The sequence below is a fragment of the Nelusetta ayraudi genome, unplaced genomic scaffold (genome assembly GCF_046127955.1).
Source record: "Nelusetta ayraudi isolate G7.1 ecotype Tasmania unplaced genomic scaffold, CSIRO-AGI_Nayr_v1 ptg000216l, whole genome shotgun sequence".
NCBI classification, from domain to species: Eukaryota; Metazoa; Chordata; class Actinopteri; order Tetraodontiformes; family Monacanthidae; genus Nelusetta; species Nelusetta ayraudi.
In genome coordinates, this window is record NW_027466265.1 from 179,539 (window position 1) to 449,974 (window position 270,436).

The window sequence follows — 270,436 nt, forward strand, 5'->3', positions numbered from 1 at the left end:
AATGTGTTGTAGAGTTTGATGGTGGTGGCAAAGCCAGTTGCTTCTGCTGTCCATCCTCTGGTCCCCCTCTGGTCACCAGTTGATGAGGGATGTGCTTCCTTTGTCCTTCCTTGAGCTCTTTGCATTGACTCCTGCAACAATGCCTTTCTTTATGAATTGAAGAATTTGGTTGAAACTTAATTTTATTTAAAGTGTTTGTATTTTGTTTATATGTCTAAAAGAAAAAACCTTGAAATAAACTATTCCTTTTTTCATTTTCAAGTTAAGAGTATTGTGTTATTTACAGAACTTAAAGATATACATTAAAATCAATAATCTAAAATGACATTTTTAAAGAATTAACTAATGAACCCAGAAGCCCACCCTTGGTAAAGGCGTAGTGCTACAATAATATTTATAATCTGACATTCACTCCTAAGAAGGTTCTTGTAGAACCCGACAGCAGATCTTCTAATCTCAGACCAGTCTGACATTTCAAGGCCACAATCCGGGCGTAAACAGTGAATGATCTTCCTTTGTCCCTTGTTTTGCTCCAGCCCAAAGAAGACTTGAGAAGGGGCATCCATCTCAGCCACATTTAAAAAGCTAGACCTGACCAGAGCTCCGTGTGCTGACACACCTAGCAGGTTGGCTATAGCGGCCTTTTTCTTTTTGAGGGAATCTAAAAGCCATCGATTTCCAGAGGACTCTGCTAGAGATGGCAGTTCTTCCGCCTCAAACATCGGGCTAAATCTCTCGCGACATTGCCAGTCAACTGCTGGATCTGTGCCTTGCCGAAATCCCACCACTGCTGGCTGCTGGGAAAGGCAGGCCTGTTCTCCCTATGGCTCTCCCAGAAATATTTCAAAGCTGTTCTAAAAGCCTGGTTATTTAAAATGGCAGTGTTAAAATGCCAATAGGCGCTTTTTAAAGGAATATTCTTCATAAAAAACAGTGCAGGAGACCAAGGAGTGGTCACGAAAACCCACAGGTTAAAAATATTTCAAAGGTGTGTAAAACAATAAATGTGGTCAAGTGGAGCTCAAGATGAAAAGTTTTCTTTGGAATTACTCCAGGTCTACGATTGCTGTTAAAAAGCCTCCACACGTTGGATAACTGATGTGATTTTATAACCTGTGTCATCCTGCTGGAGGAGGCCCGCTGGGGTTCTGGGTGATTCCTATCTAGTGAAGGTCACTCTGTGCAATTCAAATCACTTCCCAAAAACATCAAATCATTTTCATCACAATTTTTAACAGCATCATTTAAAATGTCTAAAAAAGCCGACCCTTCAAGCGCCTTTGTTGGGCGTAGACATTTAAAAATACAAGTTGGATATTTTCACTTTGAGCAACACACCTGGGATGATTACTTCAAAATCAAAAGAAACTGGTAAAAATCTTTGTGAAAATAAAATTCCCACCCCTCCACTACAGTTGGACCACCCATGGATAAAAGAAAAAGTACACAAGTCAAAGTCAAAGTCAAAGACCCTCTACACTTCCTCATTTTGGCTGCTGAGTTGACTTTTTACTTTGACAATGTGCTTTTTTAACCTGTAAACCTCCTGATCAGAGAGCTCATCATCAACTCTTCCACATTTCCTAGTGAGGAGTTTAGCGGATTTTAGAAAACACTTTAAGATGGGGAAAGTGATCTTCTACTATTATTAACAGATAACTTATTATCTGCCCTTTAGTTCTTTCCAAAAACCTTTTTATCCCCCCCCCCAGTGTAGAGAGAGTGTGCTGGTGACTCTTGTGACAAAGCAAGATTGCTGTCTCCCTCCTGGCTGAGAGTCACTGCTCTCCTGCTCACCTTGCTGCTGCCGCTCCCTGACTCTGTTCCCTTTCTCTTTTGTGAGATTTTAATGTCGTCATCGCTGACCATCTCCTCGTCCAATAAGGCATCCATCTGAGTTTCCACGTCATCAATCTTTAAATTTTTTCCACTTTCTTCTGACTCGCCGGCTGCATCCTCCTGAACCGTCTCTTCACCTGTCCTTTCCAAACAGACAACGGGGGAAACCTCTCTCACCAACGGTACCCTCGGACCCGGTCGGCTGCAGCGGTTCCATGCTAGCAGCGACTTCGGACCGGGCCGGCTGCGGTGGTTCCCCACCGGCGGTCGGCCTAGACCGCATTGGCCCCGCCCCACTCTTCTCTGGGCACGATGGAACCAAATGAGCCTCCGCCATTTCATGGTTTCAGATGTTGGCAAAACGACGTCATTGAAGCCATGGACTTTGAATGGAAAGGACAGGTTTAGATGGTGTGTGGAATCTTTCAAGATGATAAATACTTGCCTGCGGTGACTGACTACGTGTCTCAGCTGAGGTGATTTGCAGCCAAGCGACACCAGTACTGACCTCACACCCTCCAGTTGATAGTCTCTGCTGTGGACAAGATCCATTAGTGGCTTCACTGATGAATACTGCAGCTGGTTCCCACTCAGGTCCAGGTGTCTGAGGTGGGAGGGGTTGGACTTCAGAGCTGAGAGCAGCCAATCACAGCTGAGCTCTGACAACCTGCAGTCCCCCAATCTGAATAGAGAATAAATGATGGAGAGTTTATAATGATAGAGATTTTTTCCAGGGTGTCATCACTCTGAAAATCAAAGTGAAACGTCGACTTCAGAATCTGACACTACAGAAAATGTCACCTTGAAATTAAATCCTCAGTCCAAAATTAATGTGTGTTGAAATGATGTTTGGTCACATGACCACTGATGAACAGAATGAAGTTTTCATATTTCTGGATGTCATTTTGATATGAATCAACCTTCAGTTCAATGTTTATTCAACATGTGTGATGAATTGTGTTTGGTGCTGAAACCATCATCCACTGGTTCCAAACCAGTACTGACCTCAGAACCTCCAGTTTACAGTCTGGACTCTGCAGAAAACCACTCAGCTCCTTCACTCCTGAATCCTGCAGCTGGTTCTCACTCAGGTCCCGGAGTCTGAGGTGGGAGGGGTTGGACTTCAGAGCTGAGAGCAGCCAATCACAGCTGAGCTCTGACAAACTGCAGTCGTCCAACCTGAATAAAGAATAAATGATGGTGTGAGTGGAGTTTTCATCACTATCTCAAATTAAAAATATTAATGTCTATAACACTGTAATGTCCATTAAACCAATCAGAAGCACAACAATAATACTGAAATAATGAATCACCACAATAAAATATTTGATATCAACCTGTTTAGTCATGTGACCACTGATCAGCTGTTAACAATGTTGGAATTCATTGATTCCTTTTGCCTCAAAGGTTCAGTGTGTAAAATCAGTGCAGATTTATTGCTGAAAGCTTCATATACAACCGTCAATATAGTTTGAAGTCTTTGATTAGTAGAAAATAAAAGTCCTCTGCTTTTCCTGCCATTAGAACGGTTCTTTATAGAAAAAGACAGGAGGTCAAAGGTCGTGGCCATCTTGCACCCCCATGTTTGTAGGCGGCTGGTTGGGAAGATCAGTTTGAGAGACAGTTTCATATTGATGGTTGGAGGCTGGAATCCTCTAATAAAGCAAATTCTGAGAACAAATGGTTATTAAGTGACTGAAATGCAGTGGAATCTTTTCTGCATCTTGCTCATCAATACTGAACTGACTGAGATGATAGAACCTGCATTGACTGTTGACCTTCTGCTGAGTCCAGCTGGATCTATCTACAGTATCTAAGTGCTCATACAGGTGGCTAATGCTAGCGCTAGCTGAAAATCATGCTAGCACTGGACTGTCTGCTGTGACTATGACTAATTGTGATGCTAATAGATGGTTGTAATATTTGTATCGATGGAACTTTATACAGAGAATTAGACACCTTTGGTGTCAACCACATCCTTTATGATGCTGGAAGGCCCCCGTAGTTCACTGGCAAGAAGGGGAGAGGGAGGGCCAGCAAGTAAGCACTGCAATCTGACCACTAGATGGCAGGATTTTACATACTGGACCTTTCAACCCAGTTTCACTCATTTCAAACACAAACCAGTGACTGCAAATTGAATTTCCAACAGCAGTTAAGTGAAAATCATGACAACAATAACAAGAGTGATAGAAGTTGTAAAGTGAAGAGGGTGAACTGACCTCAGAGTCTCCAGTTTACAGTCTGGACTCTGCAGAAAACCACTCAGCACCTTCACTGATGAATCCTGCAGCTGGTTCCCAGTCAGGTCCAGCAGTCTGAGGTGGGAGGGGTTGGACTTCAGAGCTGAGAGCAGCCAATCACAGTTAAGCTCTGACAAACTGCACCTCTCCAACCTGAATAAAGAATCAATATTTGATTTCTTCCATGGTGTAAATGTCATATTAAGAGTCATTTCTCCCTGTTGATGATCCAGATGTGCAGCTATTGGGATCACTGAGTCATTCCCTCAAACCAGTCATTGTGTCAGTGTGTTGTCAACACAATAACAACAGCAGTGTGCCAGTCAGTGTGCAGCTAATCAGCAGTGAAGATGGAAAATAATCAGTGAGTCCTTTGTGTGCTTGTGGCTGTTTTCAGTCATCAGAGTCTCGTTACAAGTCAAACACATTCAAAGGACAAGATGAAGAAATACTGCTGCACTATTAATCTGCCTCTAACATTTCTTCACAGGATTTTCTGATCAGTCATATGACCTTCATCACCAATCAACAACTTCCATTGAGCTCCAAAGTGACTGGAGACATTTTCCACACTTTCTTCCACCATCCAAAGTCTTTTCTGGCTGCAGATTGTTGACATGAAAATATCAACATCCACTTTGTCTTGATGAGTCTTTAATATCTGCTTCAAAGTCTTCACACTGAGCAGCGTTACACACCAGTTGTCATCTGCTGACACACACTGTCCACCAGTAGAAAGCAGGAACTGACCTGAGAACTTCCAGTCTGCAGTTTGGACTCTGCAGTCCAGCACAGAGCAGCTTCACTCCAGGATCCTTCAGGATGGTCCAGCTCAGGTCCAGCAGTGTGAGGTGGGAGGGGCTGGACTGCAGAGCTGAAGACACCACTGCACACTCAAGCTCTGAGAGTCCAACACTGAATGAAGGAGAGCAGAGTGAGAAGTTGCTCCCTCCTTCATCATCATCATGATCATCATCATCACCACCATCATCATCATCATCATCATCATCATCATCGCCATCACCGTCATCACCACCACCACCATCATCATCATCATCACCACCACATCACCACGATCATCATCATCACCACCATCACCATCATCACCATCACCATCATCACCATCACCATCATCATCACCACCATCACCATCATAACCACCATCACCACCATCTTCATCATCTTCATCATGAATGATTGAATAGTTGATTTTGGTTGACAGTGTAAATCCAATCAATCTTGTGCAATCAACTGACAACAATGAAAAAGAAGCTTCCAAAACAAATGTGCACATTATAAAGACTCACAACAACAAAAACATAACAACTGTGTGAAGGAAAAAGCAGCAGGCTGAAGCCCAAGCTGATTCTTGCCTCTCCTATACAGTCCATAAGATTAGCTGGAATAATTAGTCAGACAAAATCAAAAAGGAAAAAAAGAGAAAAACAACTCAACAAAATATGCTTGACATTATTCTTCATCATTGACTCACAATTAAATCATTTATCCTCATCATCATCAAGTATTTTGCCCTTCAAGATTTTTTCAACTCAACAAAGAAGCACACATTTTCAAATGGTCACTGATCCCATTCCAAAATGGAACTCCCAAAAAAGAAAGACATCTATATTTAACAATGCTTCTCACCTTCCATCATTCAAAGACACTCAACCCTCTGAACACGGATTGATTTTCTCTCACTTTAAAACACTGTGGGGTAGATCCTCAAAGCGATTGCGCGGCTTTTGCGCCTGAAAATCTGTGTAAATAGCACAAAAAACGGTGATTCCGATCCACAGAGGGGACGCAAACGTGAAAATCGGCTTACAATGCGCTGAGGCACAGATAGCGGCAGGGTTGCGCCAGACTGGAAGATGAATTGGAAGATCTTTGATTCTATCAATCATTGATTTGTGCTTTAGGGAACTTTATTGATTATTCTGACAACTCTTTTCTGTAGTTGAATTATTATTAGAACTATTTAACCAGGTTTGTCCCTTTGAGATCCAAGATCTCTTTTACAAGAATGACCACACACACACACACACACACACACACACACACACACACACGCACTCTATACGTACCTTCCTATCACAGCCTTCCTGCAGTTCCTCACAGCTGGAATCAGTCTCAATCTTCCCTCCATGGTTGTATTGTACTTGTTGAGGTCCAACTCCTCCATAACCTCCTCTGACATCTGCAGCATGTAGGCCAGAGCTGAACACTGGATGGCTGAGAGTCTCTTCTCTGATCTGTTCTCTGACTGTAGGAACTCTTGGACCTCCTGATGCACTGACTGATCCTGCACCTCCAGCAGACAGTGGAAGATGTTGATGCTTCTGTCAGGATAAACATCACCAGTGTTCATCTCCTTCAGGTTGTTGATGACCTTCTGTAAGGTTCCTGGATGGTTGTCAGTGAGACCCAGCAGGCCTCCTAAGAGTCTCTGGTTGGATTCCAGACTAAGTCCATGGAGAAAGCGAACAAACAAGTCCAGGTGACCGTTTGGACTCTGCAGGGATTTCTTCATCATCCTCTTCAGGAACTTATCCAGGGATTCTCCAGAGTGACCATCTTCTGTCCTCTTCCTCTTGGTGTGACAGTGGAAGCTGTAGACTGCAGCCAGAAACTCCTGGACGCTCAGATGAACGAAGCAGTAGACAGTTTTGTGGAAGATCACACTCTCTTTTCTGAAGATCTCTGTACAAACTCCTGAGTACACAGAGGCATCAGTCACACTGAGACCACACTTCTCCAGGTCTTCATTGTAGAACATGATGTTTCCACTCTCCAGATGTTCAAATGCCAGCTGGCCCAGCTTCAGAAGAAGCTCCCTGTCAGCCTCTGTCAGGTTAATGTTGTCTTTTGGTTTCTTCCTTGAGAAGAATGAGAATGAGAACATGTCAGTCAGCATCTTTGACCACTTCAGCTCCTGTGGACCTGTGGTCTGATGCTCTCCTCCATACTTGTGCTGTTTCCTCTTGGTCTGGACCAGCAGGAAGTGTGAGTACATGTCAGTCAGGGTCTTGGGCAGCTCTCCTCTCTGCTCTAAGCTCAACATGCTCTCCAGAACTGTGACAGTGATCCAGCAGAAGACCGGGATCTCACACATGATGTGGAGGCTCCTGGAGGCCTTGATGTGGGAGATGATCCTGCTGGACACATCTCCTCTATCTCTGAACCTCCTCCTGAAATAGTCCTCCTTGTGGTCATTGGTGAAGCCTCGTACTTCTGTCAGCCTGTCCACACATGACGGAGGGATCTGATTGGCTGCTGCAGGTCTGGAAGTTATGCACAGCATAGCCGAGGGAAGCAGATCTCCTCTGATCAGGTTTGTTAGCAGGACGCTGACTGACTTCTTCTGAGTGACGTCAGTCACCACCTGGTTCTTCTCAAAGTCCAGAACCAGTCTGCTTTCATCCAGGCCGTCCAAGATGAAGAGAAGCTTGCAGACATGCAGCTGGTCTGCTGTGAGCTTCTCTAACGTTGGATGGAAAACATGGAGCTCCAGAAGACTGTGGTGCTGCTCTTTGACCAAGTTGAGCTCATACTGAGCATAGTCTGATGATTTGACTGACTCTTCATTTGAGCCTGTGTGGCATTGCCAAACCAGCAGATGGCAGCAAAGGTGACCATGCTTTCAATAAAAGAACAGCACCAAGCCACAGTTGCAACCCTGAAGACTGAAGCAGGGAGGCAACGAGAGCATTTTGACTGTCTTGGTGTGAGCCAGGCGGGGATGGAACCCACAACCTCCCAGTCTCAGCTGCTTAGGGACTGGACTGGAAGCTGGAAGTTGTTGTTTGCGTTCCTGGAAGAGTGTTTTTCACAGAAGGCTGCTGGACTGACAGCAGGCCGGCACATCATCCAGCAGCTGCTGTTTCCTGCTCAGCACTATTGCTGTTGTTCCACTTGCCAATAAAATATCTCCACTTCTGCTGAACCCACTGACGTCACGCAAACTCTGTGCTGAAGCTCAAGATCCACATCATCCAATTGATGTTTCTGGATGCTTTCTTCACAGGAACAAACAAAGTAAAACCTGCTCCCAGTGGGAAAATGCTCAAATTTCTAATTCTTTTTTGTCAGCCACAATTTTGGAGGTGTTTCACAGTCATGTGACCCAAAGGAAAGAGAAACACTGTTTGCTGTCTGCTTTGTTTGTTTTGGTGCTTGGCAGAGACCTCCAGTGAGATGAAAATTCAACTACAGAAAATAAAAGTGTCATTCTTACAAGAGACAGGTGAACCAAACTATGGTCTGTGGCCCCTTCCAGGCCATTGCAGCCACAACCAGTGCAGTTGACAACAACTCCAAGAAGAAGATCACTGCACATTTGCCTGCAAGTTAACAATAATGACAGGGAGCAGCAGTGTAGTAGTACTGCAGTAGTACTGTAGTACTGCAGGTTGGTCTCCAGAACACTTGTCAAGGGTCTGGGTCTGGTCTGGGACTCTGAGGCATTTTTATTGCTTCTACACTTGGCAGCGGGACGGCTTGACTGGTGAGACGGGCATGATGGGAAATTACACTATTGACCAGATCAGGACTAAAATATTGATCCGTCCAATATGTGGATTCTCAAATTAATACTCCAGTCATCTGAGGCCTTCCATTGTTTCTCTGGGGTACAGCCAGATAGAAATGCTCAAACTCTGAATGACTGCTGCCTGCCTGCCTGCCACATCACACCAGTCTGTTGCACAAACTGTCCACTGCCTGGCCGCATCTGGAGCACAAGCTAGAAATCAGCTTTGCACTTCCTGCTGCTGCACAGTGTTCTTCTGTCTGATCAGCCCTTCTCCCCCTCAGGCTGCAGCTGGAGTGGTGACTTCAAGCTGACATCCAACATTAAAAGGAACAGAACTACAACCTGTTAACAAGGCACAATAATATTGAAGCACCCTGCTAAAGTATACATATGTATATTTTTATACATATATATGCATGAATATCGAATCAAGTGCAAAATATAAATCAAAGTATATACACAAAATTATACAAATTGGTTATTTGACCAATTTTAAAGTTTTGCTCATTTCCTTCCTGAAATCCACCTTGAAATCCCACCCCTGTTGGGATCAGGATAATCCAGTTCTTTTTGGATCAAAGTTATCCAGATCCTACTGAAATGTTTTGAACAACACAAACTGAAGGTTTGATCCAGATTAAAATTAGGATTGGATTACATCATCTAATCTGATTTCAGAATCCTTCTTTCCCTTTGGAACCCATTTTCAAGATTCCATCCAATCCCATAACCAAAATCCAATCAGATTACCAGTGAAGTTGTGGGTGGGGCCAAGGCTGATGGTACCGATTTATAGCAAGGTGTTGATTTTTCACCATTAGGTGTTGATGATCAAGCAGGTGTTGTAATCAACAGCTCTGCTGAGTCAGCGGTTCATCTGTATTTCCGGGACAAAGGCCGCTCCTTCCAAGACTCAAAGGTCCAGATTTTAGACACAGAAGACAGATGGTTTGAGAGAGGAGCGAAAGAAGCCACCTGTGTCCACCTAGAGCAACCCTCTGTGAACACAGAGGAGGACTCCTGCTGCACCGCTCACTCACACTGCTGCTGCTGCTGCCGCCTCCAGCCAACATGCAGCCTGATGGAGAAGCATTTGGACTTTCAGCTGCTCTTGTGATATTTTTTGATTCTTAGATTCTCTGATCAGTGTTTCTGCTCCCACTTCCCTGAAATCACATGACGCTGTGTTGAGTTGAAGTGCAGCCATGCCCCTCTCTCTCTGCCAGGGTGCATCAAGCGTGGCTGTGGCTCCCAGGAGCAGTTGGAGTGCAACAGGTGAAGATGGTCCGGTCCTCAAGGATGCTCACTCCATCAAAAGACAAGGGCAGCAAACATTGTGTCAGAAGCAGTGGCAGGAGAACAGTGGCAGAAACTGCACTCGGAGCAGAACACACTGCAGGACAAAGCAGTGATGGACAAATGAAGCTTGTGGGAAACATCCAAGCACTGGAGCCACTGCTTTGAAAATGGCTGAAAATGACTCCAAGCTGCAGTAACACTGCCCTCTGCTGGCCAAACACACACACACACACACACACACACACACACACACACACACACACACACACGTCAAAGCTTCTCTGCAGGGAAACTGTATATATATATATATATATATATATATATATATATATATATATATATGTATATATATATATATATATATATGTATATATATATATATATATATATACATATGTATATATATTTATATCAAATTCATAGGTCAAAGACGCATATTTCAGGAACGGAAGGTCATATAAAGATGATTCCACCTCTGGCCTGTTCGGAATGGAGGAATTATGTCAGAGGATCCAGGTTGGAACTCAAACTACGTCCCGGGGGCCATATGCGGCCCATTATACTTTCCAACCAGGCCCACCAAACTTGAAGGAATTTTATTAAACCTTCAGGCGCCATGGTCGCCTTGCGACGAGCGTCATTGTTGAATTAAACAGGCCATAGAGGCAAATATGGTGCTGAAAGTAGTTACCACTTTTCACCAGGAGATGGCAGATACCTGTGGCTTCAATCTGAGCAGCATTTGTGGGGGTGTTTATATTCAGATTTCGGAGTATAAATAGAGAGAAAGCCTCAGTCGAGGAGACGAGGAAGTGGTTGTAGTGGGAGCGGAGAGAAAGACAGCAAATTTTACCAAGAATACATCGCCGAGAGGTTTGTTCGTTGACAAAGTACTTTGTCAAGTAATGTCTGACTCAGATAACAAAGAAGGACAAGGACAAGGCTCCTCAGAGCCCTGGCGATAGAGCAGCTCTGAAGCAGAGCAGGTTATCGCAGGGCCAAGACCCCATTGTTCTTCCTATCTTTTATTTCTCAGTGTTATTCTTCCTACATAGACCAAAAGACTAAATTGGCTATAGCGCTCCCTACATAGACCAAAAGACTAAATTGGCTATAGCGCCCCCTATGTAGACCAAAAGACTAAATTGGCTATAGCGCCCTCTAGGAAGGTGGTAGGGCCACCACAGGACAAGGCACCTCAGTTGGACGGTGGGGGCCACAGAAGCAGAAATTCAGGTTGCAGCAGATTGTTTAGGATTAGATGTGAAGACTTTTATCCACGGTGTTTGTGTTGGTCAACCTGGACAGCACCGTTGTTCTGGCTGTTGTTTACTGAACCAGGCAACAGGTTACAGTCTGAGGTCGTGCACAAAAAGTGAGTTGAATGAAAATGTAGCTGTCAAAGATGTGTGTGATACCAAGTCACGATTGGACTTGGTTAAGTCAAGGTAGCAGAGGGTAAAGAAAAGACAACAGGAGAAACACCATAGCTGGCTATGGCACAAAAGAAACTGAAAGTATTGGAAAGCACACTTAGAAAATGTGCAGTTTAGGCAAAAAAACAAAATCAAGGTGAGTCACAAATGATCATCTGAACATCAACTATAGGGCCGGTAAAAAGCAGCCAGTATTAGGAAGTACAAGGACAACATTCCACACAGGGATAGAGTCAAAACTACCAGTCTTATATATACAGGTATATGTGTGTGTGTGTGTGTGTGTGTGTGTGTGTGTGTGTGTGTGTGTGTGTTGTGTTGTGTTGTGTGACTGTAGTTGTGCTTGTTGTTCTCCTGATGAATCTGCTAAAAAACATCAGAAGCCTTTTAGAAACCAAATCTGAAAACTGATCAAATGAAGCCACAACCAATGAAACCAGGAGAAACAGATGGGTCAGGGTCAGAGGTCAGAGGTCAAGGTCATTGCTTTGTATATTAAAAAAAGGTTCCAACAATAAATGTTGTATACATGTGTATTTTTTTGGAAACATCTTTCACATTTGAATGTTCTTAAACGTGTATATTTAATAACATTTTAATAATCTTTTGTGTTTGATCTTAATTGTCTTTCTTTTAAACACATTTTATCATCTGCATGCTTTAACATCTCTTTGAAACACATTCTAATAAATATCTGAGTGTTTTTCAACATATTTTTCAATCCATTGAAACCTCCTCCAGTTCTCCAGTCAACTAATGTCTTCATTCTGAGGCTGCTGGTGCAATTCCTCCAATCAAATCGTCAACACATCAACTGTAGTCAGAGACTTTCATCATCACTATGGACACTGTTGCTTTTCCCACCGCTTCATCCTTCAACTTTGGCTTCACTTTCAATATGATGCCACAGTTTTCACCGTCGCCTCCCCTGCAGTCCACTGGCGCACCCCAGTGGAGGCTTTGAAAAGCGCAGGGCCAGAGGAATCAGTGGCACTGTTCAAACCAAGATTCACTGACTTTACCTTCCTGTTGTTGAGTTGAAACTCCGCCCACCCTCCCAGTTTCAGGGAGCCTGATTCTAACAGAACAACTGAATCAGGGGTCAGACGTTTGGAACCGCGTCAAAGATCAAATTCATAGGTCAAAGACGCATATTTCAGGAACGGAAGGTCATATAAAGATGATTCCACCTCTGGCCTGTTCGGAATGGAGGAATTATGTCAGAGGATCCAGGTTGGAACTCAAACTACGTCCCGGGGGCCATATGCGGCCCATTATACTTTCCAACCAGGCCCACCAAACTTGAAGGAATTTTATTAAACCTTCAGGCGCCATGGTCGCCTTGCGACGAGCGTCATTGTTGAATTAAACAGGCCATAGAGGCAAATATGGTGCTGAAAGTAGTTACCACTTTTCACCAGGAGATGGCAGATACCTGTGGCTTCAATCTGAGCAGCATTTGTGGGGGTGTTTATATTCAGATTTCGGAGTATAAATAGAGAGAAAGCCTCAGTCGAGGAGACGAGGAAGTGGTTGTAGTGGGAGCGGAGAGAAAGACAGCAAATTTTACCAAGAATACATCGCCGAGAGGTTTGTTCGTTGACAAAGTACTTTGTCAAGTAATGTCTGACTCAGATAACAAAGAGGAATATTCGCACTCTGACGATGATGTTCAGTCGTCCCGTGAGAGCGAGTCTGCCGGTGCGTCTTTACGCAGCGGCAGCGAGTCGATGCGCCACGACAGTCACTAAGCAGCACATGCTTCGCCTCAGCGTGGCCGGGGTGTAGTGGGAGTAATCGACCAATGAGGATGAGGGGACGTGGTGGGGGAAGCAGGAGTGCTCAAAACACCGCTAATGGTGACGGAGGGTGCACTGAGTTAGTGATCAACGTGGTAGAAGCTGTGGGAGGAAACGCCCAGCCAGTGCTGGTGGAGGCAGCAGGGATGTTCGCGGTCACCCTGTAAATTCCAGTGATGATGGCTGAGTCTGTTTGAGATATGTGGAAAATTATCGAAAGTGGACAAAACATTTTGATGAGGTTGTGGGGTATTGTGGAGACAGGGATCTGACATACAGACCCCAGACATCTGACAAAATACAAAAACAAACAAACAAAAAGTTCGCGTTTACTGAAGATTTTTCAAAGTTACAGTCTGGGTTTATCTCTTACCAATTTCAAGTCACAGCCATTTGAAATCTGGATATTAAAATTGAATATTTTCTTGAAAAAATGATGGCGCTTAAAGGGTTAATAGTCATTAGGTAATGAAATAGAAAATAATGAAAACAATTATTTTGTTGTGTTCATTATTTAATTGCCATTAAAGCAAGATGTTTTCTACATATCCCCTGCTATGTTTTTCCTCCAATGAGAAAGCGGCCCCTCTGTCATATTGTAGAAGCCATTATGGCCCACCAGTCAAACGGTTTGCCCACTCCTGGATTGGAGGGTCACTTAGTGTTGGGGTTGGGCTTGGTTCAAAGTAGCAAGAGAACAAAAGAGGCTTTGCTTGCGAATTGAACCAACAACCAGGAGTGGAACCCTGGTCTCCAGCACCACAGTCAGCAGGCTAACCCACTGAGCTAACCTGCTAAGCAGGTTCCTGAGGGCTGTGGAGGGATGTCACTACATCAATAGAAAGCAGTGACTTGACATTGGTGCGTTTCAACACCGGACTCTGCAGGAGAAACAAACAGCCACAGTCACTTTGTACAAGTGCAACACAACAAGTGGAGCTGAAGCCTTTTAGATACAATTAAGAGGAAAGGAAATTCTCCTCACTCTTTTAAAATTGAATTCAAAAAGAAAGAAGGGGGAGCTAGCTGGCTAGTTAGCAGAGTTGTATCTCTGGTACAGGCTGGGATTTGATCCTGTGACCTCCGTGTTAGGAGTCAGCGTTGCTCCCCACAAGACCGTCTTCAGCGCTGAGACAGTGTAGTATCTGAATCTATCTATATGACATCATGTGATCTTATGTATATGGCCTGATGTGAACTCAGCAGTGAACCCGCTGCTGCACTCCTTCCCTAAGGACGTCAGGGTCGATATATGGTCTTGTTGTTGCCAACGTCCACCAAATTGAAACCAGATGGCCATTGGGGGTGCAACTATGGAATGTATACATTCTCCTCCACTCCCAGCATCTTCCTCTCTGGTTGCTGGGGGGTATAAGAGGTGATGTGAACAAAGGATCATCGGAGTTGCTGACATCTGGCCCAGAGACATCCCCAGGCTTTCTAGGTGCCTGACTGACTTCTGACTTCTTTGCAAATAAACCAGTTTTTATATACAACTAAGTCTGTGTCAGTGAAGACTCCTTCAACATCTACATCACACGAAGCCACCAGAAGAATTCACCACAAAAGCAAAGAACTATAGAGGCCTCAGTGCTTCACCTGACACACACTGACACACACTGACACACACACACTGACACACACTGACAAGCAGTGACACAGACACACAACAAAGGACAACAAGTTGCCAAAACCAAAGACTCTTCAACTCATTTCCTCATCAGTGATGAATAATAGAAGATCATCAGCATCAAATCAATCACATACAGGTCACTGTATAATATAATGAGTTTATAGTCATGTGTTTACCAGAAGTAGTGGGCTGTATAATAGGCTGTATGAACAGGGTGACCTATTGACCTCCACAGTCCTCAGGCTAACAAGGTGGTTAGCTCAGTAGGCTAAACCTCTGACTGTGGTTGTAGGAGATGTGGGTTCAAATCCCACATGGTACCCGATGACCAGGTTTTATCTGTGTATATTTATAATAATAATAATAAACTTTTATTTGTACAGCGCTAAATCACAACCAAAGGCGTCTCAAAGCGCTTCATACAATCAGAGAGAACCAACCGGGCCACCGGAGCAAGCAAGATGCTACAGTGGCTGGGAAAAACTCCCCTGTGGGAAGAAACCTAGGGCAGAACCAGACTCCAGAGGGCCATCATCTGCCTATGAGTAGTTGGGGTGAAGTAGAAAGATAGAGGAGAGACAGAGAAAGAGAGAAAGGAGCAGAGTGAGCCAGGGTGGCAGACAGGACAGAGTGAAAAACAGATACACCAACCAGGCAAAATGGATATAAACACAAAGAATAGGAAATAATTCAAGGCTGCTGTCCATGTGGAGTGTAAGTGTTCATGCTTTGGAAGGCAAGAGCCTAGCTCGATGGACAATCTGCCGATAGGACAAGTCCAGGTCTTAAGCGTGGCGGTGGGATGAAGCGATGACACCAAGACCCCCAGGACAGCACAATCCAGCTCCTGGCGCAGTGGTCATCACCTGCCGGGGACACAGAGACTGCGGCAGTATCATGCATATCGAGCATTCTGTACAAAGCATAATGAGAGCTTGGACAGAGTGGATAGAGTAAAAGATTGATTGGGTGAGGAGAGTGATAGAGGCTCCGCCTGCACAGAGCAACGATCCCTGTAACGGGAGCGAAAGATCTCCCTCCACGGCGTAAGTCTACAGCAGCTTAACTGACAGTGGATGGAGTCTAACTATAAGCTTTAAGAAAAAGGAAAGTCTTAAGTCTACTCCTAAATAAACTAACTGTGTCTGCCCCCCTCACCGAGGCTGGAAGATGGTTCCAAAATAAAGGTGCCAGGAAACTGAAACACCTACCTCCTGATCTAACTCTAGAAATTTTGAGGATAACTAAAAGACCTGAATCCTCAGAGCGAAGGGCTCTTGGAGGATGATAAAGTTCAATGAGTTCCCTAATATAAGAAGGAGCCTGAGAATGAAGAGCTTTGTAAGTTAAAACTAGAATCTTAATCTTAGAATCTGACCACTTGATCAGAAAGTGGTCAGACAAAACGTCGTTTCGGGGAAAGATTGTCAGCTGCTCTACACCAAGTCCAAAAGTGAGCACAAGATCCAAAGTATGACTATGCTTATGAGTGGGTACATTCACAACTTGAAGGAAGCCTAAGGAGTCGAGGATAGATTTGAAATGAGAACTCAGACTGTCACTCTCAATGTCAACATGAATATTAAAATCTCCAATCATTATGATCTTGTCTTTAGTCAATGCTAAAGTAGACAAAAACTCTGAAAATTCATCTAAGAAAGAAGAATATGGACCGGGGGGACGGTAGACAACAATGAATTCAACGGAATCTGCCTGCCTATCAGGTGACAACGAAATAGACATCGCTAAACTCTCAAATGAATTATAAATAGATTGAGCCTTGAGATTGACTAACAAATTGGAATTATAAATAGCTGCAACGCCACCTCCTCGACCACTATCACGAGCCTTATGAGTATTAATATGACTAGGAGGAGTGGCTTCATTAAGACTAAAATATTCATCTTGACGTAGCCATGTCTCTGTGAGGCCGAAAATATCAACACTATGTTCACTAATCAAATCATTAACTAAAACTGCCTTGGAATGTAGAGACCTAATGTTAAGAAGGCCACATTTCACCATTTTGTTTGTGGGAGACCCTGGAGCCACCTCCGACCGGGCCCCCTTATTTCTACAATCTATTCGAACTAGGTTACTATGATCTATTGGAGATTTGCACAGTATAAGAGGTTTGGAGGTGCGAGGGACCGACACAACTTCTATTGGAAAAGACTGGCAGGGCTTCGGGGACTTACTTACTTACTAACGGCAGGGGACGGCAGTGAGAGAAGCCCAGAGTAGCGTATAGGACTACAACTCTGTTGCCTGGTCTCCACCCTGGAGCGTCAGTGAGTGGAAGCTAAAATTTTAACTATATTGCTAGATAAGAGAGCTGCACCTTCCCGGGTGGGATGAATGCCATCCCTCCTAACAAGACCAGGCTTGCCCCAGAAAGGCTTCCAGTTATCTACAAAGCCCACCGAGTTATTGGGACACCACCCTGACAGCCAACGGTGAAAAGATGACATGCGGCTAAACATCTCATCGTTCCTAACATTTGGCAAGGGGCCAGAGAAAACTACTTTGTCCGACATGGTCTGAGCAAATGCGCACACCGAAGCTACGTTTAACTTAGTGACCTCGGACGATTTCAGGCGTGCATCATTGAAACCACAGTGAATTACAATCTGCCTAAATCTCCGTTTATTCTTAGCCATTAACTTTAAATGCCCTTCAATATCGCCCGCCCTGGCCCCGGGGATGCACTTCACTGTGGCCGATGGCTGTCCTAGGTTAACATGCCTCACTATAGACGAACCGATCACCAGAGTGTCAATCTCAGTCGGCGTGCTGCTGAGTGGAGCAAACTTATTCGAGACATGGACGGAGGGGGCCTGGTGCTGAGAATGGTGGTGGTGCCCGGCAGGCTTGTTAAGGCTACGCTTCCTCCTGACAGTCACCCAACCGACCTTTCCCGGCTGCTCGGGAGCCGCGAAGGGAGGGGAACTAGTGGGACCTAGAGACTCCGACGCTACGCTAGCGAATGAACGCTCCACTCCAGCTAAGCTAACCCTACTAGCTACAGGACTACTATGCTCGAAGGAGCGAAGTCGTTCCTCAAGCTGGCTAAGTCTCGCCTCAAGCGCTAACATAGTACTACATTTAACACGCATCAATCAATCAATCAATCAAATTTTATTTATATAGCACCTTTCATACAAAGGCTTGCAACTCAAGGTGCTTAACAGAAATTAAAATCAAATATTAGTGAAGATAAAAGAAAAATAGAGCAAATACCATCCACCCGTGTCCTCCCAAGTCACATACAGGTCTCTCTGGCAGGCTGTTCCAAAGTTTCGGACCGTAGTGGCTGAACGCAGCCTCTCCATGGGTTCTGGTCCGAACACTTGGAACAATTAATAGGCCGGTTCCAGAGGACCTCAAGATCCGCGAGGGCTGATAAGATAAAAGCATATCTGATAAATAAGATGGTCCAAGACCGTTAAGACACTTGAAAACTAATAAAAGCACTTTAAAGTCGATCCTGAATCGCACAGGGAGCCAATGCAGTGATTTTAAAACTGGAGTAATGTGATCCCGCCCCCTGGTCCTAGTAAGCACACGAGCGGCTGAGTTCTGAAGTACCTGTAAGTTACAGATAGTTTTTTTTTCGGTAGACCAGAGAGCAGGGCATTGCAGTAGTCTATCCGACAAGAAATAAAAGCATGCATCAGCACCTCTGTGTCTGCCTGGGAGAGAAACGGGCGGACTCTAGCTATGTTCTTAAGATGATAAAAACCCGTCCTTGTGACGTTTTTAATATGCGCAATAAAACTAAGCTCAGAGTCAAAAATGACGCCCAGGTTCTTTACAGATTGTGTTGGTTTAAAATTATGAAGTTTTGGTAAAAGTTTCTCTCTCTTGCCTTCAGGACCAATAACTAAAACCTCTGTTTTGTCCTGGTTGAGCTGTAGGAAGTTCGCTGCCATCCATGACTTAATATCTAAAATACATTTTAAAAGGGTATCAATAGGCCCTGTGTCATCAGGAGACACAGCAATGTAAAGCTGTGTATCATCAGCATAAGAGTGGAAGGTGACGCTGTGTCTCCTGATGACATCCCCAAGGGGAAGCATGTAAAGATTAAAAAGTACTGGACCTAAAATTGACCCTTGGGGAACCCCACACTTAATTTTATGTTTTCCGGAGGAACACGCATCCAAACTTACGAAGAAATAGCAATCTGTGAGATAAGAACAAAACCAGTTAAGAACAGCACCAGAGAGGCCCACCAGGTTTCTGAGTCTGTTTAATAAAATGTGGTGATCTACTGTATCGAAGGCAGCGCTTAGATCCAGTAGCACCAGGACTGTGAGTTTATTTGAGTCCGCATTACACCTCATATCATTTAAAATCTTTACAAGGGCTGTCTCGGTGCTGTGGTTCATCCTAAATCCAGACTGATATTTCTCTAAGATGTTGTTTGTACTTAAAAAATAATTTAATTGGTTAAAAACAAATTTTTCTAAAATTACTTAAAAATGGCAAGTTGGATACAGGTCTGTAATTGTCAAGAATAGTTTGGTCTAAATTGCTCTTCTTCAGAAGGGGCCTCACCACTGCCGTTTTAAAGGCAGCAGGGAAGACACCCGTCTGAAGAGAGCAATTTACGATGTATAAAATCTGTTCCTCAAAGAATCCATAAAATGTCTTTAAAAGTGATGTGGGAATTGGATCTAAAAGGCAGGTTGTTGGGTTTACCTGGGAGAAAACTCGACCAAGTGTCCTTGCATCAACCAGGGCAAAACTCTCCAGTGTTTCCTTGGATAGAAATGACAGTCCAGATGTATTAAAAGATACATTTTGATGCGCTAAAAGACTGGACCTGATGCCATCGATTTTACCTCTGAAGTGGCCTGCAAAGTTCTCGCAGAGAGCGTCAGACGGCATCTCTGGGTTTTTTTTAAGATTATTATTAGTTAAAAGGTTGAAGGTGGAGAAAAGATACTTTGAATTATTTTTGTTTTCTATGATAAGTTTTGAAAAATGGGAGATTCTTGCCTGTTTGATTGTATTATTGTGACATTTTAGTTGTTCACGAAGAACGTCATAATGAACAGTGAGTTTGCTTTTTCTCCACCTTCTCTCTGCACTCCTGCATTGTCTTTTTGATTTTAAAATCTCTGGTTTATGTTTCCACGGGGATAAAAGCTGCTTTGGTTTAACAGTTTTTGTAAAAAGTGGAGCCACAGAGTCTAATGTGGATTTAAGTTTTCTATTAAAATTTTCAACAATAAAATCACAGGGTGCAGGTAAAATTTCAGCAGGAGTGCATTTTAAAACCTCAATAAAATTTGCAGCCACCTCAGAGGTAAGGCAGCGTTTCCTCACTGTTCTCACCGGGGCTTCCTGTTGGTTAAAACAATGCAATGTTAAAATACACACAATAATGGTCGGACACGGCCAGATCAACAACAGAGGACACACCAGTGGACAAGCCATAGGTTATGACTAGGTCCAGGGTGTGTCCCCTGTTGTGAGTAGGCCGTGTGACGTGCTAGTTAAAATTCATGCAGTTTAAAAGGTGTAAAAACTCTCTTGACAGTGGGTCAGAGTTGTTGTCGATGTGCAAGTTAAAATCGCCAGTTATTAAAATTCTATCATAAGTTGTCAGTGTGATTGATAAAAGGTCGGAGAGCTCACTGATAAAAGTAGTTGAGTAATGCGGGGGTCTGTATACATTAATGCAAATAATTGGTAGACTGCTAAAAACAAAAGCATGGTACTCAAATGATGAGTAACTGTTAAAAGAAACTTCCTTTGACATTAAATTGTTTTTAAAAATTGATGCAGTTCCACCTCCTCTCTTACATCCCCTGATAGAAAATAAAAAGCTAAAATTTGGTGGGCAAGCCTCGGTGAGGACAGCTGGAGCCTCTGTGCCAAGCCATATGTCTCTGTTAAAAGCATACCATCTAACTTATGATCTAAAATCAATTCATTTATGATAAAAGATTTGTTTAAAAGGGAGCGCACGTTCAGCACGGCCAGGTTAATGGTCGTGCCAGAGGTGCGCGCGTGACCACGGGGAGATAAAATGCGTGGATATAAAAGATTGCTTCTGTTAAAACCAAATTGTCTGTATGTCTCGGGGGAAAGTCTGCCTGTAGCGTGGGTTGTGCGGTTGTGGGTTATGTGTTTGTTGTGTTTATATGGTCGATGATTCATTATTACAGGTATGGGAGCAGGTGTTGGTGGAACAGCAGTAGCAAGCTCAGTCCTATCAGCACTAGGGAAGCGTGCCCTGTGGGAGGCGCTGCAGGAGGCGCTGCAGGAGGCAATGTCCACAGGGTGGTCCGTAGAGGAAGTGGTCGGCACTGAGCAGGGGGTGTGACGCGAAGACAGTCACGCAGGTGTGAGAGACGCTGATTGTATGGTGTAGTGGATGTTTGAGGTTAACGTGCGGCTACCTAATTTGTTTGGGTGAAGTCCATCATGACGGTAAAACGACGGGCGATTCCAGAATAAATTAAAATTGTCAATGAAGTTAAAACCAATGGTGGTGCAGGCGGCGCGGAGCCAGGAATGAAGTTGCAGGAGTCGACTGAACCGCTCTGCTCCGAGGCCAAGTGTCGGGAGAGGACCGCTGATGAAGATTGACATCCCGCAATTCTTCAGGGCCACAAACAGATCGTTAAAGTGACACTTTAGCAGCTCGGATTCCCGACGACGCACATCATTGGCTCCAACGTGCAGGACCAAACGTTTAATGGAGTGTGGGAACAACTGCAACAAGTCCGGGAGTTTGTTTTTAATGTCATTGACGGTGGCTCCTGGAAAACAATGAGTGGTGGCATTGAAGAAACGGACGTTTCTAATTATGGAGCTACCAATGATGGCGGTGGTTGGGGCAAACAGTGGCTGAGGACGAGGGGCCGAGCGCTGGTGCCACAGTGTCACATCATCGGCGGAGGCTGGGGTCCCGCACGACTCTACAAGACCCAGAGCGCCACCAGAACGTCGTCGCGCCCTGAGAGCAGCCTCCTTCACCAACCTGCGCCGAGAGGTGGAGGTTGCGGACCTGACTGGAGGTTCCAGCGCAGACGACCCAACAGCCCGGGCCGCTGGCAGTGGACCAGTCAGAGAGGAGGCGAGATGGTCATTTTGGAGGGGAGGGAAGTCCTCAACACTCAAGATGTCATATTTGTTGTCCATCTGAAGCTCACAAGGCGGAGCAGGTAACGGACTGGGTCGCGTCCGCCGCCCTCCCAGCACTGTGGACCAGGGCTGTTGGTTGGGAGTGGAGCTGTTAGCTCGGAGCCTCGGATTGGGGCTAAAAGTGAAAGCTGCCCTCGCACTGCCGCTCAGCCATTTAGGCTTAGCCCCCTGCACCAGCCACGTATCCTCCCGGATGGAATTAAGTGGTGGAATTGAAGACGCTAGCCCAGGTGTCGTTGCGGCAGGCGGTTCGTCGGCGCGGAGCTGGGGAGCTAGGGCCGATCCCTCAGCCGGAGCTGAGCCAGTGAGCCCGGGATCTGTGTCCATGGAACCGGGACCGAGCATCGGGATGGTTGAATCCAGATCCGCGAGTCCGACTGAATCGGGACCAGTAGGACCCAGGCTAACAACAGAATCCAGCCTCATCTCTTCATCCCTGATCCAGTAGAGGTTGGAGATACGCTGCTCCAGCTCCGCGATCTTCTGCGATTTGTGGATGCAGCTGTCACACTCGTGTGGGGAGGTAAGTGGAGCCATGCGGGGGGCAGGCGGGACAATCTGGAAACCAGAAAAGAAACTCCGGCAGCAACAGTGTAGTGCAAAACGGCGGAGCTCGTAGCTCTTTTACTGGTGTTTACGGCTGTGGGCCGCAGTGGAAAACTTACACGCGCCAAAGAGGAGTCCGCTGCGTTTTGTTGTCTTAGATCAGAGTGGGTTTAGGTCCGGCAAACAGCAAAACTTACCAGCGCGGGCCCATCTCTGGGCCCGTTGAGGTGAAAACGTATCCTGGATAAAACTTTGCCAAGTATCTGCAGATACTCCGGTGTCCAGGAGTGGAACAGAATGTGAGCAACTGTTGGTGCTCTGTTATATTAGTCTCTGGTAAAAACTCTGGATGGTATTTGTGCTCAGTAATTGAGGACGAGCTAAAGCTAAGCATCTGGCAGTGTGAGCAAGAAAAGACGGGAGGAGAGAGAGGAGGGACAGAGGAGAGGTGAGAGGGAGAAGCCATGGCTTCGACTGTGCTTATGCAAACAGATAGAGATAGGTGTATTGAGAAGATACTAAATAATTTGGAGAACAATCACCTTTTAAGAGAAAACAGTCCAGTGGTTCGCTCAGTCAGAGCTCAAGCTCAGGAGCGGCGTGGCTGGCTGGCCGGCTGTGCTGTCGCCTCCTGTGTGACGCGCGGTCACACAGGAGGTTATATGTGTTATATGTGTTTTTTTCTGGTTTTCAGACATGTTGAGATTTTGCTTAGAGTAGCGCCATCTTGTGCTAAGCTACCACAGGACTTTTTAATAACTTTTATTAAAGTATTTAAAATTCTTTGTTCAATTGTGATGACAAATTGCTCCTCTTGAATTCAAAACACCAGTGTGCCTGTGCCGGGTCTTGAACCAGCAACCTTGACATTCAAAACTCTTCCTATGATGCAGTGAGCTACCTGGCCGCTCTTCAAGCCTTCTGATGGTTCACTGGTCCTTTGGAAGTCTTGGTTTGCATCCTTCCACTCGGTCTCAACCATGACAGGACACTCATTGACCTCAGTTTCAGCCTCATTCAAGGACTTTGAGGAAAAAAATGTCCCAGAAAAAAAAGACAAACTGCAAATTTCCCCAATGTGGGATTAATAAATGCTTCTTCTTTGGATTTTGCTTGGAAATCCCAGCAAATTCAAGTTTTGGGTTTTTTTGGACATTAGGGGGAAAAAAAAAAAATCAACATTCTATGTTGTGTATATTTTCTATGTGTGTATTGTATCAGTGAGTGGAAAGAGTCTCTGTGGTCTGGTGAAAGATGACAGGAAGTGACGGAGCAGGAAGTTGACATTGTCTGTTGCAATCCATTTATTTCCTCATCTATATTTTCAGATGCACTGTGTGTTAATGAACCTTCTTCACGTGACTGATCCAGTCTCACATGCCACTGGCCACAGAGACACAACACACTGTGTTCAGAGTCTGTTGGGTTTTTTCCAGTTGTTTCAGACATGATGAGATTTCGCTTTCTACCACTCCGTCTCATGCTGAACTGTGATTGGACGGTCGACGTTTAGTGGATTTATTCGGTTCTTTTGACCGAGGAGGCCTGCTGGAGACTGAAGGGAGTAAAAATAACACAAGGAATACATTTGTCAAAAACTTTATTCAGAAAATTCTTCAACCAACCAGGAACAACCAATGAGCTCAGGAGCAACATTAAAAGTGGTGGCACACAACCAGAACCTTTGATCCAAAGTGAAAAGGAGGCTTCATGCTGAGAACCATCTGCTCCGGCCTCCATCTCCAAGTCCTCCTTCTTCCACTGAGGATTCAGCTCCACCAGTGGCTTCTGGGACGTCTCTCCCAGTAACCACAGCAGCTTGTAGGGAGAAGCAGTCCGCCAGCCACCAGGCTCCACTGGGGTCAAAGATCGTGACACGCCCACACACTGTGTGTGTCTGCAGCTTGCTGTTTAGCTCCACTGGTTGTAGTTCTGTCAGCCACCACTAGATGGAGCTCTCCTCTTCACTCTCCTCCTCATCCTCCCTCACCTCCAGCTGTCGAGAGAAGAAGACACAGCAGGAGTCAGGACTCACAGTCCTTGAACGCATCATCACAGAGATGTTGACTGTTGATGGAGATGATGGAGTGACTGGTGAGAAGAAGCAGACTCTCAGTCACATGTCAAGTGTGGAACATATGAAGGTCATGTGACCATGGAGTGTTGGACTGATGAAGATGAACTGATCAATAATTGAGTGGTGAACTGAGAGAAGAAGCAGTTTGGCAGCAGATGTTGGATGAATGAGGAGCAGCTGGACGTCACCATCCTCCTCTCACACTGTCACTGGGAACACTGGACCTCTGCTGTGGGATCAACTGGCTTTGGTGCTGGAACCATCATCCACTGCTTCCAAACCAGTACTGACCTCACACTCTCCAGTTGATAGTCTCTGCTGTGGACAAGATCCATCAGTGGCTTCACTGATGATTCCTTCAGCTGATTCCAACCCAGGTCCAGCTCTCTGAGGTGGGAGGGGTTGGACTTCAGAGCTGAGAGCAGCCAATCACAGCTGAGCTCTGGCAAACTGCAGCTCCTCAACCTGAATAGAGAATAAATGATGGAGAGTTTATAATGATGGAGAGTTTTTCCAGGGTGTCATCACTCTGAAAATCAAGTGAAATGTCGACTTCAGAATCTGACACTACAGAAAATGTCATCTTGAAATTAAATCCTCGGTCCAAAACTAATGTGTGTTGAAATGATGTTTGGTCACATGACCACTGATGACCCTTTCTTTTCTTTTTAATTTAGACACTGAATAAAGTTTTCATATTTCTGGAAGTCATTTTGATATGAATCAACCTTCAGTTCAATGTTTATTCAACATGTGTGATGAACTGTGTTTGGTGCTGAAACCATCATCCACTGGTTCCAAACCAGTACTGACCTCAGAGTCTCCAGTTTACAGTCTGGACTCTGCAGAAAACCACTCAGCACCTTCACTGATGAATCCTGCAGCTGGTTCCCACCCAGGTCCAGGAGTCTGAGGTGGGAGGGGTTGGACTTCAGAGCTGAGAGCAGCCAATCACAGCTGAGCTCTGACAAACTGCAGCAACTCAACCTGAATAGAGAATAAATGATGGAGAGTTTTTCCAGGGTGTCATCACTCTGAAAATCAAAGTGAAATGTCGACTTCAGAATCTGACACTACAGAAACAGAGAGGGAGGGAGAGAGGGTGAGTGAATGAGCGCTGCAATCTGAAATCTGACCACTGGATGGCAGGATTTTACACACTGTGCCTTTAGACCAGTGGTTCTCAAACCTTTCTCTGTCACCCCCCACCTTGGAGGAAGGAAAGTTTTCATGCCCCCCCCAGACAAAATCGTGGCAAATTATTATATATTATATATTTTTTTTCAAATTGACTGAAACAACATAAAAGATGAACATTCCTCTCACCAGCTTTACGCATTTCTGCTGTGCAAATAATGTTTGACCTTTGACACTTTTTGTGACATCAAAACCAACATTCTTTTTTTATCATTAACATTCATTTCACATTCAGTTCACTTTTCTCTTCATTTATGAAATCATTTATGTTGTTCAAATAAACAACTTTAGCAAATCACTCTTTGTGGCCTCAAATCCTGAACATTACTTTTTAAACAAGAATACTTTCACTGTTCTGCTGTGCAAAGATCTTTTCTGGCAAAGCACTTTTGTAACATCCAATAAAGAAAATGAACTTTTTATCATCAACATTCCCTCTGTTTTCTATCAAGTTATTCTGTTGTGCAAATAACCATTCATTCACTTCACTAATACAATAACAATGGAGTTGAATATGTAGATAAAATAAGAAATGCAGGTATTTGGCAAGAGTAGTGAGAGTGTGTGAGAGTTACTGTATTAGGGCGTTCTAGGTAACATCTCGGTACGGTACGGGTCGGTATTCAGGCATTTCCACGAGCCCCAGCACGGTCCCAGGGGTTACGATTTTGGTACCTGCCTCCTTGGGGTTCGACGCGAGCAGAGCTGACACCGTATGGGTGACGTAGCAACGTGCAGGGCACTGATTGGGTAAAAGTTTTGACGAAAGCCAAAGGCAGTCTCTCATGAAAGACCAAAACCGCCATTTTTTAAATGCCCCGCGTGTGGATTTTTACAGTTTCACGTCTTAAAAACTGAAAAGATTATGAAACTGTACCACGGGCGAACGTAGAAATGCAGACGTTTCTGTTCTCTGTGGCCGAAGAAAAAGCTCATAGAGAGCTGGATGGACGGAGCGACACGCAATGAAAAGCCTTCCTGGTTTCGCAGCCGGTGGCCGTCGCTGTACAGCGAAACAGTGTCCGGAGAAACAAAAAAATAAAAATGCCGAGCGACTACCGACGCACCAAGGACTACAACAGTCGGAGTGGAACGAACAGAGAAAATGTTGGAGGTTTGTTCAGCCTAATTCGGATGCGATGGAACACCGTCGCGGTGTCCAACGGGAGTGAGACGGGCTCGACTCGGCCCCCTGCCGTTGGACGTTGAATCGTGTCGATAAACCGCTAGCCACCACCGCTAACTCCGTGATCTGCTTGTGTTGTGTTCGCTGGCAGCGAAACTTAAGAGGCGGCGAGTTTCGTAAGTTTCACTCCCAATAGCGATTTTAAAACGCTGCTCGCTTGTTAACGCCCGGTCGAATAGAGTTGTTGCTGTTTTGTGCTTTGTGTGGACTTAAGTTGTGCGGATATTCTTGTCTAATAATAAACGACTGTGAGACTCAGGTGATCGTTTCAGCGTCTACGTTTTCTCTTCTAGGAAAGTGTTTTGATACAAGTCAACAGTATGAAACAAAATCATTCTAAGACCTACGAAAATGTCTCGCACAAAACAAAACAAAACCACGGTTAATACAAAAAGTGAATCCTATGGTTTCCGGGACACGGGAGGCACAAAAAAACCTTTGGTTCGCCTTGCAACCGTGACTCCGCCCACGCTCAGGTACTAGTCAGGCTTATGGAAATACATTTCAACCGAGCTGTCCTGTACCGTGAAAGGCTGGCACTAGCCGCACAGGGCTAGTGGGTAAACAACCTTAGCTGTGAAAGTGGGACACCTTGTGATGCCATGAGTTTAATTTTTACAGACAAAGCAAGGCCATTTTGGTTTACTGCTGAATGCTTCTTGTCTTTCTTGGGGGAAACTCTTTGTTTGTGTGTTTGTGTTGAAGGCCTTAGCTCTCTTTGGGATTCTATCATCTTTAGTTTTAAAATTTATCATCAGTGGAGAAGCGACAGGGTTACAGGCTTTCCTTGCTTCTCTACTCAAGAACTCTGTGAAACGTGCAAAATCTGGATAGCTGCCTGATGTGTCGAGTTCATCTACGACAACTCTACTCCACTTTCTCATAATCCATTCTGGCAGTTTTTTGAGCAATTTGTGGTTTTCCTCACAATCATTAAGGATAGCCAGTCCTTGAACGTGTGGAATTGCTTAAGTGCAGCTTCGGAGGAAATCAGAAAACTCTCGTAGTGCTAGTGGGTCATTTGTGCTGATCTTTGGCCATTTCATGAGCTTATAACGGAAAGCCTTTTATATGATGAACGGATTTCAATACCTGTCCTATAGAACTTTCCACGCTCCGTTGTATGCGTTCTCTGAATCTCGATAAAAGACAGCTTTGCGCACCTCTCCGGCAAGATAATTTTTGAGATAAAACATCTTCTCACTCACTGGTAGGGGCTTTTTGTCAATAAGAGTAATGAATGACATCTTCCAATCTGTGAATCTTAAAGGGTCGCCACTGAATGTGGTGGGTTCAGGGACTGGCAAGCGATTCATACTCAATGAACTAGCAATTGCTTGTGCTAGATTGGCAGACTCTTGGTTCAGTGTTCTTGCAGAAGCTGCTTGGCTAGGTTGGAATGATGCGATATCTGGATTTAAAGGAGCTTCTTTTTTCTGTCTTCTGTAGCAAGCAGAACCAATTTGAGTGTCAATTCCTTCATTATGGTCCTCAAAACTTTCATAGGCTCTGACAGGGGCTGCTGCTATAGCAACCTCCTTTTCTGCTTGTAACTGCTGCAGCTTTGCTCTCTCTTGTTCCAACTGTTGTTGCATTTCCACCTCTCTTTGTTTCATTTCTGACAACAGTTTTGCTTCTTTAAGTTTCCATTCACTTTCTAAATTGTGGACATGTGCTTGCTCTGCTTGAATTTCTTCGATGGCCTTGGATTGCTCCATTTTAACAGCGAGCTCTGCCTTTGCATTAACTATGCTGCTGTGAGTACTGCTTGAGCCAGAGTGATTGCTTAATTGCTCTGATGGGCTTGTGGTTTCAGTTTCGGTGTGACCAAAGACAGACCCATATTCCCTTTTGTTTAAAATTTCTCTAACTCTTTCCTTTTCAAGTTGATTATTATATTCTTTATCAATGGTTTCTATGCGGTTGCTGACAAGTTCACAGATTTCCTTTGTTAGTGTACCACAGGCGTCCATTTTGTTCACAATCTCAGGTGTAGTGTCGCTGTTACGTAGAATTGGTTCATATTGCTGTTTTACGGTTTCATGCCTTGTTTCATTATCTTTCTGTAAGTCATTTAGGTCTTCTAAGAAGCACAGGGTTTTTAGTTTTGTCCTTGCCTCCCTTGCTGTAACTTTCCAAGAGTTATAAGCCTTGTGAAATGTTTTTTCACGTTTTTTGGCATTTTCATGATGCATTTCTTGACCTTTCTCTGTTCGTTTTCTCTGACGTGAGCTGGACTCGAGTGGGGGTGTCCACAGGATTGTCTATTTTTTCCGTTGGGAGTGACATTTTTCTTGCCTTGCAACTGTTTTAGTTCAACTGTCTACTATGCCTAAATCTTTACTTATAAGGTGTAGCTATCTTCACCACAGAGTAACAATATGTCATGCATTCACAGACCATGAAGATATATAGACCCTTTCACAAACATGAATTATTATTCCATTGACACGTTTGACAAACACCATGAAATATCGTCAATATCAGTTCACTTTTTCAATTTATTTGACCTCAGAATATGTTCAAGACACTTTAGTTGCATTGTGAACTTATGTGGATAAAGTCTCTTTGGCTCCTTCACACTCAATGTCTCTTTCTTTACCTTCTGTAGTTGTACCATTAGTATATTGTCGTTTTAATCTTGCCTGAGCATCATGAGAAGAGCGAAGTCGTCTGGCTTGTAGCAGGTCGGCAGATGAATCTAGAACCGGATGGCGTCAACTTCTCTGCAGGGATCCGTTGCAGCTGGGGCTTTCGCTGATCGTCGTCGGGGGAGTTTTCACTGTAGCAGCCCACTTGGAATTACTCGCAAACGCAGAGGGTTTTTACGGGTGTTCTTTTATTCTTCTTCTCCTCCTAATCCTTCACGTTTGACACAGTGAGAACTAATAAATAAACAAAACAACAAAACAAAATACAATGACGTGGTGTCATGCTTCAGCAAACAATACAAATCATATTTACATCTTTTGAATCAATAAACAATTATCCACCATAAACTCAATATTTCACATTAAATACATCAATAAACTTTGCCTACCTCCTTCCGCTTTCCAAGGGTGATAAACTTGAACTCAGTCTGCTAAACCTTTAGCTTCGACACTTCGTGATGATGCTCCTTACATAAGATAACCAACAAAGAAAAACGTAAGGCAAGCCACAGTGACACAAACTTTCACAAGATTAACACATTACGTTAGAAGTAGATTTTACATGTTTTACCGACTCTGAAGTGAGATGGAGCATGTTGCTTTCCGAGGCAGGAGCAAACTTTCTTCGGCAAAGAGGAAATAGGCCGTTTTCAAAATAAAGGCACAAACGAAAAACGGTAACACAACAACACTTTAAAATAAAATCACTGCCATTTACAGTTTTTCCTTATGATGTTGAAAAAGAATAAAACTTTTTATTATTATTTCAATTATGGAATCCAGCGACAGTTCAAGAGGAGAGACCCCACCCCCACCCCCACAAGTTCAGTTAAGCCATTGCACACAAATGGAAGCATGTACAAAAACAAAATATTCTATTCAATATCTTTATCGTACATTTTTGCATTAAAACAAGCTTCATTTTGGTGTGAGAAGTTGTGTGTTTTATCCGTTCCGACAAAGGTCTCGGCTTGAATACGTCGAATGCTTCCGTATTGAAAAAAAGACACTTGGAAGATGTTTTTTTAATAAATGTCCACTGGCCTTTGAGTAGTAGTGGGATGAGTTCAGAGCAAAGATTTCATCATTTTTTTGTACTCAGAAGGAGAAGTACTTGGTAAACCACTCCTGTTTCAGCTCCTCTCGCCCCCTCTGCTCCAGATATGGGCCCCTACAAAAACAAATAAACATTTATTTAGAGTGTCTTAATTTGAAATGGTTGCAAACCAAAATGTGAGCCATTGGCCGTTAAATAAAATGTTTTTTTTATAGTGTTTTCTTTGATTCTTTCTAATTCAAAAAAGAACTGCATGTTCTCCGAAAATGTAAACCTTGCAGGAGGGGTGGACCACCTTGCCAACTTGCAATAAAAAAGCATTTTCAGTCAGTCTCAGCATACCCTGACCAATCAGCCTCTTTAACATTTTGCTATAATCAGGTAGCAGCTGCCGCAAGCTGGCCCAGTCCCAGTAGAAGATGGAGGAAAACAGGAATTGACTGTGAGCTGAGCTGCTGCTGAAGAAACTTGGAGAAACTTTTGTGTATACGCGGTGGTTTTTATCATATTAAAAGAAGTCTTGGGATTCACTTTACATTGAGTTATAAAGAAACTGGGAACAAAGATGGGAAATAACAAAAAAACATGCTTGTTGCTTTTGTATTTAAAAGATACAAATTCTCTGCAAAGTCATTACCCTATCGTTATTTCAGTTCTATTTCTTGAAGTGGAGCTATTTGAACTATGCTGTTGTGTAGTTAAATATAAAGATAGATGATATTTCAGAGGGGGCTTATTTAGAGTTCCTTCATCTTTTGGGGTAAAAGTTCAGTTTTCAGTACAGACAAAAATAAGCATGGAGAAAATGACATTGGTTATTGTTATTAAAAGTGTAAGCATTCAATAATGACTCCTTGGTTGTAAGCATTAGTGATTACAGTTTGGTTGTGCTGCCGTTGAAAAACAAAAAGAAACTATAGTATCAAGAGAACAAAAAAATTATCCAGGTGCTAATGCAACACCTCTGGTCAGTTCAGTCCAGATGATTCTGCTACAACTTTGTCCTTTTTGCAAAAACTAATTGCAAATGTATTTTTTCATTAAAGGCAATGAAAAAAAAAAGAACTTTTTTTACTTTTGTTTCTTTACTTAAGTAAAGGAGTTGAATCAGTACTTTTACGTTTACCAGACTATTTTTCTACATACAAATCCATACTTTTGCCATCTATAACTAGGAAGCAGTTGCTTTCAGCTGCTTTTAAAAAACAAACAACGCTCAGAAACACTAGAAACATCCTGTATCAGTACCAGTAGATTAGGCTCTTTTGATCTGTGTTGATGCAACGAGGCTCCTCCTACCTGTTTGAGTGGCTCTGCAGGTACGTGTGTGGATCCTAGCAGGAAGGCGACACGTAGCGGATGCCCGTCTGTGGCGAGGGGCAGACGGGCAGCGGGGCGGTGGGCGCCGGGGTCGGGGGGATGCAGGAGGTGCGGGACCTGGACGAGCGGAAGATGGAGGGGAAGGAGGGCTGGCCCAGCGATAGGGAGGTGTGCATGTGCGGCAGGGAGGAGGTGGAGTAGTGCGGGGAGGGGTGAACGTGGGAGCTGGACTGGTGGGGGAGGGTCGAGGAGGAGTGCTGATGGAGGGAGGCGGGGGAGGGGGAGGAGGAAGAGGTGGAGGAGGTGTAGGAGCGGAAGGTGCTCCTGTCGAAGGTGGTGGCGGTGGCGCTCGGGACGCTGGTGGGACACGCGGGAGACTCCGTCTGCTTCCGCTGTTGATGACAAACAGCAGAGTCCAGGGCGACTTGTAGGACTTTGCATTTCATGAACATGGCAATGATCCTCAACCAGCGAGTCAAAGGTGTGCAATAAATGTTATGTGAGTAATATTTGGAGATTCTGAAGAAGAAAGCGACATCAATGCAGCACCCAAACCTGGATACCGCAGCCCCGTTCTAAACTAGCATGAGGCTACCTCGCTAAACTAGTGAGAGATGGGATCAGGCAGCTTCAAAGCAACCTGGACTGACTGGACACGAGAAATAAATCAAAAGGATTCAGACAGTGTGAGGTTACCGGTACACAGAACTCAGGAGATTATTTACACTGTACTGTAGTAGGTGATTCACTTCTGCCATTCATCTTTTAATCAGGTCCATTTGTTTTGAGATAGTAGCGGTGGTTTTGTATTTTTTATCTAATTTTATTACAATCATTATTCAGAAGGACAAATGATTTTCAGTGTTGCATGCAGCCGTCAGATTGTCACGTCTTCTGACTCAGGAGTGTGTTTGATATTTGGAAGAAGAAGAAGAAGAAGAAGAAGAAGAAGAAGAAGAAGAAGATTTTTACAATCACATTTATTTACAAAATACAGGCTAAAAACTTATGCACATTTTCCTAACATAAATAACTGATTAAACAAAGAATTAAATGAACTAAAAAAATATAATAATGAACAACAACAGAAAATCAAAACCAAGCCAAAAGAGACAACCCATTCAAAACAAAACGAAAATAAAAATAAAATATTAAATAAATAAATACATAAATAGACAAATAAAAATAAAAACACAAAAAAAAACACAAACACAAATCAAAAGCCAAAAAAAGAAAACATTCAACCTTTTAGTGCATCCGAAAAAAATAACTTATTGTTTAAAATAGCACACAAAGTATTCTTGTGGCACCAGATTTTTTGGAAAGCGTCAAGGTCTTTCACCATTTTAAAAAAAGAAAACTCTAGGTGGATTCGGGAACGCAGGTTGCGGCGCCACACCATTGTTGCATCATCGCTACCGAGACTTCTATTTTATTTTTCCTTGAGATGTAAATTGCCATTTTCGCTTCTCCAATAATAAAATTTAAAAGTTGCCACATTTCCTTGTTTTTTTTTGCTGTAGCCCGTACCATAAATAAAATTTGTGATTGTAAAACTCTGATTAAAAGAACTAAAAACATTTGTTAAAACAATAAAAAATGCAGTGAGTCTAAAACAATCAATAAAAATGTGAAAAACCGTTTCGCTGGAGTCGCAGAAGGGGCACTGGTTGGACACAGCAGGGTTAATGATGGAGATAAAAGCATTGGAGGCAATGGCCCCATGCAGGATCCGCCACTGAAGATCTCCTGTTCTTTTCTTCAGTGGCGGCTTGTACAGGACCCTCCAGTGGGGTGTACCGTCCAGTCTTTTACTCCACGCACACGTTCTTTTCCCCAGAATCTTTTGGTTAAAAACTTGGACGCACACTTTATAGAGGTCCTTCTTCTTAGTGTGACCAAGGTGAAGGGATGTGGTCTTCAGTAGAGGGCCTTCGGTCTCAAGGCGAGGGGTGATTTGTAAAGCCGGGAAGGGTTCTGTGGTGTCTGGCTCTGTGCCTGACTCCAGCTGCACGAGGAGACTTTGTTCTCCAGGGGATAGTCTCTCCCTCCACAGCTGGAGCAGTCTCTCCGTCATCCTGGTGGACTGCAGGCCCAGCACACTTCCCACAGTCTGGTGGTCACCAAGGGTCGGTCCTGCCGCTTGAACCAGGCGCTGCAAGTCCACGGTGTTTGTCCTGAGCAGAGCAGCCGTCAACCCGGGCGTCGCACCACTGGAAATGTCCAATCTGGCACCATGAATGAGTGGTTCTTTTAAAAGCCAGAACAGAGAATCGGAGGTGTTTTTTTCTTTGCTGCTTTTAAAAAAAGCCCATACTTTAAAAACACTTTGATAAAAAGGAGGAATCCCATTTAACTTTAAAAAATTGGAATCTATTAAAAACAGAGCAGTATCCAGTCCCAGTTGACTCACCTCTCTGAAGATGCAGCTGGCCACACCCCTCCACACCAGGTCTGTTGGACCAGTCAGGAAGCGCTGGAGAAACTGCAGCCTGAAAGCTGCAGTCCTGCTGGCCAGGTGGATGAGGCCCTGTCCCCCCTCCTCTCTCGGTAAAAACAGCACCCCCTGTGGCACCCAATGTTTTTCATCCCCAAAAAAATCTATGACTTTTTCTTGGATTCTGACCATAAGTCCAGCTGGAGGATCCAGACAGGACAGTCGGTGCCACAGGAGGGACGCGACTAGGTTGTTTAAAACCAAAACTCTGCCTCTATAGGACTCTCAATGTCACTGTACAACACACGGATCATGGCAATGAAGCCAGGGCTGAAGCCAAACCTCCCCATGACTTTCCAGAGGAAGCTGTGTTCAACCCGGTCAAAAGCCTTTTCCTGGTCTAGCGAAATGAGACCAGTGTCAATACCCAATGAGCTGGAGACCTCCAAAACATCCCGAATTAGGTAGACGTTGTCTACCATGGACTTGCCGGGTATTTTATAATCCACGCAGAGAAGGGACACCAGGCGCCAGTTCTTAATCTCCTGCAGTTGTCCTTTTTTAGGAAGGAGAGTCACCACTGCTCTTCGACAGGAGAGAGGGAGGGAACCGCTGTCCAAGCTTTGGTTCAGAACCTGGAGCAGGTCAGCTCCTAGAATGTCCCAGTACTCTTTGTAAAACTCAACGGTGAGTCCATCGATCCCCGGGGATCTCCGTCCCTGCATGCCCTTCAGGGCAGCCGTTAATTCCTCCAGCTGTAGAGGGAGGTCCAGCTGTGCATTTGTGTCAGCTGACACCTACGGGAGAGTTCTGAGTAGGGTCTTCCTCCAGTTCAACGTCTTCCTCATACTCCGACGAGTAAAGCTGGGAGAAGAACTGCGTGGCTCTGCTCCTGATCTCCTGGGGCTCGGTCAGCTCCTGCCCGGTGTTCGTCAGCAGGCAGTGGATGTCCTTGTGCTGTCCGTTCTTCTTCTCCAGGCCGAAGAAGTAGCCAGAGGGAGCATCCATCTCTGAGATGTTCTGGATCCGGGACCGGACCAGCGCCCCCTGTACCCTTGAGTCCAGCAGGCTGGCTAAGGCCATCTTTTTGGAGTTGAGGACTTCAATGCGCCCTCGATTTCCTGTGGAATAGCCAAGCGCTTCTAATTCCACTATTTCACTCTCCAGGTCTTTGATTGATCTACATGTATACTGTGTGACATTGAGAGTGTACTGCTGACAGAGTAGTTTAATTTGTACTTTTCCATGGTCCCACCACTGACTAAGACTACTAAAATCAGATATTTGATTTTTAAAACCACACCAGAAAATTTTTAAAACTTCTTTAAAACCTTTATCTAAAATCAAAGCAGAATTAAAATGCCAGTAGGCGCTCTTTGGTAAAATATTTTTTAGTATGACGTCACATAAAACCAGTGAGTGATCAGAAAAAACAGATGGCACAATCCTACAATCTTTAAAAACATTAAAATGATGCTTAAAACAATAAAACCTGTCTAACCTCGCTAGAGAGACTCCGTTCTCTCTCAGGTGGGACCAGGTGTACTGACGACAGTCTGCATGCATCCTCCTCCACACATCCACCAGGTCATGGGAGTAGACCAGCTGCTTCAGAGTGTGCTGGGAAGCTGGATGTGGCTCTGTGGTTGCGGTCTAAAAACTCATCTTCAGTACAATTAAAATCCCCGCCCAAAATTAAATAATCCTCTGAGCCGCAGCTGTTTAACTTATTATTAACAATTTCTAAAAACCTCTTCCTCTCTGCTCCATGGTTTGGTGCATAAATGTTCATAAAAAACAGATTAAAACTGTGGACCTTGGCTTTGACCAGCAGGCATCTCCCCTTCACCACCTGCTCCACCTCCACAGAGGATGGAGAGAACCTCTTGGAGAGGAGGATGCCCACTCCTCCACTTGCTGTGGTGTTGTGGTTTAAAGACACGCTGCCCTCCCACTCCTTCTCCCAGCACCCCTCAAAACTTGGGTCACTGTGGACCTCCTGAAGAAATAAAGTGTCCAAGTGCTTTCTTCTTGCTGTGTCCAACACAAGTGCCCTCTTTTTTGGTTCTCTGGCTCCATTCACATTGAGCGTTCCAATTTTTAAAACATCCATGTTTGGGATTAAAAAGCACTAAAATAAGAAAATAAAAACACAGATAAAAATAAAATCCCTGTCATCATTTTAAAAATGTATTTCTTTTCGGACTCGTATAAGGTGCTTTTTTAACCTGAAGATTTCTTGCTCAGTTAAATCTGATGAAGATTTGTTTTTATAACAGACAGAAAAAAGGTGACTTTGTCAGGAAAGTGCATGTCAATGTTCAGGTTTTTAACTCCTTTTGTTTTTGCAAAAAACTTTTTATCATCTTTGCTGAATAAAAATGTTTCTCTCTATTAGCTAGAGGTGTTGTTAAAACTATTTGTGAGAGCGACAATTCGCTGCAGTCAGATATGGCGCCCTCACTGTCACTGCTGTCTTCTGCAGCAGCTCCAGCCCCCAGTCTACCAGTTTTCCCTCCCCCCTCATTTGACACTGTCTGTTTCCTTTTGCTGCGTCTCTGAGACACAGCAGTTTTCCATTCCGGTGTTTCACCCAGACCATCAGTTTGTTCAGTCACACAAGAAGACCCACCACCAGTTTTCTCATCCACACCACCCAGTGCTTCAAACACACCTCCACCCATCTATCAACCACCTATCGTGTCCTCTGAAGGATCTTTTTCTTTTCTTTTTCCTTCACCTGATTTTTCCACCTCACCCGTTTCCTTCACCTCACCTGTCTCCCTCACCTCATCTGCTTCCAACACCCCAACATTTTCCCTCACCTCAACGAATTCATTCACCTCACCCGTCTCCCTCACCACACCCGCACCCAGCCCCGCTACCTTCCTTAATTCCTCCACCTCACCTACTTCTAACCCCCCACCTCACCCATCTCCCCTCCCTGACTCCCTGACTCACCTGTCTCTCCCAACTCACCCTCTTCCATCTCCTCGACCTCTCCACCTTCGTTCTCTCTCACCTCCTGCTCCTTCGCTCCCTCTTCCCTGCTCGGGCCAGCGGTGCCCCCCGCATCTCTGGAGTTTCTCCGTCGTGGAGCGGGGACGGGCTTTCCGCTCGGAGCTGCCGCAGCCGCGACTGCCACACCGCCGACCGGACCCGTCGCGTCAGCACCCGCCCGGTTTCAGACAGGCTCTGACGAGGTGTCCCTCCGCCCCACAGCCGAAGCATTTTACCTCCGATGATGTAGCAAACAGAGTATAATCGAAGTCATCCACTCGTATGATGAATCGATAGTTGAACTCTTGTGCCCTGTTATTTAATATCATGTAAACCTGCCGCCTGTGCGACACCACATGGCGAAGCAGCGGAGATTTACACCCAGAAAGCAACTTTCTGATCGGGGAGACCACCTTACCCTGCCGGGACAGTTTTTGGAGCAGGAACTTGTCGCTGATGAAGGGGGGGACGTTGGACAGGGTGATCCGGGCTGCCGGCTGTGTGAGCGGCTGCACCGCCTCGAACAGCCCGATCACTGTCACCCCGGTCTCTACCAGCAACTTTACCTGCTTCACCTTCTCTAAAAACAGGACCACAGCTCAGTTCATTCGGGCTGCCGACTTCACCGAGCTGTGTCCGATCCGCTCCCCGACGGCTAACGCTACATCTTCTACGTTGCACGAGGAGCCGGCACCTAGTTTAATGCCGTGCTTCCTTGACAGGGAGGAGAACCCTGCGGCCGCCATGACGGCGCACCTGGTCTCCTCCTCCCGACCAGACGGCGTCTGGCCGCAAAACACGACAAAACAAACACTAAAAACTAAACTAACTCACACTAAAATAAACTACACAAATACACAAAAACAACCACCAAAGTGTAAAGAATAGAATAAAGTTATAGGTAGCGCAATCGCTTTCAATTTTCTCTCTCCCTCTCATGCTCCTTCCGCTCAGAAGAAGAAGAAGAAGAAGGAGAAGGAGAAGAAGAAGAAGAAGAAGAAGACAACGAAAAAAAAAGTCCTCTGTCGCTACACAACGATGTACACAAGTAACGTGAAGCCGGGACCGCCGGTCCGGTTGACAAACATCGTAAAGTAAAAAAAAAAATGTTACGCAACAACGATGTCAATAATCCATAAAAAAGTCTTAAACTAAGACAATAAAATGGTTTCGTAATATTTATATCTTTATTAACTAAGTGTAGCAGTATGAACCCAAATAGTGCGTTGATTACCCGTAATGCCATTGGTGGCAGTGACGGGCCAAGCCGTATAAAAACGTCCATCTTCGCCAGCTCTTGGTTCTGCGCCTTCCGTCATTTGGACGTCATTTCCGGTCGGGGTTTTAGTTTGGATGCTGCAATTGTGGCCTGTGCATGCTGCCCGGGCTTTGTGAATTTCTGGAGCTCCCGGCAGTAAACGCCAGTGTTGGAGATTGTCCCCTTAGATTGTCCCCTTCCTGCCTCCTCCTGCATGTGCAATAGAACCTTACTGAGAGGACTGGCTGCAATCACCCCAGTTTCTGCTGCTCTCTCTACCGTCCTGTCAACTGTTTTGTCGACTGCTCCGTCGAGCCCTGTGTCCCGACTCTGTTGCTTCGCCGCTGCTGCCTCGCCGCTGTGCCTCGCCGCTGCCGCTGCTTCACCGCCGCCACCTCGCCGCTGCTGCTGCTGCTTCACCACCGCCGCCTCACCGCTGCTGCTGCTGCTTCACCGCCGCCGCCTCACCGCTGCTGCTGCTGCCGCTTCGCCGCTGCTGCTGAGCCGCCACCGCCTCCCCGTCGCTTCGCCCAGTGTATTGTGTGTGGGTAAAAGAGAGAGCGTGTGTTCGTGTGAGAGAAGGTGAGCGATTGTTAAAATTGTTGTTAGTTTTTATTGTATTAATTGTTGTTTTTCCTTCTTTTAGTTGTTGGAGACTGGTGGTGGCAGTACCAGTGTGGTGGTGGTGGTGGTGGAGACCCTCCACATTTGGTGTGCTGTGTCTCGGGAGTGGTTTCCTTTTGTTTTGTGCACAAGTATAACTTTAGACTTTGTTTTTTTGGGATTTGTTATTATTTGTTATTTTCAGCTTCACCCCTCACACTGGTCCATGACCATTCAACCAGCTCCAGCTTTTGTTTGTTTTTACTCAAAAAGAAAAGATTTTATTCACTGTCTCTTGTATTCAATAAAAGTTGTATTTTTCATTATCTGAGAACCACATCCTGCATCCGTTACCGGGTAGCAAACCTGTGTGTCTTGTTTAGTTTAGTTAATGCCTGGGTGAAATTCCCAGGGTGGTGTTGTCGGTCCCCATTTCTCTTGTTTTGCTAATCCATTTTATCATTAGTTCGATTCTGTTCAGTTCACCCCTACCCTCGCCACAACTTGGCGTTGTCGGCAGGATTCTCGGTTTAAACGGTCAAGACGTGTGTTCTCTGTTTGTTTTTTTTTTTTTGTTTTGTCTTTCTATTTTTGGGTTTTTTTTCTTTTGAATGTGTTTTTTACTTGTATTAATCCTGTTTCTTATTGTGTGTAGATTGGAGCATATTGGTGACAGAGCAGCAGTGACTTCTTGAGTACCCTCGTGAATGGTGGTGAGGTTTTATTCTAGGTGTAACTTTCCCCCTTTTATCTTTTGAGTGCTATTGCATCATAGCAATTGTTTTTGTTTTAGGGAATTCTTTTTTTTAGTCATGGAGGAGGGAATACAAGAGCTTAGGGACTTGATCGCACATTTAAAAGCCGATAACGAGAGGTTGTGAGGGGAACAGGCTGGCCCTAGTGGTTTACCGTCCACCTTGTCTGCCCAACCAGGACTAATTTTTGTATCTAGGGATAGGAAGTGTCCCATTTTTAGGGGATGGTCAGGTATAGGTTTGAGTGAGTGGGTGGAGGAGGTACAGGCGAGCATGAGGGCTCTGCGCTTATCCCGATCCTTCCAGGCGTTCTTCCTGTTTGACCATCTGGAAGGGGAGGCTAAGGAGGAGATACGGTACCGCTCTGCCGCTGAGAGGGAGGATCCTGCAAGAATACTTGCCATTTTAGAGGAGCTCTATGGGTGCACAGAGTCTTATGTGGCACTGCAGCAGGCCTTTTTCTCCAGAAGACAGCAAGAGGGAGAAACTCTTCAGGAGTTCTCTCTTGCCTTGATGGGTCTCATGGGGAAGGTAAAGCAGTGTGCCCCTACTGCCATGCCCAATGCTGAGACGCTTTTGAGAGACCAGTTCGTTGAGCATGTCCTGAACTGTTCCTTGCGGCGTGAGCTGAAGCAGTTGGTGCGTCGGCAACCCGATTCCACTTTGTTGGATGTAAGAGCTGAGGCCATCCGCTGGGAACGTGAAGGTTCGCTTGGTGGTGCGAGGGGCCGCAGTCAATCAGTTTCCACTGTGTATGGTGTTCAGTATGGCGTTTCTGGCAGCCCCCAAGCTGCTGCGCAGTCAGAGATGAGCGAAATGAGTGATATGCTACGGCGTCAGCAGGAGCAGCTTAATCAGCTGATGGCCAGTATCGCTCAACTGCAGAACTCCAGTCAGCACCGCCGTCCACCCCGATCCGGACCTTTAGTATGTAGGCGTTGTAACCAGCCTGGGCACTTTTCGCACGAGTGTGATGGGGTGCGTGTTCCGCCTCGTTCACAGTTCTCTCTTCGACCTCAGTCAAATTCTGGTCAGCAGTCTCAATCCCCTTCTGTGGCGGAAAACCAGTGCCCGTCAAACTGCAGAGCCACAGTTTGGACAGGGCCGTTACTGGCTCACAGGCTGTTTTATCTGACGTGGATGCTTCCGGATTAATTTCATCTTGCTCTCATTTAGATGTGAACATGAGTGGCGTTAGGGTCCCTTGTGTTGAGTGTTTCTTTCCGCCAGCATCTTGAGCCTTTGGGCCAGGAACGCCTCCGTGCCTGCCATTGGTTAGAGGTCAGGGCTGCCAATGGCCTGACTATCCCTTACCTCGGGTACTTGGAACTTGATGTGCAACTGTGTGGTAAAACCATGCCCCGTTGTGGTGTCCTGGTCGTGAGGGACCCACCTGTAGTGATGGTCCGCGGACACCCGAGGCTCCGACACATGCGCTGTTGCTCATGAAGCAAACGTATCGAAACACTGTGCCGAGGCGCGGTTTGGTCACGTGACTAGTGACGTCCGAAGCAGTTGAGCGCTTCGCACGTCAAATGAATCACCTGATTGGTTCGGTTTGTCATGTGAATCGATTGTGTTTAGGGATAGGGCATCCCTATTTAATGGCGCTAATTTCAAAAAAAAATTGCAGAGTAGGTTGGTTTTGTTGCTGTTGGTTGTCAGTTTTTTGAGAGTTAGTAGTAGATAGATCCATATATACACCGTGTGCACAATTATTAGGCAAGTGACTATTTTGACCATATGATCATTTTATCCTTAATTTCCAACCCCAAGCTGTATAAACTTGAATGCTAAGAGGATATAATGCATATTAGATGATGTGTATTTGTATAACGAGGGAGGGTGTGGCCTAAGGACATCAACGCCCTATATCAAGGTGTGCATAATTATTAGGCAGATTCTTCTCCTCGGGAAAAATGGGCCAAAAAAGAGATTTGACTGACTCTGAAAAGTCAAAAATTGTAAAAAGGTCTTTCAGAGGGATGCAGCACACTTGAAATATCTAAGATATTGGGGCGTGATCACAGAACCATCAAACGTTTTGTAGCAAATGGTAAACAGGGTTGCAAGAAACGTGTTGAGAAGAAAAGATGCAATTTAACTGCAGAAAATTGAGAAGAAACAAACTTGAAGCCACCAGGAACCCATTATCCTCCAGTTCTGCAATATTTCACAACTGCAACCTACCTGGAGTGTCAAGAAGTACAAGGTATTTAGTTCTCAGAGACATGGCCAAGGTCAGAAAGGCTGAAACCCGACCACCTCTGAACAAGACACACAAGTTGAAACGTCAAGAATGGGCCAAGAAATATCTGAAGACAGATTCTTCAAAGGTTTTGTGGACTGATGAGATGAGAGTGACTCTTGTTGGAAAGGATTGAAGGGCCCGTGGTTGGATCAGTAATGGCGACAGAGCTCCACTTCGACTCAGATGCCAGCAAGATGGCGGTGGGGTACTGGCAGAGATGCCCACGAGTCTTTGATTTAGAGTCCGAGTCGAGTCACGAGTCTTCGGCCTCGAGTCGAGTCAATTCTCGAGTCTTTGAGGGGCAAGACTCGTCGAGTCGCGAGTCTTTGATTTAGAGTCCGAGTCGAGTCACGAGTCTTTACACACACACACACACACACACACACACACACACACACACACACACACATATATATAAAATGACATAGCCTCTGGCTGAAATACAGTATATCCAAATTTTTATTCAGACTTTTTTTTTAAAAAAACAAAAATAGATGGCATTTATAATAATAAATAATATTAAATAATAAAATAGATAAAATAAAGTAGTAAAACTGTCTGTCCTTTCCATGGGCCTTAACTATTACTAAACTAACCCATGTGTGGAAAAAAGAAAAGAAAGAAAGCCTCCAAGAAGGTGAACTTAGTTACATTTTAAAAAAAAACATTAGGCTGCCTCTCAGTGGCCGAAAGACTGAAAAATTATACAACTGAACTTAAGTTACATTTAAAAAAAATATTAGGCTGCCTCTCAGTGGCTGAAAGACCATCAAAATTATGCAACTGAACTTAGATACATTTAAAAAAAAATATTAGGCTGCCTCTCAGTGGCTGAAAGACTGAAAAATGATGCAACTGAACTTAAGTTACATTTCAAAAATTATTAGGCTGCCTCTCAGTCGCTGAAAGACCATCAAAAATTATGCAACATGCTTGTTACATTTCAGAAAAATTAAGCATGACAGGTTTGTTGCACTAAGCCTGGCTCTGTGCGGGCGCATTATAATACCTCTGTGACTAAATACCCTCTCTACTGGTGCACTGGTAGCAGGGACACTAAGCACTCTCATAGCCACCCTATGAAGTCTGGGGAAACCCTTAGTATGTCGATTCCAGAATTCCAGACAGTCTGTTTGCGTTTCTTCTTCATCGGCCGCAGTGGACTCCGAATTCTGGATGTAGCGCTTGAGTTCAGCCCTGACAGATGAGGCATGGTCTGGGTTCTTCTTGCTTTTCTTCCGATAGGCTGAGAACAGGCGAGGAACTTTGGCAGGTGTCGGTGACTGCTCCTTGTCATCTTCACCACTGCTGCTGTTCTCTTGACGTACAGTGACTTGAGAAGCATCAGCCAAGACATGATCTGAAAAATGTCCACAAAAAACATGGTTAGTTACATTATGTTCATCAGATCATGATCTTAGTTATACAAATAGTGATGATTAAATTAAGGAATATATAAGTTAAGGAATCTATCACAAGTAAACTTACCCATTACCATCTCCTTCACATCACTCTTGACATCATTTGGGATGGGAACATCATGCTCCAGCCAAAAGAGGCAGTAGTATGGGTCCAGTAGTGCAGCCATCATGTAAACCTTATCTCCAAAGGGCAGGTCTCCTGCAGGCTTGTCCGACTCCTCCATTCTGACATTTACGAACATCCCCTGAAACAAAATCAGATCATCAAATTCAGCTTTACGGTCAGATCACAGGTTTACAGAAGTAAAGAAGTGGGTGAAAATGTTTTGTTTTTATAGCTACCATCATACCTGAAAACGGCGTTGGAGGGACTGCTGTAGGGCTTTCACTAAACCGCGCAGGTAATGAGCTTTCTTCTGCATACTGTTGAGGTGGCTGTTGAGTGATAGAATGCTAGGGAGAGCCGCACTGAGAGTAACCACCTTCTCTGCTTGTGTGAGATCTGTTGCTTGAAGAAACGGGCCCAGAATTTCCACAAGCTCTTTCAGCTGGCTCAACTCTCTGCCTGTTAGGCACAGGCTTTTGTGTCTTTCATCTTCCAGGAGAGTGTTAAGGCTTTGGGGATCAAGGTCAGTGACTGCCTGTACAAGGCAGAGAGTCGAGTTCCAACGAGTTGCTACAGCAGAGGGGATGCTCCGATTGGCTCCATACGTTTTCTTACAAGCTTCCTTAAGTCCACAAGTTGTATGAAGTAAACTGCAGAATTTTGTCACCTTTGCCAATGCACAGTTAATAATTTTGGTCTCTTTCAGTCCATCTCGCACGACGAGCTGCAATGAATGGGCAAAGCACTGCAGCCGCTGTTGCCGGCAGCTACTCTGGATGGTGTCCACATCTTCTTGGAGGGTTTCACCTGTATCCTCCCACAAGTCATCATTTTCTAGCTCATCATCATCTTCACCCTCGTCATCCAACTCATGCCTCTCAGCTCTAGTTGTTGAGGGGAAACAAACTGTAAAGGCCTTCTTCATATTTGAAGCGTTATCACTGATAATGTAATCTAATTTGTGTCTTACATTAAATTTGTCACATATCTCCTCAAATTGTTCACTGATTCTGATTCCAGTGTGTGAACCTGTGAATCTATCACAACTTAAGAGAACTGTCTGCAGTCTTGAGACACTGTTCTTCTCCATTTCCATGAAGTGGGCCGTTACACCTAGAAAGCCTTGCATGCTCCTGTCAGTCCAAATGTCCACAGTCACAGACACAGTGTCTGCTTTTTGTAATTTGGATTTGATCTTGTACTCTTTGTCGGATGCTAGATCACTCAGACGTCTGGTAACGGTGTTTCGACTTACTGGGCAGTATTTTTCATCCACCACTGACATGAAGTTCTGGAAGCTGGGTATGTCAACCAAGGACAGAGGAAGGTTGCATGAGATGATGAGGTCATGAATTATGGAGTCAGTAATGGTCTTCTGTCGGGGATGGCCCTGGCTGTATGTTTTCACTCCTTGTTTTAGTCCCACAAAGGAATCGAGGCTGCTCTGAGTCTGACCCTCTTGGGCTTCTCCACAGGAAACTTTTTTGGCTGCCTTATATTCAGCATACCTGTAGATGAACAACATGGGAGGTTGCTCATTTTTGTAACACAAACACTAGTAGGGTTGCCACCTCCTAGAGTTTCAAATCCGGGACATGGGGGGGAGGCGGAGGCATCCCCGAAATATACGGGTAAAAAGTGAAGTGCGTATATTTACGGGAGGGTTGGCAACCCTATCTAGACCACAGACGGAAATCAAATGAGGTTTTGTCATTTTCCCTAAACAACGGGACAAATTGTGTCCCGGGAGAGATTTTATTTTTCCCGGGACAGGTGGTGAAAAAAGAGAACAATTCTGGGAAAAACGAGACGGGTGGCAACCCTAAACACTAGTGTGATAAGCTAGCGCAACAAGCTAGCGCAACAAGCTAGCTTGTAAAACGGCGGTAACCAAGCCGTGGTGTTTGTTTAACGTTACACTGCGGTCTCGTTAAACACCACGGCCCGACCGTTTCTTCTTGGTAATGCACTAAGCTAAACAATAACTAGACAATGTATGCAAAAACACTATGAGTACAACTTACCTTTCCTTGTGCACCTTTTCAATGTGCCGCAGGAAGTTGCTGGTTGTGGAACCTTTTTCTTTTATTGTCCTTTTGCAGCATTTACATTTTGCAGTTCTGTCTCTGCCGTTCTGTTTGAAGTTTGTGTAGCAGTACGTTAATATAAAGGGTAGCGAACCTGGCGGTGGACTTTCTTTAGCAGCAGCTGCTCCACTTGCACTTGCCATGATGACTGATAATGAAGGAGAGAGGGAGGGATGTGACGCGATGCGTCGCGCATCAGAGGTGGTTTTGTGAAACATAAATAAATAAATAAATAAAACAACAAAAAAATTAAATTAAATTAAAGATTGCCCACGAGTCTTTGATCTCGAGTCGAGTCAATTCTCGAGTCTTTTAGGGTCGAGTCCGAGTCGAGTCTGGAGTCTCCAAAAATACGACTCGAGTACGAGTCTTTAACTCGAGTCCCCATCTCTGGGTACTAGTATGGGCAGGTATTGTTAAAGATGAGCAGTTGGACCTTTTTGGGTTGAATATGGACTCAAAATCAACTCTCAGACCTACTGCCAATTTTTAGAAGACACTTTCTTCAAGCAGTGGTACAGGAAAAAGTCTGCATCTTTCAAGAGGACTTTGATTTTATGCAAGACAATGCTCCATCACATGCATCAAAGTATTCCACTGTGTGGCTGGCCAGTAAAGGCCTTAAAGATGAAAAACTAATGACATGGTCCCCCTTTTCACCTGACTTAACCCTATTGAGAACTTTTGGGCCGTTCTTAAGCAGGACATTTAGAGTAAAGGTAAACAGTGCACCTCTCTGAACAGTGTTTCGGCAGCTGTACAAAAAGTTGTTTCTGACCAGATCAAGAAACTGACTAAACTCTGCGAATGGAAGGCTTGTGAATGTTATTGAAAAGAAGGGTGGCTATACTGGTGACTGTTTTTTTTTTATTATTATTATTAATATTCGGGACTGAGCCTCAGCGAAGGCCTGCTCTCATTATTATTATTATTATTATTATTATTATTATTATTATTGTTATTATTATTATTATTATTATTATTATTATTATTATTTCTGAAATGTTTATTTGTTAATTCTGAGGGGTTTTTTTTATTCTCACTTTAACATGTAAAAATAAACAAGTGAGATGCGAAAATCTTTGTTTTTCATTTAGTTGCATAATAATTGTGCACACTAATAGTTTCCGAATAATGGTGTACATAAAGATATTCTCATAAGAAAGCCAGAACTTCACTTTTACTACTTAAATGTTCAGGTTTGATGGTTTGTTCACATTTTGGATAGAGCAAAAGCACTCTAGATGTACAATAGCAAAATTAATCCTCAAAAATACAACTTGCCTAATAATTGTGCACACGGTGTAGACGGTACCGCTGCGGTTCCGACCCGACTCTGTTCATGACAGACAGAATCTTCAGACATCAAGAACCTGATTCTAACTCCACTGGTAGTTTGGTGGCCTGCAGTGCTGGGATGCTTTGTTTTGTCTGTCACTGTGGTCCATTGAAGCAGCTCCAGAGAGTTCTTCCTACACACAGAGATGTGAAGGTGTGAATGGTGTTAGTGAATGGAACTCACTCTGCTGTAGGTAGTACATGGTGGCGACGCCTCCACCAGTCAGCACAGTGGTGAAGATGGTGAGCTGCTGCAGCTGAGAGGTAGACACCCTCATCTTCTGCTTCCTATGCAGACTCTTCCAGTGAGCTCACAGGACAAACTGTTGCACAGAAGATCATGTGGAGATCCACAGTGGGACATTTCAAAGAGATGGTTGCTTCTTCAAGCCCAGGCCAAGACCATGGTGCTCATCAACAGACACACGACACGATTGATTTTATTATGTTAATGACTTTGTAAAGTGTCTGAGGTTTCTAAAATGTGCCATACAAATAAAATGTATTAATATCTATCTATCTATCTATCATGCTTGATTACTACTATTACTGATGTACTACATCTGCTGAAGTTCCACAGGCTGCCTAATACATTCAATGAGTGTTTGTGACCAGTGTATTCTTTCTAATGATCCATGAAAATGGTAGGGGGCAGTGACGTGCCGGGAGGCTGATGACTGACTGACTGACAGCGCTATCAGGTGCAGTCAGGCACAGACGTAATAAATGAGTGAATGACGGTGGCCAACAGAGGTACAACACCGCCCCCAAGTGGTGAGCACTAAACAACACATGTGTGGGAGCTTTCTGACAGTGGCCACCTCTCTTTGAGCTGCAGCCAGTGATGGTCTTCATCCTCTCCCACACCTCCCTCATATTGTTGTTCTGCATCCTTTCTTCATTTTTCCTTCTGTGCTGCTCCCTCGCCTCCTTGACTTGGACTCTGAGTTCCCTCTGGACCCGCTGGAACTCCTGTCGCTCAGCATCTTTGAAGACCTTCTCCTGGTTCAGAAGGTCCTTGATGTCGCTGGTTCTCCAGGGCTTGTTGTTGGCAAAGCAGCGTCCAGATCCAACTTGAACAACAGCGTCCATACAGAAGTTTCTAAAGTCTGTAGTGCAGTCAACCATCTGGTCCATGTTGTGGTTGTGAGAGCCCTGCAATGCGTCCCAGTCTGTGGAGTCAAAGCAGTCTTTCAGAGGCTGCTCCATGTGACCAGCCTCTCTGTCGTGCCTTGTCTTGTCCAGTGGGTGAAGGGCCTGGGTTCTGGTCCAGGGCCTGGTTCTGGTACTCTCTTGTCCTGGGGGTCCCCATCCATCCGGGGGCCAGGTTGTGCTTCCTGTCCTCCATCCAGGGGTGTCTGCCTCCCAGCCCTCTGGTCCTGGCTCTTCGGGGGGCTGGTGGCCTCTGGCCAGAGGGGCTCACTGCTCTGGACCTCTTCCCCACCGGCTCTGAGTTCATCTGTTTACTATTTGAATGAGTTCATTTTTGGATCATTAATTATGTAAACTAATATCTGTTGTTGTTTGGACACAATACCTGTACATTGTTGCCAGTTGCTCTCCCAAGCCCTCACTTCCATCCAATTTTTTCTCTCTTTTTCTCTCTCTGTCCCTCCCTCAGTCCTGGCCACAATATCACTCATCCATCAAAATAGAATCAAAGCAGTCATCAGGTCCTTCCTGAACCCACCCGTGTCATTCACACCCTGGGCTCACAAGCTCCGCCTTTGAGAATCAAATCTGTCAGCCATCATGAAGACATTCAGACACACTTCTGCTGCTCATGATGGCCAGACAGGACAAGGGAAAAAAAAGATACCCCTCTGTCATTGTCAAGAAACATTTGAACATTGACACCATCACCTACCCTCACATATATTTGTATTTGTATTGATTTATTGAGCACAATTTAAAACAAGGAGGGAACGAAGCCCAAAGGGCTTGAACAGAGTTCTACTCCCATCATCTACAATCAATCCAAAGTCAAATGTCAACATAGGAAGAGAATCATGCTCTCAAGTGCTGCTGATAGAGCTAACAGGAAGTAGCCATCTGCACAGGGCTGCTGCTGATAGTGGAGCATCACGTGTGCTTCAGTAATCATCCAATCAGGAGTGTTGTGCTACGACTTTGAGGTTGACTTGTCAGGGGGAAGCAGTGGAATTGTGTGTATTTTTGTTTTGCTTGTGAGAGTGATGGTAGGGAGCCTCTAATGTTGACTGAAGGCCTTCTATTGGCTGCTTTTGTCATTTGCCACTTCATTGTGGGTTGGTCCAGAGGGAGGGGCTTGCTAGTTAAAAGCTGACCACCAAGGCTCAGGTGGTTGTGATGAGGCAATTCAAAGCAGAAACAAGGCATTGAAAGTCTTCAAACAGAATCCTAATGATCAGAGTCTTATTGTATATCAAAGATCACAAGCCAGGGTAGGAAGAATCATAAAGTGTGCAAAGAAAGAGGTAGGTAGGGACTAGTGTTTTCAATTCAAGAGGAACAATTTGTCATCTCAATTGAAGCATCCAGTATTCAGAGACATTTTGCTTTTCATGCTGATTAAGCTACTTGAAAACTCTGAAGTCACTTCTACTGATCTTTTGGGGCCGTTGGAGTCTCAGTCCATGGTGGGACTCGAACCAACAACCTTGTGATTCACAGTCAGTTGTCTTATTAACTGAGCCATCTGTGGGCTGATGGGATGCAGCTCCTGGAGAACTGATTGAAGCTCTTCTCTGAACAGTTGAAAAAATCTGCATACAATGTTGTTTTTTTCCAAGTACAAAGAATTTTAAATACTTTCATTAAAAGTTATAGCAAAATCTCAACATGTCTGAAAACCAGAAGAAAAACACATGCTATAGTATAAAGTACAAATATACACAGTAAAAACCTGGTTATGTGGTACCAAGTGGGATTTGAACCCACATCTTCTACAACCACAGTGAGAGATTTAGCCTACTGAGCTAACCACCTTGTTAGCCAGAGCACTGTGGAGGTCAATAGGTCACCCTGTTCATACATCCTATTATACATCCCACTGCTTCTGGTAAACACGTGACTATAAACTGTGTCATTATATCATACAGTGACCTATATATGACTGATTTGATGCTGATGATCTTCTATTATTCATCACTGATGAGGAAATGAGTTGAAGAATCTTTGGTTTTGGCAACTTGTTGTCCTTTGTTGTGTGTCTGTGTCGCTGCTTGTCAGTGTGTGTCAGTGTGTGTGTGTCAGTGTGTGTCAGTGTGTCAGGTGAAGCACTGAGGCCTCTGTAGTTCTTTGTTTTCTCAGCGCTGAAGACGGTCTTGTGGGGACCAATGCTGACTCCCAACACAGAGCTCCCCCTTCCCTCTTTTCAAACTCTGTTTGAATTCCATTTTCAAAGAGTGAGGAGAATTTTCTTTCCTCTTAATTGTATCTAAAAGGCTTCAGCTCCACTTGTTGTGTTGCACTTGTACAAAGTGACTGTGGCTGTTTGTTTCTCCTGCAGAGTCCAGTGTTGAAACGCACCAATGTCAAGTCACTGCTGTCTATTGATGTAGTGACATCCCTGCACAGCCCTCAGGAACCTGCTTAGCAGCTTAGCTCAGTGGGTTAGCCTGCTTACTGTGGTGCTGAAAACCAGGGTTCCAATCCTGGTTGTTGGTTCAATTCTGAAGCAAAGCCTCTTTTGTTCTCTTGCTACTTTGAACCAAGCCCAACTCCAACACTAAGTGAGCCTCTAATCCAGGGGTGGGCAAACTGTTTGACTGGTGGGCCATAATGGCTTCTACAATATGAGAGAGGGGCCTCTTTCTCATTGGAGGAAGACATATATCAGGGGATGTGTAGACAACATGTTGCTTTAATGGCAATTAAATAATGAACACAACAAAATAATTGTTTTCATTGTTTTCTATTTCATGACTTAATGACTATTAATATAATTCCTTCAAGTTTGGTCGGCCGGATTGGAGAGTGTAATTGGCCGCATATGGCCCCCGGGACGTAGTTTGACTTCAAACCTGGATCCTCTGACATAATTCCTCCCTTCTGAACAGGCCAGAGGTGGAATCATCTTTATATGACCTTCCGTTCCTGAAATACACGTCTTTGACCTATGAATTTGACCTTTGACCCGGTTCCAACCGTCTGACCCCTGATTCAATTGTTCCGTTACAATCATGCTCCCTGAAACTGGGAGGGTGGGCGGAGTTTCAACTCAACAACAGGAAGGTAAAGTCAGTGAATGTGGCTTTGAACAGTGCCACTGATCCCTCTGGCCCTTGACCTTTGACCCTGAGAGAGAGAGATTATTTCAAGTCGAGGCTTTTTAAGGTCAAAGGTGATCAGAGCAATGATACTTCAGCATCAAAGCTTCTCTACAATAAATGCAGCATCCTGAATGCTGCTCATTGAGATGTGTGTGTGTGTGTGTGTGTGTGTGTGTGTGTGTGTGTGTGTGTGTGTGTGGCCAGCAGAGGGCAGTGTTACTGCAGCTTGCAGTCATTTGCAGCCATTTTGAAGCAGTGGCTCCAGTGCTTGGATGTTTCCCACAAGCTTCATTTGTCCATCACTACTTTGTCCTGCAGTGAGTTCTGCTCCTTGTGCAGTTTCTGCCACTGTTTTCCTGCCACTGCTTCTGACACAATGTTTGCTGCCCTTGTTGTGATGTATTGGTGTAATTAGTCAGCCATACCACCAGGGGGGGGGGCGCGGTAAACGCACAACTACGTGCAGGGTTCAGGTACACCCTCTCTCTCTACAACAAGAATAAAGCATGGAGTACGTAACTACATCGGTGTTGGTCGGCTGTCTTTTCATTTAATGTGATTTAGTATATTGATACTAACTTGAGTAATAGGAAGACATTACAAACTGGTGACGAGTCTAAAGAACCTACTGGTACTGTTTGAGTCGGAGGAGAACCACGTCGCGGAAGCTGCTATTGGTGACCAAGCTGTTATCGGCGCGGGAGAGAGACTACGAGAATGGCGGCGATCATCGGACGTATTGACGCCTTTGACGAGTCCGCGGAGCAATGGTCATCCTACGTCGAGAGGTTTGAACATTTTGCCCAAGCAAATGATGTCCCAGCAGAGAAGAAGGTTGCCGTGTTTTTAAGTGTAATCGGAGCTACAACCTATGGACTACTCCGTAGTTTACTGGCTCCGGATAAACCCGGAAGTAAGCAGTACGCGGACCTTGTAAAAGTTCTACATGACCACTTCTCACCGAAGCCGATTATAATCGCCGAGAGATTCCGTTTCCACAAGAGGAATCAGGAAGAGGGAGAGAGCGTTGCGCAGTACGTGGTGGTCTTAAAGAAACTGTCTGAACATTGCGATTTTGGCATCCATTTGCATGACGCCTTGCGTGATAGATTCGTGTGTGGCCTCAGCAATGAAAGTATTCAGAGGAAAATGTTAACTGAGGAAACATTAACTTTTCAACGTGCTGTGGACATTTCGATGTCAATGGAAACGGTGGCTAGAGAAGCTGAACATCTTAAAACCTCCCTAAAAGTGCACGCAATGTTCGCCTTTTCACCACAAGGGGGAGATAAATGCTTTCGCTGTGGCAAGTCAAATCATAAAGAAAGTGACTGTTACTACAGAGAGCAGCCCTGCCATAGCTGCAAAAGAAAAGGGCACATCGCTCGTATGTGCAGAAATAAAACGAAAGACCAAAAGTACTCAAAAGAGAAACATGAAGCTAAAATGAAACCGAGGAAACAGTTTGACAAATCTAAAAGAGGGAAAATTCATAAAGTTGATGCCAAGACTACTGAAAGTGAAAGGGATTCTACATCTGATTCAGACACTGAATTGACGTTGCATATGGTGACAGCCATGGTTGAAGAAACGGAAAAAGGGATGGCTGTTAAAAAGCAAAATGCAGCATCATCTTTGATGATGGTCAGACCCAGAATTGAAGATCATCTCATAGATATGGAACTCGACACTGGTGCAGCTGTATCCCTGATATCAATGGAACTGTACAAAACCAAATTTGCCCATGTTCAATTGCAAAAAACTGACGTGGTGTTGAAAACATACACAGGAGAAGTGTTGTTACCTGAAGGCATGTTGAAAGTTTGGGTGGAGTTAAATAAGCAGAATATCAGATTGCCATTATATGTTGTGAAAGGAAATTCACCCTCACTCCTTGGCCGTGAGTGGCTAAGAAAAATTAAATTGAACTGGCGTGAAATAAAAACAATAAGAACAGGATCAAAACCAGACGAGACACTTGAAAATGTCTTGAAGTGTCATGTACAAGTTTTCAGTGAAACACTTGGAACATTGAAGGGGTTTGAAACGTCCCTGACATTAAAACCAGGCCAACACCCAACACACAAGTTCTGTCAGGCGCGTGTGGTCCCATACGCATTGAGGCCCAAGGTGGAAGCTGAAATTGATCAATTACTTCAACAGGAAGTGATCTCTCCAGTGCAATTTAGCGACTGGGCGACCCCAATTGTTCCAGTAATTAAAAAGAGTGGTAGTGTGAGAATGTGCAGAGATTTCAAGGTTACCATCAATCCGGCCCTATGTGTTGAACACTACCCAATACCCCGGATTGAGGATCTTTTTGCTTCTCTCTCCGGAGGACATCGGTTCAGCAAGCTGGATCTTTCACAGGCTTATCTCCAGGTGCCCGTATGCGAGGAGTTGCGTAAATATCTCACCATCACGACGCACAAAGGCCTGTTCCGTTTTAACCGATTACCTTTCGGAATAACGTCTGCACCTGCAATTTTTCAGAAAATCATGGACCAAGTGTTGCAGGGACTCCCCAATGTCCATTGCTTTTTGGACGACATCCTTGTGACCGGCAGAGATGACGCTCACCATTTAGAGAACCTGAAAGCAGTTCTCAAGCGATTGGACCAGTTTGGTCTGAGAGTAAAAAGAGAAAAGTGTGAGTTTTTCAAGAGTTCCCTGGAGTATCTTGGACACGTGATTGACTCGAAAGGACTTCATAAGTCACCTGACAAGATTCGCGCCATACTGGACGCTCCTGAGCCAGCCGACACAAGTCAGTTGCGCTCCTTTTTGGGACTCATTAACTACTACGCACGTTTTGTCCCAAACATGTCTACCGTTCTCCATCCATTGAATGCCTTGCTGCATAAGGAGGTGAAGTGGGAGTGGTCAAAAGAATGCAACAATGCCTTTTGTAAAGCAAAAGAACAACTTGCAAGCAAAAGTGTTCTAACCCATTATGATTCCACATTGCCAGTTATCCTTGCCTGCGACGCTTCACCATATGGGGTGGGAGCTGTTATTTCCCACAAACTGCCGAGTGGTGAAGAGAAACCCATTGCATTTGCATCAAGAACATTGAGCAAAGCTGAGCAAAACTATGCTCAGATAGAGCGAGAAGCACTGGGAATCATCTTTGGAGTTAGGCGCTTCCACTCTTACCTGTATGGTCGCCACTTCACTTTGTTGACTGATCATCACCCCCTAACAACCATACTCAGTCCCAGCAAGGCGATTCCCTCCATGGCAGCTGCGAGGCTACAGCGATGGGCACTACTGCTTGCAGCACACAACTACACCATCAAGTACCGGCCTGCTGCTGACCATGGCAATGCTGATGGTTTGTCCCGTTTGCCTTTACCTGAACAACATAAGGACAAACAGGGGACAATTGACACGTTTCTTATCAACCACCTGGACTGTTTGCCAATATGCTGTGCGGATGTGAGGCGAGAAACCCGATCTGACTGTATACTGTCTCAAGTTATGGAGATGGTTTCCACTGGCCGTTTTCCTACCACCAAGACGTCTGACCAGAGTCTTTCGCCGTATTTAGTATGGAGAAATGAACTGACTCTGATGCAAGGCTGTATAATGTGGGGTAACAGAGTGATTGTCCCACCAAAGCTGCGTCACCAGGTGCTGGAGGAGCTGCACACAGGACACCTGGGAATGGTCAAGATGAAAGCCATGGCACGAAGCTATGTATGGTGGCCGGGTCTTGATGCTCAAATTGAAGAAAAGTGCAAAATGTGTGTGTCCTGTCAACGCATCCAGAAAACACCTAGTCTAACACCATTACATCCGTGGCCCTGGCCCACAGCTCCGTGGCAGCGAATCCACATTGATTTCGCTGGCCCTTTTGAGGGACGCATGTTCCTGGTCGTGGTGGATGCGCACTCAAAGTGGCCAGAAGTCATGGTGTTGAACTCAACCACATCTGAGAAAACTATTCAGGTACTTAGGGGTCTGTTTAGTCACTATGGTGTGCCTGAAGTGCTCGTGAGTGACAATGGACCACAGTTCACATCGGTGGAATTTGCGAACTTTTTAACATCAAATGGCGTGAAACATGTGCGCTCAGCTCCTTTCCACCCGGCTACAAACGGCTTAGCGGAACGTTTTGTGCAGACTTTCAAACATTCCCTTAAATCATCGAAGGGGACCTCAACTGTGCAAAAACGTCTTGATGCCTTCCTGCTCCAATACAGGAACACTCTGCACACAACTACTCACGAGCCACCTGCGATGCTGTTTCTTCACCGCAAGCTCCGTACTCGCCTAGACCTGTTGAAACCAAGTGTGGCAGCGGTCGTTGAGCAAGCTCAAGATGTTCAGTGTGCTTACAGGGCAGCGCACTCCAAGGCCAGAACATTCAGCGTGGGCGATCCAGTTCTGGTCCGAGATTATCGGAAGGGGGAGGAAAAGTGGACGGCTGGAACAGTGACATCGCAAGCTGGCCCGGTATCCTACCAGGTCAATGTGGGGTCATCACACCTGTGGAGGCGGCATGCAGACCAGATGATGGCATGTCACCCTAACATCATCCAAGCTGCAGCTGACGTGCAAGCGACACCCAGCATGGACAGTTTGCCTGCTCTGCCTGATGCAGGTGGAAAGCCAGAGATACACAACCCAATCAGCGAGTATCTCACTGCATCAGCGGGTCAGTCAGATTCAACCGGCAGTGTCACTCCAGAAATACCCCAACAGACTGTGAGTCGGTACCCTCGGCGGGACCGTAAACCACCGGATAAACTGACTTTGTGAACAAGTGAATGTTTGCGTTCCTGTGTTAAGTTAGTGAGTGTTGTCTGAAGATAAGGGCACAATAATCCCTTGACACACTCTAGGCAATGGGGCAGTCTACCCCCTAGCCTAAGTTAGCTTGCTTTGGTTGTTGACATCTATAAAAAAAATAAATAAAAAAAAAAGTTAACGTTAAATAATGTACATGGCCAGGTTCAGATGATGGAAATATCGGGTTGATTCAATGATGCCCCGTATTGGCAGCTGTTCGTTTGCCTGCGTTTGAATAAGAGGGGAGGAGTTGTGATGTATTGGTGTAATTAGTCAGCCATACCACCAGGGGGGGGGGGGCGCGGTAAACGCACAACTACGTGCAGGGTTCAGGTACACCCTCTCTCTCTACAACAAGAATAAAGCATGGAGTACGTAACTACATCGGTGTTGGTCGGCTGTCTTTTCATTTAATGTGATTTAGTATATTGATACTAACTTGAGTAATAGGAAGACATTACACTTGTCTTTTGATGGAGTGAGCAGCTCCTTGAGGACCAGACCATCTTCACCTCTTGCACTCCAACTGCTCCTGGGAGCCACAGCCACACTGGATGCACCCTGGCAGAGAGAGAGGGGCGTGGCTGCACTTGAGCTCAACACAGCGTCATGTGATTTCAGGGAAGTGGGAGCAGAAACACTGATCAGAGAATCTAAGAATCAGAAAATATCACAAGAGCACCTCAAAGTCCAAGTGCTTCTTTCTTCTTCTGGCTGCATGTTGGCTGGAGGCAGCAGCAGCAGCAGGAGTCCTCCTCTCTGTTCACAGAGGGTCGCTCTAGGTGGACACAGGTGGCTTCTTTCACTCCTCTCTCAAACCATCTGTCTTCTGTGTCTAAAATCTGGACCTTTGAGTCTTGGAAGGAGCGGCCTTTGTCCCGGAAATACAGATGAACCGCTGACTCAACAGAGCTGTTGATGACAACACCTGCTTGATCATCAACACCTGATGTTGAAAAATCAACACCTTGCTATTGGTCGGTCCCATCAGCCTTGGCCCCGCCCACACCTTCACTGGTAATCTGATTGGATGTTGGTTCTGGGATTGGATGGAATCTTGGAAACGGGGTGAGAAGGGAAAGAAGGATTCTGAAATGGGATTAGATGATGTAATCCAATCCTAATTTTAATCTGGATCAAAGCTTCAGTTTGTGTTGTTGAAAACATTTCAGTAGGATGTGGAGAACTTTGATCCAAAAAGAACTGTATTATCCTGATCCCAACTGGGGGTTTCAAGGTGAATTTCAGGAAGGAAATGAGCAAAACTTTAACATTGGTCAAATAACCAATTTGTATCATTTTAGCAGAGGCCCTTCAGGCAGGCAGGCAGCAGTCATTCAGAGTTGGAGCATTTCTATCTGGCTGTACCCCAGAGAAACAATGGAAGGCCTCAGATGACTGGAGTATTGATTTGAGAATCCACGTATTGGACGGATCAATATTTTAGTCCTGATCTGCTCAATAGTGTCATTTCCCATCATGCCCCTCTCACCAGTCAAGCCGTCCCGCTGCCAATACTGGTAAAGACACGACATATAAATTTAAATATTGAAGTTTCACATAAAGTATCCAGTTTTTAACGTAGGATTTTACTTATTTGATCATCCAACAGCATCGTTAGATGGCGAACCAATGGCTTGATACTATAAAAACGTCACTTCCGGGGTTGGCCAGCCGGAGGGAACGGTGGTGACGCAATGAGCAAATACACTGAAGGCTAGACCGTCCCCAGTGGTTACGGGGAGGCGGGGTTTGGTCCGTCCTTCTAGGCTGGGTCCTCGAAGAACGCTTCCTTCAGACGGCGGACACTTGGACTGAAGGGTGCACACCCTGAATTGAGACACAGCACATATGTGACGGAGAGTCTGCTTCTCATCAGCAGTGAATCCATCATCTTCACTCAACAGCAGTGAATGTCTCTGATGATGCGTTCAAGGACTGAAGTGTGAGTGCTGACTTCTGCCGTCTCTTCTTCTCTCCTCACACGGAAGTGATGTGTTCACGTTGAGGGAGGATCACTTGGTCCTGAGGATGGGGGGAGGGCTCTTCCAGAGTGCAGCCAGTAGGGGGCATTAGAGGCTGGGCCTCCTTGTTGTCCTCAGGAGCTGACAGGAAGTGTCACATCCCTCAACAAGTGTCCAGTCCCATCACGTCAGGGAGAAACAGGTGCAGCTCTTCAAAGAGGAAATCACATTTTTCTCACCGTCATCATGGACTGCCAACAAGTGATGGCAACTGTAGTTCTGGAAAGAGCCGCCGGGGGTCGCCCTCGAGTCAAAACTACCTTCTACTGCAGACTTTACAGAGAAATTAACACATGCTGAAAAAATAACACATTGATTAACAGGCAGATATTTCAGACAGGTCACTCTATAATATGTCAATAAGAAACACAATGTGTTCAAATGTGGCCTCGAACCTTCAAACCTTCCTATGACGCGTCGGTCCTCGCAGCTCCCAGTTCTGCCACTGAGGGGCGCTGTTTGACCAGTTTTTGCGTGTTTGGTTTTGTTTGTAGCCACAATGCAACCATCAGTTGTATCATACTGGGGAGTTGATCTTTCTCCCTGGCAACAAGACATTTCCAGCCAATAGAAAAACTATGTCAACATAATAATACTGCTGAAAATCAATCAATCCTCTCTCTCTCTGCCGCCCCCCCTCTCTCTCTCTCCCACCCACTCTGTCCCCCCCCCCCCCCCCCCCCCAGCAGCAGCAGTAGCAGCAGCAGCAGCAGCAGCAGCAGCAGCAGCAGCAGAAGTGTGACAGGTCCATGGAACTACCTGCAACCTTCAGTAATGAAGCTGGAGCCTCTGGAAGACAGTGAGAACACTAATGTCCTTGTTTCTCAGTCTAATTCTAGTTTGATTTGACAGTGATAAATTCCTCAGAAGGTGAAAAGGTGTCAGATGTTGTGGTCAGTGGTCAAGAGAAGAGAATCTTTGACATGGTCACATTCATCATGTTGAAATGCAGCAAAGCCTTTCTGAGACTGAACTTTATGCAGTGGCAGGAATGTTTGATGCTCTGTCATAAAGTGCAGCTCAACTCCACTGAGATGAATTTCAATCCAAAGTTCAGTGCAATGTGACTCCACTGTCTCTGTCTGCTGAGAAACAAAGGGCCAGTTCCACAGAGCCACTGCTCAACCAGAGCCCACCAGGTGTCAACCACACCAGATAGAAAATATACATTTGATAGATGAATATGTCATCTAATAATATATTAGATGATGTGACAAGAGCAGCCTAGAAAACAGCTACAAATCCATGACGGGCGCAACGTGGTGGCTAAAAGACGGCGTCATTAACGGCTGCGCTCCATTCTTTGTGGGTCAAATTCTTTGATTGTGAAGCTGCATGAAGGGATTGAATTTAGAAAAGAGAGCAAAAGACAAGAAGTGATTTGTGAAGAGCCCACTAGGAGGCCAGCAGGCTGTCAGTTAGTGTTGATGGAGACAATGATTCCATCCAACCAATGATGGTGTCAGAAAAACAGCTGACAAGTGATGGACACCAACAACTGATCCACTCACTCAAAGCCAAAGTGTCTCCACAGGAAGACGGAGGGGAGTCCTGGTGGTGAGAAGCAGCAGCTGAAGGAGCTTCTACAGCGGCAGCAGCAGCAGCAGCAGCAGGCCAGGATGAGCTGGACGTCCTCGTTATACAGAAGGTTCATTGGCTCATTCTGGGACCGGTCTGCTCCATCAGGTGAGTCCTCGTGTCTTCAGTGTGGAGCAGCACTGCAACCTGCCAGTCACAGCCAGACTGATCACAGTAAGACTGTCCACCGGCACCTCCTTCACTTCTCCCTCTGAGATCACGTCAGGACCTCCAGTGAGAAGATTCACTGAGGGACGTTGAGAGCAAACAGTCACACAGCAGCTTCACCACAGCAGCTGAAAAGTTGTGGAGAGAAAATTATGCTCACACTGTCACACTGATGTTTTCTTCTCCAACCTTTTCTCTGCTCCAGAGGCTGATGATGGTCTGCAGGAGCTTCTACAGCAGCAGAAGATCAGTCTGGAGAGGAGATGTGAACGTGTGACTGAAGGTGTAGAAGCAGGAAGTCAAACCCTCCTCAACAGCATCTACACTGACCTCTACATCACTGAGGGACTGAGTGAGGAGGTCAACAGAGAGCATGAGGTCAGGCAGCTGGAGACCAACAAGACCAAGAAGACCACAGAGACCAAGAAGACCAAGAAGACCAAGAGGACCACCAAGACCTCTGAGACCATGGAGACCAAGAAGACCAAGAAGAGCCTCCACGACCGTCCAATCAGGTGCAGCCAGATCTTTGAAGCCTCACCTGAGCAGCAGGGACTAAGAGTCAGAGTGGTGCTGACCAACGGCGTCGCTGGGGTTGGAAAAACCTTCTCAGTGCAGAAGTTCACTCTGGACTGGGCCCAGGGCCTGGAGAACCAGGACCTTCATCTGGTGCTTCCTCTCTCATTCAGGGAGCTCAACTTGGTCAAAGAGCAGCACTACAGTCTTCTGGAGCTTCTCCATGTTTTTCATCCAACGTTAGAGAAGCTCACAGCAGAGCAGCTGCATGTCTGCAAACTTCTCTTCATCTTGGACGGCCTGGATGAAAGCAGACTGGCTCTGGACTTTAAGAAGAAGAAGAAGGTGGTGACTGACGTCACTCAGAAGAAGTCAGTCAGCGTCCTGCTAACAAACCTGATCAGAGGAGATCTGCTTCCCTCGGCTCTGCTGTGGATAACTTCCAGACCTGCAGCAGCCAATCAGATCCCTCCGTCATGTGTGGACTGGCTGACAGAAGTACGAGGCTTCACCGATGACCAGAAGGAGGAGTATTTCAGGAGGAGGTTCAGAGATAGAGGAGATGTGTCCAGCAGGATCATTTCCCACATCAAGGCCTCCAGGAGCCTCCACATCATGTGTGAGATCCCGGTCTTCTGCTGGATCACTGCCACAGTTCTGGAGAGCATGTTGAGCTCAGAGCAGAGAGGAGAGCTGCCCAAGACCCTGACTGACATGTACTCACACTTCCTGCTGGTCCAGACCAAGAGGAAGCAGCACAAGTATGGAGGAGGTCCACAGGAGCTGACGGAGGCTGACAGGGAGCTTCTTCTGAAGCTGGGCCAGCTGGCATTTGAACATCTGGAGAGTGGAAACATCATGTTCTACAGTGAAGACCTGGAGAAGTGTGGTCTCAGTGTGACTGATGCCTCTTTGTACTCAGGAGTTTGTACAGAGATCTTCAGAAGAGAGAGTGTGATCTTCCACAAAACCGTCTACTGCTTCGTTCATCTGAGCGTCCAGGAGTTTCTGGCTGCAGTCTTCAGCTTCCACTGTCACACCAACTGGAAGAGGACAGAAGATGGTCACTCTGGAGAATCCCTGGATGAGTTCCTTCAGAAGATGATGAAGAAATCCCTGCAGAGTCCAAACGGTCACCTGGACTTGTTTGTTCGCTTTCTCCATGGACTCAGTCTAGAATCCAACCATAGACTCTTAGGAGGCAGGCCTGCTGGGTCTCACTGACAATCATACAGGAACCTTACAGAAGGTCATCAACAACCTGAAGGAGCTGAACACTGGTGATGTTTCTTCCAGAAGCATCAACATATTCCACTGTCTGCTGGAGGTGAAGGATCAGTCAGTGCATCAGGAGGTCCAAGAGTTCCTGCAGTCAGAGAACAGATCAGAGAAGGGACTCTCAGCCATCCAGTGTTCAGCTCTGGCCTACATGCTGCAGATGTCAGAGGAGGTTATGGAGGAGTTGGACCCCAGCAAGTACAACACAACCTGGGAGGGAAGATTGAGACTGATTCCAGCTGTGAGGAACTGCAGGAAGGCTGTGATACGTTTAGTAAGGTATGTTGTAAACACTGTGTGTGTGTGTGTGTGTGTGTGTGTGTGTGTTGAATTGTGAGTCAATGATGAAGAATAATGTCAAGCATATTTTGTTGAGTTGCACTTCTCTTTTTTTCCTTTTTGATTTTGTCTGACTAATTATTCCAGCTAATCTTATGGACTGTATAGGAGAGGCAAGAATCAGCTTGGGCTTCAGCCTGCTGCTTTTTCCTTCATACAGTTGTTATGTTTTTGTTGTTGTGAGTCTTTATAATGTGCACATTTGTTTTGGAAGCTTCTTTTTCATTGTTGTCAGTTGATTGCACAAGATTGATTGAATTTACACTGTCAACCAAAATCAACTCTTCAATCATTCATGATGAAGATGATGGTGATGGTGGTGATGATGATGATGTTGATGATGATGATGATGATGATGATGATGATGATGATGATGATGATGATGGAGGTGATGATGATGTTGATGATGATGATGATGATGATGATGATGAGGATGAGGATGATGGAGGTGGTGATGATGATGGTGATGATGATGGTGGTGATGATGATGATGGTGGTGATGATGATGATGGTGATGAAGATGATGATGGTGATGATGATGAAGATGATGATGATGGTGGTGGTGATGATGATGATGATGATGATGAAGATGATGGTGATGAAGATTATGATGATGGTGATGATGATGGTGGTGGTGGTGATGATGGAAGCAGCAACTTCTCATTCTGCTCTCCTTCATTCAGTGTTCAACTCTCAGATCTTCACTGTGCAGTGGTGTCTTCAGCTCTGCAGTTCAGCCCCTCCCACCTCACACTGCTGGACCTGAGCTGGACCATCCTGGAGGATCCTGGAGTGAAGCTGCTCTGTGCTGGACTGCAGAGTCCAAACTGCAGACTGGAAGTTCTCAGGTCAGTTCCTGCTTTCTACTGGTGGACAGTGTGTGTCAGCAGATGACAACTGGTGTGTAACGCTGCTCAGTGTGAAGACTTTGAAGCAGATATTAAAGACTCATCTAGACAAAGTGGATGTTGTTGATATTTTCATGTCAACAATCTGCAGCCAGAAAAGACTTTGGATGGTGGAAGAAAGTGTGGAAAATGTCTCAAGTCACTTGAGAGCTCAATGGAAGTTGTTGATTGGTGATGAAGGTCACATGACTGAGCAGAAGATCCTGTGAAGAAACATTAGAGGCAGATTAATAGTGCAGCAGTATTTCTTCATCTTGTCCTTTGAATGTGTTTGACTTGTAACAAAACTCTGATGACTGAAAACAGCCACAAGCACACAAAGGACTCACTGATTATTTTCCATCTTCACTGCTGATTAGCTGCACACTGACTGGCACACTGCTGTTGTTATTGTGTTGACAACACACTGGCACAATGACTCCTTTGAGGGAATGACTCAGTGATCCCAACAGCCGCACATCTGGATCAACAGGGAGGAATGACTCTGAATATGACATTTACACCATGGAAGGAATCAAATATTCATTCTTTATTCAGGTTGGAGAGGTGCAGTTTGTCAGAGCTCAGCTGTGATTGGCTGCTCTCAGCTCTGAAGTCCAACCCCTCCCACCTCAGACTCCTGGACCTGAGTCAGAACCAGCTCCAGGATTCAGGAGTGAAGGAGCTGAGTGGTTTTCTGCAGAGTCCAGACTTTAAACTGGAGACTCTGAGGTCAGTTCACCCTCTTCACTCTACAACTTCTATCACTCTTGTTATTGTTGTCATGATTTTCACTTCACTGCTGTTGGAAATTCAATTTGAAGTCACTGGTTTGTGTTTGAAATGAGTGAAACTGGGTTTAAAGGTCCAGTGTGTAAAATACTGCAATCTAGTGGTCAGATTTCAGATTGCAGCGCTCACTCACTCACCCTCTCTCCCTCCCTCTCTGTTTCTGTCGTGTCAGATTCTGAAGTCCACATTTCACTTTGATGTTCAGAGTGATGACACCCTGGAAAAACTCTCCATCATTATAAACTCTCCATCATTTATTCTACATTCAGGCTGGAGAGGTGCACGTTGTCAGAGCTCAGCTGTGATTGGCTGCTCTCAGCTCTGAAGTCCAACCCCTCCCACCTCAGACACCTGGACCTGAGTGACAACCAGCTGCAGGATTCAGGAGTGAAGGAGCTGAGTGGTTTTCTGCAGAGTCCAGACTGTAAACTGGAGACTCTGAGGTCAGTTCACCCTCTTCACTTTACAACTTCTATCACTCTTGTTATTGTTGTCATGATTTTCACTTCACTGCTGTTGGAAATTCAATTTCCAGTCACTGGTTTGTGTTTGAAATGAGTGAAACTGGGTTTGAAGGTCCAGTATGTAAAATCCTGCCATCTAGTGCCATCAGATTGCAGTGCTTACTTGCTGACGCTCCCTCTCCCCTTCTTGCCAGTGAACTACGGTAGCCTTCCAGCATCATAAAGGATGTGGTTGACAGCAAAGGTGTCTAGTTCTCTGTATAATGATAAAGTTCCATCAACACAAATATTACAACCATCTATTAGCATCACAATCAGTTATAGTCACAGCAGACAGTCCAGTGCTAGCATGATTTTCAGCTAGCGCTAGCATTAGCCACCTGTATGAGCACTTAGATACTGTAGATAGATCCGATAGATCCAGCTGGACTCAGCAGAAGGTCAAGGGTCAATGCAGGTTCTATCATCTCAGTCAGTTCAGTATTGATGAGCAAGATGCAGAAAAGATTCCACTGCATTTCAGTCACTTAATAACCATTTGTTCTCAGCACTTGCTTTATTAGAGGATTCCAGCCTCCAACCATCAATATGAAACTGTCTCTCAAACTCATCTTCCCAACCAGCCGCCTACAAACATGGCGGTGCAAGATGGCCACGACCTTTGACCTTCTGTCTGTTTCTAGAAAGAAGCATTCTAATGGCAGGAAAAGCAGAGGACTTTTATTTTCTACTAATCAAAGACTTCAAACTATATTGACGGTTGTATATGAAGCTTTCAGCAATAAATCTACACTGATTTTACACACTGAACCTTTGAGGCAAAATGAATCAATGAATTCCAACATTGTTAACAGCTGATCAGTGGTCACATGACTAAACAGGTTGATATAAAATATTTTATTGTGGTGATTCATTATTTCAGTATTATTGTTGTGCTTCTGATTGGTTTAATGGACATTACAGTCTTATAGACATTCATATTTTTAATTTCATATAGTGATGAATACTCCACTCACTCCATCATTTATTCTCTATTCAGGTTGGAGTTGTGCAGTTTGTCAGAGCTCAGCTGTGATTGGCTGCTCTCAGCTCTGAAGTCCAACCCCTCCCACCTCAGACTCCTGGACCTGAGTTTGAACCAGCTGCAGGATTCAGGAGTGAAGGTGCTGAGTGGTTTTCTGCAGAGTCCAGACTGTAAACTGGAGGTTCTGAGTTCAGTACTGCTTTGGAACCAGTGCATGATGGTTTCAGCACCAAACACACTTCATCAAACATGTTGAATAAACATTGAACTGAATGTTGATTCATATCAAAATGACATCCAGAAATATGAAAACTTCATTCTGTTCATCAGTGGTCATGTGACCAAACATCATTTCAACACACGTTAGTTTTGGACTGAGGATTTAATTTCAAGGTGACATTTTCTGTAGTGTCAGATTCTGAAGTTGACATTTCACTTTGATTTTCAGAGTGATGACACCCTGGAAAAACTCTCCATCATTATAAACTCTCCATCATTTATTCTCTATTCAGGTTGATTGACTGCAGTTTGTCAGAGGTCAGTTGTGATTGGCTGCTCTCAGCTCTGAAGTCCAACCCCTCCCACCTCAGAGAGCTGGACCTGGGTTGGAATCAGCTGAAGGAATCATCAGTGAAGCCACTGATGGATCTTGTCTACAGCAGAGACTATCAACTGGAGAGTGTGAGGTCAGTACTGGTTTGGAAGCAGTGGATGATGGTTCCAGCACCAAAGCCAGTTGATCCCACAGCAGAGGTCCAGTGTTCCCAGTGACAGTGTGAGAGGAGGATGGTGATGTCCAACTGCTCCTCATTCATCCAACATCTGCTGCCAAACTGCTTCTTCTCTCAGTTCACCACTCAATTATTGATCAGTTCATCTTCATCAGGCCTCAGTATCAGTCCAACACTCCATGGTCACATGACCTTCATATGTTCCACACTTGACATGTGACTGAGAGTCTGCTTCTTCTCACCAGTCACTCCATCATCTCCATCAACAGACAACGTCTGTGTGATGATGCGTTCAAGGACTGTGAGTCCTGACTCCTGCTGTCTCTTCTTCTCTCTGCAGGTGGGAGAGGTATTGAGGGAGGATGAGGAGGAGAGTGAAGAGGAGAGCTCCATCTAGTGGTGGCTGACAGAACTGTGTGTCACGACCTTTGACCCCAGTGGAGCCTGGTGGCTGGCAGACTGCTTCTCCCTACACGCTGCTGTGGTTACTGGGAGAGACGTCCCAGAAGCCACTGGTGGACCATGCAGTGCCACATATGGACTCTTGGATTGTTCTTGGCCTTCCAGTGAAGCACTGCGTGAGCACTGGAGGTCAACCATGACTGATAGAGGTCAAAGGTCAGAGGTTTGACCAATTACAAAGACCATAATTAATTAGATTATTTTCTTTAATGGAGTCCCAGCACTAATAAATATATATTTGTATGCGTACCCATATAAGTCCATCAATGTTTAATGCACCTTTTTTCTTGAACAGTATCTTTAAATCTCCACCTGCTTGTGTTTGCATGTTCAGGTAGATTAATGTGTATGTAGATCTATGTTAGTAGCTTCAATGTGCTGTGAAATGTGGCATCTTCACCAACACAACTCATTTGACTCAGGTGTCTCAGTGTTTGCAGAGTCATTGCAATAAAGCGCTCAACACCCTGGTGGTTCTGGATTGTTCTCGGGGGTTCTAAGAGCTAAACACCCTGGTGGTTCTGGGTGGTTCTGGATGGTTCTAGGAGCTTCTAGGGTGTTCTAAGAGCTAAACACCCTGGTGGTTCTGGATGGTTCTAGGAGGTTCTAGGAGGTTCTAAGAGCTAAACACCCTGGTGGTTCTGGGTGGTTCTAGTACAGACATGAGCAAACCCCGTCCTAATAGAGTTGCCGTATGTGACGTCATTGGCAGTCGCCTCTGTCCGGTGGGCGACTGCCAATGACATCACATACGGCAACTCTATTAGGCCAAACTACATCGGTTGATTAAGGTTATCTTTTTTTTTTCTGTCAATCCCTGGCGTATTTACGGTACTTTGTTTGTATTAATGTTGTATACACAAAATTCTCTCTCTCTCTCTCTCTCTCTATGTATTGTTGGATCAGATTTCCTTGTGCCGTGCTGCTGATCCGCGTGTTGGTTGAATGAAGAGTCACAGGAGAAGAATGCCAATTTAAATATGTCTTTAGTAAAGAAATCAATTGAGGGTACAACTATACAGAGCTCTGGGCCCAGTTCAGAACCCTAGCGACACCAAAGTATTGTCAGGGCATGAAGTCTGACTGCTCTCTGTCCCTTGACCCAGTCCTTTTATACAGAAAGAAAACATGCAAACACTCCCAGGTGTTGTCCTCTTCTGACTGGCTGCCCGGTCTCCAGACCCAAGCCTCATTGGATGTTGGGGCAGCCTTTGATCCAAGTCTCTGATTACTGAGTGCAACAGGAAACAAGTCCTTATTTGGCAGGGAGCCAAATGATCCATCATTGGTTCCAGCGTGACCTGTTGAAATAATACAGTGCACAACATGCCTGAGGTCACAGGCTCCTCCCCCCCGTGCCTCCGATGGATCATGAGTTCTCCCCCCTGTAAATGACCGGGTTATAAAGTCTTATGGTGGTCGCAAAGTCAGTTAGCTCTCTGTCCATCCTCTGGTCCCCCATGGTCACCCTCTGCTCCCCCTGGGTGATCCGGTCCCCCAGGGTCACCCTCTGGTCACCCACTGGTCCCCCAGGGTGATCCGGTCCCCCAGGGTCACCCTCTGGTCACCCACTGGTCCCCCAGGGTCACCCTCTGGTCTCCAGGGTCACCCTCTGCTCCCCCAGGGTCACCAGTTAGTGAGGGATGTTCTTCCCTTTGTTCCTTCTTGAGCTCTTTGTGTGACTCCTGCAACAATGCCTTTTCTCTATGAGTAGGTCAGCCAAATGATTAAACAGCTTTATATTAATAATCATGTTATTATAAACAAACATCTAAACTAATTACATTATTCAACACTAACATCTAAACTAAATATATGATTCCAACAGTATAGATATACATACAAGGTAAATCAAAATACAGTGACGAATGTATGTATTCAACACACACTATCTATCACCGGAGAAATAGCGTTTTGACCGCCATCTATCCATATATCACGTTCGACCGCGATGTAGAGGTCTGTCCCAATGGAGTTGCCCCCCCCCCCGTCAACATAACTTCGGTGGCCCGCCGACTCGATGCAGGTCTGTCATGTCACCCCTGTTCTAGTAGCTCAACACCCTGGTGGGGCTTCACAGACACTGACTTGGTTCCATTGACATTACAGCAACACGTTTTCTCAATGATATCCCAGGATACATTGTCTCCTCCTATGAGGTGGCTCACCAAAACACTGCATCCATCTGCTGCTGCTCCGCTACCCCCCTCCCCCTCTGTCTAGTAAAGCCTTCTCGTGTGTCACAGTTCCACTCATAGCAAGGCTCCATCAGGGTTAGGTAAAAACAAACCCAGTGTTTGAACAAACTGAGTGGAGCTCAGCAGTGACAAGGTCACTACTGTCCTTTGTCAAGGCCAACGTTGAGCCTCCTACTCCCCCTACAGCCACAAGGATCCAGGACTTCCTCTGGAAACACACCAGGACAAACAGCCCACATCAGAAAAACACATTTCAGTCCATAAAATGTGTGTATTTATTGATCTATTTGTAGTAGTTGATAATAGTTGATACAACTCACTGCTGACAAGGTTTACACAACACAACAAACCGTTGAGTTCAAAACCCAAAGAATAATTGTGTACTTTTCACACACATCCCCGCGCCATGTTCACTGGTCAGTGAACGGGTCACGTGACCCCGTACGTCACCAGCAGTCCATGGCTGTGTCTCAGTTCAGGCGCTGCATCCTTGGAAGGCTGCAATTTGAAAGGAAGTTGCGTCACCGCACTGCGCTGAAGGCTCCTCCCAATTCCCAATAGTCAGAACGACGCTCCAAATGCTCCCTACTGTTAGCACCAAGGCTACACCACTACTATCCTTCACCTCCTTCTGTATCCCAGAATGCTTTGCGTGCTGCTGCTGCAAAGCATCCTGGGATCCTGGGAAGTCAGCTGAAATTAGCGCCATCTACTGGCAAAGACACCGCGTATAAATTTAAGTATTGAAATTTCACATCAAATCTTCAGTTTTTAACGCAGGGTTTTTACTGATTTGAACATCCAACCAACCAATGGTGAGCTTGATGCTATGAAAACCACACTTCCGGGGTTGGCCAGTACGAGGGAACGGCGGTGACGCAACCAGGAAGTACGCCCAAGGCTAGACCGTCCCGTGAGGTTACCGGGGAGGCGGGGTTTGGGTCGGTCCTTCTGGGCCGGGTCCTTGGGAGGACGCTTCCTTCAGACGGAGGACGCTTCCTTCAGACGGAGGACGCATCCTTCGGACGGAGGACGCTTCCTTCAGACAATGGAGGCTTCCTTCCAAGGATGCAGACCCTGGATTGAGACTTAGTCCATGAACTGCTAGTATGTTTTTCTAGATATACAGCGCTTACTGTCTAGGTGGGAACAACTGGCTGTGTGTGTGTGTGTGTGTGTGTGTGTGTGTGTGTGTGTGTGTGTGAGACGGGCACTAGTAGACAGAGTGTGCGGTCCTCTGGGATGTGGTCCTGCTGCTCTGGCTGCTGAGGCTCATGTGCTTGTGGAGGCACGGCAGCTTCCTGGCCAGCAGCTTTCTCAAGTGGCTCTGGAACTTCTTGCCCACAAACGTGTAAAACACGGGACTGACGCAACAGTACACGTAGGCCACGTTCTGCGTCACGTACAGCACATAGTCCGTGGCCTCCGAGGCGGCACACGATGAGCCGCCCCCCCCCGGCTGGGGCCGGAGAGCTCGAGGGCGCGCAGGAAGACTATCACGTTGTAGGACATCCAGCAGAGGAAAAAGGTGAAAACGGTGACAAAGATGAGCTTGACGGTGCGGCACTTGTTCTTCAGCCGAGTGGACAGGACGCGGACGGTGATGCCGGTGTAGCAGTACATCACCATGAAGAGCGGGAGCAGGAAGAAGAGCAGGAACTGCTGATAGCACGGTGCTCTCGGGGTACCCGGCCTCCTCGCACATCAGCCCGTCGAACGGACTCTCCCACACCGTCTGCAGGACAAACTCCTTGGCGCTGGCCGCCACGCTGACCAGCCAGACCGTCAGCGTTCCCGCCACGGCGTTCGCCCTCCTCCTGCTCTTGGCGGCCGGGACCGCGTGCACCACGGTCAGGTAGCAGAAGCCAACAGAGTAGGCGCCGCTGACCAGGACCAGGTTCAGGAGGAAGACGTTGGTGGCGGTGTTGAGCTTCTCGTACTTGTAGATGACAAAGAGCACCAAGCCGTTGCCGAGGTAGCTGAGCAGGAAGTTGACGTAGTAGAAGACTGGGATGATCCTGGCGCCAAAGTGGTTGACGCCGGTCCTGGGACACAGCTGGACCGGGTCGCTGACCACGTAACCCGGCTCAGAGGTGTTGGCGGTGTCGTTGAGAAGCTGCTGGAAGAGCAAGTACTCGTCGTCGTACTCCTCGTAGTCCATGACCTGTACCGGACCTGTGGACACATTACAGACGGTAAGTCTCAGTGGATACATATACATATATATATATATATATATATATATGTATATATATATATATATATATATATATATGTATATATGTAAATATATATATATATATATATATATATATATATATATATGTATATATATATATATATATATATATATATATATATATATATATATGTAAATATATATATATATATATATATATATATATATATATATTGATGAACATGGGCGCCGAATGGAAGCGCTCGTTTTTGGGCGCCGAATGGAAGCGCTCGTTTTTTTTGTTGTGTTTACAAGCCGGTACACCGGCTGCAAGCGTGTGACTGTGTGCTGTGAGTCAATTCATTTCCAGTTTCCATAATCTACGGAGCGGCCAAAGGCTCAAAAAGCATTGTGTGCGTTAATTCCGCGATAAAAAAACTTTTTGGCGATAAAGCGGCGTTGAGTTAATGCGTTAATAATGCGTTAACTTTGACACCCTTAATATATATATATATATATATATATATATATATATATATATATATATACATATATATATAACCCGAAAGCTTTAACAGATATAATTATATAATTATAGGTCCATAAATACAATAGATGTTGTCAAGGCTGTGTATAAATAAATAAAATATGGGTACAACTACAATGCATACATACTGTATATATAAACAGTATCTCCATTATACACAGTCAGCCGTTAATAAGAATATATGAAGATATAATGTCAGCTGGAACTCACCAGTGCAGCTGCAGCCTGAGGGGGAGAAAGGCTGATCAGACAGAAGAACACTGTGCAGCAGCAGGAAGTGCAAAGCTGATTTCTAGCTTGTGCTCCAGATGTGGCCAGGCAGTGGACAGTTTGTGCAACAGACTGGTGTGATGTGGCAGGCAGGCAGCTAGCTGCTACAACAGGGTCACTGATCATTTTTATTGAAAGACATTGATGGCATAATTTACGTATAAATAAACAAAATGGATTTTATGATGTAGGCAGAAAATGAGCTTCCCCTCCTTGAAAGACCAGCAGCCGCCACTGCCCTCAACAAGTGTCCAGTCTCATCACGTCAGGGAGAAACAGGTGCAGCTCTTCAAAGAGGAAATCACATTTTTCTCACCGTCATCATGGACTGCCAACAAGTGATGGCAACTGTAGTTTTGTAAAGAGCCGCCAGGGGGCGCCCTCGAGTCAAAACTACCTTCTACTGCAGACTGTACAGAGAAATGAACACATGCTGAAAAAATAACACATTGATTAACAGGCAGATATTTCAGACAGGTCACTCTATATGTCAATAAGAAACAATGTGTTCAAATGTGGCCTTGAACCTTCAAACCTTCCTATGACGTGTCGGTCCTCGCAGCTCCCAGTTCTGCCACTGAGGGGCGCTGTTTGACCAGTTTTTGCTTGTTTGGTTTTGTTCGTAGCCACAATGCAACCATCAGTTGTATCATACTGGGGAGTTGATCTTTCTGCCCTGCCAACAAGACATTTCCAGCCAATAGAAAAACTATGTCAACATTGATCAACTGCTCCTCATTCATCCAACATCTGCTGCCAAACTGCTTCTTCTCTCAGTTCACCACTCAATTATTGATCAGTTCATCTTCATCAGGCCTCAGTATCAGTCCAACACTCCATGGTCACATTACCTTCATATGTTCCACACTTGACATGTGACTGAGAGTCTGCTTCTTCTCACCAGTCACTCCATCATCTCCATCAACAGTCAACGTCTCTGTGATGATGCGTTCAAGGACGGTGAGTCCTGACTGTTGCTGTCTCTTCTTCTCTCTGCAGCTGGGAGACCTTTGTGATGGGGAGTGAGGAGGAGAGTGAAGAGGAGAGCCCCATCTAGTGGTGGTTGACAGAACTACAACCAGTGGAGCTAACCAGCAAGCTGGCACGGCCTTTGACCCCAGTGGAGCCAGGTGGCTGGCGGACTGCTTCTCCCTACAAGCTGCTGTGGTTACTGGGAGAGACGTCCCAGAAGCCACTGGTGGAGCTGAATCCTCAGTGGAAGAAGCAGGACTTGGAGCAGCTGCTCAGTGAAGGCAGCAGCAACACAACCACTGCTTCTGCTCTCATCATCCACGGCTGGAACATCTCAGCATGAAGGTTCCACACATCAACAATACACTGCTCTGCTCTCACTTCAGACTTCTATAACATCTTCATTTTGGAGGTGAAAAATACTTTTCAAGAGACTTTATTTCTGCTTCATGATTTTAAATAAGGAAATCATGTGGAAAAGATAAAGTGATTCACAACACCTGTGATGGGAACTCAAATCATTATTGAATCATAAGTAAGACAAAAGAAATTTCCCTCAAAATAATTCATGGTTTTGATGCTTGTCAGATGTTTGTGTGGAGATTTCAGAAGGACGTCAATGAATCAGAAGGAAACCAGATCATTTATTTTATGTGATTATGTTATATCATCCTAACTTTGTTACTAGCTCAAACATTATATTTCAATGATTCAATATTCTGACAATAAAAGCCATCACAACCTCTGACCTGTGTGACCTTGACCTCAACTGACGTTTCATTTCTGCTGCTTTAACACTTTGATTATATATCTCCTGAAGTCCTGCCATGGGGATTCTCCGTATCTGAATAACTTGTGTATTCAAACCTTCTGTAGGCCATACCCACTTCTCCACTCGGTCTCAATATACACCACATGAATCAATGAAAATAAATCTCACTTTTACAAACAAATCCAATTCAGTTCAAATATAATTTAAATAAAATAAATGTTACATTATAATTAATCACCAACAGATAAATCAATGCTGGATATGAGGTGGTTTGTCCTCTCTGGGTCGGCGGGGAGGCCCTGCCTCAGAGGGAGGAGTTCCAGCATCTCGGGGTCTTGTTTGGGACGCCTCCCTGGGGAGGTGTTCCAGGCATGTCCCACCAGGAGGAGACCCTGCTGGAGGGACCAGGTCTCTGGGCTGGACTGGGAAGCCTTGGGGTCCCACTGGAGGAGCTGGAGGAGGTGACTGGGTCCAGGGAAGTCTGGGGGTCTCTGCTGAGGCTGCTGCCCCCGAGACCTGACTCCGGATACGGCAGTAGAAGATGGATGGATGGATGGATGGATGGATGGATGGATGCCAGGTGATAGAACATTTCATAAAAACAGACTCTGCATTATAACTTCTATTACACTCTAAATAACTCACTCCAATATAACTGCACTCGTCCTTCTCTCACATTACATTGGATCACAATGACCAAACAACACAACAAAGACAATGATCCAACTGTACTGCCACGTCCAGACTCAGTGTAGGTCTGTAGGCCTCTTGGACCTTCATGTGAACCACTGCGTGTTGACTGGAGGTGAAACATGGCTGACTGCTGTCCTCCTACCTGGACAATGCAATCTCACTTTCAATCTCACAGCCACTAAAAAACCTGATTGTGATTGAGAGGTCCTCAGCAGCCAATCACTGTTGGGAGTCCAGCCTTCAAACACTCCTCCTGAATCCAGACTCACATCTGTGAGCATCTGGAACTTTGGCCCTGATCCTCCACACCACACACCTTGGGATGACAGCGCCACCTACCTGGATCCTTTCAGCAGCCAGTCCATGTTCTGACCCGTTTCCACTGTGGCCTGTTGGCTCATCTGGACCGGAGTCTGGATCATCAGTGTCCAGGTTCATGGAATCTGTCAGAGTGCCGCCGTCCTGTGATGTAATGATAGAGAATCACTCTATTTATACTAATGTGCAGAACCACTAGAGTGTCATTTCTTCACTGCTGTCAGCAACAAGCATTTGGTGTCACACTGGTGTACAACACTTATGGGCTAATTAATAAGAAATGACATATTTATGAATCACCCTCAATGCCCAGATTGTTGCTGCTTATCTGCTGATATGAGCCGTCAACTGTTGCAATATAGAACCACGGGCAGGAAATTACAATTAGTGTAGAGCGTATTATAATTTAAAAGTTTACTCACGGTAGTTCTTTAAAGAATTTAGCAGGGATGGGACAGGCTAACGTGACGACGTCACTTGTAAAACGGTAGGAGCTCAACCTGCTGTCACGGTGAAAACTCTGTGTTACGTCCCGTCGAGGGGGACCGAGACGCAACGTGTGGGACACCTTCCCCCACTCCCAAGCCTCATTAATTTCTCACTGCAGTTGGCGGTTTTCAACAAAAACATTTATTGATCAGTAAATGAAATAAACAAAACAACTTAACCGGTGGGCAGCAAAGGCTTCAGGGTGGGCCCAGGCCAAAATAATAAACCAAACTCCAACTAGCTCGCCTTAAGAACTAACTAAAGAAAGAAAGAGAAGCCAAATACAGAAAGGCTAACCTCCCTACATACTTAATAAACAGGAGAAAAGAGGGAACAAAGAAAATGGCAGCCCACCCCTTTTTTTTTATTAACCTCTTTCAATGAACTCCAAAACATACATGGTCAAAATCCATATTATTATTATGTTGTTGTTTTTTTTTTAATGCTCATACAAAACAAAAAAAGTGGAGGGAGAGTCGTCTGAATTGGGTTCAGTGAGCATCACATCCACTTGTAGCGCATTATTTCTGGCAGCAAGCTTCTCCTGTTACGACTTTTCCGTTCACTAACTCACTCAACCGTGATTGGTGTAGTGGAGTGACGAGCACACAGCACGTGACCTCTACGATTAACTTCCTCGCACGGAAGTGCCATAGGAGGACACGGATTAAATAGTATGGCTTGTCCACCAGAAGGCTGTATTATGGTGTACATAATATAAAACTTTGGCCCAGTTCTGCTTGTATTGCATTGTATTGGTTGGTGTTCCTGAAGTTTCATTTTTCGTCCCTTTTTATTTTTTACATCCATGTTTGTGATGAAATAGTATTGTGAATCGCTAGCTCGCATTGCATGCTGGGAAACAGCGTCACTCAAGGAAGTTTTGGCTTCGCTGACACGGTCCTGAAGGGAAGTGGGTTTTAGTGCACTGGAACGGGATGACTGTGTTTAATCAAGCAGTACAAACCTGATTAATTGTCTTAATACTTCACTTCGAATGGCCATATTGTTTAGGATTAGAATTAGATCACAACGTCTTCACAATATTTGTAACTATTCAATTTGACCAGCAGGTGTCAGTAGAAGACGAAATTTCATGTTGACTATTTCCTAATGGAAGTGCTCTCTTGACGGACGGTGTAAAAGGAAAATGGCCAGCTGCAGCAGAAAAGTGGACATATATATATATATATATATATATATATATATATATATATATATGAATCTGCAATTCATATTTGAACGGTTTATATAGACCCCTCAGGCTCCATTCAAAATGGGGGTTATTGTAGGAGAGTTGCAGTCAACTGAGATTTGGAGAGAGTTTGGATTACTAGATTTTGGATAGTGTTTATAGTTTGGAGTGTTTGAGACTAGATAGCGTTTAGTTTGGAGATATTTTTGAGAGCTTAGGGAGAGAGTGAGGAGAGGAGAGGTGATAGGATGGAGCCCCCTGTCCTGTACATCAATGTCCATGTTACACAAGCATCTATGCCAGAGGTGCCCATTACGTCCATCGCGATCTACTGGTCAATTGCGAAGGGAGTTTGGGTCTATCGCATGGAGAGAGAGAGTGAGTGTGAGAGAGAGAGAGAGAGAGAGAGAGAGATCCGCGTCAATTACAGCAGGTAGAATCGTTCAGGCAGGATTAGAAAACACGGTGGATCTGGTTGATTTTGATCATAATGTACGATGTGCTGGGTTTTGTTCTTATATGTGCTGTGCTTTACAGTGAAACATAAATGTGACGTATCGGCTTCGGCACCATTCAGATCAAATAAAGACCAGACAGGGACAGGAAAAAGAGTTTCGCTGTTGTTTTACACGCAAAACTACCGGGGTTGTCGCGTGAGCTTGCAATCCTGGCGTAAACTGATGGAGACGCCTCGCTCGGAAAATGCGCTTCAAAGTGCGCACGCACTGCAGACGCGCCGGAGATCCTGGGAGATGCTGCTAGCAAAACGTCTGCATCACACACACACACACACACACACACACACACACACACACACACCAATTATCCCTAACCTATGCGCTGGAAAACACAAAAATATACAGCAAAACATCTTAACTTAAACACACTTTTATTGATAAAATCAAACATAGGCAGATATAACCTAAACAATTTTAAACCATGAGTTTTCTGTGCAATGATGAGCATAAATGCACATGGGAACATGTTGACCCATTTAATCCTTTCTTTCTTTATCATTGGACTACAAATATATTTCTGAATGACTTTTCCTGTTTTATAGGAGGTGGATCTTTTTGACTTGCTCATTTTAAAAGTAGCTTGCATGTTGAAAAAGTGTGAGCACCCCTGATCTATGCCCTTTTCCAAGTCCCACAATCACTTTCACTGTCATCTGCCTGATTACACCCATGCCATTTTCAGAAAAAAAATTGAAAAACAGAATACATTCAAAAAATGTATTATACACATAGTTATCAAGTCAAGTTATTTATTTATTGTCATTGTTGAACAAAGTTAACAACAAAATTTGTTTGGAGCATCCCCATAACCACTGGCATCAGTACCGATAAAATAATCATAAATAAGTGAGAAAAAAAAACAAAAAAATATATATATATAATTTATGTACAGAAATTATTTGGTCATTCATTTTTTGCAATTCATAGTCATTCCCAACAGACATAACAGACACAAAAATTCAATGCATCACACGTGGTTCAGACACAGCTTGCCTGTGATTGTACATTTGGCCAGTAGGTGGTTTCGTGTGCACATGAAGCTTCGAACCAGTTGGCTCAAGTGGTTCAATGCCTCATGAGGCTTCACCTCACCATCACTAGTCGTGACACACAGCTTGCTGTTTGGCTCCGCTGGTTGTAGTTCTGTCAGCCACCACTAGATGGAGCGCTCCTCTTCAGTCTCCTCCTCATCCTCCCTCACCTCCACCTGTAGAGAGAAGAAGAGACAGCAGGAGTCAGGACTCAGGGTCCTTGAACGCATCATCACAGAGACGCTGACTGTTGATGGAGATGGTGGAGTGACTGGTGAGAAGAAGCAGACTCTCAGTCACATGTCAAGTGTGGAACATCAGAAGGTCATGTGACCATGGAGTGTTGGACTGATACTGAGGCCTGATGAAGATGAACTGATCAATAATTGGGTGGTGAACTGAGAGAAGAAGCAGTTTGGCAGCAGATGTTGGATGAATGAGGAGCAGCTGGACGTCACCATCCTCCTCTCACACTGTGACTGGGAACACTGGACCTCTGCTGTGGGATCAACTGGCTTTGGTGCTGGAACCATCATCCAATGGTTCCAAACCAGTACTAACCTCACACTCTCCAGTTGATAGTCTCTGCTGTAGACAAGATCCATTAGTGGCTTCACTCCTGAATCCTGCAGCTGGTTCCCATCCAGGTCCAGGTGTCTGAGGTGGGAGGGGTTGGACTTCAGAGCTGAGAACAGCCAATCACAGCTGAGCTCTGACAAACTGCAGCACCACAACCTGAATAGAGAATAAATGATGGAGAGTTTATAATGATGGAGAGTTTTTCCAGGGTGTCATCACTCTGAAAATCAAAGTGAAATGTCCACTTCAGAATCTGCAACAACACTTATATCAGTAGACTCATCAAGTTGCAAGGCAAATTTTTTACTGATAGGGATCTTGTCCAAAACCACACTTTCGATGTCTGCAGACATCTCATTAATACGTCTGGAGATTGTGTTATCTGAGAGAGGGACTTTGGCTATTTCTTTAGCCGCTTCGGGTCCGAGCGTCTCATTTACAATGGCTTTGCAGGCGGGAAGTATTAATTGCTCTGCCACAGTGTGGGACTTTTTTGATTTAGCCACAAGTTCAGCGTAGTGTTGCCACCCGTCCCGTTTTTCCCAGAATTGTTCTCTTTTTTCACCACCTGTCCCGGGAAAAATAAAATCTCTCCCGGGACACAATTTGTCCCGTTTTTAAGGGGAAATGACAAAACCTCATTTGATTTCTGCCTGTGGTCTACTCCCGTAAAATACGCGATTGTCCCGTACTTGGCAACTAAAAAAACCTGTCCCGTAATGAACTGATACAGGACGCACTTCACTTTGTGTCCCGTATATTTCGGTGACCCCCCCCCCCCCCCCCGTCGACAGTCTTGAGACATCTCAACGCCCCCCCCCGCGACAGACTTGAGACCCCCCCCCCGACAGACTTGACACACACCCCCCCCCAGAGGTCCCGGATTTGTAACTCTGGTAGGTGGCAACCCTAGTTCAGCGACGTGGTAGCTAGCTTTAAGGGCTCTCTCGTTTACTTTTGCGGTTTTTCTCATGAAAGTTGCCTGTTTCTCCGTGTGTTCACGCAGGCGAACAAAATACTCCACATTTTTCTTTTGAACTGAGGGCTGTTTCGTTTGGAGATGGCGTTTAAGCTTACTTGGGACCATAGCACTGTTGGAGAGCTTTTCACCACATACCAAGCACAACGGAGTCGGTGCCGTTGCATCTCCGGTAAAAGTAAATCCAAATGAAAGATAGCTTTCATTGTATTGCCTCACGCCAGAAACTTTGCTCGACGTCACCGTCTTTGCCTCCACTCATACTAGGGCCTTCATCTGGGTCCGGATTTTGTCCAGGGTCCAGTTCAGAGTCAGCATTTTTCCTCTTCAAAAACTTATCCATCACTTTCAACCGTCGTCCCGCTATCCACAATCCACACACCTGTCGCTGCATCCATGCGTCACTAATTCGCTTGTCTCCAAGCGCAAGGCAATTAGCTACCTGCTGCTGCCACCTACTGGTATGGAAGAGTACTACATGATTACTCTGCCAGGCGCTAGACTGCACAGGCACACAAATCGGATAATTTCCCACGGCACACCTGACAATATCTCGCGGCACACAAACACTGGTTTACAGGAACGGGTGCTCATCAGAAAACGCTGGCAGTGTGTTTCCCGTGTCTTACTTCCGGTATAAAGTTCGCTTCAAAATTACAACAGAAATACTACCGAAAGATGCCAGTAGGTGGCAACGACGCTCTATAAATGCTTCTCTTAATGCAACAAATAAATGAAATGACTTTCATACTTACACCAACTGCTCTTAACCTATTTATTAAACAATTTAGACTTAAAGGCTTCTTTGTTGTTTCACCTTAACAGAACACTAATAATAATAATAATAATAATAATAATAATAATATTAAGAAATTGCCATTTACAAAACGTGCACATTTCTTTTAAACTTAAGTGTAGTTGTTTTCCATATCTATTGACGCAAATGACGTTAACCTTGCAATGAACGCAGCAACACTTGTACCTAATAACACTAATGATACAACAAATACACGTCAAAATGGTTGCAGTGAAAATGGACGCATTTAATCATATATCAGTATATAATATATAATATAATATATCATATATCATATATTATACGATTGTATAAAGCGCTTTGAGACGCCTTTGGTTGTGATTTAGCGCTGTACAAATAAAAGTTTATTATTATTATTATTATTATTATTATTATTATTATTATTATTATTATTATTATTATTATTATTATTATATATGTTTTGGCTCTTGCCAAGTAAAATTTCAGGAATTATTCTTTGTTTATTTAGAATGTCGTACATGTATTCAGCGCTTTGTGATGAAGAGCTGGATGCCGTCATTGCAGAAATCCAACTCAGTCACCCAAACACAGGGTACAGAATGATGAGAGCATTCCTTCATGCCAGGGGATTACGAGTGCAAAGTAAGTTTGATATGAAGTTGATCCCCACATGAATGTATTCAGTAATCTGTATTGTGCATCAGTTTAACCGAAACAAACAAATATAATTAGCTTTATTTGTATAACGCTTTCCGTACAAAATGTAGCTAAAAGTGCTTACATGGATGATTAAAAAAAGAATGGCGGTATATTTAAAAAAAGAAAGGGGGGGTATTTAATAAATGAAATCATACCTTTTGTCAGCATTATCTGTGGATTTGTGCCTTTAATATTTTATGTAGTTTGTCTTTCTTTTTTTTTTTGCTGTTGTTGTAGTTCAAAGAGTACGTGATTCCTTAAGAAGAGTGGACCCAATTGGGACTGAAGTGCGAGCCTTGGCCAATCGCACACTAAGACGGAGGCAGTATTCTGTTCCTGCACCAAATGCAATGTGGCACATAGATGGAAACCACAAATTAATACGGTATTTTTCAAAACTGTTTTTAAATACTTGAACAAATGAAACATTGAGATTTTCTACCCACTCCAAATCTTTTCACCTTTGTACCATACCTTTTTTGTGTCAAATAAGCTGTGCATGAACCTTTTTCAATTAGCTATCTGATGCCTTATATATTTTAGATTTCTCTTTCCATCTTCTCTCCCTTTTTTTACCAAAAGCTGGAGATTTGTCATTCACGGTGGAATAGATGGCTTTAGCCGTTTAATTGTTTATCTGTCTGCTGCAATAAACAACCGAGCATCCACAGTGTTGGAAACAGGGGCGGTCCTAGAATTTTTTTCTTGGGGGGGCAAGCTCGGGGCACAGACGGGTGGCACACCGGAATTACATTTGTTTTGTTTTTTTAAATGCCCTATGCCTTAGGTAATAATAAATGGTAGGCGGAGGTATGAATAATAGAATTATTTTATTTACCCAAATAATGCACAAAACAGTGTATCATCCAGCATTTAGTAATCTTATCTGACTGAGTAAAATGCTTTTTGTTTGTTTGAGTGGGTTGATCTGTGCTCCGGGAGAGTATACTGGTGTATCTAGTACTAGTAACCTAGTATTAGTTTCAGCAAGATAAACAAGTGTTTCATAGGTATCTATGTATCTTTGTTAACTTATAGAGATGGAAACCAACAACTGAGTTTAGTTATGAATGTTTTTTTTTTTTTTTAATTCATAACAGATACAAAGTGCATACACATGAAAAATCCCTTTGTGAGAATTATATTCAAGTTACCAAAGTTTGACTTATATTACAAGTACACAGTTTATATGTATTATTTACAAACAGGATTATGACAGCTGAATACGCTTGTTTTGGTGTTGACTACCTGCAGAATGCTGAATTGCAGATGATGGGCCCTCAACCTCATCATTGGGAAAAGTTCCTGGGAAAAGTTGTATAAATTACTCATAATGTCAATACAAGTATAACATCAAATCAACTTTTAATACTTATTCAAATGTTATCGATTTTAAAGACACCCTGCTTCCTTTCTTGACATTGTGGACATATCTTATTCACTTCATTTAAGCGTCTTATGTTATAGGCCACTTGTCTATCCATTAGCTCATAAAACAACAACCACACTTCCATTCAGCACCAATAAAGAGCATTAAAATAGACATAAAGTAATAAAACAGAATTGAATTAGATTAAATTAATATTGCCCATTCCACAGTCCAGAACAAAGCAGAGGTGGTGTGCGACTTTGAGTGTGACTGATTCAGGATGCAGTGACTGTAGTGATGGTGAGGTGAAGCCTCATGTGGCATTGAACCACTTGAGCCAACTGGTTCGAGAAACGGTTCATTTCTCGAAGTTTCATGTGCACACAAAACCACCTACTGGCCAAATGTACAATCACAGGCAAGCTGTGTCTGAACCACGTGTGATGCATTGAATTTTTGTGTCTGTTATGTCTGTTGGGAATGACTATGAATTGCAAAAAATGAATGACCAAATAATTTCTGTACATAAATTATATATATATATATTTTTTTTTTGTTTTTTTTTCCTCACTTATTTATGATTATTCTATCGGTACTGATGCCAGTGGTTATGGGGATGCTCCAAACAAATTTTGTTGTTAACTTTGTTCAACAATGACAATAAATAAATAACTTGACTTGATAACTAAGTGTATGATTCATTTTTTGAATGTAGTCTGTTTGTGCAATTTTTTTCTGAAAATGGCATGGGTGTAGATCAGGGGTGCTCACACTTTTTCAACATGCAAGCTACTTTTAAAATGAGCAAGTCAAAAAGATCCACCTCCTATAAAACAGGAAAAGTCATTCAGAAATATATTTGTAGTCCAATGATAAAGAAAGAAAGAGGATTAAATGGGTCAACATGTTCCCATGTGCATTTACCGAAAACTCATGGTTTAAAATTGTTTAGGTTATATCTGCCTATGTTTGATTTTATCAATAAAAGTGTGTTTAAGTTAAGATGTTTTGCTGTATATTTTTGTGTTTTCCTGCGCATAGGTTAGGGATAATTGGTGTGTGTGTGTGTGTGTGTGTGTGTGTGTGTGTGTGTGTGTGTGTGTGTGTGTGTGTGTGTGTGATGCAGACGTTTTGCCAGCAGCATCTCCCAGGATCTTCGGCGCGTCTGCAGTGCGTGTGCACTTTGAAGCGCATTTTCCGAGTGAGGCGTCTCCATCAGTTTACGCCAGGATTGCAAGCTCACGCGACAACCCCGTTAGTTTTGCGTGTAAAACAACAGCGAAACTCTTTTTCCTGTCCCTGTCTGGTCTTTATTTGATCTGAATGGTGCCGAAGCCGATACGTCACATTTACCCTGGACACCCTTGTCCAGGGTGTCCCCTGCCTTCGCCCTAAGACAGCTGGGAGAGGCTCCAGCAGACCCCCGTGACCCTGAGTTCGGGACTAAGCGGGTATGGAAAATGAATGAATGCATGAATGAATGTAAAGCACAGCACATATAAGAACAAAATCCAGCACATCGTACATTATGATCAAAATCAACCAGATCCACCGTGTTTTCTAATCCTGCCTGAACGATTCTACCTGCTGTAATTGACGCGGATCTCTCTCTCTCTCTCTCTCTCACACTCACTCTCTCTCTCCCTCTCTCTCTCTCACACTCACTCTCTCTCTCCCTCTCTCTCTCCATGCGATAGACCCAAACTCCCTTCGCAATTGACCAGTAGATCGCGATGGACGTAATGGGCACCCCTGGCATAGATGCTTGTGTAACATGGACATTGATGTACAGGACAGGGGGCTCCATCCTATCACCTCTCCTCTCCTCACTCTCTCCCTAAGCTCTAAAAAATATCTCCAAACTAAACGCTATCTAGTCTCAAACACTCCAAACTATAAACACTATCCAAAATCTAGTAATCCAAACTCTCTCCAAATCTCGTTGACTGCAACTCTCCTACAATAACCCCCATTTTGAATGGAGCCTGAGGGGTCTATATAAACCGTTCAAATATGAATTGCAGATATATATATATATATATATATATATATATATATGTATATATATATATATATATATATATGTATATATATATACATATATGTACATATATATGTATATATATATATATATATATATATATACATGGGTCCACTTTTCTGCTGCAGATGGCCATTTTCATTTGACACCGTCCAAATTTACAGCTCAGGGCGCTGGGACGAATTCCAAATTGTGTGCAGATACAGGCCTACACTTCAAATAATTATGAGAAAAATCCAACGTCAAGAGAGCACTTCCATTCGGAAATAGTCAACATGAAATTTCGTCTTCTACTGACACCTGCTGGTCAAATTGAATAGTTGCAAATATTGTGAAGAAGTTGTCATCTAATTCTAATCCTAAACAATATGGCCATTCGAAGTGAAGTATTAAGACAATTAATCAGGTTTGTACTGCTTGATTGAACACATTCATCCCGTTCCAGTGCACTAAAACCCACTTCCCTTCAGGACCGTGTCAGCGAAGCCAAAACTTCCTTGAGTGACGCTGTTTCCCAGCATGCAATGCGAGCTAGCGATTCACAATACTATTTCATCACAAACATGGATGTAAAAAATAAAAAGGGATGAAAAATGAAACTTCAGGAACACCAACCAATACAATGAAATACAAGCAGAACTGGGCCGAAGTTTTATATTATGTACACCATAATACAGCCTTCTGGTGGACAAGCCATACTATTTAATCCGTGTCCTCCTATGGAACTTCCGTGGGAGGAAGCTCATCGTAGAGGTCACGTGCTGTGTGCTCGTCACTCCACTTGAGTTCGCAAGTGAACAGTCGTAACAGAAGCTTGCTGCTGGAAATAATGCACTACAAGTGGATGTGATGCTCACTGAACCCAATTCAGACGACTCTCCCTCCACTTTTCTTGTTTTGTATGAGCATTTAAAAAAAACAACAACATAATAATAATATGGATTTTGACCATGTATGTTTTGGAGTTCATTGAAAGAGGTTAATAATAAAAGAAAAATAATATATATATATATATATATATATATATATATATATATATATACATATATAGTGTGTGTAACTTTAACTAACTTATCTATTTCTATTCATCTATCAAACTTACTATCTAGGGATCTTGATATTGTGTTGGCAGGTGCATTATCACGTGTACATGTGGACTAGCTGCGAAATTCTTATTTCGGGGGAACTCAGGGTTTTCTTGTTTAGTTTTGTTTGTCGGTATGTTAATAGGGTTTGGTTCTTAAGGGGGGGGGTGTTATGACCCATGGGTGGGTCTAGGTGCCTCTATGTTTGTGTCTGTGTGTGTGTGTGAGAGTGGATGATGCCTTGCAGGTGCGGTCCTGGATGTTGGCTGCTGATTGGACGCACCATGGCTGAGAAGGAGGAGCAGTCGAGCCAGCCTGACGGTCATCCCTCCTCCGCTCCCAAGTCTGCAGTTAGTCACTTCTGAAATGGTGTTAGAGCACGCAGCCGTAGGGGTGGGCTGCCATTTTCTTTGTCCCCTCTTTTCTCCTGTTTATTAAGTATGTAGGGAGGTTAGCCTTTCTGTATTTGGCTTCTCTTTCTTTCTTTAGTTAGTTCTTAAGGCGAGCTAGTTGGAGTTTGGTTTATTATTTTGGCCTGGGCCCACCCTGAAGCCTTTGCTGCCCACTGGTTAAGTTGTTTTGTTTATTTCATTTACTGATTCATAAATGTTTTTGTTGAAAACCGCCAACTGCAGTGAGAAATTAATGAGGCTTGGGAGTGGGGGAAGGTGTCCCACACGTTGCGTCTCGGTCCCCCTAGACGGGACGTAACACAGAGTTTTCACCGTGACAGCAGGTTGAGCTCCTACCGTTTTACAAGTGACGTCGTCACGTTAGCCTGTTCCATCCCTGCTAAATTCTTTAAAGAACTACCGTTAGTAAACTTTTAAATTATAATGCACTCTACACTAATTGTAATTTCCTGCCCGTGGTTGTATATTGCAACAGTTGACGGCTCATATCAGCAGATAAGCAGCAACAATCTGGGCATTGCGGGTGATTCATAAATATGTCATTTCTTATTAATTAGCCCATAAGTGTTGTACACCAGTGTGACACCAAATGCTTGTTGCTGACAGCAGTGAAGAAATGACACTCTTGTGGTTCTGCACATTAGTATAAATAGAGTGATTCTCTATCATTACATCACAGGACGGCGGCACTCTGACAGATTCCATGAACCTGGACACTGATGATCCAGACTCCGGTCCAGATGACACAACAGGCCACAGTGGAAACGGATCAGAGCATGGACTGGCTGCTGAAAGGATCCAGGTAGGTGGCGCTGTCATCCCAAGGTGTGTGGTGTGGAGGATCAGGGCCAAAGTTCCAGATGCTCACAGATGTGAGTCTGGATTCAGGAGGAGTGTTTGAAGGCTGGACTCCCAACAGTGATTGGCTGCTGAGGACCTCTCAATCACAATCAGGTTTTTTAGTGGCTGTGAGATTGAAAGTGAGATTGCATTGTCCAGGTAGGAGGACAGCAGTCAGCCATGTTTCACCTCCAGTCAACACGCAGTGGTTCACATGAAGGTCCAAGAGGCCTACAGACCTACACTGAGTCTGGAAGTGGCAGTACAGTTGGATCATTGTCTTTGTTGTGTTGTTTGGTCATTGTGATCCAATGTAATGTGAGAGAAGGACGAGTGCAGTTATATTGGAGTGAGTTATTTAGAGTGTAATAGAAGTTATAATGCAGAGTCTGTTTTTATGAAATGTTCTATCACCTGGCATCCATCCATCCATCCATCCATCCATCCATCCATCCATCCATCCATCCATCTTCTACTGCCGTATCCGGAGTCAGGTCTCGGGGGCAGCAGCCTCAGCAGAGACCCCCAGACTTCCCTGGACCCAGTCACCTCCTCCAGCTCCTCCAGTGGGACCCCAAGGCTTCCCAGTCCAGCCCAGAGACCTGGTCCCTCCAGCAGGGTCTCCTCCTGGTGGGACATGCCTGGAACACCTCCCCAGGGAGGCGTCCCAAACAAGACCCCGAGATGCTGGAACTCCTCCCTCTGAGGCAGGGCCTCCCCGCCGACCCAGAGAGGACAAACCACCTCATATCCAGCATTGATTTATCTGTTGGTGATTAATTATAATGTAACATTTATTTTATTTAAATTATATTTGAACTGAATTGGATTTGTTTGTAAAAGTGAGATTTATTTTCATTGATTCATGTGGTTTATGTTGAGACCGAGTGGAGAAGTGGGTATGGCCTACAGAAGGTTTGAATACACAAGTTATTCAGATACGGAGAATCCCCATGGCAGGACTTCAGGAGATATATAATCAAAGTGTTAAAGCAGCAGAAATGAAACGTCAGTTGAGGTCAAGGTCACACAGGTCAGAGGTTGTGATGGCTTTTATTGTCAGAATATTGAATCATTGAAATATAATGTTTGAGCTAGTAACAAAGTTAGGATGATATAACATAATCACATAAAATAAATGATCTGGTTTCCTTCTGATTCATTGACGTCCTTCTGAAATCTCCACACAAACATCTGGCAAGCATCAAAACCATGAATTATTTTGAGGGAAATTTCTTTTGTCTTACTTATGATTCAATAATGATTTGAGTTCCCATCACAGGTGTTGTGAATCACTTTATCTTTTCCACATGATTTCCTTATTTAAAATCATGAAGCAGAAATAAAGTCTCTTGAAAAGTATTTTTCACCTCCAAAATGAAGATGTTATAGAAGTCTGAAGTGAGAGCAGAGCAGTGTATTGTTGATGTGTGGAACCTTCATGCTGAGATGTTCCAGCCGTGGATGATGAGAGCAGAAGCAGTGGTTGTGTTGCTGCTGCCTTCACTGAGCAGCTGCTCCAAGTCCTGCTTCTTCCACTGAGGATTCAGCTCCACCAGTGGCTTCTGGGACATCTCTCCCAGTAACCACAGCAGCTTGTAGGGAGAAGCAGTCCGCCAGCCACCAGGCTGCACTGGGGTCAAAGGTCGTGACACGCCCACACAGTGTTGGTGCGTGCAGCTTGCTGTTTGGCTCCACTGGTTGTAGTTCTGTCAGCCACCAGTAGATGGAGCGCTCCTCTTCACTCTCCTCCTCATCCTCCCTCAATATGTCTCCCACCTGCAAAGATAAGAAGAGACAGCAGGAGTCAGGACTCACGGTCCTTGAACGCATCATCACAGAGTTGATGGAGATGATGGAGTGACTGGTGAGAAGAAGCAGACTCTCAGTCACATGTCAAGTGTGGAACATATGAAGGTCATGTGACCATGGAGTGTTGGACTGATACTGAGGCCTGATGAAGATGAACTGATCAATAATTGAGTGGTGAACTGAGAGAAGAAGCAGTTTGGCAGCAGATGTTGGATGAATGAGGAGCAGCTGGACGTCACCATCCTCCTCTCACACTGTGACTGGGAACACTGGACCTCTGCTGTGGGATCAACTGGCTTTGGTGCTGGAACCATCATCCACTGCTTCCAAACCAGTACTGACCTCACACTCTCCAGTTGATGGTCACTGCTGTAGACAAGATCCATCAGTGGCTTCACTGATGAAGCCTTCAGCTGGTTCCTACTCAGGTGCAGCTCTCTGAGGTGGGAGGGGTTGGACTTCAGAGCTGAGAGCAGCCAATCACAGCTGAGCTCTGACAAACTGCAGTCAATCAACCTGAATAGAGAATAAATGATGGAGAGTTTATAATGATGGAAAGTTTTTCCAGGGTGTCATCACTCTGAAAATCAAAGTGAAATGTTGACTTCAGAATCTGACACTACAGAAAATGTCACCTTGAAATTAAATCCTCAGTCCAAAACTAATGTGTGTTGAAATGATGTTTGGTCACATGACCACTGATGACCTGTTTTTCCTTTTCGTTTTTCTTTTTTTTTTTTTTTTTACTTCAAACATGAACAGAATGAAGTTTTCATATTCTGGATGTCATTTTGATATGAATCAACCTTCAGTTCAATGTTTATTCAACATGTGTGATGAACTGTGTTTGGTGCTGAAACCATCATCCACTGGTTCCAAACCAGTACTGACCTCAGAGTTTACAGTTTACAGTCTGGACTCTGCAGAAAACCACTCAGTTCCTTCACTGATGAATCCTGCAGCTGGTTCCAACTCAGGTGCAGCTCTCTGAGGTGGGAGGGGTTGGACTTCAGAGCTGAGAGCAGCCAATCACAGCTGAGCTCTGACAAACTGCAGCAACTCAACCTGAATAGAGAATAAATGATGGAGAGTTTATAATGATGGAGAGTTTTTCCAGGGTGTCATCACTCTGAAAATCAAAGTGAAATCGACTTCAGAATCTGACACTACAGAATAAAATGGGAGAGGGAGGGCGAGCGAACGAGTGCTGCACTGTGGAGTCCATTACTGGCTCTTGATGATGTTGCTGTCTGGGCCCCCTTGCACCAAAGTAGGATTGCGTCATCCAAGATGAGTCACTAAGCCTTCAGCGTTCAACCAATCCACAACACGTGTGTCCAGGCTTCATGGGTCGCACTAAAAGCCATCCAGGATGAGAAGACACGGATTCATCAAGCCAGGTGAAAGCTCTCCTGGATCAGTGCGCGATGCTCGCGGCTTCCTTCCATAGACCCCGGTTATGGAGCTGGGATTGACGGATTGGCCATCTTTGACCCCTCATAAGCCTCCATGAGGATTTGCGCCTGGGACGGGGATTCAGACTCTCTACCGTCCACTGTCACAACAACAACCTCATGTTACTCTTTGATGTGTCTTTATGTTTCTATAATAACAATAATAATAATAATAATAATAACAATAAACTTTATTTATATAGCACTGCTCATACACAACATGTGCAACCCACAGTGCTTAACAAAATAAAACAAAACAAAACAAAGAAAGGTAATAATAATAATAAGAAGAACAACAATCATAATAATAACAATGAGAAAAAATAAAAAGCTCCACTGCCCCTCCCCCCACCCCATACGGACCCACCCCTCCCCACCAACGCACACAGACAAACGCCCACCCCCATATTCACACAGACATTAGATAAAACGGCTTGGCACTGAAGAATCTGATGAGGAAAGGCCACTATGGGGAGCCGTCCACACAAGGGGGCATCATGGCCTGCAGCGCCCCTATGGGCAGACCAGGCGTAGCTCCCACCATGGAGGGCCCCCCATGAGGAAACACTGGCACTAAAAGTATAAAAGGGAGAATAATCATAATGAGAAATCTGTTGGTGTCTGTACGTCCTGATTAAAATTTGTATTGGCTAAAAGATTGAAGGTAGAGAAAAGAAATCAAGGGTTTTTGCTATTGTTTGTGATGAGGTTGGAGAAATGGGTTATTCTTGCCTGTTTGACAGTTTTATTGTAAGATTTGAGTAGATGATGAAATGTCTCATAATGGAAAGTGTTACGAGAGTTAACCACTAGATGGCAGCCAAGTTCCATGCAATATGCAGAGACATCGCGTGCGAGTTGATGACGTTGGCTTCCGGTTGTTTTACCTGATGAGCACTGTTATAACCATAGATATATACAGAAGGCGAGATGTCTTATCCGCACTGCTGGCCAATGGAATCGAACGTCCGCACTGGCGGCCATCTTGCCACAGTCACTTCGCTCCGCCCCTCTCACTCATAACTATGTATTCTTATTGTGCATGTTCTTTTAAATAGCCCTAAATTGCTCTATTTTCAACCGAATTTCGAGCGGTTTGGTTTGTTATAAAGGTTATAAGCATAGTTATGATACTGCATACTTATTAATGATTTATAACCATAGGCTTTCATGTGAAAATAGCAAACACACGCACACACCCGTATTTAATAAAAACATATATGCTAAACGCTAAACTAAACAAACCAGCACTAAATCGTAACATTAATCAAACAGCTCCAACAATAGCTTACAGATGAAATGTGATCCTACAAGCTTTTGTTTGTGGACAGCGACGATTGCTGCATCCATAAGCGGCACAGAAGTTCGGCATTTTTTCAGTCACCGATTTCCTGTAGAAACCATAATGCATGATGCTGTAGCAAAGCAATCCAATTGTAAATCATTTGCGAATTAAGTTAAATTATATAGAAAAAAAGCTATTCTGTCTCTCCATATGTCAAATTGCTTGTTTTATTTACACCTCCCAATCCTAATCCCTTTTATCACAACAAGAAAAAAGACGGACTGTAATCTCAGGTTGTCACCGTTCGACTCTGAATCAACAAGGCGCTATAAAGGCTGGACGTTTTTTCAATGGAGCTAAACTGCTAAGCTAATACCTGACGTACCATGGTTTTTTCGATTCCTGTACCAGACGCAATGGACATGAAGGGCGGCGTATATAACAACTGGACATTCTTTAGAGCACAATGGGAAAACTATGAGATAACAACGCAAGATAACAACAATATATATGTATATATATACATATATATACAAATGTGTATATATATATATATATACATATATATATTATGAATCAATTTCTTCTTTTTATCTGCATATTCACATGAACTTTACCTCTTTACTACTATTATTTCTGACCCTAACATTTTCAGCAATGATTTTGGCAATGGTTTATTATTTATTTATTATTAATTATTTATTTAATGTTAGACAGAGGAACAAATTTCGTTTAACATGAACAATATATCAAGGTAACCTTGATATATTGGTAGGGCGGAGCAAGAAGGAAAAGCAACACATGAAATGAAGTTTGTTTCAGTTTTATCTAGAAATAGATGCTTTATTAATCCCCCAGAGGGGGAAATTTGTGTTCAGTAGCCAACATACATAAAAGGACATACGAAAACACAGAGTCATAAAACAAAGTAAAAGTTACCAACGTTTGAATAAATAAATGATAAAAGTGTACAAATACAGAAAATCTCAAGGCGCACACTTGCTATGGTCATCAACCTTTTGCATGGCTGCAGTACAACCAGTGCGCCAGCAGATGACCCCCACGTTCTTAATGAATGAAGCTTCGAGTAAGAACCAATTTTCAACACAATAGTCCAAAAGGGTTCAAAGCCTCATGAAGCCTCGTTTGGACATCACTAGACACAACGGCTTCCACTGTCATTGAATGCTGCAAGCGTCAGTTTAGCCGGCATGGAATACCAAATATTGTCATCACAGACAACGGACAACCGTTCTCCAGCATGGACTTTCAAACTTTTTCAACAGTATGGGACTTCAAACACCTCACATCCTCACCATACCACAGCCAGAGTAATGGTAAAGCTGAGTCGGCTGTCAAAATTGCCAAGACCCTGCTGAGAAAGGCAGTGCATGCTGGTGATGACAGATGGAGGGCCGTACTAGCACGGAGGAACACTTCCACAGAGGGACTCAATAGCTCTCCTGTTCAGCGACTCCAGTCCAGACGCACACGCACATTGTTACCCTCTCATCCACCTCTGCTGAAGCCGGCTGTGATACAGGGGGTACTTCCTCGTAAGCTGGCACGGGTCACTGCATCGAAGTGGTGATATGACCAACATGCTCACGACAAGCCCATGATAATGCAAGGCGACACAGTTCGGGTCTTCCTACAACCAAATGGGCCCTCTCGCTCCTGGTCACTGGGGATTTGCACCAACCAATTGCGTGACAGGTCATATGAAGTGGTTGTACAGGACAAGGTATACAGGCGCAACAGGAGGCACATTCGACCGGTGGATGAAACTCTCATCATGCAATCTGATAGTCCCCTGGTGGAAGATGACTGGGACAACAGTCAAACAGACAGCAGACTCGAGCACATAGTTGGTGACAGGAGGGAAGGGGCTTCAGAACTAGAACGGGCTCCAGTGTTGACTGATGTGCCAAGTGTCCCCCAATCTGGACATTTAGGCCTCAAGCAGACCAGAACCAGATCCAACATAAAACCTCCTGAGAGGTACCGCAAAGACTTTGTTGTTTAAACTTTCTGAAGAAGGAATGTCATCTCCTGTTTATTTCTGTGCCACTTTGTTCATGTGGACTGTTCATTTTTTCCTAATGTTTAGGAGAGTGAACTAGTCATTTCTGTTTAACCTGTAGCCAGCTATTGTTGTTGCTGGCCACGTAACTCTCATCCGGTCACTATTGTCCATTTTCAACTGCTTTCTTTCCATATGTTAAAGGAGATGTTACGAGAGTTAACCACTAGATGGCAGCCAAGTTCCATGCAATATGCAGAGACATCTAGTGCGAGTTGATGACGTTGGCTTCCGGGTGTTTTACCTGATGAGCACTGTTATAACTAGCGGCCATACAATAAAAGTAGCGTATCTACAAAGATTGCCTGACTGTATAAAAGAAAGAACGAAACAAGGACAGGAGTTGGGGAAAAAACGCCTCACCCCATCAACAACCACAGAATCAACGAGGCATACGTCCCTGTCACTGTCCCGCCACAAGGGGCGAAACGTCAATGAATGGTAGTTCATGGTTGATGACCCTGCAGCTGACCCGTGGGCACCGAAAGAAGTGCGACAGGCAGCAATGCCAAGCAGGAAATGTCTCCTACCTGTACATTTACAGTAAGTCATAAAATAGCTATATTGCATTTATTTTTCAGTGTTTTAAGAGTCCTTTCATTAAAAAGCTAAATACCATGAAGACACATATTTTGTGGAAACACACCCACTTCCACATTCAGGTGGAGGTCCTCCACCTGAATGTGGAAGTCCCGGTGTTGAAACTGTAGGAGGCGGCGACTCTCACTGGAAGTGTCGGGACTGTTCTTCGCTGTAGGGGAGCGCTCCTCGTGGAGCAACTCTACTTCCGGTGTAGGGAATGCGTTATGCAGCGTTTTTTCTTTTGCATGTGTTTTCTTGCTTTGCATCGCTCCTCTGATGAAGTGAATGTTTTTATGTCCTGCAGCGTGTTGTTTTTTTGTTTTGTTTTTTTTGCGTTTGCACCACGATCCTCTTTTTGTACCGTTGTAAACTTGTATTTGTGTTTGTGACTTTGCGTCGTTTCCGTGCTCAAATACGCGATTGTCCCGTATTTGGCAACTAAAAAAGCTGTCCCGTAATGAACTGAGACGGGACGCACTTGACTTTGTCTCCACTCCGTCGCCCCGGCAACCCCAGTGTCCACGCTGAGAACTCTGTCCTCCGCAGTTCTTGGCATTTCGGCTCGCAATCCCAGAGGTGGGCAATGGGCATTCATTGCTGAATGTTTAACCCCTCCCTCCTTTGGTTGTGGTTTATTTGGTGTAGACAACTGAGTTTGTCTGTTTTTGTTGTTGGCGTCACCACTTTCTTTGGTTGCTTTTGTTTTCTTTGTTTTCTTGGTAAAATTTTGGTGGAACTTTGGGTTTTCTATTGAGTAGCGATTTTGTTACAGTTTGATTTCCTTTTTAGTTCATTACTATTTTGTTCCCCAGTGATCATTACCTTTTGTTTTGTGTGTGTGTGAAGACTAAAGAAAAATTTTCTTTTGTTTGAACTGTTTAACGCTTGCCTGAGTGTCTCAATGTATTAGTGTATTCATTGTGTTCTCTTTTCTTTTGGACAGGAGTTGGCGTAGCGTGCGGCAGACTGCGTCGGTGGTTCCCCTTCACTTTGCTTTATTTTGCACAGCACGAGGGAAATTTTGCTTTGTAGCGATTCCCTTTGCTTTGTTTATTCCCTTTTTTCAGTTTTTCTTTGTTTTTTCTTTAGCCTTTCCGCTCGGCTACGTCCAGCCCTGCTCCCCTTATTTTCTTATGATGTTGAACAATCTTTTTGGTATAGTACTTATTTTTTTTGACACTCACTCAGGCAGCTAAACCTGGTCTTATTGTTTTTTAAAAAAAGATTTTCCTTGGTGTGTTTAAAAAAAGAGTCAACTATTTTAAATTGTGATTGAATAAAGCTGTTTCTTTGGAAGTCTGTCTCGTCCTCTCAAATCTCAAAGCGTAACGAACCTGTGTAGCCCGAGGAATTTTATTATAGTCTATTTCCTGGGGTGCAACTCCCCAGGTGGCGCTGTCAGGCAACATAATATATAACATATAGAATTATATAATCCCTATATATGAATTCACATGATCATGGGTGTTATGATCAATGCCCCCTCTAATTTTCCATGTGTCTGGGCATCCAGACAAGCTCCTTGAGCACACTGAGGACCACTGTGGGCAACATCAGATGTGCACGCTGTGGCCACACACCAGTATCACACCTGTTCAAAACCTTGGATCATAGCAAGTTACATGGCTTATTAAAAGAATCAAATTCCAGCAGCAATTTTCATGAGTTTACTTTGAATAGAAGTAATTTGGCCCACTTCAAATGAAAAAGAGCAAAATCTTGTTGTTGATTAGATGTGTAGTGTGTTATATATGAGAGTCCTGCTTTAACCATAGGAAGAGTCCTGCTTTGGCCTGGCTGAGGTCCAGTTGTGGCCTGGCTGAGGGTCATGTTGCGTCAATGTGCAGTGGCATGCGCGTGATAGATTGAAAAATAAGCCGAAGAGATAGCTCTTCTCTGAATAGACAAGTTAAGCCAGTGTGCTGCAGTTAGCCAGTGAAAATAGAGCGGAGTGGCACCTCTTCACTTTGTTACGCAATCTATGTCAGCGCGGTGCTGCAGCCTGGAAACTTTCTCTGCCTTTTGGACTCATACGGTGCAGCTGGAAGAAAAAAAAACATCATTCCGAAGGCGTAGCGGTGCGCCGCCTAATAAAAGCTCTAAAATTATTAATTAATACGTTTCTGTTGAATTTTATTTTATGTGCTACATAGATTTCCTTGTGCGCTGAGAATGTGCAAGTAGTGCGCGATTGCGCAAGCAAGCAGCTTAGAGGGAACATTGGTTATGATGTTATGTGTGTGTGTGTGTGTGTGTGTCTGTGTGTATGCCAGATAAATATCAGCTGTTTCCCACATTGACTGATGTGCTTTTGAAACTTTGATCTTGTCTTCATGGTGTTGACTTTCTAAATGTCTGTGGTGAATACATGGAGATCTTGACAGAAGAGAAATCTACCAACAAGCAGAGACTTTATCTGGATTGTCTTGTTGCTTTATTGCTTCAATTCAACAGTTGATCATTGACTTGACATTGTTATGCAGTATAGACTGATGGTATATTTCATGACTTATTGATTGACTGTTGTCACATTGAGCCAACAAGCAGAATCAAAAGACAAAATTCTCTCACAATATTTACATGCATTCATCTGATTGTTGACAAACGGATCAACAGTCAGAAGGTTGATCAGATGGATGAGTTGTTGAAAGGTCAAAGGTCAGGGCGGAAAGGTCCAGAGTGGAAACAGACCTCAGCTGTGTTTCCACAGTAATAAAGTTGTCATGTGGACTAATGACACATTATTAATCTGCGGGATGAATGGGCTGCAGAGGAAGAGAAACAACGTGGCACAAACATCCAGCAGGTGGACAACAGTCACCAGGAGCACCAACAGGAAGTGGCGTCCAGGCCCCGCCCACCCTGTGATTGACAGCTGGAGACACTGGGTAACAAACGTCAAGACAGAAGAAGAATCAAAGGTGAGAATTCAGCTCAGAGTCTCTCTGACGACTTCATTCACACTTTCATCAACTCAGCTGAAGAACCTGAAGGAACATAAAGTCCAACATGTAGCGGCTGAGTGAAGGAGGTCTGGACTCTGTGGAGGAGCTCCATGGTTCCAGAGACGCTGTAGAAGGACAGAAGACCTGCTCTGTGGTCCAGGTACACTCCCACTCTGGAGGACTCAGGACCTGAGACACGAGTACTGATGTTGTTGTGACGAAACCAATATTCACCTGGGTAACAATATAAACTCCAGGATTTGTCATTTGCTGTGTCTCAATTCAGGTTCTGCACCCTTGAGACCGAGTGTCCTCCGTCTGAAAGAAGCGTTCTTAGAGTTCCCAGCCTAGAAGGACGGACCAAACCCTGCCTCCCCTGTAACCACTCGGGACGGTCTAGCCTTCGGCGTATTTCCTCGTTTCGTCACTGCCGTTCCCTCCTGCTGGCCAACCCCGGAAGTGACGTTTTTATAGTATCACGCTAACCATTGGTTCGCCATCTAACGATGCCGTTGAATGTTCAAATAAATAAAATCCTACCTTAAAAACTGGATACTTTATGTGAAACGTCAATATTTAGATTTATATGTCGCGTCTTAACCAGTACATGCCGCTAATTTCAGCTGACTTCCCAGGATCCCACGATGGTTTGCAGCAGCACGCAAAGCATCATGGGATACCCAAGTACGCAAAGGATAGTAGCGGTGCATCCTTGGAATCGGCTAAAACAAGTGCGTATTTACGAGTGCGCATTTTGAGCGTCCTAAACACCCTCGGGAATTGGGACAAGCCTTCGCGCAGTGCAATGACGCAACTTCCTTTCAAAATGCGCACTTCAAGGATGCAGAACCTGAATTGAGACACAGCAATTGAATCCAAATCTACTTTCCTCTGACCTTCCTGCTCTGCCGATGTTCCTGTAGGCCACTGCTACACCAACCCCCTAAAATAAACCACAGAAGTCCCTCCCTCTTCTCCACTCAACCTCCCAGTAACATCGTCCAGTCACACCTTCTCTACTCAGGACCTGCTTCTTGTCAGTGAATCTGTCTGGATGATCACAATAAGACTGAACTTCCTCCATGAATGTCACTTTTCTGTTCTCCTCAGATAATAACAGACGTTTGTGCACTCTGCAGAACTTGCTGTATTTCATCTCTCAGCTTGGTCACAGCTGCTGCCACGTCCTCAAAGTATCTCAGAGGACGGATCTCCAGGCTGGAGGAGTCTGGAGACGGACTGAGTGCTGGCAGTGAGGAGAACCTGTGGAGAAACTGGCTGTGGTCCAGTGTGTGTGAGATCTTCTCCAGCTCAGCGTCTCTCCTCTTCAGCTCCATCATCTCCTGCTCCAGCTTCTTCTCAAGCTCTTTGACTCCACTCACTGCTGCCCCCTGTGTGGATCTGACCTGCTGCTGCACCTCAGAGCGTCTTTTCTCCAGCAGACGGATCATCTGGGTGAGGATCTTCTCGCTGTCCTTCACTGCTTTATCAGCAGAGCCGTTGATGGACTCCACCCCCTTCAGGTCTTCCTCTGTGTGCTGGATCTTCAGCTGGATCTTCTGCCTGGTCTCCTCCAGCTCTCTCTGCCTCCCAGGCCTCTGTACTGCTGCTGACACTGTCTGATGACCTTGATGTTCATCCACACAGCATAAAGCACAGATGATCTTCTGATCAGTGCGGCAGAACATCTTCATCACCTCATCATGACGAGGGCAGATGTTCTCCTGGAGCTGCTGGCTGGGTTCCACCAGCTTGTGTCTCTGTAGGGGAGCAGCATCACGATGAGGCTGGAGGTGAGAGTCACAGTAGGAGGCCCGACAGACCAGACAGGACTTGAGGGCCTTCAGTTTCCTCCCAGTGCAGACATCACAGGCCACATCTCCAGCATAGCAGTGATCAGCAGGAGCATCTTGGAGTCCAGTCCCCCCCCCCTGCAACGAAACTTGGCACGTTAACTTTGCCGACACGTTAGCGTAGCGCGACAGCGATAGCGTGCGTCCCCCCCCCCGTCAACGTGAGCGCAATTTCCAACCAGCACTGCAGAGAGAAAGGCAATATCCAGGTGGAGTGAAAATACATCCCAGTGCCCACCATAACAGGCATATAGACATAGATAAGATACATTTACATAAAATACCAGAATGTTTGTCAATTTTTCATTAAAACATATTTTATTTATTTAGTTAGATAAAAATGTTTCCTCCCAGCACAATATGTATTTGTTAATTTAACTCACATTCCTGCCATCATCTTAACACAATTCAGTGTCACTTTTAAGTTGGAAAAGCATAATAATTAAATTACTTAAATGAAACATTTCAAGTAAAACTGTTGCTATTTAGTCTATTTGTGGTGGTATGTGAGTTATACTTCCCATAAAAAGACTTCCTTTTACATCAAGAATATTTAAATTTTTCATAGATGACTCCCAAAGAGACAGACATATTCTGTCAAGTTCTAACTTGAAGACCACTCTGTCTGGTCCAAAAAGAATTATATTGAATTGAGAGCAGCTGTTCTTATTTTCTCTTTTTTGAGAGAGATTTGCTCAGATTTTCAGTTGACCTGTTGATTTGATTTCTCTGATTAAAATTAAAACAAAGTCTGATATTTGGCAGCTTGTTTAATTCTTATACATAGGTATAAAATACATTTTTTATAATAACATTCACGAGTTTTCGTTGTAAAAGTCATCATTTTCATATACACAAGTTGGACGTCTAAAAGTATCGGTATCTGTATTGGTATCGGGATACTAGCCTTGGTATCACCTGGTATCGTATCGAAAGGAAAAATAGTGGTATCGCACATCCCTACTTCCACACACACACACACTATACTGTAAATGGCTGCAGTTTCCTTTACAAAAGTGCTACAGACATCATTCAAACATCCACGTGTTTGTCTCATCAAGGCCAATATTTTACATTTGACAGCATCCTCCAAAAAAAAAAAATGGAGGTGAGAAATCTGCATCATTTGCATAGACTTCTTTCAGCAGATGTCGCCGGGCGTCGGCAGAGGACGGGGGTCATCGGGGGTCATCAGGGGTCGTGGCGGCCACGGCGGCTCAGCCCCGCAAACGCTGCTTGCAGCTTTAATTTATTGTTTTGATTTAATTTAATTTATTAGTGTTAATGGCTGCTGAAAAAAGGGGATGAATAGTTCAAATTCGAGTTGAAAGTAAAATATACAAATGTTGGAAGTACTAGTAATCATTACTATGTACAGTTATGCCCATCTGTTATCTTTGTTGGGCTTGAGTTTATGATTATTTTTTTTACCCTGTGCATCTTTTGTTTTGTTAGTAGTACTTGTCATTGCTCCAACACGAATAAACATGTTGCGTCCCACTAGATGGCGCATTTGCCTTATTTACAAGCACCACGGTCATCGGAGCTGATCGCTGCAACTCTCAGCAGCGTGCGTCTACTAAGGTCTACTAAGATTCCACAATCTATTACACCTCGTGAGCAAAACAGGCTACAGGTAAAATTAAACATCTTCAGTTGAGCAACTCAGGCAAGTTAAACTGATTTAAAAACAAACAAACACTATAATACTAGGAAAAGAATCCTCTATATGTCAATAAATACAACAGATTGAGTATTCATAAAAAAAAAAAATGCTTACTTTAAATAAGAAAATCCAACAAACCAACAAGTGCAACACTAAAAAGCAAACCAACAATCAAAATAATGCTTAATTGCCTTAGCTTCGTCCCACACTTATCAGCTTAGCTACTAAGAATAACACACATTATTCACCTGGACAGAAGGAGGTTCTGAGGAACATGTTGGTCCAGGTTGGAGATCCCTCGGGCTCAATGTCTGCAGCGCCAACATATTTTAGAATTGCTCCTGCAGAGACAAAGCTCACTAGATCATCAAGCAAAACAGATCAGAAGCACATTTTCCTATTTTATTATTACAGTGATGTTGCAGTAATATAGGAAAATTAAAAATGTATTTGTTTTTAAATTAAACATTATGATTGCAGTGTCCCTTTAAAGCTTTTACCCAATTACAAAACTGTCATTTTTAAGAGTTTTTGGCATTACTTTACACACTGTACTAGTTAAAGTAATAAAACTAGATAGATAGAAGAAGAAGATAAATGACCCACTGCCACAACAGTCTAAAATAGTCAACACCATGCCAAATAAAGTATTTCCATAAAATATTTCTTTGAATTCTAAAACAGTAGCACATTTCTAATTAAGGGCCTACAAAATACAAACTAAGCTTAGTAAATTCATCCTAAGTTAAGGCTAAAATAACATTAAGAGTCAAATATGTGAGAGACAACTTCCACTGAACAATAACAGGGGACTGACTACAACAACAACTACAACATGCCCTCCCTCCCGCCCTCCCTGTTAGAATGTGAATAAACGGGTGTGGAGTCAATCAGTCATTCCCATGGCAGGATAGGCCAACATGGCAGGTGTAATGTCCGTGACGGAACTTATAACGTGCAATATATATATATATATATATATATATCTTAGGAGGCGACACAGAGAGTTCCACTCGTGTATAGTAGTTTGTTTTTATTAACAAGATTCCCTCTTCCCGGTCTCCTCTTACTTCCCGGCTTCCGCCTACGTCACCTACTCCCTAGGCACTCTCTTAAAGTGCCAGTACCATTAACTGATACATCCATTACAGCAGGATATGGTCAACTTTCATAAAACAAGCAAAAACGCTGATTCATGACGAACAAATATTAGCCAGCCAGCTAACATTTATCCGACACTAGCTAGCTAGCTGGCTAGCAGGACAAAAAACAAACTTGGGGGGGGGGACAACAGCGTTTCACCTCCACCTCTCCAGCCCACATCACAAACAAATAACTTACATTTCCCCTTTGCAAGTTTTTCTTGATCAGTTTTCTTTTCCTTCCGTTTTTCCGCACCGCTGGGATAACTCCTTTTTGATGCCATTATGGTGTCTGTTTGTTTTTAATCCTCTCGCTAACGGGAACGAATGGTAGCTGTCAATCATTCACATCATACCTGTGCGTCGCCGGCCCGCTACGTCACAACCTGCGTGACAGTGCGGCAAACCCCAGAGTCCAAGATGGCGTCCCATTCCTTTCAATGAAGTTGCTCACCCAGCGCATGGCTCCCAAAAACTTTTTGACTTCCGCATTGATGGGATAATAGAGCATGCGCAGTTGTGTCAGTGTGGAGACCGTCACTGACAGACGTGCGCGCTCACGAACCGTACAAAATTCAACATGGAAATGAATGTATTTTTTTTTTTTTTTATTTTTTTATTTTTTTATTTTTTTTTTCTGTGGGAAAATGAAACATTAGAAAACGCATTCACTGCGGTTTGATTTTTTTTTTTTTTTTTTTTCCCTTGTCCGGTCCGGCCATAATGACAAGCAGAAGTGTCTCTGAATGTCTATGATGGCTGACAGATTTTATTCTCAGAGGTAGATCTTGAGAGTGTGAGCCACGTGGGTGGTTTCAGGAGCTACCTCTTTAGTGGTTTTATTATAATGTTCTTGGTGACATTCTGGCCATGACCGGACTGAGGGGGATAGATAGGGAGGTGAGTAGAGGGGAAATGAGTGTGTGGGGGGGGAGGGGGAGGGGGGATGATGAGATGATGAGGGGATAGAGAGAGAGGAGTAGAGGAGGCAACTGGCAACAATATACAATTGTGTTAAGAGAGAACAAAACAGATCGTAAATATGCATAGCTAATTGTCAGATAGTACATATATACCCATACAAACATACATGCGAGTTCATTCAGTGATGTTAATAATAATAGCGATGATAATAATAGCAACGTTAATAGTAATAATAATAATAATAATAGTAATAATAATAATAATAATAATAATGTTGATAGTAATAATAACGATGATAATAATCTACTCATGGATCAATAAGACAATAAGCTATGCAATAGTGTACAACAGTGTACCCGCGCTTGTGAATATTTGTGTGTGTGTGCGTGTGTGCGGGTGTATGTGTATATTTGCATGTGTGTATACTTGTGTGTATGTGCATGTTTGCATCTGTGTATACGTGTGTGTGTGTGTGTGTGTGTGTGTGTGTGTGTATGGATGTGGTGGTGTGTGTATGGATGTGGTGGTGTGTGTACCTGAATGTGGGAGTGGGTGTGTTTAAGTACGTCACTGGAAGTAGGCTGCCAATTAGTGCAGTCTCCGAGGCCGCAACCGCCCCACGCCAGCGACGAGCCGGGGGGGGGGGCCCCGGACACGACATACCCACCGCAAAGCCGGCCAGGAAGAGGCCCGGAGCAGCAGGCCCCCCGGCCGGAGGGCACCCGCCCCACGAGGAGCCAGGGCAGGATGACAGGGAGGCAGATACCCCAAGGAGAAGGGACACCACCCAGGGCGGACAGGCAGCAGAGCCCGGCCCCCGGACGGGGGCCCCCCAGGGCAAGCGAGACCAGACCCATCCCCATGACAGGACCCAGCCCCTTCACCCACCGGGAGGATCGGTACCCAGGGCGGGCCCGGGCACCCAGAGGCCCCCCCCCTACGGACCCAGTATGGCACATCAACCGGCCCCCTCCACCCCCCACACCCCCCAGCCACCCCCACCGCCCCGGGACCCCCCGGCACCAGGGGACAGCCCCCCCCCGGCCCCCGGGGCCACAGCCGTACCCCCGCCCCCAACGCCGGCAAAGCGGGCCCCCGAGCGAGAGTCCCCCCTGGTTCCCCCTGTGTCCTGTAAAAGAAGAAGATAAATAATTAAAAAAAAAAAGATAAAATTAAATATTCAATCCGTGGGCCCCCGCCCACCATTGTCAGACCCCCGTGTCTCAGGTCGTCGCCGCCCACCCGCCCCCGAGCGGCGCAAGGGGACCACCCGGGCAGCGGCCCAGTCCCGGGATTGGGGGAAGGGGGACCCCGCCACAAGTGGCAAGGTCCCCATAAGCCCAGCCGGTCTCGCACCTCGGGGGCACCGGACTGCACAGGGCCCATCCAGGGTGGGAAAGATGTCGGGTCCGGCCCCCACTAGCAGGCCGACCCCACTGTGTGTAGGAGTGTCAGTGTGTGTATATGTGCACTTGCTGGTGTGTTGGACTATAGTGCGTTTAAAATGGAGGGGTGGTAAGGCCCTGGGGCAACCACACTGCTGCTGAGCAGGGCGGCGGCCGCAGTGCACGAACCCCCCCCCCAGGCCCTAAGTGTCTATAATGTTATTAAAATTGGAGAGGGTCTCGGATGGAGCGGTGGCCGACCCTCATCCAAAGCCCTAGTGATAATGTCAGTGGGTCGTTGGCTGCGTGGGAGCCAGGTCCTTGCCAACGAGGGTGCAGTCGGTGCCCCATGCAAGGGCGAGGAGACCGCACCGGGGGGAGGCCCACCAGGGACCCGGTCGCTGCCCATATCGAGTCCCCCGCGGTGCCCGGCCAGAAGGCCGGGCAGCGACCACCCAAGACACAAATCCCCAAAACAGAAGGAAAAATAAATATATAAATAAATAAATAAATAAATAAAAATAAAAATAAAAATAAAATAAAATAAAATAAAATAAAATAAAAAAATAAATACACCCATTATGTGACCAGGGGGGACTCCCGGTTAGGACGCCCCCTCAGCGACATCGGGGCCGGGGACACCACAGGGATCCAGGAGCCAAAGGGGGGCCACCCCCCACCGCCCGAGGGCCCCGGGGCAGCGGCAGCGACCAGGGAGACGGAGGGCGAAGGTGGGGCAGAAGGCGCCACCCGGGCACACAGGAGCGGTAGCCGCCGGCCGCGCAGCCCCACCCCAGGCATGTGACCCCACCGTGTACGATCCAGCGCCAGTTCCCAGACACAGGGACGGATCAGTCCCCCCACCAACAGGAGGGCCCCCGGCCCAGAGCCAGGGACCGCCGCCCACCCACCCCAGCCGCCGCCCCCCACCCCGTGGCACCCCCCCCCAACCACCAGGCCCAGCCCCCCGCGTGGAAGACATCCCCCGCCGGGGCGCCCAACCCCCGACCCCCCACCAACCCGCAAGGCAGCCGAGCACCCCACGCCCAGCACCCCCCCCCCAGACCGCACCCAGCCCGCGGCAGCACGACCACGGCCGCCCACATCAACCAGCAGCCTCAGCTATTGATTGTTTATTGCTTAGTTATAGGATGAAGCAGACATTCCTACCAAGGAGGTGTGGTCTAACAGTAAGTTCCTATATTGTGCAATGTGCAGGTGTTGCTTTGTTTTCCAGTTTATGAGGATTGTTTTCTTAGCGATAGATAAGGAGGTGATCAGCATGCGAGATTCTGCCTTATCTGGGGTGATATCACTAAGGTCTCCTAAGAGACAAAAAGAAGGAGTGGCTGTGATGGTGTAACCGACCTGTGCTGATAGATCATTGCATACTATGTGCCAGAATTTATTTACTGGTGGGCAATGCCATACAGCGTGTAAGTAATTATCTGGAACATTAACTGTGCAGTGTGAGCAGGTTTGAGTGGTGGTCATGCCCATCTGAAACATCCGCTGTCCAGTGTAGTGGATCCTGTGGAGTATTTTAAAATGTATTAATTGTAGATTAGGTTGTTTTATCAGTGAAAAGGTGTTCAGGCAGATTGTTCTCCAGAAATTAGAGTGGGGCTGGAGAGACAGGTCTCTTTCCCACTTAGCAATGGGGATAGAAATAGTGCGATCTGTGTTTGTAAGGATTTTATATATCTTGGAAAGTAGTTTAGGAGGTGAGAAATTAAGGACCGACTGTACAGCCGGAGAGACCTCCATGTCTCTCAAACTTGTGTGTTCAAGTTTGAGTTTATTCTTAATTATGGACTTAATTTGCATGTATTCTAAGTAACAACTACTGTTAATTCCAAACTGTGTCACAAGCTCTTGAAATGGTCTAAAATTATTATTCTCTCTTATGTGTTTTACGTGAGTTATACCTTTATCTGCCCAATGTGTGAAGTTAAGTGCTTTTTTATTTTGTAGTAAATCAGGATTGTTCCAGATGGGCATACGACCGCACGGGAGAAGGGAAGAACCTGTGATTTTCAGAAATTCCATCCAAGCCGTCAGAGAGTGACTTATATTAACGCTTTTCATGCAGCTGTGGTGTTTTGGTGTGCTGATAAATGGCAAGTCTGCTAACTGAATATCACCACAATAGGCTTGTTCTATGACATGCCAGGATACATCATGTGGGCTAGGGTTGAACCACTTATGAATATACTTTATTCTGTTGGCAATATAGTAGTAATAAAAGTTTGGCAATTCTAGTCCCCCAGCATCTTTCGCTTTTTGAAGCGTCTTCAGACTGATACGGGGTGGTTTGTTTTTCCATAGAAATATTGTGACGTTTGAGTTCAGGGTTTTAAACCACTGAGCAGGAGGTTGATAGGGAATCATTGAGAAAAGGTAGTTTAGTTTAGGTAAAACCATCATTTTTACTGTTGCAACTTTCTCTAAAAGAGATATGGGTAAGTTTCTCCATCGAATTAGATCATTTTCTATTTTCTTTAATAGCGGGATGAAATTGAGTTGTATTAAGTCTGATAGGTTGGGAGAGAAATTGATACCTAAGTATCGTATGTTACCGGCTTGCAATGGTGCTAGAGTGGTTCGTTTAAATTTACAATTAAGCGGTAGCACCGTGGATTTTGCCCAATTTATTGAATAGTCTGAAATACAAGAGAAATTGTCAATAAGGCTGATAACTTCAGTAAGTGAGGATTGTGTATTTTGAAGAAATAACAATACGTCATCGGCATATAAGCTTATTTTATGGTCAGATGTTGAAGTTTGGACTCCTTTGATATTATCATTTTGCCGAATTGCAGCTGCCAGAGGTTCTATGAACATTGCAAATAGTGAAGGGGAGAGAGGGCAGCCCTGTCTGGTTCCTCGTTGCAGATTAAACCTTTGAGAGGTCTGGCTGTTCGTTCTGACTGAGGCGCACGGAGAGCTGTATAATGTTCGTATCCAGGATATAAATGAATTCCCGAAACCAAATTTTTGTAGTGTTGAGAATAAGAAACTCCAATTGACCCTGTCAAATGCTTTTTCTGCATCTAGCGAAACAATTGTTGTTTGTAGATTGTTGGCGTTAGTATAATCTATCAGATTGATAAATCTACGTACGTTGGAGGTTGAATCTCTACCTTTAATAAACCCTGTTTGGTCAGGATGGATTATATATGGAGTAATTTTTTCTAGTCGTCTAGCTATTGCTTTACAAATAATTTTAAGATCGGTATTGATTAATGATATTGGTCGGTAGCTAGTCGGAAGCGATGGGTCTTTGTCCGGTTTGAGTATGAGGCTAATGTTAGCAGAATTCATGTTTGATGGGAGAAGTCCAGTATTTAGGATCTCTCTAGCCATTCTATTATAGGTCGGACCAATAGTAGGCCAAAGTGCCTTATAAAATTCTACTGGGAAGCCATCAGGTCCTGGGGCTTTATTTACTGGCATTTGTGCCAAGGCTTCTTCAAATTCCTCCTGAGTGAGATCTGCGTCCATTGTAGTAGCCTGTTCCTGATTTAATTTAGGGAGCACAATACTATTCAGGAAGTTATCTATTGAGGCTTCTGAAGGATTATTATCGGAGGAATATAATTTTTTGTAGAAATCTCTGAAGCATTGGTTAATTTCTTCTGGGTTATGGGTTAGTTTGCCATCCAGGTTTTTGATGGAGGAGATTGTTGCTTTTTCTCTGTTTGACTTTAGCTGGCTCGCTAAGAATTTGCTAGAGTTATTATTGCATTCAAAGTTTTCAAGGCGTAATCTTTGCATTTGGAACTTGGTTTTTTTATCTGTCAGTTTGGCTAATTCTGTTTTTAGTTTGCATAGCTCTTTCCATACGTCTTCTTCCTGTTGGATGGCATATGAAGATTCTAATGTTTTAATATTATTAACTAATTCAGACTCCAGAGCTAATTCTTTTTTTTTTTTGTGGCATGAATAAGATATTATTTTGCCCCGCATTACTGCTTTAGCTGTTTCCCATAGAACATGTACAGGAGTTTCATGCAAGTCGTTAATTTGTAGGAATATTGTCCACTCCTTATTAAAGTATTTTATAAAATCTGAGTCTATGAGTAATGACGTGTTCAGCCTCCAATTCCAGATCGGTGCTCTAGGTGCCTTTGTAGAGACGGAGATAGAGGCAGGTGCATGATCACTAATAGTGATGGAGTGGATCCGGGCTTCCCGGATATCTGCCAAGAGTGAATGAATGTATTTTTTACGGAACAACTGACGATTGTTGTTTGGAAATTTTAGAAATAATAATGATGATGATGATGATGATGATGATGATGATGATGATGATTATTATTATTATTATTATTATTATTATTATTATTATTATTATTATTATTATATTAATAAAATAGTATTATTATAATAATATACTATTATTTGTGTATTAAACAAGTGAGCAATGTGCCACTGAATAATAAATGATAATTCTTTGAAGCAACTCTCTTTGGAAAGCAGACAAAGTAATGAAATGATTGGTCTATTTATTTCATCAGAACTAAAAAAATAAATAAATAAAAACTCAATGATCTTGAAAGTTCCTCCCTGAAAGTTCCTCCTTTTCTCTTGCACCTGTCGATGTGTGTAGCTAACACAAATTTGCAAATATTTTGTCGTCCTCATGGAATTAAACAGCACACCATGTTAATTTATCAGCGAGTGCTCTCTCTTTTCATGCAATTCATCACGCTTAACATGTAATGCTGAATCATGAAAGCTATGGAGCAAAAAATAATAATTACATAAACCACGAGTGAAATAAAATGTGTCATTCATTCAATAAAGATTTCATTCATTCATCTTCTATACCCGCTTATTCCTATTCAGGGTCACGGGGGTCTGCTGGAGCCTATCCCAGCTGTCTTAGGGCGAAGGCAGGGTGACACCCTGGACAAGTCGCCAGTTCATCGCAGGGCCACATAGAGACAAACAACCATTCACACTCACATGCACACCTACGGACAATTTAGAATGTTCAATTGACCTCACGTGCATGTTTTTGGAGTGTGGGAGGAAGCCGGAAAACCCGGAGAGAACCCACGCAGACACAGGGAGAACATGCAAACTCCAGACAGAAAGGTCCCAGGTCCAGGCCCCGGAATCAAACCCACGACCTTCTTGCTGTGAGGCGGCAGCGCTAACCACTGCACCACCGACTATTTTATTACTTAGTTGAAAATGCCATTTTATTTCATTTAACAAAGCATATCATTATTTCATCATGCATTTAATTGTTTTGTGGTCCTGTGTTTTAGTGCTTCATAATTGTATTCTGTTGTCAAATTTGCCCATCAAAGTCAGATTAGTAATCCTGTACATCAGTTTAAGGAAAACCAATTCTAGGTAATGGATTGCAGATCTTGTAGTGACCTGTTACAGTGGAAAGAAATGTATACATAATAAGTACGTCTGTGTGCCCGATATTTTAGCTAACACTAAACTTTCTGCACAACTGTCTGCATTGTGCTTTTTCTTCGGCCACAGAGAACAGAAACGTCTGTAGTTCTTTGTTCACCCATGGTACAGTTTCATAAGCTTTTCAGTTTTTAATACGTGTTAATGTAAAAATCCACACGCGAGGCATTTAAAAATGGCGGTTTTGGTCTTTCGTGAAAGACTGCCTTTGGCCAATCAGTGTCCTGAACGTTGCTACGTCACCCTTATGGTCTCAGCTCTGCTCGCTTCAAAACCCCAACGAGGCAGGTACCAAAATCCTAACCCCTGGGAACGTGACAATTGTTTTTTTCAATTGAAGTTTTCGTTATTTTGTTTGTTTTCGTTAACTATTATAACCGTGGTCAGGACCTCCAGTGAGAAGATCCACTGGAGGACATTTAGAGCAAACAGTCAGACAACAGCAGCTTCACCACATCAGCTGAAAAATGGAGTTTGGATGCTTTCAGCTTCAAGTCGTGGACAGAAAATGATGCTCACACTGTCACACTGATGTTTTCTTCTCCAACCTTCTCTCAGCTCCAGAGGTTGGTGGTCTGCAGGAGCTTCTACAGCAGCAGAAGATCAGTCTGGAGAGGAGATGTGAACGTGTGACTGAAGGTGAAGAAGCAGGAAGTCAAACTCTCCTCAACAGCATCTACACTGAGCTCTACATCACTGAGGGACTGAGTGAGGAGGTCAACAGAGAGCATGAGGTCAAACAGCTGGAGACCAAGAAGACCAAGAAGACCAAGGAGATCCTCCACGACCGTCCAATCAGGTGCAGCCAGATCTTTGAAGCCTCACCTGAGCAGCAGGGACTCAGGGAGTCAGAGTGGTGCTGACCAGGTCTCTGGGCTGGACTGGGAAGCCTTGGGGTCCCACTGGAGGAGCTGGAGGAGGTGACTGGGTCCAGGGAAGTCTCGGGGTCTCTGCTGAGGCTGCTGCCCCCGAGACCTGACTCCGGATACGGCAGTAGAAGATGGATGGATGGATGGATGGATGGATGGATGCCAGGTGATAGAGCATTTCATAAAAACAGACTCTGCATTATAACTTCTATTACACTTTAAATAACTCACTCCAATATAACTGCACTCGTCCTTCTCTCACATTACATTGGATCACAATGACCAAACAACACAACAAAGACAATGATCCAGCTGTACTGCCACGTCCAGACTCAGTGTAGGTCTGTAGGCCTCTTGGACCTTCATGTGAACCACTGCGTGTTGACTGGAGGTGAAACATGACTGACTGCTGTCCTCCTACCTGGACAATGCAATCTCACTTTCATTCTGCTGCAGATGGCCATTTTCATTTTACACCGTCCAAATTTACAGCTCAGGGCGCTGGGACGAATTCCAAATTGTGTGCAGATACAGGCCTACACTTCAAATAATTATGAGAAAAATCCAACGTAAAGAGAGCACTTCCATTAGGAAATAGTCAACATGAAATTTCGTCTTCTACTGACACCTGCTGGTCAAATTGAATAGTTGCAAATATTCTGAATAAATTGTCATCTAATTCTAATCCTAAACAATATGGCCATTCGAAGTGAAGTATTAAGACAATTAATCAGGTTTGTACTGCTTGATTGAACACATTCATCCCGTTCCAGTACACTAAAACCCACTTCCCTTCAGGACCGTGTCAGCGAAGCGAAAACTTCCTTGAGTGACGCTGTTTCCCAGCATGCAATGCGAGCTAGCGATTCACAATACTATTTCATCACAAACATGGATGTAAAAAATAAAAAGGGACGAAAAATGAAACTTCAGGAACACCAACCATTGCAATACAAGCAGAACTGGCAGAAGTTTTATATTATGTACACCATAATACAGCCTTCTGGTGGGCAAGCTATTTAATCCGTGTCTTCCTATGGCACTTCCGCGGGTGGAAGCTCGTTGTAGAGGTCACGTGCTGGGTGGGTCACCCCACCAACCACCTCGGGGAAAGTCTAAGACAAGAGCCAATCGTTACACTTGCAGGGTATCACCTGATACGGGTGAGCGAGTGAACAGAAAATATGGGTCAACATGGGCAGTCGTAACAGGAGAAGCTTGCTGGCGGAAATGATGCACTACAAGTGGATGTGACGCTCATGAGTGCGATGGATGAGGTAGAGCAATGCTCCAGAACCCGATTCAGACTACTCTCCCTCCACTGTTTTTGTTTTGTATGAGCGTTTAAAAAAAAACAACATAATGATAATCGAATAAGCTTTAGTTTATTAATCAGAATTAAAACAAGTTTGTAGATTTGTTATAGATGAGTTCCTTTGTTGTAGTTTGGCGCTTTAAAAACTATATATGGGATGTACCATGACCTGAGGGATTTCCTCATCCCATCCCAGCTTGGTTCTGATGCTGAATGTGAATGTATCTTGCTGTACATCCCACTGAGCTCCAAGGGCCCTCTCCATAGGGAGCTGGTCTCTGTCAAGGTTAAGTGTTTTTACCTCTTTAGCTCTCTGCTCTTCAGGAATGGCGGCCAGCACCGAGCGATGATTGCTCACCCACTTATTGAGCTTAAATCCACCTCTACCGCACAGGTCTGTTAGCTGCTGGTACAGATGTATTGCTTGTTCCACCGTGCTGACGGCCTTTAGACAATCATCCACGTAGAAATTTTGACAAACAGTGTTTATAACCTCGGCTGGGAAGTCATGCTGATTGTCGTCGAATGAAGCACAGCTTGGGGTGCCCCAAAGATGTGGACCAGCATCCTGTGCTCTTGTAGGTCCTTTGTAATGTCCCCATCTGGCCACCAGAGGAAGCGTAAGAAGTTTACGGCGAAAACTCTGTGTTACGTCCCGTCTAGGGGGACCGAGACGCAACGTGTGGGACACCTTCCCCCACTCCCAAGCCTCATTAATTTTTCACTGCAGTTGGCAGTTTCAACAAAAAACATTTTATTAATCAGTAAATGAAATAAACAAAACAACTTAACCGGTGGGCAGCAAAGGCTTCAGGGTGGGCCCAGGCCAAAATAATAAACCAAACTCCAACTAGCTCGCCTTAAGAACTAACTAAAGAAAGAAAGAGAAGCCAAATACAGAAAGGCTAACCTCCCTACATACTTAATAAACAGGAGAAAAGAGGGGACAAAGAAAATGGCAGCCCACCCCTACGGCTGCGTGCTCTAACGCCATTTCAGAAGTGACTAACTGCAGAGTTGGGAGCGGAGGAGGGATGACCGTCAGGCTGGCTCGACTGCTCCTCCTTCTCAGCCGTGGCGCGTCCAATCAGCAGCCGACATCCAGGACCGCACCTGCAAGGCGTCATCCACTCTCTCTCACACACACACACACACACACACACAAAGATAGAGGCACCTAGACCCACCTGTGGGTCATAACACCCCCTCCCTTAAGAACCAAACCCTATTAACATACCTACAAACAAAACTAAACAAGAAAACCCTGAGTTCCCCCAAAATAAGAATTTCGCAGCTAGTCCACATCTACACGTGATAATGCATCTGCCCCCCCCCCTCCCACACACACACACACACACACACACACACACACACACACGCACATATATATATCCACATATATATGTTAACCTCTTTCAATGAACTCCAAAACATACATGGTCAAAATCCATATTATTATTATGTTGTTGTTTTTTTAAATGCTCATACAAAACAAAAAAAGTGGAGGGAGGGCAGTCTGAATTGAGTCAGTGAGCGTCACATCCACTTATAGCGCATTATTTTCGTCAGCAAGCTTCTCCTGTTACGACTGCCCACGTTGACCCATATTTTACCCGTATCAGGTGATACCCTGCAAGGGTAACGATTAGGCTCTTGTCTTAGACCTTCCCTGAGGTGATTGGTGGAGTGACGAGCACCCACCTCTACGATGAGCTTCCACCCACGGAAGTGCCATAGGAGGACACGGACTAAATAGTATGGCTTGTCCACCTGTGGACACCTGTGTGGCTGTGTTGTGTTGTACATAATATAAAACTTCTTCTGCTTGTTCTGCTTGTATTGCAATGGTTGGTGTTCCTGAAGTTTCATTTTTCGTCCCTTTTTATTTTTTACATCCATGTTTGTGATGAAATAGTATTGTGAATCGCTAGCTCGCATTGCATGCTGGGAAACAGCGTCACTCAAGGAAGTTTTGGCTTCGCTGACACGGTCCTGAAGGGAAGTGGGTTTTAGTGCACTGGAACGGGATGAATGTGTTCAATCAAGCAGTACAAACCTGATTAATTGTCTTAATACTTGACTTGGAATGGCCATATTGTTTAGGATTAGAATTAGATGACAACTTCTTCACAATATTTGCAACTATTCAATTTGACCAGCAGGTGTCAGTAGAAGACGAAATTTCATGTTGACTATTTCCTAATGGAAGTGCTCTCTTTACGTTGGATTTTTCTCATAATTATTTGAAGTGTAGGCCTGTAGTTGATGAGGAATCACGGTGTGCTAACGCTACTCAAACAGCTTAGATGAAAAAAGGGAGTGTGATTTGGGTTTGTGGTACATTATGACAATCTTGGACTTGCAAGACTGAGGCGACGGTTCAATTCCCATCAATGTGTATTATATATGTGTTATTTAGCTCATCTATTCTACATTTTAAATAGATCACATTTGACATCTGACCCACTGAACACTTACTATTGAACATATTTTTAAACTCTGGGCTATTTAGTCTTGTTTTAGGATATAATATAATTCATTGCACAAACTGTCAGGCTAAGTATAAGAGCTATAGTCTACTACAATCAGTCGTGCCAAAAAAGAGACATTGTCTTTATTTTTCATTTTTATTTTATTGTGTCAGCATTGAACCATACAAGCATGTAGTGTTGTCCAACAAGAATGCATGGCGAATCAAATCCCAAACAACCTATGAAACAATGAACAGGTTTCCATTGCACTTCATTTTATTGAGCACTAGATGACCTCCTCGAGCACTGTGTCATTGAAGTCTCGAGTAATTAACCATTTTTTGAAACAAGTGGCGAAGCTTCAACAAAGCCTCGATCGGCCACTCTCTCTCTCTCTCTCTCTCTCTCTCTCACACACACACACACACACACACACACACACACACACACACACACACACACACACACACACACACACACACACACACGTAGAGGCACCTAGACCCACTCGTGGGTCATAACACTCCGTGTGGATCTTTTCACTCTGGGGGTGCTGGCGCTAGCCGTTTGCTAAGCTATGTACAGACAGCACCACCGCTTGCCGAACCACATAGTCACACCGTTTATATACAACAACTCGTCATCAATATCTCTAAAGTAGAAGTCAAGAACTTTTTTCAAAAACGATAACTAACTCAAAATTTTTTGTGTGTTTATAAAAACAAACTAAAACAAACTTAAACTGAAGTCATATTTCACTTCGTTTACGTCTGTCAAATGAATATTTGCCCAGGAAAATGTTTTAGTTTTACGCAGCAGCACCTAAATGCACCTCTCGTTCTGTGACGTCACCCCTCTTTCACAGCAGTATGTTGACGAGCGACTCGCGGCGGGAAAGTCCGATATGTGTACATATACGTAAGCAAACGAAGAAAAACACAACGAGAACGGAAAAACAACAAGTAAAACCAAGGCGGGACGGAAGCAACATGCACTGTTGACCGTCTGTACGGGGCGGCTAGCACAATCAAGTGCGGGCGAAGCAGCAGTGTTCCTGCACCTATCTTAAAGGACCGAGTTTTGGGCCACAGGTCTAGATCACCAATCGTCCTCCAGGTGAGGAGAACAACGAGGAGGCTCTGCGCAACTTTGTGCTAGCAAGCGGCTGTAGTGTGCCGGTGAGGTGTTCAGGAAGCACTGTAAAAAGAACGGACAGGTTACTACGTACCTATGCTAATAAGCCATAATAATTTAAATGCTAAAATGTCCGCACCTGATCCTCTTAAAACTCGGGCACACAAAGCGGATGTTCAGTGTCCCATTGACCACAATGGACCACTAAACGAAGCTTTTAAGAAAAATGCGAAATGAAGCAACTGAGAGCTAAAACAACATGCAAACAATGCCACAGTGCAGCTTTTCTCAAACGGGTCAATTTTGAAATCATTTTAATCAACTGTCTTCATTGATCAGAAGGTTTTTGCAGATTTGGAATTTAAAAAATTTAACTGCAGGAATCATAAAATCGTTTCATCAGTGACGTTTATAGAGCCATTAAAAAATTAAATATGTGCTGAACAGACGAACTGAGGTGTAAGAGGCCTGTGTGACCAGCAGGGGGCAGCAGAGGACTGACAGCCGCAAGTTCCTCCAGAGAGGCCTGAGAAGGTTCTGCACCTTCAGCTCCTCCAGGAGGTCCTCAGCAAAGTGTCAGAGTTTGTTGGTTTTTTTTTTACCTCGGTCGGCAGAGTCACAGTATGAAACTTGCAGCCAGGGGGCGCTGCAGCTCACTCAACACCTACAAGGTTTGAAAAGGAAAGTGAGTGGAATTCATCTGGAATGAAAAGAAAAGCACAACTACAGCAGAAAAACTGAACACAAAGACGCACAAAGTTTGAACTACACACTGATTTTCTTCTTCTGTTGATTCAAATGAATTTGACAGAAATAATATCTGAAAAAATAGAAACCAAATGTTAAATTTCGACATTTAAAAAATGGACAGATTCATTTACACCCAGAAAGATAAGAAGATATTTACCTCTCAGCCAATTAGAGCTGCTGCTCGTGTGTGTGTGTGTGTGTGTGTGTGTGTGTGTGTGTGTGTGTGTGTGTGTGTGTGTGTGTGTGTGTGTGTGTGTGTGTGGCTGCTCTCAGGGGTAGATCCTCAAAAAAGGGAGCGCAGCGCTAAAATGCGGCGCATTTTGCGGCGGTATTGCGGCCGCAATTTGCGCAACAGATGCGGGTATCCACAAAGGTTTTTGCGCTAATGACATGCAGGCGCAAACACGCCCACGAATGCGGCACCTGAAACAGGTGCGAATGTTGCGGTCTGGCAACCTGAGAGCAGTTTGTGCCAAAGGTTGTTGGTGAGTGCATGTGTTTGACAGCGAAACTCTGCTAGGATAAAAGCGCTCCTGTGCGCGCCTGGCATTACGATGCAAGAGGCGTTTATCACCAACACCTGAGTACCATTTGTATTTTTCATTGCCAATCTAAAATATTGGCATATATACTGTAGTCTATGCCGATCTATATGTAAGATTTGGGGACCTACATATGTAACGGTGTTATTAAGGTGTGTTCAATCATGTTAAACTTGGTTGGGGCACAGCCATGGCTCTTTATATTTTATTTTGTTATTTTATTTTGTATTTTATTTTGAAGTTAGCGCTTTGCATTCTGGGCGATCCTTAGTTCAGAGGAAGCCCATGAAGCAGGTGAGAGGTCTCCTCCCTGCTGAGACAGAAATTAATGCAATAAGTTGAGCTATGCTTCATGTAACTGTGTTTGAGTGTTTAAATGTGTGCTGGTGTCTTTCATTTAATTTTTTTTTTAAGCAAAGTTCGTTTTTATTTTTATTGCTATTAAAAACGATTAGCATGCTAGCATGTCCATTAGCAGCACACAGCTCTCATACAGAGCACGTTGTCTCTGCAGGAGGTGACCAAGTTTCACGGAGCAAGTTATGGTTGTGTCCATTCATACGTTTCAGGTATGTGTGTGTAACTGGAAGAATGTTACAGTGTATAAAAATGGAGCTTTAGGGAGTGAATTATTTAAATTGCGAATGTAATTTTTTTGTATTTTGTAGAAAAACGTATTTTATTTTTTAATATTATTTGTATTGTAAAAACAACCACTATATGATCACTACTTCAGTACAGAGGAAGCCCATGAAGCAGGAGGTGACCAAGTTTCACGGAGCAAGTTATGGTTGTGTCCCATTCTGTTTCAGAGAATAAACTGCTGCTCCACACCTGACTTCTGCAAGTCTTCATTATACAGCAAGCAGGACAGAATCGGAGAGGTCACACATATATATATATATTGCAGGCTTTTCAGAGAGGAAAGTTTCACTCAGAAGCCAGAAACACTTTGACAGACAGAAGCTACGCCTGGTTTTGGCCGGCGGTGTTTGCGTCTGTCAAACTGCGCGCGGACACGAGCGCAAACTCTTTCTGTATCTGCCATGGTTTGAATTAGGCATATTTGCATAGAAGGGGGCGTGTCATTTTGCGCGCAATGACTCATTTAAATACATTCAAATGAGTCTGGCGCAACCCTGCCGCTACTTGCGCCGATTTTCACGTTTGCGTCCTCTCTGTGGATCGGAATCACCGTTTTTGGCGCTATTTCCACGGATTTTCAGGCGCAAAAGCCGCGCAATCGCTTTGTGGATCTGGCCCACAGTCTTTTAAACTGGGACAGTCTTCACACATTTGCAGATTTAATTTTGATTTCTAAAGTACTGCATAGTTTGGCTCCAGATCCTCTGGCAGAGTTCACCAGCTAAAGAAACAGCTGTGTGTGTGTGCGTGTGTGGTTAGAGAGCGAGTCTGGACACAATTTGAACAGCTTGAAGATCTCGATTGAAGCAGCACAAGTCCTCCATGCAGACATCAGGTTGCACAGCAGTGGGTTGAGGACCACTCAGCTGCCCGCTGAGCTGCCCACTCAGCTGCCCGATGACAAAAGAACACAGAAAAAACAGTTCCTGAAAGCTCAACCCTCGGGGATTTGAAACAACTGATGAATGTGATATTCTTGTCCCAAGTTTAGTTGTGTCTGTTTGAAACAGGGAGCTCACTCACTCACTCACTCACTCACTCACTCAATCATTCACAGTGGTCTGTGATTTCAGGTAACGGGGAGCAGCTCAAAGCCCAAGTGGTTCTCCGTCAGGCTCCATGTTGAGTGGAGGCAGCAGCAGCAGGGTGAGTCCTCACTGACTCAAGGATCCACATTAAATGTGATACCAGTCAACAGGGTCAGTGAGAGGTGGACCAGTGTCTGTTTCACTCCACTGGAGACTCAGTGACATTGTTTGAAGCGAGTGTGATCGTCCTCCTGTAGGTGGCTCTGCTCTGCTGTGATGTGGAACTGGCCAATCCTTGATCCACAGTCTCTATTGCAGTGGGTGCAAGTGTGAATGCTTGTCATGGTGGTGGTGGTAGAGGTGTCAGGACGCGTCTTGGTGGTTGCTCTCTCCTTTCTCAGTGGCCTCTTTTTCCCTGCGGCACTGTGGACGTCCCTCTCTATTTGTACTGAGCCTTCATGGACCATCCTGCTCCACATGCCTCTCTGGAGGGCAGCCTCCTCCCAGGTGTTGAGCTTCAAGTGGCACTTTCTCTAAAGTGTGGTCTTCTAGTTAATGTTTATCACTCTCTTGAAGGTTTATCGTTCATGTTTTCTGGAATTTCTGGTGAAAAAAAGATTGTAGATGTTATTTTTCATGGGGATGAAAAGTGGATGAAAACTGTTTTTATCTTCATCATATGTTGAAAAAAGTCAAATTCAGTTCATTTGATTCATTTACTGGAAATGTCATATTTTAGTATATACAGACTATTGACGTTCCATGATTGCTGACTTTTTTTTTAACCTTTTTCCAGAGTGTGCTGTCATTTCAGGCAACACTTCCTGTATCAGAAAGACTAGAACCAGGAATCCTGAAACACTAAAGCAGCAGCTCAAAGTCCAACACGGTCGTGTTCACCTCCCGCCCCTTACTTTAGTCGCAGATCAGAGGCGCGGCGTGTTGGTCGGTCACAGCCAACGATCCATACACTGGAAGAACCCAAAACGCTGGGAATTGGACATGAGATGTGCTGCGGAGACCAGGACCAAGCAGGTACGGATGATGAATGAATGATAAGATATGATACGTTGTTTCATCAGGAAGTTGGTTCACCTGGGACGGTCGGCACGTAAGCCCGGGAAAGAGATGTGTACCTGCAAAAGACTTTGTTCAGTGTGAAATGAGTGAGTGAGTGAATTGGTGAGTGAATGAGTTGGGGTGGTGTGTATGGGTCTGGATACCCATTCATTTCCTATGGCGGTCACTTTTGACCGGGAACACCACAGGTGTTGATTAAAACACTCAAAATTCAATGAAAAAGGTCAAAATTAATTTTATATGTTCAAGTGCATAGTGTGTAAGGCCTTGAGGCAATCAGATGTAAAACACAATATTTATGAGTGTGTTAACTTGTACATCAATCAGATTTTACCCAAACACGACAGGAAGGTGAAGAGGAGGTGAAAGTGAAAGTACAGCCACCACCAGTGGACACACAGACCTGGAGAGAATTCTTGGTCACCTCCACAGTGTTGTTCCTCCAACAATGATTCTCACCTGCTTTGTGGTGCTTCTTCCCCTGGTTGTGCAGCTCAGCACCAAGTAAGTTTCTAATGGCTTCACAATGCTGTCCAATATTTCTGCCGTTTGGTACAATCTGCCACTTATCACAGTCACCCACTAATTGTGTTTGAAGGATCTTCTATGACAATAAACAACTTACTGCTGTGTAGGACCAATATATGAACGCAAGAAGGTGAAAATGAGGAGATGAATCTCAACTGTGAGACTGAACGAGTCATTGAATGAATTCTCTGTGTGGATTCATATTTGGCAATAACCCTGATTCAACTTCATCCAAGTATTTTTGTTTCATTTAAAGTGACAGTGTACATTGATCACATGATCAGCATCAATTGCAGCAGATTTAGTCACAGGTTATTCCTGTGGCCTTGTCCTCTGTTAGCACCCCCTATTCATAAACTGCAGTCTGGGACATAAATAGATGACGTCTTCTTTTCTATTGAAGAAGATTCAGGGAAGTGAGTCTCTTACCATGCACAGAACTGACCACATCCTTTCCACAGCTGGGGATGAAATCAAGGTTTCAGTCTCGTCCTTGGTCCCAGTACGGACTGGACAATCCACCACGCTACCCTGCTGGCTCCATCCACCACAAAGTGCTGAGGATCTTGAGATCCAGTGGTACCGCAATGATCAAGATGATTCCCAGATCATGGTGTACAAGGAGAGGAAAATAGTGTATGCAGGCCAGAACACACCGTATGAGGGCCGGGTTTCATTCGGCACCAAGGACGCAGCATCAGGTGGGCTGGCATCAGGAGACCTGAGCCTCCAACTGGTGAACGTCACTGTGGAGGACGCAGCAGACTACACCTGTTATGTGAGCCGCGATCAGGGCTTTGACAAAGCAGTGATGGCTGTCTCCAGTAAGTACTGTGAGGGAAACTAAAGCAAACCAAACACAAGAATCCTGATGCCTTGAAGTCAAACATCTTCTGACCTTCCTCTTTCTCCACCCTGCTCCTCAGAAACTGGAGGTCCTGTGCTTCTGTCAGCAGTGTGGAGAGATGACAACACAGCGAATGTCAGCTGTGAGTCTGGAGGCTGGTATCCAGAACCCAGGCTGCAGTGGAGGGACTCTAAAGGGGCTCTGACAGCAATGAGTCTGAAACACAGCAGAGACTCCTCAGGTCTGGTGTCAGCCCACAGCTGGCTTCTGGTCTCCAGCTCCTCAAAGATCTCCTGCTCAGTGGGTCTGGATGGTGAAGAGGCCAAGGAGGCCAGTGGGTATCTGGTCCAATCATCCCAACCCAGTTACCAGAGTTCAGGTCTGAATTTCCTTCTCCTGGTTAGGAGCTAACTGCATTCTGTTGCTTGTACATGTGGCAGGTGATGTCATGATTTCATGTGGAAACATTTTCACAACAAGGTAGCATGTGGACATTTATTGGAGACAAAAGTTGAAATAAGCATGTATGATAAACTCTCCAAGGCAGCTGTGATACCTCTGTTGAATAAACACTGTTGGCTTCCATCCAGCTGGAGGCACTGGAGGCACTGGAGGGTCTGCATGGGTGGCCTTCACTGTGCTGCTATTGGCCTGTTGTGGTTCAAGAGGAGAGGTAAACCCTGATTGGACATCATATTTCTATTGTTATAAATATAAAGTGCCCCAAAATCCCACTGTGTGCTCAGATGACTGATGAGTTTCTCTTTGTAAACAGTAAAATTAAAATCATCTTCTGTTTCAGAGATATTGACCAGTAAAATGAAGGATGAAGAGAATCAATGCAGTGGAGGTAAATAGGAGTGCACATTTTATTCCCACACATCAGTGAAACATTGCACTGTTTGTTGTGATTCTGAATGTTCCGTTTAAAGCAATATCAGAAATAAAAAAGTACTTTGAATGAGTCAAAGCAGTGAATTCAGCTCCTGTTGTTTCTATGTGTGTCCACCAGGGAAAGACCATCCTTTACCAGGTGAGTCTCACTCTGGAGATAATGAGTCTGGTCAGCGTCTTTGCCTCCAACATTTTCTCTGTTCGTTCCACTCCAACCGTTGTAGTCCTTGGTGCTTCGATAGTCGCTCTGCATTGTTTTTATTTCTCCGGACACTGTTTCACTGTATGGCGACGGCCACCGGCTGCGAAACCAGGAAGGCTTTTCATTGTGTGTCGCTCCGTCCGTCCGGCTCTCTTTGAGCTTTTTCTTCGGCCACAGAGAACAGAAACGTCTGTAGTTCTTTGTTCACCCATGGTACAGTTTCATAAGCTTTTCAGTTTTTAATACGTGTTAATGTAAAAATCCACACGCGAGGCATTTAAAAATGGCGGTTTTGGTCTTTCGTGAAAGACTGCCTTTGGCCAATCAGTGTCCTGAACATTGCTACGTCACCCTTATGGTCTCAGCTCTGCTCGCTTCGAACCCCAACGAGGCAGGTACCAAAATCCTAACCCCTGGGAACGCGACAATTGTTTTTTTCAATTGAAGTTTTCGTTATTTTGTTTGTTTTCGTTAACTATTATAACCGTGGTCAGGACCTCCAGTGAGAAGATCCACTGGAGGACATTTAGAGCAAACAGTCAGACAACAGCAGCTTCACCACATCAGCTGAAAAATGGAGTTTGGATGCTTTCAGCTTCAAGTCGTGGACAGAAAATGATGCTCACACTGTCACACTGATGTTTTCTTCTCCAACCTTCTCTCAGCTCCAAAGGTTGGTGGTCTGCAGGAGCTTCAACAGCAGCAGAAGGTCAGTCTGGAGAGGAGATGTGAACGTGTGACTGAAGGTGAAGAAGCAGGAAGTGAAACTCTCCTCAACAGCATCTACACTGAGCTCTACATCACTGAGGGACTGAGTGAGGAGGTCAACAGAGAGCATGAGGTCAAACAGCTGGAGACCAAGGAGATCCTCCACGACCGTCCAATCAGGTGCAGCCAGATCTTTGAAGCCTCACCTGAGCAGCAGGGACTCAGGGAGTCAGAGTGGTGCTGACCAACGGCGTCGCTGGGGTTGGAAAGACCTTCTCAGTGCAGAAGTTCACTCTGGACTGGGCCCAGGGCCTGGAGAACCAGGACCTTCATCTGGTGCTTCCTCTCTCATTCAGGGAGCTCAACTTGATCAAAGAGCAGCACTACAATCTTCTGGAGCTGCTCCATGTTTTCCATCCAACGTTAGAGAAGCTCACAGCAGAGCAGCTGCATGTCTGCAAACTTCTCTTCATCTTGGACGGCCTGGATGAAAGCAGACTGGCTCTGGACTTTGAGAAGAACCAGGTGGTGACTGACGTCACTCAGAAGAAGTCAGTCAGCGTCCTGCTAACAAACCTGATCAGAGGAGATCTGCTTCCCTCGGCTCTGCTGTGGATAACATCCAGACCTGCAGCAGCCAATCACATCCCTCCGTCATGTGTGGACAGGCTGACAGAAGTACGAGGCTTCACCGATGACCAGAAGGAGGAGTATTTCAGGAGGAGGTTCAGAGATAGAGAAGAGGTGTCCAGCAGGATCATCTCCCACATCAAGGCCTCCAGGAGCCTCCACATCATGTGTGAGATCCCGGTCTTCTGCTGGATCACTGCCACAGTTCTGGAGAGCATGTTGAGCTCAGAGCAGAGAGGAGAGCTGCCCAAGACCCTGACTGACATGTACTCACACTTCCTGCTGGTCCAGACCAAGAGGAAGCAGCACAAGTATGGAGGAGGTCCACAGGAGCTGACAGAGGCTGACAGGGAGCTTCTTCTGAAGCTGGGCCAGCTGGCATTTGAACATCTGGAGAGTGGAAACATCATGTTCTACAGTGAAGACCTGGAGAAGTGTGGTCTCAGTGTGACTGATGCCTCTGTGTACTCAGGAGTTTGTACAGAGATCTTCAGAAGAGAGAGTGTGATCTTCCACAAAACCGTTTACTGCTTCGTTCATCTGAGCGTCCAGGAGTTTCTGGCTGCAATCTACAGCTTCCACTGTCACACCAACAGGAAGATGACAGTAGATGGTCACTATGGAGAATCCCTGAATGAGTTCCTGAAGAGGATGATGGAGAAATCACTGAAGAGTCCAAACGGTCACCTGGACTTGTTTGTTTGCTTTCTCCATGGACTCAGTCTGGAATCCAACCAGAGACTCTTCGGAGGCCTGCTGGGTGTCACTGACAACCATCCAGGAACCTTACAGAAGGTCATCTACCACCTGAAGGAGATGAACACTGGTGATGTTTCTCCTGACAGAAGCATCAACATCTTCCACTGTCTGCTGGAGGTGAAGGATCAGTCAGTGCATCAGGAGGTCCAAGAGTTCCTGCAGTCAGAGAACAGATCAGGGAAGAAACTCTCAGCCATCCAGTGTTCAGCTCTGGCCTTCATGCTGCAGATGTCAGAGGAGGTTCTGGAGGAGTTGGACCTCAACAAGTACAACACAACCAGGGAGGGAAGATTGAGACTGATTCCAGCTGTGAGGAACTGCAGAAAGGCTGTGATATATTTAAGGTACATAAACACTGTGTGTGTGTGTGTGTGTTTAAACTCTATGTGCTGTCATTCTTGGCCAGGTCTCTCTTCTAAAAGCGATCTTGGATCTCAAAGGAACAAACCTGGTTAAATAGTTCTAATAATAATTCAACTACAGAAAAGAGTTGTCAGAATAATCAATAAAGTTCCCTGAAGCACAAATCAATGATTGATAGAGTCAAAGATCTTCCAATTCATAGATATAGTGGACTTGAAAACATTAGAAATACTATTTCCAGGAAAGAATGAAAATCTTGCGTTCAGTATTCTAAGTTTTTTAAAGTGAGAGAAAATGAATCCATGTTCAGAGGGTTGAGTGTCTTTGAATGATGGAAGGTGAGAAGCATTGTTAAATATAGATGTCTTTCTTTTTTGGGAGTTCCATTTTGGAATGGGATCAGTGACCATTTGAAAATGTGTGCTTCTTTGTTGAGTTGAAAAAATCTTGAAGGGAAAAATACTTGATGATGATGAGGAAAAATGATTGAATTGTGAGTCAATGATGAAGAATAATGTCAAGCATATTTTGTTGAGTTGCGTTTCTCTTATTTTCCTTTTTGATTTTGTCTGACTAATTATTCCAGCTAATCTTATGGACTGTATAGGAGAGGCAAGAATCAGCTTGGGCTTCAGCCTGCTGCTTTTTCCTTCACACAGTTGTTATATTTTTCTTGTTGTGAGTCTTTAGAATGTGCACATTTGTTTTGGAAGCTTCTTTTTCATTGTTGTCAGTTGATTGCACAAGATTGATTGGATTTACACTGTCAACCAAAATCAACTATTCAATCATTCATGATGATGATGTTGATGGTGATGATGATGATGGTGGTGGTGGTGGTGGTGGTGGTGATGATGATGATGATGGTGGTGGTGGTGATGATGGAAGCAGCAACTTCTCACTCTGCTCTCCTTCATTCAGTGTTCAACTCTCAGTGCTTCACTGTGCAGTGGTGTCTTCAGCTCTGCAGTCCAGCCCCTCCCACCTCACACTGCTGGACCTGACTGGCACCACCCTGAAGGATCCTGGAGTGAAGCAGCTCTGTGCTGGACTGCAGAGTCCAAACTGCAGACTGGAAGTTCTCAGGTCAGTTCCTGCTTTCTACTGGTGGACAGTGTGTGTCAGCAGATGACAACTGGTGTGTAACGCTGCTCAGTGTGAAGACTTTGAAGCAGATATTAAAGATTCATCTAGACAAAGTGGATGTTGATATTTTCATGTCAACAATCTGCAGCCAGAAAAGACTTTGGATGGTGGAAGAAAGTGTGGAAAATGTCTCCAGTCACTTTGGCGCTCAATGGAAGTTGTTGATTGGTGATGAAGGTCACATGACTGAGCAGAAGATCCTGTGAAGAAATATGAGAGGCAGATTAATAGTGCAGCAGTATTTCTTCATCTTGTCCTTTGAATGTGTTTGACTTGTAACAAAACTCTGATGACTGAAAACAGCCACAAGCACACAAAGGACTCGCTGATTATTTTCCATCTTCACTGCTGATTGGCTGCACACTGACTGACACACTGCTGTTGTTATTGTGTTGACAACACACTGGCACAATGACTCCTTTGAGGGAATGACTCAGTGATCCCAACAGCTGCACATCTGGCTCATCAACAGGGAGAAATGACTCTTAATATGACATTTACACCACGGATGAAATCAAACATTGATTCTTTATTCAGGTTGGAGAACTTCAGGTTGTCAGAGCTCAGCTGTGATTGGCTGCTCTCAGCTCTGAAGTCCAACCCCTCCCACCTCAGACTCCTGGACCTGAGTCAGAACCAGCTGCAGGATTCATCAGTGAAGGTGCTGAGTGGTTTTCTGCAGAGTCCAGACTGTAAACTGGAGACTCTGAGGTCAGTTCACCCTCTTCACGCTACAACTTCTATCACTCTTGTTATTGTTGTCATGATTTTCACTTGACTGCTGTTGGAAATGCAATTTGCAGTCACTGGTTTGTGTTTGAAATGTATGAAACTGGGTCCTGTGTTTCCGCCCTTTTCCACGGCGAAACAATGAACACAAAGTGTTCAGTAGATTTTAGTTCAGAAAAACGCTGCTCAGGTTCAAAGGATGGACAAATATTTGACAGGGACGGAGAGAAGAATTCAGGAGTCCAGTGGTGGCCAGTGTTCACTGTGTTCACTGTTGTTGGTCACTGTTGGCTGTAGAATCTTTCAGCGAGTCGCTGCGGAACGATGGTGTCGTTCACGCCAGACCTCGGTGGCCGGCTCGCGCCTCACAGCAACCGTTTCGGCGTCTGGTCTATTTTCTATTTTATGCGCGAATTCTGCTTCCTTTGGCCACATCCCATCCCTGTCAAATAGGCTTTTCAGCTGTTGCAATACTGAAGGCTAAGTACAGAGCTAAGCTCCACATTGAGCCTGGTCTGCCAGTGGCAGCATCAAGCCTGCAAGCCCACTGTGAGATGTTGTCCAAAGCAAAAGAGGCCCATTGCAGCCACTAATACAGTAACTCTCACACACTCTCACTACTCTCGCCAAATACCTGCATTTCTTCTTTGATCTACATATTCAACTCAATTGTTTTTGTATTAGTGAAGTGAAGTGAATGGTTATTTGCACAACAGAATAACTTGATAGAAAACAGAGGGAATGTTGATGATAAAAAGTTCATTTTCTTTATTAGATGTTACAAAAGTGCTTTGCCAGAAAAGATATTTGCACAGCAGAAAAGTGAAAGTTTAGGGTGAGAAGCTCAGCCACCCGGGAGGAGCTCGGAGTAGAGCTGCTGCTCCTCCGCATCGAGAGGGGCCAGCTGAGGTGGCTCGGGCATCCGTTCCGGATGCCTCCTGGACGCCTCCCTGGGCAGGTGTTCCGGGGAAGACCCAGGACACGCTGGAGGGACTATGTCTCCCGGCTGGCCTGGGAACGCCTTGGGGTCCCACCGGATGAGCTGGAGGAGGTGACTGGGGCCAGGGAGGTCTGGGCATCTCTGCTAAGGCTGCTGCCCCCGCGACCCGACCCCGGATAAGCGGCAGAAGAAGAAGAAGTTAACATCCTTTGTGCAAGCACATGCAAAGTTCATTGGTGAACACTAAAAAAACAAAACAAAACTGTTTGAAATTTTGGGATGCATTTTCAGTAGTATTCCTTCAGATCATGGGGTGTTTCATCCATTTAAAACTATACACCCTCACCGAAGGCGGCCAGCTCCAGGGTGATCAAACCTGAGCTTGCATCCCATGCCCAATTAATAGGAAAAGCTTCCTTTTAGGCTTTGCCTTTTGGAGCCCAGCAGGGATCCTTCCTTTTCAGCCAGAGCCATTAGCTGCTTTTTTCCGCTGCTTCTGATGCAGCTTTGATGGCTGAACGCTGGCTCTGGCTCCTGAATCCCAGGTCCTTCAGTAGTTTGGCGCTTGATGTTGCCACGAAACCTCTGCATTGGGCGTACTTCTGTGTTCCAGCCACGATGTTGAGCTTCAGCAGCTGGATCGGCATATCGCAGGTGTTTCCGCTCATTTGCCTCATCCACTGCCTCTTCCCAAGGCACAGTGAGTTCAATGATACAAGCCTTCTTTAGGGAGGGGGGGCAGAACACTAAATCAGGTCTTAAGCTGGTGATGGCAATCTCTGGAGGGAAAACAAGCTGCCATCCAACATCCGCCAGCAGTTTCCAGTCGCGAGCCAAGTCCAGCTGGCCTCTCTCTGATGGTGTGGAGCTGCCCCTGCTTACCTTAGCCCCCTCCCGGAAAAAACACAGTCTCCCATGGGGGGTTGGAAACTGGCTGTGGTTGGGAATTGATGGTAGTGCGCTTGCCGTCCAGGGAGGATGCAAGGGCCTTTAACACTTGGTTGTGACGCCAAGTGTACCGCCTTTGGCCGAGGCTGGTTTTGCACCCTGTGAGAATGTGCCTGAGGGAAGCTGGCATGACGCACAGGGCACACTCCGGGTCTTCACCAACCCACTGCTGGAGATTGGTTGGTGTCGGAAGGACATCATGTAGCTCTGACCAAAAAGCTGAGGCGGCTTGCCCCCATTGCCCATACGTCCTTCCAGCTGAAGTTCCTCCTCTCCACACTTTCCCATCGTGTCCACCGCCCCTGCTTGCCAAGGGACACCGCCTTGGTCCACCTCAAAGCCTCCTCCTGACGGCGTACTTCCTCCACCACCGTCAGAAAAGTGAATTGATTGTGAAATGAATGTTCATGATAAAAAAAGAATGTTGGTTTTGCTATCACAAAAAGTGTTGTGCACAGCAGAAATGCGTAAAGCTGGTGAGAGGAATGTTCATCTTTTATGTTGTTTCAGTAAATTTGAAAAAAAATATTTAGTCACCATTTTGTCTGGGTTGGTGTGGGGGGGGGGCATGAAAAATTTCCTTCCTCCAAGGTGGGGCATGACAGAGAAAAGTTTGAGAACCACTGGTCTAAAGGCACAGTGTGTAAAATCCTGCCATCTTGTGGTCAGATTTCAGATTGCAGCGCTCATTTGCTCACCCTCGCTCCCTCCCTCTCTTTTTCTGGTGTGTCAGATTCTGAAGTCCACATTTCACTTTGATTTTCAGAGTGATGACACCCTGGAAAAACTCTCCATCATTATAAACTCTCCATCATTTATTCTCTATTCAGGTTGTGGAACTGCAGTTTGTCAGAGCTCAGCTGTGATTGGCTGCTTTCAGCTCTGAAGTCCAACCCCTCCCACCTCAGACACCTGGACCTGGGTCAGAACCACCAGCTGCGGGATTCAGGAGTGAAGGTGCTGAGTGGTTTTCTACAGAGTCCACACTGTAAACTGGAGACTCTGAGGTCAGTACTGGTTTGGAAGCAGTGGATGATGGTTCCAGCACCAAAGCCAGTTGATCCCACAGCAGCGGTCCAGTGTTTCCAGTCACAGTGTGAGAGGAGGATGGTGACGTCCAGCTGCTCCTCATTCATCCAACATCTGCTGCCAAACTGCTTCTTCTCTCAGTTCACCACTCAATTATTGATCAGTTCATCTTCATCAGGCCTCAGTATCAGTCCAACACTCCATGGTCACATGACCTTCTGATGTTCCACACTTGACATGTGACTGAGAGTCTGCTTCTTCTCACCAGTCACTCCATCATCTCCATCAACAGTCAACGTCTCTGTGATGATGCGTTCAAGGACCGTGAGTCCTGACTCCTGCTGTCTCTTCTTCTCTCTGCAGCTGGAGGTGAGGGAGGATGAGGAGGAGAGTGAAGAGGATAGCTCCATCTAGTGGTGACTGACAGAACTACAACCAGTTGAGCTAAAAGGCACGCTGGATGACCTTTGACCCCAGTGGAGTCTGGTGGCTGGCGGGCTGCTTCTCCCTACAAGCTGCTGTGGTTACTGGGAGAGACGTCCCAGAAGCCACTGGTGGAGCTGAATCCTCAGTGGAACACAACCACTGCTTCTGCTCTCATCATCCACGGCTGGAACATCTCAGCATGAAGGTTTCACACATCAACAACACACTGATCTGCTCTCACTTCAGAGTTCTCCATCCAACTCCACCTGGTTTCTCATGTGAAGCACAAAGATGAATTTGTCAAAGTCTGACAGCGTTGTGAAGGTTGTGTAGTTGATATCACACCTTTATTTTAGGGTTAAAAATTGTTTTTTATGAGATTTTACTTCCGGTTTAGGATCATAAATCAATCAATCAGATAAAAGATGTTGTTTTGTGATTGGAACTCCAATGATGATTGAATTATAAATGAGACAAAATAAGTTCCCCTCAAAATAATTCATGGTTTTGATCCTTGCCAGATGTTTCTGTGGAGATTTCAGGACATCAATGAATCAGAAGGAAACCAGATCATTTGTTTTGCTCTTCTCCCTCTCTGCTGTTTTCTAGCAAGACTTTGTTTCATTTGTCAAAACACTCATTCAAAATTTTATCCCACTTTTATAAAATTGTCTGTTTGCTTCTCATATCCTGCTAGCCAATCAGAGAGCATTACGTCATCAACCTAATTCTCTTCCTAGCAAAATGTTTTCACTCATTCTTTCTTTGTTTTTAAAACTGAGCTCAAACATTACATTTCAATGAATCAATATTCTGAAAATAAAAAGCATCACAACCACTGACCTGTGTGACCTTGACCTCAACCTTTCATCCCTGCCTGGACATTTTCTTCTGTTCATGTTTTTGTTGTGTTCAAATTGGATCATATTCTTTATGTTTATTGTGTATTACAGAAAATAAATGTGAAACAAAAAGAAAGATACATGAGAGCCCTACTGTTAGCCGATTCCAAGGCTACACCGCTACTATCCTTCACGTTTTTAACGTCGGGTTTTTACTTATTTGAACATCCAACACCATGGTTAGATGGTGAACCAATGGTTAGCTTGATGCTATGAAAACGTCACTTCCGTGGTTGGCCAGAAGGAGGGAGCGGCAGTGAGGCAACCAGGAAATACACCGAAGGTGAGACCGTACCCGGTGGTTACTGGGGAGGCGGGTCTGGGTTGGTCCTCCTCGGCCGGGTCCTTCGGAGGATGCTTCCTTCAGGCGGAGGACGCTTCCTTGGAAGGATGCAGACCCTGAATTGAGACGCAGCCAAGCATCTATCTGCGGTCAGGTAGCACCTGACAGAGTCGCCTCTCGGCTGCCCCCTAGTGTCCAACTGGAGTTCCTGCAGTTGCCGGTAGCAGCTCTTGAGCCTGTAGCTGTTTTTACTAGGAGCACAGTGGCACCCCCTAATGTGAAGGACACAAGCAGAAGATCTAGGGGGCACCACTGTAAATAGACTTGCATGGATGTGTGGTTTTGTATCTTGCAATTGTAAAAATAAAGAGAGTAGCCGGAGACAGGTGTATAGCTTACATTCTACTTCTTTTATTCTCCTTTTTCCTTCACCTTCTCTCACCTTCCTGTAATCCCCAGAGATCACTCAGTGCCCTCTAGTGGCAACATATTATAATAACAACGACACATTTTCCCCTTTTCTTGAAGGAATTACTTTCTGTAGAACTGTAACACATTGTCTTATGAAAAATCCCGTACCTGAAACACATATTAAGGAACATAGGAACCGAAGAAATTACAAGATGGCTTGAGTAGGTTAATAACCATTCTAAATCCAAAATGATATGCAAATATAACATCAGCTCTCAAGTGCATAGTAACCATAGCAATATGATTTGGAAGCATAAAATAACATGCATGGAATATATGATTTCCTTTACCCAGTCCACAATCAGAACAGTATGTTTTTATTTTATATATGAAAATAACGGTATCCACAGAGGTGATTTTTCACATAACAATTTGAACAGTCGGTTACAGTAGGAACAGTCTCTGAGGTATGTATCACTTTGTCCTAGTTATTTAACAAAACCTGTCAACCACTGAGGTGGTTTTCTATTTCTCAAACCCCGTCTTGTGTCCGGCTCTGGCGCATGACAACGCTCATTCTCATAATGGATGTTTTCAGGCAAAGTGAGCCCGTCAAGCACAGTCCCCCTGTCTTTATCCATGTAGGACATAGCCTTCTTTGGGAAAGGTGCAAGTTTGGATGCGTTCCACTTTCGACCATCACTGAGCAAGTACGTGCTCGATCCCACTTTCTTAATGACAGTCAGTGGCCCTATAAATCTGCATGATCCCTTATGAACGTGCCACGGTCTGCGGACACGCACGGTGTCACTGACCTGGAACGTTGGTACTTTGGCTCCAGCCTTTCTGTCAGCGTACTCCTTGCTTTTCTGTTGTTTGTGGTGCACAGTGTCTTTCACTTGCTCATGTGACTTGATTTTGTCAGAGACTGGAAGAACATTCAGTTCAGTGCGCATCTTCCTGTTCCTCAGCAACTCGAATGGAGTAGCTCCTGTTGTAGCATGTGTTGTGGCACAATAGTTCTGTAAGAACTCAGTCACTGCTTGTTTCCATGGTCTGCGCATCCTTTCAGCAGTCTGTATACAATCTTTCAGCACTCTGTTAAGTCTTTCAATGGCTCCGTTTGCTCTTGGATAGTAGACACTTGAGCGGAGATGTTTTATCTCTCTCTCTCTCAGAAAGTTGGCGAAATCATGGGAAGTAAACTGACAACCGTTGTCAGAAACCAGGAAGGAAGGGTTACCTTCTCTACTGAACACCATACCTAAAAAGCAAATAACCATATCTGTCATGACAGTAGGGACGAAAGCAACTTCTGGCCACTTACTATAGTAATCGGTAGGTGTGATGGCATAACGGCAGTCCCATGTGGCACACTCAAAAGGACCTGTAATATCTATGGCCACCTTTTCCCATGGTCCTCTTCGGAGTTCCACTGGTGGTGCAGGTGCTGTCTTTGCTGCTTTGTCATTGCACTGAAATGGCACACATGAACCTATTATTGTCTCTACACATTTGTCCATATGAGGCCACCAGTACAGTTCACGCAATCTCTGCTTCGTACGCACTATTCCCTGGTGCCCCTCATGCGCCAAGTCAAGCACTCTGGATCGCAGTGACACAGGAACGACCAAGCAATCTGAACCTCTCATGACCAGTGATTTAACCACTGCCAGTTCATCGCGTACAATAAAGTACAGAGCAAGCTCATCTGTCACATGCTTTCGACTCCTTGGCCAGCCTATCCGTACCTGATGTCGTAGTTGTGTGAGCTCCAGGCAGGTCTCACAAGCGGCATTGAACTCTGGCAGGGAGATGGCATGTACACAGTAAAATCACCAGTGTTAATTTAACACTTAAAGAGTTCATTTTAACACGACCTCAGTGAACATATGGTCCTTATCTACAGAGTGTAAAATATACACTGAACATAGAGTTACATTTTTAGAGTCAATTTTACTCTGATAAGAGTTATTATTTTGCACTACACTACACTAAGAAGTGTTAATCAAGTTTTACACTACGTGGAAAGTCACACCCTTGGTGTTGTTCAAATTCAACACTGACTTGTCTGGTGTTAAACCATTTTTTTTTTTTTAAAATCACTCCAGTGTTTTGTTTTGTTTTTTGTTTTTTTACTTACTCTTACCAGTGTTACATATGTGTTCTAGGTTTATGACACAAAAAATATTTTTTTGCATTGGGGTAAAAACACCAAATTATAAATAACTACTTAATACTACTTTAATTAGAGTAAACATCATGTTTTGATAACACGTAAAAACTCGTGAAGTAAAAACATATTTACTTGAACAATGGAGAAAAACTTGTTCTGTACATGTTGAAATGTTGACATTTCTCACAGCCAATAGAAAGTATTTTAAGTGCATTTAAAATGTTGTACAAAAATAATTTCACCCATTTTGAACTAAAATCTTCAAAGAGTCACTGAATATATATATATATGTAAAAAAAAAAAAAAAAAAAAAAAAAAATCCAAATTCAAATACTGAGAAAAAAATTGGTGAGTCAGTGGTTTTCAGTTAGAGGGAGTACAAAGTCAAAACCAAGAACACTGGTCATGGCTGCATCATATGGCAATATGGCACTATGATCATTGAAAAATCTGTTGATTTATAAGACATTTGAACATCCATTGGTTTTAAACAGAGCAGCTCTTGCACACTGAACACCTTAAGTGCCTGGGATGGCTTGTACATGACTTTAAATGCATGGTAATGTTCATCAAAACAAATGGTTTCCATTGCAGAGCCAGTAAAGACAACTTGCTCATCTTTCACTACAATTGTACTGATCTTACAAAATACTGGCAACTCCTTGTTCATCTCGAGACACACTACTAAGCCAGGGCGATATTCTGATCCATAATGCTTTACCCATTTGACCAACAGAACATTAGCAGATATGTCCGCATTTAGTTTGGCTGCAATTTCAGGACCTCCTTGCAAATTTGCAATCTGTAACATCTTTCCTGGACCGTGAGTTACTCTGCTCAGGCTGAAAGATTCCCAATGCAAGGCCATGTATTTCTGGTGTTTTTTTGCCAATGTCTTTGTGATATTTTTGAAACTTTTGAGTTGAGTTTTGAAAAAGTTATGCTTGGCCTCATAACGCATACACCACATGTGCAGAAGTGGCCCAATATTTCTGATACAACGTGGATAATGAATCATGAAATGATGCTTGGGTAAGAGATTTCTTGTCGGAAATAGACGTTTATAAAGCTTATGGTGGTCAATAATAATGTGTTTCAGAAAGATAGCCATAACAGTTGTTAGGATGGGAGAAAACACAATACTTACAATCTGCAGCAATAACATTAACAGGTGCCAGTAATTATCGTCTCTCAGCACTACGTCACCAAAAATCAATGGCATGTTACGCAGTAAACACCAGGACTGAATGGCGTTTAGACCCAAATCGTTGCTTCCATCAAGTAACTTGACTGCAGGGGGGCGATTTCTCCTCTCAGTGTAACCATAGTTAAATGACTCTATTCTATTGGCCAGTTCTTTCACAGTCATGAGGTTCTCCTGCAAATACTCCAATGCAAGTTTTACTTCTAACTGTGCAACACCCTCTAAAATGTCATGCATGATATCCACAGAAAGATTGTCAGCTGTGTTGAATATTTCAGAGAGTTTAACAAACATGAACGCTTCACACCATACACATGAGGTAGCTGTGGATTTGATTGTATAGCATGACAATGTTCAACAAACATGTCTTTCGTCCGTCATATCACGCTTTGGTCGTCTTCACAGAACACAGTTTGAAATTCACTCTTTTCAAGGATACAAAAACGACAACAATTCCGTGCGCTGAACGATTCCACAAACCCGAATAGTCTATGTATACCAAGATTATTACCCGTAACCTGCACAATACTGCCATAAAGTGCATTTTTGAACAACGGGACTTTGACCCCATCTGTTTCAAGCACTTTAAAGTCATTTATGATTGGCTCAAGGATAGTGTCAAAACCGTACATTTTAATGTCCTGGGCATGAAAAAGTGCAACCAAATGTATGTTGATTAAAGATGAATTTAACTTTGGTGGAAAATTTCTTAGTGTGAAATATATACCCCCCAATTTATGTATACCTTTTTTGGAGCCTAATGGATTAGCAGTCTCAAACTCATCAAAAAATGATTGAAGTTGCATGTTTCTTCAGATGCACCCCATCATTTATGTCAAAATACACATCGTCCTTGGCGGTGTGGCTTGACATAAACTGAGGTTTGGATTGCTGAGAATAGACTTTAATGTTTCTAATATTGGAACATAGGAAAATTTGTCAGTTACAACTACTTGATCATAAGTTCCAGTGCTTCTGTTTTCAAAGCACTTTGCACTTTGACACCAAGCACTTTTTCGACAGGTTCAACAGTTTTCCATTTTTGCTCAAAATATGCATTACGATTTGATTCGGTGTTCAATACAGTAAAAGGGTTTTCAAGTGTTGTAAAAGTTTGCTCAATTTTAGCTTTTACATCTGTGTTCTGAGAGGATAAACATTTTAAAGTTGCATCTTTAGTTTGACACTGTACCTCCATTATAACTTCTTCCATGGATGATACTAAATTGTTCAAAACTGACTGGCCCACACCAGCAACTTGAAGCTGCGCAATAGCAGACGCACACATATCACGAGTACTGATGTTAGGCACTGGCAGGACATCAGAGCTTGTGGCTGATCTTTCTGAGTGTTGTGACAGAGTATCATCTGCAGCTTCAGAACTGTCTTCATTGTTTTCAGTTTCAGCTTCACTCTCAATGGTCTCAGCATGTTTACAGTTTAAATGTTTCCTGAAACCTGAAAAGGGACCAACAAACATGACAACACCCTGCCTGAGCACATTTTAGGCAAAGTGATTTACCTGGATATAAACCATGAATCAATCGCATGTGCCTAACAAGGTTATTGGTTCCTGCAAAATGACAGTGGCAAACAAAACAAATCAGGCCCATAATATCAATTAAGACCAAGTGAGATGGAGAAATCACTTAAAATTCACATCCAATAAACTGAGTGAAAAGTGACAGATATGATGTCCACCCTGTGAGTCACTAGTGCAGCAGCCTGGCCCTAACCTCAGCAACACGTGGGCTCTCCTGGACTTGACCAATATCTATATTGTAAATGGTTGTCTGAATGAAGGTGTACATGCTGTGGAGCATCTGGTTGTACGTGGTGCCAAATACAAAGTGTGCCTTAAAAAGCTCATCAAAAGCTCCTAGGGAACTGATTGACTTGCATGGTATGGCCTGCTTGTCCAAAACGATGAAAAACTCATGGGTGGTGCTCCTCTTCACTCCAACAGCAAGAAGATATGGTTGAGTGGCACATTTGATAGAATCAAGATGTTCCTGAATACTTGTTCCAGTCTGAGGATGAAGAATAAGTCAAAATTAAAAGTTTAAACTCAGATTAAATGAAAATAATGATTGAAATGAATTTTTCCATCCTCATAAGCAACAACACAAACCTTCTTGAACACAACAAGATGTTTCTCAGCTTGGGCTGCAGACACCTTGCCTGGACTTTTCCGGGCCTTGGGCTGAGGGAGGTATGAGGTGAAGGAGGAGAAGAATGGATGAAAGATCACTGTCCCAGCCTGTATTTGGAAACAAAGGACTGTCATAATATAATATAGAATAACAATTCATTTACACTGCTGAATTATCTTGTGTTTGAATGTTGTGGGCCATCTACAGAGAAAAAATATTTGAGATTAAAAAAAAAATCAAACACTTATAGATTGTGAAAAACAGAGACGGTCAATGTTAATTCATAAGAATAGTCAAATACCAAGGAATCACTTTGTCATTTGTATCATAACATGGCAATGCCAAATTCAAAAAATTCCCATAAGGTAAGCGTAATGTGAAACAGATTGAAAGCATTAGGGCCACTTGAAAAACCTCTTGAACCCTCACAGATTTTCCTTCTGGAGCAACTACAGTTGGGACTAACCTTTCCATAAATCTTTTTTTTATTATTATTAGTTGGGGACTGACCGGAAGAATATTAATATATACATTCAGCAACTTTATACAGTATGTATGTAAACACCTCAACTCATGGAACACACAAGTACTTTGAAAACATATTTTTGATATTTGACATTTGGAGTGAGAGAAATGTTGTTAACATTGATTCATACTTAAAGGACAATGCACGCTTTTATTACCAGGCCTTTGACATCTTTGAAGCGGGGAAACTCAGTCAAAACATCTGAGGATTTCTCTCCATCCAGGACCATCCTCCGGCGATGTTCAAATGTGATTTTCATCTTCTGTTCGATAGTAGCCTCATCACTACAGTATCTCATCAAGGCCATGGCCTCCTTGCATTGCTCTTCAGTTAAGGTAATCTCAGGACTAACGAAGGCCTCTCTTCTGGCTGCTGGTCCACCAGTCAGCTCACGTGACGATCCTCTGCTCTGTGATGAAGCACTTCTCCTCTGTACAGTTTTAAGCCTCCACCCCAGATAGCCACTGCCACTTTCACCATCATAGAAATGTTCCTTCAAAATTCCAAAAGGTTAATTAGTTCAAAAAACAACGGCAACTTGTTGAAATTAGGAAGTTATATTGACATACAACTGGATAATGATCCTTGGTATTGATATAGAAATGCATAATTTTCTTTATTCAAATCAGGCATCAGTTCTGTAATTGCAACTATTTTTCAGCATATTGTTAGCCTAATAGCAAAGTTGCCTAAGACTTAGGCAACTTTGCTATTATATATATGCACTTTCACAATCTGCAAACACATCAAAAGGCTTACATATCCATTTTTAGAATAAGGATCCATCAAGTAAGGGAACAGCTCAACTATGCCTTGAGCGTACATCTCTCTCACATTCCGAGGCGGGGCCGTCCTGACAAGAGATAACATAATACACATAATACTGTTAAATAACACACATCCTATAAAAAATAATTCCATAAATGTATTATCCACAAACAAAGAAGAAACAGTTCTTCCAGAGAGAACCAGATTACCCATGCTTTTCCGTCATGTCAGCCACAAGTATGTTGATCATTAGTTGACGTGAAGAGTCGGTCAGACTTTTGGTGCGGTGGTACTCTTTGGTGATACGGTCACTCCCAGGTCTCGTTAACGCCAATTCAACCACCTGTGAAGTGGACAAGCCTTTCACAACTGAAAATACATCCACTTAAAACTTAAGAAAGCATGGAAACTTTGAGATTATCAGTGGCAAAAAATATTTACGACAACAATTTACATGTTTGGCCTCATCATTTACCCTCCGTCGCTTACTGGATGGACTGTCACTCTCTTCGAATATAATTGTGTCATCTGAATTGCAGGACACCAGTTCAAGGAGGACTGTGTCATCACTACTACTACCAGCAGACACTACACTGGTATTAACGTCTTGGGAACTGCTAGAGGAAGCTTCCTTGAAATCTGTAGTCCAGCAGAGAGAGAAAGAAAGGACAAAAATAATATCAATTAATTTCCCTTTTTAACAATACAAATGTGCAATTTATATGATCATACATTATATTCCATGGATTATGGTGACCTAATCGAAGCAACAATGAAAAATCATACCATCACCAATTTTGATGGTAAGTATGCCAATGTTGGGCTGCTGCACAAAGTCAGCGAAGACCTCTGCATCCACCTCAGTTCCTGTTTTATCAAAAACTTTGACATCTTCACTGACTGGTGGAAGCAAAAACTTCAAGAACGCTATGACCAAAAATAAAAACAGATTTTAATGCAAACAAAGTTAAAAATTTAAACAAGGCCATTCTCCAAGAACCCGTCAGTGTATTCTAAGAGAATGGCCAGGTGTCAAATTATGTGTGGCTTACCAGAATTTAGGAATTCCTCAAAGTTTGCCTCATTTATCTTGACATATTTTTGTATATTATTAATACTGGTTCTGATCAACATAACTGTGTTGGGAAAGACAGGAAACTTGCTTCAGAATTATGATCCACAACAGCAGAATAAACTGAAGAACAACAGATAACAGACATACTGAAATTTAAGCTCATCACTGACAGCTCAATTTTCTATCAACTACATCAGTATTAAAGCTTTTTAAAATAAGGCTATTAAATAAATAGTTGTTATCGTTTAACTATAGCCATTAGACTCCTCTTTCTCCTCTGTTATGCCCGCACGGCGCGGGGGGAGCGTGCGTACACACACACACACACACACACACACACGTACGCACGGGAACGCACTTTGCTGACCAACAACTAAAACAGAAAATCGTGAACGTTTATTTCCAAGATGAGTTTTGGCATTTCCCATAGACACCAATTCAAGTTTACGTTAACGTGATCCGAGTCGCGCCATTCTTGTTCAATTTGCCGTTCCGTGTTCTCCATGTGAATGGTGTACTTAAGCTAGCTGCCAACACGATATCATGTTAGCCATTTCAAATTCGTATTTGAAGACACGCACACACCATTGACAGTAGGGTAGACGGTGGCGTACGTTGAACCATATGTACCACCTCTACCTTGAATGAAAAAAAATTAACGACTAATAACTTGTTTGATAAAACTTACCTCAAACTTTCGGCGCAAGGAAGATGGCGCTGGCAGAGTCGTCACTTCACTCCTGAATCTTGCAGCTGGTAGTTGTCACTCAAGTTCAGGTCTCTGAGGTGGGAGGGGTTGGACTTCAGAGCTGAGAGCAGCCAATCACACCTGGGCTCTAACAAACTGCACCAAATCAACCTGAATAAAGAATAAATGATGGAGTGAGTGGAGTTTTCATCACTATCTGAAATTAAAAATATTAATGTCTATAATAATAATAATAATAATAATAATAATAATAATAATAATAATAATTTTTATTTATAAAGCGCTCTTACAGGTGCTCAGAGTCGCTTTACAGGTAAAATAACAATATAAACAATGCGAGAGATTAAAAAATTAAAAACGATTAAAAATAGATAAAATAGATAATAATAAAATCAGTTAAAATCAGTTAAAAGCAGACAGGGTTGAGAGGGCAGATATGGGCTGGGAGCTGTGGTGGGTAGGAGGGTTCAGGTAGGGTAGGCAATTCTGAAGAGGTGGATTTTGAGGGCAGTCTTGAAGTTGTTGAGCTCCGTACAGTTGCGGATGTTTTTGGGGAGGGAGTTCCAGAGGGTGGGAGCGGAGACACTGAAGGCCCGGTCCCCCAGGGTTCGGTGCTTGGTTATGGCAAGGGGTGAGAGAAGGTTAGCATCAGCTGAGCGAAGGAGACGGTTTGGGGTGTGACGGACAATGAGGTCAGACAAGTAGGGAGGGGCCAGGTTGTGGAGTGACTTGAAGGTGAAGAGGAGGATCTTGAATTGGATACGGTGGGCAACAGGAAGCCAATGGAGTTGGTGGAGGACGGGGGTGATGTGGTTGTAGGGGCGGGAGCCGGTGAGAAGTCTGGCGGCGGAGTTCTGGATGTATTGAAGTTTGTTGAGGGTGGAGGATGGGAGGCCATAGAAAAGGCTGTTGCAGTAGTCCAGTCGGGTGGTGATGAAGGCATGTGTGAGGGTTTCAGCAGCAGAGGGAGTGAGGAAGGGACGGAGTCTGGCGATGTTTTTCAGGTGAAAGAAGGCGGAGCGGGCAAGTTGGGAGATATGGTGGTCGATAGGGTTGGGCATCGTTTGAATTTGAACGATTCCGATTCCAGTTTCGATTCCTTGTTTCGATTCCGATTCTGAGCGATTCTCGATTCGATTCTTTTTAAGAGGCAGGGTCAAAAAGTTCTTCCTCAATTAATTTTAAATTTATAAACTTTTATGAACTTTACTTTGAATTTCTCACATTATATTTATCAAGTCTATGAACTTGGGAATTGGGAAACCCGGGACATCACCACCTTTTTTACCTGCCGCACGGGGTGACGTTACGCGTCACGTGCGCTAAATCATAATATTGCGCCAGTCGCGGCGTATATCAAGCACTGATGCAAAAGTTTTCGATCACGTTCCATCAGCGCTGGATAATGGTTCATTGTCCTCTGGCTGTTTCGCCCGCTGCTCGGGCACAAAATGGACCAGACGCCGGACCAATCGCTGCACGGCGAGAAGCGGCCGCGGAGGTGCGCGCCGCTTCAAGTCTGGCGGCAACGACGTCATCGTTCCACTACAGCCAAAAGTGACCAACAACTAAGAACACTGGCCACCGCCGGACTCTTGAATTCTGTAGCACTTCATCGTGCGATCTCAGCGCGATGACGTCAGCAGACACGTAGCGGTGAAATCGGAGGGGGAGCAGCTTGCCGGCGGGGGTGAGACCCCGCTGGGTTTGATCATGTTAGTCGTGCACCCTCTTTTGCACAAAATAACCGTTTTGCAGGTCGTGCATTTAGCTGCTTTATCATTTTCTTAAGACAAACCTTGGAGCGCCGCCGCACACTTTCCATCGCTCCCTACTTGCACACTGCTCTGTGTTTGCCCCTCCCCCAGGAATCGAAACTTAAACATTTGAACGATTCCGGGAGCATCGGAACCTTAGAACCGGTTCCAGTCGATGCTCGATGCTCAATGCCAAACCCTAGTGGTCGAAGGTGATGTTGCGGTCGAGGTGGATTCCGAGGTTGTGGACGAGTGATGATGGGGTTATATGGGATTTGTCAATGTTGATGGTGATGCCAGAGGTGGATTTAGTGAGGGATTTGGGACCAATGATTATGAGATCTGATTTATCACTGTTGAGTTTGAGAAAGTTGTGATGCATCCAGGTTTTTATTGCGTTGAGGCAGGAGGTGACGGTGGTCATGGTGGTGGAGGAGATGGAGTGGGTGGAGATGTATAATTGAATGTCGTCGGCGTAACAGTGGAAGTTGTGTCCATGTAGTCGGATGATATGGTCCAGGGGGAGGAGGTAGAGGGTGAAAAGTAGGGGACCAAGCACCGATCCCTCAGGGACACCTTGGGGGAGTGGGGCGGTGGAGGAGGAGCAGTGGTTAATATAAATGAACTGTTGACGGTTGGAGAGGTAAGATGTGATCCAAGAGAGTGCAGAGCCAGTGATGTGTAGGTCGGATGATAGACGGTTGAGGAGGATGGAGTGGCTGATTGTGTCAAAGGTGGCAGACAGGTCCAGGAGGAGGAGAATTGTTATTTGGTTGGAGTCAGAGGCGAGCAGGAGGTCGTTGGTGATTTTTAATAGTGCTGTTTCAGTGCTGTGTTTTTTGCGGAATCCTGATTGGAATGGTTCAAGGAGGTTATTGGATTGGAGATGGGCTGAGAGTTGTGAGGCGACGGCACGTTCCATGATCTTAGACAGAAATGGTAGGTTGGAGATAGGGCGGAAGTTGCTGGGGCAGTCGGGGTCAAGGCCGGGTTTTTTTTAGGATTGGGGTGATAGCAGCCAGTTTGAGGGATGAAGGGACGGAGCCGGAGATAAACGAGTCGATGATAGATGAGATGAGGGGGGAAATGGATGGGAGGGAGTGTTTAATGAGATAGGACGGGACGGGATTGAGAGTGCAGGTTGGGATCTTCATGTTTTTTAGGATTTCGGTGATAGTTGAGGGAGTTACGGAGGTGTGATCCTGCGGTTTGAGCAGACGGTTGACCATGGAGAATAGGGTTCTGGGGTTGCTGGAGCCGATGAGGATGATGTTGGAGTAGTGGGAGTAGTGGAGTAGTGGGAACATAACACTGTAATGTTCATTAAACCAATCAGAAGCACAACAATAATACTGAAATAATGAATCACCACAGTAAAATATTCTATATCAACCTGTTTAGTCATGTGACCACTGATCAGCCGTTAACAATGTTGGAATTCATTGATTAATTTTGCCTCAAAGGTTCAGTGTGTAAAATCAGTGCAGATTTATTGCTGAAAGCTTCATATACAACCATCAATATAGTTTGAAGTCTTTGATTAGTATAAAATAAAAGTCCTCTGCTTTTCCTGCCGTTAGAACGCTTCTTTCTAGAAACAGACAGAAGGTCAAAGGTCGTGGCCATCTTGCACCGCCATGTTTGTAGGCGGCTGGTTGGGAAGATCAGTTTGAGAGACAGTTTCATATTGATGGTTGGAGGCTGGAATCCTCTAATAAAGCAAATGCTGAGAACAAATGGTTATTAAGTGACAGAAATGCAGTGGAATCTTTTCTGCATCTTGCTCATCAATACTGAACTGACTGAGATGATAGAACCTGCATTGACTGTTGACCTTCTGCTGAGACCAGCTGGATCTATCTACAGTATCTAAGTGCTCATACAGGTGGCTAATGCTAGCGCTAGCTGAAAATCATGCTAACACTGGACAGTCTGCTGTGACTATGACTGATTGTGATGCTAATAGATGGTTGTAATATTTGTATTGATGGAACTTTATCATTATACAGAGAACTAGACACCTTTGCTGTCAACCACATCCTTTATGATGCTGGAAGGCCCCCGTAGTTCACTGGCAAGAAGGGGAGAGGGAGGGCCAGCAAGTAAGCACTGCAATCTGAAAACTGACTGCTAGGTGGCAGGATTTCACACACTGTACCTTTAAACCCAGTGTCACTCATTTCAAACACAAACCAGTGTCTGCAAATTGAATTTTCAACAGCAGTCAAGTGAAAATCATGACAACAATAACAAGAGTGATAGAAGTTGTAGCGTGAAGAGGGTGAACTGACCTCAGAGTCTCCAGTTTACAGTCTGGACTCTGCAGAAAACCACTCAGCTCCTTCACTCCTGAATCCTGCAGCTGGTTGTCAGTCAGGTCCAGGAGTCTGAGGTGGTAGGGGTTGGACTTCAGAGCTGAGAGTAGCCAATCACAGCTGAGCTCTGACAACCTGCAGCTCTCCAACCTGAATAAAGAATCAATATTTGATTTCTTCCATGGTGTAAATGTCATATTAAGAGTCATTTCTCCCTGTTGGTGATCCAGATGTGCAGCTGTTGGGATCACTGAGTCATTCCCTCAAACGAGTCACTGTGCCAGTGTGTTGTCAACACAATAACAACAGCAGTGTGTCAGTCAGTGTGCAGCCAATCAGCAGTGAAGATGGAAAATAATCAGTGAGTCCTTTGTGTGCTTGTGGCTGTTTTCAGTCATCAGAGTCTCGTTACAAGTCAAACACATTCAAAGGACAAGATGAAGAAATACTGCTGCACTATTAATCTGCCTATATAATATTTCTTCACAGGATCTTCTGCTCAGTCATGTGACCTTCATCACCAATCAACAACTTCCATTGAGCTCCAAAGTGACTGGAGACATTTTCCACACTTTCTTCCACCATCCAAAGTCTTTTCTGGCTGCAGATTGTTGACATGAAAATAACAACAACATCCACTTTATCTAGATGAATCTTTAATATCTGCTTCAAAGTCTTCACACTGAGCAGCGTTACACACCAGTTGTCATCTGCTGACACACACTGTCCACCAGTAGAAAGCAGGAACTGACCTGAGAACTTCCAGTCTGCAGTTTGGACTCTGCAGTCCAGCACAGAGCAGCTTCACTCCAGGATCCTTCAGGGTGGTGCCAGTCAGGTCCAGCAGTGTGAGGTGGGAGGGGCTGGACTGCAGAGCTGAAGACACCACTGCACAGTGCAGCACTGAGAGTTGAACACTGAATGAAGGAGAGCAGAGTGAGAAGTTGCTGCTTCCATCATCATCATCATCATCATCATCATCATCATCATCAGCCTTCGAGCATAGTAGTCCTGTAGCTAGTAGGGTTAGCTTAGCTGGAGCGGAGCGTTCATTCGCTAGTGTAGCGTCGGAGTCTCTAGGTCCCACTAGTTCCCCTCCCTTCGCGGCTCCCGAGCAGCCGGGAAAGGTCGGTTGGGTGACTGTCAGGAGGAAGCGTAGCCTTAACGAGCCTGCCGGGCACCACCACCATTCTCAGCACCAGGCCCCCTCCGTCCATGTCTCGAATAAGTTTGCTCCACTCAGCAGCACGCCGACTGAGATTGACACTCTGGTGATCGGTTCGTCTATAGTGAGGCATGTTAACCTAGGACAGCCATCGGCCACAGTGAAGTGCATCCCCGGGGCCAGGGCGGGCGATATTGAAGGGCATTTAAAGTTAATGGCTAAGAATAAACGGAGATTTAGGCGGATTGTAATTCACTGTGGTTTCAATGATGCACGCCTGAAATCGTCCGAGGTCACTAAGTTAAACGTAGCTTCGGTGTGCGCATTTGCTCAGACCATGTCGGACGAAGTAGTTTTCTCTGGCCCCTTGCCAAATGTTAGGAATGATGAGATGTTTAGCCGCATGTCATCTTTTCACCGTTGGCTGTCAGGGTGGTGTCCCAATAACTCGGTGGGCTTTGTAGATAACTGGAAGCCTTTCTGGGGCAAGCCTGGTCTTGTTAGGAGGGATGGCATTCATCCCACCCGGGAAGGTGCAGCTCTCTTATCTAGCAAGATAGTTAAAATTTTAGCTTCCACTCACTGACGCTCCAGGGTGGAGACCAGGCAACAGAGTTGTCGTCCTATACGCTACTCTGGGCTTCTCTCACTGCCGTCCCCTGCCATTAGTAAGTCCCCGAAGCCCTGCCAGTCTTTTCCAATAGAAGTTGTGTCGGTCCCTCGCACCTCCAAACCTCTTATACTGTGCAAATCTCCAATAGATCATAGTAACCTAGTTCGAGTCGGAGGTGGCTCCAGGGTCTCCCACAAACAAAATGGTGAAATGTGGCCTTCTTAACATTAGGTCTCTACATTCCAAGACAGTTTTAGTTATTTTTTTTTTTATTTTTTTTTTTTCCCTTGTCCGGTCCGGCCATAATGACAAGCAGAAGTGTCTCTGAATGTCTATGATGGCTGACAGATTTTATTCTCAGAGGTAGATCTTGAGAGTGTGAGCCACGTGGGTGGTTTCAGGAGCGACCTCTTCAGTGGTTTTATTATAATGTTCTTGGTGACATTCTGGCCATGACCGGACTGAGGGGGACAGATAGGGGGGTGAGTAGAGAGGGGAAATGAGTGGGGGGGGGTGAGATGATGAGAGGGATAGAGAGAGAGGAGTAGAGGAGGCAACTGGCAACAATATACAATTGTGTTAAAAGAGAACAAAACAGATCGTAAATATGCATAGCTAATTGTCAGATAGTGCATATATACCCATACAAACATACATGCGAGTTCATTCAGTGATGTTAATAATAATAGCGATGATAATAATAGCAACGTTAATAGTAATAATAATAATAATAATAGTAATAATAATAATAATAATAATAATAATAATAATAATGTTGATAGTAATAATAACGATGATAATAATCTACTCATGGATCAATAAGACAATAAGCTATGCAATGGTGTACAACAGTGTACCCGCGCTTGTGAATATTTGTGTGTGTGTGTGCGTGTGTGCGGGTGTGTGTGTATATTTGCATGTGTGTATACTTGTGTGTGTGTGCATGTTTGCATCTGTGTATACGTGTGTGTGTGTGTGTGTGTGTGTCTGTGTGTGTGTGTGTATGGATGTGGTGGTGTGTGTATGGATGTGGTGGTGTGTGTACCTGAATGTGGGAGTGGGTGTGTTTAAGTACGTCACTGGAAGTAGGCTGCCAATTAGTGCGGTCTCCGAGGCCGCAACCGCCCCACGCCAGCGACGAGCCGGGGGGGGGGGCCCCGGACACGGCATACCCGCCGCAAAGCCGGCCAGGAAGAGGCCCGGAGCAGCAGGCCCCCGGGCCGGAGGGCACCCGCCCCACGAGGAGCCAGGGCAGGATGACAGGGAGGCAGATACCCCAAGGAGAAGGGACACCACCCAGGGCGGACAGGCAGCAGAGCCCGGCCCCCGGACGGGGGCCCCCCAGGGCAAGCGAGACCAGACTCATCCCCATGACAGGACCCAGCCCCTTCACCCACCGGGAGGATCGGTACCCAAGGCAGGCCCGGGCACCCAGAGGCCCCCCCCCTACGGACCCAGTATGGCGCATCAACCGGCCCCCTCCACCCCCCACACCCCCCAGCCACCCCCGCCGCACCCCCGCCCCCAACGCCGGCAAAGCGGGCCCCCGAGCGAGAGTCCCCCCTGGTTCCCCCTGTGTCCTGTAAAAGAAGAAGATAAATAATTAAAAAAGATAAAATTAAATACTCAATCCGTGGGCCCCCGCCCACCATTGTCAGACCCCCGTGTCTCAGGTCGTCGCCGCCCACCCGCCCCCGAGCGGCGCAAGGGGACCACCCGGGCAGCGGCCCGGTCCCGGGATTGGGGGAAGGGGGACCCCGCCACAAGTGGCAAGGTCCCCATAAGCCCAGCCGGTCTCGCACCTCGGGGGCACCGGACTGCACAGGGCCCATCCAGGGTGGGAAAGATGTCGGGTCCAGCCCCCACTAGCAGGCCGACCCCACTGTGTGTAGGAGTGTCAGTGTGTGTATATGTGCACTTGCTGGTGTGTTTGACTATGGTGCGTTTAAAATGGAAGGGTGGTAAGGCCCTGGGGCAACCACACTGCTGCTGAGCAGGGCGGCGGCCGCAGTGCACGAACCCCCCCCCCAGGCCCTAAGTGTCTATAATGTTATTAAAATTGGAGAGGGTCTCGGATGGAGCGGTGGCCGGCCGATGGAGACCCTCATCCAAAGCCCTAGTGATAATGTCAGTGGGTCGTTGGCTGCGTGGGGGCCAGGTCCTCGCCAACGAGGGTGCAGTCGGTGCCCCATGCAAGGGCGAGGAGACCGCACCGGGGGGAGGCCCACCAGGGACCCGGTCGCTGCCCATATCGAGTCCCCCGCGGTGCCCGGCCAGAAGGCCGGGCAGCGACCACCCAAGACACAAATCCCCAAAACAGAAGGAAAAATAAATAAATAAATAAATAAATAAATAAAAAAAATAATAAAAAAAAATAAATAAAATAAAATAAAATAAAATAAAATAAAATAAAATAAAAAAAAAATAAATAAATAAATAAATACACCCATTATGTGACCAGGGGGGACTCCCGGTTAGGACGCCCCCTCAGCGACATCGGGGCCGGGGACACCACAGGGATCCAGGAGCCAAAGGGGGGCCACCCCCCACCGCCCGAGGGCCCCGGGGCAGCGGCAGCGACCAGGGAGACGGAGGGCGACGGTGGGGCAGAAGGCGCCACCCGGGCACACAGGAGCGGTAGCCGCCGGCCGCGCAGCCCCACCCCAGGCATGTGACCCCACCGTGTACGATCCAGCGCCAGTTACCAGACACAGGGACGGACCAGTCCCCCCACCAACAGGAGGGCCCCCGGCCCAGAGCCAGGGACCATTAACTGTGCAGTGTGAGCAGGTCTGAGAGGCGGTCATGCCCATCTGAAACATCCGCTGTCCAGTGTAGTGGATCCTGTGGAGTACTTTAAAATGTATTAATTGTAGATTAGGTTGTTTTATCAGTGAAAAGGTGTTCAGGCAGATTGTTCTCCAGAAATTAGAGTGGGGCTGGAGAGACAGGTCTCTTTCCCACTTAGCAATGGGGATAGAAATAGTGCGATCTGTGTTTGTAAGGATTTTATATATCTTGGAAAGTAGTTTAGGAGGTGAGAAATTAAGGACCGACTGTACAGCCGGAGAGACCTCCATGTGTGTGTGTTCAAGTTTGAATTTTTTCTTAATTATGGACTTAATTTGCATGTATTCTAAGTAACAACTACTGTTAATTCCAAACTGTGTCACAAGCTCTTGAAATGGTCTAAAATTATTATTCTCTCTTATGTGTTTTATGTGAGTTATACCTTTATCTGCCCAATGTGTGAAGTTAAGTGCTTTTTTATTTTGTAGTAAATCAGGATTGTTCCAGATGGGCATACGACCGCACGGGAGAAGGGAAGAACCTGTGATTTTCAGAAATTCCATCCAAGCCGTCAGAGAGTGACTTATATTAACGCTTTTCATGCAGCTGTGGTGTTTTGGTGTGCTGATAAATGGCAAGTCTGCTAACTGAATATCACCACAATAGGCTTGTTCTATGACATGCCAGGATACATCATGTCGGCTAGGGTTGAACCACTTATGAATATACTTTATTCTGTTGGCAATATAGTAGTAATAAAAGTTTGGCAATTCTAGTCCCCCAGCATCTTTCGCTTTTTGAAGCGTCTTCAGACTGATACGGGGTGGTTTGTTTTTCCATAGAAATATTGTGACGTTTGAGTTCAGGGTTTTAAACCACTGAGCAGGAGGTTGATAGGGAATCATTGAGAAAAGGTAGTTTAGTTTAGGTAAAACCATCATTTTTACTGTTGCAACTTTCTCTAAAAGAGATATGGGTAAGTTTCTCCATCGAATTAGATCATTTTCTATTTTCTTTAATAGCGGGATGAAATTGAGTTGTATTAAGTCTGATAGGTTGGGAGAGAAGTTGATACCTAAGTATCGTATGTTACCGGCTTGCAATGGTGCTGGAGTGGTTCGTTTAAATTTACAATTAAGCGGTAGCACCGTGGATTTTGCCCAATTTATTGAATAGTCTGAAATACAAGCGAAATTGTCAATAAGGCTGATAACTTCAGTAAGTGAGGATTGTGTATTTTGAAGAAATAACAATACGTCATCGGCATATAAGCTTATTTTATGGTCAGATGTTGAAGTTTGGACTCCTTTGATATTATCATTTTGCCGAATTGCAGCTGCCAGAGGTTCTATGAACATTGCAAATAGTGAAGGGGAGAGAGGACAGCCCTGCCTGGTTCCTCGTTGCAGATTAAACCTTTGAGAGGTCTGGCTGTTCGTTCTGACTGAGGCGCACGGAGAGCTGTATAATGTTCGTATCCAGGATATAAATGAATTCCCGAAACCAAATTTTTGTAGTGTTGAGAATAAGAAACTCCAATTGACCCTGTCAAATGCTTTTTCTGCATCTAGCGAAACAATTGTTGTTTGTAGATTGTTGGCGTTAGTATAATCTATCAGATTGATAAATCTACGTACGTTGGAGGTTGAATCTCTACCTTTAATAAACCCTGTTTGGTCAGGATGGATTATATATGGAGTAATTTTTTCTAGTCGTCTAGCTATTGCTTTACAAATAATTTTAAGATCGGTATTGATTAATGATATTGGTCGGTAGCTAGTCGGAAGCGATGGGTCTTTGTCCGGTTTGAGTATGAGGCTAATGTTAGCAGAATTCATGTTTGATGGGAGAAGTCCAGTATTTAGGATCTCTCTAGCCATTCTATTATAGGTCGGACCAATAGTAGGCCAAAGTGCCCTATAAAATTCTACTGGGAAGCCATCAGGTCCTGGGGCTTTATTTACTGGCATTTGTGCCAAGGCTTCTTCAAATTCCTCCTGAGTGAGATCTGCGTCCATTGTAGTAGCCTGTTCCTGATTTAATTTAGGGAGCACAATACTATTAAGGAAGTTATCTATTGAGGCTTCTGAAGGATTATTATCGGAGGAATATAATTTTTTGTAGAAATCTCTGAAGCATTGGTTAATTTCTTCTGGGTTATGGGTTAGTTTGCCATCCAGGTTTTTGATGGAGGAGATTGTTGCTTTTTCTCTGTTTGACTTTAGCTGGCTCGCTAAGAATTTGCTAGAGTTATTATTGCATTCAAAGTTTTCAAGGCGTAATCTTTGCATTTGGAACTTGTTTTTTTTATCTGTCAGTTTGGCTAATTCCGTTTTTAGTTTGCATAGCTCTTTCCATACGTCTTCTTCCTGTTGGATGGCATATGAAGATTCTAATGTTTTAATATTATTAACTAATTCAGACTCTAGAGCTAATTCTTTTTTTTTTTGTGGCATGAATAAGATATTATTTTGCCCCGCATTACTGCTTTAGCTGTTTCCCATAGAACATGTACAGGAGTTTCATGCAAGTCGTTAATTTGTAGGAATATTGTCCACTCCTTATTAAAGTATTTTATAAAATCTGAGTCTATGAGTAATGACGTGTTCAGCCTCCAATTCCAGATCGGTGCTCTAGGTGCCTTTGTAGAGACGGAGATAGAGGCAGGTGCATGATCACTAATAGTGATGGAGTGGATCCGGGCTTCCCGGATATCTGCCAAGAGTGAGTTGCTGGTGATAAAGTAGTCCAAGCGTGAGTATGAGTGGTGAACAGAAGAGAAAAAGGTGTACTCTCTGTGAGTTGGGTGGTTTGAACGCCAAGGGTCTGATAAACCAAAATCACTCATATACTGTTTTAATGTGTCTGCAGCTAATGAGTGTCGTTGGCTAGCTGAGGTGTTGGATCTATCAATATCAGAGTTTAACACTAGGTTGAAGTCACCCCCTACTATGAGTGTTGTGTTTACATGTGCAGAGAGTGATAAGAAAAAGGCATGGTAGAAAGAGGGATCATCCACGTTTGGGCCATAAATACTAGCAATACAGTAATCTTTATTGTCAATGTTGGTGTTGATTATTATATATCTTCCATTAGGGTCAGATATTGTACTATTTATAATGAAATTAAGTCTCTTATTGATCAAGATAGCCACACCACCTGCTTCGAGTTGTAACTCGCCGAGTAGATGTTTGGAAAAAGGGTCGATTTTAGATTATGTGCTGTAGTGTTTGTTAAGTGAGTTTCCTGTAGTAGGGCAATGTCGGCTTCAAGAAAATTCAAATGGTTGAGAATTTTAAATTTTTTGTCCCTGGTACCTATACCCCGCACATTCCAAGTGACGAACTTAAGGGAGGTCATGTTTACTATATAGACCTAGAGTGGTGTATGTGTTAGTGTGTGTGTTACGTGTGTGTGTGCGTGCGTGCGTGCGCGCGTACAACTGCCAATGTAAACAAACATCGTTGCGATCTGTCACGGTGAACATTGTTACCAGAGAGAAAAGAAGTGAGGAAGAGACATTAGTGCAGTTTGAGGGGAGTGATATTGAGGGGGGAGAATCAGTTCGATGCAGAAAAGTCATACTTTAACTGAAATGGCGCTTACGTGATTATCATTGACAACAATATTGGCATAAGCTGCGTTAATACGATATTACCTGTTGTCTTGAAGCCTGTGGAGAGAACGGTTAGTACAACCACGGATTTGACTTGCTATCGCGGTAGAGCTGACCGTTGACAAACAGTTTGTCTACCACGACAACAGCTTTAGAGCCTTCAGCGAGGAACCTTTTCCGGATCGGGAAGAGGACTCTTCGTCGATCCAAAAATCCGGAAATTGATCGTTCACTCCAAAGTCGGTTCCGGGAAGTTCCCGTCCTCGGCTCTTTACCAGCATTTTTTGCTTAAAGTGTTCAAATTTTACCACGATGGGTCTCGGCCGGCGGCTGTCAGGTTTCTTCCCTCCAAGACGATGTACCCGGTGGAAGGTGATGTTCTTGACGGTCTCCGTAGGAAGCTTCAGATGCTTCGTTAAGAAGTCCGCGACCGTCTTCTCCGGGTCTTCTTCCGCCTTTTCGGGGATCCCTGAGAACACCAGGTTGTCTCTCATGCTGCGCGCCTGGAGGTCTAGGACTGTTTCTTTTAAATATTTATTGTCTTTAGAGAGTTGGCTCATTCCCTCAGTGAGAGATTTAACCGACCCTCGCAGCTCCTTATTTTCTGCGGCTAGTGAGACAACCTGTTGCTGGCTGAATTCCAGCGACTCGCGCATCGCCTGGAATTCCTTGTGGAGTGTTTCCATTAAGTTTAATCTGGCATCAACGCTGGAGAGCCTTTGTTCGATCGACAATAATATGTCAATCGAGGAATTGCCGGGTGGTGAAATTGTTCCGGGGGAGTCTTCGGGACGGCTTCGCTTGGAAGACGGCGTTGACGTTGGCGTTGGCGTCTTGCCCGTCTTCCCCATAACTCTTCGGTCGAAGATGTCGTCTAGATATTTTTCCAGATCGGCTAAGCTCTCCTCGTCCTCCAGGCTTCTTATCTCTTATAGTTTTTAATCTATTTTATAAATATATGTAATTCGGCAAAATAGTCAGGTAAAGTTTGTTTACTACTGACAGGGTGTCGCCATTTTGGATTGCGCCGACGGTCCGAGAATCTCACAGCATCACGCGAGAATCACCTTGGTGAAGGCAGTTTTAGTTAATGATTTGATTAGTGAACATAGTGTTGATATTTTCGGCCTCACAGAGACATGGCTACGTCAAGATGAATATTTTAGTCTTAATGAAGCCACTCCTCCTAGTCATATTAATACTCATAAGGCTCGTGATAGTGGTCGAGGAGGTGGCGTTGCAGCTATTTATAATTCCAATTTGTTAGTCAATCTCAAGGCTCAATCTATTTATAGTTCATTTGAGAGTTTAGCGATGTCTATTTCGTTGTCACCTGATAGGCAGGCAGATTCCGTTGAATTCATTGTTGTCTACCGTCCCCCCGGTCCATATTCTTCTTTCTTAGATGAATTTTCAGAGTTTTTGTCTACTTTAGCATTGACTAAAGACAAGATCATAATGATTGGAGATTTTAATATTCATGTTGACATTGAGAGTGACAGTCTGAGTTCTCATTTCAAATCTATCCTCGACTCCTTAGGCTTCCTTCAAGTTGTGAATGTACCCACTCATAAGCATAGTCATACTTTGGATCTTGTGCTCACTTTTGGACTTGGTGTAGAGCAGCTGACAATCTTTCCCCGAAACGACGTTTTGTCTGACCACTTTCTAATCAAGTGGTCAGATTCTAAGATTAAGATTCTAGTTTTAACTTACAAAGCTCTTCATTCTGAGGCTCCTTCTTATATTAGGGAACTCATTGAACTTTATCATCCTCCAAGAGCCCTTCGCTCTGAGGATTCAGGTCTTTTAGTTATCCCAAAAATTTCTAGAGTTAGATCAGGAGGTAGGTGTTTCAGTTTCCTGGCACCTCTATTTTGGAACCATCTTCCAGCCTCGGTGAGGGGGGCAGACACAGTTAGTTTATTTAGGAGTAGACTTAAGACTTTCCTTTTTCTTAAAGCTTATAGTTAGACTCCATCCACTGTCAGTTAAGCTGCTGTAGGCTTACGCCGTGGAGGGAGATCTTTCGCTCTCGTTACAGGGATCGTTGCTCTGTGCAGGCGGAGCCTTTATCACTCTCCTCACCCAATCAATCTTTTACTCTATCCACTCTGTCCAAGCTCTCATTATGCTTTGTACAGTATGCTCGATATGCATGATACTGCTGCAGTCTCTGTGTCCCCGGCAGGTGATGACCACAGCGCCAGGAGCTGGATTGTGCTGTCCTGTGGGTCTTGCTGTCATCGCTTCATCCCACCACCATGCTTAAGACCTGGACTTGTCCTATCGGCAGATTGTCCATCGAGCTAGGCTCTTGCCTTCCAAAGCATGGACACTTACACTCCACATGGATAGCAGCCTTGAATTATTTCCTATTCTTTGTGTTTATATCCGTTTTGCCTGGTTGGTGTATCTGTTTTTCACTCTGTCCTGTCTGCCACCCTGGCTCACACTGCTCCTTTCTCTCTTTCTCTGTTTCTCCTCTATCTTTCTACTTCACCCCAACTACTCAAAGGCAGATGATGGCCCTCTGGAGTCTGGTTCTGCCCTAGGTTTCTTCCCACAGGGGAGTTTTTCCCAGCCACTGTCGCATCTTGCTTGCTCCGGGGGCCGGTTGGTTCTCTCTGATTGTATAAAGCGCTTTGAGACGCCTTTGGTTGTGATTTAGCGCTGTACAAATAAAAGTTTATTATTATTATTATTATTATTATTATTATTATCACTTTCGGCTTTATTATAGCGGATCACATTCCCCAAGCAAGGTCTATAATGAGTAGAAACATTTCGGACTCTGTTGTTGCTGAATTTAAGGAGAGGCTTCCTGATCTGCTTGATGCCCTTGTACCTCTTGACATGCTTCCGGCCTCTCCCCCCACCCACTTGACTGATCTTGATCTAGACTCCTTGACAGATCGCTTTTCTTGTATTCTGAAATCAACATTGGATGATCTTGCCCCTTATAAGGTAAGTATGAAAAGGCAGGATCGATCAGCCCCTTGGTTTACTTCCTCTACTCGCAAATTAAAACAAAATTTGCAAAGGCTTGAGAGAACTTGGCGTTCGTCAAAAACAGCTTCATCCTTCAAGACTTGGCAGGATTGCTTTAGGTCCTATAAAAAGGCCCTGCGTATCAGTAGAACTTCCTACTTTTCTGCTCTTATTGACTCTAACAAGAACAACCCAAAGTTTTTATTTAGTACAGTTGCTAAGCTGATGAGGAGCCATCATTGTGTTGAGCCATGCGTCCCTACTGGCCTGTCAAGCAACGATTTCCTGAGCTTCTTCCAGCAAAAAGTAGAAGGTATCAGAACTAAGATTGGGAATTCCTTGTCTTCTTTGTCTTCTTTGTCTTCCACAGGTCACATGGCAGATCTTTCTCAACATGGCAACCCCATTGTGTATTTCGGGAGTTTTCAGCAAGTTGGACTCTCGGAACTTGATTCTCTTGTCTCCTCTGCTAAGTTGACCACTAGTCTTCTGGACCCAATTCCAACCAGGCTTCTCAAGGAGGTTTCCCCATTGCTTCATTGTGTCCTTCTTAGAATTATTAATCATTCTCTATCAACAGGTTTTGTCCCTAATGCTTTCAAGGTGGCTGTAATCAAGCCTCTGATCAAAAACCCAATTTGGACTCGAGTGTGCTTTCAAATTATAGGCCAATCTCGAACCTTCCGTTTCTCTCCAAGATCTTAGAAAAAGTTGTTGCTAGGCAGCTTGTGGACTTCTTGAACGACAACAATCTACTTGAGGCTTTTCAGTCTGGCTTCAGAGTTGGTCACAGCACTGAAACTGCATTGCTTAAGGTAAGTAATGACCTCTTGTGTGCATCTGACAAAGGTCTTCTCTCTGTTCTGGTCCTCCTAGATCTCAGTGCAGCATTTGATAAAGTTGACCACAGCATTCTTCTTAGGAGATTAGAAGATACTATCGGCATCAAGGATCGCGCCTTGGACTGGTTTGGATCTTACTTGTCTGACCGTTTTCAGTTTGTTCATGTTCATAATCATTCGTCAGAACGTAGGAGGGTTAGTCATGGTGTCCCGCAAGGATCTGTACTTGGGCCACTCCTCTTCAACATCTACATGTCACCTCTTGGTGACATCATCAGAAAGCATAGCATCAGTTTCCATTCTTAGATGACACACAGTTGTACTTTTCTTTTAAGGCAAACAAGGCTCATCAGTTGGCCAAATTGGAATCTTGTCTTCGTGATGTCAGAACTTGGATGACACAGAATTTCCTGTTTCTTAATACCGACAAAACTGAGGTCATTATATTTGGATCGCGAGAGAGTAGGGACAGAGTCTTTGATGGACAAAGTGGTCTATTTGGTACTACACCCAGTTCTACTGTGCGGAACCTTGGAGTCACTTTTGATCAGGACCTGACCTTTAATTCTCATATACAGAATGTAGGGAGGTCAGCTTTCTTCCACTTAAGAAACATTGCCAAAATTCGAAGTTTTTTGTCCTTCAAAGATGCGGAAAAAATAATCCATGCTTTTGTTACGTCTAGGCTAGATTACTGTAACTCGGTACTAGCAGGATGCCCAAATTCATCCCTTAGGACATTACAGTTAATCCAAAACTCTGCGGCACGATTGTTAACCGGAACTAGAAGGAGGCAGCATATTACTCCAATTTTAGCTTCCTTGCATTGGCTGCCTGTCAAATTTAGTATTGAATTTAAGATTCTAGTTTTAACTTACAAAGCTCTTCATTCTCAGGCTCCTTCTTATATTAGGGAACTCATTGAACTTTATCATCCTCCAGCTCTCATTATGCTTTGTACAGTATGCTCGATATGCATGATACTGCCGCAGTCTCTGTGTCCCCGGCAGGTGATGACCACTGCGCCAGGAGCTGGATTGTGCTGTCCTGGGGGTCTTGCTGTCATCGCTTCATCCCACCACCACGCTTAAGACCTGGACTTGTCCTATCGGCAGATTGTCCATCGAGCTAGGCTCTTGCCTTCCAAAGCATGGACACTTACACTCCACATGGACAGCAGCCTTGAATTATTTCCTATTCTTTGTGTTTATATCCATTTTGCCTGGTTGGTGTATCTGTTTTTCACTCTGTCCTGTCTGCCACCCTGGCTCACACTGCTCCTTTCTCTCTTTCTCTGTCTCTCCTCTATCTTTCTACTTCACCCCAACTACTCATAAGCAGATGATGGCCCTCTGGAGTCTGGTTCTGCCCTAGGTTTCTTCCCACAGGGGAGTTTTTCCCAGCCACTGTAGCATCTTGCTTGCTCCGGTGGCCCGGTTGGTTCTCTCTGATTGTATGAAGCGCTTTGAGACGCCTTTGGTTGTGATTTAGCGCTGTACAAATAAAAGTTTATTATTATTATTATAAATATACACAGATAAAACCTGGTCATCTGGTACCATGTGGGATTTGAACCCACATCTCCTACAACCACAGTCAGAGGTTTAGCCTACTGAGCTAACCACCTTGTTAGCCTGAGGACTGTAGAGGTCAATAGGTCACCCTGTTCATACAGCCTATTATACATCCCACTGCTTCTGGTAAACACATGACTATAAACTCATTATATTATACAGTGACCTGTATGTGATTGATTTGATGCTGATGATCTTCTATTATTCATCACTGATGAGGAAATGAGTTGAAGAGTCTTTGGTTTTGGCAACTTGTTGTCCTTTGTTGTGTGTCTGTGTCACTGCTTGTCAGTGTGTGTCAGTGTGTGTCAGGTGAAGCACTGAGGCCTCTATAGTTCTTTGCTTTTGTGGTGAATTCTTCTGGTGGCTTCGTGTGATGTGGATGTTGAAGGAGTCTTCACTGACACAGACTTAGTTGTATATAAAAACTGGTTTATTTGCAAAGAAGTCAGAAGTCAGTCAGGCACCTAGAAAGCCTGGGGATGTCTCTGGGCCAGATGTGAGCAATTCCGATGATCCTTTGTTCACATCACCTCTTATACTCCCCAGCAACCAGAGAGGAAGATGCTGGGAGTGGAGGAGAATGTATACATTCCATAGTTGCACCCCCAATGGCCATCTGGTTTCAATTTGGTGGACGTTGGCAACAACAAGACCATTTATGGACCCTGACGTCCTTAGGGAAGGAGTGCAGCAGCGGGTTCACTGCTGAGTTCACATCAGGCCATATACATAAGATCACATGATGTCATATACATAGATTCAGATACTACACTGTCTCAGCGCTGAAGACGGTCTTGTGGGGAGCAACGCTGACTCCTAACATGGAGGTCACAGGATCAAATCCCAGCCTGAGCCAGAGATACACCTCTGCTAGCTAGCTAGCTCCCCCTTCCTTCTTTTTGAATTCAATTTTAAAAGAGTGAGGAGAATTTCCTTTCCTCTTAATTGGATCTAAAAGGCTTCAGCTCCACTTGTTGTGTTGCACTTGTACAAAGTGACTGTGGCTGTTTGTTTCTCCTGCAGAGTCCGGTGTTGAAACGCACCAATGTCAAGTCACTGCTTTCTATTGATGTAGTGACATCCCTCCACAGCCCTCAGGAACCTGCTTCGCAGCTTAGCAGGTTAGCTCAGTGGGTTAGCCTGCTGACTGTGGTGCTGGAGACCAGGGTTCCACTCCTGGTTGTTGGTTCAATTCGCAAGCAAAGCCTCTTTTGTTCTCTTGCTACTTTGAACCAAGCCCAACCCCAACACTAAGTGACCCTCTAATCCAGGAGTGGGCAAACCGTTTGACTGGTGGGCCATAATGGCTTCTACAATATGACAGAGGGGCCGCTTTCTCATTGGAGGAAAAACATAGCAGGGGATATGTAGAAAACATGTTGCTTTAATGGCAATTAAATAATGAACACAACAAAATAATTGTTTTCATTATTTTCTATTTCATTACCTAATGACTATTAACCCTTTAAGCGCCATCATTTTTTCAAGAAAATATTCAATTTTAATATCCAGATTTCAAATGGCTGTGACTTGAAATTGGTAAGAGATAAACCCAGACTGTAACTTTGAAAAATCTTCAGTAAACGCGAACTTTTTGTTTGTTTGTTTTTGTATTATGTCAGATGTCTGGGGTCTGTATGTCAGATCCCTGTCTCCACAATACCCCACAACCTCATCAAAATGTTTTGTCCACTTTCGATAATTTTCCACATATCTCAAACAGACTCAGCCATCATCACTGGAATTTACAGGGTGACCGCGAACATCCCTGCTGCCTCCACCAGCACTGGCTGGGCGTTTCCTCCCACAGCTTCTACCACGTTGATCACTAACTCAGTGCACCCTCCGTCACCATTAGCGGTGTTTTGAGCACTCCTGCTTCCCCCACCACGTCCCCTCTTCCTCATTGGTCGATTACTCCCACTACACCCCGGCCACGCTGAGGCGAAGCATGTGCTGCTTAGTGACTGTCGTGGCGCATCGACTCGCTGCCGCTGCGTAAAGACGCACCGGCAGACTCGCTCTCACGGGACGACTGAACATCATCGTCAGAGTGCGAATATTCCTCTTTGTTATCTGAGTCAGACATTACTTGACAAAGTACTTTGTCAACGAACAAACCTCTCGGCGATGTATTCTTGGTAAAATTTGCTGTCTTTCTCTCCGCTCCCACTACAACCACTTCCTCGTCTCCTCGACTGAGGCTTTCTCTCTATTTATACTCCGAAATCTGAATATAAACACCCCCACAAATGCTGCTCAGATTGAAGCCACAGGTATCTGCCATCTCCTGGTGAAAAGTGGTAACTACTTTCAGCACCATATTTGCCTCTATGGCCTGTTTAATTCAACAATGACGCTTGTCGCAAGTTTGCGACCATGGCGCCTAAAGGTTTAATAAAATTCCTTCAAGTTTGGTGGGCCTGGTTGGAAAGTATAATGGGCCGCATATGGCCCAAGGGACGTAGTTTGAGTTTCAACCTGGATCCTCTGACATAATTCCTCCCTTCCGAACAGGCCAGAGGTGGAATCATCTTTATATGACCTTCCGTTCCTGAAATATGCGTCTTTGACCTATAAATTTGATCTTTGACGCAGTTCCAAACGTCTGACCCCTGATTCAGTTGTTCTGTTAGAATCAGGCTCCCTGAAACTGGGAGGGTGGGCGGAGTTTCAACTCAACAACAGGAAGGTAAAGTCAGTGAATCTTGGTTTGAACAGTGCCACTGATTCCTCTGGCCCTGCGCTTTTTAAAGCCTCCACTGGGGGGCGCCAGTGGACTGCAGGGGAGGCGACGGTGAAAACTGTGGCATCATATTGAAAGTGAAGCCAAAGTTGAAGGATGAAGCGGTGGGAAAAGCAACAGTGTCCATAGTGATGATGAAAGTCTCTGACTACAGTTGATGTGTTGACGATTTGATTGGAGGAATTGCACCAGCAGCCTCAGAATGAAGACATTAGTTGACTGGAGAACTGGAGGAGGTTTCAATGGATTGAAAAATAAGTTGAAAAACACTCAGATATTTATTAGAATGTGTTTCAAAGAGATGTTAAAGCATGCAGATGATAAAATGTGTTTAAAAGAAAGACAATTAAGATCAAACACAAAAGATTATTAAAATGTTATTAAATATACACGTTTAAGAACATTCAAATGTGAAAGATGTTTCCAAAAAAATACACATGTATACAACATTTATTGTTGGAACCTTTTTTTAATATACAAAGCAATGACCTTGACCTCTGACCTCTGACCCTGACCCGTCTGTTTCTCCTGGTTTCATTGGTTGTGGCTTCATTTGATCAATTTTCAGATTTGGTTTCTAAAAGGCTTCTGATGTTTTTTAGCAGATTCATCAGGAGAACAACAAGCACAACTACAGTCACACAACACAACACACACACACACACACACACACACACTCACACACACACACACACACATATACCTGTATATATAAGACTGGTAGTTTTGACTCTATCCCTGTGTGGAATGTTGTCCTTGTACTTCCTAATACTGGCTGCTTTTTACCGGCCCTATAGTTGATGTTCAGATGATCATTTGTGACTCACCTTGATTTTGTTTTTTTGCCTAAACTGCACATTTTCTAAGTGTGCTTTCCAATACTTTCAGTTTCTTTTGTGCCATAGCCAGCTATAGTGTTTCTCCTGTTGTCTTTTCTTTACCCTCTGCTACCTTGACTTAACCAAGTCCAATCGTGACTTGGTATCACACACATCTTTGACAGCTACATTTTCATTCAACTCACTTTTTGTGCACGACCTCAGACTGTAACCTGTTGCCTGGTTCAGTAAACAACAGCCAGAACAATGGTGCTGTCCAGGTTGACCAACACAAACAACATTGTCCAATTGGTTCCCGCCAACATTCTCCAAATAAATGCACCACTACCTCAGCCAGCGACCGTGGATAAAAGTCTTCACATCTAATCCTAAACAATCTGCTGCAACCTGAATTTCTGCTTCTGTGGCCCCCACCGTCCAACTGAAGTGCCTTGTCCTGTGGTAGCCCTACCACCTTCCTAGAGGGCGCTATAGCCAATTTAGTCTTTTGGTCTACATAGGGGGCGCTATAGCCAATTTAGTCTTTTGGTCTATGTAGGGAGCGCTATAGCCAATTTAGTCTTTTGGTCTATGTAGGAAGAATAACACTGAGAAATAAAAGATAGGAAGAACAATGGGGTCTTGGCCCTGCGATAACCTGCTCTGCTTCAGAGCTGATCTATCGCCAGGGCTCTGAGGAGCCTTGTCCTGTGGTGGCCCCATGCTCAAACTGTCCATGTATAAACAACAGAGAAAAAATACAGGAAAAATCAGTCAGGGTTGCATGAACAGACATGAATTAATGAGGTGCACCTACATGGTGACAAATATACACCATAATAACAAATATACAATGGCATCTTACCATTGAGAAAGTCAATGGAGATCTGGTCTTCTTTTTTCTCCTCCAATTTCTCTGCATGGGTTTGAAAGCGCGTTTCCACAGGCGTCTGTGGAGGCCTTGTACAGTTTGTCAGTTGTCTACAGGAGTACTGGAAAACATAGAAGAAAAACTGTCTCCGTGAATGTTGCTTTGTGAGGAATAACTGGGGACAAAAACTCACAGTTAAAATTTGCAGCGCCACCCTGAGGGCTTTAATTTCAGGATCATCCAGGAAAGAAAATTTGTCAGGGCTAAACATGGAACAAAGAAAAACAATACAAAAAGTGATGACTATACATGGAAAGGTTGTAGATGAAAGATAAAGATGCTTGATTTCTTCAGGTCTGCTGCCATCTCCTGCCATTGTTAGAAAGTGCATACAAATACTTGAATGACTGCATGCAGGTGAACAGCCTGGAGATGTTTTTCAAGGTTGCTGTAGGTGTGAGTGTGGTTAATTCCAATGTATTTGATGTGTTTATTATTGATTTCTAGTGACCATAATGTAAGTTTCAAGGCAAGGTAAGGCAGCTTTATTGATGGAGCACATTCCATCCAGAAGGAGTATTTTGCATATTTGACTTTTCTAACCTTTGCCCTATGACAGCTGGTCCAGGCTGCAGCACATCCCCACAACCGTGAGTTCAAGTTCAAGTAGAGTTCAAGTTCAAGTAGAGGTGGCAAGCGCTTCCGTACAGTGGACAAAGACAAACAGAGCCGCACAGCACTCAAGTCAGAGGCAATAATGGCTTATATATATATATATATATATATATATATATATATATATATATATATAATATATATATATATATATATATATATATATGTATATATATATATATATATACATATATATATATATGTATATATATATATGTAAATACATATACATATATATATATATAGTTTACCTGCAGAGAAGCATTGACGTGTGTGTGTGTGTGTGTGTGTGTGTGTGTGTGTGTGTGTGTGTGTGTGTGTGTGTGTGTTTGGCCAGCAGAGGGCAGTGTTACTGCAGCTTGGAGTCATTTTCAGCCATTTTCAAAGCAGTGGCTCCAGTGCTTGGATGTTTCCCACAAGCTTCATTTGTCCATCACTGCTTTGTCTCCTGCAGTGTGTTCTGCTCCGAGTGCAGTTTCTGCCACTGTTCTCCTGCCACTGCTTCTGACACAATGTTTGCTGCCCTTGTCTTTTGATGGAGTGAGCATCCTTGAGGACCGGACCATCTTCACCTGTTGCACTCCAACTGCTCCTGGGAGCCACAGCCATGCTTGATACACCCTGGCAGAGAGAGAGGGGCATGGCTGCACTTCAACTCAACACAGCGTCATGTGATTTCAGGGAAGTGGGAGCAGAAACACTGATCAGAGAATCTAAGAATCAAAAAATATCACAAGAGCAGCTGAAAGTCCAAATGCTTCTCCATCAGGCTGCATGTTGGCTGGAGGCGGCAGCAGCAGCAGCAGTGTGAGTGAGCGGTGCAGCAGGAGTCCTCCTCTGTGTTCACAGAGGGTTGCTCTAGGTGGACACAGGTGGCTTCTTTCGCTCCTCTCTCAAACCATCTGTCTTCTGTGTCTAAAATCTGGACCTTTGAGTCTTGGAAGGAGCGGCCTTTGTCCCGGAAATACAGATGAACCGCTGACTCAGCAGAGCTGTTGATTACAACACCTGCTTGATCATCAACACCTAATGTTGAAAAATCAACACCTTGCTATAAATCGGTACCATCAGCCTTGGCCCCACCCACAACTTCACTGGTAATCTGATTGGATTTTGGTTATGGGATTGGATGGAATCTTGAAAATGGGTTCCAAAGGGAAAGAAGGATTCTGAAATCAGATTAGATGATGTAATCCAATCCTAATTTTAATCTGGATCAAACCTTCAGTTTGTGTTGTTCAAAACATTTCAGTAGGATCTGGATAACTTTGATCCAAAAAGAACTGGATTATCCTGATCCCAACAGGGATGGGATTTCAAGGTGGATTTCAGGAAGGAAATGAGCAAAACTTTAAAATTGGTCAAATAACCAATTTGTATAATTTTGTGTATATACTTTGATTTATATTTTGCACTTGATTCGATATTCATGCATATATATGTATAAAAATATACATATGTATACTTTAGCAGGGTGCTTCAATATTATTGTGCCTTGTTAACAGGTTGTAGTTCTGTTCCTTTTAATGTTGGATGTCAGCTTGAAGTCACCACTCCAGCTGCAGCCTGAGGGGGAGAAGGGCTGATCAGACAGAAGAACACTGTGCAGCAGCAGGAAGTGCAAAGCTGATTTCTAGCTTGTGCTCCAGATGCGGCCAGGCAGTGGACAGTTTGTGCAACAGACTGGTGTGATGTGGCAGGCAGGCAGGCAGCAGTCATTCAGAGTTTGAGCATTTCTATCTGGCTGTACCCCAGAGAAACAATGGAAGGCCTCAGATGACTGGAGTATTAATTTGAGAATCCACATATTGGACGGATCAATATTTTAGTCCTGATCTGGTCAATAGTGTAATTTCCCATCATGCCCGTCTCACCAGTCAAGCCGTCCCGCTGCCAAGTGTAGAAGCAATAAAAATGCCTCAGAGTCCCAGACCAGACCCAGACCCTTGACGAGTGTTCTGGAGACCAACCTGCAGTACTACAGTACTACTGCGGTACTACTACACTGCTGCTCCCTGTCATTATTGTTAACTTGCAGGCAAATGTGCAGTGATCTTCTTCTTGGAGTTGTTGTCAACTGCACTGGTTGTGGCTGCAATGGCCTGGAAGGGGCCACAGACCATAGTTTGGTTCACCTGTCTCTTGTAAGAATGACACTTTTATTTTCTGTAGTTGAATTTTCATCTCACTGGAGGTCTCTGCCAAGCACCAAAACAAACAAAGCAGACAGCAAACAGTGTTTCTCTTTCCTTTGGGTCACATGACTGTGAAACACCTCCAAAATTGTGGCTGACAAAAAAGAATTAGAAATTTGAGCATTTTCCCACTGGGAGCAGGTTTTACTTTGTTTGTTCCTGTGAAGAAAGCATCCAGAAACATCAATTGGATGATGTGGATCTTGAGCTTCAGCACAGAGTTTGCGTGACGTCAGTGGGTTCAGCAGAAGTGGAGATATTTTATTGACAAGTGGAACAACAGCAATAGTGCTGAGCAGGAAACAGCAGCTGCTGGATGATGTGCCGGCCTGCTGTCAGTCCAGCAGCCTTCTGTGAAAAACACTCTTCCAGGAACGCAAACAACAACTTCCAGCTTCCAGTCCAGTCCCTAAGCAGCTGAGACTGGGAGGTTGTGGGTTCCATCCCCGCCTGGCTCACACCAAGACAGTCAAAATGCTCTCGTTGCCTCCCTGCTTCAGTCTTCAGGGTTGCAACTGTGGCTTGGTGCTGTTCTTTTATTGAAAGCATGGTCACCTTTGCTGCCATCTGCTGGTTTGGCAATGCCACAAATGAAGAGAGTCAGTCAAATCATCAGACTATGCTCAGTATGAGCTCAACTTGGTCAAAGAGCAGCACCACAGTCTTCTGGAGCTCCATGTTTTCCATCCAACGTTAGAGAAGCTCACAGCAGACCAGCTGCATGTCTGCAAACTTCTCTTCATCTTGGACGGCCTGGATGAAAGCAGACTGGTTCTGGACTTTGAGAAGAACCAGGTGGTGACTGACGTCACTCAGAAGAAGTCAGTCAGCGTCCTGCTAACAAACCTGATCAGAGGAGATCTGCTTCCCTCGGCTCTGCTGTGCATAACTTCCAGACCTGCAGCAGCCAATCAGATCCCTCCGTCATGTGTGGACAGGCTGACAGAAGTACGAGGCTTCACCAATGACCAGAAGGAGGAGTATTTCAGGAGGAGGTTCAGAGATAGAGGTGATGTGTCCAGCAGGATCATCTCCCACATCAAGGCCTCCAGGAGCCTCCACATCATGTATGAGATCCCGGTCTTCTGCTGGATCACTGTCACAGTTCTGGAGAGCATGTTGAGCTCAGAGCAGAGAGGAGAGCTGCCCAAGACCCTGACTGACATGTACTCACACTTCCTGCTGGTCCAGACCAAGAGGAAGCAGCACAAGTATGGAGGAGAGCATCAGACCACAGGTCCACAGGAGCTGAAGTGGTCAAAGATGCTGACTGACATGTTCTCATTCTCATTCTTCTCAAGGAAGAAACCAAAAGACAACATTAACCTGACGGAGGCTGACAGGGAGCTTCTTCTGAAGCTGGGCCAGCTGGCATTTGAACATCTGGAGAGTGGAAACATCATGTTCTACAATGAAGACCTGGAGAAGTGTGGTCTCAGTGTGACTGACGCCTCTGTGTACTCAGGAGTTTGTACAGAGATCTTCAGAAAAGAGAGTGTGATCTTCCACAAAACTGTCTACTGCTTCGTTCATCTGAGCGTCCAGGAGTTTCTGGCTGCAGTCTACAGCTTCCACTGTCACACCAAGAGGAAGAGGACAGCAGATGTTCACTCTGGAGAATCCCTGGATAAGTTCCTGAAGAGGATGATGAAGAAATCCCTGCAGAGTCCAAACGGTCACCTGGACTTGTTTGTTCGCTTTCTCCATGGACTTAGTCTGGAATCCAACCAGAGACTCTTAGGAGGCCTGCTGGGTCTCACTGACAACCATCCAGGAACCTTACAGAAGGTCATCAACAACCTGAAGGAGATGAACACTGGTGATGTTTATCCTGACAGAAGCATCAACATCTTCCACTGTCTGCTGGAGGTGCAGGATCAGTCAGTGCATCAGGAGGTCCAAGAGTTCCTACAGTCAGAGAACAGATCAGGGAAGAGACTCTCAGCCATCCAGTGTTCAGCTCTGGCCTTCATGCTGCAGATGTCAGAGGAGGTTCTGGAGGAGTTGGACATCAACAAGTACAACACAACCATGGAGGGATGATTGAGACTGATTCCAGCTGTGAGTAATGAAGGTACGTATAGAGTGCGTGTGTGTGTGTGTGTGTGTGTGTGTGTGTGTGTGTGTGTGGTCATTCTTGTAAAAGAGATCTTGGATCTCAAAGGGACAAACCTGGTTAAATAGTTCTAATAATAATTCAACTACAGAAAAGAGTTGTCAGAATAATCAATAAAGTTCAGAAAAAGCACAAATCAATGATTGATAGAATCAAAGATCTTCCAATTCATCTTCCAGTCTGGCGCAACCCTGCCGCTATCTGTGCCTCAGCGCATGGTAAGCCGATTTTCACGTTTGCGTCCCCTCTGTGGATCGGAATCACCGTTTTTTGTGCTATTTACACAGATTTTCAGGCGCAAAAGCCGCGCAATCGCTTTGAGGATCTACCCCACAGTGTTTTAAAGTGAGAGAAAATCAATCCGTGTTCAGAGGGTTGAGTGTCTTTGAATGATGGAAGGTGAGAAGCATTGTTAAATATAGATGTCTTTCTTTTTTGGGAGTTCCATTTTGGAATGGGATCAGTGACCATTTGAAAATGTGTGCTTCTTTGTTGAGTTGAAAAAATCTTGAAGGGCAAAATACTTGATGATGATGAGGATAAATTATTTAATTGTGAGTCAATGATGAAGAATAATGTCAAGCATATTTTGTTGAGTTGTTTTTCTCTTTTTTTCCTTTTTGATTTTGTCTGACTAATTATTCCAGCTAATCTTATGGACTGTATAGGAGAGGCAAGAATCAGCTTGGGCTTCAGCCTGCTGCTTTTTCCTTCATACAGTTGTTATGTTTTTGTTGTTGTGAGTCTTTATAATGTGCACATTTGTTTTGGAAGCTTCTTTTTCATTGTTGTCAGTTGATTGCACAAGATTGATTGGATTTACACTGTCAACCAAAATCAACTCTTCAATCATTCATGATGAAGATGATGAAGATGGTGGTGATGTGGTGATGGTGGTTATGATGGTGATGGTGGTGATGATGATGGTGATGGTGATGGTGGTGATGGTGATGATGGTGATGATGATGATGATGATGGTGGTGGTGATGACGGTGATGACGATGATGATGATGATGATGATGATGGTGGTGATGATGATGATCATGATGATGATGATGATCATGATGATGATGAAGGAGGGAGCAACTTCTCACTCTGCTCTACTTCATTCAGTGTTCAACTCTCAGTGCTTCACTGTGCAGTGGTGTCTTCAGCTCTGCAGTCCAGCCCCTCCCACCTCACACTGCTGGACCTGAGCTGGACCATCCTGAAGGATCCTGGAGTGAAGCTGCTCTGTGCTGGACTGCAGAGTCCAAACTGCAGACTGGAAGTTCTCAGGTCAGTTCCTGCTTTCTACTGGTGGACAGTGTGTGTCAGCAGATGACAACTGGTGTGTAACGCTGCTCAGTGTGTATACTTTGAAGCAGATATTAAAGACTCATCAAGACAAAGTGGATGTTGATATTTTCATGTCAACAATCTGCAGCCAGAAAAGACTTTGGATGGTGGAAGAAAGTGTGGAAAATGTCTCCAGTCACTTTGGAGCTGAATGGAAGTTGTTGATTGGTGATGAAGGTCACATGACTGATCAGAAAATCCTGTTAAGAAATGTTAGAGGCAGATTAATAGTGCAGCAGTATTTCTTCATCTTGTCCTTTGAATGTGTTTGACTTGTAACGAGTCTCTGATGACTGAAAACAGCCACAAGCACACAAAGGACTCACTGATTATTTTCCATCTTCACTGCTGATTGGCTGCACACTGACTGACACACTGCTGTTGTTATTGTGTTGACAACACACTGGCACAATGACTGGTTTGAGGGAATGACTCAGTGATCCCAATAGCTGCACATCTGGATCATCAACAGGGAGAAATGACTCTTAATATGACATTTACACCATGGAAGAAATCAAATATTGATTCTTTATTCAGGTTGGAGAGGTGCAGTTTGTCAGAGCTTAACTGTGATTGGCTGCTCTCAGCTCTGAAGTCCAACCCCTCCCACCTCAGACTGCTGGACCTGACTGGGAACCAGCTGCAGGATTCATCAGTGAAGGTGCTAAGTGGTTTTCTGCAGAGTCCAGACTGTAAACTGGAGACTCTGAGGTCAGTTCACCCTCTTCACTCTACAACTTCTATCACTCTTGTTATTGTTGTCATGATTTTCACTTAACTGCTGTTGGAAATTCAATTTGCAGTCACTGGTTTGTGTTTGAAATGAGTGAAACTGGGTTGAAAGGTCCATTATGTAAAATCCTGCCATCTAGTGGTCAGATTGCAGTGCTTACTTGCTGGCCCTCCCTCTCCCCTTCTTGCCAGTGAACTACGGGGGCCTTCCAGCATCATAAAGGATGTGGTTGACACCAAAGGTGTCTAATTCTCTGTATAAAGTTCCATCAATACAAATATTACAACCATCTATTAGCATCACAATCAGTCATAGTCACAGCAGACAGTCCAGTGCTAGCATGATTTTAAGCTAGCGCTAGCATTAGCCACCTGTATGAGCACTTAGATACTGTAGATAGATCCGATAGATCCAGCTGGACTCAGCAGAAGGTCAAGGGTCAATGCAGGTTCTATCATCTCAGTCAGTTCAGTATTGATGAGCAAGATGCAGAAAAGATTCCACTGCATTTCAGTCACTTAATAACCATTTCTTCTCAGAATTTGCTTTATTAGAGGATTCCAGCCTCCAACCATCAATATGAAACTGTCTCTCAAACTGATCTTCCCAACCAGCCGCCTACAAACATGGGGGTGCAAGATGGCCACGACCTTTGACCTCCTGTCTTTTTCTATAAAGAACCATTCTAACGGCAGGAAAAGCAGAGGACTTTTATTTTCTACTAATCAAAGACTTCAAACTATATTGACGGTTGTATATGAAGCTTTCAGCAATAAATCTGCACTGATTACACACTGAACCTTTGAGGCAAAATGAATCAATGAATTCCAACATTGTTAACAGCTGATCAGTGGTCACATGACTAAACAGGTTGATATAAAATATTTTATTGTGGTGATTTATTATTTCAGTATTATTGTTGTGCTTCTGATTGGTTTAATGGACATTACAGTGTTATAGACATTAATATTTTTAATTTGAGATAGTGATGAAAACTCCACTCACACCATCATTTATTCTTTATTCAGGTTGGACGACTGCAGTTTGTCAGAGCTCAGCTGTGATTGGCTGCTCTCAGCTCTGAAGTCCAACCCCTCCCACCTCAGACTCCTGGACCTGAGTGGCAACCAGCTGCAGGATTCAGGAGTGAAGGAGCTGAGTGGTTTTCTGCAGAGTCCAGACTGTAAACTGGAGGTTCTGAGGTCAGTACTGGTTTGGAACCAGTGGATGATGGTTTCAGCACCAAACACACTTCATCACACATGTTGAATAAACATTGAACTGAAGGTTGATTCATATCAAAATGACATCCAGAAATATGAAAACTTCATTCTGTTCATCGGTGGTCATGTGACCGAACATCATTTCAACACACATTAGTTTTGGACTGAGGATTTAATTTCAAGGTGACATTTTCTGTAGTGTCAGATTCTGAAGTCGACATTTCACTTTGATTTTCAGAGTGATGACACCCTGGAAAAACTCTCTATCATTATAAACTCTCCATCATTTATTCTCTATTCAGGTTGGGGGACTGCAGGTTGTCAGAGCTCAGCTGTGATTGGCTGCTCTCAGCTCTGAAGTCCAACCCCTCCCACCTCAGACACCTGGACCTGAGTGGGAACCAGCTGCAGTATTCATCAGTGAAGCCACTAATGGATCTTGTCCACAGCAGAGACTATCAACTGGAGAGTGTGAGGTCAGTACTGGTGTCGCTTGGCTGCAAATCACCTCAGCTGAGACACGTAGTCAGTCACCGCAGGCAAGTATTTATCATCTTGAAAGATTCCACACACCATCTAAACCTGTCCTTTCCATTCAAAGTCCATGGCTTCAATGACGTCGTTTTGCCAACATCTGAAACCATGAAATGGCGGAGGCTCATTTGGTTCCATCGTGCCCAGAGAAGAGTGGGGCGGGGCCAATGCGGTCTAGGCCGACCGGCGGTGGGGAACCACCGCAGCCGGCCCGGTCCGAAGTCGCTGCTAGCATGGAACCGCTGCAGCCGACCGGGTCCGAGGGTACCGTTGGTGAGAGAGGTTTCCCCCGTTGTTTGTTTGGAAAGGACAGGTGAAGAGACGGTTCAGGAGGATGCAGCCGGCGAGTCAGAAGAAAGTGGAAAAAATTTAAAGATTGATGACGTGGAAACTCAGATGGATGCCTTATTGGACGAGGAGATGGTCAGCGATGACAACATTAAAATCTCACAAAAGAGAAAGGGAACAGAGTCAGGGAGCGGCAGCAGCAAGGTGAGCAGGAGAGCAGTGACTCTCAGCCAGGAGGGAGACAGCAATCTTGCTTTGTCACAAGAGTCACCAGCACACTCTCTCTACACTGGGGGGGGGGATAAAAAGGTTTTTGGAAAGAACTAAAGGGCAGAGGTTAATAATAGTAGAAGATCACTTTCCCCATCTTAAAGTGTTTTCTAAAATCCGCTAAACTCCTCACTAGGAAATGTGGAAGAGTTGATGATGAGCTCTCTGATCAGGAGGTTACAGGTTAAAAAAGCACATTGTCAAAGTAAAAAGTCAACTCAGCAGCCAAAATGAGGAAGTGTAGAAGGTCTTTGACTTTGACTTTGACTTGTGTACTTTTTCTTTTATCCATGGGTGGTCCAACTGTAGTGGAGGGGTGGGAATTTTATTTTCACAAAGATTTTTACCAGTTTCTTTTGATTTTGAAGTAATCATCCCAGGTGTGTTGCTCAAAGTGAAAATATCCAACTTGTATTTTTAAATGTCTACGCCCAACAAAGGCGCTTGAAGGGTCGGCTTTTTTAGACATTTTAAATGATGCTGTTAAAAATTGTGATGAAAATGATTTGATGTTTTTGGGAAGTGATTTGAATTGCACAGAGTCACCTTCACTAGATAGGAATCACCCAGAACCCCAGCGGGCCTCCTCCAGCAGGATGACACAGGTTATAAAATCACATCAGTTATCCAACGTGTGGAGGCTTTTTAACAGCAATCGTAGACCTGGAGTAATTCCAAAGAAAACTTTTCATCTTGAGCTCCACTTGACCACATTTATTGTTTTACACACCTTTGAAATATTTTTAACCTGTGGGTTTTCGTGACCACTCCTTGGTCTCCTGCACTGTTTTTTATGAAGAATATTCCTTTAAAAGGCGCCTATTGGCATTTTAACACTGCCCTTTTAAATAACCAGGCTTTTAGAACAGCTTTGAAATATTTCTGGGAGAGCCATAGGGAGAACAGGCCTGCCTTTCCCAGCAGCCAGCAGTGGTGGGATTTCGGCAAGGCACAGATCCAGCAGTTGACTGGCAATGTCACGAGAGATTTAGCCCGATGTTTGAGGCGGAAGAACTGCCATCTCTAGCAGAGTCCTCTGGAAATCGATGGCTTTTAGATTCCCTCAAAAAGAAAAAGGCCGCTATAGCCAACCTGCTAGGTGTGTCAGCACACGGAGCTCTGGTCAGGTCTAGCTTTTTAAATGTGGCTGAGATGGATGCCCCTTCTCAAGTCTTCTTTGGGCTGGAGCAAAACAAGGGACAAAGGAAGATCATTCACTGTTTACGCCCGGATTGTGGCCTTGAAATGTCAGACTGGTCTGAGATTAGAAGATCTGCTGTCGGGTTCTACAAGAACCTTCTTAGGAGTGAATGTCAGATTATAAATATTATTGTAGCACTACGCCTTTACCAAGGGTGGGCTTCTGGGTTCATTAGTTAATTCTTTAAAAATGCCATTTTAGATTATTGATTTTAATGTATATCTTTAAGTTCTGTAAATAACACAATACTCTTAACTTGAAAATGAAAAAAGGAATAGTTTATTTCAGGGTTTTTTCTTTTAGACATATAAACAAAATACAAACACTTTAAATAAAATTAAGTTTCAACCAAATTCTTCAATTCATAAAGAAAGGCATTGTTGCAGGAGTCAATGCAAAGAGCTCAAGGAAGGACAAAGGAAGCACATCCCTCATCAACTGGTGACCAGAGGGGGACCAGAGGATGGACAGCAGAAGCAACTGGCTTTGCCACCACCATCAAACTCTACAACACATTCAGTTCCATGGTGGGGAACTTATGATCCATCGGAGGCACGGGGACAGGAACCTGTGACCTCAGGCTTGTCTTGCAGGAAATTGTTTGAACAGGTGACACCGGAAGAAGGGATGGATCATTTGGCTCCCTGCCAAATAAGGACTTGTTTCTTCTCATTATCAGTAATCAGAGTGTAACGCCTCCAACCTTCACTGGATGAAGAAAGCACACTGTCTAGTAGTGATGGTGAGGTGAAGCCTCATGAGGCATTGAACCACTTGAGCCAACTGTTTGGAGAAAGGCTTCATTTCTCAAAGCGTCATGTGCACACGACACCACCTACTGGCCAAGTGTACAATCACAGGCAAGCTGTGTCTCAACCACGTGTGATGCATTGCATTTTTGTGTCTGTTGTGTCTGTTGGGAATGACTATGAATTGCAAAAAAATTGATGACCAAATCATTTCTGTACATAAATTAGAATATGTGTAGAATACATTTTTTGAATGTATTCTGTTTGTGCAAATGTTCAGAAAATGCTAATATAATATGGCAGGATGTGCATTTTTTTTTTCTGAAAAGGGCATGGGTGTAATCAGGCAGATGACAGTGAAAGTGCTTGTGGAACTTGGAAAAGGGCATAGATCAGGGGTGCTCACACTTTTTCAACATGCAAGTTACTTTTAAAATGAGCAAGTCAAAAAGATCCACCTACTATAAAATAGCAAAACATATTAATTCAGAAATATATTTGTAGTCCAGTGAGAAAGAAAGAAAGAAGGAAAGAAAGAGGATTAAATGGGTAAACATGTTCCCATGTGCATGTATGATTATCATTGCACAGAAAACTCATGGTTTAAAATTGTTAAGGTTATATCTGCCTATGTTTTATTTTATCAGTAAAAGTGTGTTTACGTTGAGATGTTTTCCTGTATATTTCTGTGTTTTTCAACGCATAGGTTAGGGGTAATTGCTGTGTGTGTGTGTGTGTGTGTGTGTGTGTGTGTGTGTGTGTGTGTGTGTGTGTGTGTGTGTGTGTGTGTGTGTGGAACGCAGACGTTTTGCTAGCAGCATCTCCCAGGATCTCCGGTGCGTCTGCGGTGCGTGCGCATTTTGAAGCGCATTTTCCGAGCGAGGCGTCTCGATCAGTTTATGCCAGGATTGCAAGCTCACGCGACAACCCCGGTAGTTTGGCGTGTATTTAAAGAAAACAACAGCCAAACTCTTTTTCCTGTCCCTGTCCTACAAAATGCAGGTATCTAAAGTATACATTGATTTTGTTCATTATAGTTTCAGATTTAAAATGCAATCTGCTTCATGTCTCCTTTATTTGATCTGAACAGTGCCCAAGCCGATACGTCACATTTACGTTTCACTGTAAAACACAGCACATATAAAAACAAAATCCAGCACATCGTACATTATGACCAAAATCAACCAGATCCACCGTGTTTTCTAATCCTGCCTGAACGATTCTGTAATTGACGCGGACGCGCGCCTTAAAGCGGTGCGTCTCTCTCTCTCCATGCGATCGACCCAAACTAACTTCGCGATTGACCAGTAGATGGCGATCGACGTAATGGGCACTCCTGGCATAGATGCTTGTGTAACTTGGACGTTGATGTACAGGACAGGGGGCTCCATCCTATCACCTCTCCTCTCCTCACTCTCTCCCTAAACTCTCCAAACTATCTCCAAACAAAACGCTATCTACTCTCAAACTCTCCAAACTATAAACGCTATCCAAAATCTAGTCATCCAAACTCTCTCCAAATCTCAACTGACTGCAATAACCCCCATTTTGAATAGAGCCTGAGGGGTCTATATAAGGCGTTAAACCTCGCAGCAAAACCTTAACCACTTCCCAAAAGCAATCATGTGGTACCAGCCGGGCGGCGAGGCTTCGGACGTCATCATTTTGGCTCCTCCCCTAAATGAAGCAAGCCTCGATACGCGCTTCGCGGAAACGCCCCCATCATTACTCGACATGCTTCGAAGCCTCGGCGCGTCTCGTAACATCACTACTGTCTAGGTTGGGGCAGTTGGACACTGTTGCTGAGTTTAACATTGAACCTTTTTATTACAGGAAACCAAGACATTTTGCCAGTGCAATAACATTTATGACAAAAACAAAATAGAGCTCTTCAAATATTAATAAGAGAATAAAATAATAAAGTTCAAAAGAAAGTGTCAAATTCTCCTATGTCAGGAGATAAAGAATGTTGTTTGAGTGCTGTGTGAAAAGTCAGTCTGTTGTCAGTCAGTTCCATGTCTGTGGCTTCCAGTGTGTCTGTCTGTTCTGCTATATCTATCTATTTTACTACCCGGCTAGATCTTTGTGATGAACGTTCTTATCTGTCAATGTAGAATGAGGAGGTGTTGATGCTCCTCGGAGTCGATCCCGTTCTCCTTCGGACGTCACGTTGCTTGCTTGGCTCGCCACTCAACCGCGGAAGGTTCACAATCACGCTGCTCAATCTTTATTCCAGCCAAAGAGTGAAACCAATCTAATACATGGTGCACAAAACATTCAATTACTAATGACTCACATTCATCATGACACTACTATTCCTATTCATTCTCTACATGCTCATATTCAAATGCAACATACATATACACATAACATCACCAATTGTATTCTAACAGTGTTTTAATTCACTTTTTAATTGGATATTTATTTTTTAAACTGTATGAATTCACTTGTTTTAATACACTTATATATTTAATTAGCTTCAATGAAAATTATATGAGCTATTTAGGGTAATACATCAAAAATAATAACATCATAGGCTAAGCAATATTTTTTATTTTATAAGTTGCTTGTACACATTTTACAATGATACACAGTACCACTGTGGGTTGAAACATTAAATGCTATCACCGCAACTCCGACTGGTTTATACAGAAAATATTCATGTGCAATATATTCACAATGAGCAAACACAAACAGGCTAAACACAAGGCTTTGCCCCTGTAGCATGTAGCTCACCGGAGCTCTCTCAGGGCTTAGAACAGTAGAAACGGCACTTCAGGCTCTCTCTCACAATAGTCACCAAACTCTCACCTAACAACAGAAGACTGATCAATACACTGGAGAATTATTAAGCACTCATTTCAGAGGGGGGCCGAATTGCAGATTGGGGTTGTTTGGGTTGGGGCGAGTAGCCGCATTCCAATAGACATCGACTACCCTGATGTCCATACTGGTCTCCAGAACCATCCGTATTCCCCGGGGCATAGTTTGCCCACCCCTGCCCTGACCACTAATAAAGCTGATTCTGATTCTCAGAATCAGCTTTATTGGCAAAGTTTGTGCTGCCAAACAGGGAATTTGACTCTGTTTTTTCTCAATCTCACTACTTAGGTTAAAAAACAAAAAACAAAACAACAGGAAATAAAAAGTAAAGGGTAAACAAATAAACAATGTTCGACTGAAGTATACAATAAACAATAAACAATGTGCAACTCGGTAGAGGGGTACATTAAGAATATATATACAAGTATACATAATATATATGTATATATATATATATATATATATATATATATATATATATACATATATAGATAGATAGATAGATAGATAGATAGATAGTTAGATAGATCGATAAAGTATTCTTTAAATATGCACATATACCTAAATATAAAATATATATACAAGTCTACATATGTCTACACTGTGACAGAAAAATAAAAGAAACATAGGTGCAGCAGTCAAGGTAGAAATGTTCATAGTGCAGTATGAGTAATGTAATGTAAACAGCAGTGTGAACAGGTAAACAGGTAAACAGCAGTGCAGTCAACAGTAGTACATCAGACTGAATGAACTGAGTCCGAAGCAGGAGAAGATGTTCCAGAAAAGTGGTGTCCATTCACGTCCAAATGGTCTGAAAGGTCCAAACCACTTTCTGCAAGTTGGAAGTTCGGAAAAAAAACAAAAAACAAAAAAACAAAACCTTTTCCTATTAAAAAAAAAAAGTTTTTTTTTAATAGATCATAATTTTTTTCCTAAACGTCCTACAGACTTCAAACCTGGATCCGCTGACATAATTCCTCTCTTCTGAACAGGCCAGAGGTGGAATCATCTTTCCACCACCTTCCATTCTGGAAATACGCATCTTTGACCTATGAATTTGACCTTTGACCCGGCTGAAAATTCAGTTGTTCCATTCGGAAACAGTGTTCTGGCCGTGAGCCGCTAGTCCCCCCCCCAGCTGTGTCTTGTGGTGCACTCCCTGGTGTGGGTCTGCAGGCTCCGTCGATTGGCCCTGGGGGATCACGTGTTCAGTCCAGGGAAGAGGATTGGCCAACAACAAGCAGCCACTCAGAGCACACCTGCCGCAAGCTGGCGTATAAAAAGGCTGGAGCTCCCTGAGAGCGACGGCAGACACCCTCACTGTTTGCTCTGTAATAATAATAATAACTTTTATTTGTACAGCGCTAAATCACAACCAAAGGCGTCTCAAAGCGCTTTATACAATCAGAGAGAACCAACCGGGCCCCCGGAGCAAGCAAGATGCGACAGTGGCTGGGAAAAACTCCCCTCTGGGAAGAAACCTAGGGCAGAACCAGACTCCAGAGGGCCATCATCTGCCTATGAGTAGTTGGGGTGAAGTAGAAAGATAGAGGAGAGACAGAGAAAGAGAGAAAGGAGCAGAGTGAGCCAGGGTGGCAGACAGGACAGAGTGAAAAACAGATACACCAACCAGGCAAAACGGATATAAACACAAAAAATAGGAAATAATTCAAGGCTGCTGTCCATGTGGAGTGTAAGTGTCCATGCTTTGGAAGGCAAGAGCCTAGCTCGATGGACAATCTGCCGATAGGACAAGTCCAGGTCTTAAGCGTGGTGGTGGGATGAAGCGATGACAGCAAGACCCCCAGGACAGCACAATCCAGCTCCTGGCGCAGTGGTCATCACCAGCCGGGGACACAGAGACTGCGGCAGTATCATGCATATCGAGCATACTGTACAAAGCATAATGAGAGCTTGGACAGAGTGGATAGAGTAAAAGATTGATTGGGTGAGGAGAGTGATAAAGGCTCCGCCTGCACAGAGCAACGATCCCTGTAACGGGAGCGAAAGATCTCCCTCCACGGCGTAAGCCTACAGCAGCTTAACTGACAGTAGAGAAAAAGGAAAGTCTTAAGTCTACTCCTAAATAAACTAACTCTGTCTGCCCCCCTCACCGAGGCTGGAAGATGGTTCCAAAATAGAGGTGCCAGGAAACTGAAACACCTACCTCCTGACCTAACTCTAGAAATTTTTGGGATAACTAAAAGACCTGAATCCTCAGAGCGAAGGGCTCTTGGAGGATGATAAAGTTCAATGAGTTCCCTAATATAAGAAGGAGCCTCAGAATGAAGAGCTTTGTAAGTTAAAACTAGAATCTTAATCTTAGAATCTGACCACTTGATCAGAAAGTGGTCAGACAAAACGTCGTTTCGGGGAAAGATTGTCAGCTGCTCTACACCAAGTCCAAAAGTGAGCACAAGATCCAAAGTATGACTATGCTTATGAGTGGGTACATTCACAACTTGAAGGAAGCCTAAGGAGTCGAGGATAGATTTGAAATGAGAACTCAGACTGTCACTCTCAATGTCAACATGAATATTAAAATCTCCAATCATTATGATCTTGTCTTTAGTCAATGCTAAAGTAGACAAAAACTCTGAAAATTCATCTAAGAAAGAAGAATATGGACCGGGGGGACGGTAGACAACAATGAATTCAACGGAATCTGCCTGCCTATCAGGTGACAACGAAATAGACATCGCTAAACTCTCAAATGAATTATAAATAGATTGAGCCTTGAGATTGACTAACAAATTGGAATTATAAATAGCTGCAACGCCACCTCCTCGACCACTATCACGAGCCTTATGACTAGGAGGAGTGGCTTCATTAAGACTAAAATATTCATCTTGACGTAGCCATGTCTCTGTGAGGCCGAAAATATCAACACTATGTTCACTAATCAAATCATTAACTAAAACTGCCTTGGAATGTAGAGACCTAATGTTAAGAAGGCCACATTTCACCATTTTGTTTGTGGGAGACCCTGGAGCCACCTCCGACCGGGCCCCCTTATTTCTACAATCTATTCGAACTAGGTTACTATGATCTATTGGAGATATGCACAGTATAAGAGGTTTGGAGGTGCGAGGGACCGACACAACTTCTATTGGAAAAGACTGGCAGGGCTTTGGGGACTTACTAACGGCAGGGGACAGCAGTGAGAGAAGCCCAGAGTAGCGTATAGGACTACAACTCTGTTGCCTGGTCTCCACCCTGGAGCGTCAGTGAGTGGAAGCTAAAATTTTAACTATATTGCTAGATAAGAGAGCTGCACCTTCCCGGGTGGGATGAATGCCATCCCTCCTAACAAGACCAGGCTTGCCCCAGAAAGGCTTCCAGTTATCTACAAAGCCCACCGAGTTATTGGGACACCACCCTGACAGCCAACGGTGAAAAGATGACATGCGGCTAAACATCTCATCGTTCCTAACATTTGGCAAGGGGCCAGAGAAAACTACTTCGTCCGACATGGTCTGAGCAAATGCGCACACCGAAGCTATGTTTAACTTAGTGACCTCGGACGATTTCAGGCGTGCATCATTGAAACCACAGTGAATTACAATCCGCCTAAATCTCCGTTTATTCTTAGCCATTAACTTTAAATGCCCTTCAATATCGCCCACCCTGGCCCCGGGGATGCACTTCACTGTGGCCGATGGCTGTCCTAGATTAACATGCCTCACTATAGACGAACCGATCACCAGAGTGTCAATCTCAGTCGGCGTGCTGCTGAGTGGAGCAAACTTATTCGAGACATGGACGGAGGGGGCCTGGTGCTGAGAATGGTGGTGGTGCCCGGCAGGCTTGTTAAGGCTACGCTTCCTCCTGACAGTCACCCAACCGACCTTTCCCGGCTGCTCGGGAGCCGCGAAGGGAGGGGAACTAGTGGGACCTAGAGACTCCGACGCTACGCTAGCGAATGAACGCTCCGCTCCAGCTAAGCTAACCCTACTAGCTACAGGACTACTATGCTCGAAGGAGCGAAGTCGTTCCTCAAGCTGGCTAAGTCTCGCCTCAAGCGCTAACATAGTACTACATTTAACACACATCAATCAATCAATCAATCAAATTTTATTTATATAGCACCTTTCATACAAAGGCTTGCAACTCAAGGTGCTTAACAGAAATTAAAATCAAATATTAGTGAAGATAAAAGAAAAATAGAGCAAATACCATCCACCCATGTCCTCCCAAGTCACATACAGGTCTCTCTGGCAGGCTGTTCCAAAGTTTCGGACCGTAGTGGCTGAACGCAGCCTCTCCATGGGTTCTGGTCCGAACACTTGGAACAATTAATAGGCCGGTTCCAGAGGACCTCAAGATCCGCGAGGGCTGATAAGATAAAAGCATATCTGATAAATAAGATGGTCCAAGACCGTTAAGACACTTGAAAACTAATAAAAGCACTTTAAAGTCGATCCTGAATCGCACAGGGAGCCAATGCAGTGATTTTAAAACTGGAGTAATGTGATCCCGCCCCCTGGTCCTAGTAAGCACACGAGCGGCTGAGTTCTGAAGTACCTGTAAGTTACAGATAGTTTTTTTTCGGTAGACCAGAGAGCAGGGCATTGCAGTAGTCTATCCGACAAGAAATAAAAGCATGCATCAGCACCTCTGTGTCTGCCTGGGAGAGAAACGGGCGGACTCTAGCTATGTTCTTAAGATGATAAAAACCCGTCCTTGTGACGTATTTAATATGCGCAATAAAACTAAGCTCAGAGTCAAAAATGACGCCCAGGTTCTTTACAGATTGTGTTGGTTTAAAATTATGAAGTTTTGGTAAAAGTTTCTCTCTCTTGCCTTCAGGACCAATAACTAAAACCTCTGTTTTGTCCTGGTTGAGCTGTAGGAAGTTCGCTGCCATCCATGACTTAATATCTAAAATACATTTTAAAAGGGTATCAATAGGCCCTGTGTCATCAGGAGACACAGCAATGTAAAGCTGTGTATCATCAGCATAAGAGTGGAAGGTGACGCTGTGTCTCCTGATGACATCCCCAAGGGGAAGCATGTAAAGATTAAAAAGTACTGGACCTAAAATTGACCCTTGGGGAACCCCACACTTAATTTTATGTTTTCCGGAGGAACACGCATCCAAACTTACGAAGAAATAGCAATCTGTGAGATAAGAACAAAACCAGTTAAGAACAGCACCAGAGAGGCCCACCAGGTTTCTGAGTCTGTTTAATAAAATGTGGTGATCTACTGTATCGAAGGCAGCGCTTAGATCCAGTAGCACCAGGACTGTGAGTTTATTTGAGTCCGCATTACACCTCATATCATTTAAAATCTTTACAAGGGCTGTCTCGGTGCTGTGGTTCATCCTAAATCCAGACTGATATTTCTCTAAGATGTTGTTTGTACTTAAAAAATAATTTAATTGGTTAAAAACAATTTTTTCTAAAATTACTTAAAAATGGCAAGTTGGATACAGGTCTGTAATTGTCAAGAATAGTTTGGTCTAAATTGCTCTTCTTCAGAAGGGGCCTCACCACTGCCGTTTTAAAGGCAGCAGGGAAGACACCCGTCTGAAGAGAGCAATTTACGATGTATAAAATCTGTTCCTCAAAGAATCCATAAAATGTCTTTAAAAGTGATGTGGGAATTGGATCTAAAAGGCAGGTTGTTGGGTTTACCTGGGAGAAAACTCGACCAAGTGTCCTTGCATCAACCAGGGCAAAACTCTCCAGTGTTTCCTTGGATAGAAATGACAGTCCAGATGTATTAAAAGATATATTTTGATGCGCTAAAAGACTGGACCTGATGCCATCGATTTTACCTCTGAAGTGGCCTGCAAAGTTCTCGCAGAGAGCGTCAGACGGCATCTCTGGGTTTTTTTTAAGATTATTATTAGTTAAAAGGTTGAAGGTGGAGAAAAGATACTTTGAATTATTTTTGTTTTCTATGATAAGTTTTGAAAAATGGGAGATTCTTGCCTGTTTGATTGTATTATTGTGACATTTTAGTTGTTCACGAAGAGCTTCATAATGAACGGTGAGTTTGCTTTTTCTCCACCTTCTCTCTGCACTCCTGCATTGTCTTTTTGATTTTAAAATCTCTGGTTTATGTCTCCACGGGTATAAAAGCTGCTTTGGTTTAACAGTTTTTGTAAAAAGTGGAGCCACAGAGTCTAATGTGGATTTAAGTTTGCTATTAAAATTTTCAACAATAAAATCACAGGGTGCAGGTAAAATTTCAGCAGGAGTGCATTTTAAAACCTCAATAAAATTTGCAGCCACCTCAGAGGTAAGGCAGCGTTTCCTCACTGTTCTCACCGGGGCTTCCTGTTGGTTAAAACAATGCAATGTTAAAATACACACAATAATGGTCGGACACGGCCAGATCAACAACAGAGGACACACCAGTGGACAAGCCATAGGTTATGACTAGGTCCAGGGTGTGTCCCCTGTTGTGAGTAGGCCGTGTGACGTGCTAGTTAAAATTCATGCAGTTTAAAAGGTGTAAAAACTCTCTTGACAGTGGGTCAGAGTTGTTGTCGATGTGCAAGTTAAAATCGCCAGTTATTAAAATTCTATCATAAGTTGTCAGTGTGATTGATAAAAGGTCGGAGAGCTCACTGATAAAAGTAGTTGAGTAATGCGGGGGTCTGTATACATTAATGCAAATAATTGGTAGACTGCTAAAAACAAAAGCATGGTACTCAAATGATGAGTAACTGTTAAAAGAAACTTCCTTTGACATTAAATTGTTTTTAAAAATTGATGCAGTTCCACCTCCTCTCTTACATCCCCTGATAGAAAATAAAAAGCTAAAATTTGGTGGGCAAGCCTCGGTGAGGACAGCTGGAGCCTCTGTGCCAAGCCATATGTCTCTGTTAAAAGCATACCATCTAACTTATTATCTAAAATCAATTCATTTATGATAAAAGATTTGTTTAAAAGGGAGCGCACGTTCAGCACGGCCAGGTTAATGGTCGTGCCAGACGTGCGCGCATGACCACGGGGAGATAAAATGCGTGGATATAAAAGATTGCTTCTGTTAAAACCAAATTGTCTGTATGTCTCGGGGGAAAGTCTGCCTGTAGCGTGGGTTGTGCGGTTGTGGGTTATGTGTTTGTTGTGTTTATATGGTCGATGATTCATTATTACAGGTATGGGAGCAGGTGTTGGTGGAACAGCAGTAGCAAGCTCAGTCCTATCAGCACTAGGGAAGCGTGCCCTGTGGGAGGCGCTGCAGGAGGCGCTGCAGGAGGCAATGTCCACAGGGTGCTCCGTAGAGGAAGTGGTCGGCACTGAGCAGGGGGTGTGACGCGAAGACAGTCACGCAGGTGTGAGAGACGCTGATTGTATGGTGTAGTGGATGTTTGAGGTTAACGTGCGGCTACCTAATTTGTTTGGGTGAAGTCCATCATGACGGTAAAACGACGGGCGATTCCAGAATAAATTAAAATTGTCAATGAAGTTAAAACCAATGGTGGTGCAGGCGGCGCGGAGTCAGGAATGAAGTTGCAGGAGTCGACTGAACCGCTCTGCTCCGAGGCCAAGTGTCGGGAGAGGACCGCTGATGAAGATTGACATCCCGCAATTCTTCAGGGCCACAAACAGATCGTTAAAGTGACACTTTAGCAGCTCGGATTCCCGACGACGCACATCATTGGCTCCAACGTGCAGGACCAAACGTTTAATGGAGTGTGGGAACGACTGCAACAAGTCCGGGAGTTTGTTTTTAATGTCATTGACGGTGGCTCCTGGAAAACAATGAGTGGTGGCATTGAAGAAACGGACGTTTCTAATTATGGAGCTACCAATGATGGCGGTGGTTGGGGCAAACAGTGGCTGAGGACGAGGGGCCGAGCGCTGGTGCCACAGTGTCACATCATCGGCGGAGGCTGGGGTCCCGCACGACTCTACAAGACCCAGAGCGCCACCAGAACGTCGTCGCGCCCTGAGAGCAGCCTCCTTCACCAACCTGCGCCGAGAGGTGGAGGTTGCGGACCTGACTGGAGGTTCCAGCGCAGACGACCCAACAGCCCGGGCCGCTGGCAGTGGACGAGTCAGAGAGGAGGCGAGATGGTCATTTTGGAGGGGAGGGAAGTCCTCAACACTCAAGATGTCATATTTGTTGTCCATCTGAAGCTCACAAGGCGGAGCAGGTAACGGACTGGGTCGCGTCCGCCGCCCTCCCAGCACTGTGGACCAGGGCTGTTGGTTGGGAGTGGAGCTGTTAGCTCGGAGCCTCGGATTGGGGCTAAAAGTGAAAGCTGCCCTCGCACTGCCGCTCAGCCATTTAGGCTTAGCCCCCTGCACCAGCCACGTATCCTCCCGGATGGAATTAAGTGGTGGAATTGAAGACGCTAGCCCAGGTGTCGTTGCGGCAGGCGGTTCGTCGGCGCGGAGCTGGGGAGCTAGGGCCGATCCCTCAGCCGGAGCTGAGCCAGTGAGCCCGGGATCTGTGTCCATGGAACCGGGACCGAGCATCGGGATGGTTGAATCCAGATCCGCGAGTCCGACTGAATCGGGACCAGTAGGACCCAGGCTAACAACAGAATCCAGCCTCATCTCTTCATCCCTGATCCAGTAGAGGTTGGAGATACGCTGCTCCAGCTCCGCGATCTTCTGCGATTTGTGGATGCAGCTGTCACACTCGTGTGGGGAGGTAAGTGGAGCCATGCGGGGGGCAGGCGGGACAATCTGGAAACCAGAAAAGAAACTCCGGCAGCAACAGTGTAGTGCAAAACGGCGGAGCTCGTAGCTCTTTTACTGGTGTTTACGGCTGTGGGCCGCAGTGGAAAACTTACACGCGCCAAAGAGGAGTCCGCTGCGTTTTGTTGTCTTAGATCAGAGTGGGTTTAGGTCCGGCAAACAGCGAAACTTACCAGCGCGGGCCCATCTCTGGGCCCGTTGAGGTGAAAACGTATCCTGGATAAAACTTTGCCAGGTATCTGCAGATACTCCGGTGTCCAGGAGTGGAACAGAATGTGAGCAACTGTTGGTGCTCTGTTATATTAGTCTCTGGTAAAAACTCTGGATGGTATTTGTGCTCAGTAATTGAGGACGAGCTAAAGCTAAGCATCTGGCAGTGTGAGCAAGAAAAGACGGGAGGAGAGAGAGGAGGGACAGAGGAGAGGTGAGAGGGAGAAGCCATGGCTTCGACTGTGCTTATGCAAACAGATAGAGATAGGTGTATTGAGAAGATACTAAATAATTTGGAGAACAATCACCTTTTAAGAGAAAACAGTCCAGTGGTTCGCTCAGTCAGAGCTCAAGCTCAGGAGCGGCGTGGCTGGCTGGCCGGCTGTGCTGTCGCCTCCTGTGTGACGCGCGGTCACACAGGAGGTTATATGTGTTATATGTGTTTTTTTCTGGTTTTCAGACATGTTGAGATTTTGCTTAGAGTAGCGCCATCTTGTGCTAAGCTACCACAGGACTTTTTAATAACTTTTATTAAAGTATTTAAAATTCTTTGTTCAATTGTGATGACAAATTGCTCCTCTTGAATTCAAAACACCAGTGTGCCTGTGCCGGGTCTTGAACCAGCAACCTTGACATTCAAAACTCTTCCTATGATGCAGTGAGCTACCTGGCCGCTCTTCAAACCTTCTGATGGTTCACTGGTCCTTTGGAAGTCTTGGTTTGCATCCTTCCACTCGGTCTCAACCATGACAGGACACTCATTGACCTCAGTTTCAGCCTCATTCAAGGACTTTGAGGAAAAAAATGTCCCAGAAAAAAAAGACAAACTGCAAATTTCCCCAATGTGGGATTAATAAATGCTTCTTCTTTGGATTTTGCTTGGAAATCCCAGCAAATTCAAGTTTTGGGTTTTTTTGGACATTAGGGGGAAAAAAAAAAAATCAACATTCTATGTTGTGTATATTTTCTATGTGTGTATTGTATCAGTGAGTGGAAAGAGTCTCTGTGGTCTGGTGAAAGATGACAGGAAGTGACGGAGCAGGAAGTTGACATTGTCTGTTGAAATCCATTTATTTCCTCATCTATATTTTCAGATGCACTGTGTGTTAATGAACCTTCTTCACGTGACTGATCCAGTCTCACATGCCACTGGCCACAGAGACACAACACACTGTGTTCAGAGTCTGTTGGGTTTTTTCCAGTTGTTTCAGACATGATGAGATTTCGCTTTCTACCACTCCGTCTCATGCTGAACTGTGATTGGACGGTCGACGTTTAGTGGATTTATTCGGTTCTTTTGACCGAGGAGGCCTGCTGGAGACTGAAGGGAGTAAAAATAACACAAGGAATACATTTGTCAAAAACTTTATTCAGAAAATTCTTCAACCAACCAGGAACAACCAATGAGCTCAGGAGCAACATTAAAAGTGGTGGCACACAACCAGAACCTTTGATCCAAAGTGAAAAGGAGGCTTCATGTTGAGAACCATCTGCTCCGGCCTCCATCTCCAAGTCCTGCTTCTTCCACTGAGGATTCAGCTCCACCAGTGGCTTCTGGGACGTCTCTCCCAGTAACCACAGCAGCTTGTAGGGAGAAGCAGTCCGCCAGCCACCAGGCTCCACTGGGGTCAAAGATCGTGACACGCCCACACACTGTGTGTGTCTGCAGCTTGCTGTTTAGCTCCACTGGTTGTAGTTCTGTCAGCCACCACTAGATGGAGCTCTCCTCTTCACTCTCCTCCTCATCCTCCCTCACCTCCAGCTGTCGAGAGAAGAAGACACAGCAGGAGTCAGGACTCACAGTCCTTGAACGCATCATCACAGAGATGTTGACTGTTGATGGAGATGATGGAGTGACTGGTGAGAAGAAGCAGACTCTCAGTCACATGTCAAGTGTGGAACATATGAAGGTCATGTGACCATGGAGTGTTGGACTGATACTAAGGCCTGATGAAGATGAACTGATCAATAATTGAGTGGTGAACTGAGAGAAGAAGCAGTTTGGCAGCAGATGTTGGATGAATGAGGAGCAGCTGGACGTCACCATCCTCCTCTCACACTGTCACTGGGAACACTGGACCTCTGCTGTGGGATCAACTGGCTTTGGTGCTGGAACCATCATCCACTGCTTCCAAACCAGTACTGACCTCACACTCTCCAGTTGATAGTCTCTGCTGTGGACAAGATCCATCAGTGGCTTCACTGATGATTCCTTCAGCTGATTCCAACCCAGGTCCAGCTCTCTGAGGTGGGAGGGGTTGGACTTCAGAGCTGAGAGCAGCCAATCACAGCTGAGCTCTGGCAAACTGCAGCTCCTCAACCTGAATAGAGAATAAATGATGGAGAGTTTATAATGATGGAGAGTTTTTCCAGGGTGTCATCACTCTGAAAATCAAGTGAAATGTCGACTTCAGAATCTGACACTACAGAAAATGTCATCTTGAAATTAAATCCTCGGTCCAAAACTAATGTGTGTTGAAATGATGTTTGGTCACATGACCACTGATGACCCTTTCTTTTCTTTTTAATTTAGACACTGAATAAAGTTTTCATATTTCTGGAAGTCATTTTGATATGAATCAACCTTCAGTTCAATGTTTATTCAACATGTGTGATGAACTGTGTTTGGTGCTGAAACCATCATCCACTGGTTCCAAACCAGTACTGACCTCAGAGTCTCCAGTTTACAGTCTGGACTCTGCAGAAAACCACTTAGCACCTTCACTCCTGAATCCTGCAGCTGGTTCCCACCCAGGTCCAGGAGTCTGAGGTGGGAGGGGTTGGACTTCAGAGCTGAGAGCAGCCAATCACAGCTGAGCTCTGACAAACTGCAGCAACTCAACCTGAATAGAGAATAAATGATGGAGAGTTTTTCCAGGGTGTCATCACTCTGAAAATCAAAGTGAAATGTCGACTTCAGAATCTGACACTACAGAAACAGAGAGGGAGGGAGAGAGGGTGAGTGAATGAGCGCTGCAATCTGAAATCTGACCACTGGATGGCAGGATTTTACACACTGTGCCTTTAGACCAGTGGTTCTCAAACCTTTCTCTGTCACCCCCCACCTTGGAGGAAGGAAAGTTTTCATGCCCCCCCCCAGACAAAATCGTGGCAAACTATTATATATTATATATTTTTTTTCAAATTGACTGAAACAACATAAAAGATGAACATTCCTCTCACCAGCTTTACGCATTTCTGCTGTGCAAATAATGTTTGACCTTTGACACTTTTTGTGACATCAAAACCAACATTCTTTTTTTATCATTAATATTCATTTCACATTCAGTTCACTTTTCTCTTCATTTATGAAATCATTTATGTTGTTCAAATAAACAACTTTAGCAAATCACTCTTTGTGGCCTCAAATCCTGAACATTACTTTTTAAACAAGAATACTTTCACTGTTCTGCTGTGCAAAGATCTTTTCTGGCAAAGCACTTTTGTAACATCCAATAAAGAAAATGAACTTTTTATCATCAACATTCCCTCTGTTTTCTATCAAGTTATTCTGTTGTGCAAATAACCATTCATTCACTTCACTAATACAATAACAATGGAGTTGAATATGTAGATAAAATAAGAAATGCAGGTATTTGGCAAGAGTAGTGAGAGTGTTTGAGAGTTACTGTATTAGGGCGTTCTAGGTAACATCTCGGTACGGTACGGGTCGGTATTCAGGCATTTCCACGAGCCCCAGCACGGTCCCAGGGGTTACGATTTTGGTACCTGCCTCCTTGGGGTTCGACGCGAGCAGAGCTGACACCGTATGGGTGACGTAGCAACGTGCAGGGCACTGATTGGGTAAAAGTTTTGACGAAAGCCAAAGGCAGTCTCTCATGAAAGACCAAAACCGCCATTTTTTAAATGCCCCGCGTGTGGATTTTTACAGTTTCACGTCTTAAAAACAGAAAAGATTATGAAACTGTACCACGGGCGAACGTAGAAATGCAGACGTTTCTGTTCTCTGTGGCCGAAGAAAAAGCTCATAGAGAGCTGGATGGACGGAGCGACACGCAATGAAAAGCCTTCCTGGTTTCGCAGCCGGTGGCCGTCGCTGTACAGCGAAACAGTGTCCGGAGAAACAAAAAAATAAAAATGCCGAGCGACTACCAACGCACCAAGGACTACAACAGTCGGAGTGGAACGAACAGAGAAAATGTTGGAGGTTTGTTCAGCCTAATTCGGATGCGATGGAACACCGTCGCGGTGTCCAACGGGAGTGAGACGGGCTCGACTCGGCCCCCTGCCGTTGGACGTTGAATCGTGTCGATAAACCGCTAGCCACCACCGCTAACTCCGTGCTCTGCTTGTGTTGTGTTCGCTGGCAGCGAAACTTAAGAGGCGGCGAGTTTCGTAAGTTTCACTCCCAATAGCGATTTTAAAACGCTGCTCGCTTGTTAACGCCCGGTCGAATAGAGTTGTTGCTGTTTTGTGCTTTGTGTGGACTTAAGTTGTGCGGATATTCTTGTCTAATAATAAACGACTGTGAGACTCAGGTGATCGTTTCAGCGTCTACGTTTTCTCTTCTAGGAAAGTGTTTTGATACAAGTCAACAGTATGAAACAAAATCATTCTAAGACCTACGAAAATGTCTCGCACAAAACAAAACAAAACCACGGTTAATACAAAAAGTGAATCCTATGGTTTCCGGGACACGGGAGGCACAAAAAAACCTTTGGTTCGCCTTGCAACCGTGACTCCGCCCACGCTCAGGTACTAGTCAGGCTTATGGAAATACATTTCAACCGAGCTGTCCTGTACCGTGAAAGGCTGGCACTAGCCGCACAGGGCTAGTGGGTAAACAACCTTAGCTGTGAAAGTGGGACACCTTGTGATGCCATGAGTTTAATTTTTACAGACAAAGCAAGGCCATTTTGGTTTACTGCTGAATGCTTCTTGTCTTTCTTGGGGGAAACTCTTTGTTTGTGTGTTTGTGTTGAAGGCCTTAGCTCTCTTTGGGATTCTATCATCTTTAGTTTTAAAATTTATCATCAGTGGAGAAGCGACAGGGTTACAGGCTTTCCTTGCTTCTCTACTCAAGAACTCTGTGAAACGTGCAAAATCTGGATAGCTGCCTGATGTGTCGAGTTCATCTACGACAACTCTACTCCACTTTCTCATAATCCATTCTGGCAGTTTTTTGAGCAATTTGTGGTTTTCCTCACAATCATTAAGGATAGCCAGTCCTTGAACGTGTGGAATTGCTTAAGTGCAGCTTCGGAGGAAATCAGAAAACTCTCGTAGTGCTAGTGGGTCATTTGTGCTGATCTTTGGCCATTTCATGAGCTTATAACGGAAAGCCTTTTATATGATGAACGGATTTCCATACCTGTCCTGTAGAACTTTCCACGCTCCGTTGTATGCGTTCTCTGAATCTCGATAAAAGACAGCTTTGCGTGCCTCTCCGGCAAGATAATTTTTGAGATAAAACATCTTCTCACTCACTGGTAGGGGCTTTTTGTCAACAAGAGTAATGAATGACATCTTCCAATCTGTGAATCTTAAAGGGTCGCCACTGAATGTGGTGGGTTCAGGGACTGGCAAGCGATTCATACTCAATGAACTAGCAATTGCTTGTGCTAGATTGGCAGACTCTTGGTTCAGTGTTCTTGCAGAAGCTGCTTGGCTAGGTTGGAATGATGCGATATCTGGATTTAAAGGAGCTTCTTTTTTCTGTCTTCTGTAGCAAGCAGAACCAATTTGAGTGTCAATTCCTTCATTATGGTCCTCAAAACTTTCATAGGCTCTGACAGGGGCTGCTGCTATAGCAACCTCCTTTTCTGCTTGTAACTGCTGCAGCTTTGCTCTCTCTTGTTCCAACTGTTGTTGCATTTCCACCTCTCTTTGTTTCATTTCTGACAACAGTTTTGCTTCTTTAAGTTTCCATTCACTTTCTAAATTGTGGACATGTGCTTGCTCTGCTTGAATTTCTTCGATGGCCTTGGATTGCTCCATTTTAACAGCGAGCTCTGCCTTTGCATTAACTATGCTGCTGTGAGTACTGCTTGAGCCAGAGTGATTGCTTAATTGCTCTGATGGGCTTGTGGTTTCAGTTTCGGTGTGACCAAAGACAGACCCATATTCCCTTTTGTTTAAAATTTCTCTAACTCTTTCCTTTTCAAGTTGATTATTATATTCTTTATCAATGGTTTCTATGCGGTTGCTGACAAGTTCACAGATTTCCTTTGTTAGTGTACCACAGGCGTCCATTTTGTTCACAATCTCAGGTGTAGTGTCGCTGTTACGTAGAATTGGTTCATATTGCTGTTTTACGGTTTCATGCCTTGTTTCATTATCTTTCTGTAAGTCATTTAGGTCTTCTAAGAAGCACAGGGTTTTTAGTTTTGTCCTTGCCTCCCTTGCTGTAACTTTCCAAGAGTTATAAGCCTTGTGAAATGTTTTTTCACGTTTTTTGGCATTTTCATGATGCATTTCTTGACCTTTCTCTGTTCGTTTTCTCTGACGTGAGCTGGACTCGAGTGGGGTGTCCACAGGATTGTCTATTTTTTCCGTTGGGAGTGACATTTTTCTTGCCTTGCAACTGTTTTAGTTCAACTGTCTACTATGCCTAAATCTTTACTTATAAGGTGTAGCTATCTTCACCACAGAGTAACAATATGTCATGCATTCACAGACCATGAAGATATATAGACCCTTTCATAAACATGAATTATTATTCCATTGACACGTTTGACAAACACCATGAAATATCGTCAATATCAGTTCACTTTTTCAATTTATTTGACCTCAGAATATGTTCAAGACACTTTAGTTGCATTGTGAACTTATGTGGATAAAGTCTCTTTGGCTCCTTCACACTCAATGTCTCTTTCTTTACCTTCTGTAGTTGTACCATTAGTATATTGTCGTTTTAATCTTGCCTGAGGATCATGAGAAGAGCGAAGTCGTCTGGCTTGTAGCAGGTCGACAGATGAATCTAGAACCGGATGGCGTCAACTTCTCTGCAGGGATCCGTTGCAGCTGGGGCTTTCGCTGATCGTCGTCGGGGGAGTTTTCACTGTAGCAGCCCACTTGGAATTACTCGCAAACACAGAGGGTTTTTATGGGTGTTCTTTTATTCTTCTCCTCCTCCTAATCCTTCACGTTTGACACAGTGAAAACTAATAAATAAACAAAACAACAAAACAAAATACAATGACGTAGTGTCATGCTTCAGCAAACAATACAAATCCTATTTACATCTTTTGAATCAATAAACAATTATCCACCATAAACTCAATATTTCACATTAAATACATCAATAAACTTTGCCTACCTCCTTCCGCTTTCCAAGGGTGATAAACTTGAACTCAGTCTGCTAAACCTTTAGCTTCGACACTTCGTGATGATGCTCCTTACATAAGATAACCAACAAAGAAAAACGTAAGGCAAGCCACAGTGACACAAACTTTGACAAGATTAACACATTACGTTAGAAGTAGATTTTACATGTTTTACCGACTCTGAAGTGAGATGGAGCATGTTGCTTTCCGAGGCAGGAGCAAACTTTCTTCGGCAAAAAGGAAATAGGCCGTTTTCAAAATAAAGGCACAAACGAAAAACGGTAACACAACAACACTTTAAAATAAAATCACTGCCATTTACAGTTTTTCCTTATGATGTTGAAAAAGAATAAAACTTTTTATTATTATTTCAATTATGGAATCCAGCGACAGTTCAAGAGGAGAGACCCCACCCCCACCCCCACAAGTTCAGTTAAGCCATTGCACACAAATGGAAGCATGTACAAAAACAAAATATTCTATTCAATATCTTTATCGTACATTTTTGCATTAAAACAAGCTTCATTTTGGTGTGAGAAGTTGTGTGTTTTATCCGTTCCGACAAAGGTCTCGGCTTGAATACGTCGAATGCTTCCGTATTGAAAAAAAGACACTTGGAAGATGTTTTTTTAAGAAATGTCCACTGGCCTTTGAGTAGTAGTGGGATGAGTTCGGAGCAAAGATTTCATCATTTTTTTGTACTCAGAAGGAGAAGTACTTGGTAAACCACTCCTGTTTCAGCTCCTCTCGCCCCCTCTGCTCCAGATATGGGCCCCTACAAAAACAAATAAACATTTATTTAGAGTGTCTTAATTTGAAATGGTTGCAAACCAAAATGTGAGCCATTGGCCGTTAAATAAAATGTTTTTTTTATAGTGTTTTCTTTGATTCTTTCTAATTCAAAAAAGAACTGCATGTTCTCCGAAAATGTAAACCTTGCAGAAGGGGTGGACCACCTTGCCAACTTGCAATAAAAAAGCATTTTCAGTCAGTCTCAGCATACCCTGACCAATCAGCCTCTTTAACATTTTGCTATAATCAGGTAGCAGCTGCCGCAAGCTGGCCCAGTCCCAGTAGAAGATGGAGGAAAACAGGAATTGACTGTGAGCTGAGCTGCTGCTGAAGAAACTTGGAGAAACTTTTGTGTATACGCGGTGGTTTTTATCATATTAAAAGAAGTCTTGGGATTCACTTTACATTGAGTTATAAAGAAACTGGGAACAAAGATGGGAAATAACAAAAAAACATGCTTGTTGCTTTTGTATTTAAAAGATACAAATTCTCTGCAAAGTCATTACCCTATTGTTATTTCAGTTCTATTTCTTGAAGTGGAGCTATTTGAACTATGCTGTTGTGTAGTTAAATATAAAGATAGATGATATTTCAGAGGGGGCTTATTTAGAGTTCCTTCATCTTTTGGGGTAAAAGTTCAGTTTTCAGTACAGACAAAAATAAGCATGGAGAAAATGACATTGGTTATTGTTATTAAAAGTGTAAGCATTCAATAATGACTCCTTGGTTGTAAGCATTAGTGATTACAGTTTGGTTGTGCTGCCGTTGAAAAACAAAAAGAAACTATAGTATCAAGAGAACCAAAAAATGATCCAGGTGCTAATGCAACACCTCTGGTCAGTTCAGTCCAGATGATTCTGCTACAACTTTGTCCTTTTTGCAAAAACTAATTGCAAATGTATTTTTTCATTAAAGGCAATGAAAAAAAAAAGAAAAAAAAAGAACTTTTTTTACTTTTGTTTCTTTACTTAAGTAAAGGAGTTGAATCAGTACTTTTACGTTTACCAGACTATTTTTCTACATACAAATCCATACTTTTGCCATCTATAACTAGGAAGCAGTTGCTTTCAGCTGCTTTTAAAAAACAAACAACGCTCAGAAACACTAGAAACATCCTGTATCAGTACCAGTAGATTAGGCTCTTTTGATCTGTGTTGATGCAACGAGGCTCCTCCTACCTGTTTGAGTGGCTCTGCAGGTACGTGTGTGGATCCTAGCAGGAAGGCGACACGTAGCGGATGCCCGTCTGTGGCGAGGGGCAGACGGGCAGCGGGGCGGTGGGCGCCGGGGTCGGGGGGATGCAGGAGGTGCGGGACCTGGACGAGCGGAAGATGGAGGGGGAGGAGGGCTGGCCCAGCGATAGGGAGGTGTGCATGTGCGGCAGGGAGGAGGTGGAGTAGTGCGGGGAGGGGTGAACGTGGGAGCTGGACTGGTGGGGGAGGGTCGAGGAGGAGTGCTGATGGAGGGAGGCGGGGGAGGGGGAGGAGGAAGAGGTGGAGGAGGTGTAGGAGCGGAAGGTGCTCCTGTCGAAGGTGGTGGCGGTGGCGCTCGGGACGCTGGTGGGACACGCGGGAGACTCCGTCTGCTTCCGCTGTTGATGACAAACAGCAGAGTCCAGGGCGACTTGTAGGACTTTGCATTTCATGAACATGGCAATGATCCTCAACCAGCGAGTCAAAGGTGTGCAATAAATGTTATGTGAGTAATATTTGGAGATTCTGAAGAAGAAAGCGACATCAATGCAGCACCCAAACCTGGATACCGCAGCCCCGTTCTAAACTAGCATGAGGCTACCTCGCTAAACTAGTGAGAGATGGGATCAGGCAGCTTCAAAGCAACCTGGACTGACTGGACACGAGAAATAAATCAAAAGGATTCAGACAGTGTGAGGTTACCGGTACACAGAACTCAGGAGATTATTTACACTGTACTGTAGTTCATTCATCTTTTAATCAGGTCCATTTGTTTTGAGATAGTAGCGGTGGTTTTGTATTTTTTTATCTAATTTTATTACAATCATTATTCAGAAGGACAAATGATTTTCAGTGTTGCATGCAGCCGTCAGATTGTCACGTCTTCTGACTCAGGAGTGTGTTTGATATTTGGAAGAAGAAGAAGAAGAAGAAGAAGAAGAAGAAGATTTTTATAATCACATTTATTTACAAAATACAGGCTAAAAACTTATGCACATTTTCCTAACATAAATAACTGATTAAACAAAGAATTAAATGAACTAAAAAAATATAATAATGAACAACAACACAAAATCAAAACCAAGCCAAAAGAGACAACCCATTCAAAACAAAACGAAAATAAAAATAAAATATTAAATAAATAAATACATAAATAGACAAATAAAAATAAAAACACAAAAAAAAACACAAACACAAATCAAAAGCCAAAAAAAGAAAACATTCAACCTTTTAGTGCATCCGAAAAAAATAACTTATTGTTTAAAATAGCACACAAAGTATTCTTGTGGCACCAGATTTTTTGGAAAGCGTCAAGGTCTTTCACCATTTTAAAAAAAGAAAACTCTAGGTGGATTCGGGAACGCAGGTTGCGGCGCCACACCATTGTTGCATCATCGCTACCGAGACTTCTATTTTATTTTACGTACCATAAATAAAATTTGTGATTGTAAAACTCTGATTAAAAGAACTAAAAACATTTGTTAAAACAATAAAAAATGCAGTGAGTCTAAAACAATCAATAAAAATGTGAAAAACCGTTTCGCTGGAGTCGCAGAAGGGGCACTGGTTGGACACAGCAGGGTTAATGATTGAGATAAAAGCATTGGAGGCAATGGCCCCATGCAGGATCCGCCACTGAAGATCTCCTGTTCTTTTCTTCAGTGGCGGCTTGTACAGGACCCTCCAGTGGGGTGTACCGTCCAGTCTTTTACTCCACGCACACGTTCTTTTCCCCAGAATCTTTTGGTTAAAAACTTGGACGCACACTTTATAGAGGTCCTTCTTCTTAGTGTGACCAAGGTGAAGGGATGTGGTCTTCAGTAGAGGGCCTTCGGTCTCAAGGCGAGGGGTGATTTGTAAAGCCGGGAAGGGTTCTGTGGTGTCTGGCTCTGTGCCTGACTCCAGCTGCACGAGGAGACTTTGTTCTCCAGGGGATAGTCTCTCCCTCCACAGCTGGAGCAGTCTCTCCGTCATCCTGGTGGACTGCAGGCCCAGCACACTTCCCACAGTCTGGTGGTCACCAAGGGTCGGTCCCGCCGCTTGAACCAGGCGCTGCAAGTCCACGGTGTTTGTCCTGAGCAGAGCAGCCGTCAACCCGGGCGTCGCACCACTGGAAATGTCCAATCTGGCACCATGAATGAGTGGTTCTTTTAAAAGCCAGAACAGAGAATCGGAGGTGTTTTTTTCTTTGCTGCTTTTAAAAAAAGCCCATACTTTAAAAACACTTTGATAAAAAGGAGGAATCCCATTTAACTTTAAAAAATTGGAATCTATTAAAAACAGAGCAGTATCCAGTCCCAGTTGACTCACCTCTCTGAAGATGCAGCTGGCCACACCCCTCCACACCAGGTCTGTTGGACCAGTCAGGAAGCGCTGGAGAAACTGCAGCCTGAAAGCTGCAGTCCTGCTGGCCAGGTGGATGAGGCCCTGTCCCCCCTCCTCTCTCGGTAAAAACAGCACCCCCTGTGGCACCCAATGTTTTTCATCCCAAAATCTATGACTTTTTCTTGGATTCTGACCATAAGTCCAGCTGGAGGATCCAGACAGGACAGTCGGTGCCACAGGAGGGACGCGACTAGGTTGTTTAAAACCAAAACTCTGCCTCTATAGGACTCTCAATGTCACTGTACAACACACGGATCATGGCAATGAAGCCAGGGCTGAAGCCAAACCTCCCCATGACTTTCCAGAGGAAGCTGTGTTCAACCCGGTCAAAAGCCTTTTCCTGGTCTAGCGAAATGAGACCAGTGTCAATACCCAATGAGCTGGAGACCTCCAAAATATCCCGAATTAGGTAGACGTTGTCTACCATGGACTTGCCGGGTATTTTATAATCCACGCAGAGAAGGGACACCGGGCGCCAGTTCTTAATCTCCTGCAGTTGTCCTTTTTTAGGAAGGAGAGTCACCACTGCTCTTCGACAGGAGAGAGGGAGGGAACCGCTGTCCAAGCTTTGGTTCAGAACCTGGAGCAGGTCAGCTCCTAGAATGTCCCAGTACTCTTTGTAAAACTCAACGGTGAGTCCATCGATCCCCGGGGATCTCCGTCCCTGCATGCCCTTCAGGGCAGCCGTTAATTCCTCCAGCTGTAGAGGGAGGTCCAGCTGTGCATTTGTGTCAGCTGACACCTACGGGAGAGTTCTGATTAGGGTCTTCCTCCAGTTCAACGTCTTCCTCATACTCCGACGAGTAAAGCTGGGAGAAGAACTGCGTGGCTCTGCTCCTGATCTCCTGGGGCTCGGTCAGCTCCTGCCCGGTGTTCGTCAGCAGGCAGTGGATGTCCTTGTGCTGTCCGTTCTTCTTCTCCAGGCCGAAGAAGTAGCCAGAGGGAGCATCCATCTCTGAGATGTTCTGGATCCGGGACCGGACCAGCGCCCCCTGTACCCTTGAGTCCAGCAGGCTGGCTAAGGCCATCTTTTTGGAGTTGAGGACTTCAATGCGCCCTCGATTTCCTGTGGAATAGCCAAGCGCTTCTAATTCCACTATTTCACTCTCCAGGTCTTTGATTGATCTACATGTATACTGTGTGACATTGAGAGTGTACTGCTGACAGAGTAGTTTAATTTGTACTTTTCCATGGTCCCACCACTGACTAAGACTACTAAAATCAGATATTTGATTTTTAAAACCACACCAGAAAATTTTTAAAACTTCTTTAAAACCTTTATCTAAAATCAAAGCAGAATTAAAATGCCAGTAGGCGCTCTTTGGTAAAATATTTTTTAGTATGACGTCACATAAAACCAGAGAGTGATCAGAAAAAACAGATGGCACAATCCTACAATCTTTAAAAACATTAAAATGATGCTTAAAACAATAAAACCTGTCTAACCTCGCTAGAGAGACTCCGTTCTCTCTCAGGTGGGACCAGGTGTACTGACGACAGTCTGCATGCATCCTCCTCCACACATCCACCAGGTCATGGGAGTAGACCAGCTGCTTCAGAGTGTGCTGGGAAGCTGGATGTGGCTCTGTGGTTGCGGTCTAAAAACTCATCTTCAGTACAATTAAAATCCCTGCCCAAAATTAAATAATCCTCTGAGCCGCAGCTGTTTAACTTATTATTAACAATTTCTAAAAACCTCTTCCTCTCTGCTCCATGGTTTGGTGCATAAATGTTCATAAAAAACAGATTAAAACTGTGGACCTTGGCTTTGACCAGCAGGCATCTCCCCTTCACCACCTGCTCCACCTCCACAGAGGATGGAGAGAACCTCTTGGAGAGGAGGATGCCCACTCCTCCACTTGCTGTGGTGTTGTGGTTTAAAGACACGCTGCCCTCCCACTCCTTCTCCCAGCACCCCTCAATACTTGGGTCACTGTGGACCTCCTGAAGAAATAAAGTGTCCAAGTGCTTTCTTCTTGCTGTGTCCAACACAAGTGCCCTCTTTTTTGGTTCTCTGGCTCCATTCACATTGAGCGTTCCAATTTTTAAAACATCCATGTTTGGGATTAAAAAGCACTAAAATAAGAAAATAAAAACACAGATAAAAATAAAATCCCTGTCATCATTTTAAAAATGTATTTCTTTTCGGACTCGTATAAGGTGCTTTTTTAACCTGAAGATTTCTTGCTCAGTTAAATCTGATGAAGATTTGTTTTTATAACAGACAGAAAAAAGGTGACTTTGTCAGGAAAGTGCATGTCAATGTTCAGGTTTTTAACTCCTTTTGTTTTTTGCAAAAAACTTTTTATCATCTTTGCTGAATAAAAATGTTTCTCTCTATTAGCTAGAGGTGTTGTTAAAACTATTTGTGAGAGCGACAATTCGCTGCAGTCAGATATGGCGCCCTCACTGTCACTGCTGTCTTCTGCAGCAGCTCCAGCCCCCAGTCTACCAGTTTTCCCTCCCCCCTCATTTGACACTGTCTGTTTCCTTTTGCTGCGTCTCTGAGACACAGCAGTTTTCCATTCCGGTGTTTCACCCAGACCATCAGTTTGTTCAGTCACACAAGAAGACCCACCACCAGTTTTCTCATCCACACCACCCAGTGCTTCAAACACACCTCCACCCATCTATCAACCACCTATCGTGTCCTCTGAAGGATCTTTTTCTTTTCTTTTTCCTTCACCTGATTTTTCCACCTCACCCGTTTCCTTCACCTCACCTGTCTCCCTCACCTCATCTGCTTCCAACACCCCAACATTTTCCCTCACCTCAACGAATTCATTCACCTCACCCGTCTCCCTCACCACACCCGCACCCAGCCCCGCTACCTTCCCTAATTCCTCCACCTCACCTACTTCTAACCCCCCACCTCACCCGTCTCCCCTCCCTGACTCCCTGACTCACCTGTCTCTCCCAACTCACCCTCTTCCATCTCCTCGACCTCTCCACCTTCGTTCTCTCTCACCTCCTGCTCCTTCGCTCCCTCTTCCCTGCTCGGGCCAGCGGTGCCCCCCGCATCTCTGGAGTTTCTCCGTCGTGGAGCGGGGACGGGCTTTCCGCTCGGAGCTGCCGCAGCCGCGACTGCCACACCGCCGACCGGACCCGTCGCGTCAGCACCCGCCCGGTTTCGGACAGGCTCTGACGAGGTGTCCCTCCGCCCCACAGCCGAAGCATTTTACCTCCGATGATGTAGCAAACAGAGTATAATCGAAGTCATCCACTCGTACGATGAATCGATAGTTGAACTCTTGTGCCCTGTTATTTAATATCATGTAAACCTGCCGCCTGTGCGACACCACATGGCGAAGCAGCGGAGATTTACACCCAGAAAGCAACTTTCTGATCGGGGAGACCACCTTACCCTGCCGGGACAGTTTTTGGAGCAGGAACTTGTCGCTGATGAAGGGGGGGACGTTGGACAGGGTGATCCGGGCTGCCGGCTGTGTGAGCGGCTGCACCGCCTCGAACAGCCCGATCACCGTCACCCCGGTCTCTACCAGCAACTTTACCTGCTTCACCTTCTCTAAAAACAGGACCACAGCTCAGTTCATTCGGGCTGCCGACTTCACCGAGCTGTGTCCGATCCGCTCCCCGACGGCTAACGCTACATCTTCTACGTTGCACGAGGAGCCGGCACCTAGTTTAATGCCGTGCTTCCTTGACAGGGAGGAGAACCCTGCGGCCGCCATGACGGCGCACCTGGTCTCCTCCTCCCGACCAGACGGCGTCTGGCCGCAAAACACGACAAAACAAACACTAAAAACTAAACTAACTCACACTAAAATAAACTACACAAATACACAAAAACAACCACCAAAGTGTAAAGAATAGAATAAAGTTATAGGTAGCGCAATCGCTTTCAATTTTCTCTCTCCCTCTCATGCTCCTTCCGCTCAGAAGAAGAAGAAGAAGAAGGAGAAGGAGAAGAAGAAGAAGAAGAAGACAACGAAAAAAAAAGTCCTCTGTCGCTACACAACGATGTACACAAGTAACGTGAAGCCGGGACCGCCGGTCCGGTTGACAAACATCGTAAAGTAAAAAAAAAAATGTTACGCAACAACGATGTCAATAATCCATAAAAAAGTCTTAAACTAAGACAATAAAATGGTTTCGTAATATTTATATCTTTATTAACTAAGTGTAGCAGTATGAACCCAAATAGTGCGTTGATTACCCGTAATGCCATTGGTGGCAGTGACGGGCCAAGCCGTATAAAAACGTCCATCTTCGCCAGCTCTTGGTTCTGCGCCTTCCGTCATTTGGACGTCATTTCCGGTCGGGGTTTTAGTTTGGATGCTGCAATTGTGGCCTGTGCATGCTGCCCGGGCTTTGTGAATTTCTGGAGCTCCCGGCAGTAAACGCCAGTGTTGGAGATTGTCCCCTTAGATTGTCCCCTTCGTGCCTCCTCCTGCATGTGCAATAGAACCTTACTGAGAGGACTGGCTGCAATCACCCCAGTTTCTGCTGCTCTCTCTACCGTCCTGTCAACTGTTTTGTCGACTGCTCCGTCGAGCCCTGTGTCCCGACTCTGTTGCTTCGCCGCTGCTGCCTCGCCGCTGTGCCTCGCCGCTGCCGCTGCTTCACCGCCGCCACCTCGCCGCTGCTGCTGCTGCTTCACCACCGCCGCCTCACCGCTGCTGCTGCTGCCGCTTCGCCGCTGCTGCTGAGCCGCCACCGCCTCCCCGTCGCTTCGCCCAGTGTATTGTGTGTGGGTAAAAGAGAGAGCGTGTGTTCGTGTGAGAGAAGGTGAGCGATTGTTAAAATTGTTGTTAGTTTTTATTGTATTAATTGTTGTTTTTCCTTCTTTTAGTTGTTGGAGACTGGTGGTGGCAGTACCAGTGTGGTGGTGGTGGTGGTGGAGACCCTCCACATTTGGTGTGCTGTGTCTCGGGAGTGGTTTCCTTTTGTTTTGTGCACAAGTATAACTTTAGACTTTGTTTTTTTGGGATTTGTTATTATTTGTTATTTTCAGCTTCACCCCTCACACTGGTCCATGACCATTCAACCAGCTCCAGCTTTTGTTTGTTTTTACTCAAAAAGAAAAGATTTTATTCACTGTCTCTTGTATTCAATAAAAGTTGTATTTTTCATTATCTGAGAACCACATCCTGCATCCGTTACCGGGTAGCAAACCTGTGTGTCTTGTTTAGTTTAGTTAATGCCTGGGTGAAATTCCCAGGGTGGTGTTGTCGGTCCCCATTTCTCTTGTTTTGCTAATCCATTTTATCATTAGTTCGATTCTGTTCAGTTCACCCCTACCCTCGCCACAACTTGGCGTTGTCGGCAGGATTCTCGGTTTAAACGGTCAAGACGTGTGTTCTCTGTTTGGTTTTTTTTGTTTGTTTTGTCTTTCTATTTTTGGGTTTTTTTTCTTTTGAATGTGTTTTTTACTTGTATTAATCCTGTTTCTTATTGTGTGTAGATTGGAGCATATTGGTGACAGAGCAGCAGTGACTTCTTGAGTACCCTCGTGAATGGTGGTGAGGTTTTATTCTAGGTGTAACTTTCCCCCTTTTATCTTTTGAGTGCTATTGCATCATAGCAATTGTTTTTGTTTTAGGGAATTCTTTTTTTTAGTCATGGAGGAGGGAATACAAGAGCTTAGGGACTTGATCGCACATTTAAAAGCCGATAACGAGAGGTTGTGAGGGGAACAGGCTGGCCCTAGTGGTTTACCGTCCACCTTGTCTGCCCAACCAGGACTAATTTTTGTATCTAGGGATAGGAAGTGTCCCATTTTTAGGGGATGGTCAGGTATAGGTTTGAGTGAGTGGGTGGAGGAGGTACAGGCGAGCATGAGGGCTCTGCGCTTATCCCGATCCTTCCAGGCGTTCTTCCTGTTTGACCATCTGGAAGGGGAGGCTAAGGAGGAGATACGGTACCGCTCTGCCGCTGAGAGGGAGGATCCTGCAAGAATACTTGCCATTTTAGAGGAGCTCTATGGGTGCACAGAGTCTTATGTGGCACTGCAGCAGGCCTTTTTCTCCAGAAGACAGCAAGAGGGAGAAACTCTTCAGGAGTTCTCTCTTGCCTTGATGGGTCTCATGGGGAAGGTAAAGCAGTGTGCCCCTACTGCCATGCCCAATGCTGAGACGCTTTTGAGAGACCAGTTCGTTGAGCATGTCCTGAACTGTTCCTTGCGGTGTGAGCTGAAGCAGTTGGTGCGTCGGCAACCCGATTCCACTTTGTTGGATGTAAGAGCTGAGGCCATCCGCTGGGAACGTGAAGGTTCGCTTGGTGGTGCGAGGGGCCGCAGTCAATCAGTTTCCACTGTGTATGGTGTTCAGTATGGCGTTTCTGGCAGCCCCCAAGCTGCTGCGCAGTCAGAGATGAGCGAAATGAGTGATATGCTACGGCGTCAGCAGGAGCAGCTTAATCAGCTGATGGCCAGTATCGCTCAACTGCAGAACTCCAGTCAGCACCGCCGTCCACCCCGATCCGGACCTTTAGTATGTAGGCGTTGTAACCAGCCTGGGCACTTTTCGCACGAGTGTGATGGGGTGCGTGTTCCGCCTCGTTCACAGTTCTCTCTTCGACCTCAGTCAAATTCTGGTCAGCAGTCTCAATCCCCTTCTGTGGCGGAAAACCAGTGCCCGTCAAACTGCAGAGCCACAGTTTGGACAGGGCCGTTACTGGCTCACAGGCTGTTTTATCTGACGTGGATGCTTCCGGATTAATTTCATCTTGCTCTCATTTAGATGTGAACATGAGTGGCGTTAGGGTCCCTTGTGTTGAGTGTTTCTTTCCGCCAGCATCTTGAGCCTTTGGGCCAGGAACGCCTCCGTGCCTGCCATTGGTTAGAGGTCAGGGCTGCCAATGGCCTGACTATCCCTTACCTCGGGTACTTGGAACTTGATGTGCAACTGTGTGGTAAAACCATGCCCCGTTGTGGTGTCCTGGTCGTGAGGGACCCACCTGTAGTGATGGTCCGCGGACACCCGAGGCTCCGACACATGCGCTGTTGCTCATGAAGCAAACGTATCGAAACACTGTGCCGAGGCGCGGTTTGGTCACGTGACTAGTGACGTCCGAAGCAGTTGAGCGCTTCGCACGTCAAATGAATCACCTGATTGGTTCGGTTTGTCATGTGAATCGATTGTGTTTAGGGATAGGGCATCCCTATTTAATGGCGCTAATTTCAAAAAAAAATTGCAGAGTAGGTTGGTTTTGTTGCTGTTGGTTGTCAGTTTTTTGAGAGTTAGTAGTAGATAGATCCATATATACACCGTGTGCACAATTATTAGGCAAGTGACTATTTTGACCATATGATCATTTTATCCTTATTTTCCAACCCCAAGCTGTATAAACTTGAATGCTAAGAGGATATAATGCATATTAGATGATGTGTATTTGTATAACGAGGGAGGGTGTGGCCTAAGGACATCAACGCCCTATATCAAGGTGTGCATAATTATTAGGCAGATTCTTCTCCTCGGGAAAAATGGGCCAAAAAAGAGATTTGACTGACTCTGAAAAGTCAAAAATTGTAAAAAGGTCTTTCAGAGGGATGCAGCACACTTGAAATATCTAAGATATTGGGGCGTGATCACAGAACCATCAAACGTTTTGTAGCAAATGGTAAACAGGGTTGCAAGAAACGTGTTGAGAAGAAAAGATGCAATTTAACTGCAGAAAATTGAGAAGAAACAAACTTGAAGCCACCAGGAACCCATTATCCTCCAGTTCTGCAATATTTCACAACTGCAACCTACCTGGAGTGTCAAGAAGTACAAGGTATTTAGTTCTCAGAGACATGGCCAAGGTCAGAAAGGCTGAAACCCGACCACCTCTGAACAAGACACACAAGTTGAAACGTCAAGAATGGGCCAAGAAATATCTGAAGACAGATTCTTCAAAGGTTTTGTGGACTGATGAGATGAGAGTGACTCTTGTTGGAAAGGATTGAAGGGCCCGTGGTTGGATCAGTAATGGCGACAGAGCTCCACTTCGACTCAGATGCCAGCAAGATGGCGGTGGGGTACTGGCAGAGATGCCCACGAGTCTTTGATTTAGAGTCCGAGTCGAGTCACGAGTCTTCGGCCTCGAGTCGAGTCAATTCTCGAGTCTTTGAGGGGCAAGACTCGTCGAGTCGCGAGTCTTTGATTTAGAGTCCGAGTCGAGTCACGAGTCTTTACACACACACACACACACACACACACACACACACATATATATAAAATGACATAGCCTCTGGCTGAAATACAGTATATCCAAATTTTTATTCAGACTTTTTTTTTTAAAAAACAAAAATAGATGGCATTTATAATAATAAATAATATCAAATAATAAAATAGATAAAATAAAGTAGTAAAACTGTCTGTCCTTTCCATGGGCCTTAACTATTACTAAACTAACCCATGTGTGGAAAAAAGAAAAGAAAGAAAGCCTCCAAGAAGGTGAACTTAGTTACATTTAAAAAAGAAAAACATTAGGCTGCCTCTCAGTGGCCGAAAGACTGAAAAATTATACAACTGAACTTAAGTTACATTTAAAAAAAATATTAGGCTGCCTCTCAGTGGCTGAAAGACCATCAAAATTATGCAACTGAACTTAGATACATTTAAAAAAAAATATTAGGCTGCCTCTCAGTGGCTGAAAGACTGAAAAATGATGCAACTGAACTTAAGTTACATTTCAAAAATTATTAGGCTGCCTCTCAGTCGCTGAAAGACCATCAAAAATTATGCAACATGCTTGTTACATTTCAGAAAAATTAAGCATGACAGGTTTGTTGCACTAAGCCTGGCTCTGTGCGGGCGCATTATAATACCTCCGTGACTAAATACCCTCTCTACTGGTGCACTGGTAGCAGGGACACTAAGCACTCTCATAGCCACCCTATGAAGTCTGGGGAAACCCTTAGTATGTCGATTCCAGAATTCCAGACAGTCTGTTTGCGTTTCTTCTTCATCGGCCGCAGTGGACTCCGAATTCTGGATGTAGCGCTTGAGTTCAGCCCTGACAGATGAGGCATGGTCTGGGTTCTTCTTGCTTTTCTTCCGATAGGCTGAGAACAGGCGAGGAACTTGACTGCTCCTTGTCATCTTCACCACCGCTGCTGTTCTCTTGACGTACAGTGACTTGAGAAGCATCAGCCAAGACATGATCTGAAAAATGTCCACAAAAAACATGGTTAGTTACATTATGTTCATCAGATCATGATCTTAGTTATACAAATAGTGATGATTAAATTAAGGAATATATAAGTTAAGGAATCTATCACAAGTAAACTTACCCATTACCATCTCCTTCACATCACTCTTGACATCATTTGGGATGGGAACATCATGCTCCAGCCAAAAGAGGCAGTAGTATGGGTCCAGTAGTGCAGCCATCATGTAAACCTTATCTCCAAAGGGCAGGTCTCCTGCAGGCTTGTCCGACTCCTCCATTCTGACATTTACGAACATCCCCTGAAACAAAATCAGATCATCAAATTCAGCTTTACGGTCAGATCACAGGTTTACAGAAGTAAAGAAGTGGGTGAAAATGTTTTGTTTTTATAGCTACCATCATACCTGAAAACGGCGTTGGAGGGACTGCTGTAGGGCTTTCACTAAACCGCGCAGGTAATGAGCTTTCTTCTGCATACTGTTGAGGTGGCTGTTGAGTGATAGAATGCTAGGGAGAGCCGCACTGAGAGTAACCACCTTCTCTGCTTGTGTGAGATCTGTTGCTTGAAGAAACGGGCCCAGAATTTCCACAAGCTCTTTCAGCTGGCTCAACTCTCTGCCTGTTAGGCACAGGCTTTTGTGTCTTTCATCTTCCAGGAGAGTGTTAAGGCTTTGGGGATCAAGGTCAGTGACTGCCTGTACAAGGCGGAGAGTCGAGTTCCAACGAGTTGCTACAGCAGAGGGGATGCTCCGATTGGCTCCATACGTTTTCTTAAAAGCTTAAAAGTCCACAAGTTGTATGAAGTAAACTGCAGAATTTTGTCACCTTTGCCAATGCACAGTTAATAATTTTGGTCTCTTTCAGTCCATCTCGCACGACGAGCTGCAATGAATGGGCAAAGCACTGCAGCCGCTGTTGCCGGCAGCTACTCTGGATGGTGTCCACATCTTCTTGGAGGGTTTCACCTGTATCCTCCCATAAGTCATCATTTTCTAGCTCATCATCATCTTCACCCTCGTCATCCAACTCATGCCTCTCAGCTGTAGTTGTTGAGGGGAAACAAACTGTAAAGGCCTTCTTCATATTTGAAGCGTTATCACTGATAATGTAATCTAATTTGTGTCTTACATTAAATTTGTCACATATCTCCTCAAATTGTTCACTGATTCTGATTCCAGTGTGTGAACCTGTGAATCTATCACAACTTAAGAGAACTGTCTGCAGTCTTGAGACACTGTTCTTCTCCATTTCCATGAAGTGGGCCTTTACACCTAGAAAGCCTTGCATGCTCCTGTCAGTCCAAATGTCCACAGTCACAGACACAGTGTCTGCTTTTTGTAATTTGGATTTGATCTTGTACTCTTTGTCGGATGCTAGATCACTCAGACGTCTGGTAACGGTGTTTCGACTTACTGGGCAGTATTTTTCATCCACCACTGACATGAAGTTCTGGAAGCTGGGTATGTCAACCAAGGACAGAGGAAGGTTGCATGAGATGATGAGGTCATGAATTATGGAGTCAGTAATGGTCTTCTGTCGGGGATGGCCCTGGCTGTATGTTTTCACTCCTTGTTTTAGTCCCACAAAGGAATCGAGGCTGCTCTGAGTCTGACCCTCTTGGGCTTCTCCACAGGAAACTTTTTTGGCTGCCTTATATTCAGCATACCTGTAGATGAACAACATGGGAGGTTGCTCATTTTTGTAACACAAACACTAGTAGGGTTGCCACCTCCTAGAGTTTCAAATCCGGGACATGGGGGGGAGGCGGAGGCATCCCCGAAATATACGGGTAAAAAGTGAAGTGCGTATATTTACGGGAGGGTTGGCAACCCTATCTAGACCACAGACGGAAATCAAATGAGGTTTTGTCATTTTCCCTAAACAACGGGACAAATTGTGTCCCGGGAGAGATTTTATTTTTCCCGGGACAGGTGGTGAAAAAAGAGAACAATTCTGGGAAAAACGAGACGGGTGGCAACCCTAAACACTAGTGTGATAAGCTAGCGCAACAAGCTAGCGCAACAAGCTAGCTTGTAAAACGGCGGTAACCAAGCCGTGGTGTTTGTTTAACGTTACACTGCGGTCTCGTTAAACACCACGGCCCGACCGTTTCTTCTTGGTAATGCACTAAGCTAAACAATAACTAGACAATGTATGCAAAAACACTATGAGTACAACTTACCTTTCCTTGTGCACCTTTTCAATGTGCCGCAGGAAGTTGCTGGTTGTGGAACCTTTTTCTTTTATTGTCCTTTTGCAGCATTTACATTTTGTAGTTCTGTCTCTGCCGTTCTGTTTGAAGTTTGTGTAGCAGTACGTTAATATAAAGGGTAGCGAACCTGGCGGTGGACTTTCTTTAGCAGCAGCTGCTCCACTTGCACTTGCCATGATGACTGATAATGAAGGAGAGAGGGAGGGATGTGACGCGATGCGTCGCGCATCGGAGGTGGTTTTGTGAAAAATAAATAAATAAATAAAACAACAAAAAAATAAAATTAAATTAAAGATTGCCCACGAGTCTTTGATCTCGAGTCGAGTCAATTCTCAAGTCTTTTAGGGTCGAGTCCGAGTCGAGTCTGGAGTCTCCAAAAATACGACTCGAGTACGAGTCTTTAACTCGAGTCCCCATCTCTGGGTACTGGTATGGGCAGGTATTGTTAAAGATGAGCAGTTGGACCTTTTTGGGTTGAATATGGACTCAAAATCAACTCTCAGACCTACTGCCAATTTTTAGAAGACACTTTCTTCAAGCAGTGGTACAGGAAAAAGTCTGCATCTTTCAAGAGGACTTTGATTTTATGCAAGACAATGCTCCATCACATGCATCAAAGTATTCCACTGTGTGGCTGGCCAGTAAAGGCCTTAAAGATGAAAAACTAATGACATGGTCCCCCTTTTCACCTGACTTAAACCCTATTGAGAACTTTTGGGCCGTTCTTAAGCAGGACATTTAGAGTAAAGGTAAACAGTGCACCTCTCTGAACAGTGTTTCGGCAGCTGTACAAAAAGTTGATTCTGACCAGATCAAGAAACTGACTAAACTCCGCGAATGGAAGGCTTGTGAATGTTATTGAAAAGAAGGGTGGCTATACTGGTGACTGTTTTTTTTTATTATTATTATTAATATTCGGGACTGAGCCTCAGCGAAGGCCTGCTCTCATCATTATTATCATTATTATTATTATCATTATTATTATTATTATTATTATTATTATTATTATTATTATTATTATTATTATTATTATTATTATTTCTGCTGAAGTTCCACAGGCTGTCTAATACATTCAATGAGTGTTTGTGACCAGTGTATTCTTTCTAATGATCCATGAAAATACGTGTGAACGAAGTGAAAATACACCAGGCCAGGCAGAAAGTACCGCGCCGCACCGGTGGGGGCAGTGACGTGCCGGGAGGCTGATGACTGACTGACTGACAGCGCTATCAGGTGCAGTCAGGCACAGACGTAATAAATGAGTGAATGACGGTGGCCAACAGAGGTACAACACCGCCCCCAAGTGGTGAGCACTAAACAACACATGTGTGGGAGCTTTCTGACAGTGGCCACCTCTCTTTGAGCTGCAGCCAGTGATGGTCTTCATCCTCTCCCACACCTCCCTCATATTGTTGTTCTGCATCCTTTCTTCATTTTTCCTTCTGTGCTGCTCCCTCGCCTCCTTGACTTGGACTCTGAGTTCCCTCTGGACCCGCTGGAACTCCTGTCGCTCAGCATCTTTGAAGACCTTCTCCTGGTTCAGAAGGTCCTTGATGTCGCTGGTTCTCCAGGGCTTGTTGTTGGCAAAGCAGCGTCCAGATCCAACTTGAACAACAGCGTCCATACAGAAGTTTCTAAAGTCCGTAGTGCAGTCAACCATCTGGTCCATGTTGTGGTTGTGAGAGCCCTGCAATGCGTCCCAGTCTGTGGAGTCAAAGCAGTCTTTCAGAGGCTGCTCCATGTGACCAGCCTCTGTCGTGCCTTGTCTTGTCCAGTGGGTGAAGGGCCTGGGTTCTGGTCCAGGGCCTGGTTCTGGTACTCTCTTGTCCTGGGGGTCCCCATCCATCCGGGGGCCAGGTTGTGCTTCCTGTCCTCCATCCAGGGGTGTCTGCCTCCCAGCCCTCTGGTCCTGGCTCTTCGGGGGGCTGGTGGCCTCTGGCCAGAGGGGCTCACTGCTCTGGACCTCTTCCCCACCGGCTCTGAGTTCATCTGTTTACTATTTGAATGAGTTCATTTTTGGATCATTAATTATGTAAACTAATATCTGTTGTTGTTTGGACACAATACCTGTACATTGTTGCCAGTTGCTCTCCCAAGCCCTCACTTCCATCCAATTTTTTCTCTCTTTTTCTCTCTCTGTCCCTCCCTCAGTCCTGGCCACAATATCACTCATCCATCAAAATAGAATCAAAGCAGTCATCAGGTCCTTCCTGAACCCACCCGTGTCATTCACACCCTGGGCTCACAAGCTCCGCCTTTGAGAATCAAATCTGTCAGCCATCATGAAGACATTCAGACACACTTCTGCTGCTCATGATGGCCAGACAGGACAAGGGGAAAAAAAGATACCCCTCTGTCATTGTCAAGAAACATTTGAACATTGACACCATCACCTACCCTCACATATATTTGTATTTGTATTGATTTATTGAGCACAATTTAAAACAAGGAGGGAACGAAGCCCAAAGGGCTTGAACAGAGTTCTACTCCCATCATCTACAATCAATCCAAAGTCAAATGTCAACATAGGAAGAGAATCATGCTCTCAAGTGCTGCTGATAGAGCTAACAGGAAGTAGCCATCTGCACAGGGCTGCTGCTGATAGTGGAGCATCACGTGTGCTTCAGTAATCATCCAATCAGGAGTGTTGTGCTACGACTTTGAGGTTGACTTGTCAGGGGGAAGCAGTGGAATTGTGTGTATTTTTGTTTTGCTTGTGAGAGTGATGGTAGGGAGCCTCTAATGTTGACTGAAGGCCTTCTATTGGCTGCTTTTGTCATTTGCCACTTCATTTTGGGTTGGTCCAGAGGGAGGGGCTTGCTAGTTAAAAGCTGACCACCAAGGCTCAGGTGGTTGTGATGAGGCAAGACAAGGCATTGAAAGTCTTCAAACAGAATCCTAATGATCAGAGTCTTATTGTATATCAAAGATCACAAGCCAGGGTAGGAAGAATCATAAAGTGTGCAAAGAAAGAGGTAGGTAGGGACTAGTGTTTTCAATTCAAGAGGAGCAATTTGTCATCTCAATTGAAGCATCCAGTTTTCAGAGACATTTTGCTTTTCATGCTGATGAAGCTACTTGAAAACTCTGAAGTCACTTCTACTGATCTTTTGGAGCCGTTGGAGTCTCAGTCCATGGTGGGACTCGAACCAACAACCTTGTGATTCACAGTCAATTGTCTTATTAACTGAGCCATCTGTGGGCTGATGGGATGCAGCTCCTGGAGAACTGATTGACGCTCTTCTCTGAACAGTTGAAAAAATCTGCATACAATGTTGTTTTTTTCCAAGTACAAAGAATTTTAAATACTTTCATGAAAAGTTATAGCAAAATCTCAACATGTCTGAAAACCAGAAAAAAAACACATGCTATAGTATAAAGTACAAATATACACAGTAAAAACCTGGTCATGTGGTACCAAGTGGGATTTGAACCCACATCTTCTACAACCACAGTGAGAGATTTAGCCTACTGAGCTAACCACCTTGTTAGCCAGAGCACTGTGGAGGTCAATAGGTCACCCTGTTCATACATCCTATTATACATCCCACTGCTTCTGGTAAACACGTGACTATAAACTGTGTCATTATATCATACAGTGACCTATATATGATTGATTTGATGCTGATGATCTTCTATTATTCATCACTGATGAGGAAATGAGTTGAAGAATCTTTGGTTTTAGCAACTTGTTGTCCTTTGTTGTGTGTCTGTGTCGCTGCTTGTCAGTGTGTGTCAGTGTGTGTGTGTCAGTGTGTGTCAGTGTGTCAGGTGAAGCACTGAGGCCTCTGTAGTTCTTTGCTTTCTCAGCGCTGAAGACGGTCTTGTGGGGACCAATGCTGACTCCCAACACAGAGCTCCCCCTTCCCTCTTTTCAAACTCTGTTTGAATTCCATTTTCAAAGAGTGAGGAGAATTTTCTTTCCTCTTAATTGTATCTAAAAGGCTTCAGCTCCACTTGTTGTGTTGCACTTGTACAAAGTGACTGTGGCTGTTTGTTTCTCCTGCAGAGTCCAGTGTTGAAACGCACCAATGTCAAGTCACTGCTGTCTATTGATGTAGTGACATCCCTGCACAGACCTCAGGAACCTGCTTAGCAGCTTAGCTCAGTGGGTTAGCCTGCTTACTGTGGTGCTGAAAACCAGGGTTCCAATCCTGGTTGTTGGTTCAATTCTGAAGCAAAGCCTCTTTTGTTCTCTTGCTACTTTGAACCAAACCCAACTCAAACACTAAGTGAGCCTCTAATCCAGGGGTGGGCAAACTGTTTGACTGGTGGGCCATAATGGCTTCTACAATATGAGAGAGGGGCCGCTTTCTCATTGGAGGAAGACATATATCAGGGGATGTGTAGACAACATGTTGCTTTAATGGCAATTAAATAATGAACACAACAAAATAATTGTTTTCATTGTTTTCTATTTCATGACTTAATGACTATTAATATAATTCCTTCAAGTTTGGTCGGCCGGATTGGAGAGTGTAATTGGCCGCATATGGCCCCCGGGACGTAGTTTGACTTCAAACCTGGATCCTCTGACATAATTCCTCCCTTCTGAACAGGCCAGAGGTGGAATCATCTTTATATGACCTTCCGTTCCTGAAATACACGTCTTTGACCTATGAATTTGACCTTTGACCCGGTTCCAACCGTCTGACCCCTGATTCAATTGTTCCGTTACAATCAGGCTCCCTGAAACTGGGAGGGTGGGCGGAGTTTCAACTCAACAACAGGAAGGTAAAGTCAGTGAATGTGGCTTTGAACAGTGCCACTGATCCCTCTGGCCCTTGACCTTTGACCCTGAGAGAGAGAGATTATTTCAAGTCGAGGCTTTTTAAGGTCAAAGGTGATCAGAGCAATGATACTTCAGCATCAAAGCTTCTCTACAATAAATGCAGCATCCTGAATGCTGCTCATTGAGATGTGTGTGTGTGTGTGTGTGTGTGTGTGTGTGTGTGTGTGGCCAGCAGAGGGCAGTGTTACTGCAGTTTGCAGTCATTTGCAGCCATTTTGAAGCAGTGGCTCCAGTGCTTGGATGTTTCCCACAAGCTTCATTTGTCCATCACTACTTTGTCCTGCAGTGAGTTCTGCTCCTTGTGCAGTTTCTGCCACTGTTTTCCTGCCACTGCTTCTGACACAATGTTTGCTGCCCTTGTCTTTTGATGGAGTGAGCAGCTCCTTGAGGACCAGACCATCTTCACCTCTTGCACTCCAACTGCTCCTGGGAGCCACAGCCACACTGGATGCACCCTGGCAGAGAGAGAGGGGCGTGGCTGCACTTGAGCTCAACACAGCGTCATGTGATTTCAGGGAAGTGGGAGCAGAAACACTGATCAGAGAATCTAAGAATCAGAAAATATCCCAAGAGCACCTCAAAGTCCAAGTGCTTCTCCGTCTGGCTGCATGTTGGCTGGAGGCGGCAGCAGCAGCAGGAGTCCTCCTCTCTGTTCACAGAGGGTCGCTCTAGGTGGACACAGGTGGCTTCTTTCACTCCTCTCTCAAACCATCTGTCTTCTGTGTCTAAAATCTGGACCTTTGAGTCTTGGAAGGAGCGGCCTTTGTCCCGGAAATACAGATGAACCGCTGACTCAACAGAGCTGTTGATGACAACACCTGCTTGATCATCAACACCTGATGTTGAAAGATCAACACCTTGCTAATGGTCGGTCCCATCAGCCTTGGCCCCGCCCACACCTTCACTGGTAATCTGATTGGATGTTGGTTCTGGGATTGGATGGAATCTTGGAAACGGGTTGAAAAGGGAAAGAAGGATTCTGAAATGGGATTAGATGATGTAATCCAATCCTAATTTTAATCTGGATCAAAGCTTCAGTTTGTGTTGTTGAAAACATTTCAGTAGGATGTGGAGAACTTTGATCCAAAAAGAACTGTATTATCCTGATCCCAACTGGGGGTGGGATTTCAAGGTGAATTTCAGGAAGGAAATGAGCAAAACTTTAACATTGGTCAAATAACCAATTTGTGTCATTTTAGCAGAGGCCCTTCAGGCAGGCAGGCAGCAGTCATTCAGAGTTGGAGCATTTCTATCTGGCTGTACCCCAGAGAAACAATGGAAGGCCTCAGATGACTGGAGTATTGATTTGAGAATCCACGTATTGGACGGATCAATATTTTAGTCCTGATCTGCTCAATAGTGTCATTTCCCATCATGCCCCTCTCACCAGTCAAGCCGTCCCGCTGCCAATACTGGTAAAGACACGACATATAAATTTAAATATTGAAGTTTCACATAAAGTATCCAGTTTTTAACGTAGGATTTTACTTATTTGATCATCCAACAGCATCGTTAGATGGCGAACCAATGGCTTGATACTATAAAAACGTCACTTCCGGGGTTGGCCAGCCGGAGGGAACGGTGGTGACGCAACGAGGAAATACACTGAAGGCTAGACCGTCCCCAGTGGTTACGGGGAGGCGGGGTTTGGTCCGTCCTTCTAGGCTGGGTCCTCGAAGAACGCTTCCTTCAGACGGCGGACACTTGGACTGAAGGGTGCACACCCTGAATTGAGACACAGCACATATGTGACGGAGAGTCTGCTTCTCATCAGCAGTGAATCCATCATCTTCACTCAACAGCAGTGAATGTCTCTGATGATGCGTTCAAGGACTGAAGTGTGAGTGCTGACTTCTGCCGTCTCTTCTTCTCTCCTCACACGGAAGTGATGTGTTCACGTTGAGGGAGGATCACTTGGTCCTGAGGATGGGGGGAGGGCTCTTCCAGAGTGCAGCCAGTAGGGGGCATTAGAGGCTCGGCCTCCTTGTTGTCCTCAGGAGCTGACAGGAAGTGTCACATCCCTCAACAAGTGTCCAGTCCCATCACGTCAGGGAGAAACAGGTGCAGCTCTTCAAAGAGGAAATCACATTTTTCTCACCGTCATCATGGACTGCCAACAAGTGATGGCAACTGTAGTTCTGGAAAGAGCCGCCAGGGGGCGCCCTCGAGTCAAAACTACCTTCTACTGCAGACTTTACAGAGAAATGAACACATGCTGAAAAAATAACACATTGATTAACAGGTAGATATTTCAGACAGGTCACTCTGTAATATGTCAATAAGAAACACAATGTGTTCAAATGTGGCCTTGAACCTTCAAACCATCCTATGACGCGTCGGTCCTCGCAGCTCCCAGTTCTGCCACTGAGGGGCGCTGTTTGACCAGTTTTTGCGTGTTTGGTTTTGTTTGTAGCCACAATGCAAGCATCAGTTGTATCATACCGGGGAGTTGATCTTTCTCCCTGGCAACAAGACATTTCCAGCCAATAGAAAAACTATGTCAACATAATAATACTGCTGAAAATCAATCAATCCTCTCTCTCTCTGCCCCCCCCCCTCTCTCTCCCACCCACTCTGTCTTCCCCCCCCCCCCCCCCCCCCCCCCAGCAACAGCAGTAGCAGCAGCAGCAGCAGCAGCAGCAGAAGTGTGACAGGTCCATGGAACTACCTGCAACCTTCAGTAATGAAGCTGGAGCCTCTGGAAGACAGTGAGAACACTAATGTCCTTGTTTCTCAGTCTAATTCTAGTTTGATTTGACAGTGATAAATTCCTCAGAAGGTGAAAAGGTGTCAGATGTTGTGGTCAGTGGTCAAGAGAAGAGAATCTTTGACATGGTCACATTCATCATGTTGAAATGCAGCAAAGCCTTTCTGAGACTGAACTTTATGCAGTGGCAGGAATGTTTGATGCTCTGTCATAAAGTGCAGCTCAACTCCACTGAGATGAATTTCAATCCAAAGTTCAGTGCAATGTGACTCCACTGTCTCTGTCTGCTGAGAAACAAAGGGCCAGTTCCACAGAGCCACTGCTCAACCAGAGCCCACCAGGTGTCAACCACACCAGATAGAAAATATACATTTGATAGATGAATATGTCATCTAATAATATATTAGATGATGTGACAAGACCAGCCTAGAAAACAGCTACAAATCCATGACGGGCACAACGTGGTGGCTAAAAGACGGCGTCATTAACGGCTGCGCTCCATTCTTTGTGGATCAAATTCTTTGATTGTGAAGCTGCATGAAGGGATTGAATTTAGAAAAGAGAGCAAAAGACAAGAAGTTTGTGAAATTTGTGAAGAGCCCACTAGGAGGCCAGCAGGCTGTCAGTTAGTGTTGATGGAGACAATGATTCCATCCAACCAATGATGGTGTCAGAAAAACAGCTGACAAGTGATGGACACCAACAACTGATCCACTCACTCAAAGCCAAAGTGTCTCCACAGGAAGACGGAGGGGAGTCCTGGTGGTGAGAAGCAGCAGCTGAAGGAGCTTCTACAGCGGCAGCAGCAGCAGCAGCAGCAGCAGCAGCAGCAGCAGCAGCAGCAGGCCAGGATGAGCTGGACGTCCTCGTTATACAGAAGGTTCATTGGCTCATTCTGGGACCGGTCTGCTCCATCAGGTGAGTCCTCGTGTCTTCAGTGTGGAGCAGCACTGCAACCTGCCAGTCACAGCCAGACTGATCACAGTAAGACTGTCCACCGGCACCTCCTTCACTTCTCCCTCTGAGATCACGTCAGGACCTCCAGTGAGAAGATTCACTGAGGGACGTTGAGAGCAAACAGTCACACAGCAGCTTCACCACAGCAGCTGAAAAGTTGTGGAGAGAAAATTATGCTAACACTGTCACACTGATGTTTTCTTCTCCAACCTTTTCTCTGCTCCAGAGGCTGATGATGGTCTGCAGGAGCTTCTACAGCAGCAGAAGATCAGTCTGGAGAGGAGATGTGAACGTGTGACTGAAGGTGTAGAAGCAGGAAGTCAAACCCTCCTCAACAGCATCTACACTGACCTCTACATCACTGAGGGACTGAGTGAGGAGGTCAACAGAGAGCATGAGGTCAGGCAGCTGGAGACCAACAAGACCAAGAAGACCACAGAGACAAAGAAGACCAAGAAGACCAAGAAGACCAAGAGGACCACCAAGACCTCTGAGACCATGGAGACCAAGAAGACCAAGAAGAGCCTCCACGACCGTCCAATCAGGTGCAGCCAGATCTTTGAAGCCTCACCTGAGCAGCAGGGACTCAGAGTCAGAGTGGTGCTGACCAACGGCGTCGCTGGGGTTGGAAAAACCTTCTCAGTGCAGAAGTTCACTCTGGACTGGGCCCAGGGCCTGGAGAACCAGGACCTTCATCTGGTGCTTCCTCTCTCATTCAGGGAGCTCAACTTGGTCAAAGAGCAGCACTACAGTCTTCTGGAGCTTCTCCATGTTTTTCATCCAACGTTAGAGAAGCTCACAGCAGAGCAGCTGCATGTCTGCAAACTTCTCTTCATCTTGGACGGCCTGGATGAAAGCAGACTGGCTCTGGACTTTAAGAAGAAGAAGAAGGTGGTGACTGACGTCACTCAGAAGAAGTCAGTCAGCGTCCTGCTAACAAACCTGATCAGAGGAGATCTGCTTCCCTCGGCTCTGCTGTGGATAACTTCCAGACCTGCAGCAGCCAATCAGATCCCTCCGTCATGTGTGGACTGGCTGACAGAAGTACGAGGCTTCACCGATGACCAGAAGGAGGAGTATTTCAGGAGGAGGTTCAGAGATAGAGGAGATGTGTCCAGCAGGATCATTTCCCACATCAAGGCCTCCAGGAGCCTCCACATCATGTGTGAGATCCCGGTCTTCTGCTGGATCACTGCCACAGTTCTGGAGAGCATGTTGAGCTCAGAGCAGAGAGGAGAGCTGCCCAAGACCCTGACTGACATGTACTCACACTTCCTGCTGGTCCAGACCAAGAGGAAGCAGCACAAGTATGGAGGAGGTCCACAGGAGCTGACGGAGGCTGACAGGGAGCTTCTTCTGAAGCTGGGCCAGCTGGCATTTGAACATCTGGAGAGTGGAAACATCATGTTCTACAGTGAAGACCTGGAGAAGTGTGGTCTCAGTGTGACTGACGCCTCTGTGTACTCAGGAGTTTGTACAGAGATCTTCAGAAGAGAGATTGTGATCTTCCACAAAGCCTTCTACTGCTTCGTTCATCTGAGCGTCCAGGAGTTTCTGGCTGCAGTCTTCAGCTTCCACTGTCACACCAACTGGAAGAGGACAGAAGATGGTCACTCTGGAGAATCCCTGGATGAGTTCCTTCAGAAGATGATGAAGAAATCCCTGCAGAGTCCAAACGGTCACCTGGACTTGTTTGTTCGCTTTCTCCATGGACTCAGTCTGGAATCCAACCATAGACTCTTAGGAGGCCTGCTGGGTCTCACTGACAATCATACAGGAACCTTACAGAAGGTCATCAACAACCTGAAGGAGCTGAACACTGGTGATGTTTCTTCCAGAAGCATCAACATATTCCACTGTCTGCTGGAGGTGAAGGATCAGTCAGTGCATCAGGAGGTCCAAGAGTTCCTGCAGTCAGAGAACAGATCAGAGAAGGGACTCTCAGCCATCCAGTGTTCAGCTCTGGCCTACATGCTGCAGATGTCAGAGGAGGTTATGGAGGAGTTGGACCCCAGCAAGTACAACACAACCAGGGAGGGAAGATTGAGACTGATTCCAGCTGTGAGGAACTGCAGGAAGGCTGTGATACGTTTAGTAAGGTATGTAAACACTGTGTGTGTGTGTGTGTGTGTGTGTGTGTGTGTGTGTGTGTGTGTGTGTGTGTGTGTGTGTGTGTGTGTGTTGAATTGTGAGTCAATGATGAAGAATAATGTCAAGCATATTTTGTTGAGTTGCACTTCTCTTTTTTTCCTTTTTGATTTTGTCTGACTAATTATTCCAGCTAATCTTATGGACTGTATAGGAGAGGCAAGAATCAGCTTGGGCTTCAGCCTGCTGCTTTTTCCTTCATACAGTTGTTATGTTTTTGTTGTTGTGAGTCTTTATAATGTGCACATTTGTTTTGGAAGCTTCTTTTTCATTGTTGTCAGTTGATTGCACAAGATTGATTGAATTTACACTGTCAACCAAAATCAACTCTTCAATCATTCATGATGAAGATGATGGTGATGGTGGTGATGATGATGATGTTGATGATGATGATGATGATGATGATGATGATGATGATGATGATGATGATGATGATGATGATGATGATGGAGGTGATGATGATGTTGATGATGATGATGATGATGATGATGATGAGGATGAGGATGATGGAGGTGGTGATGATGATGGTGATGATGATGGTGGTGATGATGATGATGATGGTGATGAAGATGATGATGGTGATGATGATGAAGATGATGATGATGGTGGTGGTGATGATGATGATGATGATGATGATGATGAAGATGATGGTGATGAAGATTATGATGATGGTGATGATGATTATGGTGGTGATGATGATGGTAATGATGATGATGATGATGATGGAAGCAGCAACTTCTCATTCTGCTCTCCTTCATTCAGTGTTCAACTCTCAGATCTTCACTGTGCAGTGGTGTCTTCAGCTCTGCAGTTCAGCCCCTCCCACCTCACACTGCTGGACCTGAGCTGGACCATCCTGGAGGATCCTGGAGTGAAGCTGCTCTGTGCTGGACTGCAGAGTCCAAACTGCAGACTGGAAGTTCTCAGGTCAGTTCCTGCTTTCTACTGGTGGACAGTGTGTGTCAGCAGATGACAACTGGTGTGTAACGCTGCTCAGTGTGAAGACTTTGAAGCAGATATTAAAGACTCATCTAGACAAAGTGGATGTTGTTGATATTTTCATGTCAACAATCTGCAGCCAGAAAAGACTTTGGATGGTGGAAGAAAGTGTGGAAAATGTCTCCAGTCACTTGAGAGCTCAATGGAAGTTGTTGATTGGTGATGAAGGTCACATGACTGAGCAGAAGATCCTATGAAGAAACATTAGAGGCAGATTAATAGTGCAGCAGTATTTCTTCATCTTGTCCTTTGAATGTGTTTGACTTGTAACAAAACTCTGATGACTGAAAACAGCCACAAGCACACAAAGGACTCACTGATTATTTTCCATCGTCACTGCTGATTAGCTGCACACTGACTGGCACACTGCTGTTGTTATTGTGTTGACAACACACTGGCACAATGACTCCTTTGAGGGAATGACTCAGTGATCCCAACAACCGCACATCTGGATCATCAACAGGGAGGAATGACTCTGAATATGACATTTACACCATGGAAGGAATCAAATATTCATTCTTTATTCAGGTTGGAGAGGTGCAGTTTGTCAGAGCTCAGCTGTGATTGGCTGCTCTCAGCTCTGAAGTCCAACCCCTCCCACCTCAGACTCCTGGACCTGAGTCAGAACCAGCTCCAGGATTCAGGAGTGAAGGAGCTGAGTGGTTTTCTGCAGAGTCCAGACTTTAAACTGGAGACTCTGAGGTCAGTTCACCCTCTTCACTCTACAACTTCTATCACTCTTGTTATTGTTGTCATGATTTTCACTTCACTGCTGTTGGAAATTCAATTTGAAGTCACTGGTTTGTGTTTGAAATGAGTGAAACTGGGTTTAAAGGTCCAGTGTGTAAAATACTGCAATCTAGTGGTCAGATTTCAGATTGCAGCGCTCACTCACTCACCCTCTCTCCCTCCCTCTCTGTTTCTGTCGTGTCAGATTCTGAAGTCCACATTTCACTTTGATGTTCAGAGTGATGACACCCTGGAAAAACTCTCCATCATTATAAACTCTCCATCATTTATTCTACATTCAGGCTGGAGAGGTGCACGTTGTCAGAGCTCAGCTGTGATTGGCTGCTCTCAGCTCTGAAGTCCAACCCCTCCCACCTCAGACACCTGGACCTGAGTGACAACCAGCTGCAGGATTCAGGAGTGAAGGAGCTGAGTGGTTTTCTGCAGAGTCCAGACTGTAAACTGGAGACTCTGAGGTCAGTTCACCCTCTTCACTTTACAACTTCTATCACTCTTGTTATTGTTGTCATGATTTTCACTTCACTGCTGTTGGAAATTCAATTTCCAGTCACTGGTTTGTGTTTGAAATGAGTGAAACTGGGTTTGAAGGTCCAGTATGTAAAATCCTGCCATCTAGTGCCATCAGATTGCAGTGCTTACTTGCTGACGCTCCCTCTCCCCTTCTTGCCAGTGAACTACGGTAGCCTTCCAGCATCATAAAGGATGTGGTTGACAGCAAAGGTGTCTAGTTCTCTGTATAATGATAAAGTTCCATCAACACAAATATTACAACCATCTATTAGCATCACAATCAGTTATAGTCACAGCAGACAGTCCAGTGCTAGCATGATTTTCAGCTAGCGCTAGCATTAGCCACCTGTATGAGCACTTAGATACTGTAGATAGATCCGATAGATCCAGCTGGACTCAGCAGAAGGTCAAGGGTCAATGCAGGTTCTATCATCTCAGTCAGTTCAGTATTGATGAGCAAGATGCAGAAAAGATTCCACTGCATTTCAGTCACTTAATAACCATTTGTTCTCAGCACTTGCTTTATTAGAGGATTCCAGCCTCCAACCATCAATATGAAACTGTCTCTCAAACTGATCTTCCCAACCAGCCGCCTACAAACATGGCGGTGCAAGATGGCCACGACCTTTGACCTTCTGTCTGTTTCTAGAAAGAAGCATTCTAATGGCAGGAAAAGCAGAGGACTTTTATTTTCTACTAATCAAAGACTTCAAACTATATTGACGGTTGTATATGAATCTTTCAGCAATAAATCTACACTGATTTTACACACTGAACCTTTGAGGCAAAATGAATCAATGAATTCCAACATTGTTAACAGCTGATCAGTGGTCACATGACTAAACAGGTTGATATAAAATATTTTATTGTGGTGATTCATTATTTCAGTATTATTGTTGTGCTTCTGATTGGTTTAATGGACATTACAGTCTTATAGACATTCATATTTTTAATTTCATATAGTGATGAATACTCCACTCACTCCATCATTTATTCTCTATTCAGGTTGGAGTTGTGCAGTTTGTCAGAGCTCAGCTGTGATTGGCTGCTCTCAGCTCTGAAGTCCAACCCCTCCCACCTCAGACTCCTGGACCTGAGTTTGAACCAGCTGCAGGATTCAGGAGTGAAGGTGCTGAGTGGTTTTCTGCAGAGTCCAGACTGTAAACTGGAGGTTCTGAGTTCAGTACTGCTTTGGAACCAGTGCATGATGGTTTCAGCACCAAACACACTTCATCAAACATGTTGAATAAACATTGAACTGAATGTTGATTCATATCAAAATGACATCCAGAAATATGAAAACTTCATTCTGTTCATCAGTGGTCATGTGACCAAACATCATTTCAACACACATTAGTTTTGGACTGAGGATTTAATTTCAAGGTGACATTTTCTGTAGTGTCAGATTCTGAAGTCGACATTTCACTTTGATTTTCAGAGTGATGACACCCTGGAAAAACTCTCCATCATTATAAACTCTCCATCATTTATTCTCTATTCAGGTTGATTGACTGCAGTTTGTCAGAGGTCAGTTGTGATTGGCTGCTCTCAGCTCTGAAGTCCAACCCCTCCCACCTCAGAGAGCTGGACCTGGGTTGGAATCAGCTGAAGGAATCATCAGTGAAGCCACTGATGGATCTTGTCTACAGCAGAGACTATCAACTGGAGAGTGTGAGGTCAGTACTGGTTTGGAAGCAGTGGATGATGGTTCCAGCACCAAAGCCAGTTGATCCCACAGCAGAGGTCCAGTGTTCCCAGTGACAGTGTGAGAGGAGGATGGTGATGTCCAACTGCTCCTCATTCATCCAACATCTGCTGCCAAACTGCTTCTTCTCTCAGTTCACCACTCAATTATTGATCAGTTCATCTTCATCAGGCCTCAGTATCAGTCCAACACTCCATGGTCACATGACCTTCATATGTTCCACACTTGACATGTGACTGAGAGTCTGCTTCTTCTCACCAGTCACTCCATCATCTCCATCAACAGACAACGTCTGTGTGATGATGCGTTCAAGGACTGTGAGTCCTGACTCCTGCTGTCTCTTCTTCTCTCTGCAGGTGGGAGAGGTATTGAGGGAGGATGAGGAGGAGAGTGAAGAGGAGAGCTCCATCTAGTGGTGGCTGACAGAACTGTGTGTCACGACCTTTGACCCCAGTGGAGCCTGGTGGCTGGCAGACTGCTTCTCCCTACACGCTGCTGTGGTTACTGGGAGAGACGTCCCAGAAGCCACTGGTGGACCATGCAGTGCCACATATGGACTCTTGGATTGTTCTTGGCCTTCCAGTGAAGCACTGCGTGAGCACTGGAGGTCAACCATGACTGATAGAGGTCAAAGGTCAGAGGTTTGACCAATTACAAAGACCATAATTAATTAGATTATTTTCTTTAATGGAGTCCCAGCACTAATAAATATATATTTGTATGCGTACCCATATAAGTCCATCAATGTTTAATGCACCTTTTTTCTTGAACAGTATCTTTAAATCTCCACCTGCTTGTGTTTGCATGTTCAGGTAGATTAATGTGTATGTAGATCTATGTTAGTAGCTTCAATGTGCTGTGAAATGTGGCATCTTCACCAACACAACTCATTTGACTCAGGTGTCTCAGTGTTTGCAGAGTCATTGCAATAAAGCGCTCAACACCCTGGTGGTTCTGGATTGTTCTCGGGGGTTCTAAGAGCTAAACACCCTGGTGGTTCTGGGTGGTTCTAGTACAGACATGAGCAAACCCCGTCCTAATAGAGTTGCCGTATGTGACGTCATTGGCAGTCGCCTCTGTCCGGTGGGCGACTGCCAATGACATCACATACGGCAACTCTATTAGGCCAAACTACATCGGTTGATTAAGGTTATCTTTTTTTTTTCTGTCAATCCCTGGCGTATTTACGGTACTTTGTTTGTATTAATGTTGTATACACAAAATTCTCTCTCTCTCTCTCTCTCTATGTATTGTTGGATCAGATTTCCTTGTGCCGTGCTGCTGATCCGCGTGTTGGTTGAATGAAGAGTCACAGGAGAAGAATGCCAATTTAAATATGTCTTTAGTAAAGAAATCAATTGAGGGTACAACTATACAGAGCTCTGGGCCCAGTTCAGAACCCTAGCGACACCAAAGTATTGTCAGGGCATGAAGTCTGACTGCTCTCTGTCCCTTGACCCAGTCCTTTTATACAGAAAGAAAACATGCAAACACTCCCAGGTGTTGTCCTCTTCTGACTGGCTGCCCGGTCTCCAGACCCAAGCCTCATTGGATGTTGGGGCAGCCTTTGATCCAAGTCTCTGATTACTGAGTGCAACAGGAAACAAGTCCTTATTTGGCAGGGAGCCAAATGATCCATCATTGGTTCCAGCGTGACCTGTTGAAATAATACAGTGCACAACATGCCTGAGGTCACAGGCTCCTCCCCCCCGTGCCTCCGATGGATCATGAGTTCTCCCCCCTGTAAATGACTTATAAAGTCTTATGGTGGTCGCAAAGTCAGTTAGCTCTCTGTCCATCCTCTGGTCCCCCATGGTCACCCTCTGCTCCCCCTGGGTGATCCGGTCACCCTCTGGTCACCCACTGGTCCCCCAGGGTGATCCGGTCCCCCAGGGTCACCCTCTGGTCACCCACTGGTCCCCCAGGGTCACCCTCTGGTCTCCAGGGTCACCCTCTGCTCCCCCAGGGTCACCAGTTAGTGAGGGATGTTCTTCCCTTTGTTCCTTCTTGAGCTCTTTGTGTGACTCCTGCAACAATGCCTTTTCTCTATGAGTAGGTCAGCCAAATGATTAAACAGCTTTATATTAATAATCATGTTATTATAAACAAACATCTAAACTAATTACATTATTCAACACTAACATCTAAACTAAATATATGATTCCAACAGTATAGATATACATACAAGGTAAATCAAAATACAGTGACGAATGTATGTATTCAACACACACTATCTATCACCGGAGAAATAGCGTTTTGACCGCCATCTATCCATATATCACGTTCGACCGCGATGTAGAGGTCTGTCCCAATGGAGTTGCCCCCCCCCCCGTCAACATAACTTCGGTGGCCCGCCGACTCGATGCAGGTCTGTCATGTCACCCCTGTTCTAGTAGCTCAACACCCTGGTGGGGCTTCACAGACACTGACTTGGTTCCATTGACATTACAGCAACACGTTTTCTCAATGATATCCCAGGATACATTGTCTCCTCCTATGAGGTGGCTCACCAAAACACTGCATCCATCTGCTGCTGCTCCGCTACCCCCCTCCCCCTCTGTCTAGTAAAGCCTTCTCGTGTGTCACAGTTCCACTCATAGCAAGGCTCCATCAGGGTTAGGTAAAAACAAACCCAGTGTTTGAACAAGCTGAGTGGAGCTCAGCAGTGACAAGGTCACTACTGTCTTTTGTCAAGGCCAACGTTGAGCCTCCTACTCCCCCTACAGCCACAAGGATCCAGGACTTCCTCTGGAAACACACCAGGACAAACAGCCCACATCAGAAAAACACATTTCAGTCCATAAAATGTGTGTATTTATTGATCTATTTGTAGTAGTTGATAATAGTTGATACAACTCACTGCTGACAAGGTTTACACAACACAACAAACCGTTGAGTTCAAAACCCAAAGAATAATTGTGTACTTTTCACACACATCCCCGCGCCATGTTCACTGGTCAGTGAACGGGTCACGTGACCCCGTACGTCACCAGCAGTCCATGGCTGTGTCTCAGTTCAGGCGCTGCATCCTTGGAAGGCTGCAATTTGAAAGGAAGTTGCGTCACCGCACTGCGCTGAAGGCTCCTCCCAATTCCCAATAGTCAGAACGACGCTCCAAATGCTCCCTACTGTTAGCACCAAGGCTACACCACTACTATCCTTCACCTCCTTCTGTATCCCAGGATGCTTTGCGTGCTACTGCTGCAAAGCATCCTGGGATCCTGGGAAGTCAGCTGAAATTAGCGCCATCTACTGGCAAAGACACCGCGTATAAATTTAAGTATTGAAATTTCACATCAAATCTTCAGTTTTTAACGCAGGGTTTTTACTGATTTGAACATCCAACCAACCAATGGTGAGCTTGATGCTATGAAAACCACACTTCCGGGGTTGGCCAGCACGAGGGAACGGCGGTGACGCAACCAGGAAGTACGCCCAAGGCTAGACCGTCCCGTGAGGTTACCGGGGAGGCGGGGTTTGGGTCGGTCCTTCTGGGCCGGGTCCTTGGGAGGACGCTTCCTTCAGACGGAGGACGCTTCCTTCAGACGGAGGACGCATCCTTCGGACGGAGGACGCTTCCTTCAGACAATGGAGGCTTCCTTCCAAGGATGCAGACCCTGGATTGAGACTTAGTCCATGAACTGCTAGTATGTTTTTCTAGATATACAGCGCTTACTGTCTAGGTGGGAACAACTGGCTGTGTGTGTGTGTGTGTGTGTGTGTGTGTGTGTGTGTGTGTGTGTGTGTGTGTGTGTGTGAGACGGGCACTAGTAGACAGAGTGTGCGGTCCTCTGGGATGTGGTCCTGCTGCTCTGGCTGCTGAGGCTCATGTGCTTGTGGAGGCACGGCAGCTTCCTGGCCAGCAGCTTTCTCAAGTGGCTCTGGAACTTCTTGCCCACAAACGTGTAAAACACGGGACTGACGCAACAGTACACGTAGGCCACGTTCTGCGTCACGTACAGCGCATAGTCCGTGGCCTCTGAGGCGGCACACGATGAGCCGCCCCCCCCCGGCTGGGGCCGGAGAGCTCGAGGGCGCGCAGGGAGACTATCACGTTGTAGGACATCCAGCAGAGGAAAAAGGTGAAAACGGTGACAAAGATGAGCTTGACGGTGCGGCACTTGTTCTTCAGCCGAGTGGACAGGACGCGGACGGTGATGCCGGTGTAGCAGTACATCACCATGAAGAGCGGGAGCAGGAAGAAGAGCAGGAACTGCTGATAGCACGGTGCTCTCGGGGTACCCGGCCTCCTCGCACATCAGCCCGTCGAACGGACTCTCCCACACCGTCTGCAGGACAAACTCCTTGGCGCTGGCCGCCACACTGACCAGCCAGACCGTCAGCGTTCCCGCCACGGCGTTCGCCCTCCTCCTGCTCTTGGCGGCCGGGACCGCGTGCACCACGGTCAGGTAGCAGAAGCCAACAGAGTAGGCGCCGCTGACCAGGACCAGGTTCAGGAGGAAGACGTTGGTGGCGGTGTTGAGCTTCTCGTACTTGTAGATGACCTGTGGTACCTGTACCGGACCTGTGGACACATTACAGACGGTAAGTCTCAGTGGATACATATACATATATATATATATATATATATATATATATATATATATATATATATATATATATATATATATATGTATATATATATATATATATATATATATATATATACATATATATATATATATATATATATATATATATATATATGTATATATATATATATATATATATATATATATATATATATATATATATATATTGATGAACATGGGCGCCGAATGGAAGCGCTCGTTTTTGGGCGCCGAATGGAAGCGCTCGTTTTTTTTGTTGTGTTTACAAGCCGGTACACCGGCTGCAAGCGTGTGACTGTGTGCTGTGAGTCAATTCATTTCCAGTTTCCACAATCTACGGAGCGGCCAAAGGCTCAAAAAGCATTGTGTGCGTTAATTCCGCGATAAAAAAACTTTTTGGCGATAAAGCGGCGTTGAGTTAATGCGTTAATAACGCGTTAACTTTGACACCCTTAAGATATATATATATATATATATATATATATATATATACACACATATATATATATATATATATATATACATATATATATAACCCGAAAGCTTTAACAGATATAATTATATAATTATAGGTCCATAAATACAATAGATGTTGTCAAGGCTGTGTATAAATAAATAAAATATGGGTACAACTACAATGCATACATACTGTATATATAAACAGTATCTCCATTATACACAGTCAGCCGTTAATAAGAATATATGAAGATATAATGTCAGCTGGAACTCACCAGTGCAGCTGCAGCCTGAGGGGGAGAAAGGCTGATCAGACAGAAGAACACTGTGCAGCAGCAGGAAGTGCAAAGCTGATTTCTAGCTTGTGCTCCAGATGTGGCCAGGCAGTGGACAGTTTGTGCAACAGACTGGTGTGATGTGGCAGGCAGGCAGCTAGCTGCTACAACAGGGTCACTGATCATTTTTATTGAAAGACATTGATGGCATAATTTACGTATAAATAAACAAAATGGATTTTATGATGTAGGCAGAAAATGAGCTTCCCCTCCTTGAAAGACCAGCAGCCGCCACTGCCCTCAACAAGTGTCCAGTCCCATCACGTCAGGGAGAAACAGGTGCAGCTCTTCAAAGAGGAAATCACATTTTTCTCACCGTCATCATGGACTGCCAACAAGTGATGGCAACTGTAGTTTTGTAAAGAGCCGCCAGGGGGCGCCCTCGAGTCAAAACTACCTTCTACTGCAGACTGTACAGAGAAATGAACACATGCTGAAAAAATAACACATTGATTAACAGGCAGATATTTCAGACAGGTCACTCTATATGTCAATAAGAAACAATGTGTTCAAATGTGGCCTTGAACCTTCAAACCTTCCTATGACGTGTCGGTCCTCGCAGCTCCCAGTTCTGCCACTGAGGGGCGCTGTTTGACCAGTTTTTGCTTGTTTGGTTTTGTTCGTAGCCACAATGCAACCATCAGTTGTATCATACTGGGGAGTTGATCTTTCTGCCCTGCCAACAAGACATTTCCAGCCAATAGAAAAACTATGTCAACATTGATCAACTGCTCCTCATTCATCCAACATCTGCTGCCAAACTGCTTCTTCTCTCAGTTCACCACTCAATTATTGATCAGTTCATCTTCATCAGGCCTCAGTATCAGTCCAACACTCCATGGTCACATTACCTTCATATGTTCCACACTTGACATGTGACTGAGAGTCTGCTTCTTCTCACCAGTCACTCCATCATCTCCATCAACAGTCAACGTCTCTGTGATGATGCGTTCAAGGACGGTGAGTCCTGACTGTTGCTGTCTCTTCTTCTCTCTGCAGCTGGGAGACCTTTGGGATGGGGAGTGAGGAGGAGAGTGAAGAGGAGAGCCCCATCTAGTGGTGGTTGACAGAACTACAACCAGTGGAGCTAACCAGCAAGCTGGCACGGCCTTTGACCCCAGTGGAGCCAGGTGGCTGGCGGACTGCTTCTCCCTACAAGCTGCTGTGGTTACTGGGAGAGACGTCCCAGAAGCCACTGGTGGAGCTGAATCCTCAGTGGAAGAAGCAGGACTTGGAGCAGCTGCTCAGTGAAGGCAGCAGCAACACAACCACTGCTTCTGCTCTCATCATCCACGGCTGGAACATCTCAGCATGAAGGTTCCACACATCAACAATACACTGCTCTGCTCTCACTTCAGACTTCTATAACATCTTCATTTTGGAGGTGAAAAATACTTTTCAAGAGACTTTATTTCTGCTTCATGATTTTAAATAAGGAAATCATGTGGAAAAGATAAAGTGATTCACAACACCTGTGATGGGAACTCAAATCATTATTGAATCATAAGTAAGACAAAAGAAATTTCCCTCAAAATAATTCATGGTTTTGATGCTTGCCAGATGTTTGTGTGGAGATTTCAGAAGGACGTCAATGAATCAGAAGGAAACCAGATCATTTATTTTATGTGATTATGTTATATCATCCTAACTTTGTTACTAGCTCAAACATTATATTTCAATGATTCAATATTCTGACAATAAAAGCCATCACAACCTCTGACCTGTGTGACCTTGACCTCAACTGACGTTTCATTTCTGCTGCTTTAACACTTTGATTATATATCTCCTGAAGTCCTGCCATGGGGATTCTCCGTATCTGAATAACTTGTGTATTCAAACCTTCTGTAGGCCATACCCACTTCTCCACTCGGTCTCAATATACACCACATGAATCAATGAAAATAAATCTCACTTTTACAAACAAATCCAATTCAGTTCAAATATAATTTAAATAAAATAAATGTTACATTATAATTAATCACCAACAGATAAATCAATGCTGGATATGAGGTGGTTTGTCCTCTCTGGGTCGGCGGGGAGGCCCTGCCTCAGAGGGAGGAGTTCCAGCATCTCGGGGTCTTGTTTGGGACGCCTCCCTGGGGAGGTGTTCCAGGCATGTCCCACCAGGAGGAGACCCTGCTGGAGGGACCAGGTCTCTGGGCTGGACTGGGAAGCCTTGGGGTCCCACTGGAGGAGCTGGAGGAGGTGACTGGGTCCAGGGAAGTCTGGGGGTCTCTGCTGAGGCTGCTGCCCCCGAGACCTGACTCCGGATACGGCAGTAGAAGATGGATGGATGGATGGACGGATGGATGGATGGATGGATGGATGCCAGGTGATAGAACATTTCATAAAAACAGACTCTGCATTATAACTTCTATTACACTCTAAATAACTCACTCCAATATAACTGCACTCGTCCTTCTCTCACATTACATTGGATCACAATGACCAAACAACACAACAAAGACAATGATCCAACTGTACTGCCACTTCCAGACTCAGTGTAGGTCTGTAGGCCTCTTGGACCTTCATGTGAACCACTGCGTGTTGACTGGAGGTGAAACATGGCTGACTGCTGTCCTCCTACCTGGACAATGCAATCTCACTTTCAATCTCACAGCCACTAAAAAACCTGATTGTGATTGAGAGGTCCTCAGCAGCCAATCACTGTTGGGAGTCCAGCCTTCAAACACTCCTCCTGAATCCAGAGTCACATCTGTGAGCATCTGGAACTTTGGCCCTGATCCTCCACACCACACACCTTGGGATGACAGCGCCACCTACCTGGATCCTTTCAGCAGCCAGTCCATGCTCTGACCCGTTTCCACTGTGGCCTGTTGTGTCATCTGGACCGGAGTCTGGATCATCAGTCTCCAGGTTCATGGAATCTGTCAGAGTGCCGCCGTCCTGTCATGTAATGATAGAGAATCACTCTATTTATACTAATGTGCAGAACCACTAGAGTGTCATTTCTTCACTGCTGTCAGCAACAAGCATTTGGTGTCACACTGGTGTACAACACTTATGGGCTAATTAATAAGAAATGACATATTTATGAATCACCCGCAATGCCCAGATTGTTGCTGCTTATCTGCTGATATGAGCCGTCAACTGTTGCAATATACAACCACGGGCAGGAAATTACAATTAGTGTAGAGTGTATTATAATTTAAAAGTTTACTAACGGTAGTTCTTTAAAGAATTTAGCAGGGATGGAACAGGCTAACGTGACGACGTCACTTGTAAAACGGTAGGAGCTCAACCTGCTGTCACGGTGAAAACTCTGTGTTACGTCCCGTCTAGGGGGACCGAGACGCAACGTGTGGGACACCTTCCCCCACTCCCAAGCCTCATTAATTTCTCACGACAGTTGGCGGTTTTCAACAAAAACATTTATGAATCAGTAAATGAAATAAACAAAACAACTTAACCGGTGGGCAGCAAAGGCTTCAGGGTGGGCCCAGGCCAAAATAATAAACCAAACTCCAACTAGCTCGCCTTAAGAACTAACTAAAGAAAGAAAGAGAAGCCAAATACAGAAAGGCTAACCTCCCTACATACTTAATAAACAGGAGAAAAGAGGGGACAAAGAAAATGGCAGCCCACCCCTACGGCTGCGTGCTCTAACACCATTTCAGAAGTGACTAACTGCAGAGTTGGGAGCGGAGGAGGGATGACCGTCAGGCTGGCTCGACTGCTCCTCCTTCTCAGCCATGGTGCGTCCAATCAGCAGCCAACATCCAGGACCGCACCTGCAAGGCATCATCCACTCTCACACACACACACAGACACAAACATAGAGGCACCTAGACCCACCCGTGGGTCATAACACCCCCTCCCTTAAGAACCAAACCCTATTAACATACCGACAAACAAAACTAAACAAGAAAACCCTCAGTTCCCCCGAAATAAGAATTTCGCAGCTAGTCCACATGTACACGTGATAATGCATCTGCCAACACAATATCAAGATCCCTAGATAGTAAGTTTGATAGATGAATAGAAATAGATAAGTTAGTTAAAGTTACACACACTATATATGTATATATATATATATATATATATATATATATATATATATATATATATACATATATATATATATATATATACATATGTTATTTTTCTTTTATTATTAACCTCTTTCAATGAACTCCAAAACATACATGGTCAAAATCCATATTATTATTATGTTGTTGTTTTTTTTAAATGCTCATACAAAACAAGAAAAGTGGAGGGAGAGTCGTCTGAATTGGGTTCAGTGAGCATCACATCCACTTGTAGTGCATTATTTCCAGCAGCAAGCTTCTGTTACGACTGTTCACTTGCGAACTCAAGTGGAGTGACGAGCACACAGCACGTGACCTCTACGATGAGCTTCCTCCCACGGAAGTTCCATAGGAGGACACGGATTAAATAGTATGGCTTGTCCACCAGAAGGCTGTATTATGGTGTACATAATATAAAACTTCGGCCCAGTTCTGCTTGTATTTCATTGTATTGGTTGGTGTTCCTGAAGTTTCATTTTTCATCCCTTTTTATTTTTTACATCCATGTTTGTGATGAAATAGTATTGTGAATCGCTAGCTCGCATTGCATGCTGGGAAACAGCGTCACTCAAGGAAGTTTTGGCTTCGCTGACACGGTCCTGAAGGGAAGTGGGTTTTAGTGCACTGGAACGGGATGAATGTGCTCAATCAAGCAGTACAAACCTGATTAATTGTCTTAATACTTCACTTCGAATGGCCATATTGTTTACGATTAGAATTAGATGACAACTTCTTCACAATATTTGCAACTATTCAATTTGACCAGCAGGTGTCAGTAGAAGACGAAATTTCATGTTGACTATTTCCGAATGGAAGTGCTCTCTTGACGTTGGATTTTTCTCATAATTATTTGAAGTGTAGGCCTGTATCTGCACACAATTTGGAATTCGTCCCAGCGCCCTGAGCTGTAAATTTGGACGGTGTCAAATGAAAATGGCCATCTGCAGCAGAAAAGTGGACCCATATATATATATATATATATATATATATATATATATATATATATATATATATATATATATATATATATATATATATATATATATATATATATATATATATATACATATATGTATATATATATATATATATACATATATGTATATATATATACATATCTGCAATTCATATTTGAACGGTTTATATAGACCCCTCAGGCTCCATTCAAAATGGGGGTTATTGTAGGAGAGTTGCAGTCAACGAGATTTGGAGAGAGTTTGGATTACTAGATTTTGGATAGTGTTTATAGTTTGGAGTGTTTGAGACTAGATAGCGTTTAGTTTGGAGATATTTTTGAGAGCTTAGGGAGAGAGTGAGGAGAGGAGAGGTGATAGGATGGAGCCCCCTGTCCTGTACATCAATGTCCATGTTACACAAGCATCTATGCCAGGGGTGCCCATTACGTCCATCGCGATCTACTGGTCAATTGCGAAGGGAGTTTGGGTCTATCGCATGGAGAGAGAGAGGGAGAGAGAGAGTGAGTGTGAGAGAGAGAGAGAGAGAGAGATCCGCGTCAATTACAGCAGGTAGAATCGTTCAGGCAGGATTAGAAAACACGGTGGATCTGGTTGATTTTGATCATAATGTACGATGTGCTGGATTTTGTTCTTATATGTGCTGTGCTTTACAGTGAAACGTAAATGTGACGTATCGGCTTCGGCACCATTCAGATCAAATAAAGACCAGACAGGGACAGGAAAAAGAGTTTCGCTGTTGTTTTACACGCAAAACTAACGGGGTTGTCGCGTGAGCTTGCAATCCTGGCGTAAACTGATGGAGACGCCTCACTCGGAAAATGCGCTTCAAAGTGCGCACGCACTGCAGACGCGCCGAAGATCCTGGGAGATGCTGCTGGCAAAACGTCTGCATCACACACACACACACACACACACACACACACACACACACACACACACACACACACACACACACACACACACACACACACACACCAATTATCCCTAACCTATGCGCAGGAAAACACAAAAATATACAGCAAAACATCTTAACTTAAACACACTTTTATTGATAAAATCAAACATAGGCAGATATAACCTAAACAATTTTAAACCATGAGTTTTCTGTAAATGCACATGGGAACATGTTGACCCATTTAATCCTCTTTCTTTCTTTATCATTGGACTACAAATATATTTCTGAATGACTTTTCCTGTTTTATAGGAGGTGGATCTTTTTGACTTGCTCATTTTAAAAGTAGCTTGCATGTTGAAAAAGTGTGAGCACCCCTGATCTATGCCCTTTTCCAAGTCCCACAATCACTTTCACTGTCATCTGCCTGATTACACCCATGCCATTTTCAGAAAAAAATTGCACAAACAGAATACATTCAAAAAATGAATCATACACATAGTTATCAAGTCAAGTTATTTATTTATTGTCATTGTTGAACAAAGTTAACAACAAAATTTGTTTGGAGCATCCCCATAACCACTGGCATCAGTACCGATAGAATAATCATAAATAAGTGAGGAAAAAAAAACAAAAAATATATATATATATATAATTTATGTACAGAAATTATTTGGTCATTCATTTTTTGCAATTCATAGTCATTCCCAACAGACATAACAGACACAAAAATTCAATGCATCACACGTGGTTCAGACACAGCTTGCCTGTGATTGTACATTTGGCCAGTAGGTGGTTTCGTGTGCACATGAAACTTCGAGAAATGAACCGTTTCTCGAACCAGTTGGCTCAAGTGGTTCAATGACTCATGAGGCTTCACCTCACCATCACTACAGTCACTGCATCCTGAATCAGTCACACTCAAAGTCGCACACCACCTCTGCTTTGTTCTGGACTGTGGAATGGGCAATATTAATTTAATCTAATTAAATTCTGTTTTATTACTTTATGTCTATTTTAATGCTCTTTATTGGTGCTGAATGGAAGTGTGGTTGTTGTTTTATGAGCTAATGGATAGACAAGTGGCCTATAACATAAGACGCTTAAATGAAGTGAATAGGATATGTCCACAATGTCAAGAAAGGAAGCAGGGTGTCTTTAAAATCGATAACATTTGAATAAGTATTAAAAGTTGAGTTGATGTTATACTTGTATTGACATTATGAGTAATTTATACAACTTTTCCCAGGAACTTTTCCCAATGATGAGGTTGAGGGCCCATCATCTGCAATTCAGCATTCTGCAGGTAGTCAACACCAAAACAAGCGTATTCAGCTGTCATAATCCTGTTTGTAAATAATACATATAAACTGTGTACTTGTAATATAAGTCAAACTTTGGTAACTTGAATATAATTCTCACAAAGGGATTTTTCATGTGTATGCACTTTGTATCTGTTATGAATTTTAAAAAAAAAACATTCATAACTAAACTCAGTTGTTGGTTTCCATCTCTATAAGTTAACAAAGATACATAGATACCTATGAAACACTTGTTTATCTTGCTGAAACTAATACTAGGTTACTAGTACTAGATACACCAGTATACTCTCCCGGAGCACAGATCAACCCACTCAAACAAACAAAAAGCATTTTACTCAGTCAGATAAGATTACTAAATGCTGGATGATACACTGTTTTGTGCATTATTTGGGTAAATAAAATAGTTCTATTATTCATACCTCCGCCTACCATTTATTATTACCTAAGGCATAGGGCATTTAAAAAAAACAAAACAAATGTCCTTCCGGTGTGCCACCCGTCTGTGCCCCGAGCTTGCCCCCCCAAGAAAAAAATTCTAGGACCGCCCCTGTTTCCAACACTGTGGATGCTCGGTTGTTTATTGCAGCAGACAGATAAACAATTAAACGGCTAAAGCCATCTATTCCACCGTGAATGACAAATCTCCAGCTTTTGGTAAAAAAGGGAGAGAAGATGGAAAGAGAAATCTAAAATATATAAGGCATCAGATAGCTAATTGAAAAAGGTTCATGCACAGCTTATTTGACACAAAAAAGGTATGGTACAAAGATGAAAAGATTTGGAGTGGGTAGAAAATCTCAATGTTTCATTTGTTCAAGTATTTAAAAACAGTTTTGAAAAATACCGTATTAATTTGTGGTTTCCATCTATGTGCCACATTGCATTTGGTGCAGGAACAGAATACTGCCTCCGTCTTAGTGTGCGATTGGCCAAGGCTCGCACTTCAGTCCCAATTGGGTCCACTCTTCTTAAGGAATCACGTACTCTTTGAACTACAACAACAGCAAAAAAAAAAAGAAAGACAAACTACATAAAATATTAAAGGCACAAATCCACAGATAATGCTGACAAAAGGTATGATTTCATTTATTAAATACCCCCCCTTTCTTTTTTTAAATATACCGCCATTCTTTTTTTAATCATCCATGTAAGCACTTTTAGCTACATTTTGTACGGAAAGCGTTATACAAATAAAGCTAATTATATTTGTTTGTTTCGGTTAAACTGATGCACAATACAGATTACTGAATACATTCATGTGGGGATCAACTTCATATCAAACTTACTTTGCACTCGTAATCCCCTGGCATGAAGGAATGCTCTCATCATTCTGTACCCTGTGTTTGGGTGACTGAGTTGGATTTCTGCAATGACGGCATCCAGCTCTTCATCACAAAGCGCTGAATACATGTACGACATTCTAAACAAACAAAGAATAATTCCTGAAATTTTACTTGGCAAGAGCCAAAACATATATAATAATAATAATAATAATAATAATAATAATAATAATAATAATAATAATAATAATAAACTTTTATTTGTACAGCGCTAAATCACAACCAAAGGCGTCTCAAAGCGCTTTATACAATCGTATAATATATGATATATGATATATTATATTATATATTATATACTGATATATGATTAAAAGCGTCCATTTTCACTGCAACCATTTTGACGTGTATTTGTTGTATCATTAGTGTTATTAGGTACAAGTGTTGCTGCGTTCATTGCTAGGTTAACGTCATTTGCGTCAATAGATATGGAAAACAACTACACTTAAGTTTAAAAGAAATGTGCACGTTTTGTAAATGGCAATTTCTTAATATTATTATTATCATTATTATTATTATTATTATTATTATTATTATTATTATTATTATTATTATTATTATTAGTGTTCTGTTAAGGTGAAACAACAAAGAAGCCTTTAAGTCTAAATTGTTTAATAAATAGGTTAAGAGCAGTTGGTGTAAGTATGAAAGTCATTTCATTTATTTGTTGCATTAAGAGAAGCATTTATAGAGCGTCGTTGCCACCTACTGGCATCTTTCGGTAGTATTTCTGTTGTAATTTTGAAGCGAACTTTATACCGGAAGTAAGACACGGGAAACACACTGCCAGCGTTTTCTGATGAGCACCCGTTCCTGTAAACCAGTGTTTGTGTGCCGCGAGATATTGTCAGGTGTGCCGTGGGAAATTATCCGATTTGTGTGCCTGTGCAGTCTAGCGCCTGGCAGAGTAATCATGTAGTACTCTTCCATACCAGTAGGTGGCAGCAGCAGGTAGCTAATTGCCTTGCGCTTGGAGACAAGCGAATTAGTGACGCATGGATGCAGCGACAGGTGTGTGGATTGTGGATAGCGGGACGACGGTTGAAAGTGATGGATAAGTTTTTGAAGAGGAAAAATGCTGACTCTGAACTGGACCCTGGACAAAATCCGGACCCAGATGAAGGCCCTAGTATGAGTGGAGGCAAAGACGGTGACGTCGAGCAAAGTTTCTGGCGTGAGGCAATACAATGAAATCTATCTTTCATTTGGATTTACTTTTACCGGAGATGCAACGGCACCGACTCCGTTGTGCTTGGTATGTGGTGAAAAGCTCTCCAACAGTGCTATGGTCCCAAGTAAGCTTAAACGCCATCTCCAAACGAAACAGCCCTCAGTTCAAAAGAAAAATGTGGAGTATTTTGTTCGCCTGCGTGAACACACGGAGAAACAGGCAACTTTCATGAGAAAAACCGCAAAAGTAAACGAGAGAGCCCTTAAAGCTAGCTACCACGTCGCTGAACTAGGGTTGCCACCTACCAGAGTTACAAATCCGGGACCTCTGGGGTGGGGGGGGGGGGCGTTGAGATTTCTCAAGACTGTCGACGGGGGGGGGGGGGGGGGGGGGGGGGGTCACCGAAATATACGGGACACAAAGTGAAGTGCGTCCTGTATCAGTTCATTACGGGACAGGTTTTTTAGTTGCCAAGTACGGGACAATCGCGTATTTTACGGGAGTAGACCACAGGCAGAAATCAAATGAGGTTTTGTCATTTTCACAAATTGTGTCCCAGGAGAGATTTTATTTTTCCCGGGACAGGTGGTGAAAAAAGAGAACAATTCTGGGAAAAACGGGACGGGTGGCAACACTACGCTGAACTTGTGGCTAAATCAAAAAAGTCCCACACTGTGGCAGAGCAATTAATACTTCCCGCCTGCAAAGCCATTGTAAATGAGACGCTCGGACCCGAAGCGGCTAAAGAAATAGCCAAAGTCCCTCTCTCAGATAACACAATCTCCAGACGTATTAATGAGATGTCTGCAGACATCGAAAGTGTGGTTTTGGACAAGATCCCTATCAGTAAGAAATTTGCCTTGCAACTTGATGAGTCTACTGATATAAGTGTTGTTGCAGATTCTGAAGTCGACATTTCACTTTGATTTTCAGAGTGATGACACCCTGGAAAAACTCTCCATCATTTATTCTCTATTCAGGTTGATTGACTGCAGTTTGTCAGAGGTCAGTTGTGATTGGCTGCTCTCAGCTCTGAAGTCCAACCCCTCCCACCTCAGACACCTGGACCTGAGTCTCAACCAGCTGCAGGATTCAGGAGTGAAGGTGCTGAGTGGTTTTCTGCAGAGTCCAGACTGTAAACTGGAGACTCTGAGGTCAGTTCACCCTCTTCACTCGACAACTTCTATCACTCTTGTTGTTGTCGTCATGATTTGCACTTGACTGCTGTTGGAAATTCAATTTGCAGACACTGGTTTGTGTTTGAAATGAATGAAACTGGGTTTAAAGGTACAGTGTGTAAAATCCTGCCATCTAGTGGTCAGCTTGCAGATTGCAGATTCTGAAGTCGACATTTCACTTTGATTTTCAGAGTGATGACACCCTGGAAAAACTCTCCATCATTATAAACTCTTCATCATTTATTCTCTATTCAGGTTGTGGTGCTGCAGTTTGTCAGAGCTCAGCTGTGATTGGCTGCTCTCAGCTCTGAAGTCCAACCCCTCCCACCTCAGACACCTGGACCTGGATGGGAACCAGCTGCAGGATTCAGGAGTGAAGCCACTAATGGATCTTGTCTACAGCAGTGACCATCAACTGGAGAGTGTGAGGTCAGTACTGGTTTGGAACCATTGGATGATGGTTCCAGCACCAAAGCCAGTTGATCCCACAGCAGAGGTCCAGTGTTCCCAGTCACAGTGTGAGAGGAGGATGGTGACGTCCAGCTGCTCCTCATTCATCCAACATCTGCTGCCAAACTGCTTCTTCTCTCAGTTCACCACTCAATTATTGATCAGTTCATCTTCATCAGGCCTCAGTATCAGTCCAACACTCCATGGTCACATGACCTTCATATGTTCCACACTTGACATGTGACTGAGAGTCTGCTTCTTCTCACCAGTCACTCCATCATCTCCATCAACAGTCAACGTCTGTGTGATGATGCGTTCAAGGACCCTGAGTCCTGACTCCTGCTATCTCTTCTTCTCTCTACAGGTGGAGGTGAGGGAGGATGAGGAGGAGAGTGAAGAGGAGCGCTCCATCTAGTGGTGGCTGACAGAACTACAACAAGTGGAGCCAAACAGCAAGCTGTGTGTCACGACTATTGATGGTGAGGTGAAGCCTCATGAGGCATTGAACCACTTGAGCCAACTGGTTCAAAGCTTCATGTGCACACGAAACCACCTACTGGCCAAATGTACAATCACAGGCAAGCTGTGTCTGAACCACGTGTGATGCATTGAATTTTTGTGTCTGTTATGTCTGTTGGGAATGACTATGAATTGCAAAAAATGAATGACCAAATAATTTCTGTACATAAATTATATATGTATATATATATATATATATATATATATATATATATATGTATATATATATATATATATATATATGTATATATATATATATATATATACATATATATACATACATATATTTGTTTTTTTTTTCTCACTTATTTATGATTATTTTTATGGGTACTGATGCCAGTGGTTATTGGGATGCTCCAAACAAATTTTGTTGTTAACTTTGTTCAACAATGACAATAAATAAATAACTTGACTTGATAACTATGTGTATGATACATTTTTTAATGTATTCTGTTTGTGCAATTTTTTTCTGAAAATGGCATGGGTGTAATCAGGCAGATGACAGTGAAAGTGATTGTGGGACTTGGAAAAGGGCATAGATCAGGGGTGCTCACACTTTTTCAACATGCAAGCTACTTTTAAAATGAGCAAGTCAAAAAGATCCACCTCCTATAAAACAGGAAAAGTCATTCAGAAATATATTTGTAGTCCAATGATAAAGAAAGAAAGGATTAAATGGGTCAACATGTTCCCATGTGCATTTATGCTCATCATTGCACAGAAAACTCATGGTTTAAAATTGTTTAGGTTATATCTGCCTATGTTTGATTTTTATCAATAAAAGTGTGTTTAAGTTAAGATGTTTTGCTGTATATTTTTGTGTTTTCCAGCGCATAGGTTAGGGATAATTGGTGTGCGTGTGTGTGTGATGCAGACGTTTTGCCAGCAGCGTCTGCAGTGCGTGTGCACTTTGAAGCTCATTTTCCGAGCGAGGCGTCTCCATCAGTTTACGCCAGGATTGCAAGCTCACGCGACAACCCCGTTAGTTTTGCGTGTAAAACAACAGCGAAACTCTTTTTCCTGTCCCTGTCTGGTCTTTATTTGATCTGAATGGTGCCGAAGCCGATACGTCACATTTACGTTTCACTGTAAAGCACAGCACATTTAAGAACAAAATCCAGCACATCGTACATTATGATCAAAATCAACCAGATCCACCGTGTTTTCTAATCCTGCCTGAACGATTCTACCTGCTGTAATTGACGCGGATCTCTCTCTCTCTCTCTCTCTCTCTCTCTCTCTCTCTCTCACACTCACTCTCTCTCTCCCTCTCTCTCTCCATGCGATAGACCCAAACTCCCTTCGCAATTGACCAGTAGATCGCGATGGACGTAATGGGCACCCCTGGCATAGATGCTTGTGTAACATGGACATTGATGTACAGGACAGGGGGCTCCATCCTATCACCTCTCCTCTCCTCACTCTCTCCCTAAGCTCTCAAAAATATCTCCAAACTAAACGCTATCTAGTCTCAAACACTCCAAACTATAAACGCTATCAAAAATCTAGTAATCCAACCTCTCTCCAAATCTCAGTTGACTGCAACTCTCCTACAATAACCCCCATTTTGAATGGAGCCTGAGGGGTCTATATAAACCGTTCAAATATGAATTGCAGATATGTATAAATATATATATGTATAGGTCCACTTTTCTGCTGCAGCTGGCCATTTTCCTTTTACACTGTCCGTCAAGAGAGCACTTCCATTAGGAAATAGTCAACATGAAATTTCGTCTTCTACTGACACCTGCTGGTCAAATTGAATAGTTGCAAATATTGTGAACAAGTTGTCATCTAATTCTAATCCTAAACAATATGGCCATTCGAAGTGAAGTATTAAGACAATTAATCAGGTTTGTACTGCTTGATTGAACACATTCATCCCGTTCCAGTGCACTAAAACCCACTTCCCTTCAGGACCGTGTCAGCGAAGCGAAAACTTCCTTGAGTGACGCTGTTTCCCAGCATGCAATGCGAGCTCGCGATTCACAATACTATTTCATCACAAACATGGATGTAAAAAATAAAAAGGGACGAAAAATGAAACTTCAGGAACACCAACCAATACAATGCAATACAAGCAGAACTGGGCCGAAGTTTTATATTATGTACACCATAATACAGCCTTCTGGTGGACAAGCCATACTATTTAATCCGTGTCCTCCTATGGCACTTCCGTGGGTGGAAGCTCATCGTAGAGGTGGGCGCTCGTCACTCCACCAATCGTTCGCGAGTAAACGAAAAAGTGAACAGTCGTAACAGAAGCTTGCTGCTGGAAATAATGCGCTACAAGTGGATGTGATGCTCACTGAACCCAATTCAGACGACTCTCCCTCCACTTTTCTTGTTTTGTATGAGCATTTAAAAAAAACAACAACATAATAATAATATGGATTTTGACCATGTATGTTTTGGAGTTCATTGAAAGAGGTTAATAAAGAGTGGATTATGCCTTGCAGGTGCGGTCCTGGATGTCGGCTGCTGATTGGACGCGCCACGGCTGAGAAGGAGGAGCAGTCGAGCCAGCCTGACGGTCATCCCTCCTCCGCTCCCAACTCTGCAGTTAGTCACTTCTGAAATGGTGTTAGAGCACGCAGCCGTAGGGGTGGGCTGCCATTTTCTTTGTCCCCTCTTTTCTCCTGTTTATTAAGTATGTAGGGAGGTTAGCCTTTCTGTATTTGGCTTCTCTTTCTTTCTTTAGTTAGTTCTTAAGGCGAGCTAGTTGGAGTTTGGTTTATTATTTTGGCCTGGGCCCACCCTGAAGCCTTTGCTGCCCACCGGTTAAGTTGTTTTGTTTATTTCATTTACTGATCAATAAATGTTTTTGTTGAAAACCGCCAACTGCAGTGAGAAATTAATGAGGCTTGGGAGTGGGGGAAGGTGTCCCACACGTTGCGTCTCGGTCCCCCTCGACGGGACGTAACACGGAGTTTTCACCGTGACAGCAGGTTGAGCTCCTTCCGTTTTACAAGTGACGTCGTCACGTTAGCCTGTCCCATCCCTGCTAAATTCTTTAAAGAACTACCGTAAGTAAACTTTTAAATTATAATACGCTCTACACTAATTGTAATTTCCTGCCCGTGGTTCTATATTGCAACAGTTGACGGCTCATATCAGCAGATAAGCAGCAACAATCTGGGCATTGCGGGTGATTCATAAATATGTCATTTCTTATTAATTAGCCCATAAGTGTTGTACACCAGTGTGACACCAAATGCTTGTTGCTGACAGCAGTGAAGAAATGACACTCTCGTGGTTCTGCACATTAGATTCCATGAACCTGGACACTGATGATCCAGACTCCGGTCCAGATGAGCCAACAGGCCACAGTGGAAACGGGTCAGAACATGGACTGGCTGCTGAAAGGATCCAGGTAGGTGGCGCTGTCATCCCAAGGTGTGTGGTGTGGAGGATCAGGGCCAAAGTTCCAGATGCTCACAGATGTGACTGTGGATTCAGGAGGAGTGTTTGAAGGCTGGACTCCCAACAGTGATTGGCTGCTGAGGACCTCTCAATCACAATCAGGTTTTTTAGTGGCTGTGAGATTGAAAGTGAGATTGCATTGTCCAGGTAGGAGGACAGCAGTCAGCCATGTTTCACCTCCAGTCAACACGCAGTGGTTCACATGAAGGTCCAAGAGGCCTACAGACCTACACTGAGTCTGGACATGGCAGTACAGTTGGATCATTGTCTTTGTTGTGTTGTTTGGTCATTGTGATCCAATGTAATGTGACCACCTCATATCCAGCATTGATTTATCTGTTGGTGATTATTTATAATGTATCATTTATTTTATTTAAATTATATTTGAACTGAATTGGATTTGTTTGTAAAAGTGAGATTTATTTTCATTGATTCATGTGGTTTATGTTGAGACCTAGTGGAGAAGTGGGTATGGCCTACAGAAGGTTTGAGTACACAAGTTATTAAGATATGGAGAATCCCCATGGCAGGACTTCAGGAGATATATAATCAAAGTGTTAAAGCAGCAGAAATGAAACGTCAGTTGAGGTCAAGGTCACACAGGTCAGAGGTTGTGATGGCTTTTATTGTCAGAATATTGAATCATTGAAATATAATGATTTTGCTCGTAACAAAGTTAGGATGATATAACATAATCACATAAAATAAATGATCTGGTTTCCTTCTGATTCATTGACGTCCTTCTGAAATCTCCACACAAACATCTGGCAAGCATCAAAACCATGAATTATTTTGAGGGGAACTTATTTTGTCTTACTTATGATTCAATAATGATTTAAGTTCCCATCACAGGTGTTGTGAATCACTTTATCTTTTCCACATGATTTCCTTATTTAAGATCATGAAGCAGAAATAAAGTATTTTGAAAACTATTTTTCACCTCCAAAATGAAGATGTTATAGAACTCTGAAGTGAGAGCAGATCAGTGTGTTGTTGATGTGTGAAACCTCAATGCTGAGATGTTCTAGCCGTGGATGATGAGAGCAGAAGCAGTGGTTGTGTTGCTGCTGCCTTCACTGAGCAGCTGCTCCAAGTCCTGCTTCTTCCACTGAGGATTCAGCTCCACCAGTGGCTTCTGGGACATCTCTCCCAGTAACCACAGCAGCTTGTAGGGAGAAGCAGTCCGCCAGCCACCAGGCTGCACTGGGGTCAAAGGTCGTGACACGCCCACACAGTGTTGGTGCATGCAGCTTGCTGTTTGGCTCCACTGGTTGTAGTTCTGTCAGCCACCAGTAGATGGAGCGCTCCTCTTCACTCTCCTCCTCATCCTCCCTCAATATGTCTCCCACCTGCAAAGATAAGAAGAGACAGCAGGAGTCAGGACTCACGGTCCTTGAACGCATCATCACAGAGTTGATGGAGATGATGGAGTGACTGGTGAGAAGAAGCAGACTCTCAGTCACATGTCAAGTGTGGAACATATGAAGGTCATGTGACCATGGAGTGTTGGACTGATACTGAGGCCTGATGAAGATGAACTGATCAATAATTGAGTGGTGAACTGAGAGAAGAAGCAGTTTGGCAGCAGATGTTGGATGAATGAGGAGCAGCTGGACGTCACCATCCTCCTCTCACACTGTCACTGGGAACACTGGACCTCTGCTGTGGGATCAACTGGCTTTGGTGCTGGAACCATCATCCACTGATTCCAAACCAGTACTGACCTCACACTCTCCAGTTGATGGTCACTGCTGTAGACAAGATCCATCAGTGGCTTCACTGATGATTCCTTCAGCTGGTTCCTACTCAGGTTCAGCTCTCTGAGGTGGGAGGGGTTGGACTTCAGAGCTGAGAGCAGCCAATCACAGCTGAGCTCTGACAAACTGCAGTCAATCAACCTGAATAGAGAATAAATGATGGAGAGTTTATAATGATGGAGAGTTTTTCCAGGGTGTCATCACTCTGAAAATCAAAGTGAAATGTTGACTTCAGAATCTGACACTACAGAAAATGTCACCTTGAAATTAAATCCTCAGTCCAAAACTAATGTGTGTTGAAATGATGTTTGGTCACATGACCACTGATGACCTGTTTTTCCTTTTCGTTTTTCTTTTTTTTTTTTTTTTTACTTCAAACATGAACAGAATGAAGTTTTCATATTCTGGATGTCATTTTGATATGAATCAACCTTCAGTTCAATGTTTATTCAACATGTGTGATGAAGTGTGTTTGGTGCTGAAACCATCATCCACTGGTTCCAAACCAGTACTGACCTCAGAGTTTACAGTTTACAGTCTGGACTCTGCAGAAAACCACTCAGTTCCTTCACTGATGAATCCTGCAGCTGGTTCCAACTCAGGTGCAGCTCTCTGAGGTGGGAGGGGTTGGACTTCAGAGCTGAGAGCAGCCAATCACAGCTGAGCTCTGACAACCTGCACCCCTTCCACCTGAATAGAGAATAAATGATGGAGAGTTTATAATGATGGAGAGTTTTTCCAGGGTGTCATCACTCTGAAAATCAAAGTGAAATCGACTTCAGAATCTGACACTACAGAATAAAATGGGAGAGGGAGGGCGAGCGAACGAGTGCTGCACTGTGGAGTCCATTACTGGCTCTTGATGATGTTGCTGTCTGGGCCCCCTTGCACCAAAGTAGGATTGCGTCATCCAAGATGAGTCACTAAGCCTTCAGCGTTCAACCAATCCACAACACGTGTGTCCAGGCTTCATGGGTCGCACTAAAAGCCATCCAGGATGAGAAGACACGGATTCATCAAGCCAGGTGAAAGCTCTCCTGGATCAGTGCGCGATGCTCGCGGCTTCCTTCCATAGACCCCGGTTATGGAGCTGGGATTGACGGATTGGCCATCTTTGACCCCTCATAAGCCTCCATGAGGATTTGCGCCTGGGACGGGGATTCAGACTCTCTACCGTCCACTGTCACAACAACAACCTCATGTTACTCTTTGATGTGTCTTTATGTTTCTATAATAATAATAATAATAATAATAATAACAATAAACTTTATTTATATAGCACTGCTCATACACAACATGTGCAACCCACAGTGCTTAACAAAATAAAACAAAACAAAACAAAGAAAGGTAATAATAATAAGAAGAAGAACAACAATCATAATAATAACAATGAGAAAAAATAAAAAGCTCCACTGCCCCTCCCCCCACCCCATACGGACCCACCCCTCCCCACCAACGCACACAGACAAACGCCCACCCCCATATTCACACAGACATTAGATAACATGGCTTGGCACTGAAGAATCTGATGAGGAAAGGCCACTATGGGGAGCCGTCCACACAAGGGGGCATCATGGCCTGCAGCGCCCCTATGGGCAGACCAGGCGTAGCTCCCACCATGGAGGGCCCCCCATGAGGAAACACTGGCACTAAAAGTATAAAAGGGAGAATAATCATAATGAGAAATCTGTTGGTGTCTGTACGTCCTGATTAAAATTTGTATTGGCTAAAAGATTGAAGGTAGAGAAAAGAAATCAAGGGTTTTTGCTATTGTTTGTGATGAGGTTGGAGAAATGGGTTATTCTTGCCTGTTTGACAGTTTTATTGTAAGATTTGAGTAGATGACGAAATGTCTCATAATGGAAAGTGTTACGAGAGTTAACCACTAGATGGCAGCCAAGTTCCATGCAATATGCAGAGACATTGCGTGCGAGTTGATGACGTTGGCTTCCGGTTGTTTTACCTGATGAGCACTGTTATAACCATAGATATATACAGAAGGCGAGATGTCTTATCCGCGCTGCTGGCCAATGGAATCGAACGTCCGCACTGGCGGCCATCTTGCCACAGTCACTTCGCTCCGCCCCTCTCACTCATAACTATGTATTCTTATTGTGCATGTTCTTTTAAATAGCCCTAAATTGCTCTATTTTCAACCGAATTTCGAGCGGTTTGGTTTGTTATAAAGGTTATAAGCATAGTTATGATACTGCATACTTATTAATGATTTATAACCATAGGCTTTCATGTGAAAATAGCAAACACACGCACACACCCGTATTTAATAAAAACATATATGCTAAACGCTGAACTAAACAAACCAGCACTAAATCGTAACATTAATCAAACAGCTCCAACAATAGCTTACAGATGAAATGTGATCCTACAAGCTTTTGTTTGTGGACAGCGACGATTGCTGCATCCATAAGCGGCACAGAAGTTCGGCATTTTTTCAGTCACCGATTTCCTGTAGAAACCATAATGCATGATGCTGTAGCAAAGCAATCCAATTGTAAATCATTTGCGAATTAAGTTAAATTATATAGAAAAAAAGCTATTCTGTCTCTCCATATGTCAAATTGCTTGTTTTATTTACACCTCCCAATCCTAATCCCTTTTATCACAACAAGAAAAAAGACGGACTGTAATCTCAGGTTGTCACCGTTCGACTCTGAATCAACAAGGCGCTATAAAGGCTGGACGTTTTTTCAATGGAGCTAAACTGCTAAGCTAATACCTGACGTACCATGGTTTTTTCGATTCCTGTACCAGACGCAATGGACATGAAGGGCGACGTATATAACAACTGGACATTCTTTAGAGCACAATGGGAAAACTATGAGATAACAACGCAAGATAACAACAATATATATGTATATATATACATATATATACAAATGTGTATATGTATATATATATATATATATATACATATATATATTATGAATCAATTTCTTCTTTTTATCTGCATATTCACATGAACTTTACCTCTTTACTACTATTATTTCTGACCCTAACATTTTCAGCAATGATTTTGGCAATGGTTTATTATTTATTTATTATTAATTATTTATTTAATGTTAGACAGAGGAACAAATTTCGTTTAACATGAACAATATATCAAGGTAACCTTGATATATTGGTAGGGCGGAGCAAGAAGGAAAAGCAACACATGAAATGAAGTTTGTTTCAGTTTTATCTAGAAATAGATGCTTTATTAATCCCCCAGAGGGGGAAATTTGTGTTCAGTAGCCAACATACATAAAAGGACATACGAAAACACAGAGTCATAAAACAAAGTAAAAGTTACCAACGTTTGAATAAATAAATGATAAAAGTGTACAAATACAGAAAATCTCAAGGCGCACACTTGCTATGGTCATCAACCTTTTGCATGGCTGCAGTACAACCAGTGCGCCAGCAGATGACCCCCACGTTCTTAATGAATGAAGCTTCGAGTAATGAACCAATTTTCAACACAATAGTCCAAAAGGGTTCAAAGCCTCATGAAGCCTCGTTTGGACATCACTAGACACAACGGCTTCCACTGTCATTGAATGCTGCAAGCGTCAGTTTAGCCGGCATGGAATACCAAATATTGTCATCACAGACAACGGACAACCGTTCTCCAGCATGGACTTTCAAACTTTTTCAACAGTATGGGACTTCAAACACCTCACATCCTCACCATACCACAGCCAGAGTAATGGTAAAGCTGAGTCGGCTGTCAAAATTGCCAAGACCCTGCTGAGAAAGGCAGTGCATGCTGGTGATGACAGATGGAGGGCCGTACTAGCACGGAGGAACACTTCCACAGAGGGACTCAATAGCTCTCCTGTTCAGCGACTCCAGTCCAGACGCACACGCACATTGTTACCCTCTCATCCACCTCTGCTGAAGCCGGCTGTGATACAGGGGGTACTTCCTCGTAAGCTGGCACGGGTCACTGCATCGAAGTGGTGATATGACCAACATGCTCACGACAAGCCCATGATAATGCAAGGCGACACAGTTCGGGTCTTCCTACAACCAAATGGCCCTCTCGCTCCTGGTCACTGGGGATTTGCACCAACCAATTGCGTGACAGGTCATATGAAGTGGTTGTACAGGACAAGGTATACAGGCGCAACAGGAGGCACATTCGACCGGTGGATGAAACTCTCATCATGCAATCTGATAGTCCCCTGGTGGAAGATGACTGGGACAACAGTCAAACAGACAGCAGACTCGAGCACATAGTTGGTGACAGGAGGGAAGGGGCTTCAGAACTAGAACGGGCTCCAGTGTTGACTGATGTGCCAAGTGTCCCCCAATCTGGACATTTAGGCCTCAAGCAGACCAGAACCAGATCCAACATAAAACCTCCTGAGAGGTACCGCAAAGACTTTGTTGTTTAAACTTTCTGAAGAAGGAATGTCATCTCCTGTTTATTTCTGTGCCACTTTGTTCATGTGGACTGTTCATTTTTTCCTAATGTTTAGGAGAGTGAACTAGTCATTTCTGTTTAACCTGTAGCCAGCTATTGTTGTTGCTGGCCACGTAACTCTCATCCGGTCACTATTGTCCATTTTCAACTGCTTTCTTTCCATATGTTAAAGGAGATGTTACGAGAGTTAACCACTAGATGGCAGCCAAGTTCCATGCAATATGCAGAGACATCTAGTGCGAGTTGATGACGTTGGCTTCCGGGTGTTTTACCTGATGAGCACTGTTATAACTAGCGGCCATACAATAAAAGTAGCGTATCTACAAAGATTGCCTGACTGTATAAAAGAAAGAACGAAACAAGGACAGGAGTTGGGGAAAAAACGCCTCACCCCATCAACAACCACAGAATCAACGAGGCATACGTCCCTGTCACTGTCCCGCCACAAGGGGCGAAACGTCAATGAATGGTAGTTCATGGTTGATGACCCTGCAGCTGACCCGTGGGCACCGAAAGAAGTGCGACAGGCAGCAATGCCAAGCAGGAAATGTCTCCTACCTGTACATTTACAGTAAGTGATAAAATAGCTATATTGCATTTATTTTTCAGTGTTTTAAGAGTCCTTTCATTAAAAAGCTAAATACCATGAAGACACATATTTTGTGGAAACACACCCACTTCCACATTCAGGTGGAGGTCCTCCACCTGAATGTGGATGTCCCGGTGTTGAAACTGTAGGAGGCGGCGACTCTCACTGGAAGTGTCGGGACTGTTCTTCGCTGTAGGGGAGCGCTCCTCGTGGAGCAACTCTACTTCCGGTGTAGGGAATGCGTTATGCAGCGTTTTTTCTTTTGCATGTGTTTTCTTGCTTTGCATCGCTCCTCTGATGAAGTGAATGTTTTTATGTCCTGCAGCGTGTTGTTTTTTTGTTTTGTTTTTTTTGCGTTTGCACCACGATCCTCTTTTTGTACCGTTGTAAACTTGTATTTGTGTTTGTGACTTTGCGTCGTTTCCGTGCTCAAATACGCGATTGTCCCGTATTTGGCAACTAAAAAAGCTGTCCCGTAATGAACTGAGACGGGACGCACTTGACTTTGTCTCCACTCCGTCGCCCCGGCAACCCCAGTGTCCACGTTGAGAACTCTGTCCTCCGCAGTTCTTGGCATTTCGGCTCGCAATCCCAGAGGTGGGCAATGGGCATTCATTGCTGAATGTTTAACCCCTCCCTCCTTTGGTTGTGGTTTATTTGGTGTAGACAACTGAGTTTGTCTGTTTTTGTTGTTGGCGTCACCACTTTCTTTGGTTGCTTTTGTTTTCTTTGTTTTCTTGGTAAAATTTTGGTGGAACTTTGGGTTTTCTATTGAGTAGCGATTTTGTTACAGTTTGATTTCCTTTTTAGTTCATTACTATTTTGTTCCCCAGTGATCGTTACCTTTTGTTTTGTGTGTGTGTGTGAAGACTAAAGAAAATTTTTCTTGTGTTTGAACTGTTTAACGCTTGCCTGAGTGTCTCAATGTATTAGTGTATTCATTGTGTTCTCTTTTCTTTTGGACAGGAGTTGGCGTAGCGTGCGGCAGACTGCGTCGGTGGTTCCCCTTCACTTTGCTTTATTTTGCACAGCACGAGGGAAATTTTGCTTTGTAGTGATTCCCTTTGCTTTGTTTATTCCCTTTTTTCAGTTTTTCTTTGTTTTTTCTTTAGCCTTTCCGCTCGGCTACGTCCAGCCCTGCTCCCCTTATTTTCTTATGATGTTGAACAATCTTTTTGGTATAGTACTTATTTTTTTTGACACTCACTCAGGCAGCTAAACCTGGTCTTATTGTTTTTTAAAAAAAGATTTTCCTTGGTGTGTTTAAAAAAAGAGTCAACTATTTTAAATTGTGATTGAATAAAGCTGTTTCTTTGGAAGTCTGTCTCGTCCTCTCAAATCTCAAAGCGTAACGAACCTGTGTAGCCCGAGGAATTTTATTATAGTCTATTTCCTGGGGTGCAACTCCCCAGGTGGCGCTGTCAGGCAACATAATATATAACATATAGAATTATATAATCCCTATATATGAATTCACATGATCATGGGTGTTATGATCAATGCCCCCTCTAATTTTCCATGTGTCTGGGCATCCAGACAAGCTCCTTGAGCACACTGAGGACCACTGTGGGCAACATCAGATGTGCACGCTGTGGCCACACACCAGTATCACACCTGTTCAAAACCTTGGATCATAGCAAGTTACATGGCTTATTAAAAGAATCAAATTCCAGCAGCAATTTTCATGAGTTTACTTTGAATAGAAGTAATTTGGCCCACTTCAAATGAAAAAGAGCAAAATCTTGTTGTTGATTAGATGTGTAGTGTGTTATATATGAGAGTCCTGCTTTAACCATAGGAAGAGTCCTGCTTTGGCCTGGCTGAGGTCCAGTTGTGGCCTGGCTGAGGGTCATGTTGCGTCAATGTGCAGTGGCATGCGCGTGATAGATTGAAAAATAAGCCGAAGAGATAGCTCTTCTCTGAATAGACAAGTTAAGCCAGTGTGCTGCAGTTAGCCAGTGAAAATAGAGCGGAGTGGCACCTCTTCACTTTGTTACGCAATCTATGTCAGCGCGGTGCTGCAGCCTGGAAACTTTCTCTGCCTTTTGGACTCATACGGTGCAGCTGGAAGAAAAAAAAACATCATTCCGAAGGCGTAGCGGTGCGCCGCCTAATAAAAGCTCTAAAATTATTAATTAATACGTTTCTGTTGAATTTTATTTTATGTGCTACATAGATTTCCTTGTGCGCTGAGAATGTGAAAGTAGTGCGCGATTGCGCAAGCAAGCAGCTTAGAGGGAACATTGGTTATGATGTTATGTGTGTGTGTGTGTGTGTGTGTGTCTGTGTGTATGCCAGATAAATATCAGCTGTTTCCCACATTGACTGATGTGCTTTTGAAACTTTGATCTTGTCTTCATGGTGTTGACTTTCTAAATGTCTGTGGTGAATACATGGAGATCTTGACAGAAGAGAAATCTACCAACAAGCAGAGACTTTATCTGGATTGTCTTGTTGCTTTATTGCTTCAATTCAACAGTTGATCATTGACTTGACATTGTTATGCAGTATAGACTGATGGTATATTTCATGACTTATTGATTGACTGTTGTCACATTGAGCCAACAAGCAGAATCAAAAGACAAAATTCTCTCACAATATTTACATGCATTCATCTGATTGTTGACAAACGGATCAACAGTCAGAAGGTTGATCAGATGGATGAGTTGTTGAAAGGTCAAAGGTCAGGGTGGAAAGGTCCAGAGTGGAAACAGACCTCAGCTGTGTTTCCACAGTAATAAAGTTGTCATGTGGACTAATGACACATTATTAATCTGCGGGATGAATGGGCTGCAGAGGAAGAGAAACAACGTGGCACAAACATCCAGCAGGTGGACAACAGTCACCAGGAGCACCAACAGGAAGTGGCGTCCAGGCCCCGCCCACCCTGTGATTGACAGCTGGAGACACTGGGTAACAAACGTCAAGACAGAAGAAGAATCAAAGGTGAGAATTCAGCTCAGAGTCTCTCTGACGACTTCATTCACACTTTCATCAACTCAGCTGAAGAACCTGAAGGAACATAAAGTCCAACATGTAGCGGCTGAGTGAAGGAGGTCTGGACTCTGTGGAGGAGCTCCATGGTTCCAGAGACGCTGTAGAAGGACAGAAGACCTGCTCTGTGGTCCAGGTACACTCCCACTCTGGAGGACCGAGGACCTGAGACACGAGTACTGATGTTGTTGTGACGAAACCAATATTCACCTGGGTAACAATATAAACTCCAGGATTTGTCATTTGCTGTGTCTCAATTCAGGTTCTGCACCCTTGAGACCGAGTGTCCTCCGTCTAAAAGAAGCGTTCTTAGAGTTCCCAGCCTAGAAGGACGGACCAAACCCCGCCTCCCCTGTAACCACTCGGGACGGTCTAGCCTTCGGCGTATTTCCTCGTTTCGTCACTGCCGTTCCCTCCTGCTGGCCAACCCCGGAAGTGACGTTTTTATAGTATCACGCTAACCATTGGTTCGCCATCTAACGATGCCGTTGAATGTTCAAATAAATAAAATCCTACCTTAAAAACTGGATACTTTATGTGAAACGTCAATATTTAGATTTATATGTCGTGCCTTAACCAGTACATGCCGTTAATTTCAGCTGACTTCCCAGGATCCCACGATGGTTTGCAGCAGCACGCAAAGCATCATGGGATACCCAAGTACGCGAAGGATAGTAGCGGTGTATCCTTGGAATCGGCTAAAACGAGTGCGTATTTACGAGTGCGCATTTTGAGCGTCCTAAACACCCTCGGGAATTGGGACAAGCCTTCGCGCAGTGCAATGACGCAACTTCCTTTCAAAATGCGCACTTCAAGGATGCAGAACCTGAATTGAGACACAGCAATTGAATCCAAATCTACTTTCCTCTGACCTTCCTGCTCTGCCGATGTTCCTGTAGGCCACTGCTACACCAACCCCCTAAAATAAACCACAGAAGTCCCTCCCCCTTCTCCACTCAACCTCCCAGTAACATCGTCCAGTCACACCTTCTCTACTCAGGACCTGCTTCTTGTCAGTGAATCTGTCTGGATGATCACAATAAGACTGAACTTCCTCCATGAATGTCACTTTTCTGTTCTCCTCAGATAATAACAGACGTTTGTGCACTCTGCAGAACTTGCTGTATTTCATCTCTCAGCTTGGTCACAGCTGCTGCCACGTCCTCAAAGTATCTCAGAGGACGGATCTCCAGGCTGGAGGAGTCTGGAGACGGACTGAGTGCTGGCAGTGAGGAGAACCTGTGGAGAAACTGGCTGTGGTCCAGTGTGTGTGAGATCTTCTCCAGCTCAGCGTCTCTCCTCTTCAGCTCCATCATCTCCTGCTCCAGCTTCTTCTCAAGCTCTTTGACTCCACTCACTGCTGCCCCCTGTGTGGATCTGACCTGCTGCTGCACCTCAGAGCGTCTTTTCTCCAGCAGACGGATCATCTGGGTGAGGATCTTCTCGCTGTCCTTCACTGCTTTATCAGCAGAGCCGTTGATGGACTCCACCCCCTTCAGGTCTTCCTCTGTGTGCTGGATCTTCAGCTGGATCTTCTGCCTGGTCTCCTCCAGCTCTCTCTGCCTCCCAGGCCTCTGTACTGCTGCTGACACTGTCTGATGACCTTGATGTTCATCCACACAGCATAAAGCACAGATGATCTTCTGATCAGTGCGGCAGAACATCTTCATCACCTCATCATGACGAGGGCAGATGTTCTCCTGGAGCTGCTGGCTGGGTTCCACCAGCTTGTGTCTCTGTAGGGGAGCAGCATCACGATGAGGCTGGAGGTGAGAGTCACAGTAGGAGGCCCGACAGACCAGACAGGACTTGAGGGCCTTCAGTTTCCTCCCAGTGCAGACATCACAGGCCACATCTCCAGCATAGCAGTGATCAGCAGGAGCATCTTGGAGTCCAGTCCCCCCCCCCGCAACGAAACTTGGCACGTTAACTTTGCCGACACGTTAGCGTAGCGCGACAGCGATAGCGTGCGTCCCCCCCCCCCCGTCAACGTGAGCGCAATTTCCAACCAGCACTGCAGAGAGAAAGGCAATATCCAGGTGGAGTGAAAATACATCCCAGTGCCCACCATCACAGGCATATAGACATAGATAAGATACATTTACATAAAATACCAGAATGTTTGTCAATTTTTCATTAAAACATATTTTATTTATTTAGTTAGATAAAAATGTTTCCTCCCAGCACAATATGTATTTGTTAATTTAACTCACATTCCTGCCATCATCTTAACACAATTCAGTGTCACTTTTAAGTTGGAAAAGCATAATAATTAAATTACTTAAATGAAACATTTCAAGTAAAACTGTTGCTATTTAGTCTATTTGTGGTGGTATGTGAGTTATACTTCCCATAAAAAGACTTCCTTTTACATCAAGAATATTTAAACTTTTCATAGATGACTCCCAAAGAGACAGACATATTCTGTCAAGTTCTAACTTGAAGACCACTCTGTCTGGTCCAAAAAGAATTATATTGAATTGAGAGCAGCTGTTCTTATTTTCTCTTTTTTGAGAGAGATTTGCTCAGATTTTCAGTTGACCTGTTGATTTGATTTCTCTGATTAAAATTAAAACAAAGTCTGATATTTGGCAGCTTGTTTAATTCTTATACATAGGTATAAAATACATTTTTTATAATAACATTCACGAGTTTTCGTTGTAAAAGTCATCATTTTCATATACACAAGTTGGACGTCTAAAAGTATCGGTATCTGTATTGGTATCGGGATACTAGCCTTGGTATCACCTGGTATCGTATCGAAAGGAAAAATAGTGGTATCGCACATCCCTACTTCCACACACACACACACTATACTGTAAATGGCTGCAGTTTCCTTTACAAAAGTGCTACAGACATCATTCAAACATCCACGTGTTTGTCTCATCAAGGCCAATATTTTACATTTGACAGCATCCTCCAAAAAAAAAAAATGGAGGTGAGAAATCTGCATCATTTGCATAGACTTCTTTCAGCAGATGTCGCCGGGCGTCGGCAGAGGACGGGGGTCATCGGGGGTCATCAGGGGTCGTGGCGGCCACGGCGGCTCAGCCCCGCAAACGCTGCTTGCAGCTTTAATTTATTGTTTTGATTTAATTTAATTTATTAGTGTTAATGGCTGCTGAAAAAAGGGGATGAATAGTTCAAATTCGAGTTGAAAGTAAAATATACAAATGTTGGAAGTACTAGTAATCATTACTATGTACAGTTATGCCTGTATCTATCTATCTGTTATCTTTGTTGGGCTTGAGTTTATGATTATTTTTTTTAACCTGTGCATCTTTTGTTTTGTTAGTAGTACTTGTCATTGCTCCAACACGAATAAACATGTTGCGTCCCACTAGATGGCGCATTTGCCTTATTTACAAGCACCACGGTCATCGGAGCTGATCGCTGCAACTCTCAGCAGCGTGCGTCTACTAAGGTCTACTAAGATTCCACAATCTATTACACCTCGTGAGCAAAACAGGCTACAGGTAAAATTAAACATCTTCAGTTGAGCAACTCAGGCAAGTTAAACTGATTTAAAAACAAACAAACACTATAATACTAGGAAAAGAATCCTCTATATGTCAATAAATACAACAGATTGAGTATTCATAAAAAAAAAATGCTTACTTTAAATAAGAAAATCCAACAAACCAACAAGTGCAACACTAAAAAGCAAACCAACAATCAAAATAATGCTTAATTGCCTTAGCTTCGTCCCACACTTATCAGCTTAGCTACTAAGAATAACACACATTATTCACCTGGACAGAAGGAGGTTCTGAGGAACATGTTGGTCCTGGAGCTTCCTGGTCAGGATGTTCGGGAGATCCCTCGGGCTCAATGTCTGCAGCGCCAACATATTTTAGAATTGCTCCTGCAGAGACAAAGCTCACTAGATCATCAAGCAAAACAGATCAGAAGCACATTTTCCTATTTTATTATTACAGTGATGTTGCAGTAATATAGGAAAATTAAAAATGTATTTGTTTTTAAATTAAACATTATGATTGCAGTGTCCCTTTAAAGCTTTTACCCAATTACAAAACTGTCATTTTTAAGAGTTTTTGGCATTACTTTACACACTGTACTAGTTAAAGTAATAAAACTAAGATAAATGACCCACTGCCACAACAGTCTAAAATAGTCAACACCATGCCAAATAAAGTATTTCCATAAAATATTTCTTTGAATTCTAAAACAGTAGCACATTTCTAATTAAGGGCCTACAAAATACAAACTAAGCTTAGTAAATTCATCCTAAGTTAAGGCTAAAATAACATTAAGAGTCAAATATGTGAGAGACAACTTCCACTGAACAATAACAGGGGACTGACTACAACAACAACTACAACATGCCCTCCCTCCCGCCCTCCCTGTTAGAATGTGAATAAACGGGTGTGGAGTCAATCAGTCATTCCCATGGCAGGATAGGCCAACATGGCAGGTGTAATGTCCGTGACGGAACTTATAACGTGCAATATATATATATATATATATATATATATATATCTTAGGAGGCGACACAGAGAGTTCCACTCGTGTATAGTAGTTTGTTTTTATTAACAAGATTCCCTCTTCCCGGTCTCCTCTTACTTCCCGGCTTCCGCCTACGTCACCTACTCCCTAGGCACTCTCTTAAAGTGCCAGTACCATTAACTGATACATCCATTACAGCAGGATATGGTCAACTTTCATAAAACAAGCAAAAACGCTGATTCATGACGAACAAATATTAGCCAGCCAGCTAACATTTATCCGACACTAGCTAGCTAGCTGGCTAGCAGGACAAATAAACAAACTTGGGGGGGGGGGGGGGGGGGACAACAGCGTTTCACCTCCACCTCTCCAGCCCACATCACAAACAAATAACTTACATTTCCCCTTTGCAAGTTTTTCTTGATCAGTTTTCTTTTCCTTCCGTTTTTCCGCACCGCTGGGATAACTCCTTTTTGATGCCATTATGGTGTCTGTTTGTTTTTAATCCTCTCGCTAACGGGAACGAATGGTAGCTGTCAATCATTCACATCATACCTGTGCGTCGCCGGCCCGCTACGTCACAACCTGCGTGACAGTGCGGCAAACCCCAGAGTCCAAGATGGCGTCCCATTCCTTTCAATGAAGTTGCTCACCCAGCGCATGGCTCCCAAAAACTTTTTGACTTCCGCATTGATGGGATAATAGAGCATGCGCAGTTGTGTCAGTGTGGAGACCGTCACTGACAGACGTGCGCGCTCACGAACCGTACAAAATTCAACATGGAAATGAATGTATTTTTTACGGAACAACTGACGATTGTTGTTTGGAAATTTTAGAAATAATAATGATGATGATGATGATGATTATTATTATTATTATTATTATTATTATTATTATTATTATTATTATTATTATATTAATAAAATAGTATTATTATAATAATATACTATTATTTGTGTATTAAACAAGTGAGCAATGTGCCACTGAATAATAAATGATAATTCTTTGAAGCAACTCTCTTTGGAAAGCAGACAAAGTAATGAAATGATTGGTCTATTTATTTCATCAGAACTAAAAAAATAAATAAATAAAAACTCAATGATCTTGAAAGTTCCTCCCTGAAAGTTCCTCCTTTTCTCTTGCACCTGTCGATGTGTGTAGCTAACACAAATTTGCAAATATTTTGTCGTCCTCATGGAATTAAACAGCACACCATGTTAATTTATCAGCGAGTGCTCTCTCTTTTCATGCAATTCATCAGGCTTAACATGTAATGCTGAATCATGAAAGCTATGGAGCAAAAAATAATAATTACATAAACCACGAGTGAAATAAAATGTGTCATTCATTCAATAAAGATTTCATTCATTCATCTTCTATACCCGCTTATTCCTATTCAGGGTCACGGGGGTCTGCTGGAGCCTATCCCAGCTGTCTTAGGGCGAAGGCAGGGTGACACCCTGGACAAGTCGCCAGTTCATCGCAGGGCCACATAGAGACAAACAACCATTCACACTCACATACACACCTACGGACAATTTAGAATGTTCAATTGACCTCACGTGCATGTTTTTGGAGTGTGGGAGGAAGCCGGAGAACCCGGAGAGAACCCACGCAGACACAGGGAGAACATGCAAACTCCAGACAGAAAGGTCCCAGGTCCAGGCCCCGGAATCAAACCCACGACCTTCTTGCTGTGAGGCGGCAGCGCTAACCACTGCACCACCGACTATTTTATTACTTAGTTGAAAATGCCATTTTATTTCATTTAACAAAGCATATCATTATTTCATCATGCATTTAATTGTTTTGTGGTCGTGTGTTTTAGTGCTTCATAATTGTATTCTGTTGTCAAATTTGCCCATCAAAGTCAGATTAGTAATCCTGTACATCAGTTTAAGGAAAACCAATTCTAGGTAATGGATTGCAGATCTTGTCGTGACCTGTTACAATGGAAAGAAATGTATACATAATAAGTACGTCTGTGTGCCCGATATTTTAGCTAACACTAAACTTTCTGCACAACTGTCTGCATTGTGCTTTTTCTTCGGCCACAGAGAACAGAAACGTCTGTAGTTCTTTGTTCACCCATGGTACAGTTTCATAAGCTTTTCAGTTTTTAATACGTGTTAATGTAAAAATCCACACGCGAGGCATTTAAAAATGGCGGTTTTGGTCTTTCGTGAAAGACTGCCTTTGGCCAATCAGTGTCCTGAACGTTGCTACGTCACCCTTATGGTCTCAGCTCTGCTCGCTTCAAAACCCCAACGAGGCAGGTACCAAAATCCTAACCCCTGGGAACGTGACAATTGTTTTTTTCAATTGAAGTTTTCGTTATTTTGTTTGTTTTCGTTAACTATTATAACCGTGGTCAGGACCTCCAGTGAGAAGATCCACTGGAGGACATTTAGAGCAAACAGTCAGACAACAGCAGCTTCACCACATCAGCTGAAAAATTGAGTTTGGATGCTTTCAGCTTCAAGTCGTGGACAGAAAATTATGCTCACACTGTCACACTGATGTTTTCTTCTCCAACCTTCTCTCAGCTCCAGAGGTTGGTGGTCTGCAGGAGCTTCTACAGCAGCAGAAGATCAGTCTGGAGAGGAGATGTGAACGTGTGACTGAAGGTGAAGAAGCAGGAAGTCAAACTCTCCTCAACAGCATCTACACTGAGCTCTACATCACTGAGGGACTGAGTGAGGAGGTCAACAGAGAGCATGAGGTCAAACAGCTGGAGACCAAGAAGACCAAGAAGACCAAGGAGATCCTCCACGACCGTCCAATCAGGTGCAGCCAGATCTTTGAAGCCTCACCTGAGCAGCAGGGACTCAGGGAGTCAGAGTGGTGCTGACCAGGTCTCTGGGCTGGACTGGGAAGCCTTGGGGTCCCACTGGAGGAGCTGGAGGAGGTGACTGGGTCCAGGGAAGTCTGGGGGTCTCTGCTGAGGCTGCTGCCCCCGAGACCTGACTCCGGATACGGCAGTAGAAGATGGATGGATGGATGGATGGATGGATGGATGCCAGGTGATAGAGCATTTCATAAAAACAGACTCTGCATTATAACTTCTATTACACTTTAAATAACTCACTCCAATATAACTGCACTCGTCCTTCTCTCACATTACATTGGATCACAATGACCAAACAACACAACAAAGACAATGATCCAGCTGTACTGCCACGTCCAGACTCAGTGTAGGTCTGTAGGCCTCTTGGACCTTCATGTGAACCACTGCGTGTTGACTGGAGGTGAAACATGACTGACTGCTGTCCTCCTACCTGGACAATGCAATCTCACTTTCATTCTGCTGCAGATGGCCATTTTCATTTTACACCGTCCAAATTTACAGCTCAGGGCGCTGGGACGAATTCCAAATTGTGTGCAGATACAGGCCTACACTTCAAATAATTATGAGAAAAATCCAACGTAAAGAGAGCACTTCCATTAGGAAATAGTCAACATGAAATTTCGTCTTCTACTGACACCTGCTGGTCAAATTGAATAGTTGCAAATATTCTGAATAAGTTGTCATCTAATTCTAATCCTAAACAATATGGCCATTCGAAGTGAGGTATTAAGACAATTAATCAGGTTTGTACTGCTTGATTGAACACATTCATCCCGTTCCAGTACACTAAAACCCACTTCCCTTCAGGACCGTGTCAGCGAAGCAAAAACTTCCTTGAGTGACGCTGTTTCCCAGCATGCAATGCGAGCTAGCGATTCACAATACTATTTCATCACAAACATGGATGTAAAAAATAAAAAGGGACGAAAAATGAAACTTCAGGAACACCAACCATTGCGATACAAGCAGAACTGGCAGAAGTTTTATATTATGTACACCATAATACAGCCTTCTGGTGGGCAAGCTATTTAATCCGTCTCTTCCTATGGCACTTCCGCGGGTGGAAGCTCGTTGTAGAGGTCACGTGCTGGGTGGGTCACCCCACCAACCACCTCGGGGAAAGTCTAAGACAAGAGCCAATGGTTACCCTTGCAGGGTATCACCTGATACGGGTGAGCGAGTGAACAGAAAATATGGGTCAACGTGGGCAGTCGTAACAGGAGAAGCTTGCTGGCGGAAATGATGCACTACAAGTGGATGTGACGCTCATGAGTGCGATGGATGAGGTAGAGCAATGCTCCAGAACCCGATTCAGACTACTCTCCCTCCACTTTTTTTGTTTTGTATGAGCGTTTAAAAAAAAACAACATAATGATAATCGAATAAGCTTTAGTTTATTAATCAGAATTAAAACAAGTTTGTAGATTTGTTATAGATGAGTTCCTTTGTTGTAGTTTGGCGCTTGAAAAACTATATATGGGATGTACCATGACCTGAGGGATTTCCTCATCCCATCCCAGCTTGGTTCTGATGCTGAATGTGAATGTATCTTGCTGTACATCCCACTGAGCTCCAAGGGCCCTCTCCATAGGGAGCTGGTCTCTGTCAAGGTTAAGTGTTTTTACCTCTTTAGCTCTCTGCTCTTCAGGAATGGCGGCCAGCACCGAGCGATGATTGCTCACCCACTTATTGAGCTTAAATCCACCTCTACCGCACAGGTCTGTTAGCTGCTGGTACAGATGTATTGCTTGTTCCACCGTGCTGACGGCCTTTAGACAATCATCCACGTAGAAATTTTGACAAACAGTGTTTATAACCTCGGCTGGGAAGTCATGCTGATTGTCGTCGAATGAAGCACAGCTTGGGGATGACACTGCCCCAAAGATGTGGACCAGCATCCTGTGCTCTTGTAGGTCCTTTGTAATGTCCCCATCTGGCCACCAGAGGAAGCGTAAGAAGTTTACGGCGAAAACTCTGTGTTACGTCCCGTCTAGGGGGACCGAGACGCAACGTGTGGGACACCTTCCCCCACTCCCAAGCCTCATTAATTTTTCACTGCAGTTGGCAGTTTCAACAAAAAACATTTTATTAATCAGTAAATGAAATAAACAAAACAACTTAACCGGTGGGCAGCAAAGGCTTCAGGGTGGGCCCAGGCCAAAATAATAAACCAAACTCCAACTAGCTCGCCTTAAGAACTAACTAAAGAAAGAAAGAGAAGCCAAATACAGAAAGGCTAACCTCCCTACATACTTAATAAACAGGAGAAAAGAGGGGACAAAGAAAATGGCAGCCCACCCCTACGGCTGCGTGCTCTAACACCATTTCAGAAGTGACTAACTGCAGAGTTGGGAGCGGAGGAGGGATGACCGTCAGGCTGGCTCGACTGCTCCTCCTTCTCAGCCGTGGCGCGTCCAATCAGCAGCCGACATCCAGGACCGCACCTGCAAGGCGTCATCCACTCTCTCTCACACACACACACACACAGACACAAAGATAGAGGCACCTAGACCCACCTGTGGGTCATAACACCCCCTCCCTTAAGAACCAAACCCTATTAACATACCTACAAACAAAACTAAACAAGAAAACCCTGAGTTCCCCCAAAATAAGAATTTCGCAGCTAGTCCACATCTACACGTGATAATGCATCTGCCCCCCCCCCTCCCACACACACACACACACACACACACACACACACACACACACAAAAATATACAAATTGCAGTAGGTTGGTTTTGTTGCTCTTGGTTGTCCGTTAGTTTTTTGAGAGTTAGTAGTAGATAGATCCCTAGATAGTAAGTTTGATAGATGGATAGAAATAGATAAGTTAGTTAAAGTTACACACACACACACACACACACGCACATATATATATCCACATATATATGTTAACCTCTTTCAATGAACTCCAAAACATACATGGTCAAAATCCATATTATTATTATGTTGTTTTTTTTTTAAATGCTCATACAAAACAAAAAAAGTGGAGGGAGAGCAGTCTGAATTGAGTCAGTGAGCGTCACATCCACTTATAGCGCATTATTTTCGTCAGCAAGCTTCTCCTGTTACGACTGCCCACGTTGACCCATATTTTACCCGTATCAGGTGATACCCTGCAAGGGTAACGATTAGGCTCTTGTCTTAGACCTTCCCTGAGGTGATTGGTGGAGTGACGAGCACCCACCTCTACGATGAGCTTCCACCCACGGAAGTGCCATAGGAGGACACGGACTAAATAGTATGGCTTGTCCACCTGTGGACACCTGTGTGGCTGTGTTGTGTTGTACATAATATAAAACTTCTTCTGCTTGTTCTGCTTGTATTGCAATGGTTGGTGTTCCTGAAGTTTCATTTTTCCCTTTTTCCCTTTTTATTTTTTACATCCATGTTTGTGATGAAATAGTATTGTGAAATCGCTAGCTCGCATTGCATGCTGGGAAACAGCGTCACTCAAGGAAGTTTTGGCTTCGCTGACACGGTCCTGAAGGGAAGTGGGTTTTAGTGCACTGGAACGGGATGAATGTGTTCAATCAAGCAGTACAAACCTGATTAATTGTCTTAATACTTCACTTCGAATGGCCATATTGTTTAGGATTAGAATTAGATGACAACTTGTTCACAATATTTGCAACTATTCAATTTGACCAGCAGGTGTCAGTAGAAGACGAAATTTCATGTTGACTATTTCCTAATGGAAGTGCTCTCTTTACGTTGGATTTTTCTCATAATTATTTGAAGTGTAGGCCTGTAGTTGATGAGGAATCACAGTGTGCTAACGCTACTCAAACAGCTTAGATGAAAAAAGGGAGTGTGATTTGGGTTTGTGGTACATTATGACAATCTTGGACTTGCAAGACTGAGGCGACGGTTCAATTCCCATCAATGTGTATTATATATGTGTTATTTAGCTCATCTATTCTACATTTTAAATAGATCACATTTGACATCTGACCCACTGAACACTTACTATTGAACATATTTTTAAACTCTGGGCTATTTAGTCTTGTTTTAGGATATAATATAATTCATTGCACAAACTGTCAGGCTAAGTATAAGAGCTAGTCTACTACAATCAGTCGTGCCAAAAAAGAGACATTGTCTTTATTTTTCATTTTTATTTTATTGTGTCAGCATTGAACCATACAAGCATGTAGTGTTGTCCAAAAAGAATGCATGGCGAATCAAATCCCAAACAACCTATGAAACAATGAACAGGTTTCCATTGCACTTCATTTTATTGAGCACTAGATGACCTCCTCGAGCACTGTGTCATTGAAGCCTCGAGTAATGAACCATTTTTTGAAACAAGTGGCGAAGCTTCAACAAAGCCTCGATCGGCCACTCTCTCTCTCTCTCTCTCTCTCTCTCTCTCTCTCTCTCTCTCTCTCTCTCTCTCTCTCTCTCTCTCTCTCTCTCTCTCTCACACACACACACACACACACACACACACACACACACACACACACACACACACACAAACGTAGAGGCACCTAGACCCACTCGTGGGTCATAACACTCCGTGTGGATCTTTTCACTCTGGGGGTGCTGGCGCTAGCCGTTTGCTAAGCTATGTACAGACAGCACCACCGCTTGCCGAACCACATAGTCACACCGTTTATATACAACAACTCGTCATCAATATCTCTAAAGTAGAAGTCAAGAACTTTTTTCAAAAACGATAACTAACTCAAAATTTTTTGTGTGTTTATAAAAACAAACTAAAACAAACTTAAACTGAAGTCATATTTCACTTCGTTTACGTCTGTCAAATGAATATTTGCCCAGGAAAATGTTTTAGTTTTACGCAGCAGCACCTAAATGCACCTCTCGTTCTGTGACGTCACCCCTCTTTCACAGCAGTATGTTGACGAGCGACTCGCGGCGGGAAAGTCCGATATGTGTACATATACGTAAGCAAACGAAGAAAAACACAACGAGAACGGAAAAACAACAAGTAAAACCAAGGCGGGACGGAAGCAACATGCACTGTTGACCGTCTGTACGGGGCGGCTAGCACAATCAAGTGCGGGCGAAGCAGCAGTGTTCCTGCACCTATCTTAAAGGACCGAGTTTTGGGCCACAGGTCTAGATCACCAATCGTCCTCCAGGTGAGGAGAACAACGAGGAGGCTCTGCGCAACTTTGTGCTAGCAAGCGGCTGTAGTGTGCCGGTGAGGTGTTCAGGAAGCACTGTAAAAAGAACGGACAGGTTACTACGTACCTATGCTAATAAGCCATAATAATTTAAATGCTAAAATGTCCGCACCTGATCCTCTTAAAACTCGGGCACACAAAGCGGATGTTCAGTGTCCCATTGACCACAATGGACCACTAAACGAAGCTTTTAAGAAAAATGCGAAATGAAGCAACTGAGAGCTAAAACAACATGCAAACAATGCCACAGTGCAGCTTTTCTCAAACGGGTCAATTTTGAAATCATTTTAATCAACTGTCTTCATTGATCAGAAGGTTTTTGCAGATTTGGAATTAAAAAAATTTAACTGCAGGAATCATAAAATCGTTTCATCAGTGACGTTTATAGAGCCATTAAAAAATTAAATATGTGCTGAACAGACGAACTGAGGTGTAAGAGGCCTGTGTGACCAGCAGGGGGCAGCAGAGGACTGACAGCCGCAAGTTCCTCCAGAGAGGCCTGAGAAGGTTCTGCACCTTCAGCTCCTCCAGGAGGTCCTCAGCAAAGTGTCAGAGTTTGTTGGTTTTTTACCTCGGTCGGCAGAGTCACAGTATGAAACTTGCAGCCAGGGGGCGCTGCAGCTCACTCAACACCTACAAGGTTTGAAAAGGAAAGTGAGTGGAATTCATCTGGAATGAAAAGAAAAGCACAACTACAGCAGAAAAACTGAACACAAAGACGCACAAAGTTTGAACTACACACTGATTTTCTTCTTCTGTTGATTCAAATGAATTTGACAGAAATAATATCTGAAAAAATAGAAACCAAATGTTAAATTTCGACATTTAAAAAATGGACAGATTCATTTACACCCAGAAAGATAAGAAGATATTTACCTCCTGCTCGTGTGTGTGTGTGTGTGTGTGTGTGTGTGTGTGTGTGTGTGTGTGTGTGTGTGTGTGTGTGTGTGTGTGTGTGTGACTGCTCTCAGGGGTAGATCCTCAAAAAAGGGAGCGCAGCGCTAAAATGCGGCGCATTTTGCGGCGGTATTGCGGCCGCAATTTGCGCAACAGATGCGGGTATCCACAAAGGTTTTTGCGCTAATGACATGCAGGCGCAAACACGCCCACGAATGCGGCACCTGAAACAGGTGCAAATGTTGCGGTCTGGCAACCTGAGAGCAGTTTGTGCCAAAGGTTGTTGGTGAGTGCATGTGTTTGACAGCGAAACTCTGCTAGGATAAAAGCGCTCCTGTGCGCGCCTGGCATTACGATGCAAGAGGCGTTTATCACCAACACCTGAGTACCATTTGTATTTTTCATAGCCAATCTAAAATATTGGCATATATACTGTAGTCTATGCCGATCTATATGTAAGATTTGGGGACCTACATATGTAACGGTGTTATTAAAGTGTGTTCAATCATGTTAAACTTGGTTGGGGCACAGCCATGGCTCTTTATATTTTATTTTTTATTTTATTTTGTATTTTATTTTGAAGTTAGCGCTTTGCATTCTGGGCGATCCTTAGTTCAGAGGAAGCCCATGAAGCAGGTGAGAGGTCTCCTCCCTGCTGAGACAGAAATTAATGCAATAAGTTGAGCTATGCTTCATGTAACTGTGTTTGAGTGTTTAAATGTGTGCTGGTGTCTTTCATTTAATTTTTTTTTTAAGCAAAGTTCGTTTTTATTTTTATTGCTATTAAAAACGATTAGCATGCTAGCGTGTCCATTAGCAGCACACAGCTCTCATACAGAGCACGTTGTCTCTGCAGGAGGTGACCAAGTTTCACGGAGCAAGTTATGGTTGTGTCCATTCATACGTTTCAGGTATGTGTGTGTAACTGGAAGAATGTTACAGTGTATAAAAATGGAGCTTTAGGGAGTGAATTATTTAAATTGCGAATGTAATTTTTTTGTATTTTGTAGAAAAACGTATTTTATTTTTTAATATTATTTGTATTGTAAAAACAACCACTATATGATCACTACTTCAGTACAGAGGAAGCCCATGAAGCAGGAGGTGACCAAGTTTCACGGAGCAAGTTATGGTTGTGTCCCATTCTGTTTCAGAGAATAAACTGCTGCTCCACACCTGACTTCTGCAAGTCTTCATTATACAGCAAGCAGGACAGAATCGGAGAGGTCACACATATATATATTGCAGGCTTTTCAGAGAGGAAAGTTTCACTCAGAAGCCAGAAACACTTTGACAGACAGAAGCTTTTTCGATTTTCACGTTTGCGTCCTCTCTGTGGATCGGAATCACCGTTTTTGGCGCTATTTCCACGGATTTTCAGGCGCAAAAGCCGCGCAATCGCTTTGTGGATCTGGCCCACAGTCTTTTAAACTGGGACAGTCTTCACACATTTGCAGATTTAATTTTGATTTCTAAAGTACTGCATAGTTTGGCTCCAGATCCTCTGGCAGAGTTCACCAGCTAAAGAAACAGCTGTGTGTGTGTGCGTGTGTGGTTAGAGAGCGAGTCTGGACACAATTTGAACAGCTTGAAGATCTCGATTGAAGCAGCACAAGTCCTCCATGCAGACATCAGGTTGCACAGCAGTGGGTTGAGGACCACTGAGCTGCCCGCTGAGCTGCCCACTCAGCTGCCCGATGACAAAAGAACACAGAAAAAACAGTTCCTGAAAGCTCAACCCTCGGGGATTTGAAACAACTGATGAATGTGATATTCTTGTCCCAAGTTTAGTTGTGTCTGTTTGAAACAGGGAGCTCGCTCACTCACTCACTCACTCAATCATTCACAGTGGTCTGTGATTTCAGGTAACGGGGAGCAGCTCAAAGCCCAAGTGGTTCTCCGTCAGGCTCCATGTTGAGTGGAGGCAGCAGCAGCAGGGTGAGTCCTCACTGACTCAAGGATCCACATTAAATGTGATACCAGTCAACAGGGTCAGTGAGAGGTGGACCAGTGTCTGTTTCACTCCACTGGAGACTCAGTGACATTGTTTGAAGCGAGTGTGATCGTCCTCCTGTAGGTGGCTCTGCTCTGCTGTGATGTGGAACTGGCCAATCCTTGATCCACAGTCTCTATTGCAGTGGGTGCAAGTGTGAATGCTTGTCATGGTGGTGGTGGTAGAGGTGTCAGGACGCGTCTTGGTGGTTGCTCTCTCCTTTCTCAGTGGCCTCTTTTTCCCTGCGGCACTGTGGACGTCCCTCTCTATTTGTACTGAGCCTTCATGGACCATCCTGCTCCACATGCCTCTCTGGAGGGCAGCCTCCTCCCAGGTGTTGAGCTTCAAGTGGCACTTTCTCTAAAGTGTGGTCTTCTAGTTAATGTTTATCACTCTCTTGAAGGTTTATCGTTCATGTTTTCTGGAATTTCTGGTGAAAAAAAGATTGTAGATGTTATTTTTCATGGGGATGAAAAGTGGATGAAAACTGTTTTTATCTTCATCATATGTTGAAAAAAGTCAAATTCAGTTCATTTGATTCATTTACTGGAAATGTCATATTTTAGTATATACAGACTATTGACGTTCCATGATTGCTGACTTTTTTTTTAACCTTTTTCCAGAGTGTGCTGTCATTTCAGGCAACACTTCCTGTATCAGAAAGACTAGAACCAGGAATCCTGAAACACTAAAGCAGCAGCTCAAAGTCCAACATGGTCGTGTTCACCTCCCGCCCCTTACTTTAGTCGCAGATCAGAGGCGCGGCGTGTTGGTCGGTCACAGCCAACGATCCATACACTGGAAGAACCCAAAACGCTGGGAATTGGACATGAGATGTGCTGCGGAGACCAGGACCAAGCAGGTACGGATGATGAATGAATGATAAGATATGATACGTTGTTTCATCAGGAAGTTGGTTCACCTGGGACGATCGGCACGTAAGCCCGGGAAAGAGATGTGTACCTGCAAAAGACTTTGTTCAGTGTGAAATGAGTGAGTGAGTGAATTGGTGAGTGAATGAGTTGGGGTGGTGTGTATGGGTCTGGATACCCATTCATTTCCTATGGCGGTCACTTTTGACCGGGAACACCACAGGTGTTGATTAAAACACTCAAAATTCAATGAAAAAGGTCAAAATTAATTTTATATGTTCAAGTGCATAGTGTGTAAGGCCTTGAGGCAATCAGATGTAAAACACAATATTTATGTGTGTGTTAACTTGTACATCAATCAGATTTTACCCAAACACGACAGGAAGGTGAAGAGGAGGTGAAAGTGAAAGTACAGCCACCACCAGTGGACACACAGACCTGGAGAGAATTCTTGGTCACCTCCACAGTGTTGTTCCTCCAACAATGATTCTCACCTGCTTTGTGGTGCTTCTTCCCCTGGTTGTGCAGCTCAGCACCAAGTAAGTTTCTAATGGCTTCACAATGCTGTCCAGTATTTCTGCCGTTTGGTACAATCTGCCACTTATCACAGTCACCCACTAATTGTGTTTGAAGGATCTTCTATGACAATAAACAACTTACTGCTGTGTAGGACCAATATATGAACGCAAGAAGGTGAAAATGAGGAGATGAATCTCAACTGTGAGACTGAACGAGTCATTGAATTAATTCTCTGTGTGGATTCATATTTGGCAATAACCCTGATTCAACTTCATCCAAGTGTTTTTGTTTCATTTAAAGTGACAGTGTACATTGATCACATGATCAGCATCAATTGCAGCAGATTTAGTCACAGGTTATTCCTGTGGCCTTGTCCTCTGTTAGCACCCCCTATTCATAAACTGCAGTCTGGGACATAAATAGATGACGTCTTCTTTTCTATTGAAGAAGATTCAGGGAAGTGAGTCTCTTACCATGCACAGAACTGACCACATCCTTTCCACAGCTGGGGATGAAATCAAGGTTTCAGTCTCGTCCTTGGTCCCAGTACGGACTGGACAATCCACCACGCTACCCTGCTGGCTCCATCCACCACAAAGTGCTGAGGATCTTGAGATCCAGTGGTACCGCAATGATCAAGATGATTCCCAGATCATGGTGTACAAGGAGAGGAAAATAGTGTATGCAGGCCAGAACACACCGTATGAGGGCCGGGTTTCATTCGGCACCAAGGACGCAGCATCAGGTGGGCTGGCATCAGGAGACCTGAGCCTCCAACTGGTGAACGTCACTGTGGAGGACGCAGCAGACTACACCTGTTATGTGAGCCGCGATCAGGGCTTTGACAAAGCAGTGATGGCTGTCTCCAGTAAGTACTGTGAGGGAAACTAAAGCAAACCAAACACAAGAATCCTGATGCCTTGAAGTCAAACATCTTCTGACCTTCCTCTTTCTCCACCCTGCTCCTCAGAAACTGGAGGTCCTGTGCTTCTGTCAGCAGTGTGGAGAGATGACAACACAGCGAATGTCAGCTGTGAGTCTGGAGGCTGGTATCCAGAACCCAGGCTGCAGTGGAGGGACTCTAAAGGGGCTCTGACAGCAATGAGTCTGAAACACAGCAGAGACTCCTCAGGTCTGGTGTCAGCCCACAGCTGGCTTCTGGTCTCCAGCTCCTCAAAGATCTCCTGCTCAGTGGGTCTGGATGGTGAAGAGGCCAAGGAGGCCAGTGGGTATCTGGTCCAATCATCCCAACCCAGTTACCAGAGTTCAGGTCTGAATTTCCTTCTCCTGGTTA

The 270,436-nt window shown here is 44.3% G+C and overlaps 6 protein-coding genes, 4 long non-coding RNA genes and 1 pseudogene across 11 annotated transcripts; 5 read left to right on the plus strand and 6 right to left on the minus strand.

Moving 5' to 3' along the window:
• Window positions 1–2,111: 2,111 nt before the first annotated feature.
• Window positions 2,112–7,721, minus strand: LOC142881677 (NLR family CARD domain-containing protein 3-like). Its single transcript, XM_076016094.1, has 7 exons — window positions 7,664–7,721; window positions 6,170–7,565; window positions 4,833–4,997; window positions 4,062–4,235; window positions 2,845–3,018; window positions 2,348–2,521; window positions 2,112–2,142 (listed from the first exon to the last, which is right to left on the minus strand). Exons 1-7 carry the CDS (start codon window positions 7,719–7,721, stop codon window positions 2,112–2,114), a joined length of 2,172 nt encoding a protein of 723 aa, XP_075872209.1.
• A 9,268-nt stretch (window positions 7,722–16,989) lies between these two features.
• LOC142881680 (uncharacterized) lies at window positions 16,990–17,788 on the minus strand (the record flags this gene model as incomplete). The annotated part of the gene is made up of 1 exon (XM_076016096.1): window positions 16,990–17,788. A coding segment is annotated over one exon (717 nt), but the record flags the coding sequence as incomplete, so codon positions are not given.
• Window positions 17,789–24,078: 6,290 nt separating this feature from the next.
• Window positions 24,079–108,720, minus strand: LOC142881689 (uncharacterized). The gene is made up of 3 exons (XR_012925619.1): window positions 108,474–108,720; window positions 24,849–25,032; window positions 24,079–24,475 (listed from the first exon to the last, which is right to left on the minus strand). It is a non-coding gene; the product is annotated as an uncharacterized LOC142881689 (long non-coding RNA).
• LOC142881681 (ribonuclease inhibitor-like) lies at window positions 59,080–72,860 on the plus strand. Its single transcript, XM_076016097.1, has 5 exons — window positions 59,080–59,104; window positions 61,803–62,124; window positions 62,868–63,032; window positions 65,864–66,037; window positions 72,738–72,860. The coding sequence occupies exons 1-5, from the start codon at window positions 59,080–59,082 to the stop codon at window positions 72,793–72,795; spliced, it is 744 nt and encodes a 247-aa protein (XP_075872212.1). The 3' UTR covers window positions 72,796–72,860.
• Window positions 97,260–222,671, plus strand: LOC142881690 (uncharacterized). The gene is made up of 2 exons (XR_012925620.1): window positions 97,260–97,470; window positions 222,419–222,671. It is a non-coding gene; the product is annotated as an uncharacterized LOC142881690 (long non-coding RNA).
• On the plus strand, window positions 121,108–222,671 carry LOC142881683 (NLR family CARD domain-containing protein 3-like; annotated as a pseudogene).
• Window positions 136,677–138,193, minus strand: LOC142881678 (uncharacterized). 2 transcript variants are annotated; one of them, XR_012925616.1, is made up of 3 exons: window positions 137,940–138,193; window positions 137,477–137,854; window positions 136,677–137,210 (listed from the first exon to the last, which is right to left on the minus strand). It is a non-coding gene; the product is annotated as an uncharacterized LOC142881678 (long non-coding RNA). The 2 variants fall into 2 exon arrangements; XR_012925615.1 differs by having other exon boundaries at window positions 137,477–137,828; window positions 137,940–138,192.
• On the plus strand, window positions 164,788–166,303 carry LOC142881684 (protein NLRC3-like). The gene is made up of 3 exons (XM_076016098.1): window positions 164,788–164,839; window positions 164,938–165,488; window positions 165,567–166,303. Exons 1-3 carry the CDS (start codon window positions 164,788–164,790, stop codon window positions 166,281–166,283), a joined length of 1,320 nt encoding a protein of 439 aa, XP_075872213.1. The 3' UTR covers window positions 166,284–166,303.
• Window positions 185,754–187,427, minus strand: LOC142881688 (uncharacterized). Its single transcript, XR_012925618.1, has 3 exons — window positions 187,061–187,427; window positions 186,539–186,712; window positions 185,754–186,153 (listed from the first exon to the last, which is right to left on the minus strand). It is a non-coding gene; the product is annotated as an uncharacterized LOC142881688 (long non-coding RNA).
• On the minus strand, window positions 192,369–199,224 carry LOC142881685 (uncharacterized). Its single transcript, XM_076016099.1, has 3 exons — window positions 199,016–199,224; window positions 193,648–194,130; window positions 192,369–192,452 (listed from the first exon to the last, which is right to left on the minus strand). Exons 1-2 carry the CDS (start codon window positions 199,222–199,224, stop codon window positions 193,683–193,685), a joined length of 657 nt encoding a protein of 218 aa, XP_075872214.1. The 3' UTR covers window positions 192,369–192,452; window positions 193,648–193,682.
• Window positions 214,817–219,210, plus strand: LOC142881686 (NLR family CARD domain-containing protein 3-like). The gene is made up of 4 exons (XM_076016101.1): window positions 214,817–214,876; window positions 215,618–215,859; window positions 216,059–217,931; window positions 218,743–219,210. Exons 1-4 carry the CDS (start codon window positions 214,827–214,829, stop codon window positions 218,951–218,953), a joined length of 2,376 nt encoding a protein of 791 aa, XP_075872216.1. The 5' UTR covers window positions 214,817–214,826; the 3' UTR covers window positions 218,954–219,210.
• Window positions 222,672–270,436: the final 47,765 nt, after the last annotated feature.

Excerpts from the sequence above, each read along its gene's own strand:
- LOC142881677 (XM_076016094.1), bottom strand. The coding sequence starts at position 7,721 with ATGGTCACCTTTGCTGCCATCTGCTGGTTTGGCAATGCCACACAGGCT. Across the intron at positions 7,566-7,663 it reads CACACAGGCTCAAATGAAGA|AGAAGCTCACAGCAGACCAG; the intron begins GTCAGTCAAATC and ends ATCCAACGTTAG. Across the intron at positions 3,019-4,061 it reads TGTAAACTGGAGACTCTGAG|GTTGGACGACTGCAGTTTGT; the intron begins GTCAGTTCACCC and ends TTCTTTATTCAG.
- LOC142881681 (XM_076016097.1), top strand. The coding sequence starts at position 59,080 with ATGAAGCTGGAGCCTCTGGAAGACA. Across the intron at positions 63,033-65,863 it reads TGCAGACTGGAAGTTCTCAG|GTTGATTGACTGCAGTTTGT; the intron begins GTCAGTTCCTGC and ends TTCTCTATTCAG. Across the intron at positions 66,038-72,737 it reads TATCAACTGGAGAGTGTGAG|CTGGGAGACCTTTGTGATGG; the intron begins GTCAGTACTGGT and ends TTCTCTCTGCAG.
- LOC142881684 (XM_076016098.1), top strand. The coding sequence starts at position 164,788 with ATGGTCACCTTTGCTGCCATCTGCTGGTTTGGCAATGCCACAAATGAA. Across the intron at positions 164,840-164,937 it reads CAATGCCACAAATGAAGAGA|AGAAGCTCACAGCAGACCAG; the intron begins GTCAGTCAAATC and ends ATCCAACGTTAG. Across the intron at positions 165,489-165,566 it reads AGACCACAGGTCCACAGGAG|CTGACGGAGGCTGACAGGGA; the intron begins CTGAAGTGGTCA and ends GACAACATTAAC.
- LOC142881685 (XM_076016099.1), bottom strand. The coding sequence starts at position 199,224 with ATGCTTCGGCTGTGGGGCGGAGGGACACCTCGTCAGAGCCTGTCCGAA. Across the intron at positions 194,131-199,015 it reads AGGGAGCGAAGGAGCAGGAG|GATCATTGCCATGTTCATGA; the intron begins GTGAGAGAGAAC and ends TCGCTGGTTGAG.
- LOC142881686 (XM_076016101.1), top strand. The coding sequence starts at position 214,827 with ATGGAACTACCTGCAACCTTCAGTAATGAAGCTGGAGCCTCTGGAAGA. Across the intron at positions 214,877-215,617 it reads GCTGGAGCCTCTGGAAGACA|GAAGACGGAGGGGAGTCCTG; the intron begins GTGAGAACACTA and ends GTGTCTCCACAG. Across the intron at positions 217,932-218,742 it reads GCTGTGATACGTTTAGTAAG|TGTTCAACTCTCAGATCTTC; the intron begins GTATGTAAACAC and ends TCCTTCATTCAG.